We start from the raw sequence: 288358 nt of genomic DNA, 5'->3' as shown, positions 1-288358 counted from the left end.
CTTGGTTCAAGAATCATGAAAGAATGTTGTATACATGGAAGAATCTGGAGATACCAGAAGGTATCAGATAGATTATATAATGGTAAGACACAGATTTAGGAACCAGGTTTTAAATTGTAAGACATTTCCAGGGGCAGATGTTGACTCTGACCACAGTCTATTGGTTATGAACTGTAGATTAAAACTGAAGAAACTGAAAAAAGGTGGGAATTTAAGGAGATGGGACCTGGATAAACTGACAAAACTAGTGGTTGTAAAGAGTTTCAGGGAGAGCATAAGAGAACAACTGACAGGAATGGGGGAAAGAAGTACAATGGAAGAAGAATGGGTAGCTCTGAGGGATGAAGTAGTGAAGGCAGCAGAGGATCAAGTAGGTAAAAAGACGAGGGCTAATAGAAATCCTTGGGTAACAGAAGAAATATTGAATTTAATTGATGAAAGGAGAAAATATAAAAATGCAGTAAATGAAGCAGGCAAAAAGGAATACAGACATCTCAAAAATGATATCGACAGGAAGTGCAAAATGGCTAAGCAGGGATGGCTAGAGGACAAATGTAAGGATGTAGAGGCTTATCTCACTAGGGGTGAGATAGATACTGCCTACAGGAAAATTAAAGAAACCTTTGGAGAAAAGAGAACCACTTGTATGAATACCAAGAGCTGAGATGGAAACCCAGTTCTAAGTAAAGAAGGGAAATCAGAAATGTGTAAGGAGTATATAGAGGGTCTATACAAGGGCGATGTTCTTGAGGTCAATATTATGGAAATGGAAGAGGATGTAGATGAAGATGAAATGGGAGATACAATACTGCGCGAAGAGTTTGACAGAGCACTGAAAGACCTGAGTCGAAACAAGGCCCCGGGAGTAGACAACATTCCATTAGAACTACTGACAGCCTTGGGAGAGCCAGTCCTGACAAAACTCTACCACCTGGTGAGCAAGATGTATGAGACAGGCGAAATACCCTCAGACTTCAAGAAGAATATAATAATTCCAATCCCAAAAAAAGCAGGTGTTGACAGATGCGAAAATTACCGAACTATCAGTTTAATAAGTCACGGCTGCAAAATACTAACGCGAATTCTTTACAGACGAATGGAAAAACTGGTGGAAGCCGATCTCGGGGGAGATCAGTTTGGATTCCGTAGAAATGTTGGAACACGTGAGGCAATACTGACCTTACGACTTATCTTAGAAGAAAGATTAAGGAAAGGCAAACCTACGTTTCTAGCATTTGTAGATTTAGAGAAAGCTTTTGACAATGTTGACTGGAATACTCTCATTCAAATTCTAAAGATGGCAGGGGTAAAATACAGGGAGCGAAAGGCTATTTACAATTTGTACAGAAACCAGATGGCAGTTATAAGAGTCGAGGGACATGAAAGGGAAGCAGTGGGTGGGAAGGGAGTGAGACAGGGTCGTAGCCTCTCCCCGATGTTATTCAATCTGTATATTGAGTAAGCAGTAAGGGAAACAAACGAAAAATTCGGAGTAGGTATTAAAATCCATGGAGAAGAAATAAAAACTTTGAGGTTCGCCGATGACATTGTAATTCTATCAGAGACAGCAAAGGAGTTGTAAGAGCAGTTGAACGGAATGGACAGTGTCTTGAAAGGAGGATATAAGATGAACATCAACAAAAGCAAAACAAGGATAATAGAATGTGGTCGAATTAAGTCGGGTGATGCTGAGGACACTTAAAGTAGTAAAGGTATTTTGCTATTTGGGGAGCAAAATAACTGATGATGGTCGAAGTAGAGAAGATATAAAATGTAAACTGGCAATTGCAAGGAAAGCGTTTCTTAAGAAAAGAAATTTGTTAACATCGAGTATAGATTTAAGTGTCAGGAAGTCGTTTCTGAAAGTATTTGTATGGAGTGTAGCCATGGCCGGCCTGAGTGGCCGAGCGGTTATAGGCGCTTCAGTCTGGAACCGCGCGACCGCTACGGTCGCAGGTTCGATTCCTGCATCGGGCATGGATGTGTGTGATGTCCTTAGGTTAGTTAGGTTTAAGTAGTTCTAAGTTCTAGAGGACTGATGACCTCAGATGTTAAGTCCCATAGTGCTCAGAGCTACTTGAACCATTTGAAGTGTAGCCATGTATGGAAGTGAAACATGGACGATAAATAGTTTGGACAAGAAGAGAATAGAAGCTTTCGAAATGTGGTGCTACAGAAGAATGCTGAAGATTAGATGGGTAGATCACATAACTAGTGATGAAGCATTGAATAGAATTGGGGAGAAGAGGAGCATGTGGCGCAACTTGACAAAAAGAAGGGACCAGTTACTAGGACATGTTCTCAGGCATCAAGGGATCACAAATTTAGCATTGGAGGGCTGCGTGGAGGGTAAAAATCGTAGAGGGAGACCAAGAGATGAATACACTAAGCAGATTCAGAAGGATGTGCGTTGCAGTAAGTACTGGGAGATGAAGAAGCTTGCACAGGATAGGGTAGCATGGAGAGCTGCATCAAACCAGTCTCAGGAGTGAAGACCACAACAACAACAACAATAAATTATGGATATGTAATCTACGTATTGTTACTATTCCTAACTGATTGGTGTGTAGAGTGATATCTCGTGGCAGTGATGGGAGATACGAGCCGGTCAGCTACAGAGGCGGCGGTATCTTAACAGGAAAGCAGTAAACAGCCACCACAACTATACACAGCAGCGAACGTTGACCACAGTATGTGTTGGGCTTGGTTGTACAGCGGTAAAGCGCTTGCTTGCAAAGAAAAGTAACGCGATCGAAACCCAATCGAATCATGTATTTGTCTGTCTGGTATTTAACATAGCATTTACTTCACAATGCAGAGGAATTTCGTCAGGAACGATACACGGCTCGCATTTCTTGTTAAACTGTAGATCCCATTTACCTGGTTCGATAACTAAGTTGCCCAAGTGGTGTCTAAGTGAAATACTCAGCAAGGCTGTGCACCAGACGGTTGAGCCAAATGAAATAATTATTACCAGAGTCTGTGCATTTCTTCTAACATAAACTTTATAAATTAATGCCGCGTGGCGCATTTCTCTGTTTGTATATGAAGACTAATCTGGGGAACTGTAGTAGGAATTTTGATACGGTTTTTAGTAATAAACTGATTCACGAGGAAAGTTTGTGTATATTATCCGTTACCACTGAATCAATAGGCGTATCAGTGCAACTGTAACTGGATATACACAGTTACAACGGGGAAGGTGCGTTTTATGTAGGTCATTTTGGATAACATAGACAATGTTGATTGATCGTACAAAATAACGTGACTCTTCACATTATAAGCACTCTTTTCTAAGGTCACTATACCGGAAGTTTATCAGTTCCAAATCATTGTTGGCGATCTTGTCCTCTGGGCATCACAAATGCATCCGTATAGAAGATGAATGTTTGCAAAGGTAAAGAAAATCAATATAAAAATTATGAGAAAGTGCAGAACGAAAATCACAGCAAGATAAATAACAAAATTATGAAGGGATTAGTGAAATGAAAGAACCCATTGAGTAGAGTATCATTCATGGCTCAAAAGACGTCCGAAAGACGTAAATATCAGGATTGTACAGGATTGCAACATTTTCAGCTGTCAAAAATTAGGCTAAGATTAAATGATGTCCGATTTTAGAGAGTAATTGAATAACATTCTCTGCACAACCTCTAACAGAATTGCCTTTCGTAATGTAGGAGGCCATAAAGGAAAGGAGAGCTCATGAAAAGAAGGGGGGGGGGGGCAAATTAACGAGTAACTAGCTGGTTACCTGGTTCTACCATGTTGCTTATTTTCACGTCACCCAATTCCAGCCCTACCTTAGTGGTACGGGTGAAATGTCATCGCGACTTTCAGCGCTCAGCCAATGATCTCGAAGCTCTGGTAGCAATTAATGTCCTATATTTTTCATATCATCAGTTTCTCAGCGCAAGTGGGAGTACTAGGCAACTCTTAACACCTAGTGTTCTTGCAGCTATTAAGTGATATGTCTATTACTTACGGTCGATGTTACACTATTCGCTTGTGACGATTCTTGAATTGAGTGGTTTGAAAGCTCGGATGTTAAGTCCAAGCTCCGGTTCCCGAGTGCTCACTTCCTATAACGTCGTTTCTGCTATTCTGATTCGGCTGAACCCTCCATAAAAGGAGTGCTAACACGAAATTCCCCAAATACAGCAACTGCCCTAAATTTATATCCGATGCCCTGCATGCTCATAAATCCTACAATAAACAAAGTTCCGCCGCTCCGAACGAATAACGATTCGATGAAGTCAGCCATCACAAGAGAAGAACAATTCTCTCCCCCTACAACATATATCAGGCTCTAAATGAAAACTAAATTTCACTGTATTACAATAAATAAAAAAATATGGCACCACCCAGTCGTTCAAATACTCTCATTACTTCAATTATATTTTATCATAAAGATAAGAAAACTTTCGTATTTTACAAGTGAAATTATTCTTGACCACCAGTAACAGGTACGTTTCGCCCATTTGTTTTGGGCATCTCCAGTGGTCTGTCTATTCCTCAGACTAAAGCGTGACTTAGATAAACATTTTGTCTATTGCAGAGATGAACTAGCTGCACAAGAACTACTACAAGAAAATGAAGTATGAGATTAATTTGATGTGACGCACTGGAAGGCAATAAGTATAGCTGTTCTGCAAATACCAAATAGACTTGGGAACACCAACATAATAGTAGCTAAACTTTATGAAAATAGACAAATTTTATAACACTAAGCGAAGATAGAGAAAGTTCTCCGAAAAATGTATGGGTATTTAAACAAGAAAAAATATGTTTGCTCATGGCAGAACCACATTTCCTAATTGCTCAGTTAAAATCAGAACTAAACAAAGTTCTACCCGGTAATAATTATTACTAAAGATGGGCACAGCAAAATAATAAAAAGCTTTTTCTAAACAGCTCCAAACATTCCGAAACAAATAATCTTCCTTGGTTCAGCCGACATTAAAAGCGGGCACCAATCAATAAGAAAATGTCGCAATATCAGCCCGTAATAGCTTTAGAAGCGGCCATCCAGAATCATGCGCGCTATGTAACTAAGACTAGCAGCTACCAAAGAATGATATATGCTTACCAGAATCAACTTGCGCCGACTACCCAACCAGTGTTAACATACAACACAGCTACACATAACTATCTATTATACAGACAAAGGGAAGCAGCACTACACTAACAGATTTATGGGTATATGCAACGACTGAATCACCATCTTTGCATGACAACAATGACGACAGTGGAACAAATTGTCACTGTCGTTTGTAGAATAGCTCCGCAGTGCAATACAGAATTTAACTTCACACAATAGTTGTAAGCAGTAAGCATCAGCAGACTTCGCCACGTTTTGTACCTGCTGCACAGCAGTTTACTCCGACAAGACGTATCAGCTGACCACAACACTTGGTGCTCTGCAAATTTCTGCAGTAACTAGACTACCCACGGTCTCTCGTTTCTGGCTGTGGACAGCCGTCTGTTCCTGGCCACTGGGTTGGGGTTGAGTTGTTTGGGGGACCAGACAGCGAGGTCATCGGTCTCATCGGATTAGGGAAGGGCGGGGAAGGAAATCGGCCGTGCCCTTTCAAATGGACCATCCCGGCATTCATTTGCCTGGAGCGATTCAGGGAAATCACAAAAAACCTAAATCAGGATGGCCGTACTCGGAATTGAACCGTCGTCCTCCCGAGTCCAGTGTTTTGTTTGTTTGTTTGTTTTTTAACGCACTTGAACCGAATATAGAAATTGAAATGGTACAGTCCAGATGAGTTTTGAACTTTTTTTTTCTAGAACCGTTTTTTATGGATTTATTTATTTTTACATGATTGCATTTAGGAAACGTGTACAAATGAGAATTCCAGGAACTCTGTGTTACAAGTAAGTGTTACAACAACAAAGGTGTCATAAAAGAGTAATCAAAAAAAGATAAATTTAAATCACTGATGCAATTCCAACTGAAAGATTCTTCAATAAATGCAACTGGTTCCACTTGGTGTTTCACCATCGTTATCTGATATCTCCAACAGCGCCTTTGAAGGGCATCTGCAACGGAGGCATTCTGCTTCGCTAGTGCCTCAAGGAATACAGCATCCTTGCAGCAGCCTGTCTCTTCCTTCGCTCATGGCTGACAAGACAGAACGTTCAGCCGCTAGTGTGATGCGGCACTGAACATTAACCGCAGCTTGGCACTCCCCAGCTGAGTGGGGGGTTAACGAAAACGCTGCGTAAATAATTTGCGAAGAGCGTACGGTATTTTGGTGTGCGTTCGAGGGCATTGTGAGCATTTTGTAGAAACCACCAGTAATCAAGCTGCTCTTTCTCTCCGTCGCTAAGGATATAGGCGACGGTAAGTCCTTTGAACCATGTAAGCGCATGATATTTTGCTGCCGGAAAGTAAGTTTCATCTGGACAGAGTAGGGTCTGAGGGTCAATCATATCAGGTGTGACCCGGAGGTAACAAGCCAATATCTTCTGTGTTAGTCGCCAAACTCCGGACGATGATGCGCAAGTAAAACGATGTTCATCGGAATCCAAGAGGTGACAATCTGGGCAATAAGGTGAGTCTGCCAGTCCAATAGAGTGAAGTCGCTGTCGTGTGGCATATTTTTTGTTGGCGATCTGATACCACTTCGAACGCACCGTGGATGACAGAAAGTTGTGGTGTATCGTTTTCCACACTCTTGGCCAGTGAACCGTAGGGTACTTGTTTTCCACCACGTTATGGGGAATAGCCCGCACAAGGTTGGTATAAAAATCTTTCACCTTTGGTGGACGTGTGGCGGGGAGGTTCGAGCTGACGTAGCTGTAATCAAGAATGAAGGTCGACACATGGGAGAGCTGTGGTGCGACGTGCGCCACCGACACCGGCGGGACGTGAGAGACTGGTATCAGAACCTGTAGTAAACGACCCGTGAAAGAGGTATGTTGACGCTTCCATCGTTTTCTCATGCTGCTCATGTAATGGGCAGTTGCTCTCGCCCTGACGTTGACCAATCCCAGCCCCCCTTTGTGCACTGGAAGGGTAAGAGTGTCGTATCGTACTTTAAATATATGACCTGCGGAAACGTAGTAACTGAAGGCCGCCTGAAGCCGGCGACCTATCTGCAGCGGTAGTGGGAGGACCTGTGCCACGTGGTTGAGTTTTGATGCCACGTAGAGGTTCAGGTATTCAACATGTTTGAGCTGATTCAAGTCCCGGAGCAGGTTCAGTCGCACCATTGCGCGTGTAATCTGTAATAACCGTCGTTAGTTTGCTGCAGCCCAATATTCAACGCCGACGACTTGTTGATGTTCAGAAAACTGCCTGCGGCCTGTCCGTATCGCTCAAACAAGGTTATTACACTTTGAACTTCGTCATTGGAACGAACCAGCAGTAGCAGGTCGTCAGCGTATGTCCTGTAGCGAAAGGTGACGTCCCGCAGTGTGATCCAGATAGGCGGTGGTTAAGGCCCCCTAGGAGTGGCTCGAGTGCGATTGCATAAAGGTAGGTAGAAAGGGGACAACACTGTCGTAGAGACCTCTTAATGGGTACTGGTCCTACCGTCCTTCCATTGACCTGGACGTGTGAGCTGGCTGCGGACCAAAGACGCCGTAGGGTGTCGATGAGGCCCGGGGGGAATCCCATACAGTCCATCACTCGTAGGAGTAAGTTGTGATGCACTCTATCAAAGGCGCTGTTGAAATCGATGGAGACGATCGCCGCTCTCAGACGGCACGCAGAAGCGATCGCTATTAAGTCCCTGCAGTCACCGCTGGCCATGTGTATGTTGGCTTCTCCCCCCTGCGACGTCTGTTCTGGAGCGAGGATCATCGGCAAAGTCTTCTTAATACGGCTCGCCATAATCCTGGCGAAAATCTTGTAATCGGCGTTCAGCATTGAAAGCGGCCGATAGTCGTTAATTGATAGTCCTCTACCTGGCTTGTGTACCGGTATGAGAAGTCCTACAAACGCTGGCGGCACAACACAGTCTGGATACATAAGTTCGCGGAACATTATAACCCAGCGAGGCATCATGATGTCACGGAAAGTCCGGTAGAATTCGATGGGCAATCCATCAGGTCCAGGAGAATTATTGGCCGCACCTTTGTCCACGGCGTCTTCGACTTCTTCGAGTGAGATTTCCTCTGTTAGTGCATTCACGGTAGCCTCGTCGATAGTACGTGTTACTTGCTGTAACACTTCAGTAGTGGCCTCGTCATCGACGGTTCTTTCCTGGTAATGATGACGAAAATGATCCTCCACCGCCTTTACTATGGTTGCTTGGGTGGTACATAAGCGACCGTCGTGTGTCCTGAGTTGTGTGATTAAATGTTGGCGTTGTCGGCGCCTATCCACCACAACGTGGTACATAGTGGGTTCCTCTGCAACCGTTCGGTCGTGCCGTCGCGAGCGGACTACAGCACCTTCTAGTCGGCGCTTCGTCAATGATAGTATGTGAGCCTTGATTCTGCTTTGGTCATGTTGTCTCTCCGGGGAAGGGGGTAAGGCATCGAGGTCCCTGAGTGCCGCGATGTAAAAATCGAGGGTCTGTCGATGCCACGCAGTCACGTCCTTGCCATATTGCAAAAGTGTCCTACGGATTGCTGGTTTGGCACAGAGGAGCCACCACTCCAGGGTCGAGGTGTATCGTGAGTGGCGGCGTTCACAGTCAGTCCACGTTGCTGCAACTTGCCTACGGCAATCCAGGTATACCAGTGCCAGGCATGTTTCGCCCATTTGTTTTGGGCATCTCCAGTGGTCTGTCTATTCCTCAGACTAAAGCGTGACTTAGATAAACATTTTGTCTATTGCCGAGATGAACTAGCTGCACAAGAACTACTACAAGAAAATGATGAAGTATGAGATTAATTTGATGTGACGCACTGGAAGGCAATAAGTATAGCTATTCTGCAAATACCAAATAGACTTGGGAACAGCAACATAATAATAGCTAAACTTTATGAAAATAGACAAATTTTATAACACTAAGCGAAGATAGAGAAAGTTCTCCGAAAAATGTATGGGTATTTAAACGATAAAAAGTATGTTTGCTCATGACAGAATCACCTTTCCTAATTGCACAGTTAAAATCAGAACTAAACAGAGTTCTACCCGGTAATAATTATTACTAAAGATGGGCACAGCAAAATAATAAAAATCTTTTTCTAAACAGCTCCAAACATTCCTAAACAAATAATCTTCCTTGGTTCAGCCGACATTACAAGCGGGCACCTATCAATAAGAAAATGTCGCAATATCAGCCCGTAATAGCTTTAGAAGCGGCCATCCAGAATCATGCGCGCTATGGAACTAAGACTTGCAGCTACCAAAGAATGATATATGCTTTACCAGAATCAACGTGCGCCGACTACCCAACCAATGCTAACATACAACACAGCTACACCTAACTATCTATTATACAGACAAAGGGAAGCAGCACTACACTAACAGATTTATGGGTATATGCAACGACTGAATCACAATCTTTGCATGACAAAAATGACGACAGTGGAATAAATTGTCACTGTCGTTTGCAGAATAGCTCCGCAGTGTAATACAGAATTTAACTTCACACAATAGTTGTAAAGGCTTTGCCGAGCTTGAAAACACCGCAGTATGCACCAGCAGAGTTCGCCGCGTTAGGTACCTGCTGGACAGTAGTTATCTCTGACAAAACGTATCAGCTGACCACAACACTTGGTGCTCTGCAAATTTCTGCAGTAACTGGACTACCCACGGTCTCTCGTTTCTGGCTGTGGACAGCCGTCTGTTCCTGGCCACTGGGTTGGGGTTGGATTGTTTCGGGGAGGAGAGCAGACAGCGAGGTCATCGGTGTCATCGGATTAGGGAAGGACGGGGAAGGAAATCGGCCGTGCCGTTTCAAATTAACCTTCCTGGCATTTGCCTGGAGCGATTTAGGGAAATCACGAAAAACCTAAATCAGGATGGCCGTACTCGGGATTGAACCGTCGTCCTCCCGAATGCGAGTCCAGTGTACTAGCCACTGCGCCAGCTCGCTCGGTTGGCCACCAGGGAAAGGCACAGTCCGCACTCCAAACAGACGATGTCCACGAACGGTTTGTAGAACCTTGCCACTCTGCGAAACCGCTGTCCTGTTCCACGCCGCTCAGTGTTCCAGCCCTCTTGCTCGTTTCCTGGTCGTCAACGAACTACCCCGTTCCACCACGTCTGCATCATATTCCACAGATATCTGCGGCCAACCATGTCGATGAAAGACAGGACCGGACGGCACGCCACCGAGTCACCTCAGTCAAAAATAATATGCTGTCGCCACTCCCTTTACTCTGTTAACCATTCCATATTGCATAAATTTGCATCATTATGCCCGAAACATATTTTCGTGCTTGTCGCAATTCAACTTTCTGTTGAAAACCAGGAGTTCTGTAATAAATTAGTTAAATTAGATGTCATAATCGAATTCAGTGCAACTTCCTTACCATGAAGGAGTTCATATTACGATGTGGACCTCGTGGTAAGCTTATGACATCTTATTAATGCTAGTTCATTTGTAATAACACGTTGCAAATATTGCAAATCAAACATTGCTAGAATGAGAGACATGTTCATCGATGAGGATTCTGAAAAAGCTGTTTTCACACTAAATCGGCAATGCTTAATTCTGTGAAGTGCCTGTGCATTTAAACCTTTTTGTAGTTGATGGGATAGTCACGTCCCACTGAAGTAATACGTACTTCTGAGCATTGGAACGTTTATATCCCACATCTGTCTAATGTTAGCATATTGTGAGGTGTTTCCAAAACTTGGGGAAAAATACTATGGGCCTCGAGATGGGTATGCGGAAGGCTGTGGGTCATCAAATGGGGCGGCGTATTTTTATACGTGTCACAGTGCGTCTATTTCTTGAAAATCAGATCAAATCACCATCTTGTCCACTCCAAGACTGTATGAACTAACTAATAGCGTTTTCTTATACATCATGACCTGGTTTTGGAACATTACTATACACCTCACTAATTCTGTTAGTTTGTAGTAGATAATTTGCATGTAATATGACGTATATGCTCGAGAAAGCTTCATAGAAATCAGGGAACATTGTGGCGTGTAGTAAGTCAAAGCCACCTTCAAATGTTATGTTGAAAACTTCAGTGCCATATTTCTTGTTTACTGCTGTCAGAAGAATAAATGTTTTTTGGTGCTGATTTGTTATACTTTTTCCATAAATGTCATTCTGGTAAAATCATTCTAAAATTTAAAAAAACTGAAAATTCTAGGCTCACATCAAAATATGGTTCTTGGGACACAAGTGCCCACTTCACCGATTTTACTTTTTGGTAGTGAAAGTGTATTGTTTATCACAGAGGAAGACAGTTTTTGATCTTTTATTCGTCAGCTATATTCAAAAAATTTTAACCATGAAAGGACGAAAATGTGTCTTGGCATGTGAAGAAAGCTACGGTTTATGTAAATTACTGATAAATGTGAGAGGGTGGATTTTAAGTCTATCGACATCATGGTCAATGACTTACGCAGTCAAGGATGCGGGAAGGGAAAGGGCACTCGAATAGAATCATCCATGGATAACGAAACTTGGTTAAGCTAGATATGTGTTTGAGCCAGTGTCCAATCCAAATGATATTACTATCTTCTAAGGGTGTTACATCTTCAGAATTGAATAGAGCCTTTGCTCTGTAGACTATTTTATGTATTGCGGGAGGTGTGAGTGTGGGTTTGCGTGTCAAGGGACTGAAGGTGTCGGAAGTAGAGTTTGAACATCATAGATTTTTTATTGGTACAATGTAGAGAAACAATTTGATGAAGTATTGTCACGTAAGACAGGGGGCCCGTAACGTCGAATGACAATTAGTATTGCGAAGACTTGAACATTAAAATATGACTTCCGATGAATGTTTAAAAGTGCTTAAGAGTGAACATACTTATATGACGTGCGAAACAAGTCGACTAGTGTAATTCGGCTGAAGTGATTGTGATACTGTTCAGTCCAAAGACTGATCTGACGCAGCCGTACACGCCATGTCACGAGCAGGCCTCTTCATATCTCCATAGCTACTACAACTTGCATCCATTTGAACCTACGTACTTTAGTCAAGTTTTCGTCTCCCTCTGAAGTAATTATCACTCACACTTATGTCAATTACTAGCTTGACGCTTCTTTGATGCCACAGTCATCCGTTCTTTAATCTACTTGTACCTTAAATTTCTTTTCTGGTCACGTCGATTCAGTATCTCTTCATTAGCTACCTCATCTAATCATCTGTCTTCAGGATTCTTACGTAACACCACATTTCAACTGTTTCTTTTCTCTTCTCGTCTGAATTGTTGATCGTCCATGTTTCGTTTTCTTACAAGGCCGCCCTCGAGACAGTTTCCATGAGAAAAGACTTCCTTACACAAACATTCCAATGGCTCTGAGCACTACGGGACTTAACAGCTGAGGTGATTAGTCCTCTAGAACTCAGAACTACTTAAACCTAACTAACCAAAGGACATCACGCGTCCATTCCCGAGGCAGGATTCGAACCTGCGACTGTCGCGCCTAGAACCGCTCGGTCACATCGGCCGGCCCCAAACTTCGATTTAAATCTACATTCTATGTTAAATTTCTCTTTTTCTGAAACGCTTTTCGTTTTATAACCTTTCTCCATTTTATATTCTCTCTATTTCTGCCGATCCCAATTATTTTGCTGCCAGAACAGCAAAACTCATCAACTACTTTTATTTTTTTATTCCCCTTTCTTGTGTCCTAATGTAATTCAGATACATTCCATTACAATTGCTTCACTTTTGTTGATGTTTATCTTACGACAGGGTTTCGGGACACTTTGTATCCCGTTTAACAGCGCTTGCACGTAGCTCGCCGGTAATGAGAGAATTACGATCTCACTCCAAACAGTAAACTGAATTTTAGTTCCTTTTCCCAGTTTCTACTTGATTTACTTTGCTGATTACCGAATGTACGTACTGAATAACATCGGGGATAGGTTACAACTCTGTCTCCCTCACTTCTCAACAGTCACTTCCATTTGATGTCCTTGTTCTCTCGTAACTGCAGTCTGGTTTCCATACAAGTTGTAGATAAACTTTCACTCCCTGTATTTTATCTGTGCCACCTTAAGAATTTTAAAGAAAATATTCCAGTAACTGATAATGAGTCATTAATTTGGCATGCACAATCGATACTATTGTGCCTCAGCTCCTAGCGATCTATTGATTATGAGGCCTACACATTTTAGCGCCATTTTCTAGATGGCATATAGCTTTATCCTTATCTCCGTTCTCGTTGCTCTCAGTTCTGGCGTTGCTTGCAGTGTTCGTGATGACAAACTGAGAGAAAGAGTCATGGTTTGTTGTATGGTTGCTGCTATGGTGCTTCTTTTATTGTTTCGGGAACGTGGATCTAAAGTTGTCAAAAAATTTTTTATCAGCAATGTTTCACGCAACCTACTATGTAGAATAGTACATTTAAGTTTTTCAGTAAGGTTTCTATTTTACTCGAATATTCACGAAAGTGCCGTAAATGCATAATGGAGACCTGCTCATTGGATTTTACCACAGAATTCATTGTCAAGTATTTCACACATGTCCCCAAATAATTCAGCTCTCATTTTTATTACACGCACTATTTTCGGTTTGTTTTCAGAGTGCAAGACCTGTGAAACTGATACAGAGTAGTATGTTCCTCACATTCATCTACGTATAACGAGAAAACCTACTCTCTGAAGGACTAGTTTGAAATTCATCCAGTAGCAGATATTTGCAGGCTACATAAGTGCTGAAAACTGGCTGATTATGGTCGTCGTGTGTTCCAAAGGAAAAAATACACGAGGTGGAAGTTTTGCAATGCATTAAGAGGAAGGTGCAGATGATGGTTCACTTTTAGAGTGCTTTAGGAACTTAATAAAATTTCTTAACCGAGGCGTCACGATCAGCATAAAGGCCGCAACCGTAGCCTATCGAATATGGGCTAGAGCGCAACATACGGAATTTCCAAGACTGCAGCCAGATTTCATGTAGGACCCGCCAAGGCAGGTACCGGCTTTATGAGGTCAGGTGAGCTACCTACCTGTTCAGCATTGTCTCTCGAAACAGTTCGTCCCTGATAAGCTCGCCGCTGAGCGCCCCTAAGCTTCAAAGACTTGGTTGATTTATTTCTTGACTGGTTGATTTGCGGGAGGGGAGCAGACAACGAGGTCATCGGTCCCATCGGATTATGGAGGGATGGGGAAGAACGCCGACCGTGCCCTTTTCAAAGAAACCATCCCGGCATTTGCCTGACGCGATTTAGGGAAAACACGGAAAACCTAAATCAGGATAGCCGGACTCGCGTGTGAAACGTAGTCCTTCCGAATGCGAGTCTAGTGTGTGAACCACTGCACCAGCTCGCTCGGCGTTGATTTGGTTCAAGTGCGATTGAAGTGACTGCACGTAACCAGTTATTGGTGATGAAGTATAACAACTGCTATCACTTATACGAGAAATAGATATCATCGTCTGTCAGCTGTCGCAGGCTCCATGCCCCTCATCGCCGTCGCCACACGACACGCAGAAGAGAATGTGGGCGTAGAAATGAGCGAGTTTTGTGACGATAGGTAGTGGATTTACGTTCCTTTTCATTCCCAGGTGTGAAAGGCAGAATCAGAAGGGTCAGATTTTTGCTTAGTGGAGAGGAACGGAAGCAATAATATGGAAGATCGCTTTCTACACCACAAACATAACTTAGTGCGCGCTGTATGGGATCACATCATCTGCAGCTAAGCGAAATATTGTAACTTACGAGCTATGAATATATGTTATTTCAAATTACCGGTGGAAGGAAGATTTGTCGAAAACACGTCTTTTTTTGCACGGCTTGTGATAACAATAGTGCAGGAAACGACATATTGTTAGTTGATATTTGGTCCTTTCCGTAGTATAAATTGCGAGCTATGAATGTATTGAGTTCCATGGTACCAATGCATTGATGGTTTACTTAAAACGCGACGTTTTCGGTGCGATATGTTATAATTAAATTCTATTTAATGGCATTTTGATGGTTAAAGTCTCCATGACAGCGTAAAGCTTAAGACAAAGACGCAGACCAGAGGACAGCAGCGCAGTTTTTTTCAAACTACTAAATGGATGCACGAGGGAGTACTGAAAAGTAATGGCTCCGAATTTAATATGTGAAAATTTGTAAAGGTGTTTAAATAGAACAAACTTCATTAACATTCTACATCTTTATTCTTCATATCTACGTATTTACGAATTTATTTTTCTCAACGAGAGATCACTTTCTTGATACCATCACTGCAGAACATTTGCCTTTGTTGATGGAGTCAACATCGCCTCTGTTGGCACCACTCCATCACTTTCAAAGTGAAGTCCTCGAAGGTGTTCTTCAAGTTTTTGAAACAGATGAACCTCGGATGGGACCAAGTCGGGACTGTATGGAGGATGATCGACCACAGACGACCCAAGGCGTTTAATTGTTGCAGATGTCGCAGCTTTCGTGTGTGGTCTCGCAATGCCATGCTGAAGGAGAGGCTGCTGCGTTTGTGGACGAAGTGTTCGAATTCGAAACTCGATCGCTGTACGCTGTTTCTCACGCACCGATACACATCACCCTGTTACATTCTCCAATTCTACGACATGAAGAATAAAGGTTTAATAACGATGGTTTTATTTAAAACTTTCAAGAGTTTTTAAACAAAAATTCTGAGGCAAAACGTTACAGTACGGCTTCATCTATTGTGTTCTTTGCTTTACTTTTCTTCTGAAATATTCAAAAATATTCTTATCAGTGTACGAATGTTCTGTAATTGCGACGTTTTCAGTATGTAAGAGCGATTTCGATTTACAATGACCCTTACGAGAAGCACAGAAAATTTAACAATAGTATTGCAGTAAATTAATGATTATTATTTCATCTACAGAACACCTTGCACTAATTTCTGTAGGACTTTTTTCTTATTTATTGAAGTCTCATGTCCTTCAAGTTAAAAAAAAATTCCTACTGAACAGTTATCTTATAAGAAAGCCATTAGCGATTCACTAGAAAGTGAAAATGGTGCAATATTTTTTATCTTATGCGGAAGACTATTGAAAACCAGTGTCAGACACTTTTATTAAAAGTCTTAAAATCTGGCGTCATTACTGGCTGGAGCTGGAACTTTTCATTTCGCGTTGTGTCATGTTCATAAATATGGAACTTTTGACTTACGTATATTACAGACAGAGCAACAAGACTAGCATAAGGAGAAGGCAGCAAAAGTGCGTTTTAAATTCGCTAGCGTAGCAATTTTAGAGACGTTAGTTTTCGCAAACTGTTTGATTCGAGCGTCAGATATAACACGCAAATGCTGCTGTAGGGTAAATCACGGGGAGGAGCATGTTGCGTACGTGTGCTGTACGAGGGCGTGCTGGACAAGAATGCCTCCGAATTTTCTTATTGAAAACTCTTAAAGGTTTTTAAATCGAACAATCATTGTTAACATTTCACATATTTATTCTTCATGTCAATTTATTTACAGCCCTTTGCCGCAAGATTCGCTGTAACATCATGGTGTGTAATGTAACTATGTCAGTGCCTTAAAAACAGCGTGCTGTTCAAAAAATGTGTGTGAAAGTTTATAGGACTTAACTTTAAGGTCATCAATCCCTAAGCTTACACACTACTTAACCTAAATTATCCTAAGGGCAAACAACACACACACACCCATGCCCAAGGACCCATGCCAGGACCAGCCGCACAGTCCATGACTGCAGCGCCTTAGCCCACTCGGCTAATCCTGCGCGGCCAGCTTGCTGTAATCTAGTTCGTCCACACATGGAGCACCCTCTCCTTCAGCATGACAATCCCAGACCACACACGAGCGCTGAGACATTTGCAACAATTTGACGCATTGTGTTCACTGTTATCAACCATCCTCTATACAGTCCCGATTTGATGCCATCAGATTTTCATTTGTTTCCAAAACTTGAGGAACACCTTCGAGGACTTCACTTTGAAAGTGATGAAGCGGTGCAAGCAGAGGTGAGGATTTGTTTTTTTTTTTTTTCTTTATTGTTATTTCACTCCCCGGAATGGTGCGGGCTGGCAGTGGCACAATACACCACTCTTCAGACAAGAGAGTTACACGAAAAAACATAGTCAAATGAGAAAAGAACACATAATATAGAATGGTATAAAGTTATGAATAAACAAGAACAAAAATGAGTGTAAATGGTAGCTTTAAAAACAACATACATGAGAGCCACACACACATGCGGAGAATGAACACTGTGAGTTGACACGAAGATAAAGAAGATCCCACAGTGGGAACACAAATGAATGATGCTAGTGACACTGTTGGTGCTGGTGAAACATAACACTGCACACGACACTGAAGAAACGCTGACACCAAAGGGGACCTACAACCGGATGAAAGGAGGGGGAAGAAAAGGGAGGGGGAGAGACTGTAGGGGGACAGTGGAGGGGAGAAGGAAAGGAGCCAGAAGCCTGGGGGTGGGGGCAGGGAAAAAGGAGGAAGAAGGAAAGGGAGAGAGGGAGGGAGAGATGGAGCCCTGAGGAGGTGGCGGGAAAAGGAGGGATTAGATCTGGTAGGAGGGGTAGATGGAAGGCACGAGGACATCATCTGCGAGGGGGAGTTGGCAGAAGCCACCTTGGGCGAGGGTATGGAGTGTGTGGAGATGGAGACCAGGCAGCACACAGTGGTACACAGCAGCAGGATAGGGTGGGAGTGAAAGGGGGAAACCAAAGGATGGGAGGATCCAGTATGTGGGAGATGTATAGGATCCATATTGGTTCAAGGCACAGGAGAATATGGGGGAAGGGAATCAGATCATAAAGGATCCGCATTGGGGATGGGAGACAGATGCAATAAGTGAGGCGGAGTGCAAGGCACTCAAGGATTTGGATGGATTTGTAGTAGGTGGGGGGGAGGGGGCAGAGATCCAAGCGGGGTGGGCATAACATAGGATGGGGCAGATGAGGGACTTATAGGTATGTAGGATAGTGGAAGGGTCTAATCCCCATGTTCGACCAGAGAGGAGTTTGAGGAGATGGAGACGGTTACGTGCCTTGGCTTGGACTGTGAGGAGATGTGAGGTCCTGGAAAGGTGGCAGTCGAGGGTGATGCCAAGGTACTTGAGGGTGAGAGTGAGGGCAATGGGGTGGCCATAGATGGTAAGGTAGAAATCTAGGAGGCAGAAGGAGGGGTTGGTGCAGCCTATGATGACTGCCGAGATTTTGACTGTGTCAACAAAGTCAGACATTCTACAGTGGAGGTATCAACAAAATGCTCTCTAATTGGGAGAAATATGTTCGTCGTCAGGGAGACTATGTTGAGAAGTAAATATGTAAGTATGAAGAGTAAAAAAGTAGAATGTTAATAACGTTTGTTTTATTTACCAGAGGCGTTCAATAGGTAGTGAACACACCTTTTTCTCGATCACTGTTGGTTGAAAAAAATGAACTTGTTGTGGAGCATCGTGCAATCTTCCTGCTTCAGTCCCTATAGTTTCATGAAGTTCCGATAGGTGAGTTTCGGGCTGAGAGCTGTCATTTAGTTTAATTTTGGCGGAAAACCCGAGCGTGTCAGATATTTATAGGCGCTTGCAGAACGTCTTCGGAGGCCTGGCAGGGAACAAAAGTACGGTGTGTCATTGTGCGAGGTGCCTGTCATCATCGCAGCAAGGTTGCGCAAACCTGCCCAATCTGCATCGCGTCGGCCTGACGCACGCAGCTGTGACTCCTGCAATGTTGGAACGTGCGTACGCTCTAATTCTTCGTGATCGACGGATCACAAGCAGACATCTCACTGCACAACTGGATGTCTCTACTGGTGGTGGTGACGCACTCGTCCGCCAGTTGGGGTACTCAAAGGTGTGTGGCCTATGGTGTCCTCACTGCCAAGAGAAGGCCATAAAGAGCAGCGAAGGACCAACTGTGCGGGACTGCTTGCGCCTTATGAGGCTGACCGTGATTTTTTTGTCGAACATCGTCAAAGGAGATGAAACATGGGTTCATTAATCCGAACCGTAAACAAAACGACAATCCATGCAGTGGCGCCACACTACCTCTCCTCCGAAGAAAAAGTTTGAAACTACATCCTCAGCTGGTAAAGTCAAGACGACGGTCTTGTGGGACTCTGGAGAGGTTATTGTGTTTGATGACCTCCCTCATGGTGCAATGATCAACCCTAAGGAAATTGGAAAACGACCTCACCGTGTTCGTCGCCATAAATGTGCAAAGGAATTACTCCTTCTCCGTGACAACACAAGGTCTCACGCAAGTGTGCACACCCGAGAGGAGCTGATAAACTGTTCTTCCTCATCCACCCTACAGTTCGGATCTCACACCTTCCGACTTCTGTCTGTTTGGCGCAAAGATGGATGCACTCCGTGGGAAGCAGTAGATGGATGATGCGGAAGTTATTAATGCAGCAAGACATTCGCTCCGACGTCGACCAGTAGAGCGTACAATGTGGGCCTCAGACCCTCCCAGTAAGGCGACGTAAGACCGTAACATATAAAATTAATTGTTGGCAAGGCGGGTACCAGGTTGAGATTCATTGGGAGAGTCCTTAGAAAATGTAGTCCATCAACAAAGGAGGTGGCTTACAAAACACTCGTTCGACCTATACTTGAGTATTGCTCATCAGTGTGGGATCCATACCAGACCGGGTTGACGGAGGAGATAGAGAAGATCCAAAGAAGAGCGGCGCGTTTCGTCACAGGGTTACTTCGTAAGCGTGATAGCGTTACGGAGATGTTTAACAAACTCAAGTGGCAGACGATGCAAGAGAGGCGCTCTGCATCGCGGTGTAGCTTGCTCGCCAGGTTCCGAGAGGGTGCGTTTCTGGATGAGGTATCGAATATATTGCTTCCCCCTACTTAAACCTCCCGAGGAGATCACGAATGTAAAATTAGAGAGATTAGAGCGCGCACGGAGGCTTTCAGACAATCGTTCTTCCCGCGAACCATACGCGACTGGAACAGGAAAGGGAGGTAATGACAGTGGCACGTAAAGTGCCCTCCGCCACACACCGTTGGGTGGCTTGCGGAGTATAAATGTAGATGTAGATGTAGATGTACATTGAAAGGAAATTGTGTTGGAAAGTAGACTGTTGTGGTCAGAAGAGTGGGGAATTATAGTTTATTGGAATCCTGAATAAAACCAAACTGCTTTCAGATAAAAGTGTTGCATTACTAATTAAATTTTCCTCGTAAAAGGCTTTAAGAGTTTTCACCTAAAAATTTTTAGGCATTACCTTTCAAACGGCCTCGTACTTGTACTCGTTTTTAGAAGTATACCAATCACGGTGGAAATTACGTTTGGCGTGCTTGTCGATGAGAAACACCTCCCGCGTGAGGATTTTAGGCTACGGTTTGCCCCTTTGCTCTGTGGAAGTAGGACCTCGGCCTGCGGCGAGTGACGCTAACAGAATGAATGGCACGGCCGTGAAGAAACGATCGGCGCGCGACATTGATCTTGATCTTGGAGTATGACGCCTTCCTCGGGGAGCGGCGGTCGGGTGAGGCAACAGCGGCGGCGTCGCTGGCGACGGCGCTGCTGTGGTGGCGGGGCCGGCCGGTTAACCCGGATACCGCGACGCGGTTGGGCTCGCCTCTCACAGCCGACAGCCGGCGCCTCAGTCGGTCGCCGAACACCCCGCTGGCGGCATCACACAGCCGAGCGAGAGCGAGAGAGAGCTGCTCCAGGGAGGCCCTGCAGCGCTGTGCGCAGGTGAGCCGCTGCGTCTGGTCCAGCAGCTGCCGCGCGAGTGTCGTCCCGTGAGTGCGTCATCAGGGGTAAAAGTGCGCTTACGGTGTCTGCGGCTCTTGTGTTGTGTGCCAATTTTGGTAATAGCTGTCGTGGTGGACGATGGGAACCAAACACGGCAGATCGTGAGTCAGTTATCAATTTAGTTAATAACTATCGTGATGGATGATGGGAACTAAACGCGACAAATCGTGAGTCAGATATCAATTGCCTATCAGAATGCTAGTTGGTAGTTTCATATGGTTCCGAACTAATGTTGGCTGATATTTTGTTCTGTTGGGTTAGGATTTAACTACATCGCCCGAAATTTCGGCGAAATCAGCGATTAAGATAAATGGTTATCGGGCTACGCTACATATCAATCTGTTTAGGCAATAGTATTTTCGGGTTGAGTTTCGTTGGCTTCGCCAGCTCATAAGCAAATTTTCACATTCCAGTGTAACCTAGGCATCGGGATTCGCAACAGGTCAGTCAGCATATCCTTTTTTTCCATTACCAAATAATTACGGAAATCCGTAACAAAGCTTAAAATTCATAATAACCATGTCAGTAAAAGTTATTCTAGCCCTCTCCCTACCTAAAACAAAGCTAATCAGTTTGTATCTTCCGCCGAAACAAGCCATTATCATTGGTTACCGTATACTGTCCCCCGATTGGCTAAGATGGATGTCAACTAACTACGAAGTAAGCAACGCGAGAGCTGTGGATAGCGTAAGTGCGCTTTATACCGCAGTAACATTCGCTCTAAGCGGTCTTCTTAGATAACTGCAAGTTCTAAAACATCGCTATCGGTACACTGTAGCGTAATGAATGTGGTATGTGTTGCAAGAAGTGTGATTTTTTTCTCAGATTTGTCCTTTCTTAAAATTCCATATTGATATTTCTTAGGGGCAAAAATACGCAAATGATTTTCTTTTGGTTTTGCTCTGCAGGTTTCATAAGCTTTCATCATGCAACTCGGTAAACTGCTGTTGAACGTATGTTTCAATAAACGATTGGTACCGATTGAAGAGCCCAGTAATTCAGTTGACAACGCTGTAAAATACTTTGTGAGATTTATGCAGTCTGCAGTACTACGGTATCAATCCAGGGACGCGAACTCTAATTTCTATCAAGGTATGTTTGTCGTACGAAAGAGCCCTTTCGTTGCTTTCCTTGAAGAGTATAGGCACTCGAATAAAGCATATTCTAAATATAAGGTATAATTAACAACTTGAAGTGTAATACATAAATGAGAGCTAGCACCAACTACTTCCTGGCCTTATCCGGTATCTTCACAGGCTCGGAATTTTAATCTGCATTTGGCAATATTAGTGGTAAGGGGTGGTCGGACGTTCTTTCTGTAGCGGCACTTCCTAAGCCGAAAGAAGCACATATCAAAATATTGACTGGAAACAAGTCACGAAGCATGAATTAGCAGGTAAAAGTCTACATATACAATTAAATTGTGTGCGGTAGTTACACATTTTACATTACCTGCAAAATGGCGTAAAAATGCTTATACTGCATAGAAAATGTAAGTGATAATGTAACAGCAGTTGCAGGTGACACGTTTCGCAAACTTATACGTGTGTTCGGTGCTACGAGGACAGTTGACGCGAAGTGTATCATCGTATTTGCTAATGGGATGGATCTTTCGTAGTTCAGTGTATGTAGTGGCAATCTCTTAAATGTTAAATCACTGCATATAAAACATATAGATATAGTCTTAAAGCGAATAATGTAAACAGTCACAGTGCTGGCATATTTTTCACTGAGGAGGTGTACTGTAACTGTAAAACTGGATCGTTTTTCATCATAGCGAGAGATCGTAATTATGATCTACGGAGCATGCAAACTAACGTAATGAAGGAGATGCTATGCCTTCTACAGCAAAAAAATGAATATTACGTGAGAGGAATGGATTTACGTACTACTTTTAAGTGCACTTGCTAGATTTTTCTGAAAACGTACGAAAAATTTCGATTCTGATGTAGAGAGGTATAGAGGTATGAGAGAAACCACTTTCAACTAAATACGAATCTGTTAAAGTTACTTCTAGTAGCGTGCAAAAATATTTTGTGTGCTATACTTTTCAGCGATTTAAATAGGCGATAGGGGCAGTATAAGCCACAAAAGCTTCGGCCAATGGAGAGAGTGGGAAATGCAAGAAATATTATCGAAGACAGAGAGTACAGCAGGTGTGGAATCATGAAAAGATAAGTAAAAGGTAAAACGAAACGACGGACGCTTTCAAACGAGTCCAGAGACTTAGAGTTCTAGAAGGAAGAAAAGGTCACTCCTTGATATCAAAGATCAAACGTACTCTGAAAAAACTGTGAAAGGATATGGCTATATAACACGTCATGTATGTGTGTCAGGAGTATAAACCCCCACATCCATGTACCGATAAGGAAACTCCAAATGTGAAAACGGTGATACATTCATGAATGATATCTGTGTAGCTGAGACATCTGTCCCAGTCTTCGTCTCAAAACAGCTTTGCGTTTACAGGTAATGACAACAAAAATGTAATCCGCTTAGAATGAGATCTCATTTATAGCTGTCGTTGTCTTACTGAGGTTATTAGAGATGAATACCGCGATTTTTACGATGCCACTGCAATCTAGCAATCATATTGGACGTCTTTTTCAAATGTGTAAGTGCAGCTCTGAGGAGTGAGACGTCGCCTTTCTGCCAGAATGTTACGCAAGGAAGTGACTGACGTGAAGAAGATCATTAGCAAGCTCAAGGCCTGTCTTCTTCGCTGTTGAATTATTCAGCCAAGTGCTTACAATTTAGACAGGTGCACACTGTTAGATGACAGTTATGACAATAGATTTGCAATGATAATTATAAAAAATCAGTACCAGTAATAAAGACATAGTGTCCTATTTCCAAATGATTTAGGGTCGACTTTTAATTTCCTATTTCTTATTCTTATTTCATAACTAGTGAGTAAAAATTTAGCACCTTTTTATGGGAGCCTTCATCTGATGATATTACTTGATGGTCGTCTCATCAGAAATCTTTATCTTCTTTGAATTTCACTTCACTGACACCCACAACACATGGATTGAAATTTTGCATTTCACATTTTCTAACTTTCCTACCACACTGGAACTTCTGCTCCTATTGTACAATGTTACCCTTCCGCTGATTATTCAATATGTTTTCGTGGCTACCTGCCCCTTTGCAGTCCCCTCCTACAGATGTGAGTAGTTGACTGATCTGAACCTTCCCCTTGTTAAGATCATCATGATACATTTTCAGTTACAGACCACGTGTCCTCTGGATACACATTATGTGTCTTTAACGCAATGGGTTCCATTGCCTTCTGCATCCTCACGTACTTGATCATACCTGACCCTTCAGCCTATTGTAGGCAGTTTCCCTCCCAAAATGCAGGATTGTATCCCGAGTACCTCCTCTCGTTCAACCTCTTTGACAAGACCATTTGCAGAATGAGTGTGACTCCCTTAGCAAGAAGACTTCAGTTGCGATTACTGATGGCCGTTGTTCAAATTTTAAACTATGACGTGGATCTAAATTGTAATCCAACAGGTTTTGACTATTGGTCGGAGACGCTAACCCCTTCTTACTTTTTTCCCTTCTTTTACTTTTTTTTATTCTAAAATAATGACATAAATTCTTGTAAGGCGAAAGTTTTGAGCCCATACTGGCTAAATTCTGAAACAGGAAATCTGTCATTCTGGGTTCATAAAGTAATTGAACTCCTTCAACAGAAAATGATGAACTAAAAGCATGACTTAGGACTCTGAAAAAAATAAAATCTATTTCTTCACACTTGAAAAGGAAATGAAATTTTTCGCTGGACATGGCAAAGACCGTAACTGTATTGGCACAAAAGTAATTTATTTCCTGTAATGAAATAAAAGCTACCTTTGGCAACAGGAAAGGCATCCGGCCACCCCTTCAAATTAACGTGTCACATCCGATTAACCAGCAGACCCCGCACGTCGGGATAAATGCTTAGAAAGAGACAGAATGAAATAAAAGCTATCTTCTGTAGTTTATTACCGTGAAACACACTACTGGCCATTAAAATTGCTACACCAAGAAGAATTGCAGAAGATAAAAGGGTATTCATTGGACAAATATATTATACTAGAACTGACATGTGATTACATTTTCATGCAATTTGGGTGCATAGATCCTGAGAAATCAGTACCCAGAACAACCACCTCTGGCCCTAATAACGGCCTTGATACGCCTGGGCATTGAGTCAAACAGTTGGTGAGAGATCTGGAGAACGTGCTGGCCAGGGCAGCAGTCGAACATTTTCTGTATCCAGAAAGACCCGTACAGGACCTGCAACATGTGGTCGTGCTTTATCCTGCTGAAATGTAGGGTTTCGCAGGGATCGAATGAAGGGTAGAGCCACGGGTCGTAAAACATCTGAAATGTAACGTCCACTGTTCAAAGTGCCGTCAATGCGCACTAGAGATGACCGGGACGTGTAACCAATGGCACCCCATACCATCACGCCAGGTGATACGCCAGTATGGCGATGACGACTACATGCTTCCAATGTGCGTTCACCGTGATGTCGCCAAACACGGATGCGACCACCATGATACTGTAAACAGAACCTGGATTCATCCGAAAAATGACGTTTTGCCATTCGTGCACCCAGGTTCGTCGTTGAGTGCACCATCTCAGGCGCTCCTGTCTGTGATGCAGCGTCAAGGGTAACCGCAGACATGGTCTCCGAGCTGATAGTCCATGCTGCTGCAAACGTCGTCGAACTGTTCGTGGATATGGTTGTTATCTTGCAAACGTCCCCATCTGTTGACACACGGATCGAGACGTGGCTACACGATCCGTTACAGCCATGCGGATAAGATGCCTGTCATCTCGACTGCTAGTGATACGAGGCCGTTGGGATTCGGCACGGCAATCCGTATTACCGTCCTGAACCCACCGATTCCGTGTTCTGCTAACAGTCATTGGATCTCGACTAACGTGAGCAGCAATGTCGCGATACGATAAATCGCAATCCGACCTTTATCAAAGTGGGAAACGTGATGGTACGCATTTCTCCCCCTTACACGAGGCATCACAACAACGTTTCACCAGGCAACGCCGGTCAACTGCTGTTTGTGTATGAGAAATTGGTTGGAAACTTTCCTCACGTCAGCACGTTGTAGGTGTCGCCACCGGCGCCAACCTTGCATGAATGCTCTGAAAAGTTAATCATTTGCATATCACAGCATCTTCTTCCTGTCGGCTAAATTTTGCGTCTGTAGCACGTCATCTTCGTGGTGTAGCAATTTTAATGACCAGTAGCGTAATATGAGGGCAATTTGTTTTATTCTCCGTTCGGTCGCGAAATGGAAACCACAGTTAAAATGAAACTGTTTTATTTGTAACATCTGTTACACCTTTCAGCTACTTCTCTACATAGCCACTGCTCCGACTTAGACATTTGTTGTAGTATGATACCAACTTTCCAATATCTTCGTCATAGAAGGCAGCCACTTGTGCTTTCCGCCTGTTCTCCACGGTGGTCTACAGCTTGTTGTCTGTGCCAAAATGGTGTCTTCATAGCCAGTGGTTTGTGTGAGCGAAGAGATAAAAATCAGAGAAAGCCAAGTCTGGGCTGTATGATGGATTATCAGACATTTCCCATCGAAAAAGCTGCTGGAACCTCTTGACTGCGCCTCCAAAATAAGGCAGCCTGCTGTCATGAAGAAGAAGATGCACGACAGTTTAAGAAAATGCACGACATTCATACTATGAGGGCTGTATGAAATCAGGCGACACATCTCTGCAGGAATTCACGCTTGGTGGGAGACACTATTTTCTAGGTTTCTTTACATGCTGGCTGTGGGCTCAGAATTGAAAACTGCGACGTGATACGATAGACGGGCATACTACAGATACAGTCCAACATATTTCGGCGAAGCTTCACCGGATTTTCACAGTGCTTTTAATTTCGCGAACAATCGAAAGTTGAAGAAAAAAGTGGCCTTTGTATAAGGTTCATCTTCTAACTCAAGAAAAGTCTTCTTATTTGGGGAAATTTATGAATATAAGATCGTTGAATTTGATGATACTAAAATGGAGCAGTTTTTTTGAGTAGATAAAATATTGCATCTGTAGCATATACACTCCTGGAAATTGAAATAAGAACACCGTGAATTCATTGTCCCAGGTAGGGGAAACTTTATTGACACATTCCTGGGGTCAGATACATCACATGATCACACTGACAGAACCACAGGCACATAGACACAGGCAACAGAGCATGCACAATGTACAGTGTATATACAGTGTATATCCACCTTTCGCAGCAATGCAGGCTGCTATTCTCCCATGGAGACGATCGTAGAGATGCTGGATGTAGTCCTGTGGAACGGCTTGCCATGCCATTTCCACCTGGCGCCTCAGTTGGACCAGCGTTCGTGCTGGACGTGCAGACCGCGTGAGACGACGCTTCATCCAGTCCCAAACATGCTCAATGGGGGACAGATCCGGAGATCTTGCTGGCCAGGGTAGTTGACTTACACCTTCTAGAGCACGTTGGGTGGCACGGGATACATGCGGACGTGCATTGTCCTGTTGGAACAGCAAGTTCCCTTGCCGGTCTAGGAATGGTAGAACGATGGGTTCGATGACGGTTTGGATGTACCGTGCACTATTCAGTGTCCCCTCGACGATCACCAGTGGTGTACGGCCAGTGTAGGAGATCGCTCCCCACACCACGATGCCGGGTGTTGGCCCTGTGTGCCTCGGTCGTATGCAGTCCTGATTGTGGCGCTCACCTGCACGGCGCCAAACACGCATACGACCATCATTGGCACCAAGGCAGAAGCGACTCTCATCGCTGAAGACGACACGTCTCCATTCGTCCCTCCATTCACGCCTGTCGCGACACCACTGGAGGCGGGCTGCACGATGTTGGGGCGTGAGCGGAAGACGGCCTAACGGTGTGAGGGACCGTAGCCCAGCTTCATGGAGACGGTTGCGAATGGTCCTCGCCGATACCCCAGGAGCAACAGTGTCCCTAATTTGCTGGGAAGTGGCGGTGCGGTCCCCTACGGCACTGCGTAGGATCCTACGGTCTTGGCGTGCATCCGTGCGTCGCTGCGGTCCGGTCCCAGGTCGACGGGCACGTGCACCTTCCGCCGACCACTGGCGACAACATCGATGTACTGTGGAGACCTCACGCCCCACGTGTTGAGCAATTCGGCGGTACGTCCACCCGGCCTCCCGCATGCCCGCTATACGCCCTCGCTCAAAGTCCGTCAACTGCACATACGGTTCACGTCCACGCTGTCGCGGCATGCTACCAGTGTTAAAGACTGCGATGGAGCTCCGTATGCCACGGCAAACTGGCTGACACTGACGGCGGCGGTGCACAAATGCTACGCAGCTAGCGCCATTCGACGGCCAACACCGCGGTTCCTGGTGTGTCCGCTGTGCCGTGCGTGTGATCATTGCTTGTACAGCCCTCTCGCAGTGTCCGGATCAAGTATAGTGGGTCTGACACACCGGTGTCAATGTGTTCTGTTTTCCATTTCCAGGATTGTAGTACCAGAATATCGTGTTTCACGAGTGCAGAGTTCTTTGAAATTTATTCGCAATTGGTAAATCTTTCTGACATTAGCTGTATTAGGTGTGCCGAGGTATCACAGAGGTTTTATTTTCTTTTGAATAATTAGTTGCGTTTTTCTTGTTTGTTTGCCATGTATTTCATTACAAACAGCCATACCAATTACATGATATAGCTGTTACAATTTAAGACACTTTTTTGCGGTTGTTTTCTTTATCATTGTGTCGGTTACCTAGGCACTGGAGCGATTGTGAGCAGTAGCTGGGATTCCTTGATCATTACATGCAGCATATTTCCAAATGATGTAATGTAATTGTCATCCCACCCAGTTCGAGAAAATTCTCCTTCAATATAGGACACGTATTCCAAGGATGTAGCATCTAGTAGTCAATAATGTGATGGTCGTATGCCTAATCATCGACAGAGCTTTAGTTTGTTCAGTAACTGGTTATCGCGTACTGCCAGGCCACATGAGTTCTCTAACCCTCAGAAAGCCGGCGTTCGTCCTGTCAATGACGGCAAGTCAGTGGCTCAGAAAATTCCGCTATATCACGATGTAAGGTCATACAACTGAGCTCAGTTTTCATTCATGGCTTACCTGAACAATGAATGTAATACTATTTCAGTGTCTTACATGTTAAACGTTACTGTGTATTACAAAATGTTAAGAAGGTTCCATGTGCCGTCTCAAAATTGGAGGCAATACTGCACTTGTTCCTACAGTGTGTTATTAATTCTTTCAGACATTCCCAGGTGATCCCAAGGGTCTTGACAAGACTTTATAAACGGATACTCCAGTTCTTGAACCCTGTAAATGGGAGTGCTATAAACTTTCAATATGACTTCAGAGAGAAAAAAAAATCAAAAGACTGTGGTACAGGCTGTGCCTGGTTTGTCTTGGACAATATTGTCGTCTTTGCTGTCGTATTACATATGCAGAAAAATGTTTCCGGTGCCCCACCGTGCACGTATTACATAACCGAACCTAGTGGGCCATTAGTGAAACTGTGTACATTCTGCTGCACCTGTTTTCGCTATGACTTATTATCCATCAAACTTTCGTCGGATAAAATGTTTGTCAACCCTTAAAAGAGAAACTGGTATCTCTGGAGTGCTCCAGCTGGTGTAGAGCTGAAGGCAACCGGTCGTGTTGACGCAAGTCATGGCAATGAAGCAATTGAACATGTATCAGTTCATTGTATGGAATAAACACATTAATATGGATCGAAATGGAGACGTTACAGAATTGCAAAGAGGAATTACCTTTTTTGATGTACCCATGATCTCAACGTCAATGAGGTTTCCCGAACTGTTGGTGTACCAAACAAGCTGTCCTCTGTTTCTAAAAGAAAATTTGTATCACTCATTAAACAGCCTAACCGATAGGCTTGGAGACGGATGTCTGGTCTTGTCAATGACAGTCGGTTTGAAACCTAACAGAAACACCTGCTGTTAGTGTATACAGGTTTACCTTAACCAATACTATAACGAACATTGCGAAGGAAACTGCATTGCGAAGGAAACTGCATGTATATATAGTCGGCTACCTCGAAAGCGGCCATTGTTCACAACGGTTCGTAAGTTTGGGCGTCGTCAAATGTCCAAACGATGCAGAAAATGGACAGTAGCTGACTGGGAGAGTGTAGTGTCGAGTCTCGAGTGTGATTCATTCCGAATGATATAGGGGTTCGAATTCGACGACTGTCCTATGAGACCTTTAACCCGCAATGTGGGGACGTTCCACGTTAGAGGTGGTTCTGCCACGTTTTTGGGTGTTTTCGTGTTACATCTTGGGTGAACTAATTCAGTTTACCGTATGACTGTGAACCAGGATGTTTATTTAAATATTTCCCTTTGTTCTACATTTTCATCAGAAGTATGACGGGGACATACTCGTGTTCCAAGATGACAATAGATGTTTTCACGGGACTGCACTCGTACGTAAGTGGTTTGATAAACGCACGAACACCGTATCCCACCTCGGATGGCCTGCTAAATCATCCGATGTTAATCCCATAGAAACTGTCTGGCACTTTAAGTAACATCAATGTGACCACCGTCTACGTTCGACGTCAACGTGAAGTACCATCCAGTCACGGCATTTTACACTACTAGTAGTGGATGGTATGTAAAACTATTTACCTGGCGTCCAAAAGGACACGATTGTTGGCCTCCCGGTCAAATGGAAGCATTTCCCAAACGGATAAGTTTGTAAACTGTTCCCGTTCAAAAATGGTTCAAATGGCTCTGAGTACTATGGGACTTAACGTCTGAGGTCATCATTCCCATAGAACTTAGAAATACTTGAACCTAACTAACTTAAGGACATCACACACATCCATGCCCGAGGCAGGATTCGAACCTGAGACCGTAGCGGTCGCGCGGTTCCAGACTGAAGCGCCTAGAAACGCTCGGCCACCCTGGCCGGCAAACTGTTCCCGTGCTACCAAGGTGAAAGTATGCCGTGCAAGGCAAAGTGGCGCTATCCAAAACTGGAGCCGAGGCAACTATGGTTCACTACGAGCCATAGGTAACAGGGGTAAAAGACAGTTGCGGAGATGTGTAATGGCAAATAGATCTGCAGCTCTGGAGAAAACTGACGGCTCAGATGAACCAGTGGCTTATCAACAGGATCGATCAGCGAACGTTGCTGCGTATGGGCCTCCGCGCCTGGTTCATGCAAACGTACTGACTAATGTTCATGGGCGACGAAGGCTGGAACTTGCCCTCCATTAAACACAAGTTGATGACCGCTGAATGGCGACAGATTGCCTTTCCAGGTGAATCGTGTTTTATGCTCCATCGGACAGATGACCATGGGAGTGATCAGCGTGAAACGCCTGAAAGCAAACACCGTGCAACAATCGTCGGAAGGGTCCAGCCTAGAGAAGGGAGTGTTACGGTCTGGGTAATGCTTTCGTGGCACTCCCTGGGTGATATAGTCGTTCTGGAAGGCTCAGTGGATGAACATAAGTATACATCTATCCTCTGGAATCATTGCCACCCCTTCAAGCAGTTTGTCTCTCCTCGGCACAATGCTATCTTCCAGCAGGACAAAGCAACGTGTCACATAGCTCGCTCGCAGTGTACGTGACTGGTTTGTTGAGCACCGTAGTGAATTTACCTTCTCCAGCAGACACCACACTCCCCGGATTTAAACCCAATAGAGAATCTGTGGAACCACTCTAAGGAGCTGTTGGTGCCAACCGCGAAACCTAGGACATATGGTCACGACACTGGAGTCGCCATGGATCCACATCCCTGTCGGTACCTTCCGAACCGCACTGACTGTCTTCCCGCACAGCTCACTGCGGTTGAGCCGCATAATGTGGTTATTCAGGCTTTTGACAGGTGGTCACATTGATGTTACCAACCGAGTCAAAGGCAGCTTTACAATACCTAATGTTCAATGAGTAGCTTCAGCTGGATATTTCGTAGGGACCTTGACTCGTTAAACTCTTAGTTCGATAATACTCACAGCCGTCAGCAGATTCTTTCTTTGGAACTGGAATCATTACATTCCTGAAATATGCAGTTATTTCGCGTGTCTCATCCATCTTGCACACCATGTGGAATAGTTCTGTCACGTTTAGTCTTCCAAGAATGTCAATAATTCTGAGGAACTGAAGTCTATTCCAAGGTCCTAGTTCCAATGTAGACCTTTCAGTGCTCTGTCAAATTATTCTCAAATTATCATATCTCCTATCTCATCTTCATCTACATCCTCTTCCATTTCTATACTATTTCCTTCAAGCTCATCTCCTTTGTAAAGATCCCCTATATATTCCTTCCACCTTTCAGCTTTCCCTTCTTTCCTCAGGATGGTTTTCCATCTGAGCTCCTCATATTCATTCCGTTGCTCCTCTTTTCTCTAAAGTAAAGACCTCTTCCATTTTTCTGTAGAAAGTATATATATATATATATATATATATATATATATATATATATATATATGTGTGTGTGTGTGTGTGTATGTATGTATATATACGAGGGTGGTTCAGAAAGTGACCTCCGATCGGTCACAGTGCGGGTTGTGGGGGGAGTAGCGACGCCATCTGTGCGTTCACGCACTCAACAGGTCAGTCGGCATCAAGTCGTGGTCGAGTGAACGTCGTACCTGCGCTAGTTTAGTTTTTGTGGCAGTTTGAAATGTGTGCTGCAATAGAAAACCCCGCCAAATGTGAAGTGCGTGCTGTCATAAGGTTTTTTACAGCCAAAGGATATTCTGCAGCAGCTATTCATCGTGAGCTTTGTGCCGTGTACGGACCAAGAGTTATGAGTGAAGGAATTGTCCATGAATGAGTACGTTTATTTAAAAGTGGACGAGAAAACGTTCATGATGAAGAGAGGAGTGGTAGACCATCATTGGTGACTGACGAACTCGTTCAGACAGTTGATGCAAAAAGTTCGTGAAAATCGACGTTTCTCAATGTCGGAGTTGTCTACTGGTTTTCCACAGATTTCTAAGACTCTCTTGTACGAGATAGTGACAGCAAGATTGGGTTACCGTAAGTTCTGTGCACGATGGGTGCCCAAAATTCTTACCGACCACCACAAAACTCAAAGAATGGCCTCTGCATTAGACTTTCTGTCACGTTATGAGGACGAAGGAGAACCATTGTTAAACAGAATCGTGACCGGTGACGAAACCTGGATTAAGTACGTGAACCCTGAGACAAAAGAACAATCAAAAATGTGGGCACATTCAAATTCGCCTACCAAGCCAAGAAAAGCCTCGCAAGATTTTTCTGCCAGAAAACTGATGGCAACGGTGTTTTGGGATGCTAAAGGGGTGTTGTTGGTTGAATTCATGGAACGTGGTACGACCATTAATCAAGTCGTGTACTGTGAAACAATAAAAAAGTTACGACGGGCTATACAGAACAAACGCCGTGGTATGCTGACTTCCGGTATCGTTTTTTTGCACGATAACGCCCGTCCTCACTCTGCTCGCAGAACAACGGCCCTTCTTGAGTCCTTCAAGTGGGACGTTATCAACCATCCACCTTACAGCCCAGACCTGGCGCCAAGTGATTATCACCTCTTCATGCATTTGAAGAAATGGCTCGGGGCACAGCGGTTTGATGACGACGAAGAGCTCAAAGATGCGGTCACAGGCTGGCTCCAGGCACAAGCGGGTGATTTTTATGCAGAAGGAATTTCAAAGCTTGTGAAGAGATACGATAAGTGCCTCAATCGCTATGGAGACTATGTAGAAAAATAGTGCAAAGATGTAGTTGTAAGATGTATATATTAAAATATTTTTATTTAACTTGGTGTATTTTTTTAAATCAACCGGAGGTTAGTTTCTGAACGGCCCTCGTATATATATATATATAATCTGCCAGCTCGCCTGGCTGTCTTGTTATACAAACTGTCGTAGCTATGACGATCTAGATTTAGAGCCGAAGAGAGTGCCACTCTGGACTTTAAGCGGAATGTGTGAACTAGTGCAAGTGGTCGATTGTTCACCCCGGTGATCATGTACCGCTTTCCTTGCGCTACCATTTGTTTGCCACAGAAATGGCAGGTATCACGAAATGAGGACGGCTGGGTTCATTCAACGATGAAATTAACAGACGGCACAGGAATACAGGCCACCGGTACGCATACGTAACGAGCGTGCCGCTAATTACAGGTCGCACAGAGAACCAAGCGACGGCGTAACTGATGAAGGGACTGTGCAAACGGGGGCGACCGGCGGAACAGCGCGAATGCCTGCCGCCGGACAATGCATGCGATCGTAGGAAAGAAAACCAACAGCGGGAGACTGCGCAGAAATGTCACACTGGCTGGAGTCATAGGGTAGGTCAAACGAGCATATCGTACTGCACGTGATGCCAACACCAGACAGGAATCATCGAATGGCTTCAGTGCAACGCTGTATGTTTACGTTTTACGCAAGCATCACAACCTTAATATTACACGTATTTGAAATTTATTTATTAGTATCAACAATGATGAATAATTGTTGTTGCTACAGGTACGAATTTAAAAACCACAGGAGGTAAAGTTCTGAAATTTTTAACTTACCTAGCGTGTAGACTGTTCCACGAAGTTTCTTGCTACAGACATCGAGAAGCACGACCGAAATTTTATGGACGAAAAGTTACTTTTGATGGTCAGATACCACAAAAGTCTAATTATAGTTGTTATACTAGTAACAGGCGAGCTATGCATTGAAAAATATCAAAGAATAGGAATTAATGTAGTTACGATAATTTGCGTAACACGACCTTACATTTATGAGACAAAACTGGCTACATTCTACAGTGTGGAAGTGTGCTGTCAGTGAACCCACTGAACGTTACAGTTTACGCTTCTAGCGCTATGTGAAGGTATTTTAGTCGACGTAAACTCAATCTTTTTTTCTCAAAGATTTACGTTTCTCGGATGCACAAAAGCTTGGAATTGATGAATGTTACGTTTATTACTAGAAGAAATGTTTTATCCAAACGACTAGGGAAACATTAATGTCTGTTTTAATGTATGAAATTAGCCTCCCCATAAAATTTACTTTATTATCGTTTTCAACTTCTTCTCCGGAAACACCATCATTACAGATCTCCATGACCGCCATTTTACGTCAGAGTATCACAGCTCTTATCATTGAAGTGATGACAAGTTATGTTCGCAGTTACACATTAAGCGAAAGACTGACATGCAAAAGACGCTTGGGTGGCGTCTATCATTCACTAGTTTTAGTTTCCATCTGTAGTTAGCTTCTCGTTGTTGAATGCTTCAGGTAAGTGTACTAAGGTATCTGCCGTTGGCAAGTATCAAACTCTGTCATGCAGTGTTCTAATTCGTGTTACTTCAGGTGATACGTTTTCTTTACCGCCATGCAGGCAGAAGAGTTTCGCATAAGTTTTCTTCACAAAGTAAAAAAAAAAATCGATCATGTTGATATTACGTTTCCTTCTTATTATTTCTTTTTCATTGACTCCTAGTATCCGTTTCCTTGCTTGTGGGTTATATGTCTTAAATGTCGGGGTCCAAAGACAATGGAAGTGGACACAGGCTGATTGATATTCTGTAGATGATGTCGGTAACGATATTGCTTAGGAAACTGGGTCTTGTCAAGCATCATGCGCAGCAGTACAGTGATGAAGCCATCGACGACGCGGCAGTCATTTATCAACCGACAAATACCGAGGAGTACTCGGGGAAAAAGCTCGCAGGAATTCACCCACCTCAGACGGCAACAGGTCCGGGAAGAAAGTAATGATTCATATTGATACGGGACTATGCATTCGGATACTTTGCAGCTTATGTTGTAATAATACTGCATTTCCAAAAAAATCCAGTTTGTCTGACACTTTGTCGCTAACTTATAACGGTGGTAGCGCATTTCCACCATCTGGTTTTTGCAAAACTGTAAAATGAAAACTCAGAACTACAATTAATTCACTTTTTACTGTTATTTTTTCATGGTAATACGCTGCACTCTTTTATACGAAGTGCGGGAAAAATAAAATCTGTGTTTCCGAGAGTTAAAGAGAGTGTGGTTCATTAACATATGAAACTTGTCTATTGAGTATTTCATTTGTATATTCCAAGAACCATGGACCTTGCCGTTCGTGGGGAGGCTTGCGTCCCTCAGTGATACAGATAGCCGTACCGTAGGTACAACCACAACAGACGGGTATCTGATGAGAGGACAGACAAACGTGTGGTTCCTGAAGAGGGGCAGCAGCCTTTTCAGCAGTTGCAGGGGAAACAGTCTGGATGATTGACTGATCTGGCCTTGTAACACTAACAAAATCGGCCTTTCTGTGCTGGTACTGCGAACGGCTGAAAGCAAGGGGCAACTACAGCCGTAAGTTTTCCCGAGGGCATGCATCTTTACTGTATGGTTAAATGATGATGGTGTCCTCTTGGGTAAAATATTCCGGAGGTAAAATAGTCCCCCATTCGGATCTCCGGACGGGGAACTACTCAAGAGGACATCGTTATCAGGAGAAAGAAAACTTGCGTTCTACGGATCGGAGCGTGGAATGTCAGTTCCCTTAATCGGGCAGGTAGGTTAGAAAATTTCAAAAGGGAAATGGCTATGTTAAAGTTAGATATAGTGGGAATTAGAGAAGTTCGGTGGGAGAAGGAACAAGACTTCTGGTCAGGTGAATACAAAGTTATAAATACAAAATCAAATAGGGGTAATGCAATGAAACGTCCCCTTATAAAAATTATACGTGACTGTGCTTAAACTGACACACAATATTTTTAGCGCAACGCAATCTGACTTTCAATAATCCCTACAAAAGAATGGCCCTGACTAGCATTAAACAATATCTTTCACAAATCACTTACCTCACAAAAATCTTCGTTACTCGAACTACTGCAACACAGTGAGCGCTACTACTGCCAGGTAAATAAAAGATTCTAACTACTGAGGTCACTAACTACTGATATGCATAGTTAGCAAATGAAAGATTTTGATAGAGAACAAACCATGTATTTACCTTAATAGTGTTCAAAAGTCATAATATATATATAGCAGTTCATGACATCCAGTCTTACAAATGCATTGCCTCTGATGGACACACGTCCAGATCATCGGCTCTCAATTTTCCGCCATCTCTCTCCCCACATCCACCATTGCTGGCGGGTCGCCTCCAACTGCGCAACGCTACGCGCTGTTCACGTCCAGCTGCCCAACGCTACAATGGCGAGTATTACAACAATGCCAACCAGCCACAGACTGCACACAGCACAGCCAGTGATTTTCATACAGAGCGCTACGTGGCGGCGGCGTTACCAATATAATAACCTAAACAGCCTACTTACATAGCCCCCACAGCCTACTTACAGCAGGAGTAGGTATAATAATGAATAAAAAATAGGAGTGCGGGTAAGCTACTACAAACAGCATAGTGAACGCATTATTGAGGCCAGGACAGACACGAAGCCCACACCTGCCACAGTAGTACAAGTTTATATGCCAACTAGCTCCGCATATGACGAAGAGGTTGATGAAATGTATGATGAGATGAAAGAAATTACTCAGATAGTAAAGGGAGACGAAAATTTAATAGTCATGGGTGACTGAAATTCAAAGAAACGTAGTAGGTGATTATAGAATGGGGGTAAGAAATGAAAGAGGAAGCCGCCTGGTAGAATTTTGCGCAGTGCGTATCTTCATCATATCTAACACTTGGTTCAAGAATCATGAAAGAAGGTTGTATACATGGAAGGGGCCTGGAGATACTCGAAGGTTTCGGATAGATTATGTAATGGAAAGACAGAGATTTAGAAAATAGGTTTTAATTGTAAGATATTTCCAGGGCAGCTGTGGACTCTGACCACAATCTGGTGGTTATGAACTGTAGATTAAAACTGAAGAAACGGAAAAAAGGTGGGAATTTAAGGAGATGAGATCTATACAAAGTTACAGAACCAGAAGTTGTAGCGAGTTTCAGGAAGTTCATTATGGAACGATTGACAGGAATGGGGGAAAGAAATACGGTAGAATAAGAATGGGTTGCTTTGAAGGATGAAATAGTGAAGGCAGCAGAGGATCAAGTAGGTAAAAAGACGAGGGTTAGTAGAAATCCTTGGGTAACAGGAGAAATATTGAATGTAATTGATGAAAGGAGAAAATATAAAAATGCAGTACATGAATCAGGCAAAAAGGAATACAAACGACTCAAAAATTAGGTCGACAGGAAGTGCAAAATGGCTAAGCAGCAAGGATTTACAGGCATATCTCACTAGGGGTAAGATAGATACTGCCTACAGGAAAATTAAAGAGACTTTTGGAGAAAAATGAACCACTTGTATGAATACCAAGAGCTCAGATGGAAACCCAGTTCTAAGCAAAGAAGGGAAAGCAGAAAAGTGGAAGGAGTATATAGAGGGCCTATGCAAGGGCAATGTACTTGAGGACAATATTGTGGAGATGGAAGAGGATGTAGAAGAAGATGAAATGGGAGATATGATACGGCGTGAAGAGTTTGACAGAGCACTGAAAGAGCTGAGTCGAAACAAGTCCCAGGGAGTTGATAACATTCCATTAGAACTATTGACAGCCTTGGCAGAGCCATTCCTGACAAAACTCTACCATCTGGTGAGCAAGATATACGAGACAGGCGAAATACGCTCAGACTTCAAGAAGAATATAATAATTCCAATCCCAAAGAAAGCAGGTGTTGACAGATGCGAAAATTATCGAACTATCAGTTTAATAAGTCACGGCTGCAAAATACTAACGCGAATTATTTATAGACGAATGGAAAAAACTAGTAGAAGCCGACCTCGGGGAAGATCAGTTTGGATTCCGTAGAAATATTGGAACACGTGAGGCCAAACTGACCCTACGACTTATCTTAGAAGCCAGATTAAGGAAAGGCAAACCTACGTTTCTAACATTTGTAGACTTAGAGAAAGCTTTTGACGACATTGACTGGAATTCCCTCTTTCAATTTCTGAAAGTGGCAGGGGTCAAATACAGGGAGCGAAAGACTATTTACAATTTGTACAGAAAACAGATGGCAGTTATAAGAGTCAAGGGGCGTGAAAGGGAAGCAGTGGTTGGGAAGGGGGCGAGACAGGGTTGTAGCCTCTCCCCGATATTATTCAATCTGTATATTGAGCAAGCAGTAAAGGAAACAAAAGAAAAATTCGGAGTAGGAACTAAAATCAATGGAGAAGAAAAAAAAAAAACTTTGAGGGTCGCTGATGAAATTGTAATTCTGTCAGAGACAGCAGAAGACCTGGAAGAGCAGCTGAACAGAATGGACTCTGTCTTGAAAGGAGGATATAAGGTAACCTCAACAAAATCAAAATGAGGATAATGGAATGTAGTCGAATTAAGTCGGGTGATGCTGAAGGAATTAGATTAGTAAACGAGACACTTAAAGTAGTAAAGGAGTTTTGCTATTTGGGGAGCAAAATAACTGATGATGGTCGAAGTAGAGAGGATATAAAATGTAGACTGGCAATGACAAGGAAAGCGTTTCTGAAGAAGAGAAATTTGTTAACATCGAGTATAGATTTAAGTGTCAGAAAGTCGTTTCTGAAAGTATTTGTATGGAGTGTGGTCATATGTGGAAGTGAAATGTGGACGATAAATAGTTTAGACAAGAATAGAATAGAAGCTTTCGAAATATGGTGCTACAGAAGAATGCTGAAGATTAGATGGGTAGATCACATAACTAATGAGGAGGTATTGAATATAATTAAGGAGAAGAGAAATTTGTGGCACACCTTGACTAGAAGAAGGGATCTGTTCGTAGGACATTGTCTGAGGCATCAAGGGATCACCAATTTAGTACTGGAGGGCAACTTGGAGAGTAAAAATCGTAGAGGGAGACCAAGAGATGAATACACTAAGCAGATTCAGTAGGATGTAGGTTGCAATATTTACTTGGAGATGAAACGGCTTGCACAGGATAGAGTAGCATGGAGAGCTGCATCAAACCAGTCTGTGGACTGAAGACCACAACAACAACATATCTAGTTAAATTCAGGGACACAGAAATCTTTTGAAGTTATAATTTAATTAAGCCGCTAAAGACACTTATTAAAATATTTCTTTTAGCATGGATTGTGGGAACAATTCGAGTGCCGACTGTTGTGGTCGAGCGGTTCTAGGCGCTTCAGTCTGGAACCGCGCGTCCGCACAGGTCGCAGGTTCGAACCTGCCTCGGGCATTGATGTGTGTGATTTTTGTAGGTTAGTTAGGTTTAAGTAGTTTTAAGTTCTAGGGGACTGATGACCTCAGATGTTAAGTCCCATAGTGCTCAGAGCCATTTCAACCTTTTGAACAATTTGAGTAAAAGTCGTTTCCAATGAAATACAGGGTTATTACAAATGATTGAAGCGATTTTACAGCCCTACAATAACTTTATTATTTGAGATATTTTCACAATGCTTTGCACACACATACAAAATCTCAAAAAGTTTTTTTAGGCATTCACAAATGTTCGATATGTGCCCCTTTAGTGATTCGGCAGACATCAAGCCGATAATCAAGTTCCTCCCACACTCGGCGCAGCATGTCCCCATCAATGAGTTCGAAAGCATCGTTGAAGCGAGCTCGCAGTTCTGGCACGTTTCTTGGTAAAGGAGGTTTAAACACTGAATCTTTCACATAACCCCACAGAAAGAAATCGCATGGGGTTAAGTCGGGAGAGCGTGGAGGCCATAACATGAATTGCTGATCATGATCTCCACCACGACCGATCCATCGGTTTTCCAATCTCCTATTTAAGAAATGCCGAACATCATGATGGAAGTGCGGTGGAGCACCATCCTGTTGAAAGATGAAGTCGGCGCTGTCGGTCTCCAGTTCTGGCATGAGCCAATTTTCCGCGGGCTACGCGTGAAACTTGCCCGCACGCGTTCAACCGTTTCTTCGCTCACTGCAGGCCGACCCGTTGATTTCCCCTTACAGAGGCATCCAGAAGCTTTAAACTGCGCATACCATCGCCGAATGGAGTTAGCAGTTGGTGGATCTTTGTTGAACTTCGTCCTGAAGTGTCGTTGCACTGTTATGACTGACTGATGTGAGTGCATTTCAAGCACGACATACGCTTTCTCGGCTCCTGTCGCCATTTTGTCTCACTGCGCTCTCGAGCGCTCTGACGGCAGAAACCTGAAGTGCGGCTTCAGCCGAACAAAACTTTATGAGTTTTTCTACGTATCTGTAGTGTGCCGTGACCATATGTCAATGAATGGAGCTACGGTGAATTTATGAAATCGCTTCAGTCATTTGTAATAGCCCTATACATCGCACAAATATTTAAGAGGTTGTATTTACCTACTAAAACTCCCACTAAAGAATATGCTTCTTTCAGCTTTAAATAAGGGATTAAACCCACTGTTCACCCGAGAAACGCTTCATCTTTCTACTCAGTAAGTCGTATTCTTCTGTGTAGGTCTCTTTAGAAGTAGCCTACTATAATGTGTTACCTAATAATCAGTAGATTATTCATAACTCAGGATATCTCTTAAAAATAAATAATAAATAGCTGTGGGCGGTATCGTCTCTACAGTTCATCACAATGACCGTTTGACGCACGTTATGTTCCGGAGCTCACACTTATTAAGAGCTTCGAATGCTGCCTCTCTGGAAAGAAGCAGCATTGATAACAGGTCGTTGTAACTTTAGTAAACGAATCTGCTTGTGAAATGTGAATCGTGTGTAGATTTCTTCAGAACAGTTTTAGTGAATAAATTAGAGGTTTTCCCTTTTGTGGAATGTGGATCAAGAAAATAGTATTTCATCTGGTGACCAATTTCTAACGTAACTATTCGTTTTCGAACCAGATCTGCACTACAATTACTTATCAAAGCGAAATACCACTTACGTACTTGAGTAACAAATGTTGAATTTAACACCCATGTCATAAGGTCACTCCATACTTGTAGTATGACTTTGTGTTGTTTCAACATTGCCGAAGTAAATGATTGGAATTTAACTTTGACACGTAGTTTTAGTGTAGTTCTAAGTGCGAAATTTGTAACCAGTATAAATTATACGCAACTGTAACAGAAAGTAAAATAAAGAATTTTTACTTTTAAGTTGCTGGACCTCCCCGAACAAAGTGTTGCAGCTACATTCAATAATTTGTTTCTGAATTCCCCGCAGGAACTTTGAAGACACAGTGGTGGGTGAATAATCTGGATATAATCTTACGTTTGAAAAAGACATTGTTGCGAAAAAAAACGTGTGAACACTAAGTGTATTATTTTCCAGATTCCTGGGTTGAAGGAGTGACCGTATATTACCCTATCTCTGGTTGTTATTGGCTTTGTATCCAACATAGTAAGGTGGTAACAATGACTGCTGATAAGCTCTGTTGTAGCGATGGAAAGAGATGTCGACCTTAGCGCAAAGATGAGGCACCAAGTACACGGTGTATTGTAGGGATGCTATGTCCATCCCCAGTCTTCTGTCATGTTTCCGGACACGAGTTTCTATTCAAAATTACACTTTGTTCCTCATTAAAAGTTCTCAGAGAGTGCATTATAGGACGCTATAGACTTTTGATTGCCCTCCCTCATCCTATCTTGTAAGATAAGTAGTAGGGTCAGTATGGCTCACGTGTTACTGCATTTCTCTGGTACCCAACCTGATGTTCTCGGAGGCAGACTTGGTTTTCCATTTTTCTGTAAACATTTTGTGAGAGTATTTTGTAACTATGACTTATAAAACTGATGGTTCAGTAGTATTTTCACCTGGTGACACAACCTTGCAACGGATATTATTACATTCTCGAAGTCTGAGGTTATTTCGCCTGGTCTGATATATCTCAAATCGATATTTCGACGTACATCTCTAAGAGATTCGTCGAATTCTTTTCATAGTATTATATCTCCCATCTCATCTTCATTTACTTCATCTTCTTTTTCTATAACACTGTCTCTCAGTTCAGTTCCCTTGCCTACCTCTTGTATTATATTCCCTCCAGCTTTCAGCTTTCCCTCTATTGCTTAGAACTGGCTTGTCATCTGAACTCTTGACATTAAAATAGCTGCTTCTCTTTACTTCAAAGGTATCTTTAGTGCTCTGTAGATCGCATCCATCTCTCGCCAAGCCATAAATGCTTGTATAGCCTTACATTTGTCCCCTACCCATTCTTACTTTACCAGTTTGCACTTCCTGTCGATCTGATTTTTGAGACGACTGTATTCTCTTTCCTGTCAAGGCCACCCATTCTTCTAATGTGTCCTTCACCGCTACTTCAGTCACTTCTTGCCTAATGTTCCATTTGAAACTCTTATAGTTCTTTCATCTTATCTATGTCTCATATCCTTAAACTCCTACCTTTCTGCAATTTCTTCAGCTTTAATATGCAGATCATAACCAATAAATTATGATTAGGGGCCACACCAGCCCCTAGAAATGTTTTACAGATTGAAAACTAGTTTCTAATTCTGTCTTACCATTACGTATTTTGTAATGTATTTGAAACTTTCCGATGCCTCCATGTCTCTTACAGGTATACACTCTACTTTCGTGATTTTCGAACCAAGTAGTAGCAATCATTGTAGTGCACGGTGAGACATTTTGCATGTCCCTTTCATCCCTCTCCGCCAGTCCATGGTCTACAATTTTTCCGTCTGGTCCTTTTCCTGTTATCGATTTTCGATCTCCCACCGCAATTAACTTATCGTCTCCCTTAACTGTCTGAATAATTTCTTGTATCTCACCATAAATTCTTTCAATCTCTTCATCTCCGGAACAGCTGTGGTCGGTGTTAGCTTCGTATCTACGACATGCGTTCATTGTTGCAGTACCCACGGATAACGCCCAAGTCTTGATAGTTCGAAACGTAACAATGGAGAAGTTAACATCCAGACATTGGAAGGCAATTAGATAAAATGTCAGAGGCTCGCAAATGCGTCGGGAGACAATGCTGACCAGAGGCGTCAGGGTATCGACAGTCGCGTTTGGCGATAACAGTATAAACTGTAAGAGTAAGGGTGGTGTAATTGCAGACAAGTAGCGAGGATAAGAGGGAGATAAAGGGAGTGAGTCATTAGTAGCGGAATTTATATGTCACGAACAGTCTATACCAGGCCTGATACACGATTTAATGACAGACGCCTCCCTCCTTCCACTCAGCCTAGGAAGAATAGTGTACAATTACAGACCTTCGTCATGTCAAGGCCTTGCGGGTGCAAAAAAAATGGTACAAATGGCTCTGAGCACTATGGGACTTAACTTCTAAGGTCATCAGTCCCCTAGAACTTAGAACTACTTAAACCGAACTAACCTAAGGACATCACACACATCCATGCCCGAGGCAGGGTTGGAACCTGCGAACCGCTCGGCCATCCCGACCGGCTTGCGGGTGCGAAATGGAAAACTGAATAAAACTCGAAAGTAGAACTCTCAGAGAGGTCTACTACAGTCAGATTAGGAAACTGGTATCGCATCAGAAGAGGCAGCCAAAGAGAGTAGCCAGACAGGGCTAAGCAGAGTTATCTGCAGTTGTTGCAGCGAAGCTGATGGAATCTTAGTCGTTTAGCTAGAGAGTTCTTTGTGTCGTGTCTTGGGTGAGTACTTAGTACTGACAGTTCCATTTTAAGTAGACGGAACTGTCTCTGTGTAAAGACTTAATCTCTCCGTGGATACAATTCCTTTATTGAAATTATATCAGGAGCTGATACCGTTTTCTGAATGAAGTCAGCCGGCCGGAGTGGCCGAGCGGTTAAAGGCGCTACAGTCTGGAACCGCATGACCGCTACGGTCAAAGGTTCGAATCCTGCCTCGGGCATGGATGTGTGTGATGTCCTTAGGTTAGTTAGGTTTAAGTAGTTCTAAGTTCTAGGGGACTTATGACCACAGCAGTTGAGTCCCATAGTGCTCAGAGCCATTTGAACCGTTTGAATGAAGTCAGAAAATGTACAACATTCAAATGCTTCTCATTTGAGTACTCATTCCAAGTCTTATCTTTTGTAAGAAGGGAATTTTAACGACATAGGTCAAGACTCCCTCTCACTGAGGCCATCCGACTATTTCCCTTCTTCCCGAACCCTGTCTTACTTATCTCTTTATACAGGACGGGGATAATAAACCTGGCCCCTGAAATATTTACATTAAGACACGCGGGATCGACCTTGGTTAATGAACATCTCAGAAGACGCTGGAAATGACCACTGTTGACGTCAATACAGCTCTGTGCTCGATATATCAAACTGTGAGACACGCCAGCAGCTCTGCCTGAGGGATAGCAGCAATGGTGTTTTCCATGTTACGCTGTAGCTCTCCCAGTGTGTGAGGATTATATGAGTATACCTGATCCTTCAATTCCCCCCACAGGTGAAAAATTCCGGGAGAGAGATCTGGTAGTCAAGGTGTCAAGAAATTACATTGCCTCTGCTGATTGTCCTCTCCTCACTGAACACCTCATGCAAATGTAACAAGGTTGTGAAAATGGTGTGTGCTGTAACTCCGTCTTGCTGAATATATGCACACAATCTTTCATCTTCTGCAAGTTGATCCACATATGGATTAAGCAGTTTCTGGGCATACGGGTTAGCATTAGCAGTTTGGTGAAAGTATAGTTTTACGATGCAGACACCAGACACTGCGCACCAAACTCCAATCTTGAGATTATACAGTGCTTCATCGAGGTAGAGATCGGATTTTCCTGACGCATACTGGCGCATGTTCTGTGAATTCATGTACCCTGACGTGCTGAACCAGGTCACTCCGATCTGCGCTCCTCACCAATTCAGATGTAATGACACGTTGACGTACTCGGGAAAGAACATGTGGAGAGGCGCATGTGCACACGGGTGACGGCAACGGATTGGTGCATCAAAATCACGATTACCAGCATTTTCTGCCCTGTCCATTAACAAGGATCAGTTCTGTGCCAGTATTATAAATATTTCACCTGCCAGTTTTACTTCGCCCACCCTGGATAATGGCTTCGTTGTCTTCTTCAAGGGTAATGAAAGTTGAATCAGGTTTTTAACTACGAAGAAGCTGCAGTTATCTTTAAAATCCAAATGGGTCAGTCAGGTTGTATCAGCTGTAAATAGGACAGTTTTCTGTTGAGTAATTTACATTCAAAATAATCGCCTAAATCACAATGCATTTCACGTTCACAACAATTACATTTCAGAAAATAATCACCCAACTAACTTCTGGCAACAACAAAGTCGAATTGCCATTACACCAAGCACAGCGTGCGCATAAGTACCGTCTCAACAATGCTTTTCTTTTACAGTAATTGTTACAGTGAATTTTATTGTACAACTAATCATCATAAGCTAAAGAGACAGTAATAAAATTCATACTTTAAGAAACGCATGTTGCGATATAGAATTTTACAGGTTTCGGTTTTCAGCCATCATCCATGGAACAGTAAAAAGCAATACGACTCGAAATAAGAAAAATTATGATGCTACAAAAAATTTTCAAAAGTGTGTGACATGTTATGGGACTTAACTGCTAAGGTCATCAGTCAATAAGCTTACACACTACTTAACCTAAATTATCCTAAGGACAAACACACACCCATGCCCGAGGGAAGACTCGAACCTCCGCCGGGACCAGCCGCACTGACTGTAGCGCCTCAGACCGCTCGGCTAATCCGACGCGGAATCATGCTACAGACGAATGCCATGCTACACGGTATATTGTGACACACATAAACAGGTACTGAAATGTCTACAGTTTTAACTGCAAAGAGTTGTAGTTTCATGCACTGCAGTTACACGGTGGTGGAAATTTCGCTGCCACATGTGGCTAAGAATTTTGGATACTATACTTTTGCTCACGTCTTTATTCTGATTTACAAGTTTACAATTCCGTAACGGCAGTGATCTATATTCTTCCAAGACTCCAAATGGAATTTGGCCTGTTGAGTGTAATGACTCGTTATTCGGGAGTAAGGACTCATTATTCGTCTTACACAGTTACCCAATACGGGGGCATCTTCTCGGCTTCTTGGGCACAGACGTCTCACGTATCACTCGTTGCTTATGAGGAAAACATGCAAGCAGTCAACGACTAGATCCTCAGAAGAGCTGCCGACAGTTAAAATCGTCAAAGATAATTCTTCCGCGGCTAATCACTGATGTTGGAATTTTCCATAAAATGATGGTTGATTGTGCAGTTATCATCTAAGACGAGACCTCCTCTCTGCAGGTGGTGTCTGTATCAGTGCTGAAGATTAGTTTTCAGGAGCAGTGCAACTCAAATCTCCATCAGCTAAAGTCATTTTATAGCGTTTAGTCATCATGAGTCAGTTAGTTCCCTTTCTGTAATGACATGACCGATAAGAACTAAATTTAACGCCTCCTTTATTAGTGAAAAAGATCTATGATCAACCATAAATGCCAATCTTTTCTTTTGATGTACAAATACAGCTTAATTCTCAGGTGCCTGTGTAGTTTCAGCATCCTCCCCACAAGTATCGACAAGTTCTTCTACTATATATTGCGGTTGACAAGAGGAAACTGTTGATCACTTATACTAAACTTTTTACTTCTTCTTCTTCGCTTTTTCCCGTTGCCCTGCAGGACCGGCATTACTACACGGTTTTCTGGTCATTTTAGTGATAATTGATGGTCGGATGCACTTCCTGACGTCACCCTCCCCCTACTTGCCCCCCCCCCCCCCGAAACACAATCTATGCAACCCATCTGTCAACATATAGACTATATATCAAGAATGAGGACGTTCTCTAAGTTCTCTAAGTGGTTTCGTTGTGTGTATCTGAGGTGGAAAGTGGATAGCAACCTTAGTTATGTGTGGAACACCGCATGAGAACTACAACCAGGCTGGTCAGCTCACCTGCCCTCGTCATTAATTAGCGAGGCGGATTCTCTCCGGAGCTGGCTCCCACCCTAAATTCCTGAAGCGGCGCACTCACGAGTTCGGGTATCCGTGCGTTTAACAGTAAACTGCATTGCTGAGTGTTAAAACTAAGAGAGGAGTTCAATACAAAACGGAACACTTTTTTTCTCGGCCAATTTCGGATGAAAAAATGGAGGAATTTGTTGTGGGACATCGTGGATTATTCCCGCTTCAGCCCCTATAGTTTCACGAAGTACCCTACAGGATGGCGTCTGTAACGGAGGTGCGTTCTAAGCAGAGACCTGTCATTGAGTTTCTTTTGACAGAAAACCAGAACATCGCAGGTATTCATAGGCGCTTGCAGAATGTCTACGAAGACATCACAGTGAACAAAAGCGCGGTGAGTCGTAGGACCAGGTATCTGTTGTCACCGCAACATGGTTGCGCAAACCTATCCGATTTCCCGCATGTCGGCTGGCGGCATACAGCTATGACTCCTGCAATGTTGGAACTTGTGGACACACTCATTCGAGGTGATCGATGGATCACAATCAAACACCTCGCTGCACAACTGGAGGTCTCTGCAGGTAGTGCTGACACACTCGCCCACCAGTTGGGGTACTCAAAGATGTGTGCTTGATGAGTTCCTCGCAGTCTAACGTAAGACCATAAAGAGCAATGAAGGACCATCTGTGCGGAATTGCTTGTGCGTTCCGAAGCTGATCGCAACAATTTTTGTCAAAGATTGGCACAGTCGATGAAACGTGGGTACATCAGTTCGAGCCGGAAACAAAATGGCAACCCATGGAGTGACGCCACATCACCTCCCCTCTGAAGAAAAAGTTCAAAGCCACACCTTCATCTTGTAAAGTCATTGGGATGGTCTTCTGGGACCCTGAAGAGGTTTCTCTGTTTGATGCACTCCCTCATGGTGCAACGATCAAAACAAGTGTATTGTACTCCCCTCATTAAATTGAAGAAAGGATTTGAGCGTGTTCGTCGGCACAAAAATGCAAAACAACTTCTCGCACTCCGCGACAACGCGCCTCGCTGATTAATGACGAGGGCTGGTGAGCTGGCCAGCCTGGTTGTACACTCCTGGAAATTGAAATAAGAACACCGTGAATTCATTGTCCCAGGAAGGGGAAACTTTATTGACACATTCCTGGGGTCAGATACATCACATGATCACACTGACAGAACCACAGGCACATAGACACAGGCAACAGAGCATGCACAATGTCGGCACTAGTACAGTGTATATCCACCTTTCGCAGCAATGCAGGCTGCTATTCTCCCATGGAGACGATCGTAGAGATGCTGGATGTAGTCCTGTGGAACGGCTTGCCATGCCATTTCCACCTGGCGCCTCAGTTGGACCAGCGTTCGTGCTGGACGTGCAGACCGCGTGAGACGACGCTTCATCCAGTCCCAAACATGCTCAATGGGGGACAGATCCGGAGATCTTGCTGGCCAGGGTAGTTGACTTACACCTTCTAGAGCACGTTGGGTGGCACGGGATACATGCGGACGTGCATTGTCCTGTTGGAACAGCAAGTTCCCTTGCCGGTCTAGGAATGGTAGAACGATGGGTTCGATGACGGTTTGGATGTACCGTGCACTATTCAGTGTCCCCTCGACGATCGCCAGTGGTGTACGGCCAGTGTAGGAGATCGCTCCCCACACCATGATGCCGGGTGTTGGCCCTGTGTGCCTCGGTCGTATGCAGTCCTGATTTTGGCGCTCACCTGCACGGCGCCAAACACGCATACGACCATCATTGGCACCAAGGCAGAAGCGACTCTCATCGCTGAAGACGACACGTCTCCATTCGTCCCTCCATTCACGCCTGTCGCGACACCACTGGAGGCGGGCTGCACGATGTTGGGGCGAGAGCGGAAGACGGCCTAACGGTGTGCGGGACCGTAGCCCAGCTTCATGGAGACGGTTGCGAATGGTCCTCGCCGATACCCCAGGAGCAACAGTGTCCCTAATTTGCTGGGAAGTGGCGGTGCGGTCCCCTACGGCACTGCGTAGGATCCTACGGTCTTGGTGTGCATCCGTGCGTCGCTGCGGTCCGGTCCCAGATCGACGGGCACGTGCACCTTCCGCCGACCACTGGCGACAACATCGATGTACTGTGGAGACCTCACGCCCCACGTGTTGAGCAATTCGGCGGTACGTCCACCCGGCCTCCCGCTCAAAGTCCGTCAACTGCACATACGGTTCACGTCCACGCTGTCGCGGCATGCTACCAGTGTTAAAGACTGCGATGGAGCTCCGTATGCCACGGCAAACTGGCTGACACTGACGGCGGCGGTGCACAAATGCTGCGCAGCTAGCGCCATTCGACGGCCAACACCGCGCTTCCTGGTGTGTCCGCTGTGCCGTGCGTGTGATCATTGCTTGTACAGCCCTCTCGCAGTGTCCGGAGCAAGTATGGTGGGTCTGACACACCGGTGTCAATGTGTTCTTTTTTCCATTTCCAGGAGTGTAGTTCTGCGTACCCGGGAGGAGGTCACAGAACTTCATTGGGAGGTTCTTCCTCATCCACCCTTTAGCCCATATATCTTCCGGCTTCCATATGTTTGGTCAAACGAATGATGCACTGCGCGGGAAGCAGTACGTGGATGGTGGGGAGGTGGCTCATGCAGCGAGTCGATGGCTCCTACGTCGACCAGTAGACTGTTACCACGTGGGCAAACAGGATTAAAACAATCACTCTGTATATAACGAAAGACTGCACCATGGGTTTCTCCTTCAATAACGAAAGATTGCACGGTGGCTTCCTCATTCAGTATTCGTATCAGGATGTTGTTTATTGGTGAAAAGATCATGTACTTCGTGTTATTCCCAACATGTATCGGAATTCGATGTTAGCAGGATTATCGACTGTCGAGAGCGAGGTTTATCGTTTATCAATACTGCTGCTCACGTTGATCGGATTCCCATGACTGCCATGAGAATATAGCACACAATTTTGGAGGGTTGCACTCAACGCCATTCAGGATCTTACGTGCCTCACGATACTAATGCCAGAGAGAATAGACGTACAGTTCGCCAGGCTGTGCAGGAACGTACTGCGACGTCACGTATCTTCACTCAGCAAATGAGCTGCATCAAGATAGGAATCCAAACGGACAGTGCCATTATTCCGGGAGCACCACGGATAGTCAATACAGCGACCATTGTTGCGGCTTCCCTTGACGTGGCAACAGACAGTCGTGCAACCAACGACAACAGAGACACATCTTTCAACAAGATAATGAAAGATCGCGTCGACACAAAGGCTGTTAGACTGCTGCTCTTATCAACACGTTCCCCAGGATTCCCAGCCCCTGAAAATACATTAACTGCCAAGAGACTGCCATGTCACCAGTCGCCAGCAACTACAATTGGTTGGCATAGTGTCAAAGCAATACTGAATGACCTGCCTCATCCAAACTTAGTTCCATTCGATGCCATCCCGGTTATAGCAGGGCTATTGATAAATGTTTTGCCACCCTAGGCGAGAACTGGAAAATGACACACCCTCTTTTTCAGTATCACCAGTCTCCTTGATATTCCCCTCCCTCCATCACCACCACATTCCGAACGTACAACAATGCAAATCTCCTATTATTCTTTTAATCATCAAAATAAGGTGACCGACGTCCAAAATTTTCATGCTTTGTTCTCATTTCCTTTAAAATGACTAAGGACAACAGGCGTCCTCAGTTTCTTATTTTTCTCCTCAGTTTCTGAAATTTCCCAGTATAAATGAAGTAGGAAAAATTAGTTTTGAGGCAAGTAGCGGCAATGTGTTCACTTTCGTCAAAGGAAGTAAACACTCATAAAATAATTCGGTGTTTTAATTTTTCCGTTTTCTCATTTGCTCAGTTTCAGTGCTTGACCTGTAATTAATTTTTTCCGCCCTCTGATATCGTTAAAAATTTACCGCCCCAGGCGGCCGCCTAGTGCTGCGTAGTGGTAGAAACGGCTATTGGAAGCCGTGTGTACAAAATTTGTACCCTGAATAACATCAGATCACCTACAAATTTAATGCTGGCCACGATGGCCGAGCGGTTCTAGGCGCTTCAGTCCAGAACCGCACGATTGCTTCGATCGAAGTTCGAATCCTGCCTCGGGCATGGATGTTTGTGATGTCCTTAGGTCAGTTAGGTTTAAGTAGTACTAAGTTGTAGGGACTGATGACCGCAGATGTTAAGTCCCATAGTGCTCAGAGCCATTTACACATTTAATCACGTAGTGTCCCCGCTATATTGTACACTCCTGGAAATGGAAAAAAGAACACATTGACACCGGTGTGTCAGACCCACCATACTTGCCCCGGACACTGCGAGAGGGCTGTACAAGCAATGATCACACGCAAGGCACAACGGACACACCAGGAAGCGCGGTGTTGGCCGTCGAATGGCGCTAGCTGCGCAGCATTTGTGCACCGCCGCCGTCAGTGTCAGCCAGTTTGCCGTGGCATACGGAGCTCCATCGCAGTCTTTAACACTGGTAGCATGCCGCGACAGCGTGGACGTGAACCGTATGTGCAGTTGACGGACTTTGAGCGAGGGCGTATAGTGGGCATGCGGGAGGCCGGGTGGACGTACCGCCGAATTGCTCAACACGTGGGGCGTGAGGTCTCCACAGTACATCGATGTTGTCGCCAGTGGTCGGCGGAAGGTGCACGTGCCCGTCGACCTGGGACCGGACCGCAGCGACGCACGGATGCACGCCAAGACCGTAGGATCCTACGCAGTGCCGTAGGGGACCGCACCGCCACTTCCCAGCAAATTAGGGACACTGTTGCTCCTGGGGTATCGGCGAGGACCATTCGCAACCGTCTCCATGAAGCTGGGCTACGGTCCCGCACACCGTTAGGCCGTCTTCCGCTCACGCCCCAACATCGTGCAGCCCGCCTCCAGTGGTGTCGCGACAGGCGTGAATGGAGGGACGAATGGAGACGTGTCGTCTTCAGCGATGAGAGTCGCTTCTGCCTTGGTGCCAATGATGGTCGTATGCGTGTTTGGCGCCGTGCAGGTGAGCGCCACAATCAGGACTGCATACGACCGAGGCACACAGGGCCAACACCCGGCATCATGGTGTGGGGAGCGATCTCCTACACTGGCCGTACACCACTGGTGATCGTCGAGGGGACACTGAATAGTGCACGGTACATCCAAACCGTCATCGAACCCATCGTTCTACCATTCCTAGACCGGCAAGGGAACTTGCTGTTCCAACAGGACAATGCACGTCCGCATGTATCCCGTGCCACCCAACGTGCTCTAGAAGGTGTAAGTCAACTACCCTGGCCAGCAAGATCTCCGGATCTGTCCCCCATTGAGCATGTTTGGGACTGGATGAAGCGTCGTCTCACGCGGTCTGCACGTCCAGCACGAACGCTGGTCCAACTGAGGCGCCAGGTGGAAATGGCATGGCAAGCCGTTCCACAGGACTACATCCAGCATCTCTACGATCGTCTCCATGGGAGAATAGCAGCCTGCATTGCTGCGAAAGGTGGATATACACTGTACTAGTGCCGACATTGTGCATGCTCTGTTGCCTGTGTCTATGTGCCTGTGGTTCTGTCAGTGCGATCATGTGATGTATCTGACCCCAGGAATGTGTCAATAAAGTTTCCCCTTCCTGGGACAATGAATTCACGGTGTTCTTATTTCAATTTCCAGGAGTGTATATGCACTACACATTTCGTTATTCTATATCCTTCCTTGCGTTGTAACTTTTATGGTGAGTTGTATTTTTCGCTCTTTGTTGTACTCGTATAATTGTTTTCATCAGTCACCAAGTGTCTGTTAAAGAAGGAAGGTCTGAAGTAACTAACAGCATCGAAATTTCTCAGTGACGCTGTTATTTCTACTGCCATTCTGTTAGTGTTTTATTGTTTAGTAAATACAACAGGTACATATAACGGAGACTTTAGTCAACAGTAATATATTTGCCTTCACTATGTACAACAGCTGCCAAGGCTGGGGTAACTTTTCGATTCCGCAACGGTGGCAATCACGTGGTTTTGGGGTGAACTCGTCGAGTCATGTTCGGAGCCCTTTTTCATCCAGGAAGGAAGTTCCTTGAAGGTTGTTCGATACAGAGCAGAAAAGGCGAACATCTGAGAGCGCAAGACCAGGTGCTTGAGGTGGGGGCGGAATGATTTCGCAGCCCAATTCCTGTACAGAGGTTTCTGTTAGGCAAGCAGAATGCGGACGGGAGTTGTAGAGTAGTGTCACATCAGGCAGTCTGTTCTTGGACTGCACCTGCACGACGACTCAGTTGACAATAAATACCAGCAGTGATGGCTACACGTCGGGGAAGCAATTCGTAGTACACCACACCGCCACTCTTCCACGAGATGCATAACATTATCTTCTGTGGATGCGCTCAGGTCTTTGCACAGGGAGTTGCTGCTTTGTTTGGGCTCAGTCATTCCCTTCTTTTCCTCCTCACTAGTAACGACACTGGATGGGAATGCTCGGTGCTGCTTACGAGCCAGTTAATGACGAACAAGCACAGATGCGCATATGGCTGCCCGCTCATTTTTGTGATATTGGCTTAGAATTTGTGGTAACCATACACCCGATGTTTGAAGCTTCCCGATTGCATGCAAATTTCAGACGATGGTGGGATGATCATATTTGGCAGTTCTCGAGAAAACTGAAGTAGATCATTGAGGATGAATGCGTTGAAACGACCGTCATCAAATCCTGAAGCTCTTCCTGAACATCGAGAGCCACTAATTTCAAAACGATGCTCCTTAACACGAGAAAGCCATTTTCTTCTCGTGTTCTGTCCAATTGCATTATTCTCGGACACGGCGCAATAGTGTGTGCCTGCCTCCGCTGCTATCACTTCTCTACCGAATTCAAACAGGGGGATATGTTGAAAATGTTCCGATTTCTCAACTTGGAACACCATTTTCAAGCGTTCACAGCTCCATTCACTATCTCTAAATGACAAAATGACCATTTGTAAACTGAAATAGCAACAGTGAACCAAGAATAAAAATGACAATCTATAAATAATAAATAAACCCTTGGCAACTGGAATACCTACATACAAAACAAAAACTGCTACAGCTTATGCACCCACCTAATATTTCAGTGACATGCGCGGAAGACGTGTTACTCATAAGGATTAGGTTTAGGTCCCCTGTATTCTGTTATCGATATTACTTTGTAAGCCTGGTTCAAATGGCTCTGAGCACTATGCGACTTAACTTCTGAGGTCATCAGTCGCCTAGAACGTAGAACTAATTAAACCTAACTAACGTAAGAACATCACACACATCCATGCCCGAGGCAGGATTCGAACCTGCGACCGTAGCGGTCGCTCGGTTCCAGACTGTAGCGCCTAGAACCGCACGGCCACTCTGGCCGGCTTTGTAAGCCTGACTGGCCCTCTTACGTAAGAGACGCACATTGTCCGTTATGCTCGTTTACAATTCTTCTATAGCTCCCCATAGACTGCAAGTGAAGTGTAAAGGATTCGTACTGCGTGATTAGTGAATACGAAATACTCCTCTAGGTTTCTGGGTCACATCAGTCTCATATTTCTCGATGCTATTTTGGGAAACGTATAAGCAATCAAAGATGCATTCTGTAGAGATCTTCTGACAATACCGTTAAAGATCTTATGTCAAAACGGTAGGTGGATCAAAACAAAAGGTCCAGACACTCTGTGACCACAATGGTACTGAAACAGAGGATGACAGACTAAAGGCCGAAATACTAAGTGTCTTTTTAGAAAACTGTTTCATAGAGAAAGACTGCACTGTAGTTCCTTCTCTAATCTGTCGCACAGATGACAGAATCGTAGATATCGAAATAGATGACAGAGGGATAGAAAAACTATTAAAATCACTCAAAAGAGGAAAGGCCGCTGGACCTGACGGGATACTAGTTTGATTTTACACAGAGTACGCGAAGGAACTTGCCCCCCTTCTTGCAGCGGTGTACCGTAGGTCTCTAGAAGAGCGTAGCGTTCCAGAAGATTGGAAAAGGGCGCAGGTCATCCCAGTTTTCAAGAAGGGACGTCGAACAGATGTGCAGTAGACCGTTATCTCTAACGTCGATCAGTTGTAGAATTTTGGAACACGTATTATGTAGGAGTATAATGACTTTTCTGGAGACTAGAAACCTACTGTGTAGGAATCAGCGTGGGTTTCGAAAAAGACGATCGTGTGAAACCCAGCTCGCGCTATTCGTCCACGAGACTCAGAGGGCAATAGACACTGATTCCCAGGTAGATGCCGTGTTTCTTGACTTCCGCAAGGAGTTTGATACATTTCCCTAGAGTCGTTTAATGAACAAAGTAAGAGTATATGGACTATCAGGCCAATTGTGTGATTGGACTGAAGAGTTCCTAGATAACAGAACACACCATGTCATTCTCAATGGAGAGAAGTCTTCCGAAGTAAGAGTGATTTCAGGTGTGCCGCAGGGGACTGTCGTAGGACCGTTGCTATTCACAATATATACAAATGACCTTCTGGGTAACATCGGAAGTTCACTGAGGCATTTTGCGGATGATGCTGTAGCATATCGAGAGGTTGTAACAATGGAAAATTGTACTGAAATGCAGGAGGATCTGCAACAAATTGACGAATGGTGCAGGGAATGGCAATTGAATCTCAGTGTAGACAAGTCTAATGTGCTGCGAATACACAGAAAGAAAGATACTTTATCATTTAGCTACAATATAGCAGGTCAGCAACTGGAAGCAGTTAATACCATAAATTATCTGGGAGTAGGCATTAGGAATGATTTAAAATGGAATGACCATAGAAAATTAATCGTCGGTAAAGCAGATGCCAAACTGAGATTCATTGGAAGAATCCTAAGGAAATGCAGTCCAAAAACAAAGGAAGTAGGTTGCAGTACACTTGTTTACCCACTGATTGAATACTGCTCACCGGTGTAGGATCCGTACCAGATAGGGTTGATAGAAGAGAGAGAGAAGATCCAACAGAGAGCAGCGCGCTTCATTACAGTATCAGTTAGTAATCACGAAAGCGTTACGGAGATGATAGATAAACTCCAGTGGAAGACTCTGCAGGAGAGACGCTCAGTAGCTCGGAACGGGCTTTTGTTGAAATTTCGAGAACATACCTTCACCGAGGAGTCAAGCAGTATATTGCTCCCTCCTAGGTATATCTCGCGAAGAGACCATGAGGATAAGATCAGAGAGATTAGAGCCCACACAGAGGCATACAGACAATCTTTCTTTCCACGAACAATACGAGACTGGAATAGAAGGGAGAACCGATAGAGGTACTAAAAGTACCCTCCGCCACACACCGTCAGGTGGGTTGCGGAGTATGGATGTAAATGTAGATGTAGATAATTATTCCATAGTCACTCACTGATGTTACTATATCTGGCTAAAGGATAGTTACCCGTGTGTTGCATATCTAAGTAGACTCCTCCATTTTACATGTAGTGCAAATGGATTTGCTTACAGCAGAAACGCGGTTCATATCCTCTTCCAGACAGTGTGTTTTAATTTCTTCATGATTTTCTTATATTATTAACGGGAAAACACTATAAAAATCGGCTAGACCTCCATGTCTAAAAGAATCACCATCGACAAGCATTTTAAGTTTCTTTATCAGAAATTCTTGTAATCAGCCACGAATGCCTGTCTCGTCTAATGTCCCGGCACAGCTTGATTCGCAAGTGCTTGACAGCTTCTGGGATGCATCCTCCTCAAAAACTGGACAAGGTCTTCTATGACGTATTCGTTTAAAGCACAGAAACCTTTCGATGGGTTGCATTAAACCGGCTCCTTGCTCGATCTCGGCAATAATCAAAGGGAAGTGATCATGTGTTCCAAACGACAGCTACTTGTTTCCTGACACCGTAATTGTCCGTACCTGATGCACTACTGTAGCTTCCTAAATCTGATCCACGTTCGTGGAAGTTGACGGCAGCGATCAAAAGCCCTGGCAGATGCCCCGCAACAGAACACACGTGTAGCGTCTTTTACAGCCTTGCTGTTTGCCACGGGTGTCGCCGCTCGGGCACCTTCCGCGATGACGCAAGAGCGCCCGCTACTCGGCCGCTACTGCATTCTGGGTCGCACGCTGACCTCTGGCGAGGCGCGCCGCGCCCACCGGCCGTAGCGACGCAGCTGCGTGGCCAGCGACAGGTGGCGCGCCGGGCTCTGGCCTTGTCGGGTCACAAGGTCTAGGCTAGCGCGCTCACACGTTTCCACGTGCAGCGCCAGGTTCAACATGGAAACTCTTCCTTCCTACTAGTTGTCACTTGAAACCTGACAAGATCGGTTGCTACCATTTAGCTCTTGATGAGTAGCTGCCGTAGGTGGGGCAAAGATTCTGTCCTTCATGTACCCGCCCCCCCCCCCCCCCCAAGAAAACAAAATCGCAAGATGTGAGGAATGGTTATCCGGGGTGCCCAAAACAATGAACAAGATCTTGTCCAACACTTCCAATCCAGCGTCGTGGGATGGTGTTGCCAAGATAACACCGCACCTCACGCTGAAAGTGAGGTGGGACACTGTCAAGCTGAAAAATGGAACCGTGAGGTTGAGGAAACAAACAGTATTTCAGCATCTCTAGGTATGACACTCCTGTCACAGTTTCCTCCGCAAAACAGAAAGGTCCCTAAGTTTTATGAATAGAAATGGACAAAAAAAATGGCTCTGAGCACTATGGGACTTAACATCTGAGGTCATCAGTCCCCTAGAACTTACAACTATTTAAACCTAACTAACCTAAGGACATCACACACATCCATGCCCTAGGCAGGATTCGAACCTGCGACCGTCGCGGTCGCGCGGTTCCATACTGAAGCGCCTAGAACCGCTCGGCCACTCCGGCCGGCAGAAATGGACAAAGTAACATTCAGTTTCGGTGGGTCTCTTTCCGGTTCGAAGACCACGCCAAGATTTTGTGACCCCTAAATTCTTACGTTGTGGCGGTTTACTTTACCCGGTAGATGAAACTTCGATTCGTCTGGGAAAAGTGCCCTCTGCCATATCCTACAGAAGTGAAACCCAAAATTCGTATTTTCTGTTAGGTTCGTCGCGAAACAATTGCTGCAGTAACTGCTACTTGTAAACTTCATATGCAGCCATCGTTGGAAAACACGCCATACCGTTGTTTCAGGAAGATGAAGTTCTTGGCCTGACTTCCGAGGGCTCCGTGTCAACGCATCTCGAATGCGCTCGACATTTTCATCAGACAGGCGTGGCCGACCCAGTGCTCTTCCCTTTGCATATGCAACCAGCTTCCAAAAATTCTGTACGCCAGTCATAAATCTGGTTGTGCAGAGACGACTTCTTGCTGAATCGGCAGCCCAATGCACGCTGCACTTGAACAACGGATTGACTTTGCGCAGATTCCAACACACAAAATTGTTTCTCTTGTGGTGTAGTCGCCATGTTGCTACAAACAAACACCAGCGCAGCTGTGGCAAGACTCTTAATCTTCCTCGGTCCGGTGACATGCGCAAGAAGCAATGTAAATCTGTTCTTTATTTCTGAATTAGCACGACACGTTTCGGGTGGAATGCTTCCACCACCAGATGAAATCGAGTTACATGTAGATTTTATTAATCTGAAATGTGATTAAGTTCATTTTCTATGTGCCAGCGAGGTTATATGCCGAAAAAGTATCCAGACTATATATTTGGTAGTTCGAAATGAGTCGCCAGCTTAATAAAACGCAATTGTGACGGAATTACAATAAATAATTAGAAAAAGTTGCATCTTCACTGTATACTACTGTCTTACAAATCGAAACTAGTTTATCTCAGGAGTTAAGACTCTTTGGGCTGATGTAAACATCTGTACATGGAAGAGTTAAGCTGTGATGTGTTTTTCACAGTGCTATCTGTCCCTGACGACTGATTTCCAACGCATGTCCTCAAACAGATTTGTTGAGTCCAAGCCATGTCCAGTTGCTGCACCACGCCGGGAGGAATAATGTCCGACACGGCATTAGGATATATCTCATGACTTTTCCCACCTCAGTAAGGCCCCTCCAGAAATACTGAACCATACTGCCCCTACAGTCGTCCATAATTGTGAAAGTGTTGCCGGTACAGCATTTTGTGTTCGAACTGACCCCTCTGTTATATACTACAGTATTAATGTTCAATGTGTTATGTATTGGGCGACAGAGGTGGCCAAATTGTATGCTCATATTGTCGAGGATGTTCTTCAAATCAGTCGCGAAAAACTGAGGCCCGGTGACATAGCCCATTGGCATCCGTGAAGGTTCCAATGCTGTTTGGGAACATGAAGTCCATGAATGTCTACAAATGGTCTCCAAGAAGCCGAACATAACCATTTCCAGTCAATGATAGGTTCAGTTGGATCAGAGGATCCACACCAATATGGACCCACCACCAGCTAGCACAGTGCCTTATTGAAAACCTGGGTCCTTGGCTTCGTGGCCTCCGCGCCACACTGAAACTCTACCGTCAGCTCTTACCAACTGAAATAGGGACTCATCTGACAAGGTCACGGTTTTACAGTTGTATAGGGTCGAAAAAATATGGTCACGAGCCCAGGACAGGCGCTGCAGGTGATGTCGTGCTGTTAGCAAAGATACTCCCGTCGATCGTCTGTCTACTGCCATAGCCCATTAATGACAGATTTTGCCCCATTGTCTTAACGGATACGTTTGTCGTACAGTCCGCATTGATTTCAGCGGTTAGTTCACGCAGTGTTGCTTGTCTGTTAGCACTGAATGCTCTTCGCAAACGTCACTGTTCTCGGACATTAGGTGAAGGCTGCCGACCTCTGCGTTATCCGTGGAGAGACGTGATGCCTGAAATTTTGTATTCTGTGCATAATGTTGATATTGTGGATCTCGGAATACTGAATTCCCCAACGATTTCCAAACTGGAATATCCATTCAGCGTTCAAAATCTGTTAATTCCCGTCGTGCGGCCATGGTCACGTCGCAAACCTTTCCACACGAATCACCTGAGTACAAATAATGCATTGCCTTTCTGTACCTTCTGTAGGCGGTACTTCCGTCATCGGTATTTGTGCATAACTTTGTCCCGTAAGTTTTGTCAACTGAATGGATGTTGCACGTCGATGTAGCACTTCGTGGCCTGACAGAAAATCTTTTTTCTTTTCAGCATAAATACAGGAATGAAGATGAACAGGACAATGACCAGCTAGTGAACATTTGATGGCAATCGTGTGACACTGACGATAGACTACGACTGAAAATGAAGCGTGAAGTTAAAGTGTTGTGGTGGGCCAGCGTGGCCGTGTTGTGCGCAAGCGTGTGTTTAGGGGAAAGTGTTGACTCGGACACTGCGACGAGAAATAGCCAGAAGGACAAAGAACTTAGTGGCAGAGCCAGTTCGAATAATACGGAGGGAGAGGCGGCGACGTGGTGCCCGTCGTGCGCGGTGAACTCGCTGGTGGAGGAGATGCGGCGCGACTGCGGCGAGCGGCCTGGGGGCGGGCAGGCGCCGCCGCCGGATGTGGTGGCCTGCGCGGAGGCGGTGCTAGGGAGGCTGCTGCAGCGCGCCGAGGACCGCGACGTGCTGCCACTGGCGCCAGGCCTGGCGCTGCGCCGCACCACCGGGGGCGGCGGGGGCGGAGGTCGCAGCGCCGCGGAACCGCTTGCGACCCGCGTGGGTCGCTTCCTCCGCACGCACGCCCTCACCGTCTCCCTGCGCGACGCGTGGGCAGCCCTCTCCGGGTCTCGTGCATCTACCGCCGCCAGAAGCTTCTTTGGCCTCTTCCAACCAGGTAACTCCACCTCCACGTCTAATTTCACCAGTCTAAGTTATTTTGGTAACTTCTGTTAAGTCACCCAAAGTAGTATGGGCGTTCAATACGTAATGCTACAAATGTTCCTCCCGGTCAATTTAGTTGAAAAAAATGTGGATTTTGATGCTGGACCCTACCAATAGTATGATTTTATACAATACATCACTTGTTTCTATTAAAAAATTCGTCAATGGAGTAGAAGGAGTTGGCCACTAGCAAGTCTTTCAGGCTCCTTTTAAAATGATCTTTATTTGCAACTAAATTTTTTATGTTTGCTGGCAAATTATTGAAGATGAGTGTTCCTGAGTAGTGGACCCCTTTTTGAACTGAAGTAAATGCTTTTAAGTCCTTGTGCAGATCATTTTTGTTCCTCGTCTTGTATGTATGAACTGAGCTCTTTGTTGGAAAAAGAGATATATTATTTAGGACAAATTTCACTATGTTGTTGTTGTTGTTGTTGTTGTCTTCAGTCCTGAGACTGGTTTTATGCAGCTCTCCATGCTACTCTATCCTGTGCAAGCTTCTTCATCTCCCCGTACTTACTGCAACCTACATACTTCTGAATCTGCTTAGTGTATTCATCTCTTGGTCTCCCTCTACGATTTTTACCCTCCACGCTGCCCTCCAATGCTAAATTTGTGATCCCTTGATGCCTCAGAACATGTCCTACAAACCGGTCCCTTCTTCTAGTCAAGTTGTGCCACAAACTCCTCCCCAATTCTATTCAATACCTCCTCATTAGTTATGTGATCTATCCATCTAACCTTCAGCATTCTCCTGTAGCACCACATTTCGAAAGCTTCTATTCTCTTCTTGTCCAAACTATTTACCGTCCATGTTTCACTTCCATACATGGCTACACTCCATAAAAATACTTTCAGAAACGACTTCCTGACACTTAAATCTATACTCGATGTTAACAAATTTCTCTTCTTCAGAAACGCTTTCCTTGCCATTGCCAGTCTATATTTTATATCCTCTCTACTTCGACCATCGTCAGTTATTTTGCTCCCCAAATAGCAAAACTCCTTTACTACTTTAAGCCTCTCATTTCCTAATCTAATTCCCTCAGCATCACCCGATTTAATTCGACTACATTCCATTATCCTCGTTTTGCTTTTGTTGATGTTCATCTTATATTTTCCTTTCAAGACACTGTCCATTCCGTTCAACTGCTCTTCCAAGTCCTTTGCTGTCTCTGACAGAATTACAATGTCATCGGCGAACCTCAACGTTTTTATTTCTTCTCCATGGACTTTAATACGTCCGAGTTTTTCTTTTGTTTCCTTTACTGCTTGCTCAATATACAGATTGAATAACATCGGGGACAGGCCACAGCCCTGTCTCACTCCCTTCCCAACCGCTGCTTCGCTTTCATGCCCCTCGACTCTTATAACTGCCATTTAATTTCACTAAGGAACAAATATACTGAGAGGCAGTTGTTAGTATACCCAGTTCTTTGGAGAGGTTTCTACAGGACGTCCGTGAATTTACTCCACAAATAATACATATTACACGCTTTTGGACTCTGAAAACTTTTGTTTGACTTGAAGAGTTACCCCAAAATATTATACCATATGACATTATGGAATGACAGTAGGCAAAGTATGCAAGCTCTTTCATTTTTATGTCGCCTGTGTCTGCTAACACTCGAATTGCAAATACAGATTTGTTAAGGCGTTCCTGCAGTTCTGTGGTGTGCTCCTTCCAACTGAATTTATTATCAAGTTGTAATCCTAGGAATTTAAGACTCTCAACCGCTTCTATCTGCTCTTTTTCATACTTTATGCATATGCTCCGTGGAAACCTCTTACAGGTTCTGAATTGCATATAGTGAGTCTTTTCGAAGTTTAATATCAGTGAGTTGGCTTTAAACCATTTATTAATATCCATGAAAATATCATTAGAAGATATTTCTAGAACTACACTCGACATACTATTTATTGCAATATTGGTGTCATCTGCAAACAAAACGCACTCTGCTTCTGGCAGTGTAACTGATGAGAGATAATTAATGTACACAAGAAAAAGCAATGGCCGTAAGATGGATACTTGTAGGACACCACATGTAATTTCTTCCCATTCTGAGGATGACTGATGACTTAATTCACTAGTCCCTTACACTGACACCCTTTGTTTCCTGTTAGCAAGGTATGACTTGAACCATTTTTCAGCACTGCTTGTGACACCGTAGAATTCTAATTTATTTAAAAGGATGTTGTGGTTCACACAATCAAATGCCTTTGGCAAATCAGAAACTGTCACTGAGTTCCTGTTGTTGCAAAGCCAGAGCATCACAGATATTCATAGGCGCTTGTACAATGTCTGCAAAGACCTCACAGTGAAAAAAAGTACGGCGAGTCGTTGGACGAGGCGCCTGTCATCATTTTTTTTTTTGTATAATATCGTCACAGGAAATGAAACATGGGTTTATCTCTTCGAGCCGGAAACAAACTGGCAGTCCGTGGTCTATCGCCACACCACCTCTCCTGTCAAGATAAAGCCCACGTGTTCGTCACCACGTAAGTGCAAACGAACTTCTCCTCCTCCATGATAACCCAAGGCCTCAGACAAGTCTGCACAACCGAGAGGAGCTCACAAAACTTCACTGAACTGTTCTTCCCCACCCTCCCTACAGCCCGGATCTCACACCTTCCGACTTATGTTGAAAAACAGTACTTAGTAGCCAAAACAGTGGGGATGAAATACTGAATGAAATCCACTTGCTTTCAGAAAAAGAGGTGTTTCATTACTTACTGAACGCACCTCGTACCGAAATGACAAGAAAAGGTCGTTGAACACTTCACCATCTTTGTTTCTTTCTTTTTGTTTTATTATTTTCTTATTTTAATTTTATTTTGGTAAAAACCGTTAGCGTACGGTTATTTCATTTAATTTCGTAGTCGTAAATAGCAATATGAGGAACAATATTCCCCGCTGTTTCGTTTTCCAATACGGGGAGATCGGGACGAGCAGGGTTATTCTTGATTACCTCTTGCGTTTTAGAACACGCCTGAGCAGCGAGTACAGGACATACAGAAAAATCTAGTACCAGTCGGTAGAGCATCTCTCCAAGTTTTTTAGTCACATTAAATGTGCTGACTATGAGCACCGTTTGTGACATTGTGAACGTCAAATACGTCCCTGTATTTATTGACACAAATTGTCCAGAAGGGCCCCACTGTAGCTCGTTGTGCTAATATGCCCAATTGGTTGCCTATCTGCAGGCACAAATTAATTCATTTCGGCAATGCGAAGCGGAGCAGAGCAAGGTGCAAGCTGCAATTATAAGAATTCTGCGGATTGTTAGCACACATCTGTTTACCAATGGGGCACTTACGTAGAGAAATTACATGCAGCAAATTCTCACTGCTTCTCAACCTATCGTGCTATACATACATACCATTGGTAGTGAAAGGTTGAGCTGTAACCTTTAGCTTCCTTTTATTTCTCTCATCGGTCTTATGACTGTTTCGATGTGACCCGACACGAATTCCCCTACCGCACTAACGTCTTCATTCCACAGTTGCACTTGCACCCTACGTTTTCACTTATTTGTTCGATGATTTCCTATCTTAGTTATTCGCTAAAGCTCGCTATAGTACTATTATGTTGCTTGTTCGCCGGTACTGCGAAGAACCTCCTTATCCTTTATCTAATTAGGCCAGCTAATTTTCAACATTGTTTTTTTTTTCCACCACATCTCAAACACCTCGATTCTCTTCAGTTCCAGTTTCCCCAAAGTCCTTGTTTCACTACCATACAATGCTGTGCTCCAAATGTACATTTCCGGAAATACCTTTCGTAAGTTAAAGAGCGCGTTTCATACTACTCGGCTTCTACACTTCTGGAAATGGAAAAAAGAACACATTGACACCGGTGTGTCAGACCCACCATACTTGCTCCGGACACTGCGAGAGGGCTGTACAAGCAATGATCACATGCACGGCACAGCGGACACACCAGGAACCGCGGTGTTGGCCGTCGAATGGCGCTAGCTGCGCAGCATTTGTGCACCGCCGCCGTCAGTGTCAGCCAGTTTGCCGTGGCATACGGAGCTCCATCGCAGTCTTTAACACTGGTAGCATGCCGCGACAGCGTGGACGTGAACCGTATGTGCAGTTGACGGACTTTGAGCGAGGGCGTATAGTGGGCATGCGGGAGGCCGGGTGGACGTACCGCCGAATTGCTCAACACGTGGGGCGTGAGGTCTCCACAGTACATCGATGTTGTCGCCAGTGGTCGGCGGAAGGTGCACGTGCCCGTCGACCTGGTACCGGACCGCAGCGACGCACGGATGCACGCCAAGACCGTAGGATCCTACGCAGTGCCGTAGGGGACCGCACCGCCACTTCCCAGCAAATTAGGGACACTGTTGCTCCTGGGGTATCGGCGAGGACCATTCGCAACCGTCTCCATGAAGCTGGGCTACGGTCCCGCACACCGTTAGGCCGTCTTCCGCTCACGCCCCAACATCGTGCAGCCCGCCTCCAGTGGTGTCGCGACAGGCGTGAATGGAGGGACGAATGGAGACGTGTCGTCTTCAGCGATGAGAGTCGCTTCTGCCTTGGTTCCAATGATGGTCGTATGCGTGTTTGGCGCCGTGCAGGTGAGCGCCACAATCAGGACTGCATACGACCGAGGCACACAGGGCCAACACCCGGCATCATGGTGTGGGGAGCGATCTCCTACACTGGCCGTACACCACTGGTGATCGTCGAGGGGACACTGAATAGTGCACGGTACATCCAAACCGTCATCGAACCCATCGTTCTACCATTCCTAGACCGGCAAGGGAACTTGCTGTTCCAACAGGACAATGCACGTCCGCATGTATCCCGTGCCACCCAACGTGCTTTAGAAGGTGTAAGTCAACTACCCTGGCCAGCAAGATCTCCGGATCTGTCCCCCATTGAGCATGTTTGGGACTGGATGAAGCGTCGTCTCACGCGGTCTGCACGTCCAGCACGAACGCTGGTCCAACTGAGGCGCCAGGTGGAAATGGCATGGCAAGCCGTTCCACAGGACTACATCCAGCATCTCTACGATCGTCTCCATGGGAGAATAGCAGCCTGCATTGCTGCGAAAGGTGGATATACACTGTACTAGTGCCGACATTGTGCATGCTCTGTTGCCTGTGTCTATGTGCCTGTGGTTTTGTCAGTGTGATCATGTGATGTATCTGACCCCAGGAATGTGTCAATAAAGTTTCCCCTTCCTGGGACAATGAATTCACGGTGTTCTTATTTCAATTTCCAGGAGTGTATTTGCCACGAATCCTCTTTTTGGCTGTGCTGGCCTGTTTTTTGTGTCCTGTTTGCTTTGTCCGTCAGGGATTATTTCGCTTTCAAGGTAGCAGAATTCCTTAATTCGCCTGCTCAGTGAGACCAATTGTTATGTTAATTAGCGCTAATCTCATTTCTGCTACTTCTCGTTACTTCCGTCTTTCTCTGGTTCACTCTCAGGCGTATTCTGTACTGATCTACTTACATTGTAATTCTTCTTGACCTTCACTGGGAACAGCAATGTCATTAGTGAATCTTTCCATTGACATGTATTTTCCTCTTTAACTTCAATCCCACTTTTGAAATTTTCTTCTCTTTCCACCGGTGCTTGTTCGATGTACACATTGAGCAGTAGGCGAGAAAGACTGCATCCCTGTCTTACACCCTTTCAATCTGAGCACTACATCATTGGTACCTCCTTCTTTATTGTCTACTTTACGCTCTTGTATATATTGTATATTATAGGTCTTTCCCTGTAGTTTACCTCTATTTGTCTTGGAATTTGGAATATATTGCACCACTTTTTACAATCTCGAACGCTTTTTAATCGTAAGAACATTTCTAGATTTTTCGTAAATCTTGCTACCATTATCAGTCACAACGTCAGAAATGCGTATCTCGTGCCCTTTTCTTCCGAAAACCACACTGATTATCTAAGAGATCCTTAATTTTCTTTTCTATTCCTCTGTGTCAGTATCTTGGAACACTATTTCGGGACCCAAACACTGTGGAAAGTGACCGATATCGAGGAGGACTCCTAATGGTGCATTTAGAGATTATGTTTACCACTCAAGCCCCCTTTCATGAAACTGTACGGATGAATGGGTTTGGTTTAACTGCTGTCAGGTATCATGATGAGATCTTGGGACCTCATCTGCAGTTGTTACGAGGTGCTGTCGGCCCAGACGTCGTATTAATGGACTATAATGTTCGACATCATAGACCACGTTGGTTGATATTTTGGCGGCATGCATCACGTCAGCATCAGCCAGCCACTCTCCAAGACTGCGAGCAGCTCTGCAAGAGACTAATGAAATCATTCACAGCATGTCTCGTCGTTTTGAGGCCTGTATTGCTGCCAGAGGTGGTCACGCCCTACTCTGAGCACATTAACCACTTGTCGGAATGTGTGTGCTAATCCGTTAAGCTGAAAAAAACGAAGGACGTTGTTGTCTACATTTATGCATGTTGCACCCGTTTGCACATTAACCACTTGTCGGAATGTGTGTGCTAACCCGTTAAGGTGGAAAAAACGAAGTACGTTTTTGTCTACATTTATGCATGTTGCACCCGTTTGCAATCTGTATTCTTTACATTGTTTATAGTTTACTATCACCTGTTTACACTGTTTTGTGGCAAAAGAGACCCAACCTTGTAACATTTTCTTTTTTTGCTTTTATTTTGGACACTAGTGTGTGTTACACTTTCATGCTCCCCTGCACAACATTCAAATACCTGTAAAGTGCAGTGCCGTGATACGTCTACAGACTCAAATGGAATACTGTATTTTACGTACATAGTCACTCCGGCAACCACCAAGGAACTCCTTGAAAAACAGGCAGCTAATCTGTGGTGTCACCGCCAGACACCACACTTGCTAGTTGGTAGCCTTTAAATCGGCCGCGGTCCGCTAGTATACGTCGGACCCGCGTGTCGCCACTATCAGTGATTGCAGACCGAGCGCCGCCACACGGCAGGTCTAGAGAGACTTCCTAGCACTCGCCCCAGTTGTACAGCCGCTTTGCTAGCGATGGTTCACTGACAAATTACGCTCTCATTTGCTGAGACGATAGTTAGCATAGCCTTCAGCTACGTCATTTGCTACGACCTAGCAAGGCGCCTTTATCATTTGCTATTTATCTTGTGATGCCTGTACCGTCAGACCGATGTTCACCAATTATGGATTAAAGTTAAGTGTTCCAGAAGCTACGTACCTTTTTTTGCTAGTATAATTACTTTACCTGTTCCAGACCTCACGCCAGCCTGCGTGAGCTTAAACGCGTGCCTTTCGGCTTTCTCAGAGTGGCCCGGTTGTCTTGCCAAGTCACAACATAATCTGTATCCTGGTAAAGAAAGCCTCTGAACATATTGGAAAGCACGTTCTTAGCGATAGACACCCCATAACACTCATAAACTAACCTTAATTACAACAAGTGACATTCCAAAAGTTCTGAGAAAACGGATTATTTTACATATATCGTACAGTAATCCTTAGTCAAAATTAAATACTTGAGACAATATATGGAGTTACAAAGCTGTACGGCAATTGGAAAAAAAGTGTTTCACTCTCGAACAGGTTTTCCATCCACGTGCTGAACGTCGCTCAGCGGCGAGTGGCTCTGGAAACTGGATATTGGACGAACCAGCAAAAAAACGTGATTAACGGCAACAAACACTCTACAGAAATGTCAACATTAACAGCAAATCACCAGCAATATCATTGTTCTCGTAACACATCAACAGCTATGAGTACACAAATGTGAACTTTAAATAACATTACCAACGTCGTCGTTCTGGACTTGGATTCAAACCCAGCACCTATAGCCATTGCTAATTAAGCTAAGCCTTGTTTGTGCCTTATTGAGACCCGATCGCTAGGCATAAAGAGACGTGAAGTATAGACGTTTGCACCAGTATCAGTTATCAATTCAGATCGTGAACATAAATGACGAAAATGTTTGTACTGAACTGGGAATCCTGTTACAACAGTTACCTTCCCGGGAACTACCCCGAACGACGTCATTCACAAGGAACAAGGTATGCTCATGTTTAAAATTGAAATGCCATCATGTAAAGCTTGTGACAGGGGTGCGAACCCATCACCTAATCGGATTTTTAAAGAAGTACGTAAAATCAGAAGTTAAAAATCAAATGTTTTCACCAATAGCGAGATGTTGGAACCTTAAATGACGATAGAATTGTTTTTGCCTGACTGGGATTCGAACCCAGCATTTAGCGCCGTCGTTTTCTAGCCAGGAACAGAAGATAAATAGCTATTGTTGGTTCACCAGTTGCGAGATGTGCGCATTTTTAGCTAGACATCAGGCGACGAAAAGTTCTGTGCTGAATGGAATTCAAACCCTGCACACGTGGTCATAAGACACTTTAACTATCAAATTCTTTTCCAGTAATAGCTAGGAGTGGCATGTTTGTACTTTCAATGATGTGATGGAAAACACTCTGCTGGCTAGAAGTTGAATCCACAAAATATCGTCGTTGGTGATCATAACGAACACAACGTCAAACCTAAATGGAGAGGAATGTTTGATCTTGGAAGGATGTAAGGAAACGTTTGACCTTGTAATGTTGTCATAAAAAGCTCATCATGTGGCTGTGAATTGAAACGAACACGTTACAGGTGGCAACGCACGAAGAGACGTTAAAAATGCAACTATTTTTCACTAGTAGTTCGGAGTGCACATGCTAGAGCTTGAAATGAAATAATGAATATTTTGTGCTGATCAGGATTCGAAACCAGATAGGTGCCTTTCGAGGAGGCCTAGAAGAGTTTGCAGTCTTGGGGAACACAGTGAAATCGAATTCGATCCCAGTCCAGCAGCACAATTTTCAACGTCTCAGTTTCAAATAAAGTAAGAGCCTCGTGAACTTACATCGCCATTGGTTCATTAAATGAAATACGTTTTCTAGTTTACGACGGCTTGCTGGTGACAGAGTCTCTGTCCTTCCGGAGTTTCTCCATCTGTGACAGCTCAAACGAATGCCGCTCTGCCCCAGTCGACAACGAAGGGATGTTATACTGCGGATATTGAACTACGGAGCTTACGGGCGTTCTGCACTTGGCGTTAGTAGGGGTGAAGGAGAGTTACTTGTGTGTGTTAAAAATCTACGCCTGACGTGAGATGTGAACCTACACGTTTTACGCATCTATGCAAGATTAATCCACCAGGCCACAGAACCCCCTGCCAAGCACATAATTCTGAATTGAAGAGTATTCATTTAGATGTAGATGCAGATGTCAAGGGACGGGTAATAGGAAGAAGGGCGGGATCTGAGAATGGATAGGAGTGCAGAATATAAACGTGAAATGCTTGCAAAATATTGCTTACTTAGATGAGTGCCACAGTTAGTTTTATCTTAGGACCGAGAGATAAGGAAGGACTGTTTTCAGAACGAAGAATGGGTTATAGGGTAGGGGAGATCAAAGAATACGGTTTCGTAGGTGTTGAGAGGAATGATGGAGAGTAAAGACAGCAGCAATTAAAAGAGAAACTGTAGCGTCAATGGAAACCGCTAGATTTGCTTATAAAGTTTTGGTTGAATGGAATAGATTGCGGTCAGAGCGTCAGAGAGAGAGAGTGTGTGAGAGAGAATAGAGGAGATATTAACAACGAGTAAACATAACATGAAATCGTTTGCGTATTGTGTGGAGGACGGAGGGTGTATTCATGATGGAGGGGAGGAGAGAGATGTACTTGAAACAACAAAAACTACTGTGACAGAGTCCATCTACGCTGATTAGTTTGTAAGTATCTAGACAAGGTATCAATGAAGTCAAAATAGAATATTTAACAAACTTTATATTCAAAAGAAACCCACTTGAATTAAAAAGGCAACTCAAAGGAAAACTAACCCATACTGTATCTTTTCTGTTACCACGTGATCTTCCACTAGCTCCCAATGAGAAAAAATGACGAAAAAGAAGACATAACAAAACATTTAAGGACTCTAATATTTTATCCAGGCTCCTTCATTATTTTGTACTTCTATCATGCGTCTTGGAACAGAATGTATAAGCCGTCGGACGTAACAGCCTGAAGAAGCAACTTCTTCCCAGGCTTCCAGGACGCAGTCCCAAAGAGCGTCCGCAGTAGTTGGTTGGTTTCGTGGCCAGTTCTCTGTTAATGTTCTGGCGACCTCAGCCCAGATGTTTTCCATGTGGTTCATATCAGCCGCCCGTGGCGGCCAGTCCATGACGTTGACGCCAATCGTGGAGAGCCGCTGCTGAACAAATGCAGACTTGTGAATGGGAGAATGGTCCTCTTGCAATGTGACGTCCCCTTCTGCGTACAGCATTCGCACTGACGGAAGCATCACATTTTCCAATATGTGGGCATACTGCACTCTGTCCAGAGTTCCTTCTATTCTGCGAAGAATTCCCGCCCCTCTCGCAGAAATCCAACCACAGCAGGCAACAGATAGCCGGCTACTTCTTCTCGTCGTGGTTACATTTTCGCTTAAATGGAGAGTCCCTTGCGGGCTGTAAACGATTCATGGATCGTCGTTATTGGTGGAAAACAGCTTCTCATCAGTGAAAATGACGTTTTCCCACGACGCCCTCAGATGGAGCTCCGCAAATGCTAGCCGGTATAAAATGTTGTCTTCGCTGAGCTCTTGTTTCACGGCGGATCGTCGTGCATGCAGTCCAGCGTCCCTCAGCCTTCGGCGAATCGTGTCACTGGAGTCGGGGAAGTTGGTCTCCCGCCGCAACTGCTTCGCGTTCAGAAAGGGATTTTCTCTGCTCCTAGACACTTCCTGCTGTGAGCTCACTCTCTTCCTGCCTGAGCCAGGAACCCTGCTGGTGGTGCCTCTTTCAAGGCAGATCCTCCACCATCTCGTTGCAGTGGTATGTGGTACGCCATACCGTCTGCCAGCTTCTCTGATGGAACATCCTCCTTCTTCAATGAGAGCGACGACTCTATCTCGAATAGACCTCTCCCAGTGAGCCAGTACGGCAAGCAGCCTGATGTGTATTTCTGCTTGCCGCTCTTATACTGATGCCAGGAGAGGAGGTAAACATATTTACGTCAAACGGAGCGGCAGAGGCAGAGGCATGCGGCGCAGCCGTGCTAGCTCGTCCCGGGCTGTTGGCCCACCAACGCCACCGCCAGCTCGCTAACTTCCGTCTCGCCTCGGCCAGCCTGGCTGGCCCGTAGCTCGCGAGCCGCGGCTAGTACAGACCCGGGCCGCATGGCCACGATCACCTCTTGAAGGATCAAAAGTTGCCCCTAACCTACCCAAGTCTGTAGTATAAACTAACGCAGCTACAGCTATTATGCTATAACATGTGCAGTCACACCTACAGTTGACGATTCAATCAAATATTTGACGAACAATACGTTCAAAAATAAATTTATTTTAAACGTAGCTAACACAAAATATTTCACCTAGCTAGCAATAGCACGACGCATTTATAACATGTACTCAGTGTCTCTGAAACAATACATGCTGCACGACGGAAATTAGTTTTTGCTGAGGCACTTCATTTACATGTCAATGATACACGACTAATAGAGAACATTGCTCTTTACGGCAGTCAATCCACTTGTAAATTAACACCATGATATCGCAGATATTAGGCAACACGTTACCAGGGATGAGAAAGGCCTTAAGGTCTGCAGCTAAACATGCTACTCCTAGCTACTATTGAATAAGAATTTGATTATTAACGTGTCTTCAAATCCATGTGTGCGGCGTTCGACTCTCAGACAGCATAGACGTTTTCGTCACCTTATTTCTAGTTAAACGTGCGCACATCTCGCTAATGGTGGACCAACACTGGACATTTCTCGTCTGCTCCTGATTAGACAAGGACGGCGGTAGGTGCCTGGTTCGAATGCCGGTCAGGCAATACAACTTCAGTAGTCATTTAAGGTTCCACCCTCACAACTGGTGACAAACTGTGATATCTACATTTTGATTTTACGTACTTATTCAACAATCCGATTAGGTGCTGGGTCCGCATCCTTGTCACCAGCACTACATGATAGCATTTCAATTTTAAACATGTGCATCCTTTGTTCCTTGACAATGCAACAATATACAACATCTTTCGATGTTTATTACCAAGAAGGTAGTTGTCATGTTAGGGTTCCTGGTTCCGTACAAACATTATCGTCATTTACGTTCAAGTTGAGAACTGATAATTGATACTGGTGCAAACGTCAATATTTGACGTCTCTTTCTGCCTAGTTATGGAGTCTCGATAAGGCACAAAGCTTTGCTTGGTTAACAATGGCTTTACGTTCTGAGTTTGCCTCCGGATCCAGAACGAAGACGTTGGTCATATCATTTAAAGTACAACATTGTGTACAAGTAACTGTTGATGAGTAATGTGAACAATGATATTACTTGTGATTCGCTGTTAATGTTGGGATTTCCGTAGAGTGCTTGCCGCCGTTAATCACATTTTCTTTTAACTGCTTAGTATTACATGAAGTTGATGCGAAATCACTCCCCTTTGAACATTGAACGACGTTCAGCATGTTTGGGCAAACCTTTTAGACAGTAAAGAACTTGTTTCCAATTGCCCTACCACTTCATAAATCCATATACTGTCTCAAATATTTAATTGTGCTTAAGGATTACTGGACGATTTATGTGACAAAATTAGTTGTCCCACAACTTTCGAAATGCCACTTATTGTAATTAAGTTTAGTTTACAAACGTTAAGGACTGACTGATTTCTTCTGTACTATCGTGGTGTTACTTTACATCTGGATGGACTGTCATAAAGGCCGCTGTTCTCTAGTAGTCTCTAGCAGTACCCATTGTGTATCTTACGACGACTGTACTGTGGAGGATTGCGACGATGTGCAACACAGATATGCCATGTTGGTTGCATATATTCACGTGCAGCCTACACGTTGGAATTCAGGCGTGACCCTTTTTTTTTTTTTTTTTTTTTTTTTTTTTTTTTTTTTTTTTTTTTTTTTGCTGTCGAGTGTACCAATGAGCAGTTCACTAACTTTACCTCTAAAAAGTCTTATATTTTGATGAAATTTGTTCTTTCACTATCTGGATACCTGACCTCCTTTGAAGGCGTTTCCTTTGTTACAGGGACTGCTTTTAAGCAGGGATACCTATCAGCTGACTTCAGTCTAAAAAAGTGCACCTATAACACCAACTACTACAGGAATTTTCCATGAGAGATCCCACCATCAACCACTACACTGTCACCTATAAACTTTGCCACCTCCCCGTCCCATATGTATTGACGTGCAGGACATTCCTAGTCAAAACCGATCTATTGATGGACTCAACTGGCACTACTGCACTGTGAGCCATGCCCTCCGACATCAGCGCCTTCTCCAGCCCCATGTTAAGACGTCTAACAGCAGTATTAAGATGAGGTCGATCATGACGCTGAAACAGTTGCGCTAAGTGCACATTAGTGCCAACACATAGACTACATATCTTTACCAGCTCGTCACCTACATCATACCTTGTTCCTATCAAGACTATTCCCAGTTCCACCCACAACCACTACCAGATCCTCTTTCGTAAAATTCGTACATAACTCCCCTTAAGTCACCTGAGAGAACCCTGCACTACTCCTCACAATGCTGATGACCTGGTACTCACTCCCCAAAATTTCCTGAAAATGTTGGCACTCACCTCTGCCATGCGAACTACCTAGCAGCAGAATTTTCTTCTTTGTGTTAGAACTCGCAATTAACTTAGGTTCCCTAACTGCTGAGGACTGCTGCATGTTTCCTACACCTACAACTACAAGAGGCTCATCTCCACTAAAGTCCGACAGTTGATCAAATCTAATGGTTATACGCAAAGTACATCTGTCTGAATATCTAGCACCACATTAATAAAGCTGAAAGATTCCATTCTCCACATTGATTCAGTGGCGTCGTTGAGACTCACAGGGAAGAGTCGGACGTCCTCGGTGGCGATGGACAGTAAATATCGTCATGAAAATCTTTGGAAGAGACCTATGTCCGGGGGTGGATATCTAGAGGCTGAAGAAGACTGCTTCGCGCTACGTATTATTCCGAGGTCAGAAGTTACGCACTCTTAGCTATGTGCAGCGTTGCGAGACAAATTGGGCCACGCAGAGCTCTGCTGATTGACAAGGTGGTTATAATTAAACTTTCTCTGTCTGAGCCAGCTTGGACAGAAGACTATTTACCTTATGGGTATCCAAATCACCCGATAATATTACCCTCAAATTTCCACAGAAATGTAATGTAGTGGCATGTTTTACAATTTGTCAAATGTGTCTCGCTCATTAAAACACCACTGTCTAGCTAGCAACTTGGCTTCGCTATCTGTTGTGAGATCCCGCTTTATATATAATTCTGCCCCAGTCACTAAAGGGCAGAAAAAGTTACCTAGGGAAACCAGAGAAAGATTAATTGGAAATCCATAACCGCACACGGAAACGCACTTTTTATTTCTGTAGTCTTTCCGCATTTGAAAAGTTATAAACTAATTACGTAAATACGGTAACTCTTTTTCATTCAATACACCGTTCCACTCCCCTCTGACAAATATAACGTAAATAATTACTGATCAGTGTACATGTTGCCTAGTTGTCATTAACATCCTTTTGTATTTCATCTAATTATCTGATGCAACGACTACTTTTTATAGCCATCTTGTCTCTACCATCATCATCTGTGTCAACTTCCTGTCAGTGGGCTAGCACTCGAACTCTAGCTGAAGGAAGAAGCTTTGGTTTCCAGCTTAGAGATATCTGCTTGTCTAAAGCGTACGTCCCGCAGTTCTAGCAAAACAAGAAACTCAATAAAAAGTTCTTATATTCCGAAAAGTATGAATTAATATTTTTACTGTTTTTGCTTCGTTGTCAGTGCATTTGGAAATTCGGCCATACACATCGGCAACTCTCGTGACAGACTCATTGATATATGCTGCTCTACGTGAGACTTTATTTACGCAATACACTTTGTAGGCACAACAAGAAATAGAAGACTAAACCGCAGATCAAGAATGCCAGGTTTTCTGGACAACTGAAACAAAACACAAACAAGGCATTTCTCTGTGCTAACTGTCAACTAACTCTATAGGGTATAAGACAATCTATGCTGGCAGCAGCACTGGTTGCGGCAAGGGAGTCGTATAACGGAAGGCACGAAGGGCTGTGTTCAGCCGTCTGAGTCAAAAGATTTCCTTTCTTTGTTCACAACAGCAACTTTTCATCGTAAAATGTGTGTCGTGGAACGTTAATGTTCGTGATGAGTGTGCTGTTAATTGCGACAAAGAGAGAGGGGAGCATAGGTGAAATCCTGTGCTGGCATGCAGCCTACTCCATAATAGCTCCGCTGAGTGTGACTGCTCAGTAGTAACACAACGAACTGAAATTCGTCAAGTCATCGCTTCATTCATTTTTAGTTTTCCGTGATTTCATTCTGAAAACGACAATCCTATTTCTTTCCCCAAACCTAGCTTCTCTAATGATCTCACCGGCGACGGAATGTTACAGTCAGTGTTTCTTCGTTCAATGCCGTAGGAACCGTTGAACGTAGCGTCCCCATCTCCTGGCCGGATCACCGCCGTCACAAGATCTTTCGTAAAGAAACGCTGCGGAAAGAAGCAGTAACACAAGACGGGGTCGGCCAGGAGGAGTTAAGAGACTTAGAATGTGGATTAGTCTTTGGGTGTTTTGTGACTAATATCATGAGGGCTATTTCAGTCCATCTAAAGCTACCCAGTTCGATTGTTGGTAAAGTTGTTGTAAAATGGAAATCCGAAGGAACAACTGTTATCTGAACCAAGAACAGGCGCACTCCACGTAATCACCGCCAAGCATTGCGCTTGCAGTCACAGGGCGGAATCACCATTGAGTTCCAACGTGCAATCGCCTAACAAAAACTATGCGTAGGGAATCAAAATGAATAGGGCACAATTGTCGAGCAACTCCGCGTAAGCCATAACATTCCTTTGTCAGTGGTAAGTGACGCTTGATGTGGTGTAAAGAGCAACGCCACTGGACAGTTTATCACTGGAAACAAGGGATTTAAAATGACAAATCACTTTATATCTGTGACAATCCGTTTGAAGAGTTTGGATTTGCCGTATGCTTCTGAGCATTATTTGCCATCATGTGTAATGCCATAACCGTAATGGATTGTTTTTCGTAGTTAGGATAGTGTCCCCTTATTGCACTTAATGCTAAATGCTAAATGCGGAAGGATATGAACACATGTTACTTCGTCGTGTATCGCGTACAGTGGAGGAACAGGTCTGGGACGATGGGTGTATCAGCATGACAATGCAGCCTGCCATAAAGCAGCACCTGTGAGCCAATGGTTTGCGGAATATTACAGTCCAGAAAGGGACGGCCTGACCAGAGTCCCAACCTGTCTTCTTAAAGGACTCCGTCATTTATTGCGTTGCTCTTTACTATAAGTCTTGTCACTACGAAACTTAAAACAAAGGTAGATTCTGTTTATTATCATATGCGCTACATTGTTGTTGTTGTGGTCTTCAGTCCAAAGACTGGTTTGATGCAGCCCTCCATGCTGCTCTATCCTGCTTCATCTCCAAGTAACTACTGCAACCTACATCCTTCTGAACCTGCTTAGGGTATTCATCTCTTGCTCTCCCTCTACGATTTTTACCCTCCATGCTGCCCTCCAGTACTAAATTGGTGATCCCACGATGCCTTAGAACATGTCCTACCAACCGATCCCTTCTTCTATTCACGTTTTGCCACAAATTTCTCTTCTCCTCAATTCTGTTCAGTACCTCATTAGTTACTTGATCTACCCACCTAATCTTCAGCATTCTTCTGTAGTAACACATTTCAAAATCTTCTATTCTCTTCTTGTCGAAACTAGTTATCGTCCAAGTTTCGCATACATACATGGCTACGTTCCATACAAATACTTTCAGAAACGACTTCCTGACGCTTAAGTCTATACTCGATGTTAACAAATTTCTCTTCTTCAGAAACGCTTTCTTTGCCATTGCCAGTCTACATTTCATATCCTCTCTACTTCGACCATCATCAGTTATTTTGCTCCCCAAATAGCAAAACTCATCTACTACTTTAAGTGTGTCATTTCCTAATCTAATTCCCTCAGCATCACCCGATTTGATTCGACTACATTCCATTATCCTCGTTTTGCTTTTGTTGATGTTCATCTTCTATCCTCCTTTCAAGACACCATCCATTCCATTCAACTGCTCTTCCAAGTCCTTTGCTGTCTCTGACAGAATTACAATGTCATCGGCGAACCTCAAAGTTTTTATTTATTCTCCATGGATTGTAATTCCTACTCCAAATTTTTCTTTTGTTTCCTTTACTGCTTGCTCGATATACAGATTGAATAACATAGGGGATAGGCTACAACCCTGTCTCACTCCCTTCCAAACCACTGCTTCCATTTCATGCCCCTCGACTCTTATAACTGAAATCTGGTTTTTGTACAAGTTTTAAATAGCCTTTCGCTTCCTGTATTTGATCCCTGATACCTTCACAATTTGAAAGAGAGTACTCGAATCAACATTGCCAAGGCCTTCTCTTCTTCAAAAACGCTTTCCTTGCCATTCAAATGGTTCAAAAATGGTTCAAATGGCTCTAGCACTATGGGATTTAACATCTGAGTTTATCAGTCCCCTAGAACTTAGAACTACTTAAACCTAACTAACCTAAGGATATCACATACATCCATGCCCGAAACAGGATTAGAACCTGGCAACGTAGTGGTCGTGCGGTTCCAGACTGAACCCTTGCCATTGCCAGTCTACATTTTATATTCTCTCTACTTCGACCATAATCAGTTATTTTGCTCCCCAAATAGCAAAACTCATCTACTACTTTAAGTCTCTCATTTCCTAATCTAATTCCCTCAGCATCAACTGATTTATTTCGACTACATTCCATTATCCTCGTCTACAAATGCTAGAAACGTAGGTTTGCCTTTCCTTAATCTATCTTCTAAGATACGTCGTAGGGCCAGTATTGCCCGGTATTGCCTCATGTGTTCCAGCATTTCTAAGGAATCCAAACTGATTCTTCCCGACGTCGGCTTCTACCAGTTTTTCCATTCGTCTGTAAAGAATTCTGTGACTTATTAAACTGAGAGTTCGGTAATTTTCACACCTGTCAACACTTGGTTTCTTTGGGGTTGGTATTATTATATTCTTCTAAAGTCTGAGGGATTTTTCGCCTGTCTCATACATCGTGTTCGCCAGATGGTAGTGTTTTGTCGGGGTTGGCTCTCCCAAGGCTATCAGTAGTTCTAATGGAATGTTGTCTACTACTGGGGCCTTGTTTCGACTTAGGTCTTTCAGTGCTCTGTCAAATTCTTCACGCAGTACCCTATCTCCCATTTCAAATGGTTCAAATGGCTCTGAGCACTATGGGACTTAACATCTATGGTCATCAGTTCCCTAGAACTTAGAACTACTTAAACCTAACTAACCTAAGAACATCACACAACAGCCAGTCATCACGAGGCTATCTCCCATTTCATCTTCATCTATGTCCTGTTCCATTTCCATAATATCGCCTTCAAGTACATCGTCTTTGTATAGACTCTCTGTATACTCCTTCAACCTTTCTAATTTCCCTTCTTTACTTAGAACTGGTTTTCCATCTGAGATCTTGATATTCGTACATGTGGTTCTCTTTTCTCCATAGATGTCTTTAATTTTCCTGTAGGCAGTATCTATCTTACCCCTAGCGATATACGCCTCTACATCGTTACATTAGTCCTCTAGCTATCCCTTCTTAGCCATTTCGCACTTCCTGTTGATCTCATTTTTGACACGTTTGTATTCCTTTTGCCTGCTTAATTTACCGCATTTTTATATTTTCTCCTTTCGTCAATTAAATTCTGTATCTCTTCTATTACCCAAGGATTTCTACTAGCCCTCATCTTTTTACCTACTTGATCCTCTGCTGCCTTTACAATTTCATCTCTCAAAGCTACCCATTCTTCTTCTACTGTATTTCTTTCTCTCGATCTTGTCAATCGTTCTCTAAAGCTCTTTCTGAAACTCTGTACAACCTCTGGTTCTTTCAGTTTATCCAGATCATATCTCCTTATATTCCCACTTACATTATGAAACGGAATAAAAATCTAGGGTCATATTCTCATATGAACTCACAGTGGAAGGCATTCGATCTCAAATAAAAGATCCATATGAAAGTCATTATTCTTCTAATGTCTTAAGGTTGACATCTGGCTATCGCTGTAGACGTTCATGCTGCTATGTCATTGATGGCAAGTCATACTCGATACCTATTAGGTAAGTAAAGCAATATCATTGATGCAGATCGAGAAATATCATTCTATTGAGCATTAGCGATCTGAATCACACATCGACTGGATAGGGTAACTGGATACTCCGATTTAATTTCCTAGCTTCCTTTCATTTATTCTTTTTTCCTTTTTTATGATTCCCTGAAGATAACATGGATAAAATACAAGAAGTGAAAAGCTATTTACAACTTGTACGGAAACCAGACCGCAGTTATAAGCGTCGAGTTGCATAAAAGGGAAGCAGTGGTTGAGGCAGGAGTGAGACAGGCTTGTGGGCTATCCCCGCTGTTATTCAATATGTACATTGAGAAAGCAGTAAAAGAAACAAAAGGAAAATTTGGAGAAGGAATTAAAGTTCAGGAAGAAGAAACAAAATCGGTGAGGTTTGCCGACGAAATTATAATTCTGTCATAGTGAGCAAAGAAGTTGGAAGCGCAATTGAACAGGATTGGCCGGTGTTTCTAAAGGAGGATATAAGGTGAAAACCAACAAAAGCAAAACAAGTATAATTTAATGTAGTCGAATTACATCAGGCGATGGAAAGGGAATCAGTTTAGGAAGACAATGTAGTAGATGAGTTTTGCTATTTGGGCAGCAAAATAACTGGTGATGGCAGGAGAAGAGAGGACATGTAGACACAATGCCAAGAAAAGCGTTTCAGAAGAAGAGAAATTAGTTAACATCCAATATAGATTTGAGTGTAAGGAAGTCTTTCCTGAAAGTATTTGTATGGAGTGTAGCCACTTATGGAACTGAAACATGTACGACAAATATTTTTGACAAAATATAGGCTTTTGAAATGTTGTACTACAGAAGAAAGGTGATGATTCGATGGTCAGATCAGGTAACTAATGAGGAGTAGAAAGAAATTTGTGGCACAGCCTGACTAGAGGAAGGGATCGGCTGATACGACACATTCTGAGGCAGAGACATCAAGGGATCACATATTTAGTGTTGTAGGGAAGTGTGAGGGGTGTAAGTTGTAGAGCTAGACCAAGAGATAAATATAGTAAGGATGTTCAGAAGGATGCAAGTTGTAGTGGTTATTCGGGGATGATGTAGCTATTCGGAGATGCTGCACAGGACAGAGTAGCCTGAAGAGCTGCATGAAACCTGTCTTCAGACTGAACACCACCACCACCACCGCAACAGCAAGAACAACAACATTGTTCCATACCTCAGCCAAGTGAAAGATAATACTTACAGGATCACACTGCCGTCCGTCTCTTAAGACATCTTTTTCTCAGAATCGGGTTGAGGTATCAAGTTATAATTTACTCGTACGTCAGTTACTGAGGTCCATGGTACCTGGCAGTGTAAAGAATGTACGCTAAGTCAATGCAATCAAAATATACAGTCATTTATGCACAGCTTTTGATTCTCGCGAACTCACGTAGATTAACTCTTTATGTAAATAATTAAGTTTCATCAGTACCGTCATAGCACGAGTGCTACTCGCAATTATCCGATTTTTTTTTAAACGTATTACACATTGCACAAGTCATCCACGTCATCCACAGGGGTGGCGCAAGTCGAAGGATACTTTTTTTTCCATTGGTCATCAGTCTTCACGAATTTCTCTCCTGTGCCAACCTTTTCTCTCAGAGTAGCACTGAATTACTTGCGGTATGTAGTCAAATTTCTGTCTTCCTCTACAGCGTACACGATACTATTGACCACAAATCCAACCAGAGTTTGGGCAAGGGAGTAACATGGCGCGACCCACTAGTCTGACTGCACAGTAGCGAGCACAACGACCGATAGAAGGAATTACTAGTAATGTGTTATGCCGTCCGCGTAAGGAGAAAGCGCCTGCCTTTATGACGGAGAGGACCGTTAAGTACCGGCGTGAGCAATCAGTTTAGTGTGTGGCAGGTGTCGTACGCGATAGCAGAAGAACGGCGGCAGCGGACGCTTGGCAAGTGGGTCGCAGCCGTCGGGGTGGTCAGGTCCGCAGCTCGCAACTCGCCAAGTGTGTCGGCCAGCAACCGTGGCGGCAGCCAACCGCACACTCCCCTCTCTCGATGCTCCTGCCTACGTCACGGCAGCGCCATTCCGGGGAATACCGACACCGCGCTATATTTTTCGGCTGCCAACGGCATGATTCTCAGCTTACTCTCATTCGCTGCTGATACAGTCTTCCATTTGTATTCAAGTATTAAACGTGTCTTATAATAACCAGCGGAAAAATGCTCCTATCGCAGCACAAAAAATTGCGAATATGCTCCTGTTTATTAGAAGACTCGACTGAAATGTGGTCTACCAGTTGCCTTATTCTACCTTTCTCTGCACCTTCAAAAATTTTCCCAATAATTTTAGCACGCGAACATATTTGCGCTCTTTTTAACATACAATTCACCTCAAACTCCCACAAGCTCCCCCTACCTGTAAATCGCTCACACTCACTAGTCTCTCGCTGTAAGTTGCTCATACCCATCCACCTCCACTTGCCCATTCTCAGTTACTCATTCAGCCCAATTCATCGGCATTATCTCTTTGTGTTTCTCTGTCGCTGTAACTGTCACTCTCCTCTGTCTAACAGCCCCAGTCACTTTTCTTCTAGCCGCGCGGTCTGAGGCGTCTTGTCACGGCCCGGGCGGCTCCGCCCGTCGGAGGTTCGAGTCCTCCCTCGGGCATGAGTTTGTGTGTTGTCCTTAGCGTAAGTTAGTTTAAGTTAGATTAAGTAGCATGACCTCAGCAGTTTGGTCTCATAAGACCTTACTACAAATTTCCAAAAATTACTTTTCTTCTGTCCAGCTAACACTATTTCCTCTCACTTCACTGTCTCCCTCTGGTTTTCTCTTATTGCTACTATCTCATTCATTCCTTCAGACTGCTGCTGTCTCTTCTCAGTATTACTATTTCTCTTCCTCGTTGTCACTATCATAGTCTCTGTCTCTCATTATCACTGGTTCTCACCTACTTCCACATTCTCCTTCTCTTTATTCCTCTCCCACTGACATTGTCTAGTTCGATCTTTTCCGTTCTGTCACTGTCAGTTGTGTTCCATTGCCTCTGTGCCCCTCTCTGTCTCCCACATTGCCATTATGTCAGCCGGCCAGTGTGGCCGAGCGGTTCTAGGCGCTTCAGTCTGGAACCGCGCGACCGCTACGATCGCAGGTTTGAATCCTGCCTCGGGCATGGATGTGTGTTATGTCCTTAGGTTAGTTAGGTTTAAGTAGTTCTAAGTTCTAGGGGACTGATGACCTCAGATGTTAAGTCCCATAATGGTCAGAGCCATTTGAACCATTGTTTCCTTAGCTTTTTGTATACCACAACCAGCTGAACAAAAGACACTCCTTGCTCTGGTCCAATTAGTTTACGTGACATGTCTTCGCATCGCTTGGCTAGACTGCGGGCAGACTGCGGCGGTGGAAACCGGTTATCTGGTACTACTGTAGGTCACGTGACCTGAAACACGGTTACGATCACCAGTGCAGAATAAAAAAATAATCACCTCCAACCGCAGTAAAAACCACAAAATTCCGTAGCTTACGTTCCGCTTAGCAGTAGCTACCGGAAAGTATTCGGCACACGTAGATACTCCGAGCGTTGGTACCTTTCAGAGAACATTTGTGACGACAAATATGAAAGTCAGACATATTAGCGTTATGTCTATTTAACTGATACAAAAAAATGACACCACAGACATCGCGTCTTTCACAGAAAATCATTAACTTTCGTCATTTTATTGTGCTGAAAACTATCTGCGTTTCAATATTTGGTACGGACAAGTAGCTTCCTTATACACCTTAGACATTTGTACAGTTAGCCAATGGTACAATGCGACTCAGTGAACCGAGAGGCTGAACAACACTGAGAGGGCAACAAGTTTTTTCACATTCTCTGTGATTTGGTGAAAATACCGACGTCACTGTTACAGCACAATTGGCTATATTCGTCCGAGAGGTGGATATAGATTTATATATCATAGAAGAGCTTCTTGATTTATTCACACGTACCGGCGAAGATATATTTAGTGCTATTCAACATGCTGTTACGAAATTGAATCTTACTTAGAATAAGCTCGCTCCCGTCGTCAATGATGACGCTCCAAATACGGCTGGCTGTAATGTGGGATTTGCGGGACGTCTAAAAAATAAGCTGAGCCCGGGACAGCAATTTCACTCAATGCATTGCGTAATTCAACAAGAGGCACTTTGTGCTAAGACTGTGAAATTTGACAGGGTTATGAATGTCGTTGTTAGGATTGTAAATTTCATATGGTCTGCTGGATTGAATCGCATAAAGTTTCGAAAGATAGTGGATTCACTGGAGACTGACTTCAATGATATACCCTGATTTTGTCAGGTAAGATGGCTGAATAGGGGCAACTCCCTTGAACGTTTCCTCCTTTTGCTGGAAAAGGTAAATCTTTTTATGAATATAAAAGGAAGATCGGTTCCTGAGCTTTCTGACCCTCAATGGGTTGTTAACCTAACATTTATACCGTATTACGAGTCATTTGAATACTCTCAGTGCTTCTTTGCAGAGGAAATGTCAGTTATTTGTAAATCTGTTTTCTAAAATTCGTGTAGTGCAAATGAAATTGGAAACATAGAGAGGTTAGTTTCAGGACCATGGTTTCACGCATTTTCTGAATGTGACGCGATTCGCTGGTAACATTAATAATGACTTCGTTGACTCATTTATTCAGTCGCTCCATTATTTGCATGCAGCATTAGCAAAACGATTCGAAGATTTCAGGTCACTTGAGCCAGTTTTTGATCTTCATATCACCATGCTTGGTGGACGTCACATTTGTGTCCGCACAGGTCAGTTAGAGCTGATAAATCTGCAGTGTGACCGCTTCATTAAGGAGAATTTTAGAATGGCGAATGACATCATTTAGTTCCATTCTTGTGTTCGACGGGATAAAGTTTCGTAACTACATGCGAAAGCAACGGCTATGATGTGCATGTTTGGTTGTACTTATTTATGTGAACAACTTTTCTCAGCCTTAAAGGTTTGCAAATCGAAACATAGATCACAAGTGACAGATAGCCATCTGAGGGCCGTTCTTAGATTGTACACCACAAGTAGTATTTGTCCGGACATTCCCTCACTTACAGCAAAACATGTGAAATACGGATCATAACACACGTATATGTAATATTTTAGTGTGTGATGTGATTATACAGGGTGAGTGACTAACTATTGCCATCTAGAATAGCTCCGAATGTATGATAGTAGCTGAAAAGTTTGTGGGACGAATCCTGCATGGGACAACGGGGGCCATAATATGACGTTGGTTTTTGGTTGCTAGGTGGGGTCGCGTCGGAAATATGAAGGTCAACTTTTTTTGTAATGGGGTGCTATAGTTTGGTAATTATTTTCTGATAGCGGCTATCGAGACGAATCCAATGATGTCTAACAGTAAGGTCTTTGAAGGTCAACGAAGGTCAAAAAGGTGGCATGAACGTCTATTTACAGAAAGTCTTCGAAGTGATGACCATTGGTATCAATGCAGTACTGCAATCTTCTTGTCGTGGATTGAGTGGTATTCCTTATCACTTCGGCACTTATCGAAGCACATGCCTTGACAATTCTCTCTCGTATATCGTGCAAACAGAAAATATTCGCCGAATACGGCGTATCCATATAACGTGCCATTGACATGTAAACGCTATTCGACGGTTGCGCAATACAACACTAATAGGAACGGTAAGACTAGCATCGTCGAATCAAGCGAATGTGAACGATGTAATCCTTCGAAGAACAAGTCGATATGTTTCTCATTTACGGAGAATGCCAATAAAATTCAGTGAGAGCTAGAGACTTATACACTGTAAGATATCCTCAACGGCCGGCCGCGGTGGCCGAGCGGTTCTAGGCGCTACAGTCTGGAACCGCACGACCGCTACGGTCGCAGGTTCGAATCCTTCCTCTGGCATGGATCTGTGTGACATCCTTAGGTTAGTTAGGTTTAAGTAGTTCAAAGTTCTAGGGGACTGATGACCATAGAAGTTAAGTCCCATAGTGCTCAGAGCCATTTGAAGCCATATCCTCAACGTACTCACCCTACACGTCGTCCATTTAAATATGTTTATGATAAATTGAGGAAAACTAGATCTTTAACGCATCGGAAACATATCCGGCAAAGGAAAGTTACTAACGAGAAAACGGAAATTGGCGCTCTTGCCACTATGGTTCTAAATCCTTGTGTTAGTTCGCGTTAAATCGCAAGGGGATCTGGCATGAGCCAGAGTAGTGTTGTTTGTGTTCTGAATCGCCATAAATATCATAGTTACCGTATCAGTCTCCTCCATGAATTAATTGGTTCGGATTGTATGCGTCGCTTTGAATTCTGCCGATGGGCTCAACTTCAGATTCAGTAGGATGGCACATTTATTAATTTGATTTTATTTACTGACACACATACACACGCACAAACACACACACACACACACACACACACACACACACACACACACAGAGAGAGACCCCGTAAAGCGCGGAGTCCACCTCGCGGCGACGGCGGCCGGCCGCTCTCCCGCTTCGCCACGCTACACTGTGACGTGTGGCTGCTTGTGAGCTTCCCGCAGTTACGTCACGTCTACATCTACATCTAAATCTACATTTATACTCCGCAAGCCACCCAACGGTGTGTGGCGGAGGGCACTCTACGTGCCACTGTCATTACCTCCCTTTCCTGTTCCAGTCGCGTATGGTTCGCGGGAAGAACGACTGTCTGAAAGCCTCCGTGCGCGCTCTAATCTCTCTAATTTTACATTCGTGATCTCCTCGGGAGGTATAAGTAGGGGGAAGCAATATATTCGATACCTCATCCAGAAACGCACCCTCTCGAAACCTGGCGAGCAAGCTACACCGCGATGCAGAGCGCCTCTCTTGCAGAGTTTGCCACTTGAGTTTGTTAAACATCTCCGTAACGCTATCACGGTTACCAAATAACCCTGTGACGAAACGCGCCGCTCTTCTTGGGATCTTCTCTATCTCCTCCGTCAACCCGATCTGGTACGGATCCCACACTGATGAGCAATGCTCAAGTATAGGTCGAACGAGTGTTTTGTAAGCCACCTCCTTTGTTGATGGACTACATTTTCTGAGGACTCTCCCAATGAATCTCAACCTGGTACCCACCTTACCAACAATTAATTTTATATGATCACCGGGCTAGGGCAAACGAGCGGCCGGCTGACCACTTCTGGGTTACATTATGAGGTGTCAAGTCATTGTGAATTTGGTAATGAGAGACATTATGTGTGTGGGGGCAGGGAGGGGGGGGGCGGCGGGGTGGCGAAGGAAAGGGACAAAGGAAGGGCGAAGATAAGTGGGGCATGTGAGTGAACATCCTAGAGCGAGACCAAGATTTCATCACAGTAAATAGGTTCAAGTGGGTACATGAGGAGGTCGTGATGGTTATTCAGATATCAAGACAATTTCACAATATAGAGTGGCTTGGAAAGCCGCATCAGATCATTATCCGAATTGAAAATGACATTAACTACATAAAGAAAAGTACATGGAGTGCACCCACGGACCTCTTCAAGAAGCTAGCCATATTTACTGCTCAGTCACAATACATATATCCGCAAATAAATTTCGTGATAAATAATCCACCAGAATTTGAGAACAGTGATGTTCGTAACTACAACATTAGAGCGAAATTGACCTTTACAACCCATTATTAAATTTGTCAGTGGCTCAGAAGAGAATTCGGTACCGAGAACCAAAATGTCTTTTATCATGTGCCGAATAACATAAAATGTGTGACAGATAGCCAAGCAAATTATAAATCTAATTTAAAATCATTTCTCCTGGACAACTCCTTCTATTCCCGACGAATTTCTACTTAGACTGGTAGCCAATCAAATCAGTCAAATCGGCGATCGAGGACCCTGTATATCATGCGCCAACCTCACAATGCTCCTCTGTAGATGGGGATCTTGTGCACTTTGATCCCGTTATCACGGACTCTTAGCTGGCAATGGTCTCTCTGTAGCTCATCCTCCCATCGCTTTTTGGGTCTTCCGACTGGTCGGGTACCATCAGGTCTTCCAATAAATAAGGCTTTTGCCCGAGAGATGTCTGATCTCCTAGAAATGTGGCCTGCCAAGCTTATTCTCCGCGCTTTCGGTTTTTTAACGATGTTCGGTTGCCTCATCAGCTCCCTTCCTGGACAGGCCCAAAGATCCTTCTCATAATTTTTCTTTCGAAGCCCAACAAGTTTTCTTCATCCTTCCTTGTTGTGCGTAGAGTTTCTGTCCCATACAACAATATTGGCACTATCACGGCAATGTATGCATTAAGTTTGTCTTAACTGACAGATTCTTGGATGACGTTATCTGCATTAGGCTGAAATAAGTTTTTGACCTATTCACAATATGTTGAAACCAAGTACCAAAATCATCAAAATTTTCCACTTTAGCACATTTCCATATCCCTACATGTAATGGGAGGTCATTAGGGGCCTCTCTTTATACCTGCATTACCTCAGTCTTTTCCGCATTAATCCGTAACCCGATCTTAACTTGCATTTTGCGCTAGGTCCTCTACAGCTTCTGCCATCTCTTCCTCTGATTCTACTAGAACTGTAACGTCGTCTGCATAACCCAATAAATCTGTCCTACCATTTAGCGTCACCCCTTTGTTTTATCTTTTCAATTCTCGAATTACTTTCTCTAGGACCAGACTAAATAACAGTCGTGAAATAATATCACCTTATCTCACACCCGTTCTGATATGGAGTTCCTTGGACAGTTCCCCGTGGTACTTGACTTTGGCTTTTGTCTCCGCTGTGCACACCATGACTATATTTAATAACCTCACTGGTATCCCAAGCTCTCTCAGGATGTTGTACATGCTTAATCTGTGGATACTATCATAATCCTTTGAGAAGTCCACGAACGTCACCATAAACCGTTGGTTGAATTCCCAGCACTTTTCCCAGATTTGCTTCATGGTAAAAATTTGATCGATGGTCGATCGTCCTTCCTGGAAGCCTGCCTGGTACTCTCCTACAATATCTTCTGCAAACGACTTAAGTATTTTCAAGTTTTATTAAAGATCGAACTTTATAAAGTACACTTAGGAGAGATATGTCTCTGTAATTGTTACAATTACTATTACTGTTCTTTTTATGCAATGGGAGAATGACGACTGATTTCCACTCTTCTGCGATCTTCTCTTTTTCCCATATTTCTTTTATGAGATTGTATAGTTCTTTCTGAAGTGTTTCTCCTCCTGCCTTCAACATCTCTGCCGTTATCCTATCTTCTCCTGGTGCCTTATTATTCACCCTCTGTATTATTTTCATGTGGAAAGACACTCTCTGGATTTTCAGCATTTAATAGCTCTTAAAAATGTTCTCTCCACCTACTCAGAATTTTTTCTTGTCTGTTAGCATATTTCCATCCTTATTATTAATAACTAAAGCTTCGTTTCTGTGACCATTCCTCACATGTTTCACCATCTGAAACATTTTGCTGCTGTCTGATATTGCATTTGCCTTTTCAATTTCATTGATCATATTATTCATCAACTTTCTTTTTCTGTACTCAGAATCCGATTTGATTTTATCCTTACGGTCTTGAGGGCTTCCTGTTGTTCCACACATTGTCTGTCCAGCATGTGCACCACCCTTGCTCTCTTCCTCGCCTTCACAGCTTGTTCACATGTCTCACTGAATCATTTCTTCCTAGTTGTTAGCTTTTTCTCTCCTATAATCTCTTCAGCTGCTTCAATTACAGAGGTCCTTATTTCTTCCTATCGCTTGTTAATACTTATTTCATCAGCGTGGTCTGATGCCAATACTTCAAAATTATTACGCACTTTAATGTTATACTACTGACATATCTCTGGATCCTTGTTGTTGTTGTTGTTGTGGTCCTCAGTCCTGAGACTGGTTTGATGCAGCTCTCCATGCTACTCTATCCTGTGCAAGTTTCTTCATCTCCCAGTACCTACTGCAACCTACATCCTCCTGAATCTGCGTAGTGTATTCATCTCTTGGTCTCCCCCTACGACTTTTACCCTCCACGCTGCCCTCCAATCTAAATTGGTGATCCCTTGATGCCTCAGAACATGTCCTACCAACAGATCCCTTCTTCTGGTCAAGTTGTGCCACAAACTTCTCTTCTCCCCAATCCTATTCAATACTTCCTCATTAGTTATGTGATCTACCCATCTAATCTTCAGCATTCTTCTGTAGCACCACATTTCGAAAGCTTCTATTCTCTTCTTGTCCAAACTGTTTACCGTCCATGTTTCACTTCCATACATGGCTACACTCCATACAAATACTTTCAGAAATGACTTCCTGACACTTAAATCTATACTCGATATTAACAAATTTCTCTTCTTCAGAAACACTTTCCTTGCCATTGCCAGTCTACATTTTATATCTTCTCTACTTCGACCATCATCAGTTATTTGGCTCCCCAAATAGCAAAACTCCTTTACTACTTTAAGTGTCTCATTTCCTAATCTAATTCCCTCAGCATCACCTGACGTAATTCGACTACATTCCATTATCCTTGTTTTGCTTTTGTTGATGTTCATCTTATATCTTCCTTTCAAAACACTGTCCATTCCATTCAACTGCTCTTCCAAGTCCTTTGCTGTCTCTGACAGAATTACAATGTCATCGGCGAACCTCAAAGTTTTTATTTCATCTCCATGGATTTTAATACCTACTCCGAATTTTTCTTTTGTTTCCTTTACTGATTGCTAAATATACAGATTGAATAACATCGGGGAGAGGCTACAACCCTGTCTTACTCCTTTCCCAACCATTGCTTCCCTTTCATGTCCCTCGACTCTTATAACTGCCATCTGGTTTCTGTACAAATTGTGAATAGCCTTTCGCTCCCTGTATTTTACCCCTGCCATCTTTAGGATTTGAAAGAGAGTATTCCAGTCAACATTGTCAAAAGCTTTCTCTAAGTCTACAAATGCTAGAAACGTAGGTTTGTCTTTCCTTAATCTTTCTTCTAAGATAAGTCGTAAGGTCAGTATTGCCTCACGTGTTCCAGTATTTCTACGGAATCCAAACTGATCTTCCCCGAGGCCGGCTTCTACCAGTTTTTCCATTCGTCTGTAATGAATTCGTGTTAGTATTTTGCAACTGTGGCTTATTAAACTGATTGTTCGGTAATTTTCACATCTGTGAACACATGCTTTCTTTGGGATTGGAATTATTACATTCTTCTTGAAGTCTAAGGGTATTTCGCCTGTTTCATAGATCTTGCTCACCAGATCGTAGAGTTTCGTCAGGACTGGCTCTCCCAAGGCTGTCACTAGTTCTAATGGAATGTTGTCGACTCCCGGGGCCTTGTTTCGACTCAGGTCTTTCAGTGCTCTGTCAAACTCTTCATGCAGTATTATATCTCCCATTTCATCTTCATCTACATCCTCTTCCATTTCCATAATATTGTCCTCAAGTACATCGCCCTTGTATAGATCCTCTATATACTCCTTCCACCTTTCTGCTTTCCCTTCTTTGCTTAGAACTGCGTTTCCATCTGAGCTTTTGATATTCATACAAGTGGTTCTCTTTTCTCTAAAGGTCTCTTTAATTTTCCTGTAGGCTGTATCTATCTTACCCCTAGTGAGATAAGCCTCTACATCCTTACATTTGTCCTCTAGCCATGCCTGCTTAGCCATTTTGCACTTCCTGTCGATCTCATTTTTGAGACGTTTGTATTCCTTTTTGCCTGCTTCATTTACTGCATTTTTATATTTTCTCCTTTCATCAATTAAATTCAATATTTCTCCTGTTACCCAAGAATTTCTACTAGCCCTCGTCTTTTTACCTACTTGGTCCTCTGCTGCCTTCACTTCTTCATCCCTCAAAGCTACCCATTCTTCTTCTACTGTATTTCTTTCCCCCATTCCTGTCAATTGTTCCCTTATGCTCTCCCTGAAACTCTGTACAAGCTCTGGTTCTTTCAGTTTATCCAGGTCCCATCTCCTTAAATTCCCACCTTTTTGCAGTTTCTTCAGTTTTAATCTACAGGTCATAACCAATAGATTGTGGTCAGAGTCCACATCTGCCCCTGGAAATGTCTTACAATTTAAAACCTGGTTCCTAAATCTCTGTCTCACCATTATATAATCTATCTGATACCTTTTAGTATCTCCAGGGTTCTTCCATGTATACAACCTTCTATCATGATTCTTAAACCAAGTGTTAGCTATGATTAAGTTGTGCTCTGTGCAAAATTCTACCAGGCGGCTTCCTCTTTCATTTCTTAGCCCCAATCCATATTCACCTACTATGTTTCCTTCTCTCCCTTTTCCTACACTCGAATTCCAGTCACCCATGACTATTAAATTTTCGTCTCCCTTCACTACCTGAATAATTTCTTTTATTTCATCATACATTTCTTCAATTTCTTCGTCATCTGCAGAGCTAGTTGGCATATAAACTTGTACTACTGTAGTAGGTGCGGGCTTCGTATCTATCTTGGCCACAATAATGCGTTCACTATGCTGTTTGTAGTAGCTTACCCGCATTCCTATTTTCCTATTCATTATTAAACCTACTCCTGCATTACCCCTATTTGACTTAGTGTTTATAACCCTGTAGTCACCTGACCAGAAGTCTTGTTCCTCCTGCCACCGAACTTCACTAATTCCCACTATATCTAACTTTAACCTATCCATTTCCCTTTTTAAATTTTCTAACCTACCTGCTCGATTAAGGGATCTGACATTCCACGCTCCGATCCGTAGAATGCCAGTTTTCTTTCTCCTGATAACGACGTCCTCTTGAGTAGTTCCCGCCCGGAGATCCGAATGGGGGACTATTTTACCTCCGGAATATTTTACCCAAGAGGACGCCATCATCATTTAATTAATTACGGCCGTGGGTTCCCCTTGCTTTCAGCCGTTCGCAGTACCAGCACAGCAAGGCCGTTTTGGTTATTGTTACAAGGCCAGATCAGTCAATCATCCAGACTGTTGCCCCTGCAACTACTGAAAAGGCTGCTGCCCCTCTTCAGGAACCACACGTTTGTCTGGCCTCTCAGCAGATACCCCTCCGTTGTGGTTGTACCTACGGTACGGGTATCTGTATCGCTGAGGCACGCAAGGCTCCCCACCAACGGCAAGGCCCATGGTTCATGGGGGGGGGGGGGGGGTCTGGATCCTTAAGCTTCTCAATATCAAACTGTCTCATGGTCATATTTTTCTTTTTCATTTTATAGCACAGCTGTAACCGTAACTTGGCTATGACAGGGAAGTGGTGTATGTCTGCATCTACTCCTCTGTACGATCTAACATCCATCACACACTTCTTGTACCTCTCATGTATCAGCAGATGATCTAGATGATTGATGCTGCTACCATCTGGGAAAATCCAGATGCCTTTATCGATCTGTTTGTGGGGGGAAATATGTTGAGCTACCACAAGATTCTGACTTAACGCAAAACTCATTAACAGCGGGTCATTTTCATTTGTTTTTGCATGTTAATTCTCTTTTCCAAATGCCCACTTGGGCATTGAAGAAGCCAGTAAAATAAAAAAGAAAATTTAAAAATTAAAAAAATGCGTTTTTGCATGATTACGGCTAAAAATACTACGTTCATTAATGTTAACACTAATGGTGTACACGTCCTGTAATCTAACTCTTTCCCCCATCATTTCCATGAAAGTACGGTTCAAATGTCCTATGGTACTTGTAACTATCCAACATTGTAAGCCATAAGTAGCAGAGCCAAAATGGGAGAACGAGAGAGCACTCTCAGTTCCAAGAGAAGCAGATTGCTGGCCTGTTATTGGGGCAAGTGTTTTGCCACTTCCAATGTGTTAGATCCATCAATGCAGTAGAAAAAACAAGTCGGGAAAGACACTGTGAACAGTGAATAAAAGTGGGCGAAAATCAATCCTCATTCATCAATATCAGCGAACATTGACAGGTATCGATTATTGGTAATAAAACTCTGCCGTTCGGAGCTCAGACCAGGGTATCTTTCGTTCACGGGAAGTGCGAGCAGTACAGTAACAGCTAATGACAGTTGGTTGTGCACGCCTCAAGGATATACTGAAAGCTTCACCGTACCACAGGTTGCTTCCCGGTCCTTCCCAATTTCACATTTATATTGCTATTTTGGTGCACAACGCCATAAATCTACCTCATCTGACGGTAGATATAGTTATTTAGGTTCATAGCCTTTTTTACACTCTATACAACCACCAGATGAAAGTACTAGTTCGGTAGTGCACTGCAATTGTATCTTCTCAAAGAAGTAATTACGGTGGACTAATTCCAGGATAGGTACACTGGTGTGTTAAACACGTCCATTTACACCGTATGCGGCCTAAACTTGCTAATTACATATGCATCGAATTAAATTAACCTTAGTCGGACAGGGTCGTTCCGGGCGGATACGTGCTTCCACTTGTATGTGATTGTGTTGGATATTTGACTCTCCCTTGTAAACACTAAGAAGCTTCAAATTATCATTGTCATTTCAAGCTTCAAATTGTCATGAAAGACACAGTAACACACAATAGAGAAAATCTAACCACAGATCCCGGACAAGACTGGACGAACGTTTCGTATTCTGTGAGTGTAGCAACTCGACACTTCGTGAATTGTTGATGATGAGAATTAATCATATTAAAATAGTAATCTGCAAAATATCCCCTACTTACCTTCAGCTATTCATGTGGGTAACTAAATTCGTCATATCTGCTTTGTTTCGCTAAGTAGTGTGCGATTAACCCAGCACTCCCTTATGTTTTGCTGGCCTCATTTTCTTGTGAAGAGTAGCTATTTTACAAAATACGAATCGCTGTCCAATTAACCTGGCAGCTAGACGAACGAGGACAACTCCAATTGAAGACGAGCTTTCTCTAAATCATGGGTAGATGATACTGCATAGCCTCGCCATTGACTGCGTCTGTCTAACCCACTTTTAGGGATGATTATACGTTTAACAATCACTTCAAGGTCGCCAATGTTCTACTTTTGCAACTCGCTTTAGCCACCTGCGACTGACAGGAAGGTTGTTGGAGGCGCTAGTTGACTTCTGGGAACGTGTATTATATTAATCATTTTCAGAGTTTTGGGACTCAGATAATGTTGTTCTGATTTCGTTTTCAGTGTATTTCCTCATACCTTTTCACGAAATGTGAATGCAGTCACATTCACTAACAGCATTTCTTTAACATTCCCTTGTTGCCTTGCAGTAGCCTTGCTGTTAGGACAGCAGTAAACAGGTAACCACTGAACTCTCCAAGTGCTAGCACAGCTTGAGGGAGGATCGTAACCCGAATACAAGCAACTGCACAACTAATGTTTCCGTCAAGCACAACTGTGAACCACCGTTTAAGAGCACACACCACAGGTAGTGTCCACTTGTGTATCGTCAGCACGGCCTTCCCTGGAAACATGACGACAGTCACCGACCACCCACCAAGAACAGGAACCGATATCAGCACATTGATAACAGGTTCTGTTGGCTGCTCGCTCAGGTCCGGACACCACCAGACTGCCCCACTTCTGACACGAGAACTTGCTACTGTACCTTCTCTGTTGCTCCCTCTTTGTCCTTCCTGGGTAGGTCCCCAGAGACTGACTGCGTCTCCAGCCGAGGCGTCTTGCATCTCGAGCCTCGTGCCTTCGTCGACAGATCGCCACGCTTCAGGCGACCTCTGGGCGACAGCGACAAACACATGTTGGACACATCCATCGTTGTGCCCATAAATTTAACATACCATGATTCCTGACACATTCTTAAGGTTCCCCATTTTGCTAAACGTGCAGCTTCCCAATTTCACAACCCAATACATGGAACTTCGAGAATAAATAAAGTGTATACTACTAACCAGCAATAACAAACGATAGTTGAAATTCATGAATTGTCAAAACAATAACTTCTAATGTGGAGAAAACTTATTTCATAGATCAAGAAAAAACATTTTCAGTTGTTAAGTTGTTAGGAAATGGATTCAGAACCCCGTCAAATGACAACATAGACCTCAGTCACACGATTCCGGGGTAGTCGCGGCACGGTAGGTGGTGGCCTAGAATTTACAAAGATTCTGCTGGGCGAATCCGAACTCCCACGTCCAATTTTCGGAGGTTCTTCGGGGACATTTTTTTAATATTTTGGTAATAGGGACACGCGTTTTCCATTGGCTTTTCATGTGATTTGTTCCACCCCCTTTATCTTTCTAATTGTATTGCATGGGAAATATCTGCACACAATTTTATACAATGACGGAAGAAAATCACATCACCAAAAATAATTAATGTAGAGTAATGTAATTTCTGGAGTACATTTGTCTAGGTAATGTACTTCAGTGATTAACACTGTAAGATCATGGTATAAGGCAAATGTGAAATGCTTGTACATTAATAACTGATGTAACCATTAGAATGATGAACGCAAGCATGCAAACGTGCATGCATTTTGTTCCACAGGTGCTGGATCCAATTTTGTGGGATGGAGTTTCATGTCTGTTGCACTTGGTCGATCAGTACAGAGACGGTTGATGCTGTTACTGGATGACACTGGAGCTGTCGCCCGACCATATCCCATGTGTGTACGACTGCTGACGGATCTGATGATCAAGCAGGCCAAGGCAACTTGTCGACATTCTGTAGCGCATGTTGTTTTACAACAGCGGTATATGGACGAGCGTTATCCCGTTGGGAAACACTCCCTGGAATGCTGATCATGAATGACTGAACAACAGGTCGAATCTCCTGATTGACGTACAAATTTTCGGTCAGTGTATGTGGAATAATCACGAGACTGCTCCTGCTGTCATACGAAATCGCACCGTAGACTATAGCTCCAGGTGTAGGCGCAGTGTGTCTAGCACAAAGGCTAGGTGGTTGCAGGCCCTCGACTCTCCTCCTTCTAAGCAACACACGACCATCACTGGTAGCTATGCAGAACCAGATTTGATCATAAAACTATGCAGACCTTAACCCTGCCCTCCAATGAGCTCTCCCTTGATACCATTGAAGTCCCAAATGGCGGTGGTTTGGGGGCCGTGGAATGCACACTACAGGGCGTCTGCCCGACACCCCCGGGATAACAAGGCCGTCCAGCAGTGTTAGTGACGTCACACTAAGCGGCCCACAGCCGACGCAGCAGTCCACGGACACCTCCGTACAGACGCGCCTGATGCTAACGATCTTCTGTCCGTCATACAGAAAGGAGCGAACTATAATTCGAACCAAAGACCAAATTATATATATTCTTGTAAACAGCATAAAGGTTCATAACGAAATACCGATTACATATACGGGCAGGAATAGGTTCTAGAATTCCTCTGAAAAGTGTTTATCTTCAGTACCAGAATGAACATCAAATTGTCAGGTTTTCTAAATAGAAAAGCACTTTGTTAGTAACAGACAGCAATAATGAGACTTGCAGTTGGTGATTTCTACGTGGAAAAGGAAATAAGCTGTAGAGAGATTGAAAATGGTAAGTAAAGAGAGCCTCAGCCTTTTGCTCACATTCTTACATGTAATGCACTTGGTTGTTTTTCATTTCCTTACCTTTCATAACATTTTTAATATTGTTTCAAGAAGTGTATCTTCAATAGCAGAGTGAACTTTAAATTGTCAGGCTTTTCTTAAAGGAAAGAGCAGTCCCTTAGTATCACAGTGCAAGACAGAATCTTGTGTTCAGTGATGTCTATGTTAAAAGGAGAATATTTGATATCTATCTTTTGTTTCCATTCTTTATTACTGGGGATACACTTGTAAAAATTCTTGAAAAGAGCTGTCACCATGAACATATGAGTAAATTTACAATAGTCATGTGTTTTATGAGATAAAGCGAACTCTTGTTACTTTATTGTAAACGAAAGTTGTGAGGGTTTTGCTATGTATGACAGTGTTTAAGATAATTTACTTTCAGTGTAATAGCTTGAAAATGTTAAGTCGTGCTGTCAGTTGGCATTTGTCACCACCTGTATGCGAGTTTTAAAGCTAAATAGTTTTCTGACAATTATAAAATAGTGGCAAAGTTCCTCAATCGATTAAACTTATTCCTGCCCGTATATGTAATCGGTATTTCGTTATGAACCTTTATGCTGTTTACAAGAATATATATAATTTGGTCTTTGGTTCGAATTATAGTTCGCTCCTTTCTGTATGACGGACAGAAGATCGTTAGCATCAGGCGCGTCTGTACGGAGGTGTCCGTGGACTGCTGCGTCGGCTGTGGGCCGCTTAGTGTGACGTCACTAGCACTGCTGGACGGCCTTGTTATCCCGGGGGTGTCGGTCTGCCTCAGAGCTATCCTTGAAGTAACAACAGTTCGTCGTGTCACTGTGGTGCCACCTGCTGCCCAAATTGCTGCTGCAGATGTAGTACGATGTGCCAGAGCCATACGCCGAAGACGATGGTCTTCCCTCTTGATAGGACCATGTGGTCATCTGGAGCTCTGTCTTCCTGCAACCTTACATTCGTGTGACCACTGCTCCCATAAATGATGTACAGTAGCTACATTCATGCCAATTCTTTCCGCAGTATTGCAGAAAGTACATCCAACTTCTCATAGCACTGTTACACGACCTCGTTCAAACTCAGTGAGGTGTTGATAATGGCGTCTATGACGCCTTAAAGACATTCTTAACTAGTCTGAACACAACACGTCCAATCTCAAACGTAACTAAAGCTCACGACCATCTTGTATTTAAAGCAAACGATATCTGAATCCTCACAGTGGCGCTGTTGGTACCACTCTTATGCAAGTGGCGCGTAATTTGAACAGACATCATCTTTCAGATGTCGAAGCGCGCCTATCGACTTTCGTTTATGTCTCAACTCCGTCCGAGTATGTCGGCGGTATGCCCTGCGTGTCTTGAACGGAAACGAATTTCTTCCATTCACTCACGGAATTTGCTGCTGATAACAATAACATTCACTTTACCCTTCGCCCTCAAGTTCCGTCTCGGGTAAGTTTTCTCCCGGCGGCGTTAGCTGCACGTTGGGGTTTGTTTTCCGTCAGTTAACACTGTTTGAGATGTCCCTGCGGTGGTGGCAACACATCACAGTGCTTTTGTATCGGAGACTTTTATTATCGTTTCTGGTGACGGCATATCACATATTTTTGCACACTTATAGGGGCATTTTCACAGAAACAAAGTTAACTGGCGTAACAAACCAAATAAATCATAATTATTCTTATCACCTTCTAATGAGCCATGGGCCCTTGTACCAGCACAGTAAAAATATTGTTGAACGACCTCCTAAATTTAGTTAAAAAATTTTAACAGAGCAAGCGAAATTACAATAACTGAAATAATGGAAGAAATGAGACATGTGAGGGAGAATACATAAAAAAATGAACTAATGGGCCTACTATGTTCTATGGGGTTCTGGTAGTTGTACCCAACAAACCGTGTCAGCATCGCATTGACTAACTATTCCACGGGTTCTTGGTAGAATATTTTACCTGTATGCATGCGGCGGCATGCGTACCCAATATGTTCTAAACCACCGCTCATAAAAACGAGATTTTCCGCTGCTCACACCTCAGGTTCTACTTGTGATAAAAAAAAGTAGAGTCAAGTGTTTTGGATAGCCCTTGGGCTAGGGATCATTTATATATCCAATGGAAGGATAGTCTTAGTGACACTGTCTTACACTACAGGGTCAAAGTAAGATTATTGCAAACTTCCTCCTAAACAGATAAATGGAACAAATCGGTTGGTTCTTTTTGCATTCGATGTGGCCTACAGAAGACTTGATGGAAATAAATGAGGCACCATTAGTTAATGGGTGGTTCCTTGGCAAACAAAAGAAAAGGTTTTTTTAACCATATTTTCACCGGCACCAGCAGACCAGAACACAAACGGGAATTCCAAGACGTCTATGTACAGAAAATGGCTGATTTGTTTTTTTACATTGTATCTATAAGATTCAGATCTCGAACAACCTTCAAAATTTGCTTCATATATTTATCCGTTTCCGAGATAGAGATGTTCAAAGTTACCCCACCTGTACACGTAAAATACGCACGTAAAATCCGGTGTAAGGTGAAAACGTAGTTTATGAAGTGGCGTAGCACGAATAAATACGCTGTTGTCTCCGTTATCATCTGGGATCCCCACGTTGTACTCACAGTACTGAAGTACATGCAATTTTTTTTTGGCATGTAAAATGCAATCTAACATGTGTAATTTGTTTGGCATTAATTCAGTTTCACTCAAGCAAACTATCTAAATTTTACTGATCATTACTTTTACTTTCATACCAGTTGCATGCCCTGGTGCAGCAGGCAAAAGAAGGGAACCAGCGCATAAATGCTCCTATCAGAGCACAAAAAAAGAAAAAGACGCGAATATATTACTTTTTATTCAAAAGACTCTGACTGAAAAGTGTGGTACCAACAGCCTTATTCTACCTTCTTCAGCATGTTTTAAAATTTTCCCCTAAATTTTGGGATACGAACAAGTTACAGTGGTAGTGACAAAGAGACGGAAAAATAATAAATGCTGGTAGATAGTGGACGGTGGTTGTGTTATAGAAAGACCGAAGGAGACAGTGACAACGTGAGAGAAGGAGATGGACACAGTGGCAGTGGAGCATAGTTGTCAGTGACAGAGCCGTGCTAGGAATGATGTAGACAGTGCCAAAGATGGGGATAAAGAGAAAGAGAAAGTGGAAGTGGTTGAGTACCAGTGATAATGAGGGACACAGGATATGACAATGACAACCACGAAGAGAGAAATAGTGACAGTGAGAAGAGACAGCAGTAGTAGAAAGGAAATCACAGAGAGTAAGAGACAGACTGTGACAGTGAGAAGAGGCTATAGTAGTAGGACACAACGTACGGGCGTCTGGCTATGAAAGAGGAAACAGTGACAGAGGCACAAAGAGATAATGACAATGAGTTGGGCTGATTGAATGAGTGAGACAGAGCAACTGGGAATGAATGGATGAGAGCGACTTATAGCGACGAATTAGTGGCTGTCAGTGAGTTACATTTAGGGGAGCATGTGAGAGTCTGAGGCGAGTTGCATGTTCAAAAAAAGCGGGAGTATGTTCTCATTCCAAAATTTTGGGGAAAATTTTTGAATGTGCTGAGGAATGTAGAATGAGGCAGCTGGTGCCCCACTTCTCAGTCAGATTCTTTTAAATAAACCGTAACATATTCGTATTTTTTTTTTGTGTGTTCCAGCATTTTTCCGCTGGTACGTTATGAATGATAACACACATGATTCTGGCGCAAAATTTTGTAATATTTATTATTTATTTTCCATACCGGCTTTCGGTTGCTATGTCATCATCAGGTACAAAGATAAATAAGCGTGTTAGTCAAATTTTTTTTAAGATCAAAGAATTTAAACTAATGCATTTATGGAATACTTCAGTTCTCAAAGCTTACACTTGTCATATTTGATTTAGAACTAAAATGAAACTAATAATTACAGTGAAATTGCGATATAAGGTTATTTAACTGATATGAAATATGGCACATTAACTCATGAACTGTGCAACAAACTGCAACATTTGTTCTGAATAATTAACTTTGCTGACATGTTCCAACATAATGGCTGAACAAAATAACGTGTTTAACAGATCCCATGTTATAAACGGATATGGCATACTAGTGAGATTAAGCACATAAGTGAAACATTTGTGATCATACAAATTAAAAACTTTTAACAGCGTAAGTGAAATTACAGCAACTGAAATAAGCGAAGAAATGAAGCATGTGAGTAAGACGGGTACACACAACACACCCTTGATGGGATTATGAATAGTATTTGCGGTTAGAAGTAGCGAATAAGGGTACTGTGGCTAGTCATTCAGTACTAATATTGGGCAAATGGACATACAGCATGTTTATTAATTTCATTATTTAAAGGTACTTCATATTCCTTCCGTTATGGATGTGATGTAAGACCATGTTAGCTCTTGTAATTATGGTCTTCTTTCCTTTCCCAACTTCTGTGGTGTTCTTCCACCCTTTTCAAAAGTTTAGGTGTTGTATTTACAATTGAACAAAGTGTGTCAAACAGTGTTGTGCACACAAAGTGATCTTTAAACTTCCTGGATTTCAGCTTTATGGCTTCTTTTAGAGAGACCTTTTCTAAATATGCAATTGGGCACCATTCATTGTGGTTTTGAGGTGGTAGGTCGAGAACAGGATAAAGAAGAAAGTTAACAGAAATTCCTCCGTTTTATTAGCTGTTGAGTTCAGTGAGTGTGGAATTATTATTTTAATGAATATGGCAACCAGCCACTTTGTTATATATTTTTATTGAATCTAATACGCCTTTCGGGCTTTCAACGAGTTTCAGTTTGCGTAATGCACATTTGAGTATTCAGTCAGTACATAGTTATCAAATCGGCATCAAACTAGATGTTGCAGCATATCTTAAATGCTTCCAGATTGAGATTTTCACTCTGCAGCGGAGTGTGCGCCAATATGAAACTTCCTGGCAGATTAAAACTGTGTGCCCGACCGAGACCCGAGCTCGGGACCTTTGCCTTTCGCGGGCAAGTGCTCTACCATCTGAGCTACCGAAGCACGACTCACGCCCGGTACTCACAGCTTTACTTCTGCCAGTACCTCGTCTCCTACCTTCCAAACTTTACAGAAGCTCTCCAGCGAACCATGCAGAACTAGCACTCCTGAAAGAAAGGATATTGCTGAGACATGGCTTAGCCACAGCCTGGGGGATGTTTCCAGAATGAGATTTTCTCTCTGCAGCGGAGTGTGCGCTGATATGAAACTTCCTGGCAGATTAAAACTGTGTGCCCGACCGAGACTCGAACTCGGGACCTTTGCCTTTCGCGGGTAAGTGCTCTACCATCTGAGCTACCGAAGCTCCAGAGAGAAAATCTCATTCTGGAAACATCCCCCAGGCTGTGGCTAAGCCATGTCTCAGCAATATCCTTTCTTTCAGGAGTGCTAGTTCTGCATGGTTCGCAGGAGAGCTTCTGTAAAGTCTGGAAGGTAGGAGACGAGGTACTGGCAGAAGTAAAACTGTGAGTACCGGGCGTGAGTCGCGCTTCGGTAGCTCAGATGGTAGAGCACTTGCCCGCGAAAGGCAAAGGTCCCGAGTTCAAGTCTCGGTCGGGCACACAGTTTTAATCTGCCAGGAAGTTTCATATCCTAAATGACCAAACAAAACTAACAAACAAGATTTTCCTGGGGAATTTCTACAGTTTGCACACACAACCACATACTAAGCACAGCCGTTAAATGACGAAATCCAATGTGTGACATCAAACTGGATGCTACAACTTACCCTAAATGATCAAACAAAGCTAACAAGCCATATTTTTCTAAGGAATTCCCACAATTTGCTCATACTACCACACACTAAGCACAGTCATGAAATGACAGATCCAATGTGAGCAATTTGCTCATACAATCACAAACTAAGCACAGCCAAGAAATGACCAAATTTAATGCTGTAGCTTATCCTAAATGACCAAACAAAGTTACCAAACAGTACTTCTCTAAGGAATTTCCACAGTTTGCTCATGCAACTACACACTGAACATGGCCATGAAATGACGAGATCCGACGTGAGCCCATGTGCGTGTACAGATGATCTCCATTTTCAGAGATGAAAAATATTAATGTCAGAATTAGGAATAAAACAAGCGGAGTTATTTCCGCGTAACTGCGATTTACGAATTTTGAACTGAGATAAAATATGTGACACATTAACTAATGAACTGTAGACAAATTACAACATCTGTACATGGAAGAACATAATTGATCAATCAACTTTCGTGACATATTCCTGAGATGTGACTGAACAAAATATTTTCGTCTTTAATAAATCCTAAGCGGCAAACAGATAAGATATAATAGTGATATTAAGCAGGTGAGCAAAGCAGCTGTTATTACAAGGTAATCCCAAAGTGAGGTCTTCTATTTTTTATAAGTACATAGACCTGGTTTACATCAGTTTACAGCTTGAACATTTAACCATTTTTCGACATAATCACCATTTCTATCGATGCATTTTTGTAGACGCTGTGGCAGTTTTTGTATGCCCCTGTCATACCAGTTCGCCGCCATGTTGTTCAGAAGGTTATGAACATCTTCTTTCACCTCGTTGTCGGAGCTGAATCGCTTTCCGGCCGAATGCTCTTTTAACTTAGGGAACAGGTGATAGCAACTGGCCGCCAAGTCAGGACTATAGGGTGGGTGATTATGTTCCACTAAATCTGTTGCAGGAGAGCAACGATTTGCTTAGCGATGTGTGGGCGAGCGTTGTCATGAAGAATATGTACGCCCTAGCTCAACATTCCTCTTCTCCGGTTCTGAATAGCCCGTTTGAGTTTTTTCAGTCTCATAGTACCTGACAGCGTTAATTTTGGTCCCAGTGGGCATAAAGTCGACCAACAATACCCCTTTCCGATCCCAGAAACGGTTGTCATGACTTTACCGGCAGATGTGTTTGTTTGAATTTCCGTGGCTTTGGCGAAGAACGATGCCGCCAATGGCGTGATTGTTGCTTGGTCTCAGGTGTAAAGTGGTATGCCCACGTTTCGTCATCCGTAACAATCGAGTCCAGAAAGTTGTCCTGTTCGGCTGCAAGGCGGTGAAGAAATGCGCCGGAAGCATCAACTCGTTGGCGCATGTGGTCCTCAGTCAGCACACGTGGCACCCATCTTGCGCACACCTTCCGGCAGTTCAATGTTTCCGTTAAAATTCTGTGAGCGGTGCTTCGGGAAACCTCAGGAACCAACGTGCACTGATCATCTAGGGTGATCCGCCGATCTTCACGCATGCTTTGCTAAACCTTCAACACTGTCTCCTCAGAAAATGACGGTCTCCCGCTCCTTTGTTCGTCGTGAATTTCGGTGCGACCAGGTACAAGCTCTCTACACCACTTTCGAACATTTTTTACATCCATGCACGACTCACCATACACTTCCGTCAATTGGTGATGGATTTCAATCGGCGCAGTGCCCTAACACGAATTCTTTACAGACGAATGGAAAAACTGGCAGAAGCCGACCTCGGGGAAGATCAGTTTGGATTCCGTAGAAATGTTGGAACACGTGAGGCAATACTGACCTTACGACTTATCTTAGAAGAAAGATTAAGAAAAGGCAAACCTACGTTTCTAGCATTTGTAGACATAGAGAAAGCTTTTGACAATGTTAACTGGAATACTCTCTTTCAAATTCTGAACGTGGCAGGGGTAAAATACAGGGAGCGAAAGGCTATTTACAGTTTGTACAGAAACCAGATGGCAGTTATAAGAGTCGAGGGGCATGAAAGGGAAGCAGTGGTTGGGAAAGGAGTAAGACAGGGTTGTAGCCTCTCCCCGATGTTATTCAATCTGTATATTGAGCAAGCAGTAAAGGAAACAAAAGAAAAATTCGGAGTAGGTATTAAAATTCATGGAGAAGAAGTAAAAACTTTGAGGTTCGCCGATGACATTGTAATTCTGTCAGAGACAGCAAAGGACTTGGAAGAGCAGTTGAACGGAATGGACAGTGTCTTGAAAGGAGGATATAAGATGAACATCAACAAAAGCAAAATGAGGATAATGGAATGTAGTCAAATTAAGTCGGGTGATGCTGAGGGAATTAGATTAGGAAATGAGACACTTAAAGTAGTAAAGGAGTTTTGCTATTTAGGGAGTAAAATAACCGATGATGGTCGAAGTAGAGAGGATATAAAATGTAGACTGGCAATGGCAAGGAAAGCGTTTCTCAAGCAGAGAAATTTGTTAACATCGAATATAGATTTAGGTGTCAGGAAGTCGTTTCTGAAAGTATTTGTATGGAGTGTAGCCATGTATGGAAGTGAAACATGGACGATAACTAGTTTGGACAAGAAGAGAATAGAAGCTTTCGAAATGTGGTGCTACAGAAGAATGCTGAAGATAAGGTGGGTAGATCACGTAACTAATGAGGAGGTATTGAATAGGATTGGGGAGAAGAGAAGTTTGTGGCACAACTTGACTAGAAGAAGGGATCAGTTGGTAGGACATGTTTTGAGGCATCAAGGGATCACAAATTTAGCATTGGAGGGCAGCGTGGAGAGTAAAAATCGTAGAGGGAGACCAAGAGATGGATACACTAAGCAGATTCAGAAGGATGTAGGTTGCAGTAGATACTGGAAGATGAAGAAGCTTGCACAGTATAGAGTAGCATGGAGAGCTGCATCAAACCAGTCTCAGGACTGAAGACCACAACAACAACAACAGTGCCCTTAGCGTTCAAAAACCGAATAACTGCGCGCAGTTCGCACTTGGCGGTAACATCCAACGGGCGCTCCATTCTCAACGGCTGCCAGGCCAAGACTGAGTGCCTCACACACAGCGCGTTCAGCACTCTTCATAACAGTGTAACCAACTGCCACACAAACAGAGTTCTGTACTTATAAAAAATAGGAGAACCTACTATTGGGATTACCCTCGTATATAAAGTAAAAATTTTGTTTACACAACGAGAGAATTTATGTCAAAGGAAATAAAGGAAATGGGGCATATGAGTAAGAGGGGTAATTTAAAATATGGCCTGGATGCGATCATGAGTAGTATGTGCAGTTAGAAGTGGTGAGTAAGTCAACTGTGTCTGGTCGTTCAGTACTAAGCTTTGGTTGGTGGATATTTGTTTATTATTTTCCATTATTGCACCATATTCGTCACATCATATCCACAAAGGAACGAAGATCAATTATATATAAATAATAGAAATTAATAAATTAATGAATTGTTTCTATAGACCTATAACGAAGACTGAGCTGGAACGCCTCATACAAGGATCTGACATACGATTACTAAAAAGTAAGACAACTGCCTTGGTTGTAAATTGAAAGAAGGGCCACAATGGTTTTTGAATGGGGCACACTGGAAGAAGAAATGAAGGCCACGCAAGCGATGGGTAGGAAATGTGGGAGAAGATATAAAATCTCTCAGATGGTGGCGCAGAACCACGCGGGAGCGGGCAGTACGGAGGAAACTTGTTGAAGAGGTGAAAACCAACGCAAGATTGTAATGCCATGAGAAAAATTTTAAGGAAAAGAACAAAACTGAATGAACAATCTACGAAGTATAAAACATGGACTGAGAGTAAACGGAAGAAAAGCCAACACAATGAGAATTAGCATGAATGTGCTTAGTGATGAAGTCAACATTCAAATGGTTCAAATGGCTCTGAGCACCATGGGACTTAACATCTTAGGTCATAAGTCCCCTAGAACTTAGAACTACTTAAACCTAACTAACCTAAGGTCATCACACACACCCTTGCCCGAGGCAGGATTCGAACCTGCGACCGTAGCAGTCCCGCGGTTCCGGACTGCAGCGCCAGAACCGCAGGGCCGCCGCGGCCGGCGAAGTCAACATTAAAACTGAGGCCACGAAAGTTAAGAAATTCTCCTACCTTGGGAGAAAAATTACGCATAACGGACGAAGCAGGGGTGACAGTAAAAGCAGACTACCAGAGATGAAGAAGACATTCCAGGTCATAAGAAATCTAGTAGTAACAAACAAAATTTGAGGAAGAAATTTCTGATAATGTACATATGGAGTATATGGAGCACAGCATTGTATGGTAGTGAATCACGAACAGTGGGGAACCGGAAATGAAGAGAATGAAGCGTTTGAGATGTCGTGCTGTAGAATGATGTTGAAAATTAGGTGTACTGATAAGATAAATAATGAGGATTTTCTCCGCACAATCGGCGAGAATACAAATGTGTGGAAAACGCTGACAAGGAGGAGTAACAGTATGATAAGACAAGCGGTAAGACATCAGAGAATAACTTCCACGGTACTAGAGACAATTGCAGAGGGTAAAAAATTGTGGAAGGAGACAGAGATTGAAATACATCCCACAAATAAGTAACGACATGCGGATAAGTGCTACTCTAAGATGAAGAGGTTGGCAGCGGAGAGTAAAATAGCGGGTCACATCAATCAAGTCAAAAGACTCATGGCCCCCGAAATTTAAAAACAAAAGAAAACAAAAACACGCTACGTACTACGGCATCGTGGCGCTGATGTTACTATGTGCTTTTTAGGTGCGACATGAAGTCGTGTAGGAGGATTTCGACCACTGTCTAATAAAAATTTTCAAACTTTTAACACTGCTGATTAGGCTGCCAGAAAAATTTACGCTTGGTGTTCAGTAACTCATAAAACGCTTTTCGAGATTAGCTTATCATCAAAAAATCTAAGTAGATAGGTGGTATTCTTGCTGCACAGTATGGTGTTACGTGTGAGCTACCAGCAGTGTCACAGGATTTTAAAAAGTTTTACAATATGTACCAGAACTGAAGACAAATAAAAAATTAATTACGTACATTTATTTTGTCGATGTGATAGTAAAACTTTTTGGCTACCCATCATATACAAAGCATGTAAACTGAATATTTCACATTTCCATAAAAAAAAAAAAACTTGCTGATGATTTACGGAACGTGTTTCTAGCTGGAGTGTTGCGTTTTTTCAGGGACGGAGGTGGCCGGTAAGAGCTCGTTCATGGCTGGCTTTGGGCTGGGCTTCCTGGCGTTCGCTCTGAAGAAGCTGCTGCTGCCGGTGCTGATCGGCGCGCAGATCGCCAAGTCCATCCTGATCGCCATGTTCCTGCCCTCCCTGCTGGGCGGCCTGGGCAAGGTGCTCAACAGGGGTGTCTCCACGTTCGCGTCCGCCTCCAGCGCCTCCGGCTCCAACGGCGGCGGCGCGGCCGGCGCCGCCAACTTGGAGGATTTCGAGTTCAAGGACAACCTGGACGCCGCTGAGAGCAGCTACCCGAGCGGAACGTTCGCCTACCCAGAGACTCCGGGCGTTCTGCCGGCCTCGGCCATTTACAAAGACCAGTCCGCCGTCAGCAGGTATGTACACTGGCCAACAGTCAGCTGATCATTTTCTCTCTGGGCGAGTTCTTGGTCAGATACGCTCTTTACATTATTTAAATTTATGTGTGTACTATGCGAGACACCTTACGGTGTGTGACGAAGGATACCTCTGGTTCCGCTTCGACCCTACTCCGTACCATTCACGATTGATTCTGGGGAGAACGACCAGCGAAGAGTCCGCATGAGCTTTGCTCTATGTGATTATTTCGTCGCTGTCATTTCTCAAGTTGTATAAAGGAGGAGTTAATATGTTGCCTGACTCTTGGAACTACACACACAGAATCCATACCTACTATGAAAGTGCATGTATGTATGTACATTTGTATTTACGTTCGTATGTATGCATTTACGTTTGTTTCATGTCCTCCTAAACCACTGGATCGATTTCAACCATATTTGATGTACAAATTACTTACTGTGTGAAAAGGGAATAAAAACCACTCCCTCTCAAAGGAGTGGAGGTGGAGGTTAAAAATTGTGCGAGCTCACTAAATGCAAATAGCGAGACTAAATTCATTGAATATTTCAGAATGACAGCACTTTACATATAATTTCAAACCTTTAAGAGACTTTTCCTGACACTCCTCGCCCTCCACAAAGTAATGAAAATGAAAAAGTGTATCACTTACTACACATTCTCTATTCATGCAGTAAAAGGGCCGCATCAGGTGTGACGTTTTAATTTATTACTTCTTTACTACTAACTCTATTCGCAACACATTTCGCAGATAGTACCTATAAAACCACAGGATACACCTCCAAAATTATATAAATGTACGACACAGGGGTAAGAAGACATGAAGTCATTATTACTGAGCTGTTTGGAAATGAAACTGCAGAGCGAAATTCACTGAAGATACATGTGAAATATGCATACAAATATAATGAAGTATGTTACATATTCCCGAAAGGCTCCTCCTAAAACCCTCCCTCGCTTTTAACCAAACTTGGTACACATCTTACTATCTGAAAAGAAATACTGTGAGGATAAGAACCAGCATTCTCCCATTGGAGTTGAGATGATAATTCAGAGAGAGGAGACGGAGTAGGAGATGGACGGATTGGGAGTAGGAGACGCACAAAGATGAGGCAAGAGAGAAGGAGGGAGAATTGACAGAGGCAGAGAAGAGGAGAAGAGGGACGAAGACAGGGAGAGGAGGAGACGGGCAAGGGAAAGAAAGAGCAGAACATGAACAGAAAGGGACACTAGAAGAGACAGAGACAGGGGACGGGAGGAGAGGGATGCAGACGTGGAGGAGGAAATGGACAGAAAAAGAGAATAGGAGAAGGTAAACAGGTAGAAGGGGCAGGGAAGATGGATGGAAAAAGGATTAGATGGATAGAGGGAGGCGGTAGAGGAGATGGATGAAGGAGGAGGGTGAGATATACAAAGAGGGAAGGAACAGATGGACAGAGGGAGAAGGAGCACATGGGCAGAGGGGAAGGAGCTGATGGACAGGGGGAGCGGGAGGAGCAGATGGACAGAGAGGGAGTCAGAAGGAGGTGGACAGAGACTGAGGGAGGACGAGGTGGAGAGATGGGACGAGGAGATGGGAAGAAAGGGTGGGAGATGGACAGGGAGAAAGTGGAGATGCATGGGGTGAAACAGAGAAGGTGATAGAGAGAAGATGTAGGACAGGACAGAGGGCGCAGGAGACGATGGACACAGAGGGGACTGGAGGAGATGGGTAAGCTGTGGATGTGGGGAGGGGGACAGAGAGAGCGGAAGGAGGACTAGGACAGAGAGAGGTAGAGGAGGAGATGGACAAAGAGGCAGAGGAGGAGGAGATGGATTAATAGAAGCCTGTAATAAATACATAGCCGGGTGGTGCCAAGTACTGAGCTAGCTTTAAAAATAAAGCACTCTATGAAGACCCTCTCTGTGGTACAGAAAGAACTGTATTTTTTTCAAAGTATTCACTAATTTACGAGAACATTGCGTCATGTTGGTGGTCAACAGTGACGTGCAAGATGTTCCTGAGTAGCCAACCGTGCTCACTTAAAAAAACGTGAGTTCGAATATCATCCAGAAAGCCCTATCCATTTAACCCCATAATTACGGAAAGCTTCCACTTGAAGACTATAGGTGAAGAAACTGTTAAGTCTGCGTCGCTACCATTACGAGAGCAATGCATTTCGCTGAGATTGTGAACATCCTCGAGGAAAAGACATTTCAGTCGTACTGAAGAGATAAACTCCAACCACTGAGGAAACGACATTGTTAATCATAGTGTTATATTACCATTGTTGTTTCCGCGGTGGTGGCAGTGAACCACGGCAACTGCATTATTATCTGAAGATAGCGGGTGACTTCTATCTCGACTTCTGATTTGGCATTACTCCACTCATATGACACCGGACATAACCGGCATAAACAACCGGAAGTACAAGTAAACAGTATGATAGTCGAACGCTGCAGTTGTAAACAACGGGAATACGCCAAACTGCTTTCTCTTATCCTTTTTTTCTTCATTCAGACAGTGAAAGTGAGCACTTAGTCTACACCGCCAAAAGTGTGCTAACGTTTGGCAAAACTAGAAGAAGCTGAAGTAATTTCTTGAATAAGTGATATCCAACACGTTTTAGTTATTTAAAAATCATCTTTGTATGATTACATAGCAATACTTATAGTAATTTCGGTGTTTAACGATCGTCAGGTTATCTATACCGAAAGAAAACACCATAACGAAAAATGTATCTACATGGATAGTTATACACTGAATAGCCAAAGAAACTGGTACACCTGCCTAGTATCGTGCAGGGCCCCGCTAGCACGCAGAAGTACCGCAACACGACGTGCCATGGACTCAACTAATGCCTGAAGAAATGCTGGAGGGATGTGACAGTATTAATCCTGCATGGTTGTCCATAAATCCGTAAGAGTATACGGGGGCGGAGATCTCTTCTGAACAGCACGTTGCAAGGCATCCCAGATATGCTCAAAAATGTTCTTTGTCCGGGGAGTTTGGGGGCCAGCGGAAGTGTTTAAACTACAAGAGTGTTCCTGGAGCCGCTCTGTAGTAATTCTGGACGTGTGGGGTGTCGCATTGTCGTGCTGGAATTGCCAAAGTCCCCCGGAATGAAGAATGGACATGAATGGATGCAGGTGATCAGACAGGATGCTTACAAACCTGTCACTTGTCAGAGTCGTACCTAGAAGTGTTAGGGGTCCCATATCACTCCAACTGCACATGCCCCACGCCATTGCAGAGCCTCCACCAGCTTGTACAGTGCGCTGCCGACCTGCATGATCCATGGATTCACGAGGTTGTCTCCATACCCATACACGTACATCCGCTAGATACAATTTGAAACGAGTCTCGTCAGACTAGGGAACATGTTTCCAGTCATCAACAGTCCGATGTCGGTGTAGACGGGCCGCGGCGAGACGGAAAGCTTAGTGTCGTGTAGCCATCAAGGGTACACGAATGGGCCTTCGGTTCCGAAAGCCCGTATCGATGATGTTTCTTTGAGTGGTTCGCACGCTGACATTTGATTTAATGTTTTACCGGATTCCTGATATTCCCAGCACACTCTTGAAACTGTCGTACGGGAAAATACCCACTTCATCGGTACCTTGGAGATGCTGTGTCCCACGCTCGTGCGCCGACTAAAGCGCCACATTCAAACGCACTTAAATGTTGATAACCTGCCATTGTAACAGCAGTAACCGATCCAGCTGCTGCGCCAGACACCTGTTGTCTTATAGAGGCGTCGCCGACCGCAGCGCCGTATTCTGCCTCTTTACATATCTCTGTATTTGAATACGCAAGCCTATCCCAGTTTCTTTGGCGCTTCAGTGTAATTTCGGTTAGGAGTCGGGCTGTTGCGTCGTTCCAGTCGCTGGAGGTGGCCCCACGTCCGCTCATCCCGCTGTCAAAATGAGCAACGGGGACATTTCGTGGGGGTAAAAGGCTTACAAGTTGAGGGACTGGCTTCCGCTCGCCCTGCTAATGGCGTGGTGGATAGAAGAGCTGCACCCTACCCACAGTCGCACCAAGCAGTACTGTCACGGGTTTCCGCTACTGACGTTACTTTTACATCTGGCTTGCATTTGTTTGTAACACATATGTTGTCCCACAACGCTCGTAGAAACTACCTCAAATGCTAGGAACTCTGCAATTCATATACTAACGAAGATTGTTTAACGAAACGAAGACAAGAAACCAGAAGCAGACTGACATATCCTTTTTAGGCTCAACATTTTAGGTGGCTGAGAATTCCTTACTATCACCAGCAAGAGGAAAAGCCTGAAAAATAACACTAACAAATATGCTGAACATGCGAGGATGGTTGTGTTGATATGTTGCAACGTCTGTGTGGTCATTTACCGGTAATGCGCTTGGAAGTTCGATATTTCAACAGGCGGAGGCCTTATATCAACAGTTCCTTATGAAACCCTGACGGTGGCAGAAGAGCATTGTAGTACGAGTACATAGTGTTACTATAAATTATGATACCGTCGATCACAGAAATTCAGAATTAATTTACTGTCCCTATTCGAGGATAAAGAAAACAGTAGAAAATTTGGGTTGTTTGTGAGGCCTATATCTAATAAAGCTACCACTTCCTTTGCTTTCATTAGCAGCCTCAGAATACAGTAAAATTGCATTAAATCCGTCTGTAGTCGGTGACAGCATTAGAAACACCATTTGCTAAATAAAACCCGATCCACACAACACCATTTCCTTCTACCCGTATTCTTCATCGAATGTAGATTTTTTATAGTGAGTATTGAAGTCGTGGTGCAGTGTTTCAGTGTAATTTACTGAAGGATGCGTTATTTTAACACTTGAGGCAGTAGAAGAAACGACTCTTACCTCATGGTTAACCGCAGTACGAAAATTCACTTTGATTTTTTTGTACTGTGAAATAATAAATACTGGGTTCATGCTCTTAAAATAATATTTTGTCAAGACAAAGCGCACTCAAATTTTGCAGCACACCTAAAGGAAATGTGACCACAGTAAGAATCTCTCTAGATTCATCGGAAATGTTCGTATTTCAAATTCTGTGCTGAAGCTACTATTCTATACTCAATGCGTACTTTCTGGCGACATTCCTTTGGGGACGGGAGTGTCTTGACTCTCGGCAAATAGATCATTTGTATTCTGCATCACCTTTGATGCTGTGGCCGAGCGGTTCTAGGCGCTTCAGGCGGAACCACGCTGCTGCTACGGTCGCAAGTTCGAATCCTGCGTCGGGCATGGATATGTGTGATGTTCTTAGGTTAGTTAGGTTAAGTAATTCTAAGTCTAGGGGACTGATGACCTCAAATGTTGATTTGCATACTGCTTACAGCCATTTTTTGAATTCCTTGTCGTAATTTTTTTTAAGAACTGTGATAAAACAATAAAATGTGATACGCACAAACTTAAAAAGCTTAACAATACTACCATCACTGGACTCATATAATGAGTTCAAGATTCAAAATTGTACTCCGCCATCCTGCTTCAGATTTTCCGTGGTTATTAAAATAAATAAAAGGTGAATATCAGGATTATTTTTTTAGAGAAGGCTTTGACAGTTACTTTATCAAACTTCACCTTCTGCATCAGTTAGGCTACCAAGAGGCATATCACTCCAAAATGAACTCTCCTAATAAATTAATAACTGTCAGGTAGTGGATAAAGATATCAGACGGGTGGTCCTCGTAACTCAGTCGTAGGAGTCGGCCTAAAAAAAAAATCAATAAAGATATACTCCATACAAAAGGAATTCGCTAGCTTCTAAACTGAAATCTTGGCCCAAGTGAATCCTAAATTTATTTCTATCATATTCATTCTGCGTAGGTCAATAAATGACATTAACATAAGATTCAGTTCAGCATGTGAGAAAAGGAAGTTCCATGAACTATGTACAAAGCCAGACCAGCAGGCATTACATGCATTGACCAAAAAAGCGTAGTGCATTGAGAATGGCTAGTTGGTAGCCGAAATCTAGATCTGCCAATAAATATTCCAAAGGATGACTGATAGCTGAAATCTATCATTTACAAATCAAAACCGGTCGCTGCGTGCAACAGCCTCTGAATGGAGGGTAACCTGATGAATTAATACTAAGTTCAGTTCATATGCGGCCCAAGGTGCCGTCCCACAATGTCAGTATTGGCTCTTGAGCAAAAATTTTGACGACCACTGCACAAGAGTGTCAGTGAGGGTCGAAACTTATGCATGTCGATTATCATAAGAAACTGCTGGTGAGATATCTCACAAGGAAACTTCTATGCTACTGTTAAAGTCCTTATGATCGGAGTTCTCATAAATGCACTCTGTGTCCTACTTGCTGACTTACGTGTGCTATGATCTTAGTATCAACAAAATTGACAGTTAACATAGAGCGTAAAATATTTCCATTCATCATCGCCGTCAAATCATCTTTCATTTTGCCCCTTGGTATTTGCGCTTCCAAATTGCAATCTCCTCATTAGACAGCTCCCAGAAGAATTTGCGAGGGGCCTTTGAAAAGTCCGTGCAAAAATAAAAACTGGTTACGTGCTTGGGGTAAACCTTTTTTTATTTTTCGACATAGTCTCATTTTAGGCATATACACTTCGTCCAACGCTGTTCTAATTTGTTGATTCCTTCCGAATAACAGGAATTGTCCAAGTCTGCAAAATAGCTATTAGATGCTGCAATCACTTCCTCGTTTGAATAAAATCTCTGTCTTGCCAGCCATTTCTCATAATTGGGGAACAAATAGTAGTCCGAGAGAGCCAAGTCTGGAGAACAGGGGGATGTGAAACGAGTTGGAATCCTATTTCCATTAATTTTGCGACTACAACTGCTGCGGTGTGTGCTGGTGCATTGTCGTGATGGAAAGGGACTTGTTTGCGGTCCAATTGCCAGCGTTTGTTTTTTTTTTTTTTTAGCTCGATTTTCAGACGGTCCAATAACGATGAATAATATTCACCTCTAATAGTTTTACCCTTTTCCAGATAGTTGATGAGGATTATCCCTTGCGAATCCCAAAAGACAGTCGCCATAGCCTTTCCGACCGAGGGAATGGTTCAAATGGCTCTAAGCACTATGGGACTTAACATCTGGGGTCATCAGTCCCCTAGAACTTAGAACTAATTCAGCCTAACTAACCTATCACCATCACACACATCCATGCCCGAGGCAGGATTCGAACCTGCGACCGTAGCGGTCACGCGGTTCCAGGCTGTATCGCCTAGAACCGCTCGGCCACCACGACCGGCCCGAGGGAATGGTCTTCGCCCTTTTTTGGTGCAGATCCTCCCTTGTAACCCATTGTTTAGATTCTTGATTAATCCCAGGTTTATAGTAATGTATTCATGTTTCATCCACAGTGACGAAATTACGCTTAAAGTCCTGCGGATTCTTCCTGAACAGCTGCAAACCATCCTTGCAACACTTCTCACGATCCCGTTTTTGGTCAAACGTGAGCCATCGCGGAACCCATCTTGCGGATAGCTTTCTCATGTCCAAATGTTTATGCAAAATATTATGTACCCTTTCATTCGAGCTACCCACAGCACTAGCGATCTCACGCACAATAACTCTTCTGTCATCCATCACCATATCATGGATTTTATCAATGATCTCTGGAGTCGTAACCTCCACAGGGCGCCCAGAACGTTCAGCATCACTGTGGCCCATATGGCCACTCTTAAAATTTTGAAACCACTTATAAACTGTTCTGCCATCTGGAAGGTGCAGAGTCACCGTAATATTTATCAAGCTTCTCTTTCATCTCCTGAGGCGTCTTGCCTTTCATAAAGTAATGTTTAATAACCACCCGAAATGTTTTTTCGTTCATTTTTTGACGATCACTCGACTTCGTTGATTCACACGAATGCCAAACACAAAGAAATAGACCAATATGGCTGACACTTGGTGTCCGTTCTTTCCAAAGATGCTACTAACTAAACATGACCTCGATACGCGCCGGTGGTGCCATCTCTCGGACTTTGCACGGACTTTTCAAACGCCCCTCGTATTAGTCAAATCTGCATCCTCCACGAGATAATCGAAAATTTATTAGCTGCTGGACAACAGAGGTACACCGTACCAGTGCCGGCTGTTTTCTGTGTTGCTCTTATTATTTCCTTTTTCTGTACTATATACTCGTGAAACAGCTTTAGGGATACACTTAAATTGTAGGCTGGAATTCTCGTAGAAAGCATGTAATTGGTGTGGCGTGCAGCTAAAGTGGAGAGAGAGGAGTAGGTGCCGGGGCGCTGGCGTTTCTTCCGCTCGCCACATTTACGAGTCCAGTAGGGTGGGGCCTGCGCTGTGTCGTCACGAGTATCGGCCGACCTTGAGCAGCGCCGGCCGTGCGTTGAACCGGCTGGACCGCTTATCCCGGTGAAGGCGGAGAAGACGCTCCAGAAACGGATGTAGGCAGCGCCGCGGCTCTTCACGCTTTCACGGACCGACATCCCGCTGGCTGCTCACTATCAAGAACACTTCACCTCCGTCCCTGACGTACTCGGATCCATGACTCGGTGACTGTGTAAAAGAGTACACAAAAGTAGCTTGTAGCGAAGAACACTTAGTTCCGGTAATTCCACAAAATGAGCTACTGCGGTGAGAAGCGTTTACCACGAAAGCATTTAACATGAAAAAGCGATTGACACGAAGCAATACTGCACTCTCGACGAAATACTATACAGGGTGTTACAAAAAGGTACGGCCAAACTTTCAGGAAACATTCCTCACACACAAACAAAGAAAAGATGTTATGTGGACATGTGTCCGGAAACGCTTAATTTCCATGTTAGACCTCACTTTAGTTTCGTCAGTATGTACTGTACTTCCTCGATTCACCGCCAGTTGGCCCAATTGAAGGAAGGTAATGTTGACTTCGGTGCCTTTACAAGTACGACACAACATGTGGTTCATGCACGATGGAGTTCCTGCACATTTCAGTCGAAGTGTTCGTACGCTTCTCAACAACAGATTCGGTGAGCGATGGATTGGTAGAGGCGGACCAATTCCATGGCCTCCACGCTCTCCTGACCTCAACCCTCTTGACTTTCATTTATGGGGGCATTTGAAAGCTCTTGTCTACGCAATCATGGTACCAAATGTAGAGACTCTTCGTGCTCGTATTGTGGACGGCTGTGATACAATACGCCATTCTCCAGGGCTGCATCAGCGCACAGATGTTAAGTCCCATAGTGCTCAGAGCCATTTTTTTTTTTTTTATTCCATGCGACGGAGGGTGGATGCATGTATCCTCGCTAACGGAGGACATTTTGAACATTTCCTGTAACAAAGTGTTTGAAGTCACGCTGGTACGTTCTGTTGCTGTGTGTTTCCATTCCATGATTAATGTGATTTGAAGAGAAGTAATAAAATGAGATCTAACGTGGAAAGTAGGCGTTTCCTGAAAGTTTGGCCGTACCTTTTTGTAACACCCTGTATACCTTCTGCTTTTTTAACGAGGAAGAAAAAATCTTTAAATACAAAAATAGACTGGCGTGCAAAACCTAAGTACGAAACAAATTTTCGCGTGATATATCACTGGCAAGTAACAATCTTTGATGAAAGTTGGACCATACATAGAAAGGTCTGCTACAGTATAGTGCACAAAGCAGCTGAAAGTAATATGAACAGTGCGCGGCTCATGTTTATGCCGTTTCTTGCTTGACAGCTTCTCTTTACGGAACTGTCTTCTCGCTTCTTATTCGATTTACTGCCGTCATTAAGTTGCTGGCTTGCATGCCCGTGAGTGGCAGCAGCAGCGCGTATCGATAAGACCACTGTCGTGTTATCTTTGACGCGACCACCGTTAGTATTTCCGGCTCGTCGTGTGTCGGGGGTTCAGTCGGGGCACAGCGCCAGTGAGGTCCGGACAGCCAGTACTCGCCGACTGCTGGGGAACACGTACACTGGCCGACTGAAGGAGACTTGAGCGGGGACGACGGTTGGTTCGTCGTTTGGTCGGTCGTCACATCGGGCGACGTGTATTTGGTATTCCGATCGCTTCTGGGCCCCTTCAGTTGATCATCTTGTGGGACTTTGGTCGGTTCCTTCCTTGTGCAGAGATGTCGGGTGCCCAAGTGTTACCTCTGCTTGGTTGAGTCCGACCCAGTGTGCTCGGGTAGCCGTGTCTCCGAGTTCCGAACGGACATGGAGTTGACTTGGGATGTAGCTGCAGTGAGGTCCGGACAGTCAAGACTGGCCCGACTGTTGCTGACACACATGACTTGAGTGGGGACGACCTTTGTTGGCCGTTCTGTCGGTCGTCTCATCGGACGACGTGTATTTGGTCGCCGACCGTTCCGTGTTCTCTGTGTGTGTCGACTTGTCATTCGTCCTGGTTGTTCTACAGACATTGCTTTTACGACTGTTCGAGTACTTGTGGAAGTGTTTTCGTGGAACTGTGTCTAGCTTGTGTAATTTCGATTGAGCAGTTATGTTAATGCTGTCTGCGTACTGAAGGAGGCAGTCGGTCGGTTGGGATAGTGTAGCGAGGAAATCTCCGCGCCGAGGGCATTAGCGTAGTGTTCCACAGTGTGTTTTTCCTCGCTGTGTTGATGCTGTCCATACCGCGTGTAATTTGACAGCCTTTGGTCTTGTTCGTACTAGACACCAATTTTGAAGACGTATTGCTGCTGGTATCTTCGTCCTCGATATCTTCGTCCTCGACTCATATTTTCCGTTGTTGTGCCGTTGGTCGGCGCAGCGGAATTGATTAGGTTGTTGGTCGGTCCTTCAGCCGTCCCTGGGTACGATTGCCATCTGATTACTTAATCTTATTCTTGGCTGCCTATCTCACCTCGCCTTACGTTAGAGTTACCTCCTCAGGCCGACCCTTGGAAAACTTCTGAGCACTATTGTTCTGTTGTTCTTGGATTGTGATTTTCGTCTCTAGCATGGTGCGAGACCTTCAGCCGCCTATTGATTTAGTTTGATTTAATTTTAAAATAAGGGCTTCAGCCGCCTTAAGTTAAAACCTTTAAGGTTCTTGTTTGAACTAATTAAAAAAAGAAAAGAAAGGGGAATTTTGCTCTATTGCAAATCCATGTTATCCAGGCCTTAAGACTTGAGTTGTTCTATGTTCAGTATGTGGCCTTCATCCGAGCTTTTATGTCAAATATTTTTTAGGTAAGTCCTTCAGCTGTCTTAAATTATAATTTAAAAATTCACTTCTTTAAAACCTTTTTTAAATTTTCTTCTCTATTGGAAATTCTTGTTATCCAGGCCTTGTGTAGTGTGTGGCCTTCAGCCGCGTATTTACGTAAAGTTCTTTTTTATGTAAGGCCTTCAGCCACGTGTATTCCTTAAAGCAATTTTAATAACTTGTGTTCGGGCTTTCAGCCGTATTGTTTATGAATCCTTTCAAGGGCATGTGTGATTGTTTTTAGGAAAATAACGTTTGTGTGTTTTTTGCAACTAACAGTAACTGATCTTGGCTCCTTTCCACAACCATAACCTGATCCGCTCTGTCCTGCGAAACCAGATTTCATAATAGGCAATGAGACAAACAGAAATGACATTTTTAATCAGATGTAGTAATTGCACTGAAGTCACCGCGATTTGTGATTGTACCTTGGACATTAGAAGGTGGGAAATGGTTCTTAATTGTGTGTGATCACCAACTGCAGAAGTGCACGCTCTGCAATGTGCTGCAACGCTGGCCACAATGTTGGTAATTTCTTCAGGTAGGGCGTTCCATTTCTCCACCAGCGCTGGTGGTCGTTGGTGCAATGCATGTCCCCAACGAATCCGACACGTACTCAGTAGAATTTAAGTCGGGGGAACGAGCAGGCCAGTCCATTCGCTGATTATCCTCTCGTTTCAAGAGCTTTTCCACCTGCTCTATTCGAGATGGTCACGCTTCTTCACCTATTAAAATGCAACCTGGGCCGAATGTACCCCAGAGAGACGCACGTAATGATGGAGTACAGTGACGCCATGACGTTGACCGGTTAGTGTATCCTGTTCAGAGATGTAGAATCAGGACAGCCGTGCAACATTACATCTGCACCACCAAAACAGTCATGTTCGACAGTATTCCCGGCTGCGTATCCTGTTCCCACCTCTCGATACACAAGGGTAAGTCCAGAAACACTACTAGGACAGAATCTGCTCTCATCCGAAGAGAGCACTTGACTCCGCTCCTCGTTGGTCCAGACCTTACGGTCTTGTCACTATCGCAAACGGTGTCGTCGATGTGCGGGTGTCGACGGAACACAACGTACTGGCCGTCTGGCAAAGCGAGCACCCCCGTTCCGACGCCATGCCACTGCGGAGTGTGAGATGGCGTGCCTTGCAGTCCTATTAAATGTGGTTGCGACTGCAGCCGGTGTTTGATGTGGGTCCGTTCTTGCCTGATGCGCAATGTAGCGGTCATCTGCTGCTGTAGTATACCGTAATCGACTACCTCCTCCACTTCGGGGAGCGGTGTCTGTGGTTCGAAACGCTTACTGCTGTGAGCAATGCCAAAATCCTGGCCTACACCCGTCACACTTCGTCCTTCTTCCAGTTTCTCGATGGTTCCTCCCCGTGTGAAGTCGTCCAAATGTTGTCTCCGGGCCGTGTCGTTAAGAAGAACATAACCATAATGCACTCTAACTGCTCGCTTATTGACACACTGAATTTCCCCATTCCTTCAATGCCATCGTGTTGCTGGACTAGCCAAGTTTTGCGCTACTGTCACGTTGACCTCACGCTGTGTGACGTCGAGCTTTCTGTGGATTACTTGGAGACCTCAGGTAACATTCTCGCGTACTTGCTTTCATTTCCACCGCTTTGTTAATGTCTTACGTTACTTTATCTACTTGTTCTTAAGTTTTGCAGAGCTGTGTGTATTTCATCTCGCATGAACAAATATCTACTTTCTGCACTCTAAGGTCACCCAAAATTTTTTTGTCGTCATTTATGTTGTTGTTGTTGCCGTCTTACCTGCAAAGACTGATTTGATGCAGCTGCCCATGCCAGTCTGCCCTGTGCAAGCCTTTTCATCTCTGCATAACTATCGCTAACTATATTCATTTCAGCCTACTAACTGTACTCAAACCTTGGTCCTTCCACTCTTCCCTCCAATACCAAACTGTCATTACCTTGACGCCTCAGGATATATCCTAACAATTGATCCCTTCTTTTAGTCAAGTTGTACACAAATTTTGTTTTCTCCAGTTCGATTTAGTACTTCCTCATCTGTTATTCGATCTACCCACCTATTCTTCAGTGTTATTCTACATCACCACATTTCAAAAGCCTCTATTCTCTTCTTGTCTAAACTACTTATCGCCCACGATTCGTGGTTGCTGTGGCACCGCCAACATTGTTAAAACACTTCAGTTTTCGAATTCGATGCATCGCATGTCGGAGTCGGTAAATTGTAAGTAAAAATCAATCAATTTTGTGCGTAAATAGTTTCCCTCTTATTTGTTTTTTTAATGCAGGTACTGTAATTTTTTTCACGTACAATGTCAAAAAAAAACCGAGACGAAAAGAAACCCCTCTTTCGCTTTAAATTGAGATGGAGTTGCTAATGGCAACTGATGAAAAATGGAGCTAGAAAACGGATATCTGTAAGCAGTTTGGCATTGCTAACGCTACACTGTCGCCAATAATTAAAAACCGACATCAAATTACGGCAATGACTATGTTCGAGCCATACAAAAAATGAAGGTGCTTTGCTTGTTTATTTCAGATGAAGTACTTTTCAGAATACAACCAAACTATGATTTGTTGCTGGAAATATGATGTTTCAGAAGAAATTGTTGAATTTTCTGCACATAGAGGCTGACTCGAACATTTCAAGAAGTCATGGAGTTGAAAATGTCTGCAGTGAAAGTAACAAGTTTTCACGGTTCTGTAAATAAAAAAAAGGGGTCAAATGGCTCGGAGCACTATGCGACTTAACTTCTGAGGTCATCAGTCACCTAGAACTTAGAACTAATTAAACCTAACTAACCTAAGGACATCACACACATCCACGCCCAAGGCAGGATTCGAACCTGCGACCGTAGCGGTCACGCGGTTCCAGACTGAAGCGCCTAGAACCGCACGGCCACACCGGCCGGCTTCTGTCAATAGATTCGTTGCGGTCTACGTTACCATAAATGCTTGATGAATATGACAGTGAACGTGCCGACAAAATGGCTTAGGCTACCTTTGATTATCCAATAAAACTTTCTCGTTTAAAAATCAAACGTGTTTAGAAGGTGGGGAATAGGGATGGGGAAGAAGATATCTCTAAGGATAGAATCACGGTATCTGTCGGATGGTTTTCGGATGTATCAGAAAACTACCCTTATTAATCATTAGGTAAAGTTTGAAAGTGCGCTATTTAAAAAAATATAAAGACATTACCAAATGAATATTGGACTAACAGCCAAACCTGGTTAATGGCTGTTTTTGCACCGATTGGATTCTCAATTTCTGAAAAACCATAACATCTTGTAAATATATTTTCAATGTACAGTACATATCCACACGAGTAAAGCTAAGCTGGAAATCGAATTACTGAACTGCAATAAAATTTAATGACATCTGAAATACATTATTTCTGTTTTTTCTTCTCTTCACGTGCATCGCTTAACCAGAAGTATTCCAGTCCCTTCAGTTTTGTGTTAAACGGTTTTCGTTGCGTATGTGAAATAAATGAATGTACACTATATTATAATAAAAATTTCTGATAAACTGCCGCATTTATGCATCGCATAGCTCCCACACACGCTTCACCGAGCGATTTTAAAATAGTATTATACCTTCCTAACTGAAGACATGACGTCTGAAGGAACCGTGACCACTTTTCATATAATTAAAATAGACAGCCTGGGCCATTTTCTATGCTTATTTGGATTATCGGTTTGTATCTCTGATGCAAGGTCACGCTCCACTATCTAATTCCTGCGAAGCACAGTTCGTCCGCAGGGCGAAGATTCAGTAAAAAACTGTTTTTCCAGAGTTATTCTTAACACTCTTATTCTGAGAACTTCCATATATCCACTGCATATACCCTACTTCCTGGCTTGTGTACACTATGGTATTGGTTTTGAGGAAATGTACAGTTAATATAAATTATTGAATAGCTTCACACATCTTTGTCGCCAAATGATCTTCTTTAATTTTGTTCCGATAATTCCCACTTGGTATTTACGTTTCCATCTTACAATAAGTCCTTAATATTAACAATACAATCTATTTATGTGCTTCACGGATATTCGAATGGGTTAGCTACTACACCACAGACGTAAACCATCAGTGCTGCTCGATTTTGATCCTGATCATACCGTTCCCGTTCCATCGCTATATTCTTGTGAAACAGCTTTGGCCCTACTCACGAACTGTAGGTTGGAAGCCCTTTAGAAAGCGAATAAGCGATGCAGCGTACAGTTAAACAGTGCAAAGCGGAGCGGGTAAACTTGACGAGCTGCGCCGTGTTGACGAGTAGCGCTTCGTAGTATTTACATACTGGCACCTATCACAAAGGGAGACACCGGTAATCCGAATACACATAAAAAATTAACCAAGGTGGTGTATCTTTCTTCATTCTTGTCAGTTTCCTAGAATTAATCGTAATAATTAAATGACACGTACTAAATATGTCCGCCCCCGGTAGCTGAGAGGCGCCGGCACGGTAGCTCAGCGTGCTCGGTCAGAGGGCTGCTCGTCCCCTCTAATAAAAAACTGAGTAAAGGAATCAACGAAAAAAAAGTGGTCAGCGCCAAAGAATGTCAGTCCTAAGGGGCCGGGTTAGATTACCGGCTGGGTCGGACATTTTCTCCGCTCAGGGAGTGGGTGTTGTATTGTCCTAATCATCATAATTTCATCCCCATCGACGCGCAAGTGGCCGAAGTGGCGTCAAATCGAAAGACTTCCACCCGGCGAACGGTCTACCCGACGGGAGGCCCTAGTCACACGACGTTCTTAACATTGCACCAACGCAATTACAAGAAGCAACTAGTAAACTGTCGGAAGTATTATTCTGAATTTCGTCTGATATGGGTTAACAGCGATGGGGGCTCACAGAGAATTCATATTACCTTATTCGTCAGCGACTATAGTCGCGAAAGAGAAATGCAGCAACCAGAAGATCCATTAAGTCGCGGAATCAACTGTAGCAGAATCTTTTAAGGGACTTCGAAGTATTTACTGCCAAACGCAGTGTGATTCCGACAGTTAACTATCGCTGCCTTATAAAAATGTGTTGGTGTAATATGTTTTATTACGTGTCATTAAACTTAATGAAATAAAATATGAAAGAAGTTTTCTAGTGCCTGAACCTATTCTGAACTTTGAGGTAGGTTAATTAAGCTCCTTACTCTTCTACCCTTCCTCCCACACTCACCCCCAACCCCCTTAATCTAAATCAAACAGTGCAACAACACACGGCATGAAGAAGCGATGATAAGTTTGTAAGCTATGCTACTGCATAAATCGAACGGTTTATCAGCATGCTTTTATTGCAGTACAATCTATGTCTAAAAAAGAGCTCGCAAGAAATGGTTGTCAACTATCCTTTTTCATTCATTTCGTTACATTTATTTATTCCACATATAACATAAAGTAGTAACCCTACAGTAGAAATAAAATTCATTTGTAAATTTACTTGAGCTGATCAGTATTCATCGGTTGAAGATTCAGAAAAAATGATCGATCGGGCGATGTGGGGCTGTTCTTCAAGCACTACACTCATATTCATGAGGGAATGGATCAAGATTCCTGTTTGGTCAACCTAATTTGGTATTCCTTAATTTCACTGAAAATTCGCAGTGAATGCTGATATGGCCCAATGCTCAATATACGTCTGTCGGGGAATGAAGACTCCTACGCCATCTGTTGGTGTTCTGTTAAGTCTGTACATTGTGCTGCCCTCTGCAGCGGATATATTTCAACGGTAACTGTAAAATGGACGTGTGAGAATAAAGGTGTGTGTGAGCAGAAGTTTTACTGTGTCCTTGATTTCACTAGTGTGTAGCAACATTTTGGTGCCGAAACCCCGGAGAACATGAAGAGATAGAGTGCTACTACACATTAAAGAAGACTCGACGCCGGCGGAGAAGGTTTTGAGCGACTTCAATCTCAAAATCCGGTCACGTCACGCCACGTTCAGCTCACACAGATAAGTTGCGGCATTGCTCTGAAACTGTAGCAAAGGACACTGCGGGGCGATTGATTTGTATGTGATGTTACTTGGTGCATGTTTGTTGGTGGCAGAACAATAGAGGGCAGTTGGCGTATTATTTGCAAGGCACAAATGGGACTTGCTAAAGTATTGGCAGACTGCAGCGCCATCTGTTAGCAACAGCGACCACTACAAAAGGTCGCGGAAGTTGAAAACTGCACGGTCGCGTCATCTGTTGAGAACTACAAACACCACTAGGGGGCTGCTAACGGTTCACACTCCAGGACAGCGCCATCCCTTAGCGATAGCATCCAACTGACCTTGAACGCACTCTCGCGACAGAAAGCAAAACCACCAACTCACCATGGCAGAAGCAGTAGCTACGAACTTAGGGGAGGCTGCGCCGGAAGCGGACGACCTTGCGATCGAATGCGACGCGTTTCGTCAGCCAAATAAACGCCTTCGATGGTTCTACAGCTGCAGAAGAAGTAGAACACTTCCAGGAACGCCTTCAGGAAACAGTAGAAGAGTTGACCCGACTCAACGATACAATACAGGACTTGCTGGATGACTCTGCATACGAAGCCGACACGGAAGCTTGTGAGGATTATACTGATAAATGCAAACGGGCCCTCCGAAAGGCGAAAGGCCTTTTAGGAGGAGCGCGCTCAGGAGACGGAAACGCGACGTCAGCGGCTCAACAACACGCCTGTATGGACATAAAATTGCCTACTATCAAACTGCACCCATTTTCAGGGGACATAGAAGCTTGGCCTCGATTTTGGGAGCAATTCACAGCTTCCATGGACGAGAATCCGATGGTGTCAACAATGAACAAGCATGTATTCCTCCGTGGTTACCTTGATGGGGAACCTAAGGACTTGGCCGATGGCATTGCTGTTACAGCTGATATATATGAGCAGACTAAGCAAATTTTGAAATCCAAATATGGGGATAAGAACAGAATTATCCAAAGTCACCTGGATTTCTTGGAGAATCTTAACATTTCGACCTGAGGCAGTCCAGAGGCTCTCAATTCCACCTACATTGAGTGCCATAAGCGCATCCAAGCACTACGAGCACTAGGAGAAAATGTGGACCCTTATGGGAGAGTGCTTGCACCCAAACTTCTTCGAGCCTTTCCTGAAGAAATTTGCAAAAATTGGCTTGTTCATGCCCGAAGGCAAAAGATTGAAGAAGGGAACCTCACCCACCTTATGGAGTTCTTAAATGAAGAGGTGGAAGGAGCTATCAACACACGCAAAATTCGTGGAGATACTGTACCACGCGAAAATTACGTACCAACAGCATCTGCCTTCCATGTAAAGGTTAAAACGAAGAGGGACAAGAAGAAACAACAGAATTCAGAGCCCTTCTGTGTGTATTGCGGCGAAAGAGGGCACTGGAGCCAAGACTGCCAAAAGATTGCAAGCTTGCAGGCAAGAATCGACGCCCTCAAGACAATGAACCGTTGCTTTCTATGCCTGAGACGTGGCAACAACAGAAATCAGTGTTTCAAACGGGGAAAAGCGTCCTGTGCGAAATGTAAGGGGGAGCATCACATTTCTATCTGTAGTAGCCATACCACAACAGTAAATAAAATTGAAACTATGACTTCTAACTTCACATACCTGCAGACTGCTCGTGTGAGTATCACAGGACCCACTGGTAAGAGCAAACAGACACGTGCCATCCTGGACACAGGGAGTCAATCGAGTTTCATTCACCATTCACTGATCGAATCTCTCCAACTAAGTGTCATTGGAAGCACTACTCTCGAGATAACTACTTTCGAATCGAGTTACAGTTCATCACTCTCAAGGAAGAAGGTGCAGTTTAATATGATGGGGTGCTCCACTAATTCCCACATATCAATAACAGCGTTTGAAAGCACAAATAATTTTTCACAGCAACCAACAGTGCCACAAGATGTAGGAGATATGGCCTTGAGGGGTGGTACACCACTCGCAGATCCTAAAGGAGACAGTGAAGATCTACCTATTGAGATCCTGATTGGAGCTGATTATTACTGGAGAATCGTGACTTTGGAACAACCAATCAAGGTATCACCATCATTGGTTCTTCTCCCAACAATCTTTGGATATGTTCTCAGTGGAAACAGATCCAGCACCACCATCAACAAGAGCAACTGTCAACTTTATTCAGGGCAGCTGCAGTGATATATCTGATGAGTCAGTGCGCCGATTCTGGGACCTGGAGACAATCGGGATAACAGGACATCAAGAGCGAGCAATAAAACCCATGGACCACCCTATTTATCAGGAATTCTGAGAATCATACTGTGTGGAATATGGCCGCAGAGTTGTATCTCTGCCTCGAAAGAAGGATATGCCTCTCTCCTGCAACCGCACAACTGCTGAAGCGCGTCTTCGCTCCTTACAAAACAAGCTGCGAGGGGGAGGCTGGTGGGAACGCATGATAGGCTCAGTCAAGCGCTGCCTGAGGAAAGTTCTTGGTCGCTCCCAGGTGGATGAAGAGAGCTTAAACACCACCTTGATCAGCATAGAAGCCGCAATAAACTCACGACCCATCACTCAAGGAGAGAGCGACACTTCATTGACGCCAGCTCACTTTCTAAATGGTGGGAAATTAGTAACAATTCCATGTGGGCCAGAGCCAGCAACTAGAAAGGACCTTGCAAAGGAGTTCCGACTCAGACAAAAGGTCAATGACGACATCTGGCGAAGGTGGAAGACAGAATACCTCCTGCTGCTAAGACAATATCATGAGGTAAAGGGATACCCTTCGCAAAGGAAACCGAGAATTGGAGAGGTTGTTCTGCTCCAAGAAGACAGCAAACCACGGCACTTGTGGAAGAGGGCTGTGGTAGAAGAAGTGCGGCATGGCAGAGACAGTAAAATACAGTGCATCATCCTCCGCCAGCCAGATGGTATGAATATCTGTCGACCGGTCCAGCTGGTCATCCCCCTCGAGATGGACCAGGGTGGGGAGGATGTCGGGGAATGAAGACTCCTACGCCATCTGTTGGTGTTCTGTTAAGTCTGTACATTGTGCTGCCCTCTGCAGCGGATATATTTCAACGGTAACTGTAAAATGGACGTGTGAGAATAAAGGTGTGTGTGAGCAGAAGTTTTACTGTGTCCTTGATTTCACTAGTGTGTAGCAACAACGTCCATCAACGTTCCCACATCTACAACCGATCACTCAACAGCGCTCCGCCTCTCCTAACCTCTTCGATTGGTGTGAAAGGACTCTCTAAAATACTGAACTCGTATTTGGGAGAAGTGCGACTTGTATATCGATTTGTTTATTCTGAATTAGGTTCCAGCAATTTAGCTAGATATTTCAAAGTGAATGCTTGGATGGTTTATCTCCGGACGATACAATCTAACCTTCTGCCCCTCGTTTCTTCGGATGAACCCTCAAGTGGTCTTACGGCAATTAGTTTAATACTGATAGAGGTCGACCTGGTTGTGGTTTCGAAGCCACGTACATAAAGGACAGAATGCCTTTTCATTTCCAATTCAGGCACACAATATGCAAACAGCTACGATAGAATGCTTCCCACAATGAAATCGACACTTACCAGCTTTATAATGTAAAAGAGTGACTAACCTAACAATTTATGTATACTTATGAGCCTGTTATTTTTTGAGACCCACGTAATTATTTTCCGTTTCTTTCAAGTACGCTGAGGTGCGTGAAGATCATGGTCTGGTCATCGTGGTTTAGGTTTTCAATGGATTTCCTGTGGTTCTTTGTTCAATTTCTGTAATAATACTTTCAACAAGGTTTTGGTTGACTCTTATGCGTCTGAGTTAGTGTTTTACAAATGAATTTAAAAACTGACTTATAAGTGATTGTATGTTATTTGCTAGCTTCGTTTCTACTATTCTCCGATAACTCCGTGTTTCTTTGGTTTATTCTGAGTCAATATTCTAAGGGCAGTAAACGGTTCGTTTCTTTCAAGAGATCTTGTATTTCTTCCTCACTTTCTTAGTGATAGCAATTTCATCATTGAATCGTATGGTTGATATCTTTACAGTCAGAATTTCAACCCTATTTCTGACTCTTTTTTTTATCGCCTTCCTTGTTTCTTCAATATGCTGTTCATATTGAACAGTAGAAGACACACACTGCTTTCTTGTCTTACACCCTTTTTAATAGTGCACTTCTTTCTTGATTTTCCAATAACATTCCCTCTTGGTCTTTTGTGCAGTTTATGTATTACCTACCTTTCCCTATAGGCTGTATACAGCGTGGTTACAATTAAACCTTCGCTACTTGACCCAGCATAGACGGAAATCTATTTACCATAAGGGTACCCAATTTTACAGGAATTATTTTTAGACTGTGCATTGCAGGATTTGTGTTTTTAGCAGTGTTAGTGCCATCATTTGCCTTTAGGCGCAGGTAGTGGTACGGTGACGTAGTACGAACTCGGACCCCAAGGACCAACGGCAAGCAGTGTGAACGGCACACGTAAGGGTGATCTACTTCACCAACATGTGATACCTGCTCTATGGCAGAGAGGTGCTTTGGACTCAAACTGTTTTAATGCACAATGGAGCTCCACCTCACATTGATCGTGAGATCAGTTGGTTCCTCCTTAGCCTCTATGAGTGGAAAGATTTGTCTGATGTGAGAGAAGAACAAAAAGGAGTCGATTCAGGAGATAGGGAATCCTATATTAGAACCAGAATTTAAGAGAGCCTTGGAGGACTTAAGCTCAAATAAAGCAGAAGGGTTAGATAACTTTCCATCAAAATATCTAAAATCATTGGGAGAAGTGACAACAAAACGATTATTCACGTTGGTGTGTAGAATGTTTGAGTATGGCGACATACCGTCTGACTTTCGGAAATATATCATCCACACAATTCTAGAGACTGCAAGGGCTGAGAAGTGGGGGAATTATCGCACACTCAGCTTAACATGTCATGCATCAATGTTACTTACAAGAATAATATACAGAATAATGGTAAAGAAAATTTAGGATGTGTTAGATGACGATCAGTTTGGCTTTAGGAAACGTAAAGGCACCACAGAGGCAAATCTGACGCTGCGATTTATAATGGAAGCAAGATTAAAGAAAAAGCAATACACATTCATAGCATTTTTCGACATGGAGAAAGCGTTCGACAATGTAAAATGTCGCAACATGTTCGAAACACTGCTAAAAATAGATGTAAGCTATATGGAGAGACGGGTAATATACAATATGTACAAACGGCAGAGAGGTGCTTTGGACTCAAACTGTTTTAATGCACAATGGAGCTCCACCTCACATTGATCGTGAGATCAGTTGGTTCCTCCTTAGCACATCTGGAAAAACCGATCACTGGCCGATCGGTACAAACGACATGGTCACCAAGATCAACAGGTTTGAACCCATGTGATTTCTGCCTGTAGGGTTACTTGAAGGACAGATTTTACTAACGGGACACTAACGGAATTTGAAGTTGAACACGAAACAGCGAAGAAGGTAGCCAACATCCCACCTGAGATGTTTCAAGCACCAGTAGAGCAATCTTTAGTGCAGTTCCAGGCTGTCATATATGTAGAGCGTCGCCACTCTGAGCAACGTTTGTAACCTGCAACGTAAGCATGGCACGCAGTTAACAAATGTGACACCCTCATGTACAAATTAAAATGTGCTAATTTCTATGGTTTATTGGTTATTTCTCTTCCTCAGTGTTTCATTATCCTACGATTACTCGTTTATCATGACGACTCTCTCAAGTTGCGAAAGTTTGACTATAGCTACCCTGTATATCCCTGCGTGGATTCCAAAACTCTTGCTTCAAAGTTAACATTGTCGAATGCATTTCCTAATTCGACAAATCTTCTGAATGAGTATTGATTTTTCTGAGCCTTTCTTCCATTTTCAATTGAAACAACTCAATTGCCACTCTGGTGCCTCTATTTTTCCTAAAGGCAAAATAATCGCCATCTAACAGAGCCTCAATTTCATGTCTTATCCTTCTTTGTATAATTGGATAAAGGAGTTATCAAGCTGATTGTACGATAGTTATCACTTTTATCTGCCCTTGATGTCTATGAGACTGTCTGGATGACATTTCACTGAATGTTCAACGATATGCCTCCATTCTCACACATTATTGTTTGCCGCTCCCTCGCCTCGGCCGGCCGGGGTGACCGAGCGGTTCTAGGCGCTACAGTCTGGAACCGCGCGACCGCTACGGTCGCAGGTTCGAATCCTGCCTCAGGCATGGATGTGTGTGATGCCCTTAGGTTAGTTAGGTTTAAGTAGTTCTAAGTTCTAGGGGACTGATGACCTCAGAAGTTAAATCCCATAGTGCTCAGAGTCATTTGAACCATTTGAACCCTCGCCCCAATGATTTTACAAAATTTCGACAGAATTCTGCCTTGTTTGATCGAATGTCTTCGAAACTTATGTCAAACTCTGATTAGAATGACGTATCTTTATCCAAACTGAGGCCTATTCCCTATCTTATCATATTTCTTCCCTCGTACATGCGCTCGGTGTACTCTTCCCATTTTTGCGCGACTTCCGTTATATTCAACATTAGGATGCCTTTGGCACACACTATGCTGAAGCACTGGTGGTAAAGGGGTGGCGTCTTTGATTACTAATCAAACTGTTCTCGGTTTCGGGTTCGAAACCCGTCGCCGCTTTAACTTTGATTAATAATCAGCATAGGCATAATAAGTTACCATCATTCTACCAACGGCCTTGTCGAAGAGGGCGAAGGAGCGGACAGAGGTTCAGAGCAGTCTCTTGTCCTTGGGGTGGCAAACAGCCCCTAAAGGCGGAAGAATCAGCAATTATCAACGGTATGAATATGCGGAATGCAATGGTAACCACTGCATTAAAGACACACAATGTGTATCCACGGGACATGTGACCTGTAATTGAAAAAGTGTCATGATGAACTCTCCGTTAGTAAAAGATTCCGTGAAGGAACTGCCAAGGGGGAAGGTGACCATGAGAAAAAGTTTGAATAACCAACTATAGAATAAAGTTCAACGAGTCGGGGCGTGGAATGTCAGACGCTTGAACGTGGTAGGGAAGCTAGAAAATCTGAAAAGGGAAATGCAAAGGCTCAATCTAATTATAGTAGGGGTCAGTGAAGTAAAACGGAAAGACGACAAGGTTTTATGGTCAGATGAGTGTAGGGTAATATCAACAAACAGCAGAAAATGGCATAACAGGAGTAGGATTCGTTATGAATAGGAAGGTAGGACAAAGAGTGTGTTACTGTGAACAGTTCAGTCATAGGGTTGTTCTTATCAGAATCGACAGCAAACCAACACCGACAACGATAGTTCAGTCGCAAGCTGAAGACGAAGAGATGGAGAAAGTATAAGAGGATACTGAAAGGGTAATACAGTACATAAACGGAGATGAAAATATAATAGTCATGGAGGACTGCATTGCAGTTGTAGGGGAAGAAGTGAAGAAAACGTTACAGGAGAACATGGGCTTGGGACACGGAATGAGAGAGGAGAAGGACTAATTGAGTTCTGTAATAAATTTCAGTTGGTAAGAGCGATTACCCTGTTCAAGAATCAGAAGAGGAGGAGGTATACTTCGAAAAGAACGGGGAAGGCGCGGAAAACTTCAGTGAGATTACATCTTGGTCAGACAGAGATTCCAAAACCAGATACTGGATTGCAAGTCGTACCCATCAGCAGATATAGACTCAGATCGCAATGTAGTAATGAGTAATGATGAAGAGTAGGCTGAAGTTTAAGAGAGAGTAGTTAGGAAGAACCAATACGCAAAGACGTGGGATACGGAAGTGCTAAGGAATAACGAGATACGCTTGAAGTTCTCTAAGGCTAATGATACAGCAATAAGGAATGGCTCAGTAGACAGTACAGTTGAAGAAGAATTGAAATCTCTAAAAAGGGCAATCACAGAAGTAGGAAATGAAAACGTAGGCACCAAGAACGTAACTGTTAAGAAATCATGAGTAACAGAATAAATACTTCAGTTGATCGACGAAAGAAGAAAGTACAAAAATGTTCAGGGGAATTCAGGAATACAGAAATACAAGTCGCTGAGGAATGTAATGAATGAGAATTGCAGGGAAGCTAAGACAAAATGGCTATAGGAAAAATCTGAAGACATTGAAGTAGAAATGATTGTCGGAAGGACTGTCTCAGCTTATAGAAAAGTCCAAACAACCATCGGTGAAATTAAAAACGTTGGTGGTAACATTAAGAGTACAATGGGTATTCCACTGATAAATGCAGAGGAGAGAGCGGATAGTTGGGAAGAGTATTCTGGAGGCCTCTATGAGTGGAAAGATTTGTCTGATGTGAGAGAAGAACAAAAAGGAGTCGATTCAGGAGATAGGGAACCCTATATTAGAACCAGAATTTAAGAGAGCCTTGGAGGACTTAAGCTCAAATAAAGCAGAAGGGTTAGATAACTTTCCATCAAAATATCTAAAATCATTGGGAGAAGTGACAACAAAACGATTATTCACGTTGGTGTGTACAATGTTTGAGTATGGCGACATACCATCTGACTTTCGGAAATATATCATCCACACAATTCTGGAGACTGCAAGGGCTGAGAAGTGGGGGAATTATCGCACACTCAGCTTAACATGTCATGCATCAATGTTACTTACAAGAATAATATACAGAATAATGGTAAAGAAAATTTAGGATGTGTTAGATGACGATCAGTTTGGCTTTAGGAAACGTAAAGGCACCACAGAGGCAAATCTGACGCTGCGATTTATAACGGAAGCAAGATTAAAGAAAAAGCAATACACATTCATAGCATTTTACGACATGGAGAAAGCGTTCGACAATGTAAAATGTCGCAACATGTTCGAAACACAGCTAAAAATAGATGTAAGCTATATGGAGAGACGGGTAATATACAATATGTACAAACGCCAAGAGGGATAATAAGAGTGGATGACCAAAAACGGTGTCCTCAGTTTATAAAGAGAGTAAGACACGGATTCAGTTTTTCACCTCTACTGTTCAATCTGTACATCGAAGGAGTAATGATGGAAATTAAAGAAAGATTAAGGAGTGGGATTAAAATTCAAGGTGAAAGGGTATCAATGATTCGATTCGCTGATGACATTGCTGTCCTGAGTGAAAGTGAAGAAGAATTACAGGACCCCTTGAATGGAATGAACAGTCTAATCAGTACATAGTATGGATTGAGAGTAAATCGAAGAAAGACGAAAGTAATGAGAAGTAGCGGAAATGAGAACAGTGAGAAACTTAACATCAGGATTGATAGTCACGATGAATGAATGAATTAATAGTCACGATATCCACCAAATACTTGAGGTCGTAGATTGCAAGTGATACCTGAAAGAAAGAGGTTCGCACAGAAGAGGAATTCTTTGCGGGCAGCATTAATCCAGTCAGAAGACTTATTACTCAAAAAAAGTGTTGAAGCCTTTCCTTGAAACATTCCGAAAGTCATTTTCACTTTACTGTACGCTAAATCAGCCCCCACAACCACATGTCTTTATCGAATTCTTCACATTTTTCCTGCACTCATTTGCGCTGTAGATTCCGTGCGCTTCCACTGGCTATAATGCTTTGTTTCCGTCTTTCCTTATACGTTTTTGTATATCCGCCTCTGCCGATCAACTGAAGTATTTCTTCTGTTAACCGAAATTTCTTCGCCATTTCCTTTACATACCTACATTTATCTGCAGAAATTCTGTAATTAATATTTCTGGAGATGTACATCCTCAATCGAATTATTAGTGTTCGTATTCATGATAGCAGTATCTACAGCCTCAGAGAAGTCGAACGCACGTTATCATTTCTTAGCATTTAGCCCACTTTCCATCAATACCAAATTAAAATTTGAGTCTATAGTTACTTCTGATTATGTTTTGGAATCTAATGTTTTATTTAGGGATGTGTGTCACACGACGATGTAATCCAGCTACTATCTTCCTATATCTTCAGACCTTTCCAAAGATTACTTCCTTCCATTCTGATTTTTGAACAGTGTATTCGCAATAATTAGCTGACATCTACCGCAGATGTAGTCTATTAGAGAATGAGTATTTCTCCTATCTCATTCCTCCTACCGAGCCCTTATCGTCACATAACTCTGCTTTCTATTCCTTAACCTTACGCAGCGTTCAAATACTCCATTATTATTAGATTTTTACCTACTTTTACATCCAGGATTTCCCGCTCAGCTGCCTCATACATTCCTTACCTGTTTTCTCCTTGTGACGTTAGTGCATATACTGAACTGTAGTTATGAGCCTATCTTTGGTTCAGTCCTGATAAGAATTACCCTATCTATGAACTGTCCACAGAAACTCACTCTTTACTCTGCCTTCTTATTCACAACGAATCACACTTTCGTAATATCGTTTTCTGATGCTGTTGATGTCATCCTACCTTCGTCTGACCAGAAATCCTAATCTTCTTTACATTTCGCTTTAGTGATCCCACTAAGTCTACGTAGTTGAGACGTTCAGTCTTTCAAGCTTCCATTCCATCAGCAGGTTACTGACGTCCCTCGCTCCGATGATTTTTCGTACCTTCGTTTGACGCACTCCTAAATCTATTTTCACATGTGGCGATTTATGCCTGTTAAGAAAGATGCCCTGATTTTTAATGATGATGGATAGATACAAAGAAAAAGTGTTGGCGAGAGACAGTACAGCAATAAAGCAAAACCCGAAAATCCATGTACGCCTAACTGGGTCATGAAGATAGTCCTCCCAACCATACATCTGCAAAACGAACGTTCACGACCTCGACTGAGAACAAACACATTCAAAGGCAGCCTCGCATTAAGTAGTTAGTGTGTCATCAGTACGACACACTCACGAAGAGTGACACTCCCACCTGGCACACTTAACTCACGAGAAGACTATTGTCAGGCGAGGAGAATGCGCGCCTCTGCCAATGCCCTTGCCCCAGTTATGAAGCAGGTGTTCACCTGTTGCTTCTGCTCCCTCGGCTGCAAAGCCCGTACGGTGGAACGAGGCGGCGTTCCGATATGACTTCGCTATATTTCATTTTTCGGAACAAATTTGTTATTAGAAACAGCTTTAAAAGAGAACATTCCTTTGACAAAATGAGTGAAATTCTACGCGTCTGCAAACAATACATACAAGTCGAACAGTCAGTATTCCATCTTTACTTGCGGCATGCAATTCCCAAATCTGTGCACGGCAGAGTGCATTTGACACTACGAAAATTAAGTAGGCTTTCTCTTTTCATTTGATAGCAATACCAAGAGGACAGAATGAGGGCAAGGGTCTGACTTTGAGTCTCAATCCCGAGCACAGCTTTAATCCGTCACGAAGGTTTTAGGTACAAGTATTATGGACTCCCAGTTCATTTTCGAAAATCATCTTAAGCAATTTAGATGGGCAGATGAAACTGATCTCGAATATGTTCTATCAAGTATGTACTTCGGGCACAAATCGTAATTTAACCTTCCACAAGCAAACAAAATTAGCGCAAAGTGAGAGACGAAAAGAAAGAGAGAGAGAGAGAGAGAGAGAGAGAGAAGACAGAGGTTTGTATACAAACAAAATACACAAACAAAATGTTTATTAAAACTGTCTTAAACCGCGTTAAGAAAATTATGAAAACCGTTTTGAACCGCTTTAAGGAAATTTGAGTCTGAGAAGCAAATTTAAAAGTGGAAATAGTGTTATTGATTATTTGCTAGCCTTTAACGAAATTATAGAACGGAACAACAAGTAAAAATTATCACTATTGTCTGCGCTTCATAGATTTTAAGAATGCTTCCGAATGTGTTTCACCAACACTGAAGCGCCAAAGAAACCGGTATAGGGTTGCGTATTCAAATACAGAGATATGTAAACAGGCAGAATACGGCGCGCAGTCAGCAACGCCTATATAAGGTAACACGTATCTGGCGCAGTAGTTACATCGGTTACTGATGCTACTATGGAAGGTTATCAAGATTTAAATGAGTTTGCACGTGGTGTCATAGTCAGCGCGCGAGCGATGGGACACAGCATCTCTGAGGTAGCGATGAATAGGAGATTTCGCCGTACGACTATTTCACGAGTGTACCTTGAATATCAGGAATCCGGTAAAACATCAAATCTGCGTCATCGCTGCGGCCGCAGAAACACCCTACAAGAACTGTACCAACGATGATTGAAGAGAATCGTTCATTGTGACAAAAGTGCAACACTTCCGCAAATTGCCGCAGATTTCAATGCTGGGCCATCAACAAATGTCAGCGTGCGAACCATTCAAAGAAACATCGTCGATACGTACTTTCGGAGCCGAAGGCCCATTCGTGAACTCTTGATGACCGCACGACAAAAAGCTTTACGCCTCGCCTGGGCCAGTCAAGACCGCCATTGAACTGTTGATGACTGGAAACATATTGCCTGGTCGGACGAGTCTCGTTTCAAACTGTATTGAGCTAATGGACGTGTACGGGTATGGAGACCATCTCATGAATCCATGGACCCTGAATGTCAGTAGGGGACTGTTAAGCTGGTGGAGGCTCTGTAATGGTGTGGGGCGTGTGCAGTTGGAGTGATACGGGATCCTTGATATGTCAAGATACGACTCTGATAGGTGACACTTACGTAAGTAGCCTACCTGATCATCTGCATCCATTCACGTCAGATGTGCATTCCGACGGACTTTGGTAATTCCAGCAGGGCAATGCGACGCCCCCACAAGTCCAGCACTGCTACAGAGTATGGCTCCAGGAACACTCTTCTAAGTTTAAACACCTCCGCTGGCACCAAACTCCCCAGATACGAACATTATTGAGAATATCTGGGATGCCTTGCAACGTGCTTTCCAGAAGAGTTCTCCACCCCTTTCATACTTTTACGGATTTATAGACAGCCCTGCAGGATTCATGGTGCCAATTCCCTCCAGCACTACTTGAGACGTTAGTCAAGTCCATGCCACGTCGTGTTGTGGCACTTATGCGTGCTCGCGGGGGCCCTACACGATATTAGGCAGGTGTTCTAGTTTCTTTTGCTCTACAGTGTAAATCGGTACTTAGACCCGCCGGCCCGTGTGGCCGAGCGGTTCTAGGCGCGTCAGTGTGGAGCCACGCGACCGCTATGGTCGCAGGGTCGAAACATGCCTCGGGCATGGGTGTGTGATGTCCTTAGGTTAGTTAGCTTCAAGTAGTTCTAAGTTCTAGGGGACTGATGACCTCAGATGTTAAGTCCCATAGTGCTCAGAGCCATTTTTTTGTACTAAGGCCCTTGTAAAAGGGACATTAATTGAAGTTAGTATGTTAGACAATATTTACCTCAACACTAAAACTTCCGTTACACTTCATGAGGATAGTGAGAAATCCAAAACTGAAAGAGCATTCGAGAAAGAAATTTTTATTTCTACATTATTATTATTAGGTCTCCCAAAGGAAGTCTTCACATCCTTCAAACTGAAAAACGGAAAATGACTAAGAGTTTTTCTGGTGACACTCTGCTGATTGCCTTAGATGCAAGTAAATTTTAAAGAGGAGAACTGAATAAATATGAAAGTAATCCAGAAAATTAATTGTAATAAAAGTGAATTAATGTATAAAAACATCGAAAAGATAGCTGAAAACAGTATTGCTTGAAAAGTCTACAGGAGGCTTTCGTATAAGGTGACCAGAAACGGTGTGAAAAGCTGGTAACTGTGTTGCAGGATAGGTTGTGCAGAGAAATAATTGTTAAGAAAAAAATTCGATACGTTGCGCCGTTTCCAAGTTAATCAGCACTGAAGTTAGCCAATCAGGTCGTTGGGCATGCACATTCAAGTGCCCCGAAAGAAATGGTGTTGCCAAACATGTGCTTCGTTTCCTAAAACCGATCAAGACAGCGATACAAAAATGAGGTATGGGCTGATACTAAGGATCGAATCATCTATGCTATGAGAACAACTGACACTAACTATATCTACGATACGGTATTGCTATGCCTGTCTTATTCTGAATTACGATGCAATGTTCCTTCGGACAAGCAAGCATAACCGAAGGAACAGGCACTGCGGCAACTACTGCCAATATGAAATACATGAAATGTATTCGCAGTTGCGAATTTGGACAACCATCAGCTGCATAATGAAATGAAGACACTGAAAATTTGCGCCGGACCGGTACTCGAACCCGGATTTCCCGCTTATCGCGATCGGTTGCCTTAGCATCTGCCTATCCGAACACGACTGTTCTCCATATTCACAACTGCGAAAATATTTCATGTATTTCATATTGGCTGTAGTCTCCGCAATGCCTGCTCCATCTGACTGCCATGCATATCCATCCGTAGGAACGGATCGTAATTCAGAATAATACAGGCATTGTAGTATCGTATTTATCCGGCGACACCGGGCAAGCGACTTTCAAGTAAAATATCTCCTTTGTACGGGAAGATACACAGTCGAAGTACGAGCTCAGGTTGGAGACAAGGTTGACGACAAACGGAAGTTTGGGTCCGGCCATGAGACGTGTTGGGATAGCCAAAGCAGTCGGCCCTTGGTTGCGGAGCGGTGCGGTACACCCCCGGCCGCTCCGTGTCGCGTTTCCGAGTCTGTTGTATATCGCGCCACCACGCTGGAGTTGAGTTTCATAGTTTCGTTCTTAATATCCAAAGGCTCTTTCTGATTGGAAAGCCACGAGCAAACTGCACTTGTTACTCTATATCCAAGGTCCACGAAATAGAGAGCTTTTTACGACACGTGATACAAGCTGACCCGAAACAGCTGCTGAGTATCCATTTGTCTACCGTGTCAAGCGTTGTGTATCTTAAGTTCACTGATGATGAGACCTGTGACATACGTCTCAGACGCTCGACGGAAGGTTACAGGTTCTGTACGAGCTCAGGTTGGAGACATGGTTGACGACAAACGGAAGTTCGGGTCCGGAAACGTGGGTGTGGTAACACTTGAACGTCCTGGACTGGGAATACAAAATGTGCGCTTTTTAAGCTGCCATTTGAAGTTTCAGCCGATTTGGTCACACTTACTCTTCGACCCTATGGCACAGTCTTCTGCCATACGGCGAAAAATGGAAGAACTTCTAAACCTACCCTGTCCTTAACGGGGAGGGACAGGTCTGTTTTGAACTGCACCGCCATAAACCGCCATATACACTTCTGGAAATGGAAAAAAGAACACATCGACACCGGTGTGTCAGACCCACCATACTTGCTCCGGACACTGCGAGAGGGCTGTACAAGCAATGATCACACGCACGGCACAGCGGACACACCAGGAACCGCGGTGTTGGCCGTCGAATGGCGCTAGCTGCGCAGCATTTGTGCACCGCCGCCGTCAGTGTCAGCCAGTTTGCCGTGGCATACGGAGCTCCATCGCAGTCTTTAACACTGGTAGCATGCCGCGACAGCGTGGACGTGAACCGTATGTGCAGTTGACGGACTTTGAGCGAGGGCGTATAGTGGGCATGCGGGAGGCCGGGTGGACGTACCGCCGAATTGCTCAACACGTGGGGCGTGAGGTCTCCACAGTACATCGATGTTGTCGCCAGTGGTCGGCGGAAGGTGCACGTGCCCGTCGACCTGGGACCGGACCGCAACGACGCACGGATGCACGCCAAGACCGTAGGATCCTACGCAGTGCCGTAGGGAACCGCACCGCCACTTCCCAGCAAATTAGGGACACTGTTGCTCCTGGGGTATCGGCGAGGACCATTCGCAACCGTCTCCATGAAGCTGGGCTACGGTCCCGCACTCCGTTAGGCCGTCTTCCGCTCACGCCCCAACATCGTGCAGCCCGCCTCCAGTGGTGTCGCGACAGGCGTGAATGGAGGGACGAATGGAGACGTGTCGTCTTCAGCGATGAGAGTCGCTTCTGCCTTGGTGCCAATGATGGTCGTATGCGTGTTTGGCGCCGTGCAGGTGATCACCACAATCAGGACTGCATACGACCGAGGCACACAGGGCCAACACCCGGCATCATGATGTGGGGAGCGATCTCCTACACTGGCCGTACACCACTGGTGATCGTCGAGGGGACACTGAATAGTGCACGGTACATCCAAACCGTCATCGAACCCATCGTTCTACCATTCCTAGACCGGCAAGGGAACTTGCTATTCCAACAGGACAGTTCACGTCCGCATGTATCCCGTGCCACCCAACGTGCTCTAGAAGGTGTAAGTCAAGTACCCTGGCCAGCAAGATCTCCGGATCTGTCCCCCATTGAGCATGTTTGGGACTGGATGAAGCGTCGTCTCACGCGGTCTGCACGTCCAGCACGAACGCTGGTCCAACTGAGGCGCCAGGTGGAAATGGCATGGCAAGCCGTTCCACAGGACTACATCCAGCATCTCTACGATCGTCTCCATGGGAGAATAGCAGCCTGCATTGCTGCGAAAGGTGGATATACACTGTACTAGTGCCGACATTGTGCATGCTCTGTTGCCTGTCTATGTGCCTGTGGTTCTGTCAGTGTGATCATGTGATGTATCTGACCCCAGGAATGTGTCAATAAAGTTTCCCCTTCCTGGGACAATGAATTCACGGTGTTCTTATTTAAATTTCCAGGAGTGTATTTTAGTATCTCACGATCGCTGGTTGCCGGCGATAATTATTTCCCACGGTCAATCGAGGACCTGCTCCGGATGTAGACAGGTAGGGCATGTACGTACAGAATGTCGCCTCATGCAGACGCCCTCAGACGACCAGATCCTATGCCGATTATGTAAGATTCGGAGGCGAGACAGGAGACGCCACTTGTCTATAACGACCTTCTATATTGGTGCAAGCCTTGGAGGCCCCTGCAACAGTTCCTGAAGACCTCCCAGCGTCTTCTAGCGCCTCTGTTGTCCTCTCGTCGATCCCAGGTGGAACGCACGCACCACTGCAACGAAAAGACTACGTTGCGGTGGAAGTTGACGAACAGGATGCTGCATCCACCCCCTGCCCTGTGCCGGACACAGAGGCGAGACAGAGTAAACAGAAATCGCCGAAGCGCCATAAGAAACGGTGCATAACGACCGAGGCACTAGAACGGAGCGAGGAAGCAATGATTGATGATGAGGTGCGTCAGCCGATACGGCGATCCGGCACGGCCGATCCTAATGTACCACATGTATCGATGTCCTCCCCGGCTACCGACGGGACCGCGCGCTGTTGGGACGCGGGAGTTTGCCGCAGCTCCGCCCCAGGGGATGCACCCACGACTACGTCAGCCTCTCGAGATCCAGTGTTGTCGAGCTCTCTGGGAGATCGGGCTCAGGAGATGGAGAACTAGGATGCATTTCAGGACCCTGACGATACACCGACGGCCATGTCGGCGTCTACGTTGACGGAGACAGACGCCTGGGCCGGCATGACCTGTATTCACCGCTTCCTATCTCTTCGTCCTGAAGACACTCCTCACAGCGACTACTGCCCACCTTTAATACCAAGGACAGCCCCCCACGACGTGATGGAACAGACATACCGAATCTCCACAATCAGTGTCAACGGCACTACTACTCTCAAAACCCGTACACTGTACGATACATTACGAGCTGCGGATCTGTTGTTTTCCTTCTAGAAGTCCGACCAGGACTGTGTCTCAATAGCTACTGATATGAGGCCTACGCCATGCCTTCAGATTTGGGTGGAGGAGGTACGGCTATTTTGCTCAGGGAAGGGATTGTGGCAACTGTTGTGTCCTATTTACCGACGGTCCGTGGGATCACACTCGCTGTTGGTACTGTCTGTCTATTGAACCTGTACGCTCCTTCCGGAAGTGACAGATGGAGACAATGCCGTAGACATAACATTGATCTTCCAGGGCAATGCCCATCACTTGGTAGTAGGCGGAATTTCAATTGTGTTCTCGGGCCATCAGACCAGATGCCGCACACCATCTGCCCGGCACTTCTACATCTACATCTACATCTACGTGATTGCTAATCACAATAAAGTGCCTGGCAGAGGGTTCATGAACCACCTTCCAGCTGTCTCTCTACCGTTCCACTCTCGAACGGCGTTCGGGGAAAAACGAGCACTTAATTTTTTCTGTGGGAGCCCTCATTTCTCTTATTTTATCGTGATGATTTCTTCTCCCTATGTAGGTGGGTGCCATCAGAATCTTTTTGCAATCGGAGGAGAAAACTGTTGATCGAAATTTCATGAGAAGATCCCGTCGCAACTAAAAACGCCTTTGCTTTAATGCTTGCCTCTCCAATTCACGTATCATATATGTGGCACTATCTCCCCTAATTCGCGCTAATACAAAACGAGCTGCCCTTCTTCGTACTTTATCGATGTCATCCGTCAGCCTCATCTGATGCGGATCCCACACCGCACAGCAATACTCCAGAATCTGGTGAGCAAGCGTGGTGTAAGCAGTCTCTTTAGTAGATCTGTTGCGCCTTCTAAGTGTTCTGCCAATGAATCGCAGTCTTTGGTTTGCTCTACCCACAACATACCTATGTGATCGTTCCAATTTTAGGTGTTTGTAATTGTAATCTCTAAGTATTTAGTTGAATTTACAGCATTCAGATTTGTGTGACTTATTGCGTAATCGAAGTTTAACGAATTTCTTTTAGTATTCATGTGAATAACTTCACACTTTTCTTTATTCAGGGTCGATTGCCACTTTTCGCACCATACAGATATCGTATCTAAATAGTTGTGCAATTCGTTTTGGTCATCTGATGACCTTACAAGACGGTAAATGAAAGCATCACCTGCAAACAACCTAAGACGGCTACTGAGATGTTCTCCTTTGTCGTTAATATAGACAGGAACAATACAGTCCCTGTAACACTTCTTTGGGGAACGCTGGATGTTGCTTCTGTTTTACTCGATGACTTTCCGTCTATTACTACGAACTGTGACCTTTCTGACAGGAAATCACGACTCCAGTAGCGCAACTGAAGCGATATTCCATAGGCACGCAGTTTGGTTAGAAGACCCTTGTGAGGAACGGTGTCGAAAGCCTTCTGGAAATCTAAAAATATGGAATCAATTTGACATCCACTGTCGATAGCACTCATTACTTCATAAGAGCTAGTTGTCTTTTGCAAGAACGATATGTTCTGAATTCGTGCTGACTATGTGTCAATAAATCGTTTTCTTCGAGGTACTTCATAATGTTCGAATACAGTATATGTTCCAAAACCCTACTGCAGATCGACGTTAGTGATATGGGCCTGTAATTCAACGGATTACTCTTACTTCCCTTTTTCGGTATTGGTGTGATTTGAGCAATTTTCCAGTCTTTAGGTACGGATTGCTAAATATGAAGCTATTGTATCAGCGTACTCTGAGAGGGACGTGACTGGTATACAATCTGGACCGGAAGCCTTGCCTTCATTAAGTGACTTAAGCTGCTTTGCGACACCGATGATATCTATTCCTATGTTTCTCATCTTAGCAGTTGTTCTTGGTTGGAATTCAGGAATATTTACTTCGCCTTCTTTGGTGAAGGAGTTTCGGAAAACCGTGTTTAATAACTCTGTCTTAGTGGCACTGTCATCAGTGATTTCACCGCTGTTATCGCTCATTGAAGTTATTGATTGCGTCTTGCCACTGGTGTACTTTATGTATGACCAGAATCTCTTTGGGTTTTCTGCCAGATTTCGAGACAGAGTTTCGTTGAGGAAATTATTGAAAGCATCTCGCATTCAAGTACGCGCTACATTTCGAACTTCCGCAAAACTTTGCCAGTCTTGGGGATTTCGCGTTCTTTTAAATTTGGCATGCTTTTTCCGCTGCTTCTGCAACAGCGATGTGACCCGTTTTGTGTACCATGGGGGATCAGTACCATCACTCATTAATTTATTTGTTATACATCTCTCAATTGCTGTCGATACTATCTTTATGAAATCATTCCACAACTTTTCTACGCTTACATGATCAGATCGGAAGGAGTAGAGACTGTCTCTTAAAACGGTGTTAAGAGCATTTTTATCAGTTTTTTTTAAATAGACACACCTTGCGTTTCTTTTTTGATGGTCATAGGAGTTACGGTATTCAGCCTAGCAACTACTGCCTTGCGGTTGCTAATCCCTGCATTTGTAAAGGACATGGCTTTGTTGGACATATGGGTCATACAACACAACGATCGAAAGGCGTACACCTACTTAACTAGTCCTTCCGCAATCCGTTTGTATCGAGCTTACGTCATACGCGACCTGCGATCGGCAGCCGTCGACTCTGAGATGTGGCCGGCTGCGTTCACGGACCATCTAGCGCAGAGATCGGCAGCAGGCGATACGGACCGCGGAAGGTCGAACCGCCAAATATTCTTAAATACAGTCCGACGTCCAACCAAGTATCCCGGCGCCTCGTTCGCACTAGGCTAGTAATTTAGTCGAATACTGAGTAATTCAGTAACTAAACGTATCTGAAAAACAAAAATTTAGTCGAGTAGATCAGCAAATCATTTAGCCGAGTCGATCCATTTCATTCTGTAGCGCCTCCCACCACGCGTCACTGCTCACTCGTTCATTTGTTAAACAAGTCCGAACCTGTCGTTTTAGTCAAAGAGAGCACAGTGGGCGGTCGGTCTTTACTTCGTTTCGTCAATCGCACGCAGGCCGGAGAGCAATTATTCATTTGTTTTACAATTTGTCGTGTGAAAAACCTTTTCGTACATACATACCTACATTAATAATGGGGCCTAAAAAGCGAAAAGTGGACACTGAAAATAGGAGATTTTTGACTGAATGGACTGAACAATATTGTTTTAGGCTGCCTGATAGGCCGCAAGCGGTTCCAGTTTGCTTAATATGTAATAAAACTGTCGCTGTTATTAAAAGTGGCAATTTAAACCGACACTATGAAACAACTCATCAGAAATTCCACAAAAACTTTCCTCTTGGCAGTGAGGCTCGTAAAGAAAAACTACAGGTAATATAATTCTATTAGATAATGCATGAATGTGATATGTATAACAGCTTTGTAAACTTATCACGATAAAATTTAAATTTAAAATACAGGAATATCTCATTTCCTATGAAAAAAGCACGAAATTGCTGGTTCGCTTCATGAGTGAGCAAGAAAAATCGGCAGAAGCAGCGTTACGTGTGTTCTGGACACTTAGTAAACACCAAAAACCATTTTCAGATTCTGAAATAATGAAAGAATGTATGTTGGAAGTATCCTCGGCACTTATTGAAGAAAAAAAGGATGTTGTCGCTGCAATTCAAAGTATTCCAATGTCGGCAAGAAGTAATACAAGAAGAACGGAAATTTTAGCTACTGATATTAAAAGCACTCTGCTTGATCTTTTGGAAAAGACACCATGCTACGCCATTGCACCTGACGATTCATGTGACATTGTTGATGAACAAATATCTATTTTCGTGAGATTTTTCGACATTGAAAATAAGATATTCAGGGAAGAATTGCCTGCAGTATTGCCTTTGAAAGGTAACACTTGCGGTGGCGCGGTTCTTTCCGTCCCTTTACGACGGACGTGCACCTACCTGTGAACATTGTCTCAGCAGATCATCAGTAGGAAAGCCGAGTGAAATCTACTGTACTTAGACGTAAACCAGGCTGCAATTTAAGTCACTAATCTACGTTTCGGGAGAAAGTTTTCACACAAATGAAAGGTTGGAAATTTTATCCTCAATTAATATATTCTGAAACTTAGGTGAACAAGTATCACTGCCAAGCCCGTGCTAGTCTTAACACAGTCACTCACAACCCCTTTCACTCACGTTAGCAAGTTTATGGTGTTGCATTTCTTGAAAACGTAATAGCTACAAAAATACAGATTGTTTTAACTGATAATGCCCGCCAAATATTAAGTCCGTCGGTACCAAATGCAGTCACAGTTTTTTGCCACCGACCTGCTCAATACGCCACGCGGAATATATGTCTTTTCTCGTCACAAAATTCACTTAAAAATTCCGGAATTTCTACACACACGTCGGAATAGTTATGCCGTCACTTTCCAACACTTTTGATGTATGAAACACTGCTAGATCCGGCAACTTATCGTTTCCATCGGAACTACTACTACACACGTCTGATCTCTTTCATGGCTAGGCTTCGACTCTTCTCTAGAATTCTCTAAGCCTTCTCTACCAGCAGAGGAAGGCGCGCGAAGAATACTGCTCTACCATTGGTCAGTTTACTCAACAGCCAATAACACTCTCCCGCATCAATCCGCGCTTTTCATCAATAACCAATCGCAAAATAGTAAACCTAACAACTGCACTTTTTACCGACGTAATTATCTAATATGCTGAAGTTTTGTTTATGCATAAAGTTATTTACTATTGTTATTTATATCTGAATTAACTTTGCCTTTACCATAAACTTAATTTACAAAACTATTATACAAAAATCCCCTTGGTCCATATCCATACTTCTTCGAAATGTTCCCACACTAAATCCTACTACATAACTCATTAAACAAATATCTTCATAGTAACCTTAACCCACACTCACGCATCATTCATACTGCTAAAACACATTTATAACATTTTACATACACAAAAAGACATAATAACACTTTATGAAAATACTAGAACAGTTTATGAAAAACGTTCTATTACTTTAGTGCACTCTAGTGGGCACAATCGAAACTAAAATCACAGTCCCCCTATCCAATTTGTCCTCTATCGGCTGATACATAAAATACGTGCGCGTCCAGTCTCGGGTCACGATCTGTCACTACCCAGCTCTGAGACACATCTCCTACTTAACCGCCTCCAAGGCAGGATCGTTACACGGCGCTACGCCTCACACACGAGGAGGAGATTTATTCAAAGCTATTGACGAATTTATTAATAATTCCAACATTCATTATGATAAAATAGTGTCGCTTTCAACTGACGGCGCCCCAGCGATGATTGGCAAGGAAAAAGGTGTAGTAAAGAAAATCATGGATCAGAATCCAGGTCTAATATCGTATCAGAGTATAATTCATCAGACTGTCCTTTGTGGAAAACTCAGTGCTACACTGAAAGAAGTAATGGACAGATTGGTGCAGTTGATTAATTTTATGAGATCTCATTCTTCTATTCAACACCGAAAGTTCAAGAAGTTTCTTTCAGAATGTGAAGCAGCATATTCTGACTTGCAAATACAACAATGTTCGTTGGTTTAATAAAGGTGAAGTTTTTGAACGTTTCTGGCTAATAAAGGAAGAAATAACATCTTCTTGCAAATCTTGGATACGCAGGGAGCAAAGAAGCACTTAGAGTTCATAACAAACGAGCGCAATATGCCACCTGTGGCTTTTCTGAAGAATATTCTGAAATATGTAAATGAGCTCAACATAGAGTTACAAGGGAATGGGAAATTAATATGTGATCTGATACAAAGCGTTTCTGCGTTTCGTCGTAAGCTGGATATTTTTGAAAAAGATATTGCAAGGCACGAATTTATTCATTTCAACAATTATTGAGTATAAAAAAGAGAACTCTGAGCCGGCCGTGGTGGTCTAGCGGTTCTGGCGCTGCAGTCCGGAACCGCGGGACTGCTACGGTCGCAGGTTCGAATCCTGCCTTGGGCATGGGTGTGTGTGATGTCCTTAGGTTAGTTAGGTTTCAGTAGTTCTAAGTTCTAGGGGACTTACGACCTAAGATGTTGAGTTCCATAGTGCTCAGAGCCATTTTTTGAGAACTCTGAATAAGACATTGCAGTGTTTGTAAAATTTCTGTCCGATCTAAGGGACGAATTTGCTACAAGATATCAAGACTTTGCAGAAATTGGAAAGCTGTCTCAATTCCTAAAATGAAGTTGATGCACCGGCAGAAAGGACTGATGTGGCTGCTAAGTTGTTCAGCGTTTCAAAGTCTTCACTTCAAGTGGAGATAATCGACTTGCAAGAAGATATTTCTTTGCAAATGTATAAAACTGTATCCAAAGAAGAATTTTAGGGTAAACATGTTTCAGAAAAATATGAAAATTGTAAGAAAGTAGCTATCAATGTGGCCAGTATGTTTGGTTCGAATATACATGCTAATCGTCGTTCTCGAAAATGAATTTTTCGAAGAACACATATCGGTCAAGGTTGACGGACGCCCACCTCGAAGCCATACTTCACATTTGCTGTACCCCTCGAACACCGAACTTTAAAAAACTTTCTCAAGACCGTCGATGTAATTTCTCACATTGAATATACTACAATATTAACTGAGAACTACTTGTTTTACCTGGTGTAGCCTCTTTTTTTTTGGAAATTAACTCGACTTGAAAACAAAATAAAAAACAGTACCTTTTAATTATTAGTTTTTTTCTGGACCTCCATAAAAAATTTTACACCGAATCCGGACCCCACTGAAACTACTTGCCGACCCCTGGTCTAGCGTATGTGTGTACTCTCACGCTCCCCCGCTAACGCGTCCGGCGAAGTAGAGGTCCGTGGCACCTCGATGTGACCCTTCTTGATGAGGTAAATTGTAGATGGGAAGCTGAGTCCACGTGGAACAGATGCCAACGGCAATTACCCGCCTACGGTTCCAAGCTTTAGTGGCGGTTACGATGTGTCAAACCCGCCTTTTGCCGAACATTATCCACCTACGGACGAGATAGAGCGTGCAGGTATACCGCAACCAGTGATTTCTACTACACCGTGCCCCGCGAACTGGCTGTGCAAACGCTGTCGCCGGAACGGCAATCGGCAGTACACCACGTCAAGGCACAATTGCTACGTTTGTGCGTTTGCGGGAGAGGACAACTGATGATGTTAGTCGAGAAGGACCTTCCTTCCACCACATCATTCAAGACAGGAGAAGACGCAAGAGGCAACTCATTGGGGAAGTGGAGACGGAGGATCTACAACGACCTGAAAAGCAACTGGATGGCGTCCGAGCCTTCACAAGTTCATATACACTTTTCTACGAGCGAGAGCACAATATGGATGCCGCGCGGGATTAGCCGAGCGGTCTCAGGCGCTGCAGTCATGGACTGTACGGCTGGTCCCGGCGGAAGTTCGAGTCCTCCCTCGGGCATGGGTGTGTGTGTTTGTCCTTAGGATAATTTAGTTTAAGTAGTGTGTAAGCTTAGGGACTGATGACCTTAGCAGTTAAGTCCCATAAGATTTCACACACATTTGAACATTTACATCATAGTCAGGTAAGTCCTATCCAACCTACCCGTTTCTCAGAACCCACAAGATGATGCTACGCTCTTGTCGGACGTGACTTTGGAAGAACTACGAGGGGCTATGTTGCGCGGTGCTACCAACAAAACGCCAAGCGCTGCCAAACCCCCTCCTAAATTTTACAAAAGGTTTTTTGTCTTTAGTTGTGTGTTGTTCATGTCTTCTAACCACTCCTTTCTAGCTCTCCTTCTTCCCTCAATTTTTCTTTCGCATATCTGGTTGAACCATACCTGGTTAGATTTTTTCCGTTTTCCCTAAACTTTTGCGACTGCTTCATTCAGGATGGTTTTGATTTTTGTCCAGTCTTCATTTATGTTACTGTGACCATATTCCATTTTGTCCACATTTGTTATCTTCTCATCTAGTTCTGTCACAAACTGTTCCTTTCTTTCTGGCTCCTTTAACATATTTACATCATAGATTACACTTTTGGTTATTGTCTTTGTGACTTTCTTGGATTTTACTATCATTTTAGATGTTACTAGGAAATGATCAGTGGTACAGTCTGCTCCTCTGTATGACCTGGTGTCCTCGATGCGATTTGCAAAATGTTTTTGGATACATACATGATCTATCTGGTTCACAATTTGGCCATCAGGTGATATCCATGTCCCGTTATGAATATTTTTATGGGGGAACATGGTACTAGATATGCAAAAGTTGTGATCTGTAGCGAATTTTACCAAACGGCTACCATTGTCATTACTTTTTTTATGTAAACTGGCATTTCCAATGACAGGCCTGTAAGTTGTCTCTCTTCCTACCTTAGCATTGAAGTCCCCAAGTATTATTTTGATACTATCGTTTGGCAGTGAGTCGTATGTGAGATTCAGCTGACTATAGGATTCTTCTTTCATGAGTTCATCTTTGTCTTCACAAGGAGCATGTGCATGTGTTATGTACGAAATTCTGTTATTTATGGATTTGAATTCTTTCACCAAGTTTAGCACTGTGCTACTAACATAAAACCCTGTTCCAAATTCTCGGTGGTCACCGCAATCACCATGTACAATTCTTCCTGTACTTGTTCCTACAGATCCTGTTCCTGGCCATCTGATTTCCTGCAGTGCTACAATTTGTAGTGTGTATTTTTCTAGTTGGCTGGCTACAGTTTGCGTGCTTCCTGTTCTGAACAAAGTTCTTACATTCCATGTTCCAAATCATAAGTCCGGTTTTCGTTTCCGTGTTCTGTTGCAATTACGACAGTCCTGTTTCCGAGGCATGTGTGAAGTATCCTGACCAAATCTTGTTTTCCATGAGAGGGGAGGCAGCCCTCTGCACATCCCCAACCTGGAAGACCAGAGACCTTGTATTTGGGGGTCTAGCCCGAGGAACATTGGCTTCTCTATGGCTCAGCGACTTCTCATAGCCACGCTAGTTTTGGTCCAGCCCGGGTATTTTATTTCCCTGGTACCCGCCATATCTGGTGAGTGTTCCCCTATCCGCCACCTGGGAGGTGCCCAATAGGGGACTAGCAACCTCACACAGGCAGTGTCTCCTCTAGATTTATTAAATGATCTGCTACTATTCGAAGTATTTTATTTATGCACGGGATCCTTACCAACGGGAAATTTCCAAGTTACCTTGAACAGCTTTTCTTTTTCATATTCGTAGTTTTCTGTGAAACACTTTAATTTTGTTGGTGGATGTGAGGATATTTTCTTCTTTTCCATTGGGTGCTAGTGTTCAAAATACTGAACTGCTGAAATATATCGGCCAAATACTGCAGTCTGGCAATCCGAAATTCACTCTGAAGGATGTTTCATTTCTTCGAAAAACGCGAGAAGTTCTTGTCGTGCCTCATGCACGTGGGTAAGTACTTTCCCCCTCGACAGCCGCCTGATTTCTGTGTGTAAAATCAACCGTCTGCGTTCTGACTCCACATCGATACAAGATTTTTTGAATAAACATGTTTTAACAGGTCTTGTTTTAATATAATTTACCATCTGAACAACTTGCTCTAAGACTTCAGCCAGTTTTCCTCCCAATTTTTTTGTTAGTAAGGCCTCACAATAAAGAAAGCAATGAGTTATGATAACATCTTCATTTTGTTTCTTTTACAAAAGAAGTAAGGCCCTTAACACAGCCTACCATTGAAGGGGCTCCATCTTACAAATGCCTACACACGACTAACATGTTAACTGCCACTTACTAAGATAATCATGAAAATGTTGAAAACGTCCTCAGCTTTAGTAGACACACTTAATTTTTGCAAAAAAGGAACTGATTTACAATTTGATCTTGATTAATGGAACAGACAAATGCTGAGAGTTGCGATTGATTGATAATGTCTGTTGATTCATCAACTTGCAAGGCAAAGTTTGGGTGCTTGATTTTATTATTGCGTACATTTTCACGAATATCAGCCGACATTTCTATAATACGCTTGTGAACTGTATCATTCGAGCAAGAAATCTCGCTTATTTTCATGGTTGCTTAATTTCCTAGCATCGTCATGACCATTTGTTTGCCAGCAGGCAAAATAAATGACTCACCCACAACATGAGCTTTCATACTCTTTTCTATTAGTTCAGAGACTTGGTAGGAAGGGATCAGAGCTTTATCGGAAACAGAGATTACACTTTTAAAACAATTTGCGGCCCTTGTTTACTATTCAGAATATCTCTTGAAATAGCTTACAGGTTTGTCATGCAAATGTGAATGCATCGTTTTAAAATGTTTGCTCAGTTTACTAGTAAGCAGAGATTCATTTGCCATTTTATTCCTACATACTAAGCATAGTGGGAAACGATAATCTTCACTCCCAGTCTAAGCGAAACCATAGCTTAAGTAACTTTCATTGTACTTACGAGTAGACTGCTGTTTTGCTTTTTTATTTGCATTTAGCATCTGTTCACTTCCAGAATCGGATGCTTGTTTTTCAGAAATCTGTCCATTTTATTCGATTGTATTTTGCATATGAGATTCACTTCTAGCACTTTGAAAATAATCAGTGTGCCGTACTCAAAACACGAGTCCCACGTAAGCTAACAACACCTCACTGACATATCACCTGAGAGCTCTGTGATAACGACAGGTACACAAAAATGGAAACGCGTTTTCCTACTGGGCCTGCATTCTTGTGCCTCCATGGGTTAACAGTGCTGCCAGCGATAATTTAAAAGTTCCGTTAACCTTGCTGGAGCCGGCTACGGGGGCCGTGCGGTTCTAGGCGCTGCAGTCCGGAACCGCGGGACTGCTACGGTCGCAGGTTCGAATCCTGCCTCGGGCATGGATGTGTGTGATGTCCTTAGGTTAGTTCGGTTTAAGTAGTTCTAAGTTCTAGGGGACTGATGACCTCAGATGTTAAGTCCCATAGTGCTCAGAGCCATTTGAACCATTTAACCTTGCTGGAAGTTTCTGTCATGAACCGGTGGGTTACTAAACTGCAGTAGAAATGATGCTCAGAAGTAGCAAGGCTTCATGAACAATGACGATCATGTTCACATGTGCTGCTCATCTGCAGCAAAGAACGTGAAATGAAATTCTAAAAGAATAGCTTGAGGTCTAACAATAAGCAGCTGTCATGGACAATTTCCTCTCGCAGTTTCTCTTTTCAATGATATTTTATTGAGAACATAAAGGTATGCATTTTCAATAAAATATTATTAAAAAGTGTCTGGTTGCAAATGTCATTTGTAATTTTTTGATGCACTCTCGCGGTACATAAATAGGTCATAATGGCCAATAATAATAATAATAATAATAATAATAATAATATGAAACTCACTTCCTACGTGCTGTTGCAGCGCCACTTGGAGTAAGATGGAATAGGTTCGCAATCATCGGGAGTGACACGAAACCTTGCGAATTTTATGGACAAATTGTGGTCATATGCATAGTGCACAAGGCTCAATTTCAGCATGGCTACCATCATAAAAGAAAAACGTCCATAGGCAAATCAACTGCGAAACAAAACCACTACACGATCAGATAATATCCGTAAGAGTTTCCGTCGGATAAAGCCCGTCAGTCGTCAAACACTTTTTCAGCGTTTTCTCATGATTAAATGCATTAACACCTGACAATACTGTGAATTAACTTAACGTTTATTTACCAACTTTCAGAGCGACACTAGTGTCGTACCATTTAGTTACGTAAAGAAGGCACGAGACGAGGGGTTCGAAAATACACTCCTGGAAATGGAAAAAAGAACACATTGACACCGGTGTGTCAGACCCACCATACTTGTTCCGGACACTGCGAGAGGGCTGTACAAGCAATGATCACACGCACGGCACAGCGGACACACCAGGAACCGCGGTGTTGGCCGTCGAATGGCGCTAGCTGCGCAGCATTTGTGCACCGCCGCCGACAGTGTCAGCCAGTTTGCCGTGGCATACGGAGCTCCATCGCAGTCTTTAACACTGGTAGCATGCCGCGACAGCGTGGACGTGAACCGTATGTGCAGTTGACGGACTTTGAGCGAGGGCGTATAGTGGGCATGCGGGAGGCCGGGTGGACGTACCGCCGAATTGCTCAACACGTGGGACGTGAGGTCTCCACAGTACATCGATGTTGTCGCCAGTGGTCGGCGGAAGGTGCACGTGCCCGTCGACCTGGGACCGGACTGCAGCGACGCACGGATGCACGCCAAGACCGTAGGATCCTACGCAGTGCCGTAGGGGACCGCACCGCCACTTCCCAGCAAATTAGGGACACTGTTGCTCCTGGGGTATCGGCGAGGACCATTCGCAACCGTCTCCATGAAGCTGGGCTACGGTCCCGCACACCGTTAGGCCGTCTTCCGCTCACGCCCCAACATCGTGCAGCCCGCCTCCAGTGGTGTCGCGACAGGCGTGAGTGGAGGGACGAATGGAGACGTGTCGTCTTCAGCGATGAGAGTCGCTTCTGCCTTGGTGCCAATGATGGTCGTATGCGTGTTTGGCGCCGTGCAGGTGAGCGCCACAATCAGGACTTGCATACGACCGAGGCACACAGGGCCAACACCCGGCATCATGGTGTGGGGAGCGATCTCCTACACTGGCCGTACACCACTGGTGATCGTCGAGGGGACACTGAATAGTGCACGGTACATCCAAACCGTCATCGAACCCATCGTTCTACCATTCCTAGACCGGCAAGGGAACTTGCTGTTCCAACAGGACAATGCACGTCCGCATGTATCCCGTGCCACCCAACGTGCTCTAGAAGGTGTAAGTCAACTACCCTGGCCAGCAAGATCTCCGGATCTGTCCCCCATTGAGCATGTTTGCGACTGGATGAAGCGTCGTCTCACGCGGTTTGCACGTCCAGCACGAACGCTGGTCCAACTGAGGCGCCAGGTGGAAATGGCAAGGTAAGCCGTTCCACAGGACTACATCCAGCATCTCTACGATCGTCTCCATGGGAGAATAGCAGCCTGCATTGCTGCGAAAGGTGGATATACACTGTACTAGTGCCGACATTGTGCATGCTCTGTTGCCTGTGTCTATGTGCCTGTGGTTCTGTCAGTGTGATCATGTGATGTATCTGACCCCAGGAATGTGCCAATAAAGTTTCCCCTTCCTGCGACAATGAATTCACGGTGTTCTTATTTCAATTTCCAGGAGTGTAATTTACGCGGCGCCTACAGGGCGAAGGGTGGTGAGAGGGAGATGGTGAGCAATATCACGACCAGTGCTAGTCATCTACGGATGCCTGTGAGCCTGGTACCGACCAGCGACTAAGATAGTTATATTTAACACACAAAAATATAAAGGGTTCGCTAAAAGCGCATTAGATCTATCAAAAATTGTGAAATTAAGGTAAGGTGTTGTTGGAGGCGTTTATTAATGATGAATGACGGTGAAACATTATGTTGTAAGAAACTTGCAGTCAATGGTTGCAGTCGTGGACTGCAAGTTTTTTTACAACATATCAAATAAGTTACTATGTTGGCCACACCAAACTTTACCATAATCATTTATAAATACAGTTAAATTCATTATTAAATGAATTAATCGCTCCCACCACTGCATATTGTTATGATTGTAGCAATGTGACAATTATCTGACCATTCTCTTTCTCGAGACCGTATCATTCTGCCAACCGAATAATTATTTTTCTCACCTCACTGGGAATTACACTTTCCCTAGAATTCCTCACACTTCTCGGTGGTGTAAGGAATGACCTCGATGGGCAGCAATGGCTTTATCATCAGTCATTATTTTGAAATACCTATGCCCAGTTCCCAAACAGCCGCTACTGTTAAATAGCTAAGAGTAGCACCAATGGAAGGGAGAAGACAGTCGGCATGAAACGTTCCGAATACTGTCGACACTAGAAGCAAACTAGAAGCAAAATAGCCACCTTATTTCCTTAACCAAACTGAACTATTCGACAAAACTTAACGACTCGTCCGTATTATACCAGTCGTGAAATGGATAAAATTGAGTAGCTATATGTTCTTTTCTATTTGGCCAATATGTTTTTCTAAAATATTACAGGGCGCACCCGTAAATGTTCCAGGGCGCACCAGTGCGCCTTAGCGCACACTTTGAGAAACACTGGTCTAAACCATCGCTTTACCGTCGTTTCAGCCACCGTTGCAGTGGCCTCCTTCTGGGTCCACTGACAGTTTTCACATTAAGACTCGGTACGATACTCAGAAAACTTTTATGCTGTTACGTTCTTTAATAAAAAGACTGAGAAAAATTACATTGAATGAATGTCTGAACTGTGTAATGAGTACTGAGCTCGAATTGTCGTGTTGCGTGTTCTAAGTGCAAGTGGTGTGCTTACACTGTGTTATTGTTAGCAAAACTTTACACAAATTTATTGGTATCTCAGAGAGAGAAATTCCTGACACGAACAAATTTAGAAGATTGGTGAACAACTACCAAGGTTTCAAAATGGCGTCAACGTCCAAAAAGACGGAGAGGACCTTTGTCCGAAGAGCATAAACAGGCACTTCTTGGTGGGCTCAGAAGATACTGGCAGGAAGTCAAAGCTGGAACAAGAACAAGACCTATACACAAAAGTTAAATTGGTTGTTACCACGCAGTCCATAGAGGTTCAACGCGATAGGAAAAAAAAAAAGAAGTTATGACTTGGAATGGGAGGCGATACTGATTATGGTGAATTACTAATTACTAACACTCAGCCTTTTTTTTAGCAAAATTATATTGCAAGTTAGGTTTGTCTTTTCAAAAACATCTGACAACTGAAGTTACATTACTCACAACTGATCCACAAACAATGAGATTTAAACAGCAAGTATTGTCTAACTTGATTAATCCAACATAAATGCACATCATCAAATTACACATAGCTCTGTTAACAAATCTTAAAAACATTACAAAACTGAAATATGTAACTAGCCTTTTTATTTAAACAGTTTACGCACATTCTGGGGTTACTCAACAATTACAAATTATCAGCCAACTTATCTATACTAACGCGCTATCAAAAACAGAGATCATAATTATTTAGTATCTTTCCTTGATTACAAGAAGATTTCTGCTTCCATGCTCAAAAATACTGACGTACCTGTGCTTCACACAGCACACCACAAAAACTGCCTACTCCATCGTCTTTTTCTCACAGACACCTACCTACAACTGAGCGCCCAGCGCTTTCTCACTCCAACAAAGCAGTATCTTTGGCTCTGCGGTGGCGTACAGTCAGCGATCCGCATTGTCGAGCCTTTCAGAGACATTCATCGTTTATAGGATACTAGTTTCATGTCATTTATTAATATTTTTATCTTATTCTGGTGCCACATACAAGTGTGTCCCAGTATACTCCTTCCAATGCCAGCAGATTCATGACAGTTTCAGCCTTATGTGTTATTTTTATTTGATACCTAGTAATTTGATGATAATTAGGTGACCGAAACTGGTTGTGCAAATAAAGAATTTTTCCAGCAGCTCAAGGCTGTAATACGACATCCTTCGGATTCATAAGATCTCTGGGGTACGGCCTCCTAATATTACAAAACTGTTTCTTCCGGTAATCTTTTCTATAATTTAACATTCCAACTCAGAAAATTTTAAAAAATTGTAATCTGTAATGAAAATAAAAACATTGCTTAATTTAACACGTATTATTCTATTTAAAACTTGTGAAAATCGACTAGCTTTATTATACATAAATTCCTTTTCTCTTCTTCTCATCTATACCTCGAGGTATCGATAATTTTTCTATTAAAGTATTTTTCCTGTGATACTATGTACGAGTTAAGTATCGATAATTTACATTCCATACTGGGTCCGTAGGTGAGTGTATCGCAGGGACAGAATGCTCGTTTGTAATACCTACAAGTACCTTCATTCAAATGCAGATGTATGCCGCAGGTCCGAATCCTGCCTCGGGCATGGATGTGTGTGTTGTCCTTAGGTTAGTAGGGTTTAAGTAGTTCTAAGTTCTAGGGGACTGATGACCTCAGAAGTTAAGTCGCATAGTGCTCTGAGCCATTTGAACCATTTTGTATGCCACCAACCAGTCTGCGGATGAGGCCGTGGAGTTTCTGTCTGGCATAGGGTGTCTAATTCTGGGACCTCTGTTTGCAGTTTCAGGCCGACGGCGGCGCCGAAGCTGGGGATGGGCCTCGGTAACTACTACGGGTCGCGGCCAGCGGTGTTGGGTCCTGGGGTCAAGTCCCCGCGGCCGCACGACTTCAAGGTGTTCCATCAGATCCCGAAGTCGTCGCTGCTGCTCAGTCACTACGACCCGTTCTACAGCCCCCTGCTGTCTCGGCTCGACAGCGTCTTCAAGCAGCTGGGCAGCGACTCGGAGTCGTGCCGCGAGCAGCTCGTCTGCGAGATGTACGGCAGCCCGGCGCGCTTCGCGCCCTACTCCAACCTCGTCTCCGCCCAGCTCAGCAGGTAACTGCGTCCGTTTCAATGTTCCCTGGAGGTTACCTCCTTCTCGCATGTTCGGCAACATAGCCTCTTTTTCTACTCTCTATCATATATATTGTAATTTACGAAATCTCTTCGGTAGCTCTCTACATAATGACAAAAAAATGAAATCATACCCAAATGCACATGGTTAAAATGTTTGAAATTTTTGAAAACATACTCAGCGATCTTAAAATTTGTTAAAATTAAAATTTAAAACAGTCTTGATGATTCACCGCTCTGGAGTCTGAAGATGACTCTATGAAAGAGTCGAAACCGGTCACTCACTCCAGTAAATAAATTTAAAAAAATTGCGATCAAGACTGTTTTAAATTTTAATTTTAGCGCATGTTTAAATGGTTTCCGTGGCTACGGAAGAACGAAAGCTCGTAAGTCAAATAGTCAATCTCCAAAATAGTATTTCATTTCTTAAAAGAAGACGCTTATTCCCAAATTTGTGACAGTCGTCAATGTGACACTTGTGCGGAGAAGGATGTGTTACTACTTCTGCAGGGCCCAAAATGCTTCGGGTAGAGCTCATCTGAACAGGCTGTTCCAGAAGTTGGATACACATTCCTGTCTGACTGACAGGAATGTTGAGACAATCAGAAGGAGCAAGTAAGAAACTTTCAGTAGTCGAGACTGCATTAATTCTACTCTATTTTTGACAATCGGTTTCGATAGATATGACTGTCATCTTCTGGTCTCTAACATTATGCATATTCTTGCAATATGTCTCCTATTATGATTTACGACTAAGATGTAATATTGAAGAAAAATTTTTGTTTGACATTACAAGAAATGGAAATGGAAACTGTACATTTACATATCTTAAAAAAATTGTTTGTTACGAAACATTTTTATTGTGAGTTGCAACATCCTGCCATGTTGCAGATTTAAATATGTGATGTTGAAGTGCACTTCATCCTTGTTTCACCAGTCCCACTATATAATATATTCATTCTACGCTATTATACACTGCCGTCGTCAATAATTATACCTCAATGCTCTGATATTTTGTTATGAATGCTTTGTACACACTTTGTAGATAGATGATACCTACTGGATCGAAGCAAGGTAAGCTCCAGTTTGTCATTGTCCATGGTGCCTATAGCAAATCCCTCCCTCCCCTCCCCCGGACGTCAACACTTTATTACTTCAAAAGTTATATTGTGTGTTAATAGTGTGCGTATATTCTGTAGATACTGTACGTTGAACCTACACAAACCCCTCCCATGTTACTTTCGCTGCTACGCCTGTAAACTATAACGTACAGATGTCTGTGTTCGTGTCATATTTGCGCCATATCCCGCCCCCACACCCTCTCTTCTTCCATGATTCCTGTTGCATTTGGTAACTTACAAATGCATCGGACATCTTGCATGGTGCGGTTTTGTTGTTGCTAACACGCAGGGCTTCTCGGCCAACAATGCCACACCATCATTTCATTTCTACCCCCAACAATGACACAGAAATATGCTGTAGCAGAGTAAATACTAAAACTTACCTAACATACATGACTAACCAGGACTTCTGAAGGGTACTATGTGAATGTAAAAAAGTTTTCGCGTACAAATACAGTACAGTTCTGTAATCGTTACAATGTTTAAAAACCAGTCACATAAGTTTGTAATTCTTAAATTTAAAAGAGAATAATTAACGCTTTGATTTTACGATGCCTATGTAAGACCCATCGAATGGCTGTAAATACGTACACATCTTTGCCTCACTGTCATCCATTGGCACCATATTCCTCGCCTAAGGTGGATCTTCACTGTATGGAATATGTCATACACATGTGGACAGATGCGCATTTCACTCTTTATTGTGATTTTTAAGACTTAACAATTACTTGTGAGCGGCAGGTATATGGACATGTGCACAAGGTGCTTCCTAACTGGAAATGTTTTACTTCTGACAGACTTTTACATAGTGTGCTATACTTTATCCACCATAATGATAACATGACATGAGGTTCTAACTCACGATGAGCACGTTTTGTAACAAACAATTTTTGAAGGTATGTGAATGTACAGTTTCCATTTTCGTTTTTTGTAACGTCAAACAAAACAATATTCTCAAAAGTTGTGTCATAATCGTAAATCATGATAGAAGATATATTCCATGTATATGCATTATCCAGAATGAAATTTTCACTCTGCAGCGGAGTGTGCGCTGATTTGAAGCTTGCTGACAGATTAAAACTGTGTGCCGGGAAGTTTCAAATATATGCATTATGTTACTGACCAGAAGACGACAGTTAAATCTGTCGAAATCGGTTGTCAAATATAAAGAATAATTTATGTGAACTTTATCGCTCGAAGTTTTTCACCGGCCTGTGTGTCGGTACTTGCAGTGTACTGTTGGGAAGAGCCACTTGAAGCACACTATTTGTGCAATTGTTCATATTTCATACATTTCTTGCTCCGCGCCGTCACCATTATGACGGCAACCCTATGTCGCTATGACGTCATTCTACTACGTAGCTGACTTGGGCTCCCTGCTCATTTACGATGTCACAATAGTTTCCGCGTTCACTGCTGCACCATCAGCAATTCTTTCTCACTGCAATTCCATCTGGCTGTTGACCCGTTCTGATCTGCCCGTTGCGTTGCCAGGAAAGGTCTTTCAAATTTTTCTGGCTCCACCAAGGAAACTATTCTGCTGTGCAACAGATGATTGCTATTTTGAAACGTTTAAAACAAGTGTACGTGGATTGAACCTGTGTCTCTCATGATGGGCTTCTAAATTGGTATCATCCCGTCCTGAGACAGAGATTATTGGTTGCAATTACCTTTTCAATTAATGTTCGTGGAAACCAGTTGCCGCCTTGTTCGTGCCCACAAGGTAAACGAAGAAATATCCTAACACATAAGAATGTATATATCGGACATGTCCGAAAGAACAGATACCATCTTAGTATATATATATAGTTAAGACTCAACGGCCACTTGACCATCTTCTTCTTCTTCTGTGCGAATGCACAATCGGTGCCCGAACTCTTACGGGAATCGGCAACGCGCAGCGAGTAATGAGTATAATGGGTGGGGGCACTACGAATGTAGTGCGGGACAATACGTTGAGAATGTGCGTTTCGCGGGAGGCGTGTCAGAGATAAATCCCTGCAGTCGCGCTGTCCTCTGTGTCCTCGGTGGCTCAGATGGATAGAGCGTCTGCCATGTAAGCAGGAGATCCCGGGTTCGAGTCCCGGTCGGGGCACACATTTCCATCTGTCCCCGTTGACGTTTGTCAACGCCTGTAAGCAGCTAATGGTGTTCATTTCATTGTTAACATAAGAATGTATCCAGGCATAGCACATATTTCCATGAGATGAAATGTGCGTATGGCTAGGGCAGAAAATCTCCGACCCGGCCAGGAATCGAACCTGGGTCCCTCCCATGGTATTCTGCCGCGCGGAGTGGTCACTCACCTATGAAGGCGGACATTGCCCTTGAAACATTGGTTGCGTATTGAGGAGATACACCTTCTAGACTTCTATAGCTATTTTGTCGACCAATGATTCGGAACCTTTGGGCTAACAACGTCTCTGAAACATGAAGCTGAAGAATAAAATATTAATATCAAAAGGTCATCCAAATATTCACTCATCATTAAAAAGATATCTTCAAAACGCAGAGTACCACGGCCACCAGGTTTACAAATTAATTTTAAGCCTTAATGGAAAAAGAATAAAGACCTTAAAAGATTCCAAATTGACAGCAGCTTAAAATAGTTTGCGTGGGCTACACACAGAAACTGCAGTGAACAAGAGAACTCCGCAGTCATTTTCGAATTTTGTAACTATTGAAAAACTGCAAAATGGTTAAAATTTCATCCTTGTAGAACAGTGAAATGTTGTCCTTTCTTCAAAGCCATGCAGCTTGCCAAATTGCAGAATTATGTGTGTTTTGACAACAAAATCAACACTGGAATATAAAATGTGTCACTGAGATGCTGGAAAGGCTGCGAAGTCAGAGATACTGAAATATCTGATCGATATGATCATTCATCCTACATTTCCGGAAAGTGGCGACAACGACACTAGCTTTCATTTAAAGTGAATCTCAGTATTTCCCACTTGTCAGAGTTTGTGTGGTTAACAGGCCGATATTTCATCTCAAGACCGGTTATCGGCGCAAGTCTGCAGAACCGGCTGTTCGCTGACTCAGCAACGTAACTAGTTCTGTGACCCTCTGGAATTCCCCACCTGTCTCTCCCTCTTTCTCTCTCTCCCTCTCTTTGTCACCTTCAATCACGTTAAACATACAGTACCTGTACGTTGTATCCCTTTACCGTTCATCTTTCTTTGTGATTCTAGGAGCTCGGAAAATATTAGCTAGTGAATGTCTTGTTTGAAAATACTCGTATCTTTATTTCTTTCCAAACGGGTAGCATTTCATTCGTCTTCACCGTCGGCTTTTTCAGCTATCCAAGTGCACTATTAGGATCCTTCTTTATTTTTCAGGGTAATTTCTATGGGTATTCCATTTTCCAAGAAACATTGAGTCTCAGCTTCATCTTCGATAAGAGTAGAAGCTGAAGCAATGAAATGAAATTTGTGCCTCAGTTGGGAATTGAACACAGGTCTCCTGCTTACTATACAAATATGCTAACCAGTTCACAACCATAGAATTGTGGCAAATGTGCTAACCACTACACAATGCTACGGTGGTGTAGTGATTAGCGCACCTGTCTTGTAAGCATGAGATCTGAGTCCAAGTCCCGACTGTTGCACAAACTTTAATTCATTCCTTCAGCTTATCTCCTTAAATTCCAGTGTTAGATGCAGTTCTTCAGTTTATCTATTAATGACATAGTGATAGTTTTTCAATAAGGCTATACTCGTAACTATGTTTTTGACATACTTGTGAGCTTCTTTTTCTGCCACCCAGCTGAAGTTGAAATAGTTCTCCATCCCCTCCACTTCTACTTCAACGACCTTTGTTCCCACAGAATTATAATAAATCAATGATTTATCATGGAGTTTGAGTAATTTCCCAAATTCATCATTTGAACCATATGCGTGAATAAAACTCTATGCCACATTTCACCAGATTTGCAGAAACTGTAGAAATGTGTATCATTCCTGAAAAAATAATAAAGCAATTGTTTAGAGCTTTCTTTCTATTTCTTGTACACAATCGTTGTACAAAATGGTAGAACTGGATTTAATAGTTGTTTCAAATGTGGTGTAGCCAATGTTTTTGTTTCTTATGGTGGATGTTGCTGTACAGCTTTTGATACTGAACATTATTCCATGTCAGGGGGTTTTCTTTACTCAGCATTCTGAGGTCAATTCCAAGATTGTTCTCGATTAACACTCGATTAAATGAAGGTGAAACAATTGTAACACCTTATTAACTTGTATTCCAGTTTTACGTCTTTATATCCCCTTTCAAAGCAGTTACTGGCATTACAGACTCGATCTTAAAACAGATATGAAATAACCCTTCTACAAATTTTGAAACTCGTGATAAAGTTACTTACTTCGTTCCCGTGCCCATGGAGAAGTTCATGTGAACATTGATTTTGCCAGCTTCAGTAACAAAATATTTGTTTCGTGGATGCTTGTTTTATTACATTTCTCTATTTGCATTTATCTATTACGGTTACAATCGTGTTAGTGGCATATATCCATTAAATTTTTGTGGGTAGTCACCACAAACGTGGAAATTTGAAGAATGGCGTCATTCGCATGAGGTTGTTTATTTATGTGAGTACTTACAAAGCAATACCATCTAGATTTGAGCGAGTACTCAATTTTTTGTCAGAAAGTAACATCTCTGTGTACGGACATTTTCTCCAAATATGATGCCTAGATTAGGAAGGCTGATTAAGAGTGTTACCACCTTCTCAAATTCTCGACTGGGCTTGCTACTGTCGTGTGCATTTTATAAGTGAACAAAATTATAATCAGGCAGTAGGTTGGTTTGATCACGGTGATCATACCTGACTGACCGGGTATCTTTGTATTTCTTCGACTATTGAGCCACTAGAGCACCACACTGACAAAGGGATTTATAATTTAATGCGTAATCCGATAAGGTGTGTGAGTAGCTAATTTTTATTAACAGTACGTTACCAATGGTGCAGTATGTGTGAATCCCCTGTCAACTAAACTGACGATTCCGTTTTTCATATCTTTCATAAAAAATTTTCTTCGGGATGAATAATATTTTGATTCGTAAACCAATTTTTTTAATGTGACAACTGTTATGAAATCGAAAAATTGAAACAGCGGTCTCAGTCCCATGGCGAGTGAAAACGGAGTTACCTGACACACAAGCAAGTTTATTTTAAATTGATAATTATGTTTCGCCAAATACCCACTGACAAGTGAAAACAAATGTCGAGGGAAATATCTACAGCATTCGTTTTATATTTTTTCTTTTCTACTCTTTCTAATACATGAAAATAGAAAATAGAGGTGTCATGCTGTTCTTAAATTGTGTAAGACTTCATCTAAATCACTCTATAGAATATAAAAACGTCGTAAACACATAAGAGGAGCTGTTTTGATCACTGTAACTGCTATTATGTTAAACTGAAACATGTTACCGGTAGAATTAACCGGCAAAAGCACGGGAGGTGGCGATGTACGATTCACGATCACCCAAATTTTTGCTGATATGTAGCGTTAAATCTCGTATTTCGGTGCTCTCGCTCATGTAATGAGGAATAGAAACACGCATGACCTGTGTCAGTGTTTGCTTCGGATGAATTAGAAATAGGAAGTGTGTTATGTAATTATAAATTATATAGAGTTATAATTTCATTTTGGGTAAGCAATTTATAATGCATATCCTGAAGCAAATCAGTAATACATTTTGCCGCAGTTTGTACAACAACAGATACTGCATTTTGGAATCATAGTACATTTTTCATTTTTTTATGTAGCAATTATCACGATTTGCCAGACCCTTACGTATGATGCAAACAAATAAATAACCTGAGACATCGCTGTAAGTGCCCTGTCTGTCGGACAATATTCAGAGAATCCTTTTGGTAGCATTATATCGATCCCTGCTCTGCACAGGCGCCGTTTTGATCCGCTGCCTTCCTCTAACAACAAAGGAAGGAACTTTACAGGCGCACTTTACAGCCAACTACACTAAACAAATTCATGGGTGTCAAAAAGCACAATTCAAGAAGAATTCATAAAAATAGGGCAAGTGTATTTACTTACCGAGATCTTCCAGACACGACCTCATTCTGCTTCTAGTGAGACGGCTTCAATCTCCGCAAAGTGTTACACTTGTCACGGAAAAATAAAGTGCATAATCGTCTCCACTGAACGCTCAAAAAGAGCAGAACTAACGAAACAAGGATCAATAGCAAGAAAATCCCACGTTTAATTCCAATCCTCTGCTCGTCATCACGATTCCAATGGCGAGTGGTGGAACTTTCACCGACGCAGAAAAAAGCTGCCTCTTCGCGTGAGTGTAACGGTAATCAGGGACGGACAGGAAATTCGCAGCCGGTTGGCGCACTTCGGCCGCGAAATACATCAGCAGCCTGGCTTCTACTGGGTAGCGAGCACGAGGTGGAGACGTCCCAGAGGTCACCGTTCGGAAGGTTGGTCGTGCGGGAAAATCTAGTAGCGTCGTTTGTCAGTAGGAAGATGTCATTTACGTCTCATCATATTCTGAAAATTCATCTAGCGAGGAGTGTTTTCATGAATTTGGTAGTGACATATTTATACTCAGCAAATCTATGTCAAGCGCACAGCAGAGGATACTTACTATAGAACCACTCTTTTTCCATTTCTTGTATTCACGAGTGGACTGCGGGGGAAATGTCTGCTTAAATTGTTCACGGAGTGATTAATCTTATCTTGCGTTCATTGGTCCTACTTGAACGAGACACAGCAGTGCTCACGTACTGCTGTTTCTCGGAACTTTGTAAGCAGACTTTCGTGGGGTAACTGGCGTCTTTCTTCAAACACCTGCCTCTTTAGATTTCTCATCGTTTCAGTGACTTAACTTCTGCCCAATTGTGCTGCAAGTCTTTGTATACGTTCAGTATCTGCAGTTAGTTCTCTTGGATATAGGTCCCTCGAGCTAAATTGGGCAACATGATTGTTTTGCACTCAAACTGCTTCAGGTGAGGCACCTAAAACGGGCCACTCCCAAGTATCCAGAATGAATAAATAAATAAGCGTTTGGAAAAGGGCACAGGTCATCCCCGTTTTCAAGAAGGGACGTCGAACAGATGTGCAGAACTATAGACATATATCTCTAACGTCGATCAGTTGTAGAATTTTGGAACACGTATTATGTTCGAGTATAATGACTTTTCTGGAGACTAGAAATCTACTCTGTAGGAATCAGCATGGGTTTCGAAAAAGACGGTTGTGTGAAACCCAGCTCGCGCTATTCGTCCACGAGACTCAGCGGGCCATAGACACGGGTTCAAAGGTAGATGCCGTGTTTCTTGACTTCCGCAAGGCGTTCGATACAGTTCCCCACGGTCGTTTAATGAACAAAGTAAGAGCATATGGACTATCAGACCAATTGTGTGATTGGATTGAAGAGTTCCTAGATAACGGACCGCAGCATGTCATTCTCAATGGAGAGAAGTCTTCCGAAGTAAGATTGATTTCAGGTGTGCCGCAGGGGAGTGTCATAGGACCTTTGCTATTCATAATATACATAAATGACCTTGTGGATGACATCCAAAGTTCACTGAGGCTTTTTGCAGATGATGCTGTGGTATATCGAGAGGTTGTAACATTGGAAAATTGTACTGAAATGCAGGAGGATCTGCAACGAATTGACGCATGGTGCAGGGAATGGCAATTGAATCTCAATGTAGACAAGTGTAATGTGCTGCGGATACATAGAAAGATAGTTCCCTTATCATTTAGCTACAAAATAGCAGGTCAGCAACTGGAAGCAGTTAGTTCCATAAATTATCTGGGAGTACGCATTAAGAGTGATTTAAAATGGAATGATCATATTAAGTTAATCGTCGGTAAAACAGATGCCAGACTGAGATTCATTGGAAGAATCCTAAGGAAATGCAATCCGAAAACGAAGGAAGTAGGTTACAGTACGGTTGTTCGCCCACTGCTTGAATACTGCTCGGCAGTGTGGGATCCGTACCAGATAGGGTTGATATAAGTGTTAGAGAAGATCCAACGGAGAGCAGCGCGCTTCGTTACAGGATCATTTAGTAATCGCGAAAGCGTTACGGAGATGATAGATAAACTCCAGTGGAAGACTCTGCAGCAGAGACGCTCAGTAGCTCGGTACGGGCTTTTGTTAAAGTTTCGAGAACATACCTTCACCGAAGAGCCAAGCAGTATATTGCTCCCTCCTACGTATATCTCGCGAGGAGACCATGAGGATAAAATCAGAGAGATTATAGCCCACACAGAAGTATACCGACAATCCTTCTTTCCACGAACAATACGAGACTGGAATAGAAGGGAGAACCGATAGAGGTACTCAGGGTACCCTCCGCCACACACCGTCAGGTGGGTTGCGGAGTATGGATGTAGATGTAGATGTAGATGTAGACGTAGATTTTCGCCAAGCGGAAAATATGACAAATTTCCTGACGTACGCAAGCAATTTTTATCGTTTTTGCTCACCGAAGTACGACACCGACTTCGTTTCTTCCTGATGGAACTACATGCTTTATCTATGGTAATTTGAAAGAGGCGCCTAAGAGAACTTCAACGATATGATGTGTATAGGACTTTATCAAAGAGTACCAGGATAACAGCGCCGGAAACCACTGTCCCGCCGCCATAATAAGTTTCATGCAAGTAGCCCTATTATACCAAATGTAAACAAATATGTAAGTCAGTTACGGTTCGTGTGTTAAGATGTGCGCTTTAAGCCAATGGGTCTCTGCTCTGCTGTTGTAGCACTCAGATAACTTGCCTCGTAAGGTTATCGAGACATTCGCAATGTACAAAAATGGTTCAAATGGCTCTGAGCACTATGGGACTTAACTGCTGAGGTCATCAGTCCCCTAGAACTTAGAACTACTTAAACCTAACTAACCTAAGGACGTCACACACATCCATGCCCGAGGCAGGATTCGAACCTGCGACCGTAGCGGTCGCGCGGCTTCAGACTGTAGCGCCTAGAACCGTTCGGCCACCCCGGCCGGCCGCAATGTACAGGACAGTCGAAAAAGTTAATATTGTTTATAGGTAATGTCCGCAAATCAGTAGAGCAGCAATACTGTTGTACGCCGAAGAGTGTCCACATCGTGCCAAGCACTCGCGATCTCTCTTTGCAAACATTATTTAAAAGAGTTATAGAAACTGGAAGTGTGGAGAATAAAAGGAGCCATTGAAAAAGAAGAGCAGCGGACGAAAGAAATTAAACTAACATTTTAGCAGCAGTAATGCACAATACAAATGCCACTAAGAAGCACCATGCAAAATTTTGTTTATGGCAGAAGCATCGTTATGCGTCGTTTACAAACCATGCGCAAGTCAGCCTTCGCGAAATACACTAATCACCAGCTGAAAATCAACGCTGACTCAAAGAAGTGGATAAAAACAACGTCCATATTCTGTCAAAGTCTGGCGGGTGTTTTTAAAAAGTCGCGCCATTGGTCCCTGTTATGCTGTTGGGAATCTAAATACACTCAAGTGTCTCGAGTTCCTAATATATTCTGCTGCCACAGTTATTGGAAGACATCCCATTGAACAAAAGATATTCAGTGTGGTACCAACATGATACTAACATGTTGATGTCCCTCCCATTCCGTATATGTAAAGCCAGACTCTCTGATTATAACATCTGGAGAGCGTTATAACTGTCGTTCCGGAAACTCAAAATGGTCTGCACATACACCAAATATATTATTATCTAAGGCGAAAATTATAACAAGATGTCTACTAGGAAATACTGACGACTCCCGAAGGCATGAAATGCCTTGTAACACCGGTCTGTAGCTCATTTAACTCCAGATGACATTCAAAGTGTAGTATGGTTTCACCAGAATCACTTTACACTGAGGTGACAAAGATCAAGTGCTATCTCCCAGGATCGTGTGGGACCTTCTTTCTCCCGGCGTAGTGCAGCAGCTCGACGTGAAGTGGACTCAGCCAGCCGTTAGAAGTCCCCTGCAGTAATACTGAGCCATGCTGCCTCTATAACCGTCCATAACTGCGAAAGTGTTGCCGGTGTAGTATTTTATCAGGAACGGACCTCTCGATTATGTCACATAAATGTTCGACGGTATTCATATCGGACCAGCTGGGTGACCAAATAATTCGCTCGAACTATCCAGAATGTTCTTCAGACAATAGCGAACAACTGTGGCTCGGTGCCAAGTCCATGAATAGCTTCAAATAGTCTCCAAGTAGCCGAAAATAAACAATTGCAGTCAATAATCGATTCAGTTGAACCAGGGGACCAAGTCCATTCCATGTAAACACAGCGCATACCATTACAGAGTCACCTCCAGCTTTCACTGTGCTTTGTTGAGAACTTAGGTCCATGGCTTCGTAGGGTCACACTACACTCGAACCATACCGTCAGCTCTTACCAACTGGACTCAGGGCTCATCAAGGCAGGCCGCAGTTTCCCCTTTTACTAAGGTCCAGCCGATATGGTCACGAGCCCAGGAGAGGCACTGCAAGCGATGACGTGCTGCTAGCAGAGGTAACCGCGTCCGTCGTCCGATCCCATAGTCCATTTACGCCAAATTTCGCCGCACTGTCCTAACAGATACGTTCGTCGTACATCACAGATTCATTTCTGTGGTTATTTCACGCAGTGTTGCTAGTCTGTTAGCACTGACAACTCTACGCAAACGTTGCTGCCCTCGGTCGTTAAGTGAAGGTCGACGGCGACTGCTTTGTGCTCGGTGAGAGGTAATGCGTGAAATTTGGTATTTTAGGCACAATGTTGACAATGTGTTTCTCGGAATATTGAATTCTCTAACGATTTCCTAAAGAAAATGTCTTTTGCGCCTGGGTCCAATTACCATTCCGCCTTCAGTGACTGTTAGTTCTGATCGTGTGGCCACAATCCCGTCGGACACTTTTCACATAAAACGTCTGAGTACAAATGACAGCTCCGCCAAGGCACAGCTCTTTTGTGCGTTGGGTTCTCGATACTACCGCCACGCACCGAGCGAGGTGGCGCAGTGCTTAGCACACTGGACTCGCATTCGGGAGGACGACGGTTCAATCGCTTCAGGCAAATGCCGGGATGGTTCATTTGAAAGGGCACGGCCGATTTCCTTCCCCATCCTTCCCTCACCCGAGCTTGTGCTCCGTCTCTAATGACCTCGTTGTCGACGGGACGTTAAACACTAATCTCCTCCTCCCCCACTACCGCCACGCGTATACGAACATATCGCTACCCCATGTCACCTCAGAGCACAGCGTGTAGCAATGACCAACATCAGCATTTGAGCCCTTGGTATAGGTTAGGTTGCGTTGTTTGGGAGAAGAGACCAAACAGCGGGGACGACGGTTCAATCCCGCGTCCGGCCATCCTGATTTAGGTTTTCCGTGATTTCCCTAAATCGCTCCAGGCAAATGCCGGGATGGTTCCTTTGAAAGGGCACGGCCGACTTCCTTCCCCGTCCTTCGTTAATCCGATGAGACCGATGACTTCGCTGTCTGGTCTCCTCCCCCAAAACAACCCAACCCATCAGCGAGGACATAGGTCTCATCGGATTAACGAAGGACGGGGAAGGAAGTCGGCCGTGCCCTTTCAAAGGAACCATCCCGGCATTTGCCTGGAGCGATTTAGGGAAATCACGGAAAACCTAAATCAGGATGGCCGGACACGGGATTGAACCGTCGTCCTCCCGAATACGAGTCCAGTGTGCTAACCGCTGTGCCACCTCGCTCGGTGCCCTTGGCACCCTTGGTATGACATCCGTGATACTAACCATACAAACGGTGCCTGCGTTAACATATTTAATTAAATTCGGTGTCATGGGGCAAACGTATGGAATCTCTTCTACTGGCGGTGGGACAGTCGCTTGCGGCGCTGTTACCTTCATACTCTTTGATCAAGGGTGATACATGTTATGTCGTTGAAGTTGTCCTAGAAGCTTCTTCCAAATGCCACAGAAAAAGTATATAGTCCTAACAGAAAAAAACGAAGTCGGTATTGTAATTCGGCGACTGTAAACGATGAAAATTAGTTACGAACGTCATGAAATTCGCCATATTTTGCGCTATAAGTTGGCGAGAAACGCACCTCGATATGTTCGTTCATCATGGATATATTTGCGGTGGCCTGCTTCAGTTGCGTCATGCTGTATACTCCGCAGGCCACCACACGTTTCATGTTGAACTGCCACTGCTACTCGTTTCCTTTCCTGTTTCACTCGCAACTGGAGCCATGCAAAAATAACTGTCTACGTGTTTCCGCGGGAGGCCTGATTTGTCTTGCCTTTTCCTCGCGGTCTTTATGCAAGGTGTATGTTTGTGGCAGCAGCAGGATTTGCAGTCTGTCGCAAACGCCGATTCTCTTAACTTCCTCGGTGGTATCTAGCGAAAATAACCTCTCTTCCCTAAAATGATCCTCATTTGACTTCACGGAGCATTTCTATAATACTCCTGTGTTGACCGAACCGTAACACATCCAGCAGTACGCCTTTGAATTGTTTCGATGTCTTCCTTTAATCCTATCTAGTAGAGACACTAAACACTTGAATAGTTCTCAAGAGTGGCTTGTACAAGTATTCTGTACGATCTTTCCTTTATAGATGAGCTATGCTTACCTAGAATTCTCTTAATTAATAGGTGTCGATGATAAGCCTTCCAGTTCATGTCTCTCTGCAATGTTACACTTAGATGTTTAATTGATATGCCTGTGTCAATCATCGGACTACTAGTATTCGTTCATTACATAAATGCTGTTCCTGCTTATCTGCATTAACGTGCATATCTCCACATTTATCACATCAAACTGAAAATCTATCCGAGTCATCGTGTATCCTCCCACAGTCACTCAACGACATTTTCCCGTACCCTGCAGCTTTATCAGCGTACAGTGACAGACAGATCGCTTAATGTACACAGGGAACACGAGCAGTCCTATCACACTTCACCGAGGATTTCTAACCATAGTCTTGTCTCTGATAAGCACTTGCCGTCCTGGACATCGTACTGGATTCTGTTACTTAAAAAGTCTTCGAGCCACTAAGATACCTGAAAACCTATTAAGTATGCCCGTACCTTTGTCAGTGGTCTGCGATGGAGCCTGTTTCAAATGCTTTCTGATCGACTGCAGGCTGACTGCAATTGCCGGCACTTGTACAATGAACCGAAGTCTTTCCTCTGTTTCATACTTTAGAAATATACACTCCTGGAAATGGAAAAAAGAACACATTGACACCGGTGTGTCAGACCCACCATACTTACTCCGGACACTGCGAGAGGGCTGTACAAGCAATGATCACACGCACGGCACAGCGGACACACCAGGAACCGCGGTGTTGGCCGTCGAATGGCGCTAGCTGCGCAGCATTTGTGCACCGCCGCCGTCAGTGTCAGCCAGTTTGCCGTGGCATACGGAGCTCCATCGCAGTCTTTAACAATGGTAGCATGCCGCGACAGCGTGGACGTGAACCGTATGTGCAGTCGACGGACTTTGAGCGAGGGCGTATAGTGGGCATGCGGGAGGCCGGGTGGACGTACCGCCGAATTGCTCAACACGTGGGGCGTGAGGTCTCCACAGTACATCGATGTTGTCGCCAGTGGTCGGCGGAAGGTGCACGTGCCCGTCGACCTGGGACCGGACCGCAGCGACGCACGGATGCACGCCAAGACCGTAGGATCCTACGCAGTGCCGTAGGGGACCGCACCACCACTTCCCAGCAAATTAGGGACACTGTTGCTCCTGGGGTATCGGCGAGGACCATTCGCAACCGTCTCCATGAAGCTGGGCTACGGTCCCGCACACCGTTAGGCCGTCTTCCGCTCACGCCCCAACATCGTGCAGCCCGCCTCCAGTGGTGTCGCGACAGGCGTGAATGGAGGGACGAATGGAGACGTGTCGTCTTCAGCGATGAGAGTCGCTTCTGCCTTGGTGCCAATGATGGTCGTATGCGTGTTTGGCGCTGTGCAGGTGAGCGCCACAATCAGGACTGCATACGACCGAGGCACACAGGGCCAACACCCGGCATCATGGTGTGGGGAGCGATCTCCTACACTGGCCGTACATCACTGGTGATCGTCCAGGGGACACTGAATAGTGCACGGTACATCCAAACCGTCATCGAACCCATCGTTCTACCATTCCTAGACTGGCAAGGGAACTTGCTGTTCCAACAGGACAATGCACGTCCGCATGTATCCCGTGCCACCCAACGTGCTCTAGAAGGTGTAAGTCAACTACCCTGGCCAGCAAGATCTCCGGATCTGTCCCCCATTGAGCATGTTTGGGACTGGATGAAGCGTCGCCTCACGCGGTCTGCACGTCCAGCACGAACGCTGGCCCAACTAAGGCGCCAGGTGGAAATGGCATGGCAAGCCGTTCCACAGGACTACATCCAGCATCTCTACGATCGTCTCCATGGGAGAATAGCAGCCTGCATTGCTGCGAAAGGTGGATATACCCTGTACTAGTGCCGACATTGTGCATGCTCTGTTGCCTGTGTCTATGTGCCTGTGGTTCTGTCAGTGTGATCATGTGATGTATCTGACCCCAGGAATGTGTCAATAAAGTTTCCCCTTCCTGGGACAATGAATTCACGGTGTTCTTATTTCAATTTCCAGGAGTGTATATCATTCCTTCTCACTGTGGTATGGAATGATTGCATCACATAACTACAGCAGTATCCTGGAGAACCCGCAAGGCGACATGATTTAAGTACAGTTTAATTGCATATTTAACAGTTACATTCATTTATGTTCTTATATTGGATTTTATCCTGTAGGAACTGTATCACTTCACATTAAATCTTCAGCTCACTAAGTGATATAAAAGGTCCTAGTTACGATCTGCACAATAAAGTCAGGAAGTGCCTGATATTTATGACAATTTTCGCTGTCAGAATATCGTGTCGAGAAGAAAGTACACTCCCGCATACACCAAGAGGACATAGTTTGTTATCTGTGCAAGCCATCTGTGGACCGGCGGCCCTTCATTCAGATGTTGTGTATCTCCACGTAAGGCGAAAGAGGTTGAACACTTATTCCAAGTTAAAATTGTAGTGACATTACAGTTCTTCAGTGTCCTCGTCTTATACTGGGCAAATCGATCGAGTTGTCCCATTAGTTAGCACCTCGGGAAAAGTGGAGTTCAAAATGGCGACATCCAAAGCAGATTTCCTTTTTCTGTCGTTAACTAAATCATCTAGGGTGAATATTACAATGGTCCCTTTGAAATTGGCACAGCCGATTTCCATCGATAATTTTTCTTGAAACTTTTCCCTCAAAAAGAATAATATTAGGAAGCCATTCTTTGCGGTAGCCCCACCTCTCACATACATATAGCATCACAGGTTGGATCACTGTCCATATTATTTTAGCCATTTTGGTTTGATTTAATTGTACCATTACTATTTTCGGGCCTGAGCCCATCGTAAGATGGAAGAGTTGACCTCTTTGCAAGTTCCACATTTGTGTCCTAAAATGTAACAAAACTTTTGTGATTACATAGTTTACAATAGGTGTTACATTTAAGCCGTAAAATATAATCGTAAAAGACTACAAAATTTTTGTGATTATTAGTTTTACATTGTACTTACTTCATAAAAGTCTTCCTTTATATATTGTAAGAGAGAGGTTTGGTAGTCTTTTACAATCCATGTTTCTTTCTTATCAGTGAACTGACCTAACTACAAGATGTCAGATAAATTTGTTTATATCGGCTGCTCGTTTGATGTGCCGAAGAACGTGACATATGTACAGATATGGAACACTTTTGGAGTTACTGCAAAAATACTACTTCATAGTAAAAATACTTTGATACAGTTAGACATTTAATTATTTTGACTTTAAAGATTCTGGTAATGGCCAGTGAAGAATTTTCTCTCTGCCATTCAATTATTGTTTCCATCATTTCAAATTATAGGAGTTGTATGACATTTTGGAGGTACATTCGGTTTTTTAATTCATCACTTAGTATGCAGTCATCTTTATTGTGAATGTGGTTGTGTATTTCTAATTCCTCTAAAAAAATTCATCTGTACTACTTTTCGGCAAAATGTAATATCTCTAAGCTGTCTTCGATGTTTGTCTCTGAGCTTCCGTGTTGGGCTGAGTGAATAGGAGTTTCGACGAACGATACCGCGAACACGTGGATATTCCTAATGATACCGTGAACACTTGGATGTTCTTAGGCTGAACAACATAAATAAGTCAGCACCACTAACAAAGATATCGCACCACGCTCTTTGCTGCTACTCAGATTTGTAAGTATTTTTATGAAGTTATAAGAGGAAAATCAAACACCTTTGTGATAAGGCTCCTATATAAGTAGCCTCTCGGTTTAGGATTATGGGATGGTATTGATTTTGATTTGTTATCTGACGACTCCAAGTCTTTAGGGTCGGGACGCCGCTTGGTGATCAACTACTTGGCCACTGAATTATGGAAATAAACATTATTTAATTAACTTGAAGTTATTTCCCGAAATGACAAAAAATCTGCATCAGCTACGTCGCCGAAAGCTGAATTTAGTACCATTTGGTCACTCGATGATCATAATTCAAAGCGTTGGATAGGCTGCAAAAAAATTATAACAGCGTATGGTAAATGAGATTTATTGCTTGGTTGAAAACGAAGGCATTTAAAACACAAGACACAGGATGTTTCTTAGAAAACAAAGCGAACTTATGCAAAAGAATGAAAGACCATGTGCTAGTCAAGAGCAGCAAAGGTAATAAAACATCAGACGTACAAAGACATTACACTTGCACATAGACGTGCAAAAATAATCAGCACAACAAGTTATACTACTGAACGCAAAGTAACTTAGAATAATTTTAATATGTAAAACATGGAAAAAAGCTAATACGTATTTTGAAATGAGAACCTTGAAGCTACGGAGTTGCTTCCGTCGTAGTTATCTTAGAAAAGTCTAAGGAAAAAATAACAGATACACATGGGGCTTAAAAGAGAATTTGTGCACACAATAATCAGGGAGAGGCTCAAATGACATTCAAAAAAATCTCTGTCGAAGTTTTCCCGGCAAAGCACAGTGTATAAGAATAGGTAGATACTCTGTACACATCAGGTAATTCACTCACCAGTGGCATAGGACTATATGTGGCAGCCTTTCCGAGGCCAAGACGCTGGTAATGTTCGTCTGCTCTTTGTGTTCGAACTGTTCGTGAGCCGCAACGGAGCGCATCAATGCGTCGCGCATAGGTATCAGGCGACAGCGTTCCGGTCTACATCTGCAGCTAGGCGACGACCTACGTGGAACGGCGACACAGCGGCACTGAAGCTACTGCAGTCGAACGAGAATACGAACTACGGGGAAAGACGTAGCCCTCTAACAGCGTTCATAGATCAGTTTAGAGCGGAAGTACGTTACCAGATATCTAAAGACAGAAAATCCGTATATAATGAGGTGACAAAAGTCACGGGATAGCGATATGCATGTATACGTAAGGCGGTAGTATGGCATATACAAGGTATAAAAAGACAGTGTCTTGGTGGAGTTGTCATTTGCACTCAATGTGATTCAGGTGAAAAGGTGTTCCGACGACGGGAATGAAAACTTTGAATGCGGAATGGTAGTGGGAACTGGGCGCATGGGACATTGCGTTTCGGAAATCGTTAGGGAATTCAATATTCCGAGATAAACAGTGTCAAGAGTGTGTCCAGAATGTCAAATTTGAGGCATTGTCTCTCACCACGGATAATACAAGGGCCGACGGCCTTCGTTTAACCTTTGCGTAAAGTTGTTACTGCTAACAGACAAGTAACACTGCGCGAAATAATAGCTGGAATCAACGTAGGACGTACGATGAACATATCCGTTATGACAGTGCAGCCAAATCTGGCGTCAATGGGCTGCGGCAGCAGACGACCGATGGGAGTGCCTTTGCTAACAGCACCGCATCCCCTGTAGCGCCCCTCGTGACAACAGGTTGGACAATACCTGTCTCGAAAATCATGGCCTGGTAACCTGTGTCCCGATTTTAGTTGGTAAGAGCTGTTGGTAGAGTTCGAGTTTGGCGCAGACCCCATGAAGCCGTAGACCCTAGTTGTCAACAAGGTACTGTGTGAGCTGGAGGTGGCTGCATAATGGTGTGGGCTATGTTTACATCGAATGGACTGGGTCCTCTCCTCCAATTGAACAGATCATTGACTGGAAATGGTTATGTTCGGATACTTGGAGACCATTTTCAAATATTCCTGGATTTCATGTTTCCAAAAGACGGTAGTTTTTTATGAATGGCAGTGTGCCATTTCACTGGGTCACAATTGGTTTGAAGACCGTTCTGCACAATTAGACCGAATGATTTGGCCACCAGATCGCCCGAAGTGGGACATAATCGAGAGGTCAGTTAGTGCACAAAATTCCGTACCGGCAACACTTTTGCAGCTATGGACGGCTATAGAGGCAGCTTGTCTCAATATTTGTGTGGAGTGCCTGCCAAGTCCAGTTGCTGCACTACGCGGGGAAAAGGCGATCCTTCACGTTGTTAGAAGGTGTCCCATGACCTCTTCACCTAAACGTATTATCTGAAAGAGGTTTCGATTCGGATAATTATTTCATGTGCCATATCGTCGATGTCAGTAATGGCTCTAAGGGACTTAACAACTGAGGTCATCAGTTCCCTAGACTTAGAACTACTTAAACCTAACTAACCTAAGGACTTCACACACATCCATGCCCGAGGCGGGATTCGAACCCGCGACCGTATCAGTAGCGCGGTTCCGGACTGAAGCGCCTAGAATCGCTCGGCCACAGGGGCCGGTGATGTCTGTAACTAACCCACACTATTCACTGTTAAGGCTGCATGATAACGGTTGCAAATATTCGACCGATGCTGCAGATTAGGGCACACTAGCATCTTGTACGTAGTTTCCGTAAAAGAAACACTACGCTTTCTCATAAACTACTCAACGAATGTTTTCCATTCATCTCCGTTATTGCTGATCTATGTACGTGAAGAATAAGTGGCATAAGGGTTCGGAGTCCACCTTAAGTTGTAGGTCCCTGTAAGTGACTTTGCAAAATCAGTTTGAAGTCATTTAGAGGCCTATGGAAGTCCGGGGTATCCCCTGTCCAATACAACAATGACTAGGAGACACCGCCGTCTTCAAATTAACCATATGGTTGAAGAAAGCTTTACTTTACTACTGATTACAAGTGTTAGTTTTATGATGTATTTTTAGGTATTCAAATGATTTGGCAGGCCCAACAAGATTATCATTGATCTTGTAATCACAAACAGACGTGTTCGCTCTCCCTTCGTTATGGGCATTGCATTGCATTTATACATTATGTGAAGACGGGTACTATTTATCACACCAAGAGGAAAACCTTCTAAGTCGTTCTCAATTTCCTACCATTCACCCAATAACGATATTTTCGTGTTCACAACAGCATCTTTAGCGAACAATTCGGAGATTGCTGCTGACCCTGCCTGGGAAATCTTTTACGTATGTTGAGAACATCGAAGGACCTTCTTGGGGCTCTATTTTCAATCCTATATAACATTTATAGTTCAGTATAACGGACTGGCTTTTATCACATAAATTCTTGGAATCAGTGACAGAAGCTTGACAATGCTCCACGTGAACGTTTCTTCGTCATCATTTGAAAATGTGGTACTCTGCTGAATGCGTTTAAGAAAACTAGGAAGATAGAACGTACCTTTTCACAGGTGTATGCTATCAAGTATAAAATGTTATAAAAGCGGCCTTCGTTTTACATGAATATGTATCCGTGAATATCTCCTGTACCTTTGAGGGCATCTTCTTTCCGTACAGCAATGTCACAATGTTTGAACTTACAATACGTTATAGAATCCTCTTTTCCAGACAAAATAGAGATGTTTGCCGTTTAATTATGAGCTAAGAAAGTGGCTAATTCACAGTATATTCAGTGTGATACGTAATAGGAATCCCATGTCGCGTGGCACCATGTTCACTGTGGAAAGTTTCGATAGTTTCTCACTGTTCTGAGTGTTTCAGTGTCATCTATTCGTGAGTTCTGGATCTGTTCAGGCGTTGGTTCAGTAGTATGATCCTCATACGTGGATCAGTTTCTCGCTGAAAGATTTAGGGGTTCGATTTTCTGACAGTTGCGACAGTTTCTGTACTACGTTGTTGCACGAAAGATTGGAGAGAAGGGTTTGGAAACACACAAAGTAGTGCCAGAGTGTTATACCTTGCCCTGCCTCCCACTTCACCTTTTGCCTCTCACAAGAATAACTGGGCATGGAAATCTGATATCTTGGACTTCTATTATGAGATTTGCACAGACATTTATCCAAACGACAGCTGCTAAAATGAAATGATTAGAGTTTTATACCCTGTAGACTAAGAGATCATTGGAGAATTATCTCAGCTTGAACACCGATAATATCGGGCATATCCGTTTCAAAGGGATGCTCTCGGAAGCTACCTTAAGTTATTTGGCAAATGCGTGGGAAAAAAATCATACGGTCAGAACTGAATTAAAATCTTGATTTTTCCGATGGATGGTACCTACCATCCATTTTAATCCGTCACGTACGTAAGGAACTACCTAGATTACGTCCTTAATTTGCAGGCATCATCGCTCCTCGGTTTCACAATAAGTTAGTGGGACGTACTTTCCACGGGCGTAACGCACGTAGGATCTGATCCCTAATCTTATCTAACTGCACGCTAAACGAGAACGTAAGGAAAGCACGAACAATTAACTCTAGAGATCCATTTTCTGAAGAGTGCTACCGCTTTGTTACGACGAGAACTGAACTTAGCGAAACTAACGAACATAACCGAGAGTTCAGTGAGACGGGAGATGTTGCAGGCTGCAAGCGCTTCATGCACTATCTCCAGTGACGGTATTCAACCTTTAACTTCAACCAATTTTTTCATACTATCCAAAAGCAAACTCAGTGGATCGCTGCAACATACATTAGTACGGAGAAGATCACTTCCTCATTTGAAAAAAATTCATTTTTACTAATTCAGATGTCAAAGTAGAAGGATCCCATTCAGCTCCCGAGATATGTGCAATGGTCATTATGGTGTCTGCCTGTCATGTGATGACGGATCCCGTGGACACGAATTTTCGAAAATGTCTTTTCCACTTCCAGCCTGATTGTAATATATTCGTTTGCCATGAGATACCTACTACATTATCTGTCTCCATTCGGGTGGTTCTCCATCCCTTGAAACCGTAGTTTTTAATAACAGCATCTTCTAATCTTCTACGCCCTACGTTAAGAAATGGCTCTGAGCACTATGGGACTTAACATCTTAGGTCATCAGTCCCCTAGAGCTTAGAACTACTTAAACCTAACTAACCTAAGGACATCACACACATCCATGCCCGAGGCAGGATTCTAACCTGCGACCGCAGCGGTCGCGCGGTTCCAGACTGAAGCGCCTATAACCGCGTGGCCACACTGGCCGGACCTACGTTAAGATGACTACGCTTTTACTACACGTTTGTCAAACCATGCATTATCAAACATTTGGTGAATGATTACCTAAGAATCTACACAGGGTCTTTGTGGAACTATTTTCACTGTGAAAGCTGCGTAATGCACGATTGATTTCCAGTCACGCAAGCTTGTCGAAACGTAACAACAAGCACGTGCGTGGGAGTGTGTATGAGGTGCATGCGGCTTGTACAAGGGTATGCTACTTCCGAAGAAAACTTCTTGGCATCATGTCGAGCTGCCAGAATTACATCAGTCGGGAAGTATTCGAACGTATGAATATCAACCCTGGCTGTGGAATAATAATGTTAAAAATTATGGAATAATAATTCTACGTCCTATCATAAGCAGGCAGACAGTGTGGACATAAAAAATTTATAATATTATTGCAGACAAATACGACATTATTTAAACTGTTATTTCCTTGGTAATCGCGTTTTAGATCTTCATAGCCTCTTTCAGTGGCAAGAAACTGCAATTTTGTTCTCACTCCTTCGTGTAAAGTAAAAGCTTTCTTCATTACTTAATTCTGTTTTCAATTAGAGAACGTACGAGAGGCAAAAGATTAAGATATCTTTCTTTATTCATACTGAGATAATGGTGTGTGCATCTTCAACTCACTGTGTAAGTTAACATGTGAGTAAGTTTCTCGTTTTCTTATCATTCTTTACCACAAGTATCAAGTTACTTCTTTCGTTTTATTTCTTTGTTTTTTACTTCCAAGATATCGTTGTATCCAAGTAAAGCTGCCACAGTATTGTCAACGTACAAAGATGTCTGCGATCTACACATCGTAGCCATTAAAAACTAGTAACAAGAGAAAACTAGTTACAAGAGAAGAAATTTAAGAAAACTCCCAGCTCTTTCTGAGAAACTTCTCTTACTTACCAAATTTCCCTCATATTGCAGGTAATCACGCGATCGCAAAATTTATACAGTGATATTATCTTGTGTGTAACGAGTCAGTAGCGTGAATCGAGAAAAATTCTAAGCTGACTTATAAACCATGACACAGTCTTTGTGGGTAACATGGCTATGTGACAACGACATTGAAAAACCTGTTTCAAGCATTCAGTTACCGGTTCTCAGCGAAAATAGAAATAATCTGCATTTGCATGCATGCCTTTCCGACAAGGATCGCAAACTGAAGATTAGTTTAATAATTACTATGCCCACATAGAAATGACAATAATTATTAGTCTAATTATTACTCTCCGTGCATAACCCATCTGTGGAACTGGAAAAACACTTAGAAATGATTTTCAGAGTACAATGACAGATGAACGTGTGTGACCATGGAAGACATTGAGACGATAATGTATAATACTAGTATCGTGTTTATTTATTTAATTACACTAGCCTGCTATGGTTCTGTTTTGTAACTTCTGGTGACTGGTTCCTATGTATCTTGTTGAGCTGAACCCGAAGATGTCCTGAACTCTGTTCCATCACTCCATAATGTTTTGAAAATAAAAGTTTGCAAAATGTAGTACCTGTCGAAAGTATCAAAAGTATGAGACTTAATGACAGAGTGAAACAGGTTTGTTTCGCATAAAAAGTACTATTTTCCGGCTTGTAATAGACAATAATGTAATAGAGCATAGAAAATAAAAATTCACTGTTTTAGTCGTGTCGACTTTTTGGGCTGCCCATGCTCTGTTTCAGGCTTTTCCGTGCATGTGCTCTTCTAGGATCATCTCGGTGCAACATCCAGCAAAAGTCCGCCTTCATTGTAGTATGCCATCTTGTTTTTCCATTTCTTTGGTTTCTTAATGGAGTCTCTCGTCCACCTATTCACTAATAGCACCCAGATTCTCAGGAAAGTCGTCCAAATGTGAATGTAGAAAATGAACCTGCAAACTCATGGGACAGCCTGAATTTTGATGCTTATACTACATAGCCTCAACGACAGAATTGAAATTCGGATGCTTCTCGTTGCCCAGAAACTTGGTCACTGCATCTTTAAGCGAGACCCAGACTTCTTCTTCAGAAACCTCCGTTGTTTTTTCATAATTTACATCTTTCCTAAGTTTTCTGATGTCTGAAATCGTAAAGATACCGCTGAAAAAATTTTTGAAGGTAATTTATGAATCTGTGCATGATCTTGGTTGAATTTTAACTGATACCCCCTTTTAATTTTGCTGTTGATAAGGCTGAAAATTTGTTACAAATCTACTGGAATCATTTACCGTCTTTTGGTAAGGCTTTCACAAATTGCTTCATGAACTCTAATTTAGTATGTAGAGGTGGAAGGAGAACTTTCGTCGACTCGGTTTTTGGAGCACATTTTTTACCACAGGTTCCAATGAGGCTCGTTGTGGTCAGTCTTTCTGTTTCTAATGACTTTTCCTGCCTCTACTCACGTAGAAAAACAAGGAAACTTCATGTACTCGCCTTGCTGTCTATGAGTCACCGATACTGATTCAGATCACCACACATTACCCGCTTATGATCGTCGTACTTAATTTTCTGGAGAACAAAATGTAAATTGTCGTACCGTTCCTTTAATTGTGCGGAGTTCTTATGCATACTGACGCATACCTGTTTCCGTCGTGAAGCTGGACAACTTTAAGGCTTCGTTTTGAAGAATCTATTAATGGTTTCCAATCAGTACTTTCGTACGAAATTTTAATGTCTTAAACAGTCCACACATATCAACGCAGAATACCGACCCTCCTTCTTCGGAAATGTAGAATAAAATCTTTTTCTCTGTACCTAAAACAGGAAAAGGAAGCGCCAGCTGTGAGCAAGTTCTTATCTTACAGCACTGAACCAAACAGTTCTGACGACTCTTTATAGTTGTAGTGCAGAATTGCCAGGTTTGTACTTCTTTATCTTCTGTTTCATCACTAGTTTCAATTTCTGAACCATCTACTTCAGATAAATGTTTTGGTTACTTAGGCACTGGTACGTCTGGACCATGAGGGACAGGACGTAAAGCCGACGACATACTTGGATAGAAGATGTTCCTTTTACTGCTTATATTGTTCTACATCTACATCTACATCTACATCCATACTCCGCAACCCACCTGACGGTGTGTGGCGGAGGGTACCTTGAGTACCTCTATCGGTTCTCCCTTCTATTCCAGTCTCGTATTGTTCGTGGAAAGAAGGATTGTCGGTATGCCTCTGTGTGGGCTCTAATCTCTCTGATTTTATCCTCATGGTCTCTTCGCGAGATATACGTAGGAGGGAGCAATATACTGCTTGACTCTTCGGTGAAGGTATGTTCTCGAAACTTTGACAAAATGTTATGTTTTGTTAACCGGGGGCCTAGAAACGACGGAGAGGCTCCGCCCCCGCCGCAGCCGTAGTGGTCCGCAACCCCACGATGACTACCGCAGTCCACTTCACCCCTCCAACGCCCCACACCGAACCCAGGATTATTGTGCGGTTCAGCCCCCCGTTGGACCCCCCAGGGAACGTCTCACACTAGACGAGTGTAACTCCTCTGTTTGGCCGGCCAGAGTGGCCGAGCGGTTCTAGGCGCCACAGTCTGGGAACCGTGCCACCGCTACGGTCGCAGGTTCGGATCCTGCCTCGGGCATGGATGTGTGTGAGGACTGACGACCTCAGAAGGTAAGTCCCATAGTGCTCAGAGCCATTTCAACCCTCTGTTTGCGGCGTAATGGTGGTGTGCACGTACGTGGAGAACTTGTTTGAGCAGCGATCACCGACATAGCGTAGCTGAGGCGGAATAAGGGGAACTAGCCTGCATTTGCCGAGGCAGATGGAAAACCGCCTGAAAACTATCCAAAGACTGGCCAGCTCACAGGACCTCGTCGGGCGGCTTCGTGCCGGGGACTAGGCGCTCCTTCCCGCCCGGAAAGCCGTGCGTTAGACTGCACGGCCAACCGGGCGGGCTACTGTTTATATTGAATCCGCGAACACCAGTTGAGCAAATGTAACAATCATCATTATGATTTTGCGGCTCTCGCCATACTATCGGAACGTCAAATGTGAAAGCATGTTATTCACCCTTTGACCACCTTTTCAGTGCTTCACCACACGAGTAGCAAACATACTGAGATATCAAAATTTGATCTTAATCTCCTATCTTCACACTGAAATATGCGAGACACATTACCTGCACGAACGATGTTACATGTCTTTTTTGCCTTGACGCCACTATCTCACCGAAAATACAACAAAAGGAATTTGGAGACGTTTTACAACCCCTTTACTCTATTTCGAGCACCGTTTGTTTGTTCTTCAGTTTTCCCGGCGTGCTGAATATTCGATGAGGTTTCGGGATTGCAGCCGGGTCATGTTGATTTCTTGCCACAATATTTTGGCTATCAACCGTCCAGGTGAGTGCCCGCCACTGGCAAGAAGTCATCAGGATCTGGCTGCAATCAGTAAACCTCATCGAATACTGTTCCTTTAATTTTTACCGTATATCCGTCGACAAACACTTTCGATAGTGGAGAATACGTACGAACTGTCGCGCCATGCCAACACTGACAGTTAAAATGTGCAACACGTTTGATGACGAAAGTGCCACCATCTGCCGGGTTATGATGTCAACGATTCGTTTTCATCATAAAGTGAGAGATGGCAGCATTTCGTATGTATTTAAATCTGTCAGTACATCTTATATTTGTGATCTTCTGATGATGATGATAATGTTTGGTTTGTGGGGCGCTCAACAGCGCGGTTATCAGCGCCCGTACAATTGCCCAACCTTTGCTCAGTCCAATTTCGCCACTTTCCTGGATAATGATGAAATGATGAGGACAACACAAACACGCAGTCATCTCGAGGCAGGTGAAAATCCCTGACCCCGCCGGGAATCGAACCCGGGACCCCGTGCTCGGGAAGCGAGAACGCTACCGCGTGTGATCTTCTTTCGATACGTAACATATTTTGACAAACTGCGATTTGCAAAAAATTCTGGCGTGATGTAAAAACAACTAATGTGATTTTTTGATTCAGCGCTCAGACGTGCGTGGGAATACATCATCAAAACTTGTAAAACAGGACACAACCGAAAGAAGTGCCGGCCTTTTGTTATACCTGTATACTTCTGCATAGTGTTTATCGTCGGGAAGAACTGCGCCATTGCTCGCCTAGTTAGCACATCCGCCGTACGAGAGTGAGCTCCCTAGACGGGAAAGTCTGGCACCGCGGCACGGTGCTAACTGCTAACCCACAGCTGGTTAGCCACACTTACTAATGGGCGGCATACCTGCGTGGTCACGCGTCTCCGTCATTCCGAGAGAAAGACTTTCTCCTCCTGGAGGGCGACTTCTGGATTCCAGAAGGATGTCACTGGTGGGTGGGACTGGTGACCCACATCCCGAAGCCATGCCGCCACCTCAAAAGCGGCGCGCCTTCCAAACGGCACCTCCGGAACGCGCGATGCGTGTGTAAACGATGACTGCGCGATTCGTCACCGCGGGAGAAGTTTTCGCAGTTGCGTAGCACACGAAACTACTCCAGACTGCACTACTCAGGACCGAGGCAAGCTTTCCTTGACCTCTGAAAACTGCAGTGCTTGAACATAAATGCAGATGCTAGCAGAAACTGCAGGTTGTGCTGTTGTACTGGTTCATGAAAGGCACCTTTGCAGTGTCCTCAGCACGTTGCAAATGTCATTAGTGGTCAGAACACTGTTCTGTGTGGTTGTGAGTGGATTCTATGGGAGCTGGGTAAGTTCGAACGTGCCCGACCGGTTAGCTTTGCCGTCTAAAGCCGTCGGTACACGGACCATGCATCCTAGCGTTGAGCGTTCCGAGTTTCTGACGTCATAGTGTGGAATAGCACGTTCGGGAGTCTTTCCGGACGTGCAGAGCATGTTAGATATTCTGAGCGTGCGTCTGAGCATTAACCAATGAAATGGCACAGCGTCACCTACGTCACATGCACGCCATCCCCGTTTCAGCACAGAGCTGTGAGGCGCCATATTGGCATTCAGTTCAATCCTATACGTATATACACTACTGGCCATTAAAATTGCTACACCACGAAGATGACGTGCTACTGTCGTGAAATTTGACCGACAGGAAGAAGATGCTGTGATATGCAAATGATTAGCTTTTCAGAGCATTCACTCAAGGTTCCGCAGCACACAATTCTGAAAAATATATTCATATCCTATCACATTTAGAGTTTTTTAAAAGCAGTTAGGGAACCACGCTCTACCCAAGTAATGTACCCCTATGCTGCAACACCACCTCCTCCGTACTCCACTGTTCGCGCTACACATCACGGCATGTAGTAGTGTTCTCCAGGCTTTCACAATTAAAAAAAGTACTCCCAATATTTTAAGACGTGATTCTCCACCTACGCGCTGGGATTTAGGCTGTCCGCGCAGTTCCTACAGCATCAATACGTAGGAGGCAGAGCATTTATCTAGAGTCGTGATTTAATACACAGTTTTGAAATTTGACGTCTACCTTCAAGCGTCTTCCAGTTCCAGGCTTCTCCGTGACGATCTCCCGTGACTCGAAGAAACTTACGACCATTCTTGCCGCCCTTCTTTGTATTCATTCAGTATCCACTGCTGGCCCTATTTTGTAGGAATCCCACACACTTAAGCAATATTCTAAAGAGGGAAAGACAAGCGACTTACATGCACCCTCCTTTGTAAGCTGAATGTGTTTTCCCAACATATTGTCAATGAACCGAAGTGTGCTACCTACCTTATTTACGACTAAGCCTGCGTGATCATTCGGTTTCGTATCCCTACAATTGTTACACCCAGATATTTGTATGAGATGACTGATTCTGAGACTCACTGATGCTGTACTGCTAAGATTACTTGCCTGCTTTAAACGAAGTGCAAAATGGCTCTGAGCACTATGGAACTTAACATCCGACGTCATCAGTCCCCTAGAACTTAGAACTACTTAAACCTAACTAACCTAAGGATATCACGTATATCCATGCTCGAGTCAGGATTCGAACCTGCGACCGTAGCGGTCGCATGGTTCCAGACTGAAGCGCCTAGAGCCGCTCGGCCACACCGGCTGGCCATACGAAGTGCACAATTTTACATTTCCGTTCATTTAAAGCAAACTTTACGCAGGAATCTTATCTAGATCAGACTAGACGTTTGTGCAGCTTTTTCAAATAGTACTTTCTTGTAGATCATCATCTGCAAGAAGTTTGAGGTTGCAATTAATATAATCTGTCAGATGGTTTAATACTACATGTTACTTACACTTAGTTAGTTTAACCTATAGATGATTTGAACCATCTTCTAACGAAATATTGTAGAAGTAGTCAGTTTACAGGATATGTACACGTGACTAGTTTTAAGATTTTTAAACGTATTATTTTTCAGTCCTACTCGTGCAACTGCACTGAAAAACTAGTTTCGCTTCTCTCGGGCTATCGATTTTTAAATAAAATATTAGTTTTGGAAATAGAGGCACTTTCCCTGAAGAAGTAATTTTCGCTTACATTTAAGATTTCCTTTGCTACCCATCATTCATTTTGCTTTGTTGTGCAAATGATAAAGAAAATGTTTGTCGGTGCATCTTGAACTCATGTCTGAGCCACTTCGATAATAGAGGTCGGTATGTATTTCTTTTTTACGAAGGTGCTGTTAAAATGCAATAACTCCACGCATTAATACCACTAAGACTGCTGTGGTTCAACTCCACATGTTATTCTTACTGCTCACATTTTTCACAACTTCTTTGTAAGTGATGAGTTACCCCAGAAAACTGTTTTGTGAGACACTATTGATTGAAAAAATGCAAAATATCTTAGGAAGTTGATTTGTGTGTTTGAAATACGAGCAATTCTACGAAGAGCGGAAGTAGCTGAACTTAATTGTCTGAGCAGCTTCTTCCAGTTCAATATATACCACAGAAATTTGGAGCTTCTATCCTGTTTACTGACGCCTGTTCGTCCGCTTTTGGTATCTCACCATAGCACTGCAGACAGCGGTGCTCAACTTGATCCGTGTTTCTTGACTTCAGAAAGGCATTTGGCACCGTCCCGCACTGCCGTTTAGTGACAAAAATATGAACTTACCGAGTATCGGGCCAGATTTGCGACTTGACTAAAAACTTCCATGCAAATATAATTCAGTACGTCGCTCTTAACAGAACAAAATCGGCAGATGTAAAGGTATCTTCCAGAGTATCCCAAGCAAGTGTGACAGGACTTTTACTGTTTTAGAGTTTGTGGTAACGACCTGGTAGAAAGCGTAGGAAGGTCTTAATTACTGTTCGCAGATAATACGGTTTTCTATAAGAAAGTAGCAAAGCCAGAAGACAGTATCGATTTGCAGAATGACATGCAGAGGACTGCAGGCTCTTTTAGTTGACGCTACAAGTTGGTAACTGTAACATACTGAGCACAGGAAAAGAAATCCACTACTGCAGATCTGCACCATTCATGAGAAATTGCTAGGAACAGTATTTACCATATAATATCTAGGAATACCTATCCACAGCGATCCTAAGTTGAATGATCATAGGCCGGCCGGTGTGGCCGAGCGGTTCTAGGCGCTTCAGTCTGGAACCGCGCGACCGCTACGGTCGCAGACTCGAATCCAGCATCGGGCATGGATGTGTGTGATGTCCTTAGGTTAGTTAGGTTTAAGTAGTTCTAAGTTCTAGGGGACTGATGACCTCTGAAGTTAAGTCCCATAGTGCTCAGAGCCATTCGAACCATTTTTGAATGACCATACAAAACAAAGAGCAATAAAAGTAGACGCCAGACTGAAATTCCCAGGAAGAATCTTAAGGAAGTGTAACTCATCTACAAACTGAGTGGCTTATAGTCGGCCGGTGTGGCCGAGCGGTTCTAGGCGCTTCAGTCTGGAACTACGCGACCGCAACGGTCGCAGGTTCGAATCCTGCCTCGGGCATGGATGTGTGTGATGTCCTTAGGTTAGTTAGGTTTAAGTAGTTCTAGGTTCTAGGGGACTGATGACCTCAGATGTTAAGTCCCATAGTGCTCAGAGCCATTTGAATAATTTTGAGTGGCTTATAAGGCGCTTGGTCGACCGATTCTTGAGTACTGTTCATCAATAATCTGAGATCCTGATTAAGGAGGGCTGACAGAAAAGATAGAGGATACCCAACGATGAGCGGCGAGGTTCCTCACAAGAGTGTTTAGTCCGCGATAGAGCATTGCAGAGATGCAAACTCTAGTGCCGGACGTTACAAGTGAGGCGTGGTACATCACGGAGATGTTTACTATTGAAATTTTAAAAGAGTGCCTTCCGGAAAGAGTCGGACAACTTATTACTTCCTCCCAAACAGATGCCACGAAATGACACGACAGATAAATTCGAGAAATTAAAGCTAATGCAGAGGCTTACCGACCTTCTTCCCATGAGCCATTTGCGAGTGGAACGGGAGTGAAGGATCACGTGGTAGCAGAAGTAACCTACGCCACACACCATTAAGTGGCTCGCGAAATATGACGTAGATGTAAATGTAGATGTAGATGCGTACATTGGAGAAACAGTTGAAGGCGACGACAGTATCAATATGACAATGCACCCTGTCATAAAGGAGCGTCTTTGAGATACCTTGGGAAGATAGAACGATGAATTCGCTCCAGACCACAGCGCACAAAGTTATTGCCTTCTCTGATTTTGGATCGTGAGAAAGAACGTGCTGCAATTCCTCCACATTCAGATGCCTTATTGAAAGTGTGCCCAGCGAAGTTCAAGAGGTCATAAAGATGATGGGTGGATACACCCGATATTAATGATGACCAGTAGGTGTCGGGATGCTTTTGATCAGGTAGTGTGTGTGCGGGCGGGCCTTGTGACACGCCACTCCTTGGCGCGCCAGCCACTTTCCTGGTGTCAGAGGAGTCGTCGCCGACTGACTGGAGGGGAAAGCGGCTCTGGGCTTCCGGCCGGGGCCCCAGTTGCCTGCGTGACCCGGTTAGGGCGGGCGGCCGGTCGCGCGCCTCCACACGGCTCAGCACGGCACGGAACAGCGGTGAGCAGCGCCCACTACTTTTTTCCGCCGCGTGTCACTCGCGCTCCGAGCCCACAATCTGCCTAAGTGCCGGCCGCTTCCTCGGACACTGCACTCAACACTGTGCATGCCACTTCCGCCGCTGCCGTGGCCGTCTGCGGCGGCCGAGTGGCCTCGAACGCAGCGCCCGGAAGAAGACCTGCGCGCTGTGGGCAGGCAGATTTCCATTCGACTACACCTTCGTTTATTTCTTTCATTTTTATCACGTTTTTATTAGGTCGTTTTCTTGTCTCTCTGTCTGTTCGGTAGAAATGTTGCAGCTGATTTCAAAGTAACTTTCCAGTGAGCTAGAGACTCAAAAATTTAACTACAGTTGAGAACTGGCTGCCAATGCAATTTTAACTCGCTTTATCCTCTTTATGTTCCAATTAGCTCCCGGAGGGTAGGTGGCGAAAATTGCTGGTAACACAAGACATCTTAGCTGCCCTGCAGGACCAACGTGTTACGCAGATGGTATCGGAATGTGTTCCTGGGGGATGTGAGCGGACTGGCGTGGCTAAGCAGAGAGAGGGGGAAGGAGAAGACGGATATCGAGTTCTTGCCTGTCTCGCCAGTACAAATTTTGGAATTGATTCTAAACGATCTTCCCAGTGAGGTAGAGACTTTAAATTTATGAGCAGCTCAAAGCTGAACTATGCAATATTAATTCGCTATCTTCTCTCGTATGTGGCAGAGGGTACTTTGTATACCCCTAACATTTCCCCCTTTCTTGTTCCAGTCTTGAGTGATTTGTGGGAAGATATAATCCCCAAAATTTTGGTTTCACAGTAAATCACACGTATCTAAAAGCTTTAAATTTAACTAAATACACGGGGCCTAGAATTACAAATGTTCAGATGTGTGTGTGAATTCCTAAGGGCCCAAACTGCTTAAGCCATCGGTCCCTAGACTACTTAAACTAACTTAAACTAACCTATGCTAAGAACAACACACACACCCATGTCCGAGGTAGGCCTCGAACCTCCGGCGGGAGGGGCCGCGCAGTCCGTGACATGACGCCTCAGACCTAGAATTACAAATAGCTTAAATTAGAACGATGACATAGATATTGTTTTGGGGGAAAGCAAATCAAAGACTGCGATTTATTGGCAGACACTTAGAAAATACCACAGGTCTACTAAAGAGACTGCTTGGACTACACTTGTCTGCCGTCTTCCGGAGTACTGATGTGCGGTGTAGGATCCGCATCAGATAGAATTGACGGAGGACATCGAAAAGGTCCAGATAAGGGCGGCTCGATTTGTATTGTCGTGAAATTGGGGAGAGAGAGTGCCACGGATACGATACTTTAATTCGAGTGGCAAACTAATACAAAAGCGTTTTTTCGTTGCAGCAGCCCTCATGAAATTTCAGTCTGCAGTATTTTGTTGACTTCCACCTACATAGGAAGCCATGATGATCACAGTTAAATAAGAGCTCACACAGAAAAACTTAAGTATTCCATTTTCCGCGCGCTGCTCGAGATTAGAACGGTAGATAAATAGCTCGAAGGTGGTTCAATGAACTCTTTTCCAGGGACTTAACTGTGAATAGCAGAGTATTCATACAGATGTAGTTATAGAATTACTGGTTAGCCTCCGCGTGTGCTCCAATCTCTCTCATTCAAGGTCTTTCCGTGAGATATAGTGGTCGAGCGGTTCTAGGTGCTTCAGTCCGGAACCGCGCGCCTGCTACGGTCGCAGGTTCGAATCCTGCCTCGGGCATGTATGTGTGTGATGTCCTTAGGTTAGTTAGGTTTAAGTAGTTCTAAGTCTACGCGACTGATGAACTCAGATGGTAGGTCCCATAGTGCTTAGAGCCATCTGAACCATTTTTTTCGTGAGATATACCGATATATTGGCCGAGTCAGTCGAAGAGAAATGAAATGAAACTGAAATGTACCACATATCTCTGTTGTAACCTCATCAAAACGTTTGAAATCGACTGAAAAATTTCACACAAACAAGAATAAAAAGCAGAAAATTATTACTTGAATAAAAATGAATTCGTTATACAAGCTTTTCGCTTAAAATCTTACAAGTATTTTCATACATACCCAGCTATCAGTGGTGCTCCAGACTATGCGCTGCTTCCACAAATTGCCTCCATTCCTTCCTGTTTTGTGATCGGTTCCTCCAAGTGTATGCAACCCCAGGACTGCCATGTCCGTCGCTAGATCATCCTTCAAGCGCTGCCTCTGTCGTCTTATGGGGCGTCTCATGTTTGGTTTCCCCTCAAATGCCTTCTTCATCGTCTTACTTGTGGCACACGCGCTACATGGTCCACCCACTGGATTCTTCTGTTCTTCAGCTTTTGTAAGGTTGTTGGCTGTTGTACCGAGGTGGAATTCTTCGTTCTTCCTCCTCCTGCATTCTCCTTTATCTGAGATTGGTCACCAAATCTTCCTCATTACTCTGGTTTCAAATATTAACTGTTTTTCATTTTCACGTTTAGTCATGCTCCAGATTTCTGAACGTACATTACTGCTGACCGTATCACTATGTTATAGGTTGTCTTCTTAGTGTTCTACATCTACATGGTTACTCTGCAATTGACACTTAAATGCCTGGCAGAATGTTAATCGAACCATTTTCATACTACTTCTCTACCATTCCACTCTCGAATGGCGCGTGGGAAAAAGGAACACCTAAATCTTTCCGTTCGAGCTCTGATTTCTCTTATTTTATTATGATAATCATTTCTCCCTACGTAGGAATAGAAAGTTGGTGATTGAAATTTCGTAAATAGATCTCGCCGCAAAGAAAACCGCCTTTATTTCAGGGACTGCCGCCCCAACTCGCGTATCGTATCAGTGACACTCTCACACCTATTGCGCGATAACACGAAACGAGCTGCCCTTCTTTGCACTTTTTCGATGTCCTCCGTCAATCCTACCTGGTAAGGACCCCATATCGCGCAGCAGTATTCCAGCAGAGGAAGGTCAAAGGTAATGTAGGCTGTCTCTTTAGTGGGTTTGTCGCATCTTCTAAGTGTTCTGCCAACAAAGTGCAGTCTTTGTTTCGCTTTCCCCACAATATTATCTATGTGGTCTTTCCAATTTAAATTGCTCGTAATTGTAATTCCTAGGTATTTAGTCGAATTGACAGCCCTTTGATTTGTGTGATTTATCGTATACCCAAAATTTATCGGATTTCTTTTAGTACCCATGTGGATGACCTTGCACTTTTCTTTGTTTAGTGCTAATTGCCACTTTTCGCACCATACAGAAATTCTCTCTAGATCGTTTTGTAATTGGAATTGATCGTCTGATGATTTTACTAGACGGTAAAGTACAGCGTCTTCTGCAAACAATCTAAGGGGGCTGCTCAGATTATCACCTAGATCATTTATATAAATCAGAAACAGCAGAGGGCCTATGACACTACCTTGCGGAACGCCAGATATCACTTTTGTTCTAGTCGATGATTTACCGTCTATCACTACGTACTGTGACCTCTCTGAGAGGAAATCACGAATCCAGTCACACAACTGAGACAATACTCCATATACATGCAATTTGATTAATAGTCGCTTGTGAGGAACGGTATCAAAAGCCTTCTGGAAGTCTAGGAATATGGAGTCGATCTGAGATCCCATGTCGACAGTACTCATTACTTCATGGTAATAAAGAACCAGCTGTGTTGCACAAGAACGATATTGTCTGAAGCCGTGTTGGTTATGTATCAATAAGACATTTTCTTCAAGGCGATTCATAATGGTCGAGTACAGTATATGCTCCAAAATCCTTCTGCAAATTGAGGTAGTGATATGGGTCTGTAATTCAATGGGTTACTCCTATTTCCTTTCTTGAATATTGGTGTGACCTGTGCTACTTTCCAGTCTTTAGGAGCAGACCTTTCGTCAAGTGAATGGTGGTATATGATTGCTAAGAAAGGCGCTATTGTGTCTGCATACTCTGAGAGGAACCTGATTGGTATCCCATCTGGACCGGAAGGCTTGCCTTTCTTAAGTGATTTGAGTTGTTTCGCAACACCTAAGAAGATTCAGAAGGACGTAGGTTGCAGTAAGTGCTGGGAGATGAAGGAGCTTGCACAGGATAGAGTAGCATGGAGAGCTGCATCAAACCAGTCTCAGGACTGAAGACCACAACAACAACAAAAGGTATCTACTTTTATGTCACTCATGCTAATAGATGTTCTGATTTCGAATTCTGGAATATTTACTTATTTTTATTACGTGAAGGTATTACGGAAAACTGTATTTAGTAACTCTGCTTTAGTGGCTCCATCATCGGTGACATTGCGCAGTGACAGTATTGACTGTTTCTTGCCACTGGTGTACTTTACATACGACCAGAATCTCTTTGGGTTTTCTACCATATTTTGAGACAATATTTCATTATGGAAACTATTAAAAGCTGATATTCGTTATGAGCTGCGCATCTCTCTGAGAGAATACTTGTATTTTATTCTCACTGATAATCTTTACTTGATGTCCACTCCTATCGTGTTGTCACCGATAAACCAAGATCTCAGGTGTTTGAACTGGTGAACTCTTTTGAACCGCATGCGACCTTTCTCAAGAAATTCTTCCAGCTCTTGTCTTCCTCTTTGTTAGCGGCACTGCACTAACTCAACATCTACATCTACATCCATACTCCGCAAGCCACCTGACGGTGTGTGGCGGAGGGTACCTTCAGTACCTCTATCGGTTCTCCCTTCTATTCCAGTCTCGTATTGTTCGTGGAAAGAAGGATTGTCGATATGCCTCTGTGTGGTCTCTAATCTCTCTGATTTTATCCTCATGGTCTCTTCGCGAGATATACGTAGGAGGGAGCAATATACTGCTTGACTCTTCGGTGAAGGTATGTTCTCGAAACTTTGACAAAAGCCCGTACCGAGCTACTGAGCGTCTCTCCTGCAGAGTCTTCCACTGGAGTTTATCTATCATCTCCGTAACGCTTTCGCGATTACTAAATGATCCTGTAACGAAGCGCGCTGCTCTCCGTTGGATCTTCTCTATGTCTTGTATCAACCCTATCTGGTACGGATCCCACACTGCTGAGCAGTATTCAAGCAGTGGGCGAACAAGCGTACTGTAACCTACTTCCTTTGTTTTCGGATTGCATTTCCTTAGGATTCTTCCAATGACAGGACAGTGTATTTCCTGTCGTATCGTCTCTGTAAATAGTGGGAAGGAGAACTCAGTCTCACCCAATGAGCGACAGACACTACTTTAGTCACACGACCATCTTCAGAGAGGATGACAAAATTTCCAATTAAGCGGCGGCTGGCAACCTGGGAACTCTCACGTCTTCTCACTTTACCTGCGTATTTTGGCGTCTTCCAGAGTTGGTTGCTGGTTCTCTAGCAGACTGTTCACCACCAGGAACTGCCTCAAATGTTTGTCAGCTTTCCTGACTCGTCAAGAAGGCAGCAACCGAAGAACAAATCCACTTGTTTGTTATGGGAAAGGGTGTGCTTTGCTCAACTGTCCCCAGGCGTTTGGGACTCGGTGTCATCGCTTTGCTTTCTGTCAGGCTTTAAATGGAGCAACTACTTCAGTGCGAAGCAGACACTTCATCTAAACTTTACCTGTCAGGCGTTTGGGAAAATCTCACATGCAGGTACAGCCTAAGTGGATACATCATGTCTGGAGCACCTGCAAATCACGCGACCTCGAGAAAATCATCATAGTCACACTTCTGCTGAAAATCAGTACAGATAAAAAAATCAGGACTAAATAACGATCTATTAACAGCCTTCAGTTCTCAGTTGCTTTCTTTAGTAATAGAAACAGGAAGAATAGTTGATTTCTGGTAAGATGTATGGTTTTTTTTCTGCCTTGTATTCTAGCTTGAACTTCATCTCTCCCTCAGAGACCAATCTTTGGTCTCATCAATATGTAAACTACTATACCTTTCTCCATGTCTCCATGCATCATATAATCCACGTATATTAAGGTCACAAGGTGTGAGATAAGGGCTATCAATCTTCGACACTTCCGTAAGCACATTGAATACTTCAGTTCAAATGTACCTGCAATCCATTCACTGGGTTATTGAAATGAGGTAGATTATCAGTTGTTGATGGTCCGCTAATGCAAAACGTATATATACAGGATGAGTCACTAACTATTGCCACCAAGAATAGCTCCGAAAGTACGAAAGCAGCTGAAAAGTTTGTTGGACAAATGTTGCATGGGACAACGGATAGTTTGGTACTTGTTTTCTGATAGCGGCAATCGAGACAAATCCAATGATGTGTAACAGTAAGGTTTTGAAGGTCAACGAAGGTCACAAATGTGGCATGAACGTCCATTTACAGAAGATGTTCGAAGTCATGACCATTGGTATCAATACAATGTTGCAATCTTCTTATCATGGACTAAATTGTATTCCTTGTCACGTCAGCACTTATCAAAGCTCATGCTGTGACAGTTCTCTCTTGCATATCTTCAGGTGTAGTTGGAACGTCTTTATAAGCAATGTCTCTTACAAATCCCCACAAGAACAAATCCAGAGGCGCTATGTCTGGCGAACGAGCCGGCCGCCGCACATCTCCTCCGCGTCCAATTCAACGATTTGGGAATTGTCTCTGCAACTCATTTCTAGCCATCAGAGAAAAATGTGCCGGACACCTGTCGTGTTGATACCACATCCTGTTCCTTGTTCCTAAAGGTATTTCTTCCAATAATAGACCTAATGTTTCTTGCAGGAATGTGGTGTACTTCCTGCCATTAAGATTTCCTTCAATGAAACAGGGGCCTATACTTCTGTCCTCCAGAATCCCACACCATACATTCAGCGAACATGTTTGTTGGTGTGCAACTTGCTGCAGCCAACATGGATTTTCAGTTGACCGATAATGTATGTTATGTAAATTAACATATCCATGGTTCGTGAATGTAGCCTCGTCAGTATAGAAAATCAAATCAATAAATGTGACATCCCTCTGAATCTGAGGCTGAAACAATACGCAGAATTCAATGCGACGCATACAATCCGTACCATTTAATTCTTGGTGGAGACTGATATGGTAAGGATGATATTTATGGCAACGCAGAACACGAACAACTCTATTCTGGCTCATGCCAGATTCCCTTGATATTTGATGCGAACTAACACATGGGTCTCGAACCACAGTGGCAAGAGTACCAATTTCCGTTTCCTCGCCGGCCTCTGTGGCCGAGCGGTTCTAGCTGCATCAGTCCGGAAACGAACTTCTGCTACGGTCGCAGGTTCGAATCCTGCCTCGGGCTTGGATGTGTGTGATGTCCTTAGGTTAGTTAGGTTTAAGTAGTTCTAAGTCTAGGGGATTGATGACCTCAGATGTTTAGTCCCATAGTGCTCAGAGCCATCTGAACCATTTGAACCGTTTCCTCGTTAGTATCTTTCAAATGGTTCAAATGGCTCTGGGCACTATGGGACTTAACATCTGAGGTCCCCTAGAACTTAGAACTACTTAACTATTTACTTAAACTACTCAAACCTAACTAACCTAAGGACATCACATACATTCATGCCCGAGGCAGGATTCGAACCTGCGACTGTAGTGGTCGCGTAGTTCCAGGCTGAAGCGCCTATAACCGCTCGGCCACATCGGCAGGCTAGTAACTTTCCTTTCCCGGATATGTTCCCGATGCGTTAAAGATCCAGTTGTTCTCAATTTATTACACACATATTTAAATATATGACGTGTAAGGTGAGTACGTTGAGGATATCTTTCAGTGTATAAGTCTCTAGCCCTCATTTGATTGGCATTCTCCGTAAATAAGAAGCATACCGACTTGTTCTTCCAAGAAATACATCATTCACATTCGCTTGATTCGACGATACTGATCTTACTGTTCCTATTAGTGTTGTACTGCGAAAACGTCGAATGGTGTTTACATGTCAGTGGCATTCCAGATGGATACGCCATATTCGGCGAATATTTACTATTTGCACTATATACGAGGGAGTATTGTCAGTGCATGCACTTCGCTAAGCGCCGAAGTGATAAGGAATACCACTAAATCCATGATAAGAAGATTGCAGCACTGTATTGATACCAATGGTCATCACTTCGAACACTTTCTATAAATGGACATTCCTGCCACCTTTGTAACCTTCGTTGACCTTGATAGACCTTACTGTTACACATCATTGGATTCGTCTCGATAGCCGTTATCAGAAAATAAATACCAAACTACAGCACCCCATTTTAAAAAAAAAGCAAAGTTGACCTTCATATCTCTGACGCAAGGGGAAGCCACGTACAATGATATCACTGTAAAAGGTTTCGTGCAACCATGGTAGGTATGGAGCAAGGATCACAAATCTGAAGTCCGCATGTAAACTGAAAAAGTGTAACCATTATGCTAGTTTTGCCACTGTCTCAGCAGTTACAACAAATACATTAGTTAGTGTGAGTACTGAAGTGAAAACGCACATACCCTGTGAATGTCTTAAACTCATACACGATGCATTTCAATAAACTTGCTAGCACAGTAGTGTCGTCAAAGATTGAGCTGTTACGTTCACATCAGACCACTAACACGTCCAGTGTCTCCTCCGCCTTTATATAATTTTTCCCCATTACTTCACAGTCACTGCATTCAACTTGCTGTAATGAACTCTTGATTGTCTGGCTTGAAAGTGTTAATAAGCAACTTCTGTAACTCATATACAGGATCTGCTGGCCGGGCGCGGTGGCCATGCGGTCCTAGGCGCTGTAGTCCGGAACCGCGCGACTGCTACGGTCGCAGGTTCGAATCCTGCCTCGGGCATGGATGTGTGTGATGTCCTTAGGTTAGTTAGGTTTAAGTAGTTCTAAGTTCTAGGGGACTGATGACCTGAGATGTTAAGTCCCATAGTGCTCAGAGCCATTTGAACCATTTTGGATCTGCTTCCACACAAATTTCTGTAGACACTAGATTTGGGCCACGCCCTGGCTATGCCCATGTTTAGTTCCTCTTGACTATGCATTTCTAACGGTAATGGGAAAATTCGTTCTCTGTCACATGTGTATTCACGAGGTTACAGGTTGCCGGCCGGGGTAACCGAGCGATTCTAGGCGCTACAGTCTGGAACCGCGCGACCGCTGCGGTCGCAGGTTCGAATCCTGCCTCGGGCATCGATGTGTGTGATGTCTTTAGGTTAGTTAGGTTTAAGTAGTTCTAAGTTCTAGGGGACTGATGACCTCTGAAGTTAAGTCCCATAGTGCTCAGAGCCATTTGAACCATTTTCAAGAGGTTACAGGTTACAGTATTTGAGTTCCAAGGACTCGTTAGGTGCCACTAAATGTCAACTGGAAGATGAGCAAGCCCTCTAGCCAAGTTTATCTGCGAGTTCCTGGGAATGTTCTCGCACTAGAAGCTGCTTGTAGAAAGTAATTCACCTAGAGTCCTCTTCTTGTAACTCTTTCCCATGCGAACTGCAGACGCACCGATTACTTCTTTACTTGCGTATTAAAATGAGATATTGCGAAGTCACTGTGGACGATGACCAGTTTGGCGTTAGCAAAAGTCTTGGAACACATGAAGAACTGACAGCCAGGCTTTAATTAATCTGTCAGCTGGTGATGCGATTAGACGAGGGGGGAGGGGGAGGGGCGTTGGGGGGGGGGGGGGTGAGCTGTGACAAGAATTGGCACATGTAGTACAGGCTATTGAGGACACTTGTTGCAGCAGGTACGAAATAGAGTTGAGCACAGCACACATTATAAAGGTAGCATCGAAAACCCAATTGATAAACTGATGACCAAAGGATAATAAAGACAAGTTCTTTTAAATGAGTATTGCACGTTTTTATTGTGATTTCTGAGATTTTTCAGACGTGGTTGATACTAGGTATTTTTTTGGGAATTCCACTCAGATGACACGTCTTCAAGAAAAAATTGTATATTTTTACAGAAGACCAACTCGATATGTTCTGTGCAACTAGTCTAATTTTATATCATATGTTTCAGTTCTGAACAATTGCTTTTTTGAATCATCGGTGTTCGGATTGGTTTGATGAGGCCCACCACGAATTTCTCTTCGGTGCTAAACTCTTCATTTCAGGATAGCACTGACAACTAATTATTTGCTGTATGTAATCCAGTCTTTGTCTTCCTCTACAGTTTTTACCCTCTACAGCTCCCTCTAGTACCATGGACGTCATTCCCCGATGCCTTAAAAGGTGTTCAATCATCCCGTCCCTCCTTCTTGTCAGTGTTTTACAGGTATTCTTTTCCTCTCCGATTCTGCGCAGAACCTTCTCATTCCTTACCTTATCAGTCCACCTAATTTTCAACATTCGTCTGTATCACCACATCTCAAATGTTTCGATTCTCTTCTGTTCCGGTTTTCCCACAGTCCATGTTTCACTGCCATACAATGCTGTGCTCCAAACGAACATTCTCAGAAATTTCTTCCTCAAATTAAGGCCATTGTTTGATACTAGTAGACTTCTCTTGGCCAAGAATTCCCTTTTTGGCAATGCTAGTCTACTTTTTATGTCCTTCTTTCTCCCTCCGTCATAGGTTATTTTGATACCTAGGTAGCAGAATTCCTTAACTTCATCTGCTTCATGACCATCAAACCTGATGTTAGGTTTCTCGCTGTTCTCAATTCTTCTACTCCTCATTACTTTCGTTTTTCGTCTGTCCACTCTCAATCCATATTCTGTACTCATTGGACTGTCCATTCCAGCCAACAGATCCCGTAGGTCTTCTTCACTTTCACTGATGATAGCATTGTATTCAGTGAATCGTGTACCTGATATCCTTCCCCCTTGAACTTTAATTCCACTGTTGAGCCTTTCTTTCATTTTCGTCATTGCTTCTTCGATCTATAGACCGAACAGTAGGGGCGAGAGACTAAACCCCAGTCTTACACCCTTTTTAATGCGAACACGTCGTTCCTGAGATTCCAGTTTTACAAATCAATTCTTGCAAATAAAAAGCATACCAAAAGCCCATTGACCTCTGCAACATAAGTACTGCAGGCATATGAGCATGTTCGACATTCTTCTTTTTCCGTAATGACGTATCATCAGCAGGCTGAGATGAGGCTTTCAGGTTCAAAGTGAAGCTTCCACACTACTACACTACTTTACACTGTGTTTTGAAATGAACTTCCCCAACAGGTCAAAACTACACCCTGTGACCTTCGTCTTTTGCATGCCTCTGACCGCGGGACAGAAAATACCGCTTGAATCGACTCAGAAATAATCCTTTAATGTGAAAAAAGTAGACTGACCCGAAGTTAAATCAGCCATTGAAGCAGTACGGAATAGCTCAGGAGGTTGAATGCCGCTGTACAATTTGGGTCTGCCAAGAATGTACAGATAACTGTCAGTGTTACTTTTGTAACTCACAGTAAAATGAATCTGAAACTTCTTCGGTTGTTTAAAACTCTTTGAGACGGCAACCAGGCACAAATTTATTTTAAGTTCCTTTATTCAAAAGGTAGCATTACCGGTTTCGAATCATTACAATTCATCGTCAGAGGGCTTTCATGCTTTCATTGCTGTCTCATCACCTTCAACATTGGTTTTCAAATAACAGCCACGGTCTCCAACCATGTCATCATATGATAAAATTGTTTAAAACTCGTTTAGGAACCATGTACACTTGTCACGAAAAACAATTCTATGCTCCTACTGATATTCAGTCACACTGCTGTGGCTCTCAGTTTCTCTAGCGAAACTTTTCGGTAGCATACACCATACTGCGCGGCATCACAGACCCAGATATGAGTAAACTGCTGTCTCAAGTCACTCACAAACTCAACATCTATAAACCCAAACTAGGGATGTATTTGGGTAAAAGACCTCCACTCAGAAGGAACATCGAAAAGAAACAAAGATACCTCCACAGACTCCAGAAAACACAGACTAACTTAAATTACCAGTAATTAATAATTAAGCTTCCTTTTATGTGTATTTGGACACTATTAGATTCCTCGAATACTAGATTTTATGAATCAGTAATATAAGCGATTCCTGTCTTGTGAACTACTAGCAGCATTCACAGGAGTTTAGAATAATTATTTTATACGTTGAAGTTCATCCAAATAATATAAGAAATAATTTTAAAGGATAACGCTATCCGATTAGAAAATGATAGGAGGAGCGAGCACAACAAACCTGAGTGTGGTGGCGGTGGGTGGGGAGGGGGGTTGGTGGGTGGTGAGGTGCGCGGGTGGGGGATGGGTTGTTCATGCGTATCACACGTCCTAGACAACAAGTGCTAAGTAGAACGAATATTCGCATTTAACATGCGAAATTACAATAGCTCATTTGAAACGAAACTAAAATGCAAGCACATTTATCGAATATTTTTTGGCAAAAGTTTCAAAGTTAGCATTAAAACGTGCTATATCACTTTACTCGCCTTTCGATGAGCTCTCCAAAGGCGTTAATCAACATCATACAAGAGTGAAGAACTTTGCATGCAACAAAATCACGCGCCCCTCTGCCTACTGTTATACACCTGAAACCTCTTTTCGGTATCTTCAACTGTTCATGAAATGAAAGAGGTGCAAGTTTTATGTGGGTAACTCTATATAATCCAGTGGCTCAAGAGTGCCCGTTTACCCGCTGCTGGCCCGTGCCCAGTAAACAGAAAAACTGTTATGTTTGTTGGTGAACAACGCAACCAGCCACGAATGTTTTTAAAATGCTTCATTTCAGTGCCATTACCGGTTTCGAGCTTTCGTGACCATCTTCAGACGACGAACGTTTCCGGTTGCATTAATGTTTTCGTCAGAAAAATGTAGTCTGCCGCTTCACTGTAGAAAAATATTTGTATATTTAGCACCGCTTCATATGTTACTACCTTAGCGCCCGCTGCTTCGCTCGCGTAGGCTGTGAGGCCTGCAGAGATTTTTTTGTCTGTATTTAATCGAATTTTTCTGTTGGTCACAGATTACAACACCTTCTGAGATAATCACCATAATTAAGGCCATATAAGCATGGTCTTTTCAGAATGTACGTCTGACTAGAAAGCGATTCTGGTAGCTGGAGTCCAAAGTCTATGTTAATTCTATGTTAATCGTGCCTTTTGTGTTCTTGTGGAGATACTTCCATAGCAACAAATATTTTTTTACCTGTAACCGAGAAGTAAAATATCAGTTTTCATACAGGATGACAGTTGCTGAATTGCATTTAAAAAAACGTAAATTAGTTGCCAAGTACGGCGTGCACATACAATTTATTCAGCATGTAAACGTCGCTACAGATATTCGGATTTAGTTTGTGACATGTTCGATACGCCTACATAATTGGCGATAATGTGGTGCAGACGAATAGGGAACTTCTGCATGTCTGCTGACGTGTCGGGACGTCGATGCTGGCCATGACCTCCTGAATGGCTGTTTTAAGCTCAACAACGGTTTTGAGGTTATTTCTGTACACCGCGTCTTTACAATAGCCCCTCAACACGAAGTCCGGAGAATATGGCGGCCAGTCGAGGCCCATGACGGAAGCGTCTGGGTAATCCCGAGCCAGAATGCGGTCCCAGATGTGCTTCTCCAGGACATCAAACACTCTCCTGCTTCGGTGGGGTCCATATCCGTCTTGCATGCACCACATCCTGTCGAAATCAAGGTCACTTTGGAAAATGTCGATGAAATCATCTTCCAAAAACGGTAGTCATTGTGCTATCGAGAAATATCGCACCGACTATTCCGTGACTGGATGTTGCATACCACACAGTCAGCCGTTGAGGGTGAAGAGACTTCTTGATCGCGGAATGCAAATTCTCAGTCCCCCAAATACGCCAATTTTGCCTACTGAAGAGCCCATCCAAATGAAAGTGGGCTTCGTCGCTAAACCAAACCATACAAATCCCATCATGCACCGCGGCCAACCATGTAGTTTGAACGTCTTAAAGCAAACCGTTCAGAAGTTATCATGATTTTATTTCATATAGTTCAATAATTGTCACCCTGTAAATCTAGCTTTAAATTTTTTTTAATGTAACGAAATATTTTCTTAAAAATGTTCGTCCCCTATTGCACTCCCTTAAGGACTGAATTTCCAGAAACACAGAACCAAGCTTTTATTTTTAAATTTCTAACAGAGAAATCAAAATGTAGCCTTAAAATATTTAATACTTCTTTAGTAATTACGTATTTTCAAAACAACTTTCACCCCCTGTTTTCGCTCTTAGTGGTTGAATTTCCAGAAATGCTGAAACATGTTTTTTTTTTTTTTTTTTTTTGTTTTCTGACAGAAACCAAATACTAGTTTTCGTAGTTCTAGCTTCAAAATTCCCCGAAGAGCGATATATTTTCAAAAAGCCTTTCACCCCGTTTGGAGTGGAATTTCGGCCAATCACTTCTTAAACGATGCCTACAGTTTAAGATCACACCCTCTCCAAACTTCAAGTTTCTACCGTTAGCGGTGTCGGCTGGGCGATGATGAGTCGGTGACTCAGTGTGACCCTATTTCACCCTCATTGGGGCTGAATTTCCAAACAGTAAAACACGTATTTTTTATCTCCAGCCGAGAAGCCAAACACCAATTTTCAGTGATTTAACTTTAAAAATGCTTTCGCAATGAAATATTTTCTTAAAATCTTTCACCCCTATTTTACCCCCTTAGGGGACGAATTTCCAAAAACAATGACATGCATGTGTTTCATTTCCAGCACAGAAGCCAAATACAAATTTTCAAACTGCTTGCACAAGTAATCATTTCCATAAAAAAATTCATCTCCCGTTTCACACCCATAGGGCTTGAATTTTCTAAAACACTGAATCACGCATTTGTTTTATTTGTAAGCAAGAAGTTTAATACCAATGTTCATAGATGTAATTTTAAAAATATTTTAGTACTTCTTTACTAATGATATATTTTCCAAAAAATCTTTCGCCCACTATTTCAACCCCATAGGGGTAAATTTCTGACCGAGAAACCAAATACCAGTTTTCATAGGTCTAGCTTCAAAACTGCCATAATACCGACATGGTTCCCTTATTTCAACCCCTTAGGGTTGGAATTTCCAAAAATCCCTTCTTAAATAACGCCTGCAGTCCAAGGTCTACTCCTTCTCCAGATCTCCAGATTTCAAGTTTTACCCTTAGCGGTTTGGACTGGGCGATAATGAGTCATTTAATCATTCAAAACATTGTCTTTTATCAAGGGAATTTTCGATAGTAAAAACAAGTAATCGGACATGATAGCCATCTGAAGATTGCCCGAAACCGATTATGGAATTGAAATGAAGCATTTTAAAAGTGTTACTGGCTGGTTGCGTTTATTCACCAACACTCCTTCACGGCCGCAAAGGCCACGAGATCTGGCATGCATAAAACAGAGTCATTATGTTTATTATGAATGAAAACCCACACGGTACTGGTATAATATTCTACAATATTTATTAGTTATTTTACCAACCGGTTTTAGGGCGCTACGTCATCATGAGGTAAAAAGATAAATTACGGTGGAGTGAAATATTTGTAGAATCAAAGATTTACACTAGTGCATCTGCAGAGTATCCTGTTACCATAGATGAAAATTATTAATACTAGATTTATCTGCGTAGGTCAGTCTGACAGGGCAAATATGCACCCACTTAGAGGAACATTGTAGAAGTTGGAAACTTAGAAATGGAGACTCTCCTTTGGCAAACCACCTGCTTAAAGAAGGCCTTAGTTACAAGGTGCAACGGAAGTCTTACATCGCTCCTTAAAAGGAGGAAGATCAACTACCTCGAAGTAACGGAAGATAATAAACAACACCCATATGCAGAATGAGATTTTCACTCTGCAGCGGAGTGTGCGCTGATATGAAACTTCCTGGCAGATTAAAACTGTGTGTAGGACCGAGACTCGAACTCGCGACCTTTGCCTTTCGCAGGCAAGTGCTCTACCAACTGAGCTACCCAAGCACGACTCACGCCCCGTCCTCACAGTTTTACTTCTACCAGGACGGGCCCGCGAAAGGCAATGGTCCCGAGTTCGAGTCTCTGTCCGGCACACAGTTTTAATCTGCCAGGAAGTTTCAACATCCATATGCTCAAGCTTAGTACTGAACAACCGGACGCAGTTCCCTTAGTCACCACTTCTAACTAATGATACTACTCATAATCCCATCCAGGCCATGTTGTAAAGTACCCGTTTCATTCACATGTCTACTTTTTTCTTTATTTCGGTTACTATCATTTTTCTTGTGCTGTTAAAAAAATCATTTTGTATGAGGTATCGTATATACTGCTTCTCCCTACTTATACCTCCCGAGGACATCACGAATGTAAAATTAGAGAGATTCGAGCGCGCACGGAGGCTTTCCGGCAGTCGTTCTTCCCGCGAATTATACGCGACTGTAACAGGAAAGGGAGGCAATAACAGTGGCACATAAAGTGCCCTCCGCCACACACCGTTGGGTGGCTTGCGGAGTATAAATGTAGATGTAGATGAATCATAGCTGCCTCATTTACCTGCTTAATGTCACTAGTATATCTTATCTGTTTGTAATTTAGGACCTGTTGAAGACGAGATTATTTTGTTCAGCCATTTCCTTGGAGCAGGTCACTAAATTTTATTGTTCAGTTTATTTTCTTCTAAGAACAATTGTTGTAATTTGTTATATAATTCATTAGCTAATGTATCACATATTTTATCTTAGTTAAATAACCTTTCCTCAGGTCAGGCGTGCACTACACGCCGGAAGCGGCTACAAGGGTAGCGGAGTACGTGTGGAGTGCACATGGGGGTTTTTTAGGTTAGAGAATCCCCTCCCTAGGCCCGACAAGACGCCTCCTGAGACGCGGCAAGATAGGAGTAGGCAAAATGCAACAGGGAATAACAATATTAATGTGCTAATAGTAAACTGCAGGAGCGTCTATAGAAAGGTCCCAGAACTGCTCTCATTAATAAACGATCACAACGCCCATATAGTACTAGCGACAGAAAGTTGGCTGAAACCAGACGTAAACAGTAACGAAATCCTAAACTCAGATTGGAATGTGTACCGCAGAGACAGGCTGAACAGTGAAGGGGGAGGCGTGTTTATAGCGGTAAGAAGTGCAATAGTATCGAAGGAAATTGACGGAGATCCGAAATGTGAAATGATTTGGGTGAAGGTCGCGGTTAAAGCAGGCTCAGACATGGTAATTGGATGTCTCTATAGGCCCCCTGGCTCAGCAGCTGTTGTGGCTGAGCACCTGAAGGATAATTTGGAAAATATTTCGAGTAGATTTCCCCACCATGTTATAGTTCTGGGTGGAGATTTTAATTTGCCGGATATAGACTGGGAGACTCAGACGTTCATAACGGGTGGCAGGGACAAAGAATCCAGTGAAATTTTTTTAAGTGCTTTATCGGAAAACTACCTTCAGCAGTTAAACAGAGAACCGACTCGTGGCGATAACATATTAGACCTTCTGGTGACAAACAGACCCGAACTATTTGAAAAAGTTAACGCAGAACAGGGAATCAGTGATCATAAAGCGGTTACGGCATCGATGATTTCAGCCGTAAATAGGAATATTAAAAAGGGTAGGAAGATTTTTCTGTTTAGAAAAAGTGACAAAAAGCAGATTTCAGAGTACCTGTTGGCTCAACACAAAAGTTTTGTCTCAAGTACTGATAGTGTTGAGGATCAGTGGACAAAGTTCAAAACCATCGTACAATATGCGTTAGATGAGTATGTGCCAAGCAAGATCGTAAGAGATGGAAAAGAGCCACCGTGGTTCAACAACCGAGTTAGAAAACTGCTGCGGAAGCAAAGGGAACTTCACAGCAAACATAAACATAGCCAAAGCCTTGCAGACAAACAAAAATTACGCGAAGCGAAATGTAGTGTGAAGAGAGCTATGCGAGAGGCGTTCAATGAATTCGAAAGTAAAGTTCTATGTACTGACTTGGCAGAAAATCCTAAGAAATTTTGGTCTTATGTCAAAGCGGTAGGTGGATCAAAACAAAATGTCCAGACACTCTGTGACCAAAATGGTACTGAAACAGAGGATGACAGACTAAAGGCCGAGATACTAAATGTCTTTTTCCAAAGTTGTTTCACAGAGGAAGATTGCACTGTAGTTCCTTCTCTAGATTGTCGCACAGATGACAAAATGGTAGATATCGAAGTAGACGACAGAGGGATAGAGAAGCAATTAAAATCGCTCAAAAGAGGAAAGGCCTCTGGACCTGATGGGATGCCAGTTCAATTTTACACAGAGTACGCGAAGGAACTTGCCCCCCTTCTTGCAGCGGTGTACCGTAGCTCTCTAGAAGAGCGTAGCGTTCCAAAGGATTGGAAAAGGGCACAGGTCATCCCCGTTTTCAAGAAGGGACGTCGAACAGATGTGCAGAACTATAGACCTATATCTCTAACGTCGATCAGTTGTAGAATTTTGGAACACGTATTGTGTTCGAGTATAATGACTTTTCTGGAGACTAGAAATCTACTCTGTAGGAATCAGCATGGGTTTCGAAAAAGACGGTTGTGTGAAACCCAGCTCGCGCTATTCGTCCACGAGACTCAGAGGGCCATAGACACGGGTTCACAGGTAGATGCCGTGTTTCTTGACTTCCGCAAGGCGTTCGATACAGTTCCCCACAGTCGTTTATTGAACAAAGTAAGAGCATATGGACTATCAGACCAATTGTGTGATTGGATTGAGGAGTTCCTAGATAACAGGACGCAGCATGTTATTCTCAATGGAGAGAAGTCTTCCGAAGTAAGAGTAATTTCAGGTGTGCCGCAGGGGAGTGTCATAGGACCGTTGCTGTTCACAATATACATAAATGACCTGGGGGATGACATCGGAAGTTCACTGAGGCTTTTTGCAGATGATGCTGTGGTGTATCGAGAGGTTGTAACAATGGAAAATTGTACTGAAATGCAGGAGGATCTGCAGCGAATTGACGCATGGTGCAGGGAATGGCAACTGAATCTCAATGTAGACAAGTGTAATGTGCTGCGGATACACAGAAAGATAGATCCTTTATCATTTAGCTACAAAATAGCAGGTCAGCAACTGGAAGCAGTTAATACCATAAATTATCTGGGAGTACGCATTAGGAGTGATTTAAAATGGAATGATCATATAATGTTGATTGTCGGTAAAGCAGATGCCAGACTGAGATTCATTGGAAGAATCCTAAGGAAATGCAATCCCAAAACAAAGGAAGTAGGTTACAGTACGCTTGTTCGCCCACTGCTTGAATACTGCTCAGCAGTGTGGGATCCGTACCAGATAGGGTTGATACAAGACATAGAGAAGATCCAACGGAGAGCAGCGCGCTTCGTTACAGGATCATTTAGTAATCGCGAAAGCGTTACGGAGATGATAGATAAACTCCAGTGGAAGACTCTGCAGCAGAGACGCTCAGTAGCTCGGTACGGGCTTTTGTCAAAGTTTCGAGAACATACCTTCACCGAAGAGTCAAGCAGTATATTGCTCCCTCCTACGTATATCTCGCGAAGAGACCATGAGGATAAAATCAGAGAGATTAGAGCCCACACAGAGGCATACCGACAATCCTTCTTTCCACGAACAATACGAGACTGGAATAGAAGGGAGAACCGATAGAGGTACTGAAGGTACCCTCCGCCACACACCGTCAGGTGGATTGCGGAGTATGGATGTAGATGTAGATGTAGATTTTCACTGAAATAATTCTTATCATTTTATTCCTGAATCTAACTTTAACAATTTTCATCTGAGGAAACAGGGATACTCTGCAGACCACAACCATATGACGCACTAGTGTAAAATCTTCAGTTCTATAAACATTTCACACCAACACATATTTATGTTTGTACCTGATGATGGCGCAACAGCCGGAAACCGGTTTGTGAACTAAATAATAAACATGTAGAATAATACACAATGTCGTGTGTGTTTTCGGTCATAATGTTTAAAATATTCTACCAAGAACTGACGGAACAGTGAATCAACGTTATGTTTATTGTCACACGCTAGGAAGCACAAATGGAAATGTTAACATTGTTATTTCAAAACTACTCTGTTTCGTGCGTTCAGGGAACTGAACGAGTTGCGGAAGCCCTCGACGGACAATCCGGAGATCCTGCGCTTCTTCCGCTACATGAAGGCCGCCAAGGACGGGCAGGACGGGCTGCCGTGCGCCCAGCTACACCCCGGCTGCTCCGCCTCGGCGTCGCGGCCGCCGCTGCTGCAGACGTTCCACGACATCAACAAGCTGGTGCACGCGCGGAGGCTGGGCCGCCTGCTCGCAGCAGACTCCGAGACTGAGTCCCAGCCGACCGAGGTCATTGCTGAGGCCACGGTTCCATTGTCCACCGTCGCAGACAACATTCCGAATCCGACAGCAGAAACAGAGCATGGTAGTTGAGTTTCTGACGCGATAACAATGGGAGTACACTACCTCTAAGTACCCACTCCATTACTGCAGACCACTGCACTACCAAATGAAGTAATCAGAAACGTGTCTTTCATTCCCAATGAGGTACTTCTGTGCGACGCTTTTCGACATTCAATGTAGTTCATTTTTTTGTATATCTGAATATGGTCCTCAGTCTCCGCCACACAAATCTAGTCCATTTGGTGGTCTAGTTTCATTTTTGTGTGCGAAATTCGTCTTCTGTTGATATATCAAAAATCTTTATTACGTTTTAACTAAGTGTCGGCAACTGCACCTTGTCTTATTTAAAGAAACGACTAAAAAGTTACGCACTGAAAACTTTTTAACTCCAACAGAGCGTTTATGCATTTGATCCAAATTTACAATTTGCAGTATATGAATGTGCATACAATTCATTGTTGCTTTACTGATAATTGCTACCATTCAACAGCTAAATTTCCCGGGACTCGTATTTATTTATATCAACTAATGAAAAAGTCCACTACACTGACAGTTGCGCAATCAATAATTACTATTGTGATTACTGGTACAGATCAAATTGAATTATGGGATAAACAGAGCTTTGGTTCTCTTTGTGATTACCTTATTAGTATAGAACATTTTAAGGGATATCTTGGAGGTCACAAGAGAGCAGGGCATTTGCTCAATTGCGATTTATGGCTGTTAGCATTTTCTTTTTTAGTGACACAGGTTTCTGGCAAATATGGCATTTGTAAAGCATTCATAAGTAAGTTCTAAAGCACTATAAATGAAATGGAAACTAATTTTTAAATTGCAGTTAGGAAGAACAAGAGAAGTGACATGATCACTGTCTCAAAGTCCAGAAAAATGTTCTTATGCAGTTTGTATTTTCGTAATGATAACAGTTCAGTCCCTCAAACAAACATGAAACCATCTTCTTTTTCTTTTTTTATGGAAACATGATCACTTTTCATAAGGTAATTTTGAAAGCATTAGATTCGAAACTACCATATGAAATTTATGACGATGATATTGTGTAATTATAATAAACAATATGCATAGTAATGCTGCTGTTTATTAAGGTCTCATATTTATTAATTAATTTATTTGTGACATCAACTGTCTATTTATAAATTATTTTATTATTTATTGCTGTATTTGTTATTTGTTGAATAAACACATCATCATAGTCTGTACTTCCATTTATTTCCCTTAAACATAACATCCCTAAATGAGCTCTCCCATAAATTGTTTACAATAATGTATACAATTGAGTTAAGTGTGTAGAACGATAGCACACAGAACAAAATCAGACTATTAACTGTTGACAAACTATCAAATGCCGTTTTAAAACAAAGCATTTGTTCGAAACCATAAAAGTACAGCAATACTGAAAACATGTCAAAACCATTAAAGCACAGCAAAGATCACCTACTGAGCTGAAGGGAAGAACGTGTTTTTTTTTTTACATATAAACACAAGTGACAACTTTTAAAGGTTAGTGATGTGTATATATAACATTTCAATATGTTGATGCTTTCGCTCTCTCCTATAACTGTTTATATATATATATATATATATATATATATATATATATATATATATATATATATATATATATATATATCTTGAGGCAGACACCATACAAGTTCATCATCTACAGCCTTGTAAATGGTAACCCATTTTTCAGAATTTCTGTTGTCTGTCTGTTGGTTGATGTGTAATGCACTCTAACCTTCTCTTCAACTAGTTGATGATTGTAATGATACCTAGTCTCTTAAGTGTTTTGATTGTTCATAAAATCCTGATCCATTAATAAATTTGATAGCACTTTCGTTACCGATTTGCAAAACAGAAACTGAATACTTGTAAACAGCTGACATTACTCCCGGGAGTTCCTCTAACAACACAAATGATTTGCAAACTTCACTTGCAGACACAATATGCATAATGTAGTTTTGTTTAATTATTAGCATGTTGCATGTATCATAATTGCGTTTTCCCATTATGATGTGGAAAGAATCTATGCTACAGCTATAGTACATATTTGCAAAGAAAAACATGCCAACATCCTGCTCATCTTCATGGTGATTACCTTAAATAACTTTTTTTCTTGTATAGTGACCTGTATTCAATCCCTCTTGCTCTCTCAAACACACACATACAATATACAGGGTATTTCACAGCATCTACTACTATTTTCTATGGGTTGCACGGATATTTTATTACATGTTTTAATAAGGAAATGTAGCATTTGAATGTGAAGTAACTTTGAAGACCAAATCACTGGATGTAAGTCCCTTATCAAAACTGTATCTACTAACATGTAACCTCCATAACTCCTAAGAGTTCGCAGTGGCAATTGTGAAATACCTGGCAAATACATTCAGAAATTCTGCTATGGAATTCAAAGCTTTGTCAAGCAGATAATCTCAGATTGTGTTCGTAGTTAGTTTTATTATCTATTACATTCTTTGCATAACTGATTAGGTGGTAAAATATATTTATGAGTGAACACCTCACTCCCTTCTGTGCCACCATTCGCACCATCAACAGAACAGCCTTTGCTAACGTTATACTACGCCTTCCACATCGCTGGCAACGGGTTCTACACGATGCTGGTGACTACTTTGAAGGACAGTAACAGGTGCAAACATGTAAATCTTTTGTATCGGTTGTGAATAAATAGTTGCCACTATTTAAGTTCCAACCCTCGTACATTCTGGATGTTCAAAAATTAGTATCATCTGCTGCATAACAGTTATGCTTATCAACAAGCTTATACAACTGCAGCCACTGCCAATAACAATAACAATAATGATAATAATAATAAGATGTATAACTTATCTGAGAAATGAAAGAACTGTTTTGCAGAATTCTGTTGTTATGTAAATGATGAAGTATAGTTCAGGGCAATAACGAAATAATGTGTAAGCTTTCGCAGTTCTCCATTTCACATTTTTGTGTAAGCGGGAGTTTTCTTACTTTCCCATTTTTTTGGACAAATGTACAAGATCGCTAACAGATGCATTAGTTAACGAATTTACTTCTGGGCCGAAAATTCTTACGCTGCATCCACACAACTTGTACTGACTGACACTTCATTGTTAAACGTTCGCTTGTAGTCACGCTTGTTTGATTTCGTCACTCTCTCAACCAAAGGATTTGCTCTCGGAGGCCCTAGTTCCTTTGCGGCTAACTTTTCCTGGTAATTCTCTTTTCCCTTTCCAGAATAAGATTTTTACTCTGCAACGGAACGTGAGCTGATATGAAACTTCGTGACAGATTAAATGTGTAGACTCGAACTCGGAACCTTTGCCTTTCGTGGGCAAATGATCTACCGACTGAGCTACCCGAGCATGATACATGACCCTTCCTCACTGCTTTACTTTTCTGTTAACACTTAAAATAGATTCAACATAGTTCACGTTTACACTGCACACGAAAGCCGATTCCCACATAGCAAACTGCCAACTCCTAACACAAAAAGCCATTTGTGGGAATGATTAAACTCAAGTAGTGATGTCTGTCGGTATGGTCACCTGACTAGAATAAAAGTGAGGCGCTGGGATCCATAATGTCCTATAACACACTGCCGTCGATCCCACATTCCTGAATTTTCATATATACAATTTGGACCAACAACACAAATAAACCTGATCCACCATATGATTAACAGATTTCAGAAAAATAAATAAATACACTCTCACAATCGGTAGTGATTTGCTTTAAGCCCTTAAGATTTTCAGCCCCTAAAATGAATTACTGTATGATAAAATTCGTAACTGAATATACTACAGCATATTCAAAAACCCACTACAGTATGTAGTGAGTGAATTAGCATGTCTCAGGAGTGTGCTACATCTAGCAGGATTTATGCTGAGCGAACAGGATAAAAGTCTGCCACAGTGTGCTATCACCTGGTTGAGTGTCAACATGTGCACGTTGTTTATCAAATCCGTAAGCATTTCGTCCATAAGGCAACTACATCACTAGAGTTGCGCAAGTGGAAAAGCTCCTTAAAATGTGCACAACTGAAGGTGTACTCGTGACCCAGATGCCAAGTTTCACCAAGTCTAAAAGAGCAGTAGCACAGTAGATTTAAGTGGTATATCTTTCAGATTGCAACATTTATATTACGTTTAACAGCATTCGAAGAAAAATAACCTATAAATCCGCAAGGTGTCGAAAGTTAGGATGTTCACGTGATCTTGTGCTCTTACACAGCAGCCGCCATTGCATATGACTAACAGACTTAGTCTTGGTGTCATCTTCAGGGAATATTGATCAACTCTTTACTCTTGTTGCACTAGTTCATAATCATACTACAGCAAGCACTAGCGTCAATTACTGCAAACATGGCTGCCCTTATGGATACCAAGCATGCTTGCTATGTGCTTTGGTTTGAAGAGTTTACTTAGATGTGCTGAAAAACTTTTTAATCCAAATTGACTTTGATGACCAATAATGCAGCAAACAGTTTATACAAGTTGGTGCATTGCCTCGCTACCTCTCATGATATACAGGATTTCTTAAATTCCCATTTCCCAGGTAAGTAGATAGGCTGAGGTGCGCCAGTTGCACTGGATCTGATATATCTTCACTATTTCTTTTGCGCATTGTTTGTTACACCCTTACCAGCTTCTCTATCACAACTCATATACTAATTTACCTCACAGTTAAACAAGTAATGCCTGACATAATGCAACGAGTTTGGCAAGAAATCGGCTTCAAATGTGAGGTACGACACATAACCAATGAAAATCAGTTTCAACCTATTTAGGTGTATGGTAAAAAAAAATTATTTTTTTATAAAATGATGCCAAAACCACGTCTGTAGGTTAAACGAATAAGTCAATCGTTTTCAAAGTTGTAAAATTATTTTTGATACACCCGATACTATGAGACTCTGGCTAGTATGTCAACCTTGTTATAAAAAGCTATCTACATCAGGTTCTATAATTAACACATGTTATGTGTACTACATGCTTCTGTGCAAAAAGACACTATCCTCTTCAATGCTAGATAACGCTAGTATGTGATATCATGAGACATTAGTGAATGAAAATAGGAAAAGTAAGTCAAATTTTGACCGCTTCATTTCCAAATAGTCGCATTTTTCACTGTCAATTCACTACCTCATTCTCACTACTGGGTTTACCTGTGCAGATGTCCTCAGTAGCCAGCACATCTCCCAAACACTGAAAAACTAGTGGTGAAAGCAGGCTACAGCCAGAAATGCAGTACACATCAAAACTTGAAGTTCAGGCACTTTAATAGCAGTTAAATTTGTCTGAATCCTTTTTTTTTGTTCTATTATCCCAAGTATTAATTTGGATAATATTTTGAAAAAGATGGATTGCTACTCACAGTGAAGATGAAATCTTGAGTTGCAGACAGGCACAATGAAAAGACTGATAAACATTGAGCTTTCGGCCAAATCCTTCCTCAGAAGAGAAAATGCACGCATATTAACACAAGCAAGCACACCTCACACACACACACACACACACACACACACACACACACACACACACACACGCACGCATGCACAACATACACTGGTGTCCAAAATTAAAGCAACAAACCGAAATTGTGCAAGGTTACCTTTATTTTTCCACAAAACTGTATAATCAGGTGATAATAAAGTAGAAACAGTATAAAGCATACAGAACGTAAACAACTGGAACATGCATAATTGTAGACAAAAATGTTCTTCGTTTTTTCCAACTTAACAGATTTGCACACACATTCGGAAAACTGGTTAATGCACTCAGTATGGGGTGCGGCCACCTCTGGCAGCATTATGGGCCTGACAAACGATGAATCATGCTGTGAGCGATGTCATCAATTTCATATTGAGCCAGTAATGCCCATTCTTCCTGCAGTGCTGCTCAAATGTCTTGGTGAGTAGTTGGTGGATGCTGACATGATGCACCCATGTCCCTAGTGCATTTCAGACTTGCTCTATGGGATTCAACTCGAGAGAGCGAGCAGGGCACTGCACACATCTTCCATTTCCAAGAGAACATCAGCCACATGTGCTCTATGAAGTCGAGCTCTATCGTACAGCAATACGACATCTGGGACCACAGCACCTCACAACAATCACACATGAGATCCTAAGAGCCCGCCACGATACCTGAAGCACTTAAACCTTACCAATTTCATGAAGATATGTTCTAGTGGCCAACCTAATCCCTGCCACAACATTAGCGATCATCCTCAATATCAATCTCTTTCAACAATGGTTGGGTCCCGAAATCGTGTTCCATGTTCCTTCCAGATGCGAATCCTTCGGGAATCACTGTCCAGGCCAAATTGAGACTCATTTGTGAAAAAGGAAATTAGCCCACTGTTCGACTGTCCAGGTGGCATGTTGACGGCTCCAATCTAGACATTCATCTCTGTGTAGAAGCGTCAGTGATACACACACAGTAGATCTCCGACAATAGAGGCCACTCTGTTGAAGCCTTCTGTACATCGTTTGCCTCGCTACATGTCCTGGTCACTTGCTGGTGAATCTCCCTCAAAATTCGAATATTTTTCCATCTCAAAGCAATATTTAGAGTTTTGTGAACAAAATGGTATTTAAATGAATCGATACGGACATCGGGAACATCTTTAAAAACAAATTTAAATATATGCGGCAACGACCGTGTTTCCGCTGCTGTCGGATGTCAAATGGCGTCATTATTATTTTGCCTCTTCGAAAAGATACACTGTGTAATCGTTCTTTGAGTTGGCAGCCCTGTTAGCACACTCGCTTTCCGATGCTCTTTTGTGTTGTAACGCCGGAAATGCATATCCTCCTATTTCCATCTATTGTGCTATTATTTTCTTTCCTTGCTTTGTTACCTCAAGATATGACATTTCTATCTCTTTGTATATTGTAATTGTTTTACAGTTTGTATATATATATTTATACATTTATGTCGATGTATAATTGGTTTGTTTCGTAAATATTATTTGTATTTTTACGCTGGGTCTTGCCTAGGGAAAACTGCTATCGAACGATTACGTCGATAGGTCGTGTGAAGAATCAAAGTGTGTAGGATCTTTGGTAGTGTTAACTCTGCCACGTGGAGCGCGGGCTGAGCAGAAGGAGTCTGGCTGGAGTAGCGAGTGGAGCAGGTGTGTTGTGTGACGCTCCCGCGAGTTGCCGCGCTTTCGGGGTTTGGCAGCATGTAATTGCGCTCGACCTGCGATGATAGTTTCTGATATGGTGTCGCGGATGGGAAACATTAACTAGCGCACATCAAGAGCCCGTTTCGTCTGGTGACCGTGTCGAGAAGAAGGCGCGCCAACATCCAGCTTCTGCAACAGCGACGGCCGACAATGAGTGACTGTCGCCACCTCCTCGACCGACGGCTTCAAACCTTCAATCAACCGACAAGGAAGACTGGACGCACGTAAAGTTTTAGAACTGTGTGGTAGACCTCAGCTTTTCAAACTGTTCCATTTTCGTCACTATAATTACAGCAACTTAGCATGAACGTTTGTTGCTCATTGTCCCAATTGCATTACCAAGCAGAGTCCCTTCCTTTTCCGAAATGAACCCGAGTGTCAATGAAATTCAAACGCCAGCATTAAAGTAATATAGCTAACTCGTTTTCACTGCTTTAATTTCAAAGTTCAATTATGGCATTAATAGCTGGCTACAATATTCAGATTACACAAGCACGAATTAAGAGTGCGAGCTTTGTTACCGTATTTTAGCTTACCTGTGACTGCAGCTCAGCTTGGTACGTACTAAATTTTACTATTGTTAATTGTTCGGAATCATTTAATTCAAGTTCAAAGTTAAATCTCTTATTTCTAAATTGCGTAGATTCAAGTAGTTTTTGAAATGATTGTTGAGGTAGTCCAAGACTAACCGTATTTTACTGAATTTCGATGTGCTTCAGAAAGAAAGCTCACTATTAACTTCAGTCACTAAATTAACTTTCGATTTTCCGGTTTTATTAATTCTTTTGCTAAATTAAGTCAGGGTGTAGCGAAATTTATTACTTCTGACAAACTTTCAGTTTTCACACTACACGTGTCAACCTTCAGTTGCCACGCTTCTAGTGCTAATTATATGTGTAATAACCTTTCTTTTTCAGTTACTATAGTAATTGTCCTTAGGACTGGCGACCGTGATTTCCCCCAAATCTCAAATACCTAATTACCGCTAGTTAATTGTTAACGTAACGGCTGCACATTTACTTTCTTTATTAACTTTACCCCTTTTCAAAATTAATTTCCACCAGTTTCATCAGCACATTTCCTTTCATTTAGATGTAACCCTTTCCTCCCTCTTTACCGACAGGTTAACTTCGGTGACGATTGCTTTTCCAAAACTCCCATTAGGTACACGCGGTTTCATTTTTCACTGTCATTAAGGTCGGTAAGTGAGGGGGAGGTTACAGTGTTCCTTTGTATATGTGTGGTTTTCGAGAGTTGTTTGTGTTCAAACTTCTGTACGTTGCTTTGTTCTTGGTGCTGTGTCATTCTTGGAAGTAGTACCGACAATGTCTCCAAAAAAGTGTGTAGGAACAGGAAAACATAAGTTCTGTGGTAATCGGTTTACTTTGTTGGATAGTAGAGACTGTGTAATTACATCCAAAAACTAACTGGATGTTATGTCGACTCCATCAAAGTGCCTCAAGACAGAAGCTAAAATATTTGAGTACCCAGAGTGACATTTCTATAAAATATGATCAAAACACTGTAACATAATATGTTTCCATAACTGCTGAATTGAGTGTTTTATGTTCGCTTCTAAAGAATGCTGCTGTGTGTGTGCTTTGTGGGAAAGGTGGTATTGAAATCGTCGAAGATTTTTAAGGCAGCAAAAGTGTGGCTAGTAAGTTACAAGTGTTTTGTGATGTCTGTGGAGTAACTAAAACTAGGTATTCTTCTGGATTCTGAAAAGGAAGAGTTTATAACACAAATATTAGACTTGCATATGGAATGAGGTGTATTGGGAAGGGTAGAAAGGCAGCTCCAACATTTTGTGCTACCACGAATTTGCCCCCACCTACAAGATTTGAGAAGTACACGCAGTTACTTCTTGAAAGTTTTGATGAAGTGAGTGCTGTGTCAATGAAGAAGGCAGTAGAAGAAACTGTGTTATGCAATGAAGGTGACACTGATATAGCTGCAGCCTTTGATGGGACATGGCAGAAGTGTGGTCACCTATCACTGAATGATGGTGTCATCACAAAAACCTTAGAAAATGGGAAGGTGATTGACACAGAATATATGACAAAGCAACGCCATGGTTGCAAAGGAAAGAACCGGGAGCATGTTTGTGTTCAGAATTTTTCTGGGTATAGTGGTGAAATGGAATCAGAGGCAGTTGTCAGAATATTTCAAAGGTCAGAAGAGAATTATGGTGTATGTTATGTGAAGTACCTTGGAGATGGTAACTCCAAAGGTGTGCAAATGTATTGGAAAATATGCCTTATGGAAGAACTGTAAAAATAGATAAGTTAGTGTGTGTTGGTCATGTCCAAAAGAGGATGGGCACACGTTTACATAAGCTAATAAAAAATATGAAGTGGAAAAAGCTCAGTGATGGCAAACCAATTGGTGTTCAGGGTCATCTTACTAAGAATGAGGTGGACAAACTGCAGTTCTATTATGGTTTAGCCATAAGAAGGAATAGAGACAATATTGCCACCATGAAGAAAGCAGTATGGGCTACCTTTTTCCATAAAGCTTCTATGGATAACCACCCACAGCATGCTCTCTGCGACAGTGGTGTAGACACATGGTGTGGATACAAAAAGCAATAGCGAATGGTGAGACTTATGCACACCATCACTCCCTGCCGTTTGATGTATTGGAAGCAATTAAGCCCATATACAGGTACCTAAGTAACACTAAACAATTGGCGTGGTGCTTACATGGAAAGACACAAAATGTTAATGAATGTTTCAACCAGGATGTGATATGGGAACATATTCCTAAAACTGTGTGTGTTGATTTCAGTACCATGAGATTAGATGCAGTTATATGCTTTAATGAAGGGACAGTTAGCAGATGTGATTATTTAGAGTTGTTTCAGTATGAGACAAGCACTGATGGCATTTGATTCCTTGGGAATGGCCAAAGGCAAAAAATTGGTTCTTGAGGCAACTAAAAAGGCCAGAATAGCAAAGAGGAGCAAGAAAAGGAAGAGAGAAGAGGACGAACACACAAATTTTGTGACATGTTTATTTTATGCAAAAAAAAAAAGCTATTTGAGCTAGAGGTCTGAAGTTTTTTGTGATATTTCAGGCTACCATATGGACAAAAGTGGATTACAGACACCAGCATACTGTTATCAGGAGCAAACATATACCCTTATTAATTATTATAAAATTACCTTGATTTTGAGAGTCTAATTTATGTATTTATAGTATAAAAACTATTGAGTGAAATCATTTGATTGTAATCTACTTTTTAGATAACAAAATGTGTGCACAAAGTTTTAAGCATGTAAGGAAGGTAGTTAATAAGTCTATAGACATCAAACATAGACTGGCAGGAAAAATTTTAAATTACTGACTGATATAAATGTTTATATAATAAAGTTTATATCAAAGCTATTCTGATTATTCTTATGCCAAAATCTTCCTCTTTAAAACACTTCAATTGTCCTAAAATTTCTTTGTGTTCAGTGTTCACATTATGTGGTTAGACCCTCATAAACTTTATGAAAATTCTTACTGTTTTTCCAGCCGTTCACTGGCAAGTTACCTTAATGATATTTTGTTGCGAGTAACATATCTCTATTTCCAACCAATAGCTCAATACACAATATCAATACTAAGAATGAGAACAATCTACATAAGACCTAAGTCACTTACCTCGGTCCAAAAAGGGGTCCAATATTCAGGAATACACATTTTCAATAAATTGCCAGTAACCATTAAAAACTTGGTTTCAGATAAAACACAGTTTAAACAGAGTTTAAAAGACTTTTTGATGGGCAAATCCTTCTGCTGTATAGATGAATATCTTAACAGAGACTGTTAAGCCAGCTTAAGTCAAAATGTCTGTTAGATTTGAGTTTGACAGCACTTGCTCACAACAGTCAAGATTAGATACTTTGTGTATGATAAATTTATTAATGGTGAATAACAATGTTTCATTCTGACAGCGTGTTAATTCTATGAATATTAGCTGTTCCAGTTTACTGCATTGTATTCACCTATTTCAACAATCTCCTGACAAATGATCAGGGTATTAAGTATTGTATTCAAATGTTTTATATTATACTTTCTGACATGTTCCACGTGTACAAGAATCATCTCATTTTTTGGGTCTATGGAACGAAAACTGAATCTAATCTAATCTACATCACAAGATCAGTTACTGCGGATGGAAGAAATAGAAACTCTCCCATTGGCCACTGTGAAAAACAAGCTGCAAAATGTGTTTCTGTGTAAAATTATATATTCATAAATACTGTACATAAAGTGATGTATAAGAAATCCACCCGCTGTGAGAAACTGGACATAAGATGAGAACGTGAACTGAAGTTATAAAATGTTGGAAAAGTTTGGAAGTAAACGTGACAGATGTGCTGCTGCAGGAACTTGCTGCCATTACAGCATATGCTGAGATGTTGAATTACATGGTGCAATGTGTATCTAAAAGTTGTGAAGAGACAGAGTCTAAAATATATAACGAATGCTGTACTGCTACCGGTAACACAAAAAACTATTTAAATCATAAAAGTTCGCGAGACTAGAGTGCTTTAACACACGAAACAACATTATTTGTCTAGTGAAAAATAGTGAATTTTCCAGTATAATAAATAGTAATACAGTGAATGATAGAAAACCCAATTTTCCAACTCATGATCGTATAAAAGAACAGTTAATTCCATTTATGTGTGATGTAAACAAAAACTTCACTTGTGTGAAGAGATATGAAAGTGTGCTCATAGTGAAAACAAATATCCCGAAAGACCAATTAGAAGTGAAATGCGTATTAATGGAGGTAATTTAAGACTAGGCATTGTGGATAATAAAGCAATGGATGTTGGCTTCTATATGGATAGTAATGGAAGCGGCTTAGCTGAAAGACTGCGATATCAGGAAGAACTCGAAGCTACAGGTATTGTCAAACAAAGTGCTTGTATGAATGAAATATTAAAAGACTGTTATTACAGATATCAGGCATTGCAAAATCAGTGCACAGTAGTATTCGGTGGTGCAAATTACGTATACGAAAATGAGCTTGTTGGAGGTACTCACATACTGAAGACAGTCTTAAACAGAATAAAAGATAAAGAAGTTGTTGTAATAGGCTTGATTCACAGGCATGATCTAACTGGATGGTCTTGGGTCGATTAAACAAGGAAATCCAGAAAGCCAATAGGTTTTACCACAAACCTGCAGATCGAAGTTTTCTTTTTTGATACCATTGATTTGGAAAGAAAGTGATTCATGAAACATGGAATTCACTTAGAAAGAAGGGCAAATCCTATTAATGTAAAACACTTGGCGAGTTATTGAAAACTATTTACAGAAACAGTGAAATAAACAAGCCATTTCCACTGGGGACAACAGAACACTCAGACTGAAGAGGCTCCACTCAAGGATGCAACCAACAACTGGCTAGTGAAGATAAGCCTGCCCTCATACATGTAGCGTGGCTGCCACAGAATCAAGAGCTGCAAGTGAAGCAGCCTTAATAACACGGCAGAAGAGGAATTACTGTCAGCATCAGTAATTACAACTACAGTAGTAACAACAAAGGAATGCAAAATTCATAGCAATGTCTGATCCAGTGAAGTGGAAAAAAGGAGAAGAACAATGGGGATGGGAGCAGCATCATTACCACAAGCAGGACAGGAATCAACAGCTACAGTGGCACTAACATTAGTAACAGTAGCAGCAACTGTAGGAGAACTAACATGTAGCAGTATGAGTAAAAGGAGATCAGTACCTTTTTTAACAGAAGGGAGGAAGAAGAAGCACCCCAGACAAGTAACTTTAATTATTTAACACTATTTCACAAGAATATTCAGTCAATAAGAAACACCGGCTGGAGTGGCCGAGCGGTTGTAGGCGCTCCAGTCTGGAACCGCGTGACTGCTGCAGTCGCAGGTTCGAATCCTGCCTCGGGCATGGATGTTTGTGATGTCCCTAGGTTAGTTAGGTTTAAGTAATTAGAAGTTCTAGGGGACTGATGACCACAGAAGTTAAGTCCCATAGCGCTCAGAGCCATTTGAACCAGTAAGAAACAAAATGCAACAATCAGAAACTGAACTGGAAACCATAATTAGCTCGGTTGTCTGCATTACTTAACACCGGTGCTAAGACCTAAAATTGAGTACATATGTTTACATTCTTATGAATTAATTTGTTACTAAAATTGAGTACTTACGTTTATGTTCTTATGAATTAGTTTGTTACTACAGCAGAACATTAAACAGGAATGGAGGTCCAAATATTTATGTTGAAAGAGGACTTCATAGTTAGAAGTGACATGATGTCTTTGAGAGAAGAAAAACATTTAGAACTCTCAGTAGTAGAGTTAAAATAGTGAAACATACTTAAAACCCTGCTTTTACTGTGCTTATGATGACTCTGAAACCTTTTTTTAAATTAACATAAATACTGTAGAAGATATGTAATTCTAAAGGACATTATTTGCGGCGAAATAAATATCAATATGACATCAGCGGATGAAATCAGCAACAGATTCTTGACTATCCTGTACAGTTATGGTATCTCACAATAGGTAACAAATGCTACAAGAATAACCACTCACTCACCTTCAATTATTGACCATGTTCTAACAGATATCAGTCATAAATGTTGTAAAGTAGCTGTTGAAAACCTTGGGGTATCAAATCATTTTGGTGAAATTGCAGAACCCAAAATATCTACAAAGAAACAAACATAAGTGCTTAGCTTCAGAATTGTGTTTTTGAAATGAAAAGGGTGCAATTGACAATGCAAATGACAGCCATACATTGTCAGAAGTTTATTCAGAAACACATGTAAATGAGAAATTCAGCAAATTCATGAAAATGTTCAAATTAAGATTTGTTGGAGAACCTAGTACAAAGAACTGGGTAACAAAAGGATTCAGAAAATCCACTGGAACTCTGAAATATCTGAGGTCTATTAAAGAAAATAAGGGTGATCCAGCCTTCTTGCAGGTCTTACTCAGATACAAAAGAATGTAAAGAAAACTGCTACAGAAAGCAAAAAGATTCCAAAGTGATAAGACCATACAGAACTCAAACAATTTAGACAAAGCAATATGCAGTATAGTAAATCATAAAAATTAGAAATAAAGATGGTTTAATAGATAATTCTAAGGACCTGGCCAACATTAAGCAACTACTTTGGTGATGTAGCAACCTAACTACAAGAATAGCTTCTAAAAATATAACATTTATCTACAAATAACTAGCTTGTACCTTACACAGTGCTGCTGTTACCCACCAATGGGGAGGAAATCAGTAGGAGTGTATGTACATGTAAGAGTAAAATGTCCATAGGTCCAGATGAACTTCCAATGTCTCTACTAAAAGACTGCATCAGCAGAATTACAGGACTCCTAACAGATATTATAAATGAGTCATTTTCTCCAGGTTGCTTCCCTCATTAGCTAAAGCATGTAAAAGTTCTTAACAAAGATAAAAAGGGCAATGCAGAACCTAAGCAGAGAATTACAGACCAGTTTCATTACTGTCTTACTTCTCAAAAATACAAAACTGTTATTAAAAACAGACTCATGAATTATTAAAACGAGTACCAAGTTCTGTGTAAAGAACAATTTACCTTCAGGTTTGGAAAGGGACCAAAGTTGCTGTGGCCAAATTTACAACAGTAGTTTAGAAGCCTGAGATAAAGAAGAAAAAGTAGTGGGCATTGTTCTAGACCTCAATAAAGCATTTTTCACAGTTTGTCATAAAATAGTTCTAGGTAAACTTGCAGAACTAGGAATGACAAGTGTAGTAAGTAAATGGTCTAGATCTTAACTAGCAGACAGAGTGCAGAGGGTAGAGATAGCCAAAATTTCAAGTGGTTCTAATTATATGGTGAAACATGTTTCAGATTTCTTATTAATAATATTTGAACACTGGAATCCCTCAAGAAAGTGTATTAGGCCGAACATTGTTTCTCATTTACATTAATGACTTCCCACTATGGATCACACAAGCAGAAATTACACAATTTTCTGATGACAGCAGTATAATTATTATAGATAGGACACCAGAAATGTTAGAAATAAAAGCCAAAATGTCGCTTATGGCAGTCCACAACTTGTCAAATAACAATTAAGTAACTCTCAATGTAAAAAAGACTAATAACATGAACTTCTACACATTTAAGAAAACCTAATATAACAAAACTTGAAGTACATAATGAAACCATAGAATGTGTAGCTGGCACAAAATTTTTAGTTATGTATGTTGATCAACAATTGAAATTAAATAAAGATATCAAAGTACCAGGAAAAATAATTAGCACAGCATGCTACTATGCCTCACAAAAATTAAGCACAGTGTGTTATAGCTCATGCCTAAAAGCCACATACTATGCACACATACAATCCATCATCAGTTATAGCATAATATTCTGTGGTGTAAATGCTCAGAACGTGGAAAATGTGGTCAAACTGCAACAATGAGCCATCAGAATAATGATCAAGAGACTAAAAGGGCACAATGCATTGAGCTATTAAAAAAAATTGGTATTCTGACAGTTCCAAGTGAACACATATTGTGAACTGCAGTTTCTATAGAAAAAAATATTGAGCATTATGCAACAATGAGCTCCATACATGACCATCACCAGACACCTGAATAGAAGGAACAGAGCAAAGACACTAACCAGTATGTTTTGGCAAAGAGTCAATATAAATAATAAACTGCCAAAAGAAATCAAAAACACAAGTCAATTCTATAAATTTAAGACCTATCTTAAAAAAAAATATTTTTAAAAAATTACTCCATTAAAGACTTCATGCAACATAAACTTATTACAAGTAATGAATTAGGTTGACCAATTACAAAGCAGGCAAAGAGGATGGTATACGCTTGTAAGCAACACAATACACTGTAATTTGTAATTTACTCCATGCAGTACAAAACCAAGATGTTTGCTTGCAAACTATTAATGAGGCTTATCAAAAGTTAAAACAAAGCACACTGAGCATATAACTGCATATTTATGGGAGAGGGGGGTTGAAAAGAGAAAGTAAAGAACAGTGAAACACAAATATGCACCAGTCGGCTACATCATTTAAAGTAGTTAGTGTTTGACTTCCACCCCCCATTTTTCAGTCAGTATAGCAACACAGTACATTGACACTGAGGACCATCAGTGAGGAAATAAAGCAGGAAAATGTCACATATGGTGCCCCAGGTGAGGACTATTGCATGTGGGCACTACAAACTAGGACTTGCAAACTCTGACAGTGAAAAGAGTGGTTTACAGTAGAGTTTCAATGAAGGAGATGCAACAGCCAATCAGTGTTAGGGTTTCATGGCCACAGTAGGACAGCAGCCAATCAGCAAGTAGTTTCTATGGAAGCAGGCACTAAGCACAAGAGCAGCCAATCAGCATTCAGGTTGACGCAGCTGACCGGGATAAACAAGACACCTCACCAAGACCATTACAACTTGCAGCAGCCATTCAGATGACAAATTGGAATAACAACCACAGCAGCAGCAGCAGAGTAGCATCAGGAGAGTGAATAAGATAAGTTAATTCATAGCAAAAGCCATTTTATATTAAGTGATACATAATGAGTGGCCTTAACAAACAAGACAGGGATATAGACGAGAATGGACAACAGGGAAGTGATGTGAAAATTGATTATGAAGCTGTGGAGATTAAGTTTTTAAATGGACAGAAAGACTTAATGGGGACTGGTTCTGTAGATTATAGTGGTTATAAATCAGGCATGAATGTAACTTTGAATAATGGGGACGAAAGACCTATTGTAGATGCAATGATAAAAGTGTCATATACTTTGAATGGTAATGTGAGCAAAATGGACAAAAACAGTACTGAAGTGGGTGAGATCATTAAGGTTAAGAAGGAGGAACCTAGTAGTACAAGTCAGCAAGAGCAAAAGTTTATGGCAGACGGAAATTTGGAAGTGATGTTAAGGCAAATTATGAGTAGTTTGAGTTGTTTCAGTAGTATGTGTATGAAAGAAGACATTAGTAGGGTGGAAAGTAGTATGAAAAAAGACATTAGTAGTATGAAAGAAGACATTAGCAGCATGGGAAGTAGTATGAAAGAAGACATTAATAAGGTGGAAAAGAAAACTGATAGCATTAGAACTGACATGGTTAGCTTAAAGGATGAACTGAAGAAAGAAATTAAAAAGGAGACTCAGGTAGTCAGCTCTTAATTTTTCAGAATTAAATAACAGGGCTGAGGCAGTAGCTAAAGATTGTGATGGAAGGATAGAGAAAGTAGTACATAACACTAATGAGATATTAAGATTAATGAGTAGTAAATGTGTAGAAGAGAGAAAGAAACTTCATTATGACTGTAGGAGGAAGGTGGAGACTTCTGTAAAACAGTGTAAAAATGAAGCCAAAGCTGCCAGGAAATTTTGTGCCCAAAACAGGGTTAAATTTGAGAATCAAATTGGTCAAGTTAAAAATGACTTAGAAACAGAGGTAGAAACCTAATTTATAGTAGTGGTAGAAGAAAAACTGGTAAAAGTAAATAAAAATGTAATTTAAAAATTGGTTGAAAGAGATGGAAGATGTACAAAATCTAAAGCACAGACTATGTAGTGTCCCAAACAGTCCTTCATTTGTTAGTTGTAAGAAATTTAATAATTTTGGACCATATGGGGAAGTTCATCCACTGGATTTCATTAGAGAATTTAATGATTGCCTGAAACATTGAATGACAAAAAGAAAATGTCATTTGTGAGAGGTTTTTTGAAAGAGGATGCTTATGGATGGACAGCTCAGGTGGCTCATAGCTGTACTTCATGTCAAAGCTTTGAGAAAGCATTTTTAGATGAATATTGGTCCAAAGAGAAGCAGCAGAGAATTTTGAGTGAATTTTGGGGAGGAAAGAGATCTTAGTGAATCAATAATTATGGCTTTAGAAATTAAGTTGCCTCAGAAAATTAGAGAACTGCTTGTAACTGCCCCTAGGGGTAATATTAGTGATTTCTTGGATTATGTTGATAAAGTGGAGAGGGTGAAGCCCTCAGTGATAGATCATAGAAGGAGTTTTGATGTCAGTAATCAACCAGGGAGAGAATTTCAGGTAAATAGGATGAACAGGACTAATTACAGTAGAAATTCAAGGAATGTTTGAGTGGAAGATAATCAGAATGGGCATGGGAATGGTTGGAGAAATTCAAGTAAAAGAAATGGATGAGATGATTTTAATTCTGCATCAAACCATTTAAACTAGATAATGCTCCAGTTTTAGCTCACACTTGAGCAGGTAGTGATGAAGAGCCACTTGTATATAAATGTGGTGTAATCACAGGTAAGAGTAATGTAAATGATAGTAGTAAGACATGTGTAATTTCTAATTCTAGTGAGATGTTGAATTATCGTGTGGGTAGCAATGTTTATCCCGTAAAAGGAGAGGAGGAACATACTATAATAAAGTAAAGTGATGAAACAAATTGTGTTACTGTTGCTCAGGATGTCCAAATGTCAAAATGGATGTCAAATTTTTAAGAGAACTTAAGGAGTTTGGTGTTTTGCTTTGTGGTCTAATACTGGAAACAAGGATCAACTACCTAGCCAAGTATTTGAGGACAATGAAAGTGACAGTAGGTCTGATTCTGACAGTAGTTCTAATGATGATAGCAGTGATGAATGCAGTAGTGATGAGGACTAGGTTTTTGAACTTATGATTCATAATGAAGACAATGTGATAAGTAAAGAAAGAATAAAGGAGGATGATATTAGGCCTAATGAAGAGTTAGAGTTTGAGAGTGGTAACAAGGAAGAGAACCATGCTACCTGTCATTTGACCATGTCTGGTAATTATTTTGGTAATCAGGATGATAGTTTTTCCAGGGAGAGGATTAATGAGGATTTGTTGTATGAAGGAAATCACATGGTAAGTAAAAAGGAAGTGTGGCATCCTGTAATAACAGCAAGGGTACAAGGTATACATGTTAAGTGTTTACTGGACAGTGGTACTGATTTGAATGGTATTCCACAGGCAGTTTTTTAATTTGTTAAGAACACAGAGGATATAGTAGTGATGCATGTTTCTGGAATAAACATTATTGGTGCTACTGGTAAGCTGTTAAAGAGTGTGAAATAAGAGGTACTATCAACTGTGGAATTGGCAGGATAGCTGTTAGAGTGCAGTTTCTTGGTAACTAGAAATATCAGCATTGATGGGGACAAATTTCTTGTGATAATGGTGTGTAAATATTGATTTTGCTAATGGTAAGTTCAGTTTTAAGTGCTACGGAAGTAGATATGAAGTATCATTTTTGGGAAGTATGGATGGGTGTGTGCAAATTGAATTAGATTTGCCATTAAGAGCTTTGATACAGAGCAGGTTACTGAGGAAGAAGAGGAGGAGAGAGTAAGGTAGTAAATAATAAAGAGAGTTGAGGATATTGAAGGTATTACAAATAATCAAAGGGAGGAATTAAAAAGTATTCTCCTGAACAGCTGTAAGTCATTTTCAGACAGGCCAGATTTAGTAAAAGATTTTGAGTGCAAATTAAAGTATAAGGATCATGAACCATTTTTCAAGAAACCTTATATTGTTTCATTTTCAAAAAAGGAAGCATTGAGAAAAGAAATTCAAAAGAAGGTCTCATGGAGGGTTATTGAAAGGTCAACCAGCAGGTATAATAACCCACTTGTGGTTGTAAAGAAGAAGAATGGTGGTGTCATGTTGGTTCTGGATGACAGGAAGTTGAATGTAGTTGTAATAGGTGAGAGTGAAAGACTAGCTAACATAGATGAAATTTTGCAAAAGTTCCATGGATGTAAATTTCGGACCTTTTTTTGATGTGTCTTCTGGCAATTGGAATATCAGTTTGGCCAAGGAATCTAGGCCATGTACAGCATTTTTCATGAAGGTAAGAGTTACTAATACTGTGTGGTGCCATTTGGTCTCAACTTGTCTGTAGTTGTGTTTATCAGAGCTACTGATAATGTGCTAGGTGAGATATTAACCAATGAAATAATGGTCTTTATATATGATATCCTAGTAGCGAGTGCAGAATGGTTCAAGCACTGTATGATTCTGAATGAAGTACTGAGAGCTATGTATAGGGGAGGTATGAAACTAAAATTAAGTAAATCTGGATTTGTAAAGAAGGAAATTTCAGTTTTGGGTCACAGGATTAATGAGGAATGTATACAGCCTGATACAGAAAAACTTGCTTCTATTGCATATTTCCCACCACCAAAGAACAAGAAGCATCTTAAAGCTACGTTTGGCTTGTTTGGATTCGACCAAAAGTTATTTAACCATCCTTGCCTTGGTAATTTGTTGAAAAAGAATGTGGTGTGTAATTGGACAGAGGAGTCGAAGAGGCATTTCAGAGTTTGAAGAAAGAATTAGTAAAAAGTAAGATGTTATGACAACCCGATTTTTCGCCGCCTTTCTGTATGAGTACTGATGCAAGTTTTTGTGGTTTTGGGGTAGAAATTTTCCAATTAGTACCTACTGAGATAGGGGTTGAACACAGAATTATTGCTTTTGCTAGGAGAACATTACAGTCACACAAAAAGAACAATTACATTTCAGAATTAGACACTTTGGCAATTATTTTTGGATTTCAAAAGTTTGAGCACTATTTGCTTGGACATAAGAAAATAGTGTATACAGATCATAAGGCTTTGAGCTACCTTTGGAAGTGCAGGCTGAATTGCACAGGTTAATTAGGTGGGCTTTGTATTTGCAATAATTTGGTTTGGAGGTAAGGTGTGTAAAAGGAAAAGACAATATTGTGGCGGATGCATTATTTAGTATGCCACCAGAGAAAAAGGATGCTGACAGTAGTGAGAACTGTAAAGAACAAGTAAGGTTGTTTTGTTTGCAGGGAGTTAAGGATGAGAAGCTTATTAGGAAAATTTGCAAACAAATGAGAAGGGAGCAGAATGAAGATCCAAATTTAAGGTTGGTCAAGCAGTATTACAATTCAGACAACATACCAAAGGTGAAACAGTACTTTACTATACATAAAGGGTTGTTGTTTAGGAGGAAAAATTTGAATGATCAGGGCTGGAAGTTATGCTTTCCTGACCAACATGTTGATAAATTTATTTACTACTTGCATGAGAGTTAAAAACATTATTGGACCAGGAAAATAGTAGCCAAGATACAGAAGACAGTACTATTTAACAACTTGTGGAGAAGAGTTAAGCAGAGACCAGAAAGGAGTGATAAATATCAGGGAGTAAAGACAACTGGTGTGTCATCAAAAGGCTTAATGCATTCTGTCCTTCCTAGAGTACCTAAAGAGCTTATAGCAGTTGACCTTCTAGGTGCATTGGCTGCATCTACAGGAGGTTGTAAATATGAAGGTTGGAACTTTAATAGTGGCAACTATTTATTTATAGCTCATACAAAATAGATACATGTTTCAAAGTTTTGTTGGCCTTCAAAGTAGTCACTAGCATTGTGTATAACCTGTTGCCAGAGATGTGGAAGTCGCAGGATACTCTTATCAGTGTCAGTTGTGTCAACAGTTTGAGCAGCGCTGTCTATTGGCCAACGAATTTGTAGCAGTTTTCTGAAGCAAATGCCATGAAGTCTTTCCTTCAGTTTAGAAATTGAGTTGAACTCACTGGGCTTAAGTCAGGGGAGTGCAGTAGGTGGTATAGTACTTAGCAGCCCCATCAGTCAAACAAATCAATAACAGCTTGCACTGTATGTGCTTGAGCACTGTCCTGCAAAATGATGGTCAGGTCCTGCAGAAAGTGTCATCACTTCTGTCTCAAAGCTGGTCATAGGTTGTGTTCCAAAAATGAACAGCACAGGACGAAAAGATTAGATTGGTTAAAGAGATGATGAAAAAGAAAGCAGCGGGAAGGGAGAGAAGGCATGACAAAGGGGTGAATGCAACTAGTTTCAGAATAGGTGACCTTGTCTTTGTCAAAACCAAAGAAAAATCTAGAAAAGTAAATGATGAGATAAAGAAATTTTTGCATGTGTGTCATGGTCCTTTCAGAGTGGTACATATTGCCCATGACAACTCTTATGAATTAGCTTACACAAAGACTAACAGGATTATTGGATTAAAGAATATTACTGACTTGAGACCCAGTGTATCACTAATTAGATGTATGAATATCAATCCATGACATTTTAAAACGTTTCTAATCTTAGGTAGTATTACTTTTGTTAGAAGAATGGAGTGTGCATTGAAGCAGAAGTGAGACTTACGAGCAAGTAGGGGGTTCAACAACCTGTGTTGGATTCATTTTGTGGTGATAATGCTTACTTCTGAGGTCTATCTCATTTTTCATGTTTCCTGAGGCAGTCAAACTCTTCTCCTATCCTGTCTGTAGTTTATAAGTGAATCAGAGACTTTCTACTTTGACTTTGATGTGATTTTGTACAGTACGACACTTAAGTATAGGAATATTTTAGAAAATGTTTCTCCAGCATTATCTATTTATATTATGTTGTGTTAGTTATATGTAATGGAATCATAAGAGGATGGAAGAACGTAAATTGGTACCACGGTGAAATAATTTCTGTCAAAGAGGTAAGGTAAACAGAAAATGAAAGGTGTCAGCATATGTGGAGGATAATTAACATCTGAAGTAATCAGCTCATGTGTGAAGTTTGTATAATTTAGTGCAGCAGCAGAGGCAACATGTGGTAAAAACCATCTTGAATACTAGGTATTAATATTAATTGTGTTACAATAGAAGTGTCTGTGTTCAGTGAAGTCAGTATATGGATATAACTATCTACCCATAGAAGAGTCTTGGTACAGCTTCTTCTAACATTAAGGAATTACAAATTTAAACGTAATTGACTGGAATAATAAGTGTGGCAAAAATAAGCAAGATTTGTATGTATATCACCCTTCAGGCTAGAATCTCAAGCAATTTGGTGGAATACGGCGAAATAATAGATTTTCTAAGTGATAATTTTGTGAAGAGTTAAGTTTGCCTTAGCATAAGGATCCGCTACTGTGGAGTGTTTTTCAGTAGATTCAGTTTTGCATTGGGTAAGCAGAGCAGGCATTTATTTATTAATTAATGAATCAATAAGGAAATAATAAAATAATGAATAATTTTAGGGTCTTAATGGTTAGGGAGCCTGTCTCTGCAGTAGAGATATTTTTTGAGAATGCGCTCCACTAGTTAACAAGGTAAGTAAGGTAAATAAAATAATGTAGCTGACAGACATGATTGAGTAATGAAAAAGATGACTGTATACAAAAAAATGTGGTGTGACTGTACTGATGATCTAATTTTGAATTAGGCAAAATTGGGTACTGTTTATGTTGCACAGTTCATGACACTATAGCTTGGAATGAGAACTTACCAGAAGGAGCAATATTTTAGTGAGGTGCGAGTCATATAATGCTGTATCATTGGATCCGCAGGTTATCTGAAGACTTCTATTTGCGTTCTGAGCAATTATGAGTTTAAGTGGTAATACTGGGATGAAGAACAATAATTTTGCTGATGGTGCTAGGTCAATTAATTGGTAACATTTTGTGAGGATTTAATTTTCTGGTTGAATGAGGGTAGTGCTCAGAGTTGAGAAGAGAAGTGGGTCAATGATTCAGTACACCTTCCATCCCCTTAATTTTTATTTGACTAGTAAGTACATTATTTATGTGATGGTGACTAATTTTTTTCATAATGTAATGATTAATAAATCTATGCTACTGCACATCTTGAGTTTTTGCTATTTTGCAAATGGGAAAGAAACCCAAATAGTTCAAGTTTGACCAGTTTCAGACAGAGTTATGACTTAGAGTATGTTTTGTAGTGTAATGTGCACTTGATTTTAAATTTTTACTAGTCCACACTTTTCATAATGTTTTGTAGTATAATGTGCACTTGATTTTAAATTTTTACCAGTCCATACCTTTCGTACTATACTCAATTTTAGTGCTAACTATTGTGATTTTATGATAACTGTGTAATGTATCTGTGGTGACCATCAACTGTGAGTAACTGCCACCTACAAAGTGCAGAGTAAACGATCTTTGGCAACTCATTGATATTTGATTCAGTCTTGTGGACTTCAGTTGCAATGAGTGTGTTGTGAATTTCTGTAGTGTTTTCTTGTGTTTTATGTAATTGCACAAACTTAATAAAAGTGCCTGATTTTAATTGGTTGGAGATTTCTGTGCGCGGTCAGTTCCTACAACCAGAAAACCCACTTTGGTGACCCCAGTCATGAAAATACATTGCATTTGCTCCCTATGTACCACTGTTTTCACACCAATAGACAATGACATAACCTCCAGGTTTTCCGGCAGTGCAGGATGCTGCAACCGCAGAATGGACATTCAACTGTGAAGCGCAACACTTTACCATGTGTGCTACTAATACACCAGAAATATTCGCATCTCTGGTGTTTGCTTCAGCTGACCAGATGACCCTAACCTCCACCAGCACACCACACTGGGCACTGTACACTTGCACATCAGTGCGGACACCTTCTATGGCATTCTATGCTCGACAGAATGCTCCTCCAGCACAAGATCCCATACCCCTTGCCTGATTTTCTAACATACAACATGGATCACACAGCTGTCCAGTTTTGGAGTCCACATACATGGCTGCCCCTCCTCAGAGTGGTCCACTGTTTAATGTGTCCCCCACCATGCCAGTCGAAGGGACACTCATGTCAACCGTGCCGGGCCATGTATACAACTACCCATCCTGTGGCAACATGCACACCTTGAGTGATGCACCTGCCACGGTTCCACCCTTTCACTTGGTGCTCAATTACAGTTTCGTGCCTCTGCTCGAGATTTCATCTGCATCGGTCATTGAGCCTTCTGCACCTGCTGTGCCACGCTTGTCGTGTGGCCATACAGATTTCCTGCCTATATGGACTGGATATATGTCTGCTTGTACAACTAATGGATGTCCAATGCAACACATTGCCCATCACTGAAACACAGTTCGCATCAGTAAACACCGTGTAGAATCCCTGTATGATTAGTGCCTTTCCTACACCCCCGCAAGCACTTGTCCCTGGTCATTTTCCAAAGGTGCCACCATTACAACCGGACAACCCAGTGACATGGTTTACCTTGGTGGACAATGTGTTAGAAATACATGATATTGCTGATGACAACACTTGTTTGTGTGTTTAGTGAACCAGCTGCATGATCATCCTGATCTCATCAGTAACTTGTTGCTGAACCCACCCAAAAGCAACAAATATGCCTGTGCCCATGCACTACTCATCAAATGGCTTTCCTGTCTGCCTGCTGATATGATTCACAACATGATGGGACTTTAGGTGACAGAACTCCCTCACAGCTGTGGCGATGCTTGCATGCACAGTTCAGTACCAAGATCTTGCTGAAATTAGCGCTCTGGGCATTGTGACTGGTGAAACTACCACGAGAACTACAATTACATATGCTGCCACATACCACAGTGTCACTCATGGGTAAACTATGGCTGGCAGATCAGGCATACGCCAATATTCGGCACCGCCACCTCCCTCTGCACAACACAATGCCTAATACTGCCAAGGTTGGTAATCCTGTGAGTATACTTCCACCATTGGGTGATAGAGGCTGGGCACATGCGTATTGCAGACAGCACATGCAACAGCAGCCATCTAGCGACCAAGATCGGGAATCACAAGTGCCTGCCTGCCCTGCTTTCCCCTCGCGTGATGCTTCGGCTGGCACTCTGCTCGCAACTGCCGCCCACCCTGCGCATTCCCAGACACCGCATGTGGGCCGCAGTAGGTGCCACGCCTCACAGATGCATGCAAGGGCACCCACAGACATTGCATTTTGTCAGATCCCCCACCTCACGAGGTCATCTGTACACCTTGGATTTAGGTTCGTGCCGGTATTTTCTCATCGATACCGGAGCAGACATTAGCGTCATACCTCCCACATTTACGGTAAGGGACATGACACCAGCCAAACTGTTCCTTCAAGCAGCAAATAAATTGACACTTTGTCTTGATGGTTTGGCTGAGTTCCCTATTGAACTCATACCTGGCAAACAGTTCACTAAGTCCTTCTGTGTGGCTGACATAGAAGACCCAGTATTAGGCATTGAATTCCTTTTTCACTTTGTAATTGGTTGGAGTTTTCTGTGCGCGGTCAGTTCCTACAGCCAGAAAACCCACTTTGGTGACCCCGAGTCACGAAAAAGGCATCCGTTCAGCTGCATTATTTATTGCACCATGCCATGTTCACTCATATTGTGTGTTCAGTCACCTCCATGGCCTCCCTCCCCCTCAGTTCCCCAACAATTTCGACATAGCTCTCATTGAGTGCTCTTCACTGGCAGACAGCCTCACAACTTCCATTGCCCAGCTTCAGTTCGAGCACTCTGCAGTCAACGATCTCCGCGCTCACAACACCAAACTGAACTGCGCCATATCATCAGCTATGCAAGCCCTCGCTGAAACATGAAGCCTTGTACAATGCCTGTCAATGCCACCACCCTTCGACACCAGCAACACACCATGTGGGACTTTGATGCTGCTTCCCCCCAAGGCAGGAGACACTCCTGGTGGAACTTTGTCACTGCCAGTGTGGACAGCTTCACCAGCACATCAGGTTAGTGACTCTCACATGCCACTGATTCCCATTTGCAATCACCGCCAAGTGAGTTCGCCAGCCCAGCTGAATGCTATCACGAATGGCATGACACACAAAACTGTCACAACAGATGGGCCACCAGTGCACCATAAAGCACGCCGACTGCCGCCACATAAAATATGTCTCACTAAGACTGCAGTGTAGGAACTTCTGTGGGCAGGTATTGTTCATCCATCGGACAGTAACTGGTCTTCGCCCATACATTTAGTTCCCAAAAATGATGGCACAGCGTGCCTCTGCAACAACTATCACAGTCTCAACGTGCAGACTGAATTAGACAATTATCAGATACACAACAGACATCCATTACATAGAGTTCACCTTGCCCGTTACTTATGTAATCTGGTCATTCCATTTGAGATCATTTCGAATAGTCACACCCAGATACTTGATGGACGTTACCACATCCAAAGACTGGGCATTTATTTTGTGCTTGTACATTAATGGGGATTTATGCCTTGTTATACGCAGTAGGTTCATCATCCTCAGTTATCTGCTATATTAGCAGGTCCTTTGCCTCTCCATTTTCTGTGATCCATTGCTTCCTTCTTAAGGCTGTTGTATGTTGTACTGTCCATCATGTCATCCAGTATCAGGAGTCTCTTCCTTCCTCACTTCCTTTTCCCCTCTACATTACCTTCTAAAACTGTTTTTATCAGTCCGTCTTTCTTTCTTAATATATGCCCAATCCAATTTCTTTTTCTTTCCTTTACTACATCTAGTAACTGTCTTTTCTCTCCCGCTCTTCTCAGTACATCTTCATTTTTTACTCTGTCCATCCAACTTATTCTTTCCATCTTCTGCCATGTCCAGATCTCAAAAGCCTACAGCCTTTCTCTGTCTTTTTTCCTCATAGTCCATGTTTCAGCACCATATAGAAGAACACTCCATGCAAGACATTTTATGAGTCTCTTTCTGAGTTCTCTGTCCAGACCGCTGCAGAAGATTATCCTTTTCTTATAAAACACCTCTTTTGCCATTGCTATCCTTGTTTTAATTTCTGTGGTGCACTTCCAGTTGGTGTCTATCCTGCTTCCAAGATACTTAAAATTTTGCACCTGTTCTAGTGTTTCTCCATTCAGCATAATTTTTAATTCCTTATTTCCTCCTAGTGCCAATACTTTTGTTTTATTTGTGTTAATTTTCATTCCATATTTTTTTCCGTTAGTTGCAATGGTGTCCACTAAATCCTGTAATTCTTTTTCCCCTGTGGCTAGAAGGACCATGTCATCAGCAAATCTCAAACACCCTACTCTTCTTCCTCCAATTTCTACTCCTTTGTCATCTAATGAGCATTGGTCAATCATATTTTCCAGTAGTAAGTTACACTTGCTAATATTGAGAGATAACTACCAGTTATTACACCACGCATTTATTTTCTGCAAATCCTCATTGATTTGTTCACAGCTTTCATGTGATACTACTTTCCTGTAGACTACAGCATCATCAGCAAACAGCTTAACACTGCTGTCAATACCATCAACCAGATCATTTATGTAAATCGTAAAAAGCAGCGGACCCACTACGCTGCCCTGAGGCACACCCAAAGTTACGCCTGTTTCTGTTGAAGTCACCCCATTCAGAATGACATACTGCTCTCTGTCTGTTAGAAAACTTTCTATCCAACCACATATTTCATCAGATAGACTGTAAGTGCCCTCTTGTTGGATCAAGCAACAATGTGGAACTGAGTCGAACGCCTTTCAAAAGTTGAGAAATATGGCATCAACCTGGGAGCCAGTATCTAGAGCCTGTTATATATCATGCCCAAAGAGGGCCAACTGTGTCTTGCATGACCGCTGTTTCCTAAAACCATGCTGGTTTTTGCAGATGAGCTTCTCAGAGTCTAGAAAGGTCACTATGCCTGAACACAAAATATGTTCCAGGATTCTACAACAAATTGGTGTCAGTGAAATTGGCCAGTAATTATGTGCATCCGATTTTCTACCTTTTTTATAGATTGCTATGACCTGGGCCTTCTTCCAGTCCCGTGGAACTTTCCACTGTTCCAATGATTTCTGATAGAGGATGGATAAGAATGGTGCTATATTTGTAGCATAGTCAACATATAATCTTACAGGGATACCATCTGGGCCAGATGCCTTCCTGGCATCTAAGGATCTTAACTGTTTGACAATCAAAGATACACTAAACACTATGTCAGCCATCCTTGCATTTGTTCAATAATTGAAAGGGGGAATGGTGCTGCAGTCCTCTACAATAAATGAGATTTGAAAGCTAGGTTTAGAATTTCAGCCTTCTGTTTATCATCATCAGTTACATTACCCGTACTGTCAGCAAGAGAAGGTATTGAATTATTTGTAGCGTCCATAGATTTTACGTTCGACCAAAATTTTTTGGGGTTATTTTTAGAATCTGCAGATAAAATATTGCTTCCATATTTGTTGAAAGAATCCCTCATTGAGCTTTTGACAACTACTTTCATTTCGCATAATTTTTGCAACTTCCACTGGTTGCTAATACTTTCTTCTAGGATAACTTCCTCAAAAAGATCAGGTCTGTTTGTCCCCAAGATATCTAATATGTTCCCATCTCGAGTTGGTTTTCTAACCAGTTGCTCAAGGTTGTGTGTTGAGAGCACTCCTAGAATAACACTTCTACCCCCTGTGATAAACTTGCAATTTTACCAGTCAATGGATGCCAGATTAAAGTCTCCACCTATAACTAATGGATAATTTGGATATTTATTTTCTGTGTACTCAAGATGTTCCCTGAAATGTTCTGCTGTGTTTGTTGTGGATGCTGGTGGTCTATAAAAACATCCTAATACAATGGTCAATCCTTGTCTGATTGACAGCTTTATCCAGACTATTTCACAGTCCAACCCGGCATTGATCTCAACTGCATTTAAACAGCTTTTAACCACAATGAACACACCACCTCCCATAGCATCAGTCCTAGCCTTCCTAAACATTGTCTAATTTGAGTTCAAAATTTCACTGCTATTTATGTCTGGTTTCAACCAGCATTCAGTACCTAATGCAATATTGGCATTGCTACTGTTCATTTAGGAGAGTAACTCGGGGATCTTGCAACAGACACTTCGACGATTTACTAACATGAGATTTAGCATATTCAAATGCTTTGGAATGACCTGTGTAGGCGAACAACAATTTTTACAGTTTGCACACGTACATCAGTGTCATGAACTGGCAATTTTTCAGGCAAATGGTTTGTCTCCCATGGGTAGGAACCTAATCTAAATAACCCGCATGTGCACACCACAGGTACTGTGCTACCCATGTAGCTGCTTCCTGTGTGTAGCGCACCCCTGATCTATCGAGGAGCGTCCTACAACCTGCCACCTCATATCATAGGTCGAGGAAGCTACAACCATTTTCATCACTGAGTCAACATAGTCTCTGGTTTAGATTCTCTACTTGACTCCAAACCAGAGGACGCCAGTCCACCCTGGGTACAATGCTGCAAATTGTCAGCTTGGCTTCCACTCCTTGAGAGATGGAGGCCGCGTTCACAAATTTAGCCAGTCATTGAAAAGACCCAAGGATTTCCTCAGAACCCCGATGACACACATCATTGGTGCCAACATGTGCAACAATCTGCAGCTGGCTGCACCCCACATGCTCAATAGCCACCGGAAGAGCCTCTTCCACATCCCAGACAAGGCCCCCCTGGCAAGCACACAGAGTGAGTGTTGGACTTCTTCCCCACCCCAGCTGCTATGTTCCTGAGGGGCTCTATGACCCGCCTAACATTGAAGCCCCCAACAACTAACAAACCCTTACCCCCACGTGCCTGTCTGGATCTTGCTGAAGGAGTGGCCATTATTCTGTCAGAAGGTGCTTTCTGATCTGGCTCAGCCTCCCCCCAGCATCAGATAGCGCACTGAATCTATTAGAAAAGTGCACGGGATTTGGCAGGAACCTGTGTCCGCCATGCAGCCTTCGCTTTGAGGCTCGAGATCTCAACACAGTCTGCCACCCACACTGAGGTGAGAGTGGGTTGGCCGGCTCAGTCGCACCTGACATTGGCTCAGTGACAGAGAAGACAGAGAGCTGTGTCATCCCCCACCCCCCACCCCCTCTGCACATCTAGTACAGCAGAGGCTGCCTCAGGCACCGCATCCACACCACACCTCAAGGTGGCACTCTGGAGCTTGTTGACTGTGGCCTACAGAGCTTCCAGCTGCATTTGGACCATGGCCAGCTCCTCCTGCATCTGCACACAACAGACACAGTCCCTATCCATCTAGCTCATACTATGCCTCTGAGTACCATTCCTGGTGTAACTGATATTGATGAACTACGAGGGTTATTCCAAAAGTAAGGTCCGGTTATAAAAAAAAAATCAAAACTAAAATGTTTTTTCAAAACAATTGTTTTATTTACATTCCTTACATCTTTATCTATTTTTCTACATAACTTCCATACTTATTTAAACATTTGTCACATCGTTCAACAAGCTTTTGAATGCCCATGTTATAGAAATCGGCCGCCTGTGACGATAACCAGTCCTTAACTGCTTCTTTCACTTCATCATCTGTGTCGAAGCGCTTGCCGCCGAGAAACTCCTTTAAGTAACGGAACAGGTGGAAATCACTTGGCGCCAGGTCCGGACTGTAAGGAGGATGGTCCATCTGTTCCCATCCAAATTTCTTGATCAGAGCTTGCGTTTCATTTGCAGTGTGGGGTCTGGCATTGTCATGCAACAACAAGATTCCAGACGACAAAAGACCACGTCGCTTATTCTGGATTGCACGTCGAAGTTTAGTCAGGGTAGCGCAGTAGGCGGCTTTATTAATCGTTGTTCCTCTCTCCATAAAGTCGACTAACAATACTCCACGTCTATCCCAGAACACAGTCGCCATAACCTTACGTGTTGAGATTGTCTGCTTTGCCTTGACCTTGACTGGCGATGACGTGTGACGCCATTGCATTGACTGACGTTTAGACTCTGGAGTGATGTGAGAAACCCATGTCTCATCCCCTGTGACAACATTGTCTAAAAGACTGTCACCTTCCTTATGATATCGCTCCAAAAAATCAAGAGCAAAAGCCATTCTTTTCATTCGTTGGGGCTCAGTAAGCAGCCTGGGAACCCAACGGGCACACAATTTGTGAAACTTCAAATGTTCAGACACAATTCTGTACAAAGTTGTTCTACTCACATTCGGAAAATGCATGTCTACGTCTGTAATAGTGAATCGGCGATCTTCACGAATTTTTTTGTCAACCGCATTGACCAAATCGTCTGAAATCACTGATGGTCGGCCACACCGTGGTTCATCGTGCACATTATCCCGTCCTTCATTAAAAGCTCGCACCCACTTGCGCACTTTACTGTCGCTCATTATGTTAGGACCGTACACTTCAGTAATCTGCCGATGGATTTCCACCGCTGAATTGTTTCTTGCAGACAAAAACCGTATCACTGCCCTTACTTCACAATCGGCGGGCTGATCAATTGTCTTAAACATTGTAAAGTGACACTGTGAACTACACTCAGCAACAGTAACAAAGCGAATGGCGGCGTTTGACGCGCAAGGCTTGCCGGGAGTCGGCGCGCATGCTTGTTTTGTCATTGGCGCCAAATTTCAATAGTTACGGCGAATCGGACCTTACTTTTGGAATAACCCTCGTATAATTAGTCTGTGAACTGAATCAGGTCATTGTTAACATTTGCAGCCATTCCCCTTAGTTGCTAACTCTAACTTCATTGATAATCAAAATTGCAATATGGTAGAGAGGCAGTGCTAAGTGGAAGGGTACTATGCCACATATTTATTAAAAATGTAAACCCGTGTATTAAAACACCAAAAATGATGAAAGACAATCTGAGCGGGGCAACGGAGGTGTCCGATCCCACCCGTCAGCTCCGACCCATGACGTAAGGGTGTTGTGTTGTGTGATGTCATGACGGCACAGAGTTTAGTTTATGAGTGTGTTGTGTTTGTAGATTTCATCTCGTTGCAGTTGGTGGTGTCCTCTGTGGTGTATTGGGATCATTTGGGAGTTGGTGCTTGAAGTGTGCATTTATCAGTCATTACTGTTACAGAAGAATGGAAATTAGTTTCAGTGAGGTAGGAATTAAGTTTCTGTTGTGTTTATGTCATTGTGGTGTCGTTTGACTCTATTGGTTTGCTGTTTGTCGCATGGTAAGTAGTTTAATTCAATTTGTGGCTTCTCTTGTTAGGTATGGATATGACTTTTAAGTTTAATAGTGCGCGTGTGCGGGCTGAAATGGGGGACAACATGTTGTCCATCATTAAGTTTCTGCAACTTTTTGGGCTTGTGACGGAGATAGTGAAATGCGGAGTATGCAAGCAGAATATGTGAGTTGGGGGTTAGTGTGTAGTGCTGGAAATTTTTTATGGTAAGTAGTCATTTTTTTGGGTCTATTGTTCATGTGTTATGATGTTCGGTGGGGTTTTTATGTGTTGTTGGGTCGGTGTTATTTACTGCATGTGTTGGCGGTTGATGTTTTGGTATCAGCACTTGTGGTTGATTTATGTATCTCAGGGGAACCACCTTCTCATATATGGAGATCTAAATGTAGATAAACTGAATCCTGATGTAACATGGGACTCATTACTAAGTCTTGCTCAAAGTTTCAATCTAGTTTCAATGGTTAACAGTGCAACAAGAGTAACAAAATACTCAAAGACAGGTGGTGATCAGGTATTAACATATTTAGGCAAAGAAAACTGTGAGGTGGTGGTAGCACAGTTATGATTATCTGATCACTCAGGTCAAATCATTAATATAAAAGTGGCTCCAGAAGAAACAAAGAAAATGCATCTTTACAGTTGAATTTTTTCTAAACAAAATACATATGAGTTTGTCAAACAGATAGCAGGACAAACATGGGGCTCAGTATACTCAGAGTTAGATGCAAATGAAAAATTCAAAAATTTCATGACATTGTTTGGTTCAAATTTTGAAGAAACATTTCCTAAAGTCTTACATCCATTATCAACAGCAGGAAAAAACAAGTGGGTCACAAAAGGCATCAAAAAATTGTCTGAAACACTAAAGTACCTGAGCTCCATTAAACACAGTCAAACTAATCCTGCTTTCTCACTCTTTTATAAAAGATATAGGAAAACCTATAGGAAAATATTTCTTGCAGCAAAGAGAGCTCATAACTCCAAACTGGTGCTCTCTGCTGAAAACAAAAATAAGGCAGTATGGAAGATTGTAAAGCAGGAAACTGGTACCAGGAAAATGAATCTCTCAAACTTGAAAATCAAAGAGGAGGGGACTCTAATAAAAGACACAATATATTTGGCAAACTATATAAATGATTATTTTAGTAGCATAGGAATAAAATTACAGGAAAATTTCTAACAGCCCCTCAGGTCAAAAAGCCAAATAATGGTATATTGCACTCAATGGTGTTATTCCCTACAACAAAGGAAGAAGTCTACAAAGCAGTCAGCAAACTGAAAAACAAAAACTCAGCTCATCTGGATGAAGTCCCCATTTTTATAATTAAGGACTGTATCAAGAGCCTACTTCCACCTTTAGCTGATATTATAAATCAATCTTTCAAGCAGGGCTACTTTCCAGACTATTTAAAATATGCTAAATTACTACTTCTCTTCAAAAAAGTTGATGCAGGAAAAATTGAAAATTATAGGCCAATTTCTCTACTCTCATGCTTTGCAAAAATATTAGAAACTATTATGAAGGATAGGCTAATGAATTATTTAAGTAAATACAACTTACTGTCTGTTAACCAGTTTGGATTTTGACCAGGGAAAAGCACAGAATCAGCAACATAACACCTCACAAAACAGATTCTAGAAGCATTAGACAAAGGGAACTACCCAACAGGTAAATTTCTTGATCTAACTAAAGTGTTTTATAGAGTAGACCACAACATATTGTTAAATAAGTTAGATGAAGGGGACTTGTGAAAAAGTGGTTCCAGTCATATCTAAAAAATAGAAGACAGATAATTGAAATCTCACATATTTCAAGTTGCTCAAACTATATTCTGAAGTATACTTCAGACCCAAATTATGTAAATATAGGTGTCCCACAGGGTAGTGTCCTTGGCCCAATACTATTCCTCATTTACGTAAATGACTTCCCATAGAGCATCAAGCATGGACAAACAATATTGTTTGCAGATGACTCAAATGTTCTAATCAGTGACAAATCTCCATATGCACTGAAAGAAAAAGCCGAAGAAACACGAAACAGTGTACGTGAGTGGGCATCCAAAATAAACTAACACTAAATTTTAAAAAAACAAATGCTGACAACTTCTAGGTCTGCAAAAAACCACACTATAACAACTTTAAGTTAAATGATGAAACTATAGAATCTGTAGACTACACAAAATTTCTTGGTATGCATGTTGACAGTCCGTTAAAGTGGGAAGAACATATAAAAATACTTAGTAACAGAATTGCTACAGCATGCTATGCTCTTAGAATTCTGACTGCAGTGTGTGATACTACATGTGTCAGATCTGTATATTTTTCTTTTATCCACTCTGTTATTACCTGTGGAATAATATTTTGGGGAGTCAACAGTAAAAATATTCAAATAGTTTTCAAATTACAGAAAAGAGCAATTCATATAATAACCAATAGTGGCAGTAGGACTCACTGCCTTGAACATTTCCAAAAGCTGGAAATCCTAACTGTTCCCTGTGAGTAAATTTTTCAAAGGAAAAATAACGTTAAAACTTGACGGAGCTTGTTGTACAATGCCGTTAAATTAGATCATAAATTACCCCAAAATATAAAAGGTATTGACACAATTGCACAGTTCAAAACAAAACTAAAAACTTTTATTAAATAAAAGTTATTACACAGTAACGGACTATCTGAATTAAAACATGTAGTGTAATTAAAGTAGCCTGCATTGAAATACATGAGGAAATCATTATAATATGAAATCCAGATTTGTACAGTACTATAAGAAAATTACATAAGGATATAAAACTAGTGTAGGATACTTTAAAAATGTATGTAAATATTAATTTTATGTGTATAAATTGTAGGTGTATTGTATTGTATATGATTTTGCTGACAAAATCCACACAATGTAAATTGTTACATGGATTAATAAAGAAATCAACCAATCAATCAATCAAACTCGATTTCATTTTTTTTGGTATCATCAGTTGTATTTGAGTTGCATAGATCATGGGAAGTGACCGATTGCAATTTGTTATAGTAGCTATGTGTGTCTTGGTATTGTGAGCTGTTGTTGACCTATATAGGTGAAGGGGGGTGTATGAATACAATGCTTTGTAGCTATGCATTCTGGTATCGTGAGTTGCTGTTGACCTATATAGGTCAAGGTAAGTGTCCGATTCCAATTTTTGTAGTTTTAGGTGTTAGTTTTGTGATATACACACTAGCAGTGTGATTATAATTTTTGGAGTACTGTAGTTGGTTTTTATTTTGTGATGTTGACAATTGTGTTTGAGATATGTAGGTTGAGGGAAGTGACTGATTCCTGTCGATATTGTAAGTGTAGCAGAACTTGGGAATTTTGTGGTGTTTTTATGTCATCGTTTTGTGTGGCTTGGGATTGTGGCATGTGTCTGTATGTGTTTATATTTAGTTTGTCCTCATCCAAAAACCCAACTTCATGCACTGGTCCTGTTAGTTTGATTGTGTTTTTGGAGAGACGTGTGTGCGTTGGTTTTATATGTATTTTCATGTTTGTTGTCGTGTTTATGTAGTGATGTCATAGGCGCCATATTGTAGACGTTGAGAATGGTCGTTTCCACCATATTGGTGACATCATGGGTGAAAGCAGACAGGTGGAATCGGACGTTTCTGTATTCCCATCTGAGCAGCTACTCCCAGTATTAATTAAGTCAATTTCCAACATCACAATATTGGTAGATATTACATAACTTTCAGAAATGACTGAATGAAATAAACAAAATGTTTCTTGAAACAACATTAAGGTAAAAAGAATTGATTGATGCTTAGGATAGTGGTCTAATGAGACTGTAAATCTATAAAATTAACCTGCATATTCCACATTACAAGTTTCAAAATCATATTGAAATAGATGACAGACATTAACATCAGCCATTCACTATTGTGTGACTGTTGCAGATAATTAGAAGGAAGACTACTGGTTGCAAGCAAGCAGAACAACCTGATAACATTAAATTAAAAGTATGATAAAAGTGGGAATTTCAGAGTCAAGCAATTTCACTTTCTTCACTTAAGCATGAATGGTGGTCACCACTAGAGAGATACACACTCCATCGTTAGGCCATGAGTGGCCTACCGGTACCATTCGACTGCCGTGTCATCCTCAGTTGAGGATGCGGATAGGAAGGCGTGGGGTCAGCACACCGCTCTTCCGATTGCTATGATGGTATTCTTGACCGAAGCCCCTACTATACGGTTGAGTAGCTCCTCAATTGGCATCACAAGGCTGAGTGCACCCCGAAAAATGGCAACAGTGCATGGCGGCCTGGATGGTCCCCCATCCAAGTGCCGACCACGCCCGACAGTGCTTAACTTCGGTAATCTCACGGGAACCGGTGTATCCACTGCGGCTAGGCCATTGCCAGAGAGATACACACGCTCAGTGAATCCATTTGTCATACACATGCCTCCTTAGCTGGACCCACAATACAAACAACAAGATACATCAAGCTATCCTGAAACATATGAACCACTAAAGTAACAATTTATATTTACAACATAAGTACATGCTGTAAATACACCTGAAAAAAGTGAACTTTGTGTGTGACATACCTGATTCAAAAACAAACAACAAATTTTAATTATATGTGTGGCCAAACAGTCAAACACCTTGAGCACCACTAATTTAGTCGCACACATTCACAGAAGTGTAACTTGAGTGAGATCATTTAAAGTTTTCATGAATGAAGATATTTACATGTCATGATGGATAACCAGGATGGGAGTTTGAGCAGCCACTGTGTGACACAACATAATCATGCACACTGTAATCAGTTTCTCACCTTAATTTCTTGCAAATCAAAGCATAAATTGAGAACCATTCGACCAAGGACTGCAATTAAGTAGGTGTTATGATGAGTTTGCTAAGAATCAGGAACCAACAGATGCTATTAACCAGATGCCCACTGCACCTGGTTCTTGAAACTGGCAGACAGGAGCCCAATTCATCACCAAAATGGTCACAGGCTTCTTGCAAACTCAAAACCTGTGAACAAGTCAGGTTCCATGCATTAGGCAGAGATAGCTTTTTCAATAAGCAAGTTTCATGGCCCTACCTGACACTCAATCCCACTGAACCTGCAGTAACCAAAAATGCAACTTATAGTAGCCAGCCAAGGATACTATTGGCACTGCACAGGGTAGCTGCTTGGTCTTAGGCACCTTGTCACGGTCTGTGTGGCTCCCTCTGTCGGAGGTTTGAGTCCTCCCTTGGGGATGGATGTGTGTGCTGTCCATAGCGTAAGTTAGTTTAAGTTAGATTAAGTAGTGTGTAGGCTTAGGGACTGATGAACTCAGCAGTTTGGTCCCATAAGACATTACCACAAATTTCCAAAATACTATTGGCCATGATGTCATGGCATTTACTCCAGCCACTGTAAAACATCAGTCAGCCACCCATCATTATGTGAGCAATTTCTGGCCATGACAATTCTTAAGTCTTGGCCTACAGACCTGCTGTCTGCATGTGACAAACTGCTCAAGAAGTTGCTGTGGCCAGAGAAGTTAATAATGAATGGAAACTACAGATATCAAAACGTGCATGCCTAGCATAATTCTTCCTCCTTGAAGCATGAACAGCTGTGGCAGAGTGAGTGAATGGCCTGTCTCTGTCCCAGCATCCAGGTTACCCTTGGCCACTTTGAATCGTCTTATATGGGACACAATAAGTTATTGTGAAGATGGATTCTGGATCAGGAAGCTGACCAGAGCGGTAGCCCTAATGACCTCATAAGGCCTCACAAACCTTGGAAGCATCTTAGGGATGACCTTCTGAACTCCTCAACCTTTGCACAGAAATTTCTAAAAAATACTGTACTACTAACAGGTAACAAGACCAGATGCCTCACCTAGTTATAGCGAGCAGCTTCCCTTCTGTGTGCCAGCTGAATATTCTTATTTGCAGCCTCCCGGCTTTTGTTTATGGTCTGAAGATTACTGTCCTCCAAGAGCAAATCATTGATCCCCATATGTAAGAGGGGGGAGAATTTTTGTATAAGTCAACATCAACCTTGCAGGAGTCATCTTGTGTACTCCACACACCTAGTGTTCAATGCAAAATTTAACCAACTGATTGATTGATCCCACTTGGATTTTGACTGTAAGTGAAAGATGATAAGCCCAGACTTCAAACTTTGGTTCACTTGTTCAGAAAAATATGGCTGGGGGTCCCCACTACCAAACCACAATCTCTTAAAATCTTTAGACACAAACGGCAGCACATTATCACTCACTAATCCTGTAGGAGGGCCAAACACAGCAAATACTTGAGTATAAAGCTGACTTGCTCAACATTAACCACAAAACCTAAAAAAGTAATTAACTATCACAAGGGGGTAAAGGACAAACAGCGAAGATAATCAACCAAATTTTGTCCATGGGGTATGCGGCGTGGCGGGGTTTGGAATTCCGTGTGCTGTGCAGGTTGCAAATTAGAAATTCAACTACATCAGAACAGCGTCTGCTCGATGTTCCTTCACTCAGAAACATAGATACTTACAAGATTATGTAAAAGCAGCATAAAAAAAACTAATATCTACAATTAATGAGGCCACACAGTTCTAGTAATGAAATAAAGTTCTGTAGAAAAACTGTCAATAGAAAATTTATCGGGTGGAAAATAATAGATTGGCTTCTGGAAAATAATGCCCAAAATTTCCACTCAAACGTGTTTATTTGTTCTTATAACCAAAGAAATGGTACTATTTGGTTATTTTCATCAAGTTCACAATTCATACACTAATTTCACATGCACAGCAGCCAGAAATCTGTCGAAATCCAACCTGAGTTAAACAATTTTTCCACAGTCATTAATTCCACCACTAACATGAGTTATTACATTTGGTCTTTCTGGAAGATTTCAAAAAAGAAATTGCTCGCCACAAATGCTCAGTGCCTGAATACTGAAACATGCCACATGGATACTACGAAGGCCATATTTTCACATGCGCATATCATTCCAACAATACAGTTCTAAAACTTCCAAACTTCACAAAACTGTCTATAGCTACATCATCATTACTCACAAAACATATCAAATGCAAGGAACTCAATATTCCTTCATTTTGCACATTATTTTAACTTGCACTAGTAACATGACTACCTGCATTCAAAGCTAGCGAGAGACTCCCTTCTTGTGACCTCACTCCCCGTATAACTATCAGGTAATGAGTGGAAACTGTCTCAATTCTGATTGGCTAACCATACTTGCTGCCAATGAGAATGCTCGCTCATGATCATATTTGTGCCAAAACTGGCCTGCACCATTCCTTACATACAGACGCATCTACGTCATTCTGATATACAAATATTTAATTAATGTTTAATAAACAAAAACAAAAAGGCAATAAATCTGTAAATATCCTTTGGATACAGATAATACTCCAGCTGACTTTCTGGCTGCTCTGTTACAATAGCGATCACACCTAGACATACATCATCAGCAAAGTGGGAAAATTCCCTATGAACATTTTCCCACGAGAGGCTTGCATAACTCTTCCAGGTTACTTAATATGGTATATAATGCAACATTAAAATTTGATGAAAGTCCCACATACACACTCTCATTCACTCAAATACACTCCCACAACAATCTTAGACACCAATAATAATTTTGTCTGATTTTTACATTCCATATACAGTTCCACACAGTAAATGGAATGACACCATTAATAAATATAGACTTCGATCAGAAATCGGTAGCTAAGGTAGAACATTCAAAATTTCTAGGTGTATGCATTGATGAGGGGTTGAACTGGAAAAAGCACACTGAGGGTCTGCTGAAATGTTTGAGTTCAGCTACTTATGCTATTAGAGTCATTGCAAATTTTGGCGATATACATCTCTGTAAATTAGCTTACCACACCTATTTTCATTTTCCGTTTTTGTATGGCATCATATTCTGGGGTAACTCATCATTGAGTAAAAGAGTTTTCATTGCACAAAAGCATGTAATCAGAATAATTGTGGGAGCTCATCCAAGATCATCCTGCAGACACTTATTTAAAGAGCTAGAGATCTTCACTGTAGCCTCACTATATATATATATATATATATATATATATATATATATATATATATATATATATATATATATAGAGAGAGAGAGAGAGAGAGAGAGAGAGAGAGAGAGAGAGAGAGAGAGAGAGAGAGAGAGAGAGGGAAACATTCCACGTGGGAAAAATATATCTAAAGAGAAAGATAATGAGACTTACCAAACAAAAGCGCTGGCAGGTCGATAGACACACAAACAAACACAAAAATACACACAAAATTATAGCTTTCGCAACCAACGGCTGCCTCATCAGGAAAGAGGGAAGGAGAGGGAAAGATGAAAGGATTTGGGTTTTAAGGGAGAGGGTAAGGAGTCATTCCAATCCCGGGAGTGGAAAGACTTACCTTAGGGGGAAAAAAGGACAGGTATACACTCGCACACACACACATATCCATCCACACATATACAGGCACAAGCAGACATTTGTAAAGGCCTGATACCCACAGAAGGACTTACAAAAATACGGGACTATGGTAGGAACCAACTCCTTGGGAACACACAACTTTCTTTGTCATTATAGCAGGTAAAGAAACAAAGTCTCCCCTTCTTAATGGAATACTCTAGGACCTCTTCACCTTCACACAGCTGCTGCTTTGTTGGAACTAACTGAGGATCTTCATCCTGTTGCTCATCCAGTTTTCCAAAAATCCCTGCTGGAATCTCCTCTGACACTGCTTCCATACAAAAAATACTCCTTGTTACACTTGCTAGATTCACCTGACTTGTCTTTAAAAAACATGCAACTTGATGCATTGGCTATTTGATTATCCATGATCTTGATATAATGCACCTGAAAATAGAACACTGGAATTCATACCACCCACCTGGCTACATGTCCTGGTTTACAAGGCTGGACTCAAACCCACGACGGCACTCAGTTATGTTTCCAAACAGAATAATTTATGTTCAAAATAAAGTGTGAAGTGCTCCAAACTGAGTAACACCACCAATGCCGCTAATTCATACATAGAATACTTCTTTTCTGTAGGGAACAATGATCTTGAGGCATGGCCAGTTGGCCATCTTTCTCCCTTATTTTCCTGCAAGAGTACTGCAGAAAACACAGAATTAAAAATGTCTGCATCTTCAGTGCACTGAAGAATGCTTGCCAAGATTTGCCCCAAACAAATTTCTCTCCCTTCCACCTCAGTTGATTAAGGGGACCCCCAGTTATGTGCAATGCTGCACAAATTTTCAGAAAAAGTTGGTCATCGCAACAAATCTAGCAATATCATTCTAATTTTTTTAGCGCTGGAAACTGACGAATGGTTTATGTGTTCTCTTGGTCTATCATCACTCCATTGGCAGAGGATATGTGACCCATGAAGGAAATTTCCTTCTTTGCTAGATTAACCTTCAATGGCTTAACTGTTAATCCTATATCCAGAAGTCAGTGTTAGACCTAACTTAAATGTCTTAAGTTGTCTTCAACGGTCTTATTCTAAGTAACAACATCATTTAGATAGTTGTAGATACTCTTGAGCTTTACGTTGACCAAAACAGAATCTAAAAGACAAAACAACAGTGCACCTCCCATGACTGAACCAGAGGTACATGGTTATTTACAAAAAAATTCCAGTCTGTACAGAATACTGTCAAGGGCTTCAACTCCTCTGCTAGTGGTGTCTGATGGTATGTCTGATCCAGATCCAGGACTGAAAAATACTGTGTACTATGGAAACAAGGTAATGCAATAATGTATATCAGGAAGTGGAACTGATTCTAAAATCACCTTTTGATTCAACTGATGGTAGTCAACCATGGGTAGTACCCATGATCTCCATCCTTTGCCAGTAAAAATATCAGGAAATCATAGGGAGACACAAGTGGACAAACTGCCCATCACCCAATTGCCAATCAGTTATCTTGTGAAGTTCTTTCTTTGTAGGAGGTGATAATTGATAAGTCAACTGCTGCACTGAAATGCTATTTGTCAGCTGAATGTTGTACTCACTTTTATATGAGATATCTAATCTATCCATCAGCTCCTCTGGATACTGATCTGACACCTTGTACGAGGGTGAGTCAAATGAAATCTGAAATATTTTTTAAATATTATTTATTGTGCAGAAGTGGTACAAAGCTGTATCACTTTTCAACATAATCTCCACCATGCTCAATGCAAGTCCTTCAGCGCTTACAAAGTGCATAAACTCCTTCAGAAAAAAATTCTTTTGGTAGTCCAGGCAACCACTCATGCACTGTGTGGTGCACCTCTTCATCAGAATGGAACTTCTTTCCTCTCGCTGCATCTTTGAGTGGTCCAAACATAAGGAAATCATTTGGTGATGAGGAATGACACCATTCGTTGCTCACTCTCTTCATTTCTGGTTGGTGGAAGTGAACCCAGGTTTTGTCCCCAGTAACGATTCTTGCAAGAAAGCCATCACCTTCTTGTTCAAAGTGCTGAAGAAGTTCTTCACAAACATCAACACATTGTTTTCTCATTTCAGGAGTCAGCTGCCATGGCACCCATCTTGCTGACACTTTGTGAAACTGGAGCACATCATGCACAGTGTGGTGTGCTGACCCATGACTAATCTGTAAACATGCTGCAAAGTCATTCAGTGTCACTCAGTGGTTTTCCTTCAATATGGCTTCAACTGCTACAATGTTCTGTGGAGTCACAACTTGTTGTGACTGATCTGGATGAGGAGCATCTTCCATTGAAGTCACACCATTTGCAAACTTCCTACTCCATTCGTAGACTTGCTGCTGTGACAAACACACATCACCCTACTGAACCTTCATTCGTCAATGAATTTCAATAGGTTTCACACCTTCACTATGCAAAAACTGAATAACAGAATGCTGTTCTTCTCTGGTGCAACTTGCAAATGGGGTGGCCACCTTTATGCTGATACTGTGACAGTATGTGTGAATCTGCACTTTGCTGCCACCTACAGGCCATTCTGCACGCTGTTTGTAGCACACTTACAAACTTACAGGATAATGGCATGAAATTTCGATTTTTTATTCCAAATTTAAGGTTTTCATTTGACTCACCCTCATAATAGGACAGCCTCCTCTAACATTACCTTTTCTTTTGTAGAAATAGCAGATACCAGGAATAATTTCACATCTTGTATAGGTGAACATTTTCTCAGCTCTTTAACTAAATGAATTTCATTTCATTTTGTATGTGATGTATTATATTTGAGGCTAAAATGTATAAAAAGAGATTAATTTGTTAAAATTGTTGGTTTTGTGTGTGCAGTTGGAATTGCTCTTCTTTTAGAAATATTTGAAATTATGGAATATCTGGCATACTATAATTTCCTATAGTTAATTTGCACAATCTGGTGATATTTATTAAATTTAGTTCTGGACTCATTTACAAAACAATGATGTAACTTTCTTCTCTTGTCAACTCTTTGTAAACTCTTTTGTTTTGTAAACTCTTTGGAATATTGTTACTACCGGAGAATGTAGTAGTAGTGGTCATGCCTCTGATGAATCGGACATGTTTTTAATTTTGGCAATAACAATGTAATTATTGTTTTTATGGAAGTGGATTTGTAAAGTCAGTGTGATATAGAAGAATGGGATAAAATTAAATAAAAGTTGCTTCATCAACTATCTAGTCAACTGGAATCCACAAAGTCAAAATTTCAGCCTCAAGAATCTACCTCTGGACATGAGAACTGCAGCCAACAATGAGAAAATGAAGATAAGTAATGAAAATCGTTTGTACAGCTTACTCCTCTCATAGCATTTGAAACAAAGCAATTAATTTTTTTGAAGAGACTGAGAAAAGTTTAGTGGTGATGTGTGTAAGGGTAAGATTACAATTTGTAACAAAGCTCTAGCCTGCTCTGGCTCCAAATGTGAAAGTTTAAAAGGTGCTCATTTTCTTCAACCATACATATTTCTCAGCAATGCTTATGATCACATAAAGGGTATTTTTTCCCAGGATAGAATATAAACATAATTTCTTTAACAACATAATTCAATATACATCCAGCGTGTTCAAAAAAATCACATCCTAACAACACATCAGTACTCAAACCATGTACCACAGTAAATTCAATTGACCATGACCACTGTTGAATCTTTAAATACAGAGCCAGATCTCCTGCAACTAAGATCACACTGCCATTGACACTCCAACATTAAACCTGAGACTTTTGAAGCTTAGGATATTTGCAAATTTGAGCAAACCTATGATGCCAGGGTTCACTAATCAGCAAGAGACTGCTCCCAGAATCTAACATAGCACGAACAAGTTCATGACCTAGAGTGGCCCACACAAATGGCAGCGGATGGTCTAACTTTTCATGTACTTTTAATTAATTTGGGCAGACTTCTGCAGAAACTTGCATGCTTCTGGCATCAGCTTTACTTATCTTTCTCTCAGAGCACTGGACATTTATGTACAAAATTTCTTGTCTTGTTGCAGTGAAAACATGTACCTGCCTTAGGGGTCTATACTATGATGGTCTCTTCCTTTTTCAACCGCTGGGCTAGGACCATTACCAGTGGCACCACGCCTCTCATTGCGGAAATGAAACTTCTCAGTTTTGGTCACTAACCCATTCAGTTCTGAAAAGCTATGTGGTCTATCAAGAAAGAGTTCTTGAAAATAATGTCATAAATAACCTCCACTCCAGGTACATTAAGAACCAACATAGTAACTGCAATTCTAATCTCCTCAATGTATCAGGCTAAGTGCTCCCCTTGCCCCTGGACATGGTAAACACAATGATTAACAAGTTCATAATGAAATGTGCTGGACAAACTATTTTCTAATAACCTTTGCCAGAACATCTTCACTGATGTTCCTTTCACAATAGTGTCAGCAATCATTCTACTAAATTTAGTCTGAGCCAATGGATACATAATCTGAAAAATGACAGTAACAGCAAGTTGTAACACCATTGCCTGTTTCTGTAAGCAGACCATTAACCACAAGTCAACAATTGGCTTGTTTATGTCCATAGACAGATTAGAAATAGCCTGAAATACACTCAGAAGAGGATTAGACAATTTACTAAATAAATCCCAATTATACAACAAATTCCCCTCCATGGTACCAACTACTTTAGAACCCTGACCTTCCCTGGGATCAGAACCCTCTTCTTGACTGCTTTCATTTATCAGTTCAAGAGCCTCCATTCAAGCTGAAGCTTAATTACTTTATCCTTTAACATTTCAATCACTATTTTCAGTTTAGGGCCTAAATTAATGATACTAAGGCAACCAACACAATTAACAAGATGATTTATCTGTACCTGAATGTGAAATAGTTGAGAGCATTGACCACCCTGCCCTGCAATAACTGGAGGCTGGCCTGCAAGTTGCCCAGGAGGCAGTCAAAAACAAAGCAAGCACCACATATCTCACCTACAGTGTCTGCGTTGACAACAATCATATGATCCAGCATGCTGTGCCATCACAGTCATGCTGCCTTCCTGATTTTGCCCACAGATGGCCAACTAATATTTAATGTGTTCCTATGCCAAGAAAGAAATTCAGACCACCAGTCTCAGATCTACAATCTATCTTCAATAATGTGTACATCTGTAACAGAAATGTTTAACATTGTAAAGTGTTCAACACAATCTTAAACTTAAAATCCAGTTAGACAGGATCAAAACCCTGCCACTAGATCACATCAATGCTCTGCTAACATTGCTGTGGTAGGGAGCTAGACTTGAGTGAAAGGATACAGGGACACAAATTAGTTAAAATATTTATTAAAAAACAAATCAATTTACTGAAACACAGAAAATGTTACAAACCTTTATTTAACTATGGCAACTGAATTTCTTACCTGAGTGACAGATGCCAGTGTAAGCCTTATTGACAACATTTTTATTGATAAGTTTTGTAGTAGTTGTAGTACTGTAAGTCAAATTCTCTATGGTCTGACGGACCGCAGTGGACAGTTGCTTACTCTTAATGACACATGTTTTAACATTAAACCTAAACCAGTTTTTAGGTCTTTTAAAACAATCAATGTGGACACACTGGAAAATTTCAACCAGCTTTTGTGGCAGACTGACTGGAGCCCAGTATGTAATTCTCAGATGAATTCATGTCCCTGTTTGAAGCAGTATTTCACAAGAAAACTATAAAAATTAATATCCAAAATGAAAACCTGAATTGCAAAAGGGAAATTTCATGCAAGACTAAAGAAAAAGAGTTATATACATCAGAAAGAAGTTTTGATGAGCCTGCAATAAAAGAACACTAAAGATTATATTGTAAAATCCTAAAAAGAATTATAAAGTTCTCCAAATCCTTACATATTAAATCTGAAATAGACAACTCAAACAACAAAATAAAAACCATCTAGGGGAAAAAGATGGTAGTGTATCCAGCATAAAAAAGGTGGTAATTTGATTATAGAAATGGATGCAGTTGCAAGTGTCCTTAATGAGCAATTTCTAACAGCTTCTGAGAAAACCAGCTGTGAAGGCTCATTCCACAGTGCTATGGACCTTCTGAAAGTATCTTGATTGTGAAAAATAAGTCAAATGCGCTTATCCCCTGTTATGTTCAGTGAGGCTGTAGTAAGACTGGTTGTGGTGAGATAAATGTACTAACTGAGGTAGAATCAAATGAAATGAACAATACCTTACTGAAAACATGTTGTTGTTGTTGTTGTTGTGGTCTTCAGTCCTGAGACTGGTTTGTTATAGCTCTCCATGCTACTCTATCCTGTGCAAGGTTCTTCATCTCCCAGTACCTACTGCAACCTACATCCTTCTGAATCTGCTTAATATATTCATCTCTTGGCCTCCCCCTGAAAACATAAAATCCAAAAACAACTACCACACATCTATGTGAATATGTTTAAATGTCAACCTTTATAAATACTTGATGTAATTACAATGATGATTAAGGACTTTTCAAAAAAGATACATAAGTATTGGTATTTTATTTATGAAATGTATGTTCCAAAGATTATTGTGCATAAATAGATCAATACAGTGTAGTAATTTCATTTGGTGCATGTTGTTAGAATTAAATCTTCATTTTTAGTTCAGTTGGCTGTATGAGTCCGAAGTGTGAGAATGGTGAATGAGTTATGTGTGTATAAAATTTGTGTTGTGAACTGAAATGACTGAAATACATGTGCAACTCTGCAGGAAGTCCACCAGTCTTAGCATAATTCTTGAAGTAGTAATCCAGTCATCCTCTAGGCAATCATAAAAAGTTAAATCATAAGGATATGGATGTTGAGCCATCCACACACAACAAAGAAGAGCAACAAGAAAGACAAGTATTATTATTAATAAAACAGGTTATTTAAATTCAACCATCACTATCACTTGCTTCAGTGTCTCACTATCTCAGCATGGCAATTGCTGTGAAAATGTGACCAGCTGCCCAATTACTAACTTACTTCAAAAATTAATAAATCAACTTTGGCAACAAGATGGTGGGGATGGTCAGAGGATGGAAGGGATCATCAGTAAAATGCAAAATAAAAATTGGTCTGGCTTTGATAATATTTCCACTAATATATTTAAACTTTGTCATAAGGCCATTTGTGCAATACTTTGTCATATATGTAATGAATTCCTGAAGAAGGCATTGTCCCATACCGAATAAAGTATTCTGACCACTGTTCCAGAAAGGGGTTCTTCGAACTACCACCTGATTTCACTTTTAACATGCTTTACCAAACTTATTGGAAAACTTATATGTAAGAGAATTGTGGGACAGTTGAGCATCCACAAGGTGCTTAGTTATTGTCTATTTGGATTCCAAACAGAGCTATCAAGTGATGTTTTAGAAGCACAGAACAATAGATTGACTTCAGTTGATATATTTGGGACTTAACCAAAGCATTAAACTGTGTGAACCATGAAATCCTCCTTTCAAAAGCAGTTTGTTACAGTTTTAGTGACACAGTGGGAATGCAGCTTAGATTGTACCTGACTGATAGAAAGCATAGGGTATCATTGAATCATCTAGATGGCACAATAGCTTCATCTGATTGGCAAACAGTAATACAGGAGTGTTGCATGGTTCTGTGTTCAGCCACTTGCTCTTCATTATTTTTATTAATGACTTTCCACTTTGCATCAAAGCTACTAGTAAATTTGCTATCTTTGGAGGTTATGCACTTCTTTTTGTTGAAAAAAAATCTGACAGTGATATTACAATGCCTTCCCACTTTGTGTTCCATGATCTCCACAAGTGGTTCATCTGCAATGGCCTGACTTTTTTTTTTAAAAAAAAAAAAAAAAAAAAAAAAAAGGATAAGGAACCAGTACATTAATTTTCATGTCTCTCAGAAAGTTCAGGGGGACATAAGACTGTGCTGTAATGATCATGATATATAACAACTCTATTCTCAAAAATTTTTACATCTCCACATTGAAAAGAAACTAAATTGGTCTTGTCATATTCTGGACTTTACAAAAAGTCTTAGTTCAGTAACATATGCTCTATGTATTATAACAGCAATTGCTAATACTGATGCTACTGAGGCTGATTATTTTGGCTGTTTTCACTCATTGTTGTCCTATGGCATAATATTTTGGGATATCCAATCAGTGGCAAATAAAGTATTTGTCACTCAGAAGAGAGTAATCCAAAGGAGGAGATAACAGAAATAATTCTTGTAGAAATCTTTTTTAAAAAAAGTAAGATATTAACAATGACCCCATAATACATGTTTTCCCTTATGTGCTTTTTAATTAAGAACCTCCATATGCACAAAACCAATAACGTTTTCATAATTAGGACACAAGATCAAAACATGACTTCCATGTTCATAGAAAAAACTTGAGTCTAATACGAAAGAGGGTATAGCACTCAAGTACAGGCCTGTTTAATGCACTTCCATTGCATGTAAAAAATCTTGCTAGTGTAATGTCAGAGTTTAAAAGTAAATTAAAGGATTGTCTTCTGAAAAACTCTTTTTGCTTTCTCAATGAATTCTTTGAGGTAAACATTCCTTCATTGTAACTTAGATATGACACATTAACTTGTAATATTTGCTATTATGGATTTATAACAAAACATGATAAGCTACATTAATGTGGAAAGTTTTGCTCATGCTAATGATGTACTTCAGTTCTATCAAATTTGTAACTTGTAATGTGGAATAATTGTAATTTATTATTTGATTGTTCACAACTGGAAATGCCTAAGCTTGTTATTACTAGCTTATTTTGTTCCTGACATTTATTATAATTTGCATCTATTAACATCTATATGTACTGACCCCATGTATAAGTATCACTTGTTCCGTAACCTTCCAATACTCTTGTGTACTGGATCAATGGAAAACAAATTAATAAATAATAATTAACTTCATCATGGAGCAGAAAATGCAGCCAAGTTTTGTGTTAAAGTCATGTAGTCATAACTGTGTGTAAAATACATATGTTTCTGATATAAAAATAAATAAAATTCAGGTATAAGACAAAATGGTATTACAAGCACAGTATTAACAATTAGTGTATTTTGGTCTAGCAGTGGGGTGCATATAGGTTACATGAAGCTAAAATTTACAAAATTAATCACGAAACACAATACTAAACTCAGTTCTGGTATTCTGTCAATTTATCCAGTAGTAAGTATAGTATAGTACTATACAGAAACTTATATTAGTATTTGATATTCTCATATTCAGAGCACAGTATTATCTTCCACACCACAACCACCATCACAAAAATCATGTATACATAATCATTGCACTGTCATGGAAATGTGTGAGTTGCATTTTCTCTTAAAAATATGCAGTCTTTTTCAGAGTTACACAATATTTTCCAAAACAGCATTTCATACAAATAAGTACCAGTGTATAAGTTTCATGTACCATTCAGAATAGTCTTGCAGTATCATCATTCTCATTAACATATTAAATTCATCATATACAGATAAGATACACAATATTTCATATACAGGTTGGTCAGAAATCTTCATTACAGAGTTCTATGACTTGCAGAGGGGCATGGTTGCATAACATTTTGAATAGGAACCCATATCCACAAATGTACTATTTCCATTCTAAGACAGTTTGACTTTGGATGTGTAATGCATCCATGTCTGCTGAGTAGTAGGATGAACAGTATGATCTATGCTAAATTAGATGGTCACCAGATATCATTTAACATATGGCTTGCGCAGTTTAATTTATGAGACTCCTGTAGAGACAGAGGAAAATCTGCTGGCACGAGTTCCAACCACCACACTAGAAATTGAAGACACCTGAAGCAGAATGGAGAGTGTGTACCAAAACAAGCTCAATAGGCACAATGTGTGTAACAACATTGCTATTCACCACATCAAGGCACTGCCATAACGCATCATTGCTCAAGTGGAAGTGGACGAGTTAAACAACTGAACTGAAAACGCCCTTGAAGAGAAACGGTAAATTTCTGAACTTTGGCTCCTATTCAAATCTTATGTACTCACTCCCCTCTACAAGTTCTAGAAGTTTGTAATGGGGATATCTGAACACCCCGAATGTAGTGAAATATGTGCGGTATAGATGTACATCAGAGTAAAATTGAAACACCTTTTATCATGTGTAAACTTATGTTAGTTCTCTTTTCGCAAAGATGTAGCTAATTTGTCATAACAAACATCTCTCCTTTCCTTTGTATACCTCCACAACTGTAATAAAACTGTTGTATCCACATCTAAAATAAACCACATTTCCTTCATTAGTCTGACAGTGGAATGGGAGACACTGATGCATTATATATTCAAAGTGTAACTGTCTTAGAATGTAAATGCTACATTTCTGGATATGGGTTCCCATTCAAAATGTCATGCACTCACTCCCCTCTGCAAGTCCCAAAACTCTGTAACGGAAATTTCTGAACACCCTGTATATGAAATGTTACGTATCTTCTCTGTATATAATGAATTTAAAATGTTAATAACAGTGATGATACTACAAGACTATTCTGAGTGGCCCATGAAAGTTATACACTGGCACTTATTCGTATGAAATGCTGTTTTGGAAAATATTGTGTAACCCAAAAATAGACTGCATGTTATTAAGAGTAAGTGCAACGCACACATTTTCATGACGATGAAATGATTACGTATACATGATTTTTGTGATGACTTTGTGATGTGGAAGATAATACTGTGCTCTGAATGTGAGAATATCAAATACTAATATTATTTTCTCTACATTACTATACTATACTTATACTGAATAAATTGACAACACCAGAACTGAGTTTAGTACTACATTTCATGATTAATTTTGTAAACTTTAGCCTCATGAAACCTATCTGCAGCCCTTTTGCTAGACCAAAATACACTAGTTGTTAAGATTGTGCTTGTAATATCATTTTGTCTAATAAGGGGAAAGTCTTCACCAAATCCTTTATTCATATGGATGTGTAAGTTACTCATCAGCAGAATGATATACAGGGAAATTAGAATAAAAATTAAACTTTCAAACTGCTGTAGAAATAACACCACTGGTCAGAATGACATCAAATTGCAACGGAACATAATCGGAGAAGGAGGGAAAAAATATGGCAGAAGGAAAATATGTAGTTACAAAATGTAGCAATAGATGGCACTGTAAGCATTATAATTTAATAGTGGGTGACTACAAATGAAAAATGAATCATACAACATTGCTTAAGGTGTACACTTCATGTTAAACAAAGTGTATTACTTGAATATAATAGAGGGAAACATTCCACGTGGGAAAACTATATTTAAAAAGAAAGATGATGAGACTTACCGAACAAAAGTGCTGGCAGGTCGATAAACACACAAACAAACACAAACATACACACAAAATTCTAGCTTTCGCAACCAACGGTTGCCTCGTCAGGAAAGAGGGAAGGAGAAGGAAAGACAAAAGGATATGGGTTTTAAGGGAGAGGGTAAGGAGTCATTCCAATCCCGGGAGCGGAAAGACTTACCTTAGGGGGAAAAAAGGACAGGTATACACTCGCACACACACACATATCCATCCACACATACACAGACACAAGCAGACATTTGTAAAGGCAAAGAATTTGGGCAGAGATGTCAGTCGGGACGGAAGTACAGAGGCAAAGATGATGTTGAAAGACAGGTGAGGTATGAGCGGCGGCAGATTGAAATTAGAAATTAGCGGAGATTGAGGCCTGGCGGATAGCGAGAAGAGAGGATATGCTGAAGGGCAAGTTCCCGTCTCCGGAGTTCTGACAGGTTGGTGTTAGTGGGAAGTATCCAGATAACCCGGACGGTGTAACACTGTGCCAAGATGTGCTGGCCGTGCACCAAGGCATGTTTAGCCACAGGGTGATCCTCATTACCAACAAACACTGTCTGCCTGTGTCCATTCATGCAAATGGACAGTTTGTTGCTGGTCATTCCCACATAGAACGCTTCACAGTGTAGGCAGGTCAGTTGGTAAATCACGTGGGTGCTTTCACAAGTGGCTCTGCCTTTGATCGTGTACACCTTCCGGGTTACAGGACTGGAATAGGTGGTGGTGGGAGGGTGCATGGGACAGGTTTTACACCGGGGGCAGTTACAGGGGTAGGAGCCAGAGGGTAGGGAAGGTGGTTTGGGGATTTCATAGGGATGAACTAAGAGGTTACGAAGGTTAGGTGGATGGCGGAAAGACACTCTTGGTGGAGTGGGGAGGATTTCATGAAGGATGGATCTCATTTCAGGGCAGGATTTGAGGAAGTCGTATCCCTGCTGGAGAGCCACATTCAGAATCTGATCCAGTCCCGGAAAGTATCCTGTCACAAGTGGGGTACTTTTGGGTTAGGGTAGTTACGGGATGCAAAAGCTGTTTTCAGGTTGTTGGTGTAATGGTTCAAGGATTCCGGACTGGAGCAGATTCGTTTGCCACGAAGACCTAGGCTGTAGGGAAGGGACCGTTTGATGTGGAATGGGTGGCAGCTGTCTTAATGGAGGTACTGTTGCTTGTTGGTGGGTTTGATGTGGACGGACGTGTGAAGCTGGCCGTTGGACAGGTGGAGGTCAACGTCAAGGAAAGTGGCATGGGATTTAGAGTAGGACCAGGTGAATCTGATGGAACCAAAGGAGTTGAGGTTGGAGAGGAAATTCTGGAGTTCTTCTTCACTGTGAGTCCAGATCATGAAAATGTCATCAATAAATCTGTACCAAACTTTGGGTTGGCAGGCCTGGGTAACCAAGAAGGCTTCCTCTAAGCGACCCATGAATAGGTTGGCGTACGAGGGGGCCATCCTGGTACCCATGGCTGTTCCCTTTAATTGTTGGTATGTCTGGCCTTCAAAAGTGAAGAAGTTGTGGGTCAGGATGAAGCTGGCTAAGGTAATGAGGAAAGAGGTTTTAGGTAGGACGGCAGGTGATCGGCGTGAAAGGAAGTGCTCCATCGCAGCGAGGCCCTGGACATGCGGAATATTTGTGTATAAGGAATTGGCATCAATGGTTACAAGGATGGTTTCCGGGGGTAACAGACTGGGTAGGGATTCCAGGCGTTCGAGAAAGTGGTTGGTGTCTTTGATGAAGGATGGGAGACTGCATGTAATGGGTTGAAGGTGTTGATCTACGTAGGCAGAGATGCGTTCTGTGGGGGCTTGGTAACCAGCTACAATGGGACGGCCGGGATGATTGGGTTTGTGAATTTTGGAAAGAAGGTAGAAGGTGGGGTGCGGGGTGTTGGTGGGGTCAGGAGGTTGATGGAGTCAGGTGAAAGGTTTTGTAGGGGGCCTAAGGTTCTGAGGATTCCTTGAAGGTCCGCCTGGACATCAGGAATGGGATTACCATGGCAAACTTTGTAAGTAGTGTTGTCTGAAAGCTGACGCAGTCCCTCAGCCACATACTCCCGACGATCAAGTACCACAGTCGTGGAACCCTTGTCCGCCGGAAGAATGACGATGGATTGGTTAGCCTTCAGGTCACGGATAGCCTGGGCTTCAGCAGTGGTGATGTTGGGAGTAGGATTAAGGTTTTTTAAGAAGGATTGAGAGGCAAGGCTGGAAGTCAGAAATTCCTGGAAGGTTAGGAGAGGGTGATTTTGAGGAAGAGGAGGTGGGTCCCGCTGTGACGGAGGACGGAACTGTTCCAGGCATGGTTCAATTTGGATAGTATCTTGGGGAGTTGGATCATTAGGAGTAGGATTAGGATCATTTTTCTTCGTGGCAAAGTGATATTTCCAGCAGAGAGTACGGGTGTAGGACAGTAAATCTTTGACAAGGGCTGTTTGGTTAAATCTGGGAGTGGGGCTGAAGGTGAGGCCTTTGGATAGGACAGAGGTTTCGGATTGGGAGAGAGGTTTGGAGGAGAGGTTAACTACAGAATTGGGGTGTTGTGGTTCCAGATTGTGTTGATTGGAATTTTGAGGTTTTGGAGGGAGTGGAGCTGGAAGTGGGAGATTGAGTAGATGGGAGAGACTGGGTTTGTGCGCAATGAGAGGAGGTTGAGGTTTGCTGGAAAGGTTTTGAAGGGTGAGTGAGTTGCCTTTCCGGGGGTGTGAAACCAGGAGATTGGATAGTTTTTTAAGGTGGAGGGTGGCATGCTGTTCTAATTTGCGGTTGGCCTGTAGGAGGATGCTCTGAACAACCGGTGTGGATGTGGGAGAGGAAAGATTGAGGACTTTTATTAGGGACAGGAGTTGATGGGTGTGTTGATTGGCTGAGTGGATGTGTAGGTGAAGAATTAGGTGGGTGAGGGCAATGGATTGTTCGGTTTGGAACTGGTATAGGGACTGATGGAAAGAAGGGTTGCAGCCAGAGATGGGAACTTTAAGTGTGAGGCCTTTGGGGGTGATGCCAAATGTCAGACAAGCCTGAGAAAATAAAATATGGGAGTGTAATCTGGCTAGGGCGAAGGCATGTTTGCAGAGGGAATGTAAATAAAACTTAATGGGGTCGTTGTGGAGGTGTTGTGAGGGTGACATGGTACTAGAAGGTGGAAAGTGGAACACGAGGCTGAAATGAAAACGAAAATAAATATAAAAATATATGGGGAGAGATAAAGGTAAAACTAGAAAGCAAATGGAGATCTGGTGTGAAAAAAGGCGAAAAAGGGTTGGTTAGAGCTGGGCTATGTTGATCCTGTGGTGAACTTGTGTAGGTAGATAATGATGTGCATAAAGGTTAGGTGGTTGTGTTGCCGCCAAAACACGTTAAAGGGTGGAGAAATAAGGGGAAAATTTCGAAAAAACTACGTGAGGATGTATTAAAAGGGTGGTTTGGTGGTGGCAGATTATGGAAATGAAGCTAACAATTGTCTGATGAAGAAATAATGACGTTAAAACCTGTGGGAAGCGGCTAAAAATGATCGATGATGTGAGATAAACGGAAATGGAAATAATGCAAAAGAAATTAAAACTAGCCGAAAAGGTTGTTTAATAGCTGAAAGGAACTGTTTGTGAACTGGAAAAGGTGGATTTTATAGCAGCCTGTCCTGTCCAACGGCCAGCTTCACACGTCCGTCCACATCAAACCCACCAACAAGCAACAGTACCTCCATTATGACAGCTGCCACCCATTCCACATCAAACGGTCCCTTCCCTACAGCCTAGGTCTTCGTGGCAAACGAATCTGCTCCAGTCCGGAATCCTTGAACCATTACACCAACAACCTGAAAACAGCTTTTGCATCCCGTAACTACCCTCCCAACCTGGTACAGAAGCAAATAACCAGAGCCACTTCCTCATCTCCTCAAACCCGGAACCTTCCACAGAAGAACCCCAAAAGTGCCCCACTTGTGACAGGATACTTTCCGGGACTGGATCAGATTCTGAATGTGGCTCTCCAGCAGGGATACGACTTCCTCAAATCCTGCCCTGAAATGAGATCCATCCTTCATGAAATCCTCCCCACTCCACCAAGAGTGTCTTTCCGCCGTCCACCTAACCTTCGTAACCTCTTAGTTCATCCCTATGAAATCCCCAAACCACCTTCCCTACCCTCTGGCTCCTACCCCTGTAACCACCCCCGGTGTAAAACCTGTCCCATGCACCCTCCCACTACCACCTATTCCAGTCCTGTAACCCGGAAGGTGTACACGATCAAAGGCAAAGCCACTTGTGAAAGCGCCCACGTAATTTACCAACTGACCTGCCTACACTGTGAAGCATTCTATGTGGGAATGACCAGCAACAAACTGTCCATTCGCATGAATGGACACAGGCAGACAGTGTTTGTTGGTAATGAGGATCACCCTGTGGCTAAACATGCCTTGGTGCACGGCCAGCACATCTTGGCACAGTGTTACACCGTCCGGGTTATCTGGATACTTCCCACTAACACCAACCTGTCAGAACTCCGGAGACGGGAACTTGACCTTCAGCATATCCTCTCTTCTCGCTATCCGCCAGGCCTCAATCTCCGCTAATTTCTAATTTCAATCTGCCGCCGCTCATACCTCACCTGTCTTTCAACATCATCTTTGCCTCTGTACTTTCGTCCCGACTGACATCTCTGCCCAAACTCTTTGCCTTTACAAATGTCTGCTTGTGTCTGTGTATGTGTGGATGGATATGTGTGTGTGTGCGAGTGTATACCTGTCCTTTTTTCCCCCTAAGGTAAGTCTTTCCGCTCCCGGGATTGGAATGACTCCTTACCCTCTCCCTTAAAACCCATATCCTTTTGTCTTTCCTTCTCCTTCCCTCTTTCCTGACGAGGCAACCGTTGGTTGCGAAAGCTAGAATTTTGTGTGTATGTTTGTGTTTGTTTGTGTGTTTATCGACCTGCCAGCACTTTTGTTCGGTAAGTCTCATCATCTTTCTTTTTAAATATATTTTTCCCACGTGGAATGTTTCCCTCTATTATATTCATATCATTAATTTGAACCCAACAATCACGTTTGTTATTGTTATTGTCACTTACATTTCGTAGTCTTTTCTGTCATCTTATTTCCTCCTTCTGTTTTTGCCAGCAGTTTTACTTTCTATCACCTTCTCCTTTTTTACCGTAATCCAGTATACAATTTTATCCCGCCGATATATACTCAATAATACGTAATAATACGTAACCCACTTCCAAACCATAACCAAAAAAAATTTTTTTTTCCGCTTTCAACACTACCGCTGCTATAAAATCCACCGTTTCCAGTTCACAAACAGTTCCTTTCAGCTATTAAACAACCTTTTCGGCTAGTTTTAATTTCTTTTGCTTTATTTCCATTTCCGTTTTTCTCACATCATCGATCATTTTTAGCCGCTTCCCACAGGTTTTAACGTCATTATTTCTTCATCAGACAATTGTTAGCTTCATTTCCATAATCTGCCACCACCAAACCACCCTTTTAATACATCCTCACGTAGTTTTTTCGAAATTTTCCCGTATTTCTCCACCCTTTAACGTGTTTTGGCGGCAACACAACCACCTAACCTTTATGCACATCATTATCTACCTACACAAGTTCACCACAGGATCAACATAGCCCAGCTCTAACCAACCCTTTTTCGCCTTTTTTCACATCAGATCACCATTTGCTTCCTAGTTTTACCTTTATCTCTCCCCATATATTTTTATATTTATTTTCGTTTTCATTTCAGCCTCGTGTTCCACTTTCCACCTTCTAGTACCATGTCACCCTCACAACACCTCCACAACGACCCCATTAAGTTTTATTTACATTCCCTCTGCAAACATGCCTTCGCCCTAGCCAGATTACACTCCCATATTTTATTTTCTCAGGCTTGTCTGACATTTGGCATCACCCCCAAAGGCCTCACACTTAAAGTTCCCATCTCTGGCTGCAACCCTTCTTTCCATCAGTCCCTATACCAGTTCCAAACCGAACAATCCATTGCCCTCACCCACCTAATTCTTCACCTACACATCCACTCAGCCAATCAACACACCCATCAACTCCTGTCCCTAATAAAAGTCCTCAATCTTTCCTCTCCCACATCCACACCGGTTGTTCAGAGCATCCTCCTACAGGTCAACCGCAAATTAGAACAGCATGCCACCCTCCACCTTAAAAAACTATCCAATCTCCTGGTTTCACACCCCCGGAAAGGCAACTCACTCACCCTTCACAACCTTTCCAGCAAACCTCAACCTCCTCTCATTGCACACAAACCCAGTCTCTCCCATCTACTCAATCTCCCACTTCCAGCTCCACTCCCTCCAAAACCTCAAAATTCCAATCAACACAATCTGGAACCACAACACCCCAATTCTGTAGTTAACCTCTCCTCCAAACCTCTCTCCCAATCCGAAACCTCTGTCCTATCCAAAGGCCTCACCTTCAGCCCCACTCCCAGATTTAACCAAACAGCCCTTGTCAAAGATTTACTGTCCTACACCCGTACTCTCTGCTGGAAATATCACTTTGCCACGAAGAAAAATGATCCTAATCCTACTCCTAATGATCCAACTCCCCAAGATACTATCCAAGTTGAACCATGCCTGGAACAGTTCCGTCCTCCGTCACAGCGGGACCCGGCTCCTCTTCCTCAAAATCACCCTCTCCTAACCTTCCAGGAATATCTGACTCCCAGCCTTGCCTCTCAATCCTTCTTAAAAAACCTTAATCCTACTCCCAACATCACCACTGCTGAAGCCCAGGCTATCCGTGATCTGAAGGCTAACCAATCCATCGTCATTCTTCCGGCGGACAAGGGTTCCACGACTGTGGTACTTGATCGTTGGGAGTATGTGGCTGAGGGACTGCGTCAGCTTTCAGACAACACTACTTACAAAGTTTGCCATGGTAATCCCATTCCTGATGTCCAGGCGGACCTTCAAGGAATCCTCAGAACCTTAGGCCCCCTACAAAACCTTTCACCTGACTCCATCAACCTCCTGACCCCACCAACACCCCGCACCCCACCTTCTACCTTCTTCCCAAAATTCACAAACCCAATCATCCCGGCCGTCCCATTGTAGCTGGTTACCAAGCCCCCACAGAACGCATCTCTGCCTACGTAGATCAACACCTTCAACCCATTACATGCAGTCTCCCATCCTTCATCAAAGACACCAACCACTTTCTCGAACGCCTGGAATCCCTACCCAGTCTGTTACCCCCGGAAACCATCCTTGTAACCATTGATGCCAATTCCTTATACACAAATATTCCGCATGTCCAGGGCCTCGCTGCGATGGAGCACTTCCTTTCACGCCGATCACCTGCCGTCCTACCTAAAACCTCTTTCCTCATTACCTTAGCCAGCTTCATCCTGACCCACAACTTCTTCACTTTTGAAGGCCAGACATACCAACAATTAAAGGGAACCGCCATGGGTACCAGGATGGCCCCCTCGTACGCCAACCTATTCATGGGTCGCTTAGAGGAAGCCTTCTTGGTTACCCAGGCCTGCCAACCCAAAGTTTGGTACAGATTTATTGATGACATTTTCATGATCTGGACTCACAGTGAAGAAGAACTCCAGAATTTCCTCTCCAACCTCAACTCCTTTGGTTCCATCAGATTCACCTGGTCCTACTCTAAATCCCATGCCACTTTCCTTGACGTTGACCTCCACCTGTCCAACGGCCAGCTTCACACGTCCGTCCACATCAAACCCACCAACAAGCAACAGTACCTCCATTATGACAGCTGCCACCCATTCCACATCAAACGGTCCCTTCCCTACAGCCTAGGTCTTCGTGGCAAACGAATCTGCTCCAGTCCGGAATCCTTGAACCATTACACCAACAACCTGAAAACAGCTTTTGCATCCCGTAACTACCCTCCCAACCTGGTACAGAAGCAAATAACCGGAGCCACTTCCTCATCTCCTCAAACCCGGAACCTTCCACAGAAGAACCCCAAAAGTGCCCCACTTGTGACAGGATACTTCCCGGGACTGGATCAGATTCTGAATGTGGCTCTCCAGCAGGGATACGATTTCCTCAAATCCTGCCCTGAAATGAGATCCATCCTTCATGAAATCCTCCCCACTCCACCAAGAGTGTCTTTCCGCCGTCCATCTAACCTTCGTAACCTCTTAGTTCATCCCTATGAAATCCCCAAACCACCTTCCCTACCCTCTGGCTCCTACCCCTGTAACTGCCCCCGGTGTAAAACCTGTCCCATGCACCCTCCCACCACCACCTATTCAAGTCCTGTAACCCAGAAGGTGTACACGATCAAAGGCAGAGCCACTTGTGAAAGCACCCACGTGATTTACCAACTGACCTGCCTACACTGTGAAGCGTTCTATGTGGGAATGACCAGCAACAAACTGTCCATTCGCATGAATGGACACAGGCAGACAGTGTTTGTTGGTAATGAGGATCACCCTGTGGCTAAACATGCCTTGGTGCACGGCCAGCACATCTTGGCACAGTGTTACACCGTCCGGGTTATCTGGATACTTCCCACTAACACCAACCTGTCAGAACTCCGGAGATGGGTACTTGCTCTTCAGCATATCCTCTCTTCTCGCTATCCACCAGGCCTCAATCTCCGCTAATTTCTAATTTCAATCTGCCGCCGCTCATACCTCACCTGTCTTTCATCATCATCTTTGCCTCCGTACTTCCATCCCGACTGACATCTCTGCCCAAACTCTTTGCCTTTACAAATGTCTGCTTGTGTCTGTGTATGTGTGGATGGATATGTGTGTGTGTGCGAGTGTATACCTGTCCTTTTTTCCCCCTAAGGTAAGTCTTTCCGCTCCCGGGATTGGAATGACTCCTTACCCTCTCCCTTAAAACCCATATCCTTTTGTCTTTCCTTCTCCTTCCCTCTTTCCTGACGAGGCAACCGTTGGTTGCGAAAGCTAGAATTTTGTGTGTATATTTGTGTTTGTTTGTGTGTCTATCGACCTGCCAGCGCTTTTGTTCGGTAAGTCTCATCATCTTTCTTTTTAAATATAAAGTGTATTACTTGGTGTTCTTTGGTGTACAGGTTACTGTCAGCTATGTAAGCCCATCCATCATGGCAAGGTCATATCACATCAGATGGGTAAAATTGGTTTTCAATTGTCCTGAGGCCAAAAACTGCATAAAAAACATCAATCACATCAGTTTTGAATTTCCCTGAGGCCAAAAACCGCAAAAAAAGCATAAATCAAAATCAAATCAGATTATTAATTTCTGTGTGATGTGCAAAACATGTTCAATATGCTGTCCACTGTTTTCTGCAAGTTGAAATCAAGAAACAGCATGTTCTACAACTGATTGAAGTGTTTCTGGGGTCACGTTCAGACTGTGTTGCACAATGCATGCCTTCAATGCAATTAAGTTTGCAATCAGAACACTGAATACAACATCCTTCAGAAAGCTCCACAGCCAGAAGTCACATGGATTAAGATCAGGTGATCAGGATGGCCAGGCTATGGGGAAATGGTGACTGATAATTCTAGCATTTCCAAAATGGCACTTCAGCAGCTGCTTAACTGGTTTTTCAATGTGCCAAGGAGTGCCATCTTACACAAAAATGGTCCCATCCACACATCCACACTGTTGGAGAGCTGGAATGACATAGTTGCACAAAAGACACTCATAGCACTCTCCAGCGACAGTACAGGTAACAGGACTTTAACCACCTGTTTCTTCAAAAAAATATGGCCCTATGATAAATGAGGCCATAAACCCACACCACATAGTAATATTTTCAGGATGAAGTGGTAGTGGTTGATTTGCATGGGGATTTTCCATTGCCCATATCTGATAATTCTGTGTACTGACATATCCTGTCAGATGGAAGTGGGCCTCATCTGTCCAGAAAATCTTCCATGGCCACTCATTATCCACTTCCATGTGAGTGAGCAAGAAATTCTAGAGCAAAGATCTCTCTTGCTGGCAGGTCAACAGGAAGCACCTCATGCACATGGGTAATTTTGTGTGGATAGCAAAGAACGATGTTTCATAGTATTTTATGCACTGTGGTCACGGGTATGCACAATGTTTGGGCAATTCTCCATGCACTACATGTTTGCACACCTCCACCCGTCTCCTCCTGGAGTGCTGTGGCCACTACTTCCACTGATGTCAAATCAATTCATTTCCTCTCTCTACCAGGTTGCACTCCAAAAAAAAACCATCTTTTTGACTCCAGACGCATGGCAGTCATCGGACCAACGCTTTTTTTCAAACCCTTCTGTGTCTAGAACTTCTGCAGAGCGATGTGTGCACAGTCATCATACTTGTAATACAGCTTTACAAGCAGAGCATGAGCTTGCATTGAGACAATCACAGCAAACATCACAAGACACCATGTACCTCGTGTGTTTATACCAACTTCAATGTGGCACAAGAGCAGTTTGTGGCACAACTTGACTAGAAGAAGGGATCGGTTGGTAGGACATGTTTTGAGACATCAAGGGATCACAAATTTAGCATTGGAGGGCAGTGTGGAGGGTAAAAATCGTAGAGGGAGACCAAGAGATGAATACACTAAGCAGATTCAGAAGGATGTAGGTTGCAGTAGATACTGGGAGATGAAGAAGCTTGCACAGGATAGAGTAGCATGGAGAGCTGCATCAAACCAGTCTCAGGACTGAAGACCACAACAACAATGTGTCACACGTATGACAGGTGTTTTCGTTTATGTATTCTCACACTTACAGTGTGATCTATCGATCAACTTTTTTTTCTTCTGCCATATGTTTTCCCCTTTCTCCAATAATGTTCCATGGCAATTTGACATCATTCTTATCAGTGGTGTTATTTGTACAGTGTTTTGAAAGCTTAACTTTAATTATAATCATAAGGCTGGTGTACTGGTTTCAAGAAAGATGAAAACATTAATATAATGTCAAGAAAACTATTGGAAGAAGAATGCTTAAAATCAAAATGAATTAAAGTGGACACTAGAAAACAGACCAGAACAGAAATTAAACAGAGCAAAGTCATGATGAAGAAAGAAGTGGAATGTGAGGATGAAATGGGAAAGCTGAACAAGACAGAAAATTTACAATTGTTTCAAAAATATGTGCCATGAAATAAAGAATGAAACATATTTTGTGACATGAAGAAGTGTGGCAGAAAAGGGAAGAAAGACAGATTGGGAGCCCTGTTACAGTGGTTTTTAATAAAAACTTTGTGAGTGTAAATTATATTGCCTATTTCCAAAATGTTATTTGCGAGCAGATGCTTAGGTATAATTTGCTTGACTTCAAGTTTTCAACACTTCAAGTGCTAATGGCAACAGCAAGTACAGCCAACAACTTCTTGCAGGTGCAGGGCAAGGCTGCTCCAGGAGTGGGGACTAGGCATCAAACCTGCACCGGTAAGGGGTGACTCAGCTTGCCCCACCCATCTGTCAGGCATGGCATCACCAGGAGTGACCTGCACATGCATGGGCCAGCCACAAGCCACACAGCCAGCAATGAGTGGAGGAAATGACCCCCAGTGCCTATGTCAAGCTAGAGGTTGTTAGCAAACAAGACTACACATAATGGAGTACAGGCACACAAACTGGAACTCACCCCATCATGACATACAGTGAGTGGTGTAACATCACCCTATAACAACAGAGTTTATATGTGTAAGTAGCAGTGTGATGAAAAGTGTATTTCATGTTAAGTTTTTGTTAATTTTCCTGCTATTTTTTTACTTTCAACAGACAATTAAAAATAATAGAGCAGATATAGAGCACATGAAAATAACAACCAAATGATGGATTAGACTCAATTGGGCTTGGGGTAGCAATACATTATGAGTGATAATATGACTGTTATATAATAACTGAATTGTTAGTGTAATAAAGTTTCATGTCTGACTATTTTGCTTAATGCATAATCCTACTTCATCTTTTGTCTCTTACATTACTGTTACATTAAAATCAAGGGACACTCAATAACATGTATAGGGTTGAGTTATTTAGTGGTCACTGTCTCGTTCCCTTGTGGCCTGACTGCAGACTGTGAATGCGTCTGAAGAGGAGTTATGGGGTAGCAGGGTAGGGATAGGAGATGATGATATGCTGCCTGTGAGAACATGCAGGGACGTAGTGGGGACAGCATAGTCCTGCTGGTTGCAGAGTATAGAGGCTGCACTAGAGGAAAGGGGATGGCGGTGGGGAGGGGGAGGCAGAGTAAAGAACATGTGTACTGCTGGAGGGGTGCACGGAAGGGGATAGGCAACTGGAGGACAGGGGCTAAAGAAGGTTGAGGCCATGGTGGTTATGGGAACAAAGGATATGTTGCAGGAAGAGTTCCTAGTACAGTACAGAAAAGATGTTAGTAGGAAGGATCCAGATGCTCATCCAGTGAAACAGTCATTGAACTGAAGCGCGTTATATTGGGCAAGCATTTCCTGCAAATGAATGGTCCAGCTGCCCCTTAGCTGTAGTTTGCCAGTTGCCAGTCATTTGGACAGACGGCTTGTTAATTGTCATGCTCACATAAACAGCAGCACAGAGTTTGTAGCTTACTTTGAAGATCAAATGGCTGTTTGAACAGTTATCCCTGCCTTTTATAGGGTAGGAGATCTCTGTGACAGGACTGTAGTAGGACTGGTCTTGCATCTAAGTCTATTGTGACCTATGAGGAAAGGGTTTGGGGATGGGGGGCTGTGGAGAAGTGGGAATGGACAGAAATATTGTGTAGGTTTGGTCAGTACTGGAATACCACTGAGGTAGGGGTGGGGAAGATAGTTAGGATATGCCTCATTTCAGGACAGAACGAGAGGTATTAAAATCCTGGCGGAGATTGTGATTCATTTGCTCTTGTCCCAGGTGGTGTTGAGTACTGCAGAAGTGCTCCTTCATAGCAGAACAATGGGTCTGTAGGAGGTGGTACATGACTTGGGAGACAAGGTATATGAAATCTATTTCTTGACTAGGTTAGCATTGTAATTTTGATCTGTGAAGGCCTCAGTAAGAGTGTTGGCATATATGAAGAGAGACTACTCATAATTACCGATTGTGTATGGAAGTGACTTCTTGGTATGGAATGGGTTACAGCTCTCTACTTGGAGGCATTGTTGGTGGTCCAGATCATGTAAATGTCATCAACCAAACAAGTGAGGAGTTGGAATTCTTGGTGGTTAGGAAAGATTCCTCTACAAGGCCAACGAATAGATTGGCATAGGATGGTGCCACAGTGACCCCCCTCCCAGAAATTCAGCAAAATCTCCAGTTCCTTCTCTAATCATCAAGCCCATCCCAGAACTTTTCCCGAGAGTCTATTTCTTTCCCCACTCCTACCACTCCCCACATTCCTATCTTCCACACACTACTTTAACTCTATAAACCCAATAACCCAGGATACCCCATTGTGACTGGTTACTGTGCACCCACCAAGAGAATTGCTGACTTTGTGGACCAACACTTTCAGTCCATTACTTGTATCCTACCCTCCTATGTAAATGACAACATTTATTTTAACACCAACTCTTCACAGTATCTGTTTCTTGACCACATTGCATCCTGGTCCTCACTGCCCATGTCACCTCTCTCTAAACTAATATCCCCAATGTCCATGGCCTTGTCACAATTCATCACTAGATTTCCTAATGCTCTGCTATCTCCAAACCCACAACCTCCTTCCTTGTCACTATGGCCAGTTATATCAGGGCCTCTCAGGCATTTGTACCAGCACATGAGGCAGTGCTGAGTGCAGAAGGTAACTTTACTATGAAGATGACTGTGCAGCTCCCGAACTGTTCGACTTTGCACAACAGTGCTCTCTCTCTGTTTCCTTACACTTGTCTCACTCGCTCCATCTGTCTTGACCTTTTCCAAGACTTCAGCTCTGTATTCTCTGTCATTGTCCAACTTTCATGTGCAGTGGAGAAGTTAGTTCGGTGGGACAAGATTACTGATGCAAAAGTGAATTTAATAATAATAATAATAATAATAATGATAATAATAGTGATAACTTTAATTTCATTTGAACAGGAAATTGTCTCTTTTATTTCCCCTTCTTTTGTTTTGAATTATGCTGCTAAGATCTGGAATGAGGGATCATCTGAATTCTTAGAGCATTCTTTCAGATATATTTGTACACATTCTAGTTTTCATACAATTCAAAACTGAAAAAAAAATGTTTCACATAGACATATGGAATCATACATAGAAATAATCTTCACTGCTTGTCTGTGTAGCTTAGAAAAAACTTCCTTAGGCAAATTGAGAAAGAGAGAGAGAGAGAAACGAAAAATGAGACAGACGGCTGGGGTAAGCATTATCTCCACATAATGAATCCACCATAGAATGTTGAATGCCCTACTTTCAATTTGTATGAGAAATTAGTCTCAAATATTACATCAATGCTAAGATTTTGAATCACCAAGAAATTGCACTCCAACAGCTACTCTGCCAATTCTACAGTTAATCATATCTTTTGTTTCACACTATTTGATAGCTAACCAGTAGCACAAAAAATTTTTATTAACCAGTAGCATGAATAACTTTTATTCTGGAAACATGCCTCACTACTATACCCTCTCTGTTCTTAATAGATTCAAAAAAATGGCTGTGAAATGCCATTCAAATCATTACCACTGTCCAGTAAACACTTAACATGTATACCTTGTACACTTGCTGTTATTAGATGGTGCCACACTTCCTTTTTACTTACCATGTGATCTTCTTCATACAACAAATCCTCATTAATTCTTTCCCTGGAAAAACTATCATACTGCTTACCAAAATGATTTTCAGACACAGTCAAATGACAGATAGCATGGTCCTCTTCCTCATTGCTACTCTCAAACACTAACTCTTCTTTAGGCCTAACCTGACCCTCCTTTATTCTTTCTTTACATAACACATTGCCATCATTATCAATTATAAATTCAACTACCTCATCCTCAGCACTAATGGATTTGTCACTGCTATCATAACTACAACTACTAACAGAATCAGACCCACTGTCACTTTCATTGTCCTCAAATACATGGATAATTAGTTGATCCATGTTTGCAGTATTAGACAATAAAGCAAAACACCTGAATTCCCTATATTCTGTTAAAAAATCTACCATCCATTTTGCCACTTTGGACATCCTGAACAACAGCAACACATTCTGTTTCATCACTTAATATTATAATACACTCATAAAAAAAAGTTTTCATCACTCCAGTTACCAGAACTCCTGAAGACAGGACTGTTGATATTATATCACAGACACAGTCCCTTTGACTGTTCAGAGATGTCACTAAACCCACCCAAAGATGTAAACAGCCATGCCTGTCCAGAGCCTATAAGACGAAGGGGGTCCGACAGCCGATCAGTTCCCATCATTCCACCAGGAAGGCCACACACAGCTCCTGTTGTCTGTAGTTCAACAATGCCTAGATAGTCAATACCATGGTTTGCTCACATATAAGTTGTTACTTTCTGCCATGAAGGGCTCTCAACAAGGGAAGTGTTCAGGTGTCTCAGAGTGAACCAAAGTGATGTTTTTCAGACATGGAGCACATACAGAGAGATAGGAAATGTCAATGACATGCCTCGCTCAGGCTGCCCAAGGGCGACTACTGCAGTGGATGACCACTACCTACATATTATGGCTCAGAGGAACCCTGACAGCAAGGCCTCCATGTTGAATAATGCTTTTATTGCAGCCACAGGGCATCATGTTATGACTCAAACTGTGAGTAATAGGCTGCATGATGTGCAACTTCACTCACAACATACATGGCAAGGTCCATCTTTGCAACCACACCATGCAGGTTGGTGCAGATGGGCCCAACAACATGCCGAATAGACCACTCAGGATTGGCATCACATTCTCTTCACCGATGAGTGTTGCATATGCCTTCAATCAGACAATCGTTGGAGAGGTGTTTGGAGGCAACCCGGTCAGGCTGAATGCCTTAGACACACCGTCCAGCGAGTGCAGCAAGTTGGACATTCCCTGATGTTTTGGGGTGACGTTATGTGGGGCTGACATACGCTGCTGGTGGTTATGGAATGTGAAGTAATGGCTGTACAACACAAGAATGCAATCCTCTGACTGATAGTGCAACCATATTGGCAGCATATTGGCGAGGCATTCATCTTCATGGATGACAATTTGCACCCCCCTCATGCACATCTTGTGAATGACTTCCTTCAGGATAATGACACCTCTCGACCAGATTGGCCCGCATGTTCTCCAGACATGACCTCTATGGAACATGCCCGGGATAGATTGAAAAGGGCTATTTATGGATGACGTGACCCACCAACCACTCTGAGGTATTTATGCTGAATACCTGTTGACAATTGGGACAAATGGTGCCTTGATGAACTTGTGGAAAGTATGCCATGACGAATAGAGGCATGCATCAATGCAAGAGGATGCACTACTGGGTATTACAGGTACAGGTGTGTGCAGCAATCTGGACCACCACTCTGAAGGTCTCAAGGTATGGTGGTACAAAATGCAATGTGTGGTTTTCATGAACAATAAAAAGGGCGAAAATGATGTTTATGTTGATATCCCTTCCAATTTTCTGTACAGTTTCCGGAACTTTTGAAACTGAGGTGATGCAAAACTTTTTTTGGTGTGTGTAGTAACTTACTCCTCTCTTTTTACAGAATAAATATTGCTACATGCACCATCATTCCACATCTCATCAGAATTAGAACCTACACTTGTCTCACTACTCTCATTTCCATTGCCCTTGCTTGTGATTACAGCATATTTATATACACACAGCTCTTCATCACTACCTGCTCTAGTGTGAGCCAAAACTGGGGCATTATCGAATTTAAATGGTTTGATCCAGAATTACCATCATTTCCTGTATTTCTGCTTCTTGAATTTCTCCTACCATTTCCGTGTCCATTCTGGCTATCCTCCACCCAACCATTCCTTGAATTTCTACTATAATTAGTCCTGTTCATTCTATTTACCTGAAATTCTCTCCCTGATTAATTATTGTCATGAAAATTTCTTCTACAATCTTCCACTGAGGGCTTCACCCTCTCCACTTTATCAACATAATTCAAGAAGTCACCAATATTACCCCTAGGAGCAGGTACAAGCAGTTCTCTAACTTTCTGAGGCAACTTAGATTCTAAACCAATAATTATTGATTTATTACCTAGCCCTTTGTCCAAATATTTCAGTTTGTTTATCCAAAGCTGACAGAAACCTTTCACAGTACCCTTCCTAGAGTCAAATTTCTCTTCTCCCCAAAATTCACTAAAATTCTCTGCTGCTTCTCTTTGGAAGAATATTCATCTAAAAATGCTTTCTTAAAGCTATGCCATAATGTACAGATATCAGTTACCTGACTTTCCCATCCATTAGGATCCCCTTTCAAAAAACCTCTCACAAATGATATTTTCTCTTTGTCATTCCATGTTTCAGGCACCAAGTTAAATTCCATAACGAAATCCAGTGGATGCACTTCCTCATATGCTTCAAAATTATTAAATTTCTTACAACTTACAAATGAAGGACTGTTTGGAACACTACATGCTTATTGCTTTAGATTTTGTACATCTTTTTCTCCATTTCAACAAATTTTGGATCTACATTTTTCTTTACTTTTACCAGTTCTTCCTCTACCATTACAGAAAACTTGGTTTCTACCTCCATTTCTAAATCATTTTTAGTCTGATTGATTTGGTTCTCAAGTTCAACCCTGTTGTCAACACAAAATTTCCTAGCATCTTTGACTTCATCTGTACACTGTTTCCCGAAAGCCTCCATCCTCCTACTATAGTCATCACAAAGTTTCTTTCTCTCTTCTACACATTTACTACTCATCAATGTTAATTTCTCATTAGTGTTAGGTACTACTTTCTTTATCTCTTCATCATAATCTTTAGCTACTGCCTTAACCTTCTTATTTAATTCTGAGAGATTAGAGCTGACTCCTTTTCAATTTCTTTCTTCAGTTCATCCTTTAAGCTAACTATGTCAGGTATAATGCTATCAGTTTTCTTTTCCACCCTGCTAATGTCTTTTTTCATACTACTTATGTCTTGTTTCGTGCTACTGTCTTCTTTCATACCCATATTACTAATAATTTATTTAACATCACTTCCGAATTCCCGTCTGCCATAAACTTTTGCTCTTGCTGACTTTCACTACTAGATTCCTTCCCCTTAACCTTAATGATTTCATCCATTTCAGTACTGTTTTCGTCCATTTCACTCATATCACCACACAATGTAGGTGACGCTCTTATCATTCCATCTACAATAGTACTTTCATCCCTATCACTCAAAGTTGCATTCATGTCTGACTTATAACCACTATCATCTACAGAATCAGTCCCCTGTTGTCCATTTTCTCCCATTACACTGTCTTGTTCGTTAAGGCCACTCTTTGTCTATCACTTAATACAAAATGGCTTTTGCTATGAAATTACCTTATTCTTATTAACTTGCCTCCTGCTGCTGCTGCTGCTGTGGTTGTCATTGCAATTTGTCATCTGCACAGCTATGGCTGCTTCCATAGAACCCATTCACTGATTGGCTGCTGTCTTACTGAGGCCATGAAACCCATGAACTGATTGGCTGTTGCACTTCCTTTGTTAAAATCACTGTATTGCAAACCATTCTAGAGTTCACATACAATATGCTTCACCTGGAAGGGCACCATATGTGATGTTCGCCTGCTTTATTTCTTCATTCATAGTCCTCGGTGTCAATGTACTGCATTGTTATACTGACTGAAAAATGGGGGGTGAAGTTCAACACTGAGTACTGTAGATGATGTAGTCAACAGCTGCACAGTTGTGTTTCACAGTTCTTTACTTTCACTGTTCACAACAACCCCAATATAACACAGTTATGTGGCCAGTTCATTAATGGTTAACTTTTGATAAGCCTCATACACAGTTGGCAGGCAAACATCAGCATACTGCTATAATAGTTTATTGTTGAATATCTATGAGCAGTAAAAACTGAACCACACAGTTCACAGTCTTTCAGATAAATTGAATAGACACTGTCTTTTTTTTTTTTTTAGCAAATGACCCACTTGTGTTTCACTTATTTCACATTTAGGCTGATGCATTGTTGTTGATCTAACCAACACAGGTACCTCATCTGAAAATTGGCTGTGGAGTGACTGACTTGGGACCAAAATTTGGGCCTTTATATATTCTTTAAATAATAGGCACTGAAACTATACATTGTTTGATGTTTTATTTACAGAAATTACAATTAAAATATGACTCATTCAATTAACTGAATATATCGAAAAATTCCTTCTTTTTATCAGTTTCTTCTACTACAAGGATTAAGGCAAATTATTTGTTTAAATGATGGTATTAACAAATATACTTATACAAACAATACTTTTGACAAAATTGCTCATTACTCTTAATTAATTAAGGGCTGGCTTTGCTAACATTTTCGAATAGAGCCAAATAGATACTTTAAGGATACTAGTATTACTTCTTCCAAATGTTTATAATTATTAAATAATTTATATTTGTTTATAAGTCAACAAAAGAACTAAGTCACAAAACAATTACCGATTTCACCCTATAGCAAAATTTATTAACTGTGAATGATCAAAATAAATCAGGAAATTAATTACATACATAAAATTAAGCACAAAATTAGACCTGGTGCTATATTCTTTAAGACTGAGGGCAAACCTTTTCTTTTATGAAAATGTAGATTACACTCACATATGTTAAAAATGAAAAAATTAATTTAAGAAGGCAGACGCCTTAACAAGAGGGGAAGTAAAAAAAGTACCAGCTTGCTTCGTCAGAAGTTCAATCTACAGTATAGTATTTATAAACCCTCTAGAAAACTATAATGCTTAGGCAATACCTTTGTTACTTTTAAATGTGCTCAAGATCAATATGTTATAATAATGTTCCCCTTGTCTGATCACAAGTAAGTGTCCTTAATATACACTAATAGGATGAGCTGTCAGTCTTAGTGGTGCCTTGGCCAGCTCAAAAATGATGATAGCTAGATCAATGAGCAATGAAAGAATCAACAGGTTCAAGAAATCCCTTGCAGACTGAGATTGGTTTTGCTAGAGAAATAATAGTAATCATTGTCCACCAAATAATGTGACAGCTAAGATAATTTTTGAATGTCCTTTGAACACATTTCTGCAAATATTTAATGACAGCATTCCCATTAGAAGAAGTAAGATAACAGACAGGGGCAGCAAACAGAAGGTGCTGATAAAGAAAAGTGCTTGGTACAGTAAAACACAGTTCAATATCAAAGATAATGTAATGATACTGTTGGACAAATGAGGTCCATTCAAGAAATTCTGCAACTTTGTTCATAAAATTTTTCTACACTTGCCTCTCACTTACTGTGCATGGTCTCCTTTATTATACTCTCCTCCACAATTGACACATCACTCCCAGTGCCATTTCAACTTCCACAAGCAGTCTTGGTATGCCACTTGCTGGATCATGCAACCACTGTCTGTGAATTTTCTTTTATCTTGTCTATCATTGCAAATATTTGCACTTTTAATGGAATTTTCAACTTTGGTAATACAAAAATTCTGCAGGGGCCTGGTATGGAGAGTATGGAGGATGAGGCAGCTCAGTGACTTTGTTTTTTGTACAATAGTCACTCACCAACAGGAATGAATGTGCAGGTGCATTATCAAGATGCAAGAGCCATGAATTGTCTTGCCACATTTCAGGCTACTTCCTTCTTACATTTAGTGGTGCAATATGTACCGATAGTATTATAAATTAACATTTTGTCCCTGTGGCATGAATTCATGATGAACTAATCGTTCAAAGCCAAAGTAAACCATCAGCACGGCTTTGACATTTGACCTGGTCTGATGCACTTTCGTTGGTCTTGAAGAACCTTCCCCAACCCACTGTGAGAACTAAACCTTGGTCTCAACACCATAACCATAGGCTCACACCTCATTGCCAGTTATGATTCTCTTAAGCAACATCACATTCACATTTGCATGATCCAAAAGCTCTTCACATATTGTGAGGTGAAGATATTTCTGGTCTCGACACATGAGCTGTGGGACAAAGTTGGTGCCAACACAATGCATTCCAAGATGCTATGTCAGGATTTCACAACATGATCCAACTGAAATGTTACATTCTTCTGCAATATCTTGGACAGTCAGTGTTTCATTAGCATGCATAATTCTGTTGATGTTCCTGACATGAACATTGCCAGTAGACATAAAAGTGCTTCCTGGATGAGATTCATCTTTAGCTTGTGCCCAACCATTTTTAAATTTTGTGAACCATGAGTATGCTTTAAGCACTCATCATTGTAGGCTTCCTGCATCACTTGGTATGTGTCTGTAAGGGCTTTCTTGAGATTCATGCAAAATTTAATGCAGGCACGTTGCTCCTTTGACTCTGCCATATTGAAATTCGTGAACTGTGTGACACAATGTTCTATTCAATACAATACTGAACAATAACTAACATGCACACAATGATGAAACTTGCAGCAGTTACACACTAAACACAGCCATGTGCCGGAATGCCAACCGCATTTCACTCGAACATACCATTTGCGTGAAATTATGAATATTCCAGAACTTTTTTAACAGACCGTGTATACAATAATACTAAATTTGAAATGCAAAATCCTTGAATGTAAGATGGAGAAATGATTATAAAGAAAGCAATTATTGAAGCATGAAAGTCACACAATGACCAGTGCATTGGAAGTTCTAACAATAAATGCCGAGCTGCTTGGAATCTGATAAACGATATTGCCATAGAATCACAAAGAGACAAAACCAACATCTCTTCACAAGAGTTTAATTGTTATTTTATTAAATCTGTTGAGAAAGTAAGCAATAGCAGCATTAAGCCCAAAGTAAGACCATCAGCACTCCAAAAAATAATTATCATGGAACACCTTTGCAGGATCCCTCAATAAGCTCCCATGATCCCCAGTGAGCTCTATAGCTATTGACCAAGAGCAGTGCAAACATGCACTGTTTTCCATTTAACTAATTCAAAAACTAAAAGAGAATCATATCTCATCAACTGCAAAGCTGATATCCTTTGATGTAAAAGATATCTACACTTCAGTACCACTTGATGATACAGTTAACATTATAAGAGAACAACTTTCAGGAAACTCAGAAATATCAAAGACCACTACAACAGAACTTATAAAACCATAAAAGTGATCAGTGAGAAAATTACTTTCAGTTTAACAATTCATTCTGTTTACAAAAAGATGGCCTGCCAATGGAAAGGCCAGTCTCATGCACGCTAGCAAATATCCTCACAAACCACACTGAAAATGTTATTTTTGTAGAAACAATAAAAAACAAAAAGTATAGAGTAAAATACTGGTATAGATACGTGAATGACATCATATTTGTATAGATGAGCCACAAGAATATACAAACAGTTTACACAGAGAAATAAATAACATACATCACAACATTCAACTTGCCACGAAAACAGAAACAGAAGAGGCAACACACTCTCACAACCTGAAATTCATAAAATATAACAACAGACACAGCTTCGAAATTTTCAGAAAGGAAACAGCAATGGACATGTTTATTCCCCAGGAACAATCCCACCCACATTGTGAAAAGGTTGCAGCCATCTGACATATGGTATACAGATTACGCAGAATGCCTCTAAGCAAAACAAACTATCAAGAAGAACTTAACACGATTATTAACATAGCATGAAACAATGTATATACCAAACACAG

The 288358-nt window shown here is 42.4% G+C and overlaps 1 protein-coding gene and 1 non-coding gene across 2 annotated transcripts; both read left to right on the top strand.

The window, feature by feature from the left end:
- The first annotated feature begins 61151 nt into the window (after positions 1-61151).
- Positions 61152-213329, top strand: LOC126176058 (uncharacterized). The gene is made up of 4 exons (XM_049923191.1): positions 61152-61315; positions 108986-109367; positions 159944-160258; positions 212684-213329. Exons 2-4 carry the CDS (start codon positions 109015-109017, stop codon positions 213012-213014), a joined length of 999 nt encoding a protein of 332 aa, XP_049779148.1. The 5' UTR covers positions 61152-61315; positions 108986-109014; the 3' UTR covers positions 213015-213329.
- Trnat-ugu (transfer RNA threonine (anticodon UGU)) lies at positions 163419-163492 on the top strand. Its single transcript has one exon. It is a non-coding gene; the product is annotated as a tRNA-Thr (tRNA).
- Positions 213330-288358: the final 75029 nt, after the last annotated feature.

Source organism: Schistocerca cancellata, chromosome 3 (genome assembly GCF_023864275.1).
Source record: "Schistocerca cancellata isolate TAMUIC-IGC-003103 chromosome 3, iqSchCanc2.1, whole genome shotgun sequence".
Classification (NCBI taxonomy): Eukaryota; Metazoa; Arthropoda; class Insecta; order Orthoptera; family Acrididae; genus Schistocerca; species Schistocerca cancellata.
Note: the sequence above shows the minus strand (reverse complement) of the source record. Positions and strands in the feature narration are given on the sequence as shown.

What these genes read in the sequence shown, in the direction of transcription:
- LOC126176058 (XM_049923191.1), top strand. Translation starts at nt 109,015, where the DNA reads ATGGCTGGCTTTGGGCTGGGCTTCCTGGCGTTCGCTCTGAAGAAGCTG. An exon ending in GACCAGTCCGCCGTCAGCAG is followed by an intron (nt 109,368 to 159,943) that starts GTATGTACACTG and finishes CTCTGTTTGCAG; the next exon opens with TTTCAGGCCGACGGCGGCGC. An exon ending in GTCTCCGCCCAGCTCAGCAG is followed by an intron (nt 160,259 to 212,683) that starts GTAACTGCGTCC and finishes TCGTGCGTTCAG; the next exon opens with GGAACTGAACGAGTTGCGGA.